Genomic DNA, 223,975 nt, shown 5'->3' with positions numbered 1-223,975 from the left:
GACCGGTCTCAGGGGCCCGGCTGGTCTCTGGATCCCTGCATTGACACCTGACACGGCTGCCGTTTCCTGGGGTCGCCAGGTCTCCAAAAGCCCTGCTGGCGTGGCCTTCTTATGTGGCTCCCCGACTGGTGGCCGTCATCCACTGGATGGGCCGTCACAGTGTCTGGGGCCTGCGTGTTTCCCTGGACGGGCTCGGGGCACCCCTGAGGCTTGGGAAAGGAGGCAGCAGGACATCCCGCACAGCCCCAACCTTGTCTCCGGGGGTGCGGTTTTCCGGGGGGAAGGGCCCCTCCTCAGAGCCCGGGGGGGGCAGCAGGGCAGGGATGGGCTCTCTGTGCCCTGACAGCCGGCCACGGCCGCCTCCTGGTCGTGCCGGCCCTGGGCCCCGAGCTCCTCCAGCTGGAGGGGTTTAGCGCTGGTCCCGAGGCTCACAGACCCCCCCCCCCGAAGGAGCTCGGGGAGGCCCCCACATGTTTGGGCACCAGGAACACGGTGTCCCAGCCGCCCTCAACACCCATGTTGTGACCCACGGCACCTAGAAGCCACGGGGAAGCGTCCTGTCTGCAGGTCTGCCTTGGTGCGCGTGCCTGCCATGTGCACCTCCCCCGAACCTCAGCCTGGGTCCTGAGTCCACCCGAGGGTCAGCCCCGGGGCACTGAGGAGGTGAGGGCGACTGATCGCCAGCCACGCCCCCGGGCGCACATCACGGGCGCCCACAGCCGGCCCGGGAGCCGCGTCACCTGCCTGCCGGCTCAGGAGCCCGACCACTAGGTGGCCAGGCCCTCACGACGGCCTGTCCTGCACACACAGACCTTCGTCTCACCAGGCTGGTTTCTAGGGGTGAGGCTCTCCACAGGCGAGGCTCTCGATACAGCCTGGAGGGCGGCCTGGGGATGGCAGGGGCCTGCGCCTCTGCGCGGTGGCACTTTCCACCCGGAAAGCCCAGGGCAACAGGAGCCCCAGAGCGGGGCGGTGGGGGGGGATCCAGGCGAGGGTCAGAAGTCTCGGGAGCCACAGCCACCGACTGGCTCAGCGATGCCTTCCGCGGCCGTGGGCCGGCCAGTGAGAAGGTCCCCCCGCCAAGATCGTGGGCACCTGGAACCTCGGAAGGCGACCTTGTTGGGAATAAGGTCTTTGCGGGTGCAATTGGTAAAGATGAGAGCCCGCAAGTCAGGTGGGTCCTGACCAGTGACAGGTCCTTGTAGGAGGAGGGGTTGGGACACAGACACGCAGAGGAAGAAGCCCGGGGAAGACGGAGGCAGAGGCGGGAGGGACGCATCACAAGCCCCGGAGTCAGCGGCACCAGAAGCTAGAAGGACTGGGGCGGAACGTCTCCCCAGCCCCGGAACCGCCCCGCTTGACAGCCCGCTCTCAGACACGTGGGCTCCAGAGAAGAAGCACCTGCTGGGGTCAGCCACCTGTGTGTGGTCCTGCGCTAGGGCGGCCCCGGGCGCGGCCACGCTCCCATCTCAGAGACGTGAGGTGGGTTGTTGGCCGCACAGAGCATCGCGGGGACACAGCAGGACCGAAGCCCGGCCGTTTGCCGTTCGCCGGGCACCGGCCGGCGCTGGCCGGACACGTCTGAGTGGGGCCGCGGCTTTCGTGTGTATAGGCTGACACCCCCCCCCCCACGTGGACCCCCGTGGCCTCCCGCTCTCTGCCCGACATTCCGGAGCAGCCACGCCCGCGCACATCCGACGCCCCCGGAAGGGCGGCAGAGCGAGAAGTCAGGTTTGCAAATCCCGGTCCGGAAGATGTCCGAGCCGGAGACTGCACAAGAATGGGGAAGAGGGGCTCCAGCTCCGAGACCCGGATGACGCCTCCCACTGGGAGGAGGAAAGTGGGGGGGGGGGGGGATTGGCAGGCATTTGCACCACAGTCAGGTATTTTAGTGCGTGGAATAGAGCCCGCAGTATTACAGAGGACACCGATCCCACGGAAACCGCCAGCTGCAAACTGTGAGAAGGAAACCCGCACCGGCATTCGTGCATCCGGTACCCAGACCGATCGGCAGGTGTCGATCGGCTTTTGTCGATGGCGCACTGGCGCTACGAGGGTCAGGAGGGCCGGTGTCCGTCCGTCACGCCTGCGAGGCCGGAGACCCAGGCCGGGAGGGTGATGAGGAGGCCCCCGAGCCGCTGAGGCGATCGGGGCCTCAACGCTGGAGGAGCGTTCTCGCACGCACGTGGCTCCGGCGGTCGGATACGGATGCCCCGGTGTGCGCCGGGCCCGGAAGCAGGGGAGGGAGCTGCCGGGAGCCCGGGGGTCTGAGAGCAGGGGCGGTGGCGGAGGGGGTGGTGGGCGGCCGGCTGCCAGGCCGCCAGGCGGGGGCCCCGGAAACCTGCCCCGGCCGAACTGCGGCTGCACGGCCGGCGGGCACTTCCTCTCGCGGTAAGAGCGGCCTCCCCCGATGGCCGGAGTTAATTAAACCGACAGCCTTGAGGAATCAGACGAGAAGCCTGGTTTGTTATTTCTTCTGCTGTTTTAAGCAGCTGATAGTCATTTTAAGATTAAATTAAGTGGCTTATCTGTGCTAATTCGAATCGACAGGGCGATCTGTCTTCTGCGACTAATTGATCGCGGATCACTTACAAGCTCGCTGTGGAGCGGGGAGGCCGGCCGTGCCGCGGGCTCGGGACTGATACCCTGGGTTCGTTTCTCAAAGGTAACAGCCGCGCGGGCTCCAATTTTTGTCCTTTGGAACCTCAGGACCCGCCTCTGAGGTGTCGTCCGGTGGGGGGAGCAGCGACCGCACGGACACCCCGTCCCCCCGGCAGGCTGGCTCCTGCGTTTCAGGTCAGGGGGGCCTGTGATAACAGGTCAGGCGGGCAGGACCGGCCAGGCCGGAGGCCAAGGCGCCCGGAGCACCTGCGGGCTGGGCTCACTTCTTCCGTGCGGGGGCGGGGTGTGTGTGTGTAGGGGGAGGTGCACCGGCGTCCTTGTGAAATTATTCGAAATGAATAAGAGTCAGAAAACGCTTTCTTGAATGCGCATTTTATCCGATGTAAATCGTACCTCAACAAAGAAAAACTTATTTCCAAACTGCATAAAGCGTAATTCTGCTTAGTGAAATGTGTTCGTACGTGCACGCCGAAAGTTTTGGAAGCAAACGTACCCCAACGCCACAGCGCATCAGATTTTTCACGTCTTATTTTTGCTTTTCTGTTTTAACTATAGTAAGAAAATAATATTCTATCGTCTTCCCAGAATTATAATTGTTATGGTATCTATAGCAATTATATTAATTTGATTTAACTGTTGCTGTAAATGAGATAAACTATTTAAATTAGCAGCGTATTAATTATATAGTTATTGCCAATAACTAATAATTAGAGTGCTTAAATTATATAGCTATAGGGGCACCTGGGTGGCTCAGTCGGTTAAGCGTCTGACCTCAGCTCAGGTCATGATCTCACAGTTTGTGAGTTCGAGCCCCACGTCGGGCTCTGTGCTGACAGCTCGGAGCCTGGAGTCTGCTTTGGATTCTGTGTCTCCCTCTCTCTGCCCCTCCGCTGCTCACGCTCTGCCTCTCTCTGTCTCTTAATAATAAACATTTAAAAAAATTAAAAAAATTATATAGCTATAATTAATAATTGCACAATAAGATGATGGCTATGTTATTCACTTAACGTTTTTTTTTTTTATTTATTTTTTATTTTTGAGACAGAGAGAGACAGAGCATGAACAGGGGAGGGGCAGAGAGAGAGGGAGACACAGAATCTGAAACAGGCTCCAGGCTCTGAGCTGTCAGCACAGAGCCCGACGCGGGGCTCGAACTCACGGACCATGAGATCGTGACCTGAGCCGAAGTCGGCCGCTTAACCGACTGAGCCACCCAGGCGCCCCTATGTTATTCACTTAAAATAGCCAGCCCCGGAGGTTTTGAGCCGGCTGGGGCCAGAATTCGCACCCCTTTTCTTAGAGCAAAAAGGTATCATCCTACCCACCGTAAAGAACCATATCGAAACATATAGAGAACCTCCGGGTCTGCGTGGAAAAGTCACGTGGAAAAACGGGCAGGCTTGATCAGACCTCGGAGGAGGAGGCTCCGTGCCCGGGTGTGCCGCGTACGGGACGTCCCGGCGCACAGACCGCGGCTATTCTCCCCGCAGTTGCGTCACTGGCATCTCGAACAGGCTCGGGGGCCCCGGCCTCCCGAGAAGCTCCGGGACCCGACGCACGCGGCCCTCAGAGGTCGCCGCTGCTCCTACGGGAGCCCAGGGGTAGGCTCACCGGTCGCTCCGGCCGCCTTGGTACTTTCGTCCTCCCGCACCCGCCCGCACCGCCCCCCCCCCCCCCCCCGCGCTGCCTGCCGTCCCCTTCCAGCAGCCACGCACGCTAGCAAAGCCCAGAAGGGCCCCCCGGGCGTCTCCCGTTTCCACCAGCGCGTGTGGTGCGTGCGCGCCTGTCCGCCGCCTCATCGGACCCTCCGGTGGCCCCCCCTCCGGGCCCTCGGCGCCCGGCCTGCCGCGGCGACGCAGCCCCCGGTGCCTCCGACCACAGCCCACGGCCGCACCGCTTCTGGGCCTCTGTGGGGATTCAGCCGGCGCCGTGAGCCCGGCGTCTGGGACCGTGTGTCCATGAGGCCGGCAAGGCCAACGGCCCCCGATCTCCACAAGAACCGGGGTCCGCAAAGCCCCAGACGACGCGGGGCGTGGAAACGGACGCTGGGCCAGGCAGCCGCTGGGGGCAGCGGGCAGGAGCCCCGTCCTCGAAGCCTCGCGTCCGTCCTGGCACCGGCCGGGGAGAAAAGAGCATCTGCCTACAGGCCAAGGACACGGGGGCCCGGTGATGCCGGGGGATCGGGGCGGCAGGACGGACCCTCCCCCACAGCCTCAGGGGCAGCTCGGCCCCGCCACACCCTGGCTCTGGGCTCGTGGCCTCCGGAGCCGTGACAGGACAAGCGTCTGTTGTCTGAAGACATCAAGTTGCGGTCGCTTGTTTCGGGGACCCCGGGACCTGGGTGCGCGCCGTCCGGCCACCTGCGGGCGTCCTGGGGGACCGCCTCGCGGCGCTTGGCGTCCAGCCGGGACCCCCGTCCCAGCTTCAGAGAGCCATTCCGCCACCATCTTTAATCTGTAAGCGTCTGGGGAGGCCCAGCCCCAAGAACCAGCCGGGCCATTTGCCACAAAAACACACAACTTCTGCTGGAGACGAGCTCTGGATGTGTTGTCTCCTTTCCCAGCATTTACATCAATCGACAGCACAGCGTCAACGGACACCTTGTGTTTCCTGCTCGTTGTTTGCTTAATGGGCTCGTTTCACTTGGCATTTGGACCCACCTCCCGGTTTGAAGAAACTACAAAGGGCGTGTGTCCACCAACGGAGCTGACGTTCTGGTAGAACTCGGCGGAAAGAAAACATAGAGCAGAGAGCCAGGCCCTCTGGCTTCTGCGTTCCTGCAGCTGACTTTCTTTCTCCGACAAATCCTTTCCACGCAAAACCCCATCTTTTGGTCATTCGTGACTCGGAAATCTGGTCTTACTTGTGGAAGAATGGGAGTGTCTTTCCAAGGAGAGCAGAGACCCACTGTGGGAGAGACGGTCAGTCTCTCTCGGCCGGGAGAAACGGGGAACGTGACGAGACAGCATTTGGCTATTTATCCGTTTTTCTCACACACTTAGCCCCTGGGGAAGCATTTCAGAGCCTCCAGGAGATCAGGACCAAGTGTCTCAGACTCCCTTACCCTTTCCTGGTGACCTCAAGATGGCTGCTGCAGCTCCCACCATCACACGTACTTTCTAGGCAATGCAAATGAGGAAGAGGAAGGAGGAGAAAGCAATGGTGTATATCAGAAGGACAAGGGCTTTCCCAAACGTCCTCAGGAGACTTCTGGTTTTGTCTCAGGGGTACGTGTCTCACGTGGCCACCTCCCGCTGCAAGAGAGTCTGACAAGCTTGTTGGCTCAATAGTAGAGAACAGAAAACAGGGCTGGACAGATGCTGGTTAAGCCAGTCCACGGCGTGGTCACCCCGTGGTTCCGAGCAGGGCGTGGGAGGCGACCCTCACGGCTGCCCCATTGTCCCACCTGCTGTCTCTCTGGAAGGCCGTGGAGGTTTCTGGATTGTGGAGAGAGGGCCCCCGGTGGACATGCTGTCACATCCAGGAACAGAGGGGATGGGGGAGGCCCCGTGGACTTCCCTACGTGAGACACCCCGGGTGGCAGAGGTCTCCTGTCCTGGCCCCCTTCCTGGCTGGCCCAGGCTCCCCGCCCTCGGCCGGGCGGCCGGATCTGCTGTTAACGCCCAGGAGTCGTCCAAACGGGGCGACCATCAGGCATAGCTAGTGTTTCACGTGCCCCCGGCTCTCCCAGTATTTCCTGGTCAGTCTCTGGCGGGGAGGGGGGCTGACTGCCCCTTGTGGCCTGTCCTTGGCCTGCCCGCGGGCCTCGCGCGTGCACCAGGCACCCAGGAAGTGCTCCGTGAATGTGTCTGTGGGGCAGCGATGCACCTCCCGCTGCCCGCGTCCCTGTGGCTTCTCCACGACCCCGGCCGCGACGCAGCCTCTCTCCTCTTTGTCCGGGTCGTTCTTCCAGAAGCCGTGGTCACAGGGCTCGGGACGGCCCTGGGCTCGCCCGGAACCAGCTCTGCCCGGAGACTTTCCCGCTCTTGGTGTTGAAAGGACCTGGGTGGGTGGTGTCGGGAGAGTGGCTGTGATCGGGCCCGGGGAGCCAGTGGCTTCGCCACACGTGCGGATCCACAGGGACCCGGGAGCCGGCCCAGGACGACCGGGCAGCCCCCACGCTCCCCTCTGAGCCGGAGGCAGCATCGAGGAGACAGGAGGGCCGATCGATCGCCTGTCCCACCCGCTGACGGCAATTTACTCGTGAGGTCATTAGGTCTGGAAAGGAAATCACGTTTCTCGTCCCGTCGCCGCCGACCGTGGGTGCAGCTCGAGGTCTGCCTGGGAGGCGCCCGGCCCAGAAATCCAAGAACGTAAGTGTGTGATTAAGAATTCCTTCATGATCTTGAGGTCCGTGAGTTCGAGCCCCGCGTCGGGCTCTGGGCTGATGGCTCGGAGCCTGGAGCCTGTTTCCGATTCTGTGTCTTCCTCTCTCTCTGCCCCTCCCCCGTTCATGCTCTGTCTCTCTCTGTCCCAAAAATAAAAAAAATAAAAAAAATAAAAAGAATTCCTGTAACCATCAGAAAGGCTAATTAATGGCACTTTCCGTCGTGCAGGGAGAGCGTTTGCACCTTTAAACACGGGAAATTGGACTCCAAGCAAAGACAGGCCGCGGAGCCAGCGGCCCCCAATCGCTCCCAGGTATCGACCGGGACAAAGGAAAGAAAATTTAGCACGGAATCAGTTCCAGAGTAAGGCTGACTGATGAGACGCGTTTGGGCTCTGTGCTCATCAAACACCAAGCTGGTCTATAAATTCCCCATGTGGGCTGGGGGTGGACGCCAGACTATCCCAGTCCCTCCCCCAGCCCCCACCCAGCCGGGTCTGCCAGCCTCCCCACCCCACCCAGCCGGTGGAAGGCTCCGAGCCTCAGAGACTGAGAGGCCCCCTGCCTTTGCTGTCCTTTTGGAAAGAGACATGAGGGGCGGGCTGGCAGGGGCGTCCTCTCGGGAAGCCTACTGTCCTTCCGTCCACGGCACCCCCCTTCAAGCCCAGCCACGCCCCCTCGATGGCCCAGAAGCCCGGGGGGGGGGGTGGTGCTCAGCAGACCCCTGCATCAGACACACAGGAGGTCTTGCCACAGACGTGCTGGGCAGTGTCCCGGGTTGAGGGCCACACCCCAAAGGAGGCTTTCCCACCGCTGCCTGTGCCTGATGGCGCCTGGGACCGGCACCCGCTGCCCCCCAGCTCCGTGAAGGACCGGACAGGACTGGGGGAGGGCCGCGCACCAGGGGGCCCTGAGACAGGCCTCGTGTGCAACTGCAGAATCAGCAGGCAGAGGAGACTGCCGGGGGCCGCACGTCCGCGTCTCTAACCAGCCGAGGGCGACCGCGAGGCTCCAAGGACCCTGCTCAGCCACGAGGACCTAAGCCGCAGATGGAAAACCGCTGCCCTGTGGCCACCCTCCTGGAGCCGCCCCCTCAACGGGAAGGCAGGCGTCCCAACCCCCCCAGACCACTGCTTCGTTCACTGTCGTCACCCCTGCTCGTGGGGGCATAGGGTGCCCTTCACAGGCCTAGAACGGCCTGTGGTGTCCCGCGTCAGAGCATAAGGTCCGCAGGTGGGCTCCCGCTTACTTCTCGAAGCAAATTATAGGGAGACCACGCGCCCTTCCAGTCCCGCGTGTCCGTGGTGAGAGAGCCAGAACCTTCCACGAAGCCTCCACGCTGGCTCACGCGGAGTCCTCCCCGAGCCCGCCAGCTCCCTTCCAAGGCCCCTGTGCCCTCCAGGCTGCGCCACACCGCGAGACAGAGGTCCCGCCACGCGCTGCGTGTGGAAAGCCAAACCTGTCCCTCCGCGCCAAGGCCACGGAGGTGGAGGCCACGGAGCGTCCTCCGGGGAAGCCACGCGGTGCAGGTGGGTGTCCCGCTCGCCGCGCGGAGGCCGTCGAGGAGGATCCGGGGGACGACCGTCCGCCCTTCGCTACGGCCCTTCTGCTCACGCCGTCGCCGTGGCTCTGCCGTCTACAACCCCGATCCCTCCCCGACCGGCACCCTGGGCGTTTCGACGTCTCCATGGCGTTTCCGGCCAGGTTAAAATGAGCTGGGACCGGAGTGGGTGGGCCGAATCCCTGTGACTGTGACCCTGTAGGGAGGGGAGCCGTGCGGTGGCCGGGACGGGCAGGGCCCCGGGGGGAGCACAGCCCTCCGACACCCCACTTTCTGGCCTCCGGGCCGGGACAGGAGACATTTCTGTTCAGCCCCGTAAGCCGTCGGTCTGTGGGTGCCGTGGATGGCTAGCCTCGAGGGGCGTGTCCGCTGCTTCGCTGAGGGGGCCCCTCTGCCCTCCTGGCCCCCAAGTCCCAGCCCCGGCGGAGGCCTGCTGACCCCGAGCGGAGGGCCCCCCGCATCCGGCGTGGTGCTGAGGTTCTCCCAGCAGCCGGGGACCAGCAGGCCAGGGAAGGGCCACGAGCGGAAGCTCAGGGGTCAGTCACCGGTGTGCCCGGGCCCCTCGTGGGGACAGGAGCAGACACTCGAGGCTTGGGAGGGGGTGGCTGAGGCCCCCGCCGGCCCGGATCCGGGCTCCAAGCCCAGACCCAGGCCCCGGCCACTGGCTGCCCCTGCCGTCCGTCCCGAGTCCGTCACCCCAGCCGTCACAACACCGTGTTTGCTCTCTCACGGCCCCTGTAGCCAACGTCACGGCCTCAAATCGCCCGCATCCGCCCGGCAGGGCCTGCAGCCGGTGACGGTGGCCCCGGAGGACACCTCCCCACCCCGCAGAGGCGGACCTGAGCGCAGAGCGGATGGAGGCGCCCGGAGGCAGCCCCGGCTGGGGCGGGGACGCGTCCCGCCTGAGGCCTCCCCTCGCTCTCCTCTCGGCCCCCTCCTCCGGGGCCACCCTGCGGTGGGCTTCTGGGCACAGAGCGGGTGCAGGAAGGAGGGTGGGAGCCAGGGGCGGAGGCGGGGAGGGGAAGCCGGGGCCGGGCCTCCCCTCCCCAGGGAGTGCTGACCGTGCGACGCAGAGAGCCAGGCGCCTGGCCGTGCAGCCCTCAGGGCGGGGCCCCCAGGCACGGGCGCCGAGGGTCAGGAGCCCCTGCAGGAGGGCGCCAGAGCCACCTGCAGGGACAGGGGCCGGGGCAGGGCGCACACCGGAAGCGGCACCCGTGGTCGATGTGGGCGAGCTCCCCAAACCCGGGTAGCAGCTTGGAGCCCCAGGAGGCCGACCAGCCGACCACCTCACCTCGTGCAGGAGGAGGGCCCCCAGCGGTGGGGTCTGAGCCGCCCTGCCCACCCTGCACCCCTTTCCTGTCTCAGCACCTGCCTCCCCGAGAGCCGACGGCAGCCTGAGGGCCGCGGGTTCCCTGACGGCAGAGATCTTGTGACAAGAACTCTTTCCGCCCCGCAGAACGGGGGGGGGGGGGGGGGGGGGCGAGCCTCGGTGGCCAGCAGGGGCAGGAAGCCAGGGTTCCAAGCCCACACGCTCTGCCCCGTCCACGCCGACCACAAGCCCACCCCAGCGACGCCGGGACAGCACAGCAAAGCTCCCAAGGGGCTGGGACGCGCGGGGAGGCCGGTGCCCCATCATGGCCTGAGAGGCGCTGACGATGGGGTCTTTCTGGGGCCCAGCCTCACCCCACCCTCCGAACACCGGCTCTGGGCCGTGGCGTGGCCAGGCCTCTGCCACCGTGGGACCCACGCCGGGGCCTGAGCTGGCCCTCCAAAGACTCGACTTTGCCCCAGACGGTGCGCAGGAGGGCTGTTCGCACAGGTCTGCTGGGAGCCTCGCTGTTGTTGGACGAGCCCTTTGGGAATTGTGTGTGTGTGTGTGTGTGTTTAAAGTTTATTTTTGAGAGACAGACAGAGCATGAGCAGGGCAGGGGCAGAGAGAGGAGGAGACACAGAATCCGAAGCAGGCTCCCGGCTTCGAGCTGTCAGCACAGAGCCCGACGGGGGGCTTGAACTCACGAACCCCGAGATCATGACCTGAGCCGAAGTCGGACGCTTAACCGACTGAGCCCCCCAGGCGCCCCAGGAATTGTTTTCACTGAACATACGGGTCCTTGGATCCATTCTAGCTCGTGTGGCCACCCCATGGCGTGTAAATAATGTTAGCTCTCAGCCCAATGCCACCCCCTCCTCCCAAAATGCACCCCCAAGACCCCAGGGACAGTGAGGGGGTTGGGGTCACCCCCGGGGAGAAGACAGTGCTGCCAGGGGCCAGCATCTTCCTGCCTTCGTGCTGGGTCCTTGCCCTTTGGCGGGAGGTTGAGCGCTTCAAGCCCACGGGTATGGTCATCTGAGCCGCGTAACAAGCCATCCCGGAGTTTAAAGCAACGACAATCTCCCTGGTCTCTGGGGGTTGGAACACGGGGCGGCCTGGGCGGGTCTGGTGTGCGCCACAGCTGGGGCTGGGCCGGCAGGGCCGGGAGCCGCCGCGTTCTGGTGACCATCTCTGTATCCTCACGCAGACCCAGCTCCTCCACGCCGTCAGGAGCACGTGGCAGGGTGGCCTGGGGACCCCCTGCTCCCACAGCGGCTCAGGACCCGGAGGTGAGTGTCCCAAGAGACTCTGCAGAAGCTGGGTGGCCTCGTCCAACCCACACTCATCGAAGAGCAAAGAGCAAGCCCGATGTCACTGGTCACCAGGGAAATGCTCACCGGAACCTACTGTCACAAAACAGCACACAACAGAAGTTGGTGAGGATGTGGAGAAACCGGGACCCAATACCCTCCTGCTGTGAAACCAGTGTAGGGTTTCCTCGGAACCTTGGGGTCGGGTGACCACGTGCCCCCGCAGTTCCCCAGAGAGGAAGCGGGCCTTCAAACCAATGCTTGTACGCGAGCGTGCCCGCGGCACCGGCCGGACGCCAGCGGTGGACGCGACCCGGGTGCCCGCCAACGGATGAAGCAGTGAACGGCTGTGGTCCGTGCACGCAGTGGGACACTGCGCTTCCCCAGCAGGGAGTGAGCCCTGACACCTGCTGCACACGGATGAGCTTTGGCAAGAAGCCAGACGCAAACGGACAAACACCGTGTGATTCCGCGTGGATGGGCAATCCGGCATCGGTAAGTCCGGGCGGACAAAGCGGATCGGCGGAGGCCGGGGCGGGGCGTGAGGGCGAGCGGCTGTGGGGTTTGCTTTCAGGGCTGACGGGACCTCTGGGAGACCAATAGGGGTGATGGTGGCACAACGTCGAATGAACTCACTGCCGCTGAATTGCACACTTCAAGCATTTTTTTTAAGTTTATTTATTTTGAGAGAGAGAGAGAGAGTGCTTGCGAGCAGGGGCGAGCAGGGGAGGGGCAGAGAGAGGGGAGTGGGACAGAATCCCAAGCGGGCTCCTCGCCAGCAGCGCACAGCCCCAGGCGGGGCTCCAGCTCCCAAACCGTGAGACCGCGATCTGAGCCAAAATCAAGAGTCAGATGCTTAGCTTGTCCGAGCCCCCCGGGGGCCCCTGAATTTTCAGCACGCGTTAAAATGGTTGATTTCGTGCCGTGTGAATTTCACCTCAATGAGAAGACGAAAGGCATGAGCAGATAAACTTTAAAATAAAATTTCAGGGGCTCCTGGGTGGCTCAGTCGGTCGACCGTCCAACCCTGGGTTCCGGCTCAGGTCACGATCCCAGGGTCGTGGAACTGAGCCCCACGTCAGGCTCTGCGCCGAGTGTGGGGTCCGCTTGAGATTCTCTGTCTCCCCGCCCGCACCCGCCCCTCTCCTGCTCACTCGCTCTCTCAAAAAAATAAAACAAAAATAAGTAATAAAAATTTCATAAACACCGCAGAGCGTCGCTTCTGCCTGCGGGGTCCCAGACACTGCCACGTTCTGGAAGCAAACGCCTTGCTGCATATCTGGTATTTAATCTACTTCCCAAGAGTCGGTCGTGTCCAGTAATACTAGAAATTAATCACAGCTTCTCAGAAACCCCAGCAAGGGTTCTCCGTGGTCAAAACCAAAGGGATCCGTCCCGAATGACAGGTCAACACCGTGACTCTGGGGACACACGGGGCAGTGGACCCTCTGCAGCCGGCGGAGGAGGAGACGTGCCCGCGCTGGGTCGTCGCGCTCCCCCGGGCAGAGGGCGGGTGGGGCCGCAGCGTGGGTTCCGGGGTCTGTGAGGAAGGGGAGCGGCCCCATCGTGGTCAGCGTGGCCGGGGCGGAGGTCGCGGGGACCTCACACAGACACAACACAGTGAATGAGCGTCATCGGGGCGTCTGTGCGGCTCTCAGCAATGAGGCGACCTGCGAGATGAGCCAGCCCCAAGGAGAAGCCCAAGCGCAGGCCCAGCAGGCAGCCCGAGGGGAACCCCCGGACCCGCGCAAAGCCGGCCCCTCCCCCTGCAGGCCAAGTTCACCCGCACGTGCGGGGACGGGAGCCGTCTGTGAGGCGCTCAGCCAGGCGCGCGGCCGAGGGTCGCAAAGGGCCGGGGAGAGAGGTGGCCAGGACGGGCGCTGGCCGGCCACCAGCCACAGGCCAGACCCACCGCCTGACTCGGTGGATGGCCTTTTGGGCACGGGTGAGCTCATCTTCCCGTGACCACTGCAACGGGGCCGCGGGCCACAGCAGTCACTCTGGCCCTCCGTGCAGCCGGGGCACCTGGCACGGTCCGCCGTGCGGATGGGGCGGCTGAGGCTGGCGGGCGCCCAGGCCGCAGCCCCCGCCACCCCGCTGCCGGCCACCTCCTCGCCTAGAGGCCGGGGGTTTGCGGTGGGGACGTGTGCCACGCTCGTCACCCTCACCGAGCTCTCAGGAAGCAAGCCGGCTGACACCTGGTCGCCGAGAAGTTGCTCCGTGCCCGTCCAGTGCTTGAGCGTGGCGCTTATCGGCAGGACGTGCGGCCCGCATCTCGTCGCACGGGGGCCACGACTTCAGCGTCTCCCCGCCCAACCCCACTCGCCTCCTGGAGGGGACAGGGCACGAGAGACTAAGACAGAGACACAGGGAGACTCCACTGAGAGCGCTGCCCAGGTGTGGGCCGCGAGGACCTGACGGAAGGACACTGCGGGGCACACAGTAGGTGCCCTGTCAACACCGGCCTCCGTGACGGTCCAACGGGGCCTTCAGCCACGAGATGCTCACGGGCGGGAGGGCCCCGCATCCGCGGCCCACTGACCAGGAGGGCGGCCCCGCGGGCGGTACGGCGACAACTCCCCGAGCAGCTCCCCACGGGCCTCGCCCCTGCGTTTCTGCAAAGAGATGTGCATTCATTTTAAGCTCCCGTCCTGAACCGGGCAGAGTGGGGTCTCCGTGGGCCAGGGGTGGGTGGCGTCAGGGAGGGACGTATGGGCCGGGGAGAGGGACGTAGCATCTGACCCCAGGGGGTGGCTGACCGGCCAGGTTGGGGTGCGGCAGGCCCCTGCTCCCCCAAGGGGAGGGATGCAGTGGGGGGCAGGCCGTCCGAGGGGGCCGACCCTGGAGGCAGGGTCACACACCCTGCGGCACTCAGGACCCCCCCGAGTGGCCCCTGCACTGCCTGTCCTGCCCGACCCCCAGCAGCCCCACCATACTGCCCTGAGGACGTCCAGGAGACCGCTGGTCCTCCCCTGCCCCGCTGCCCCCAGGGCCTGGACGTTGGTTTGGACGCTCCACCCACGGCCCCTCCTCTGACATCTCCTACCCTGGAGGCGTCCCTTGCCCTGCTCTGCCTGATCACCTCATGAGCCCCCATCGTGGGGGTCTGGCCCCCTTAATGCTCTGCGAGGAAGCCAGTGCAGGACCCCTCTCGGGGGCCTCCCAAAGGCATACACACCCATTTCCCCAGGACACCCACTTCTGACACCCACGGCCAGCCCGGGGTCCCCGAGACACCCTCAGGTCGGACAACCCCCTAGGAGGACGCCCGAACTCCCCGAGAGCAGCTCTTCTCGCCATCAGGGTTCACTGCAGGGAAGGGACACAGGGTAACACCACCCAGGGGAAGGCCCAGGGGGCCCCCAAACACGCACCTGTGGGGTCCTCCACTGGGGCCTTGGACGGACTCGGCTCCCCGGCCCTGGTGCGTGACAGTGCACACGGGTCACTGCCAACCGGGGGGCTCCCGCCTTGGTGTCCCGTCTTTACGGGGGGCTGCGGAGCCAGGTGGCTACTGGCCCCTCCGGGGGTAGAGGGGATGCCGAGCGGCCCAAAGCCCGCCATGACCTGCACGTGGACCCCCGATGGACAGGGCGCTCGGGGCCCGAGTCCCTCCCGGAAGCCGGGCAAAGGCCAGCCCTCACTCCGGCCCGGGTTACACGCTCCATCAGACCCCGCGCCACCAGGAGGCACGGCAGACAGGGCAGCGGCGCGGACCTCCTCCCTACACAGAGCCACAGCCCAGGGGCCCCGGCCCGATGCCTCGTGTCACCCAAGGCTTTGGTTTCCTGCCCGAGGACCAGGGCTGACCCGGCTTGGAGTGGCCGCCCACCCTCAAGGGGGGTGGGGGGCATGGCGGAGACCCCACCACTCAGGACTCCTGGGGGCGCTGTCGGGGGCTGGTCTCGCAGATGCCGTCTTTCCACAGATGTAATTACGAAGCAGGTGATGGAAAGAAAGTTCTGGAACTGGATCCAGATGGTGGTCACACCAAGTGCCACCGAATCATGCACTTCACAACGATTCATTTATATCAGGTGGGTGTCTTCTCAATCTTCAGGATAAGTACATCCCAAATACTGCACGGAACACACTTCTACTAAAAAGGTACTTAGTGTGTACTTCAAATTCCCCCCAAAATTGGTTTTTAAAAACTTTTGACTCAAGCTAGGGTGTGATGTCCCCAGCTGCAAACAAACTTGTGCGGACCCAGCCGGGTGGCCTCCTGGGGCGAGGGTGGCTGCCGTGGACTTGTGGCAAGTGAATGCGTGGGCGCCAGAGGGAGCACAGCAAGGGGGGAGCACAGCAAGGGAGGACCGCTGAGTGGCAGGGGAGCTCACAGCAGAGAGAGGAGGGTCAACATCGGGCGGGCACCTGAGGGCATGAACGGTGGACAGAGAGAGAGAGAGAGAGAGGGAGAGAGAGAGGGAGGGAGGGAGGGAGAGAGGCACCAAGGCCGAGAGGTTTGCAGGGAAGAGCCCGAGTGTCACTGGAACTCGTAATTAGCTTTGCCTTGCGTTTGTAATTTAAAAATGATAAACAAAACCAGAACTGCATCTTAATTGGGAAAAAGGCAGTCGGTTCACAGGAGGAAATAACCGCTCTGCTGTCCCGGTGCAGCCTGGAGCCGCTCGCTCCTCCCTGCCGCCCACGGGGCTCCGGGGACCCGCCCCCCGTCCCCGTCACGGTCAGTTTCCCCCAAGGCACCACACAGAGTTCTCTGCGCTGCAGGGAACCCACAGCGCCTCGGGCCTGGCTCCCCAGGAAGGCCGGTTCTGAGAGATGAGCTGGAGGAAACACACAGGCACCAGCCGCCGTCCCGGGTGCTGGGACACTCGCGGACAAGGGGACGAGGCACACGGCTCTGCCATCGCGGAGCCGACGGCACTCGGACCGCTGAAGTGCACGACGCCGGCCGTCAGCGCCTCAGGGAGTCAGGGCGGGACACGGCTCCACGGGAGGACACGGAGGCCCCAGGGCCACGGACTGGGAGCTGCCGGGGAGAAGAGCCCTCAGCGCAGGGGGCGCTGCCTGCAGACCTCTGGTCACCGTGACCCCCCCCCCCCCCCCGGCTTGGGCGCCCCTGCAAACGCAGACCCCAGGCCCCAGGGGTCTTGTACTCAGATCCCAGACGGTTCTCGAGCCCCTGAAAGCCCAGCCCTGACGGCCATCAGGTGCTCAGGTCCCAGGGGCGCCTCCCTGCCGGTCTTCTCCATCTGTCCCCGCCCTGCGTCCCCTCAGCCACCTGCCCCCAGGGCCATGGGGCCCAGAGGTCGAGAAACACCACAAAGCGCAGCTGCCCCGGCGCGCGCGGGGGTGAGGGGGTGTCACGGGCGGGACGTGCAGGGGTGAGCCCCGGACCCGCTGGAAGGAGGAAGGCGACCGACAGCACACGATGCTGCAACAATCGACAAAACCTGCTTGATAAGAGTCCTGTAGTTTTACTTTAAAAAGCAGGATGACATCTCTCTCGATCAGCGTGAGGCCTCAGCCCTTCCAGGGCTGCCCCCCGGTGTCCCCGTGCCGCGGCTCAGCTGGGGCCGGGACGGCCTCGGACGCGCCGAACTCTGCCGGAAGCAGGCGGCTCAGGACCCCCGGGCCCTTCTACCACAGACGTGTATGCGCCCCTCCTCTGTGCCGGGTTAGTCCCGGACCCCGGGGACCAGACGAGGACCAGGTCGTGACGAGCTTCCCTCGGTCTCTGGGAAGGGTGGCAGGGACCGTCCACGGGGCACCGACGGCAGCGGGGCCGTGAACAGGCGGCACCCGCCCCACGTGCGTGCCCGGAGCTGTTACCGACAGGCAGAGGCTTCCCTGAGGCCTCCCTCGGCTTGGGGTCCGCAGGCAGGAGCAAAGCTGCAGAGAAGGCAGCGCAAAGGCCCGGGGGCAGAAGCAGACTTGAGATGGGGCCAGGACGGTACCACCAGGGGGCGGGGCGCTAGCATCCCTAAAACCACACAGGTGTACGTAGAAGCAGCACCCCTTCACCCCTCACCCCGCGTCCCCACCACGCACACAAGGGTCCTGGGCCACCGGGGCAGCTCCCTAAGACCCGAGCGGCCAAACCACTGCCCGCTGTGACTCCAGGTGCTCCCGTGGGGGCGGGGAGGGGGGGCTCAGGCAAGAGGCTGCAGAACCAGGGACGCCCCCTCCCTGGCTCTGCACCACACCTGCATCTCCGCCAGGCCCCCAAGCCCACGGGAGCGGCTATCACTCACGTGACCCTCTCCCTAAACAAGACGCTTTTAAATTTTTTCAACGTTTTTTATTCATTTTTGGGACAGAGAGAGACAGAGCATGAACGGGGGAGGGGCAGAGAGAGAGGGAGACACAGAATCGGAAACAGGCTCCAGGCTCCGAGCCATCAGCCCAGAGCCTGACGCGGGGCTCGAACTCACGGACCGCGAGATCGTGACCTGGCTGAAGTCGGACACTTAACCGACTGTGCCACCCAGGCGCCCCAACAAGACGCTTTTAAAGAGGAAGCCGGACTCACGCCGGAGGGGAACCAAGCTCGCCCGGCAGAAACGGGGCCTTGAAGAGAGAGCCCGGAAACACAGCAAACGACCGGCCTGCAGCTGCCAGCACCCACGCCACTCGGGGGCCGCGACGGTCCGGTGGCTCCACCCGTAACCGCCCCTCGTGGGGCAGACACGCCCGCCGCGCACCTGGGACCACGGGGAGGTGGGTCCTCCTCAGCTCGACTGGAAACAGGTGGCCTGTGCTCCGTGCTGCCCACGACTAACCGGGACAGCGAACCCTCACTGTGGCTCCCAGGTCACAGTCCAGCTGCAGCAGGGAAGGGGTGTGGCCCAGACGCTCGGACGTAAGGGGCCCGGGGGGTCACACACGGCTGGCAGAAGCCACCGCCCAGCGCACCCAGAGCCCCGTGTGGCCGCAGCCCCCGACCCCCACCCTGGCCCCGCGCCCACCCGGGCTCCGGCTAAGGGAGAGACTTCCGGAGGAGGGGAGAGGCGGGGGGCAGCCGTGGGGGGCCGCGGGTGGACACGAGGCGCCCTCCGTGCACGGCCGGCACCGTGACCACCAGCCCGCAGACCCGGCCGCCGGAGCAGTCAGAAGACAGGCCGGCGCTCCCCGGACTCCGCCCCGCCACCCGCAGCCCACCCCCATCTCTCCCCTACAAAACCACGGGTGGGGGCGGGGAGCGGGCGCTCAGGGTCAGCTGAGCGTGAAGTGCTGGGCGCAGAGATCATCCTGCCGGCCCAGCAGCCCCTGCGCCGGGAGGAACTCCAGGGGCACCGACTCCTGGCCCCTCTTCTTCTTCAGGTCCCGCTCGAACACCTGCAAGGGACGGACAGGTGTTCCCACGCCGCCCGTGCCCTGCACCCCAGCCGCCCAGGCCTCAGCCCCGCGCCCTCACCTCGAACGCCGTGAGCTCCAGCAGGGGTGCGACGCTGGTCTCGGGCACCGACAGCGCCTGGTTGATGACGCTGGCGGCCTGCGACACCTCAGGGTGGTAATGCCGCTGGAGGGTCTGGAGAGGCACACGGGCCGTCACCACCCTCTCCCCAGGGCAGCCCGGGGACCCGGACGGCACCACACGGTGGGAACACGTCCGGTCACGGCAGCCCCCGGGGGAGCTGGGGACGGGGACGCACAGCTCACCTGCAGCTCCCACAGCGAGCTCTCCAGGGCGCGGCTCTTGGCCGGGTCCTCCTCTGCAGGATCGTAGGGGTCGGCATCCAGCTCTAGAGCGAGACCCGGGCCCTGCTTCACGGCCTGCTCCTGAGCTCTGACCGCTGGGGGCAGGCCCCCCACCCTCCTGGTTCCCCATCACTCCCCTGCCAGGTCTCTGAGCCCTCTCAGGTCCCCCCAACTCCCCTCCCAGGTCCCCAAGCCCCCCCCACTCCCCTCCCAGGTTCCCACTCCCCTCCCAGGTCCCCACGCCCCCAGGCTCCCCCCCACTCCCCTCCCAGGTCCCCACGCCCCCAGGCTCCCCCCCACTCCCCTCCCAGGTCCCCACGCCCCCCAGGCTCCCCCCCACTCCCCTCCCAGGTCCCCACGCCCCCCAGGCTCCCCCCCACTCCCCTCCCAGGTCCCTACGCCCCCCAGGCTCCCCCCCACTCCCCTCCCAGGTTCCCACTCCCCTCTCAGGTCCCCAAGCCCCGACTCCCCCCCCCCCCACTTCCCTCCCAGGTCCCTATGCCCCCCAGTCTCCCCCCCACTCCTCTCCCAGGTCCCCACTCCCCTCCCAGGTCCCCACGCCCCCCAGGCTCCCCCCCACTCCCCTCCCAGGTCCCCACGCCCCCAGGCTCCCCCCCCACTCCCCTCCCAGGTCCCTACGCCCCCCAGGCTCCCCCCACTCCTCTCCCAGGTCCCCACTCCCCTCCCAGGTCCCCACGCCCCCAGGCTCCCCCCCACTCCCCTCCCAGGTCCCCAAGCACCCCCCCCACCACGCGCTCACCGGGGCCCAGCGGGCGGTGCACCAGCACGCGGCAGGCAGGGTGTCGGCGTAGCAGGTTGCAGATGAAGGGCAGCACCATGAGCAAGGCCTCGGGGGGCGCCGTCAGCGCCAGGCGGGACAAGCGCTTGGCGAAGGCAGCCACCAGGTAGGCGGGCAGATGGCTGGGCAGGATGGTGAACGTGAGTGACCCCCAGTCGCCCAGACTCCCGGCCCCTGCTCTGAGTCTAAGCCCCTCCGAGTCCCCTCTCCGAGTCCCCTCTCCGGCACTCACGAGGACGACAGGAAGAGGTCGGCCAGGTGGAAAAACCGGGCCCGATACTTGACGTGGAAGACAGACGGGTCCAGGAGACCGTAGAGTTTCCGGTAGAAATCAGGGTACTCGCTGGGGGTGCAGGGGTGAGGAGTGGCACGCAAGCCAGGGGGGTGGGGGGGGGGGACACGGAGTGAAAACATGGATCATGGCTCCCAGGGACCCTGTCATGCCCCAACTTCCCCTAGGGCAGCCCAGCAGACCCCCAGCCCAGGACAGGGAGAGGACACAAGAGGGGCAGACGCGCACGGCTGGACCCAGGCAGGCGTCCTAGATCGACACTCACAGGTTGTGCTTGTGAATCAGGATGAAAAGTCCGTTCAAGGCCAACAGGCTGATGGCGCCCCCTGCAGACCAACGTGCGGCTGAGAAGCCTCAACGAGGCCTGCTCCCCGCCACCCGCGCCGGTGAGTTCAACAGAGCAGGAGGCCCCCGGCTCCGTCCCGCCAGGGAGGGGACTCGGGCTCCAGCATGCACCAGGCCCTGAGGACGGCTCCTCCAGCCCCAGTTCCGGGAGCCCAGCCGGCTGGGAGGGGAGCCCGGCACTCACCCACGTCGTAGGCGCGGGTAAGGAAGTCGATCATGAGGGTGGGCTGGGCCAGGTGGGGCAGGATGGCGTCGTGCATGATCACCAGCACCTTCTTGTACAGGCTGAGGGGCAGCTGGCGGGGAGGCAGCAGCGGTGGGTGCGCCCGCCTCACCCCAAGACCCACGTGGGCCAGAGCGGCCCAGACCCGGGGACCTGCCCCCCACCCCGCCAGTACCTTGTGCTTGAGAAAGCCAAGCCACATCAGCTGGAAGGCCTTCTTGTGCTCCTGCGGGGGAGGGGGTGGGGGTGCCGTCAAGGCCGCACACAAGGCCCCCACCCCAGCCCCCGGACCCCGGAAGGGGAAACGGCACTCACGGCCTCCCTCCCGCCCTGCGTAAGAACTAAAAACCCAGAACTGGAGAAGTTCCAGCAAAGCGAGAAGAAACGCGCACCTAGAACACGGCCGCAGAGCAGCCGGGGAACAGCGCACCCAGGGCCGCACGTGGCAACGACACCGGCACCCAGGAGCCCGCTAAGAGCCTGGGAGCCAGGTACCGGCGGCCTCCACCCCACCCCCGTCCCCGTGAGGGAGCCTCGAGGCTGTCTGAGCCGGAAAATTCTGGGTCCCACACGTGCTGCCTACGCGTGGAGAGGGCCCTGTCCCCAGCGCGCCCCCCGGAGCGTCTCACCTTCAGATGAGCGACCTTCCACTTGTGCGACAGCTCTGTAGGGAAGGCAGGGGTCAGAGAGCGTGCGGGAAAGAGGCGGCGGCTCGCTGGGTGCCCCCGCCCGCCCTACACCCCCCCCACCCCCCCCCCCCCCTACACCCCCCCCACCCCCCCCCCCGCCCCCCGGGACGCTCACCAGCGTGTTTCACGTAGAAGCTGGAGGAGCTGCTCTCCTGGCAGGGGAGGCTCACGGCAGACAGCAGCGCGAAGGCGTTGTTCCAGAAAGCAGGCGGCACCTGCCGAAAGCCTGGCATCAGCTCGGGCGCAGCCCCTGCGCACCCCTCCCCCAGACACGGGACCCGGCTCACCTCGGGGTACCTGTCAGCCACCTGGCCCACGACACCCGTGGCCGCCTGCATCGTGTGGTAGCGGATGTCGTCGTGCTCTAGGTACTCCTGGAACCGCGACACCAGCAGCGAGTGGTCCTCCTCCGGAGACAGCAGGCCTTCCACCACCGACTGGCGGGCCGGGCAGGGAGGTGAGCCCGGCGGGCCCAGCCGGGGTGCCCGCCACGCCCCACAGCCTCCCCCGTCCCCCCGGGGGTAAAGGGTGTGGCAGAAGCAGCTCGTCCCGGAGCCACCTGCAGCGAAGGCCCGTCCCGGCTGCGCCCAGAGGTTTTTTGGCGGCCCCCCCCCCCCCCGACACCGTTGTGCCCCCACCTTGAAAAGCTGGCGAGGGAACAGGTAGTTGCCCTCCCACTTGGGTTTCTCCAGGGGATGTGCTCCCTCCAGCTGTACGAACTTCATGAGCGTGCTGAGAGCCAGCTCCTGGGGAAAGCGGGCGAGGGAGTGGCTGAGGTGGCCCGACCACACGTCACCTCCCCGGCACCTAAGTCTCAGTGCACCCAAGACACCGCTCCCCTACGCGCTGGGACACAGAACAACACCGGCCGCTAGGAAACCCAGCAGACAGAAAACCAGACGTCCTCAGGTAAGCGCGGACGCGCAGAAGCCTGCGGCCTCACCCCCGCCCGAGTGTGCGCAGCCTGGCGGCTGGGGGTGCAGGGAACGCGCAGGGCAGAGGCAAGGCCGACGACCTGACTCACCTTGACCTCAAAGGAGGGGTGGGCCAGAAGCTCCCGCAGGCGGTTACAGCAGCTGTGGTACCTGTGTCTCATCCACACCTTGTACTTCCGCGTCGCCCCCTGGGACCCTGAGGCAGAGCAGGGTGGTCAGACCACACACACCAGGCTGGACGCAGGTCTCCCCCCTCCGCTCTTTGCGCAGCCCCACCCGGACGTGAACGGCAACGGGTCACCGTGGCCCCAGACCCGGTGCGGGGTGGGAAACCCTCCTCGCCTCACTTCACCCCAAGACCTACACAACCAGCGGTGGGAACGCGTAACCCCGGCTGCCCACGTTAAACAGGGTCAGATCCTACAAGTGATCCCAAAAAAACAAACAGGCGCCTGGGTGGCTCAGTCAACTGAGTGCCCAACTCCTGATTTCAGCTCAGGCCGTGATCTCAATATTCATCAGTTCAAACCCCGTGTCTGGCTCTGCACTGATATCGTGGAGCCGGCTTAAAATTCCCTCTCGCCTCCTCTGTCTCTCTCTCTCTCAGTCCCTCCCCCGCTCATGCTCTTTCAAAATAAATAAGACAAAACAAAAACCCTGAAAAAGCGCAGCACGCTCAACCTCTGCTCTAAAACAGACCACATACGGACTCTCTCACCCCAACCCTGAGCACAATGGTCCCTCCCCACGGGGAGCCCCTGCTGTGCCCTTCCCCTGACCCAAGGTAAGGCCGTGTGAGGTCATCCCGTGTTGACAAAGTCTCCCTCCAGCCCTTCCAGACACGAGGCCCTGGACCCGGCGCGTGCTGCGAGAGGCTCACCTGCCATGACCGTGTCCTCAGAGGGCAGCTGGCCCACAAACAGCTCTCCCCGCTCCAGCAGGGCCCCGAATAGGCGGCTGCACGCGCGCACCGCTTCCTGGGTCTCCTCCGGGTCCTCCGACTGCAGGGACACGGAGGTCGCAGGGGGCCGGCCCTCCCTCCTCACCCAGGGCCGCGACGCTACCCTCCCACCGGACACCCCCTCCCCGACCTGGGAGCCCCGCGAGACGGGAGCAGACGCCCGGGAATCCCGCCGTCGGCCCGCGTGCGCGCCCCCTGCCAGGCCTCCGACCCGGGACCGGCCGAGCGCCCCGCGCGCCCCCACCTGCAGCACGGCCAGGATGTCGAACACGGCGTTGGCCTCGCGGCGACTCGCCAGCACCGCCTCCAGCAGGCGGCCCAGCGCCCGGCGCGCGCCCCCGGGGCTGGGGTCCCGCTCCATGCCGCCGCCGCCGCCCCACGCGGAACTCACGGACTCTCGAGCCGCCGTCCGGCGCGCCCCTGACGTCACCGCCCCGCGCCGAGGCCTCCCGCACGACGTCCCCGCCCCGCGCCTCTGGCGTCATCGCCGCGCGTCTGGCCGAGAGGCGTGCGGCCGGCCGGCATGGCGCTCTTCCACGTCGCGCGGTACGCGGGCCCCGAGGCGGCCGGGCCGGAGCCCGGGGCGGACGGCCGGGCTCGCGCGCTGCTGGAGCGGCTGCAGTGCCGGGCCCGAGAGCGGCAGCGGCGGAAGCAGCAGCAGGAGCCCGCGGGGGCCGCGCAGAACTCGGAGGCGGCGGGACGGCGGCGGCGGCGGCGGCCGCGCAGAGCGCGGAGGCGCGAGTGCGGCGGGCCGCCGGGGAGCCCGCAGGCGCCGCGGGGGAAGCGGCGGAAAGTGGACGGCGAGGACGCGGACGCAGGTGGGGCCGGGCCGGGCGAGGACGGGGGTCCCGGGTCCGCGGGGGTGGGGGGCTGACGCGCCGCCCCTGTCCGCTCCTGCCGCGCAGGGAGCGGCGAGGAGGAGCCCGGGGAGAGCAGCGCGAGCGCCCAGGCCGCGGGGCCGCCGGGGGACTCGGGAGAACGGCCCCCCGAAGAGGCCTCGGGGCCTCCCGCCCACGCCCTTCTGCTCGGGGGCTTTGAGAGAAGCAGGGCGCCGAAGGTGAGCGGCCCGGGGTGGGAAGGAAAGTCTTCCGCGGCTTTGCTTCGGCCGGGAGTCGGGGGCGGGCGGCTGTCGCGGATCCAGCCCGTGTTGGTGGGGTAGCTCCGAGGGTCGCACCTGTTCAGCAAGCGAACGGCTTGGACTTCAGTCGTCTGTCTTGCACTTTTCTTCTTGGTGCCTGGAATTCTACGTCAGCTTAGAATTTTGCTTGTGATTATAATAAAGCTAAGAGTGAAGCTTGCGGGTAAACGTTTTCTGGGTTGCATCACAGCAGTGTTTTAAAACATATTCTCTTAGTTGGTGGGCGTGTCTAAGGAGTAGCTGTCTTAGTGCAAGCTTTCAAGAAGCAGCTAGTAAGTTACAGAGCTCTTGGGTGATGGTGATCACCAAGAAGGAAACGGTAGGTTTGCCAGGGTGCGCGGGGGAGCATTTGTGTCCGTGCCAGTGTGGAGGTGCACCTTGACTTGTGACCAGAAGACAGGGGGCAGCCTGGGTAAGGTGGACTGGAGAAAGCAGGGCAAAGGCCCCGAGGCAGCAGTGAGCTGTGGCACAAAGGCCCTGAGGCAGCAGTGAGCTGTGGCACGCAAAACGAGGTTTGTATGGCTAAGGCTCAGGCAGCAATAGGAGGTTGGGGGCAGGTGAGTGTGGGTCACGGAGGGCTTTGCAGGCCAGGCTCAGGGTGTGGACGTTAACCGCGGGTGTGAGAGGAAGCTCCCCCGGTGACCTTGCTCAGGGGAGAGGTACTTTCTAGTGCGCGTTGCTTAATTCTTTTAGAGGTGGCGTGGGGGTGGGGAGACGCCGGGAGATGCGTTAGAAGGCTCGTGGGGCCTGCCTTGCTGTGGCCTCTTCGGTTTGAGTGTCACGAGTCCTTAGTTTCCGCTGGTCTTGTTCCCCTAACCCTGCGGGCCCTGGAGTCTTCGTTTGGCCCCTTTGTCTTTACGGTAGGTCCAGCCTTTCCTGCCCTCGTGGTTGGCTGAGCCGAGCTGTGTCGGAAAGAGCGTCACTGAAGATTCGGTGCCTATCGAGGACATCCCTGCCGTCCATCCTGACATGCAGAAGAAGCTGCGGGCACATGGCATCTCCTCCTACTTTCCAGGTGCTCGGGGTGGCGGGGAGGGGGAGGTGCCTTCAAGAGCCTCCTCGCCCAGAGTCACCAGAGCCGTAGCGGCAAGGCCGTGGCACAGCAGCTGACAACACGGGCCCTGGGCAGGGCCAGCATCAAGCGTGGCCTGGGATTGGGGCATCTTTGGCCGCCCGGGCCTGGCGGTCCCTAGAGGCTCCGGTGTCGTCCTCAAGTGAGAACAGCCCAGCCTGGAAGTCATAGATGGGGGACAAGTCTCCTTTGGGCTTCGGTGCCTTGCCGATTCTGGTGGTTCCGGCACAAACGTGCCTGTCGTCCCTCCTTGTCCAGTCCAGGCCGCGGTGATTCCCGCTCTCCTGGAGAGCACAGCTAACGGGTTTCTGGTGGCCAGAGGCGGCTACCGGCCCAGCGACCTTTGCGTGTCTGCCCCAACGGGCAGCGGGAAGACCCTGGCCTTCGTCATCCCCGTGGTACAGGTGAGCGTGAGGACCGCCGTCCTCGGAGGGGGGGCTCGGCCGACAGGGAACCGGCTCTGCTGAGGCCGGTGGCTGTCCCCACCCCACCCCACAGGCCCTGCTGTGTCGTGCCGTGTGCCAGGTCCGAGCCTTGGTCGTGCTGCCCACCAAGGAGCTGGCCCAGCAGGTATGTGCACCCCACGCTCTGAAGTCAGACCCGGGGTCCTTGTCACTGTGGCACTCCGTACCGGGTCGGTGACGGCCGCTCCTTCCGCAGGTGAGCAAAGTGTTCAACGTCTACACGGACGCCACTCCTCTGCGTGTCGCCCTGATCACCGGGCAGAAATCGCTGGTCAAGGAGCAGGAGACTCTCGTTCAGAGGACGTAGGTCTCGATGGGTCGTGGGCCCCTCGGGGAGCGGGGAGCAGCCGCATCGTAGCCGTCCGGCCCCCGCGAGAACAGAAAGCCTGGCTGTCTGCGGGTCTCCCCTGGGTTGGGGGTCTGCATGGGGGCTTCTGCTGAGCCGCTCTCCGCTCCACAGAGCAGACGGCTTCCGCTGCTTGGCTGACGTGGTGGTGGCCACCCCTGGCCGCCTGGTGGACCACGTCGACCAGACCCCGGGGTTCAGCCTCCGGCATCTCCGCTTCCTGGTACGTCGGGCGCCTGGAGGGAGGCCCGGGCTCGGAGCCGACACCGACCTCGGCCACCAGACTCCAGGCGTCCTGCTTCTCCTAGGTCATCGACGAGGCCGACCGCATGATCGACAGCATGCACCAGTCCTGGCTGCCCCGGGTGGTGGAGGCGGCCTTCCCGAGCGATAGCGCCGAGGAGCCCTGTGCTCTGCTCCAGAGGCGGCGGCTCCGGGCCGCCACTGCCGCCAGGTACACGCAGCGAACTCCGCCCTGAGCTTGGTGGGGCCACCCTGAGCGTGGGTCCCGTCGCGGTTCCCCTCGGTCTCCCCGACCCGCTCCGCCTTGGCGTGTGCCGGCCGGTCCGAGGTCGCCGGCCCACCGCCCGCTCCCCTTCCAGCACCTGCTGCCCTCAGATGCCGCTGCAGAAGCTGCTCTTTTCGGCCACCCTGACACAGAACCCTGAGAGGCTGCAGCAGCTGGGCCTCCACCAGCCCCGGCTCTTCTCCACGGGGCCGGCACGCGGGGGCCCCAAAGACGCGGGCGGGGACTCGGGCGGCAAGTACACCTTCCCCGCAGGGCTCTCGGTGAGCAGGGCGCACGGGGCGGGGCGGGGGCGCACGACGGTGCTTGGGGCGGGGCCGACCCCGTGCTGTCCCCGCAGCACTGCTACGTCCCCTGCAGCCTCCGCACGAAGCCGCTGGTCATCCTGCACCTGATCCTGGAGGGGAACTTTTCCAGGGTCCTCTGCTTTACCAACTCCCGCGAGAACTCACACAGGTGAGGCCCGAGGGGGCGGAGGGGAGCAGAGGGGAGGCGGGTTCCGGGCCCTGCCCACCTGTCTCCCTCGCGCCTCTCCCGCCCAGGCTCTTCGTGCTAGTCCAGGCTTTCGGAGGCGTGGCGGCGGCCGAGTTCTCCTCCCGCTGCGGGCCTGGCCAGAGAAAGGTGGTCCTGAAGCAGTTTGAGCAGGGCAGGATCCGGCTGTGAGTACCCGGAAGGAGGGGAGCGGACGCTCACGGCAGGTCCCGGCCTGGGCCGTCCGGGGCGCACTTCCCCCGAGGAAGCTCCCCCCTGGAGTCGGTGGTGTTCCCCGCAGGGCCGGAGGGAGAGGGGCTCCCGGCCTCGGGCGGGGTCTGAGCCCCTCGCGCTTCCCAGCCTCATCAGCACAGACGCCACGGCTCGAGGCATCGACGTGCAGGGTGTGCAGCTGGTCGTCAACTACGACGCCCCCCAGTACCCGCGGACCTACGTGCACCGGTGAGGCGTGTCCCTTGGTCCTGGAGGGAAGGGCCCCGGAGAGAAGCCACCGTCCGGGGCACCCCTGGGGGCCAGCACTCGAGGTGGTTGCGCTCGGTTTCAGGGTCGGGAGAACCGCCCGCGCGGGAAGAACCGGACAGGCCTTCACGCTGCTGCTCAAGGTGCAGGTGAGTCTGCGGGGCGCTTGCCGGGGGGACGGCGGGGGGGGGCTCGGCCGGTGGCCGAGGGGAGGCTGAGACCCCTCCCCGTCGTTGGCCTGCAGGAGAGGAGGTTCCTCCGGATGCTGGCCGAGGCGGGGGCACCGGAGCTGGCACGGCACGACATCCCCGGCGAGCTCCTGAGGCCGCTGGTCCCTCGCTACGAGGAGGCCTTGTCCCGGCTGGAGCAGGCCGTCAAGGTGAGGGGCCGTGGCGTTCTCGTGACACGCATCTGACAACGTGTGCGAGGGCGGGGGAGAGGGTGGGAGGGCGGGAAGGGGGGCCGGGGCCAGAACCGCACTTCCTGAGCAAGCACCCGGAGGTGCTGCGTCTCAGGGTTGGGGCGCCAGGGCGGGGCCGCGGACGGGGGCAGGGGGCCGGCACCGTGCGAGTCTCTACCTCTCCCCTCCACAGGAAGAGCGAAGACAGAAGGCGGCCTAGACGCGCTCAGGGGACGCTGCAGAGCAGCCCCTTCCCACCCCGTGCCACCTGCTGGGCTTAGCCACCTCCTTTCCGGAAAATCCTGAGCGCCGCCTGCCGCGCATGTGAACAGAAGACGGGTTTCTCGGATTTCCAAAGAAGCGACCGGCCCGGCCGAGAGGGTGCTTGTCCCCCCCGTCCGCTGCCGCCTCGTGCCCGGCCCCAGGACGGTCCCTGCAGCAGGCCTGGCTCCGGGCCCAGGGTGAGGGTCTGGGGAGGCTTGGTGGCCTCTGGGCACGGTGCTCTCTGCAAGCAGGGCTTAGTAGGACCGTTCCCGCGGTCCAGAGCTGGCAGGGCAGCCTCAGGGGTTTAGCCTCGAGCCACTTGGGTCCCCACGGTGCCCGCCGTCCCGCGTCACACAGGTGGCCCTGCGTCCCGCACTGGCACCTGGCTCAGGGGCTGGCTGGCGTGTGACGTCTCCTGGCGCCGTCCCGGCGTGGCGTGCCTGCATCCCCGTGGCGTCGGCGTGGACCAGACCACACGCGCTTTCCCGTCAGTCACCACGCGGGAGCGGGGTAAGCCCGGCAGCGCGCCACGACGTTCCGTTGCTTCAGAAGCGCTGACCCGCTGCTGTGCCAAGGGTTTGTTTCCACGGTTCGTTTGCCGAAATTAAAACAACCTTACAAACCAGGGTCGGGCCGTGGTCCTTTGTCCTGAAGGAATCAGCAGGGTAAGCGGAGCACAGGCTGGGCTGCGTGGCTGCCCGCGGGGGGGCGTGTGGCAGGGGTAGGAAGCACTCAAGCTGGGAATCTCCAGCTAAACGCGTCCGTACCCCTTAGAGACAAAAACCAGCGTTCTCCGCGCAGAACCAGCTTACGCCTCTGTACGCGCTACACACGGCACCCCCGGCACGAGCCAGAGACACCAGAGATGCCAGGCTGCAGGTGCTCAGGGCCAGGAGGGGCCTGTGAGCCCCATGTGTTCTCGCTCTGCGCCAGGGACCCGCTGAGCCGGCTGAGGCCTCGCCCACGGCCGGAGCCGGATGGCGCTCGACGTCCACCCTGGGGCACCGCCACCACGGGCACCGGAACCGCCTGTGTGGCGGCGAGACCGATGGTCCGAATCACCTGACGGCTCTCGCTTCCCCGAGGACGGACGGGTGAGCTGCCCGTGGGCCGGAACCAGCCTCGCCAATAGGGGCTTCTTCCTGGGCCTCCTTGTGGACAGGCCCCTGACTCCAGGGAAACGAGGCCAGGCTGGCTCAGGAGACCTCTCCCTGGGGGCTCGTCTCCCACCCGCAGGGTGTCCCTCCCTTCACGCAGTGAGGCTCGCGCCCACTGCCCGATTTCACGTTCGTCTGGACGTAACAGTGGGTGGACCGGGCACTAGGGAAGGGACGTAAGTCACGCTCTTGGCTCGGGAGACGCGGACGTGGCCAACAGATGACGCTTGGGCACGGACGGGGCTCCGCACGAACCGCCACCTCCCATCAGAACTCGGGAAGGAGGCTGTCAGCGGATCCTCAACCGTTTCGTGTGGTTGCGTCGTTGATTTCGGAGACAGCACGAGTGGGGGAGGAGCAGAGAGGGAGGGGGGAAAGAGAGAATCCCAAGCAGGCTCCACGCTGTCAGCACAGAGCCCAAGACAGGGCCCAAACCCACGAACCACGAGATCGTGCCCTGAGCCGAAACCAAGAGTCAGACGCTTAACCGACTGAGCCCCCCAGGTGCCCGTTTCGCTGTTTTAAATGACCCACTGACTGAAAGATAAAAATCACTTCATCCTCGAGTGCAATCCTAACGTACGGTATTTAAGGGTAAGGAGTGTGAGTGGATACATTCCCACTCTGCAAACGGAGGACCAAAGGGGCCACGTCGCGCTGGTCCAGCGGGTGTTTTCGAGCCTCACTGGGTCCTCAGTGTGGCGTCCTCGCCCAAGGCCTCTGATGGGGGCGGGGGGAGATGCCGTTCTGACCCACGGCCACGTTTCTGGGTCAGCAGCTTTTCGACACTGCGTTTGGATCTCTGAAATAAGTGGTTGTGTGATCTCAAGACGCGATGAGTTTCACTGCGATTAACCTGGGACCTGTTACTTTCCCGGCAATAGGACGAAAGATTTGTGCATTTCTCTCTGTCTTTAGCCACGCGTGCTCTAAGAAGAGGTATGCTTCCGTCGGTCACGGCACACAAGGGGCCACGGACACCGAGTGACCGGCAGGAAGTGTGGACGTGGCTCTCAGCTGTCGCTTCCCCGTGGACTTGCACACGGTGCCCCGTGTAACCGCCGCTTCTCTCTATGTCCGCGGCCCCTGACACAGACAGACCCGCGTCCCTGTCCCAGGCCAGAAAGCTCCACCCGTGTCTGCACGGGACGTCCCCGGGCCTTTAGAAGGTCACATGTCTGGCCATCAGACTTCCCCGGGAAACGCTGTACGTGCACCTGTGACAGCCGCAGTCGGGCGCGCGCTGTCGGGCGTGCGTAGATGCCGCGTGCGGGTGTCAGGTGACCGCACCCTGACTGGGCGGGCCACACAGCCAGTGGGCGAGGTGCAAACGGAGAGAGACGTGTCCTCCGCTGTTTCAGCTACAGCGAGGTATTTAGGGACGGGGACAAGGCAGATAGATGCCAGCCCAGCGTGAGCGACCTGGTGGCCATAGGTGACCTGAAGTACTCCTCAAGACCTGCAGCTGAGTAGTGACGAGTTTGTGGCAAGTTCTCCCCGTGGGCTGCCTCCACCGGGAAGCCTGAAGGGCCCGGAGGCCCCAGCGTAAGCCAGTGCACCGTGGTCCGCGGTCCGGGAGGGTGTCGGCAGGTGCCTGGGTCCGGCAGACACTGCTGGCCGGGCAGGACACGAGGCACCTTGCTCAGGCCTCCCCCTCCCACGGGACGTCCCCGAGGGCCCACGCTTCTCTGTCCCGGGGGCCTTGCTGTTGTGAAAGGCTAAGGATCCGCACCGGGTTTGCGGCTTCGGGGGCTGCTGGTGATGCCGGGGGCCCAGCGCCTGGGAGACCAGCTCCGTCCACCGGCCCCGGGCGTCTCTGGGGCTCCGATGGGTCTGGACGCCGGGGTGAAGGCCCCCAGACGCTGCACGCTGGGGACCGGGCGCCCAGAGAAGCTCCGCCTTGACCACGGGCAGACGTCAGGCTCCAGAGCCCGGCCTCAGCCTCTGCCCCGAACACGCCCTGCACGTCTGCTTCGGGAGCAAATAACCTACGGGAGACACTTGACACCGAAGAGGAGAGACCTCCCTACCTTCCGGCACCTCTGAAGCCTGCAGCCTCGCACGAGCCAACGCACAAGACAAACGTGATTTTCGGGGAACGTCCTCGGCCACGACTCGGCACTCCTGATGCAGCAGGAAGTACACGCGGCCCCGCGTCACATCCTGGTCCCGGGGCGCTCTCCTCTCTGCAGGTCGTGAGGCCCGGGCGGCGTGCCTCTGAGAGGTTTGTACCCTCTGCGTGGACACTGACACGGGAGCCGTGTTCCAGCCCCGTGCGACTGTCCCAGGGACCTGCTCTGAGCAGCGGCAGCTGTGATGCTGCAGAACGGAGGAGGCCGAGTGCTCGCGGACTCCTCCAGAAGCCTGTCTGCTCACACCCCCAGCACACGCACCTCCGTTCGCCCCAGGGTCTCTGCACCGGTCGTTTGCGTCACAAATGCTGCCGGACCTTCTTAAACGTCGTGTCTTTAAATAATTTTCTTTGGGTCTACCCAGATCTGTTACCCAAAGCTCACGTGTAGTTCATTCACTGTCTTGTACCTTCCTAAACCCCAAACGTATGAAAAATCTGTTAAGTGTTTTCTCAAATTTGTTCCTTCAGTTGAACTTTAAAGCCCTTTAATAAAGCACGTCTGTCTGGCTGCTGCAAATTCCGCTCTTCATTAAAAGTCCACGAGGCACGCGTGCGTCCAGCCTCCCAGCCCCGGGCCACGTTCCCATCCAGTCTCGAACAATTCTAGCGGAACCGCACAACCCGGACGCAGCCTTGGCTCCACAGCAGGACTGGCCCGAGGTCCACCCTGTGTGACTGAGTCCACGTTCAAGACGCTTTCTCCGGCAGGTTCTCTCAGGAGGCGCCGCAACGGGTCTCATCATTGTTTCATGCCTCCTTCAGGTGAGTTTGCCTTAGCTTCACTACCAAAATGTCATTTCGTGAATAGTCTCCTGGAACACCCCCGAAGGATTCACTAAGAATTGAATACAAACTACACGCCCGACTTTCACAAGGGGGATTTGTTTGCACTGGAATAGTCTTCTTTTTTTTAAAAAAATTTTTTTTTCAACGTTTATTTATTTTTGGGACAGAGAGAGACAGAGCATGAACGGGGGAGGGGCAGAGAGAGAGGGAGACACAGAATCGGAAACAGGCTCCAGGCTCCGAGCCGTCAGCCCAGAGCCCGACGCGGGGCTCGAACTCATGCACCGCGAGATCGTGACCTGGCTGAAGTCGGACGCTTAACCGACTGCGCCACCCAGGCGCCCCTGGAATAGTCTTCTAATGCGTTTTCAATTTCTGCTTAAGATTACAAATTCTCAGGACAGATGTAAGCCAATTTCTGGATAACTAGTTGCTGTAAGAGGCTCCCGAGAAACCCCAAAACCTCAACGAAAAGCAGGACGCTCCCAGACCGCAGACTTCACACCCCGTGTGGCGTCACCTGCACGTCATGATGACCGTCAGCCCTAACCTTCCTATGCTCTGTGCTTGCTGTCGCTGAACCAAACACAGGCGAGCCTCAAGATCGGGGAGCCCGCCCCCCACCGTGTGCCGTGGACCTTGGGGGAGAGGGGTGCCTCCCAGGGCCGGCCTGTGCTGTTGTCGGTCCCCGCCCCGCATGCACTGCCAGCCACTTCCCTCGCGCTTGCTGAAGGGGTGCCACACCCCTGTCCCCGCGGGCAGAGGAGGGAGAGCGACCGTCGGTCAGCAAGAACACTCGGGACCCCGTGACACCACCAGCCAGGAGCGCCACACCCAGCCACAGCGCACGTGGAGCCCTCGCTGAGGCAGACTGCAGTCCCAGCCGTCAAAGAAACTTTAAAAATTGAAATCATACGAAGTATGTTTTGATCATGAGTAGGTTTTAGTATTTGAATATTTGAAAGTATTAAACCGTTTAAAGCACAGAAAACCTTTGACAAAAATTAACGTATTGGAAATATGTGTCTCTACACAAAGAGACTGTGTGTACAAGATCACCATAGATGTAGGGACAAGGTCGTACTTCAGCGCCGTCGAGAAACAAGTCTTCTCAGAAGGTAAAATCCCAGATTACTCTACTCAAGGCACGTGTTCTCATAGTGAAATCTTAGCAAAAGAGATCTACTCAGCAGTATCCCAAAGCTGATAAAAACAGTTGTAGCACACCTATGTAACAGCAGCGCCACAGCAGCCCTCCAGAGTGCAACGTCTTTTCTTCTCGCTTTGTTTACAATGTTACAAACGTGGTGTGCGGATACTTAAAACAGTGTCAACGTATGAGAGGGCACATAAATGCACGCAGAGCGCGCGCGCAGTGTTCAGTGTAGAGTCCCGCAAGCACACACTCACAGAGCTCCCTCGCCCCCAACAGCAAATAAGGTCGCGGTTGGGCGTCCGACTTCAGCTCAGGTCATGGTCTCATGGTTCGTGAGTTCGAGCCCCGCCTTGGGCTCTGCGCTGACCTGTGCAGAGCCTGCTTGGGATTCTCTATCTGCCCCTCCCCCTACTAGTGTCCTCTCTCGATCTCAAAATAAATAAAGTTAAAAAAATAAAAATTAAATTTTTTTTTAAAGTTTATATTAAAAAAAGAAAAAAGAAGGTCGTTATACACCCTGAGAGGCACTGGGTCAGATTAGCCTAAGTGAGTGCACTTGGTGATCCCCTCTGTCTGGACTTGCACAGCCGCGGCCGGGCTCTCTCTGTGTCCCCGGGACAGGCGCCCCGCGCTCCTCGTACGGGATGCGATGTGTGTATTTGTGCTGGCTCCCCGGCCAGCGGGCGCGCCCCCGCCTGCCCCACACCAAGTGCTCCGGCCCGAGCGACTGTCCTCACCAGACTCACCTCTGCAGTTGGGACTTATTCTGAACATGGGGCACATTAAGGAACTAACTCCTCGAAGGTAAAGCTAAGCACATCTTTTCTGTCCAAGTAGCAAAGAATCATCACGAGCCCCTGAAGCCGCTGCGCCCCTCCCTACCTCACCCCTGCTCCCAGGCTTAAATGCGACCACAAGTGCCATAGGGCAGAGGACCGAGCAGAAATACGGAGCAGAGAGGAGGCAGCAGGGAGAAGGGAACAGAGGCCGGGGAGCCAAGCCCGGAGGGGCTGGAGAGACAGGAGAGAGGGGCGTCTAGAGTCACCTCCTTGCCTTTGGACCTGAGCTGGCTAGTGACCACCAGCTAGGTGCACAGGTCGACTTTTCAGAAGATCTCTTCTGCCCCAGTCGGCCAGAGTGAAGAAACGCAAACATTTCCAGACCTCTCCAAACAGCTTCATCAAACTGCCCAGCCCACTGCCAGCCTTCTCCTACAGCTTTATCTGCTCTGCAGTTTTGTCCTGGGAGCGTCTGGGGGCCGGGCCACCGCGGTGGTGTCCTGAGCTCTGGGGACCGAGGCCGCCCGTCCGCACGGGGAGCTGAGCGTGGACGAGACAAAGTGGCCGGCGGGGGCCGCGTCCAGGAAGTAGCCGGTTTGCTCACGACATCAGCCAACTCTGCTGCTCGGACAGCTCGCTGTGCTTCCTGTTCTGCTAGAAGCTTCCACCAAAGGCTGCCCCGTGGCCCTAAACATTTGAGCGCTTGATAACGAAAAACTTTCACCAATGAGATCTACCCTGGAAGGCACACGGATCTTCAGCACAAGCAGGGGGCAGTGTGGCCCGATGGCGGGGGCGGGGCGGTGACGACCGGCTCTGTATGCGCCACTGGGGCCCGGGGCCAGTCTGTCCTCCACGTCGGGGCCACAGCGGCGTTCTGCACCGGAGGCCCCGTGGACGGGTCGTGCTGCTGCTGGCTGTCCTGTCCGGCGCATCCGTCCTGGAGCCGCAGCCACAGGGCCGGGCCGTGAGCACCGGGTGACATGAGCCATCACAGGAAACACGCCGTGTGACCCCGCCTTTACGAGGGGTCCGGGGTCACCCGCTTCACAGAGACAGGAAGTGGGAACGTGGGCGCCAGGGACTGGAGGGGGCGGGCTCCAGTGTGGGAGACGGAACGTTCCGGAGACGGAACGTTCCGGAGACGGGTGGCGGGGACGGCTGCACAACAGTGTGGGTGTGCTTCCTGCCCCTGAGCTGTGCACTTGAAACCGGTAAAGAAAAAAATTTCAATTCTTCTTTGACACGATCACAAATTTTTAAAAAAGTCATTTCTGCAGCGCTTGTTCCAATTCCAAAAGCTCTCAAAGTAGCCAATTTAAAAGATTTTATTTTACCTTTACAACAACAACAGGTAATTTCTAGAAGCGGGGTGCCTAACCTCTGCCCGTGGCCGACCGTGGCGTCTGCCCCACAGCTCTGCCGTCCCCCCAGCCCGCTCCCTGCCTCCCACATCAGTGTGTCACCGTCCCCAGGGCAGCCTCCTCGCGCTCAGTGACCCCCCCCCCCCCACGCATCTCTGTTCTCTGCCACCACGCGGCCCTCCCGTCCAGGTGGCCAAACCATCCACAGCTCCCGTGTGTCTTCCCCGCTGCGCCTCTGTGGACGGGCGCTGGTCCCGGAAGGCGCCCCCAGCCTCCCGGGGACCTGGCTCACACACCGGCCAGCGGCTTGCTGGTCAACGCCAGGGCTGAGCTGAGCTCCCGACCGACCTCACGGCACCCAACCCGCAAAGCAAACTCCGGAAGCGGTGTGCCCGCAGGCAGAGCGGAGGGCTCTGGAGCCGCACCCCTACCTCACAGCGTCCTGACACCACGTGAACTGCGGAAACAGCATTAGAAACATCGTTCTAGAGAAAATAAGAACGCTTCCACGGAGAGAGGTAGGAAAGTACACGAGGGTTCTCGTCAGTCTGGCTTTTTTTTTTTTTTATAAATTTTTTTTTCAACGTTTATTTATTTTTTGGGGGACAGAGAGAGACAGAGCACGAACGGGGGAAGGGCAGAGAGAGAGGGAGACACAGAACTGGAAGCAGGCTCCAGGCTCTGAGCCATCAGCCTGACGCGGGGCTCGAACTCCCGGACCGCGAGATCGTGACCTGGTTGAAGTCGGACGCTTAACCGACTGCGCCACCCAGGCGCCCCTACATTTCTTGATTTAAGTATATTTATTTATCTTTGAGAGAGACACAGTGTGAGAGGGGGAGGGGCAGAGAGAGAGAGAGACACAGAATCGGAAACAGGCTCCAGGCTCCGAGCCGTCAGCCCAGAGCCCGACGCGGGGCTCGAACTCACGGACCGCGAGATCGTGACCTGGCTGAAGTCGGACGCCCAACCGACTGCGCCACCCAGGCGCCCCTCGTCAGTCTGGCTTTTAACCGACCGCAGGATACACTCGAAGCACGAGCGTCACGAGCCGGCACACGTGGCCCAGGAAACAAACGAGGCACAAAGGCACCACTGCCAAAACCCAGTTCGCGTCTGGCAGGGTCTGGGGCAGCCCCAGTCCCACCGCCTGCCGGGGGCCGTCGGCACCAGCCTCGGGGAGCAGCTCCGGAAGTCCCCCCAGCGCTGGAGGCCCGTCCCCAGGTGGCTGGCCGCCTGCCGTGGTCTCAGGAGGCTCTGTGTCACCCGAGCCAATCACAGCACAAGACGGCCGGCCAGGCTCCGGCTTCGATGCTCACGCTGCCATCAGAAGCGCGGGCTGCTGTGATGACAGAGCGGTGGCCGGGCGGGGAGCCCATGCCTGTCTAGACGACAGCCCCTGGGAGGAGCCTCCGTTAGAACAGAGCTGCCGTGGCCTGGGTGCCTGTCGCGGAAGGGTCCAACTCCCCAGCCCGCGGGTATGACAGGGGAGCGGTCGTCGGCCGCAGGTTTGCTCGGTGGGTGCGCTGACCGACGCAGAGCTGGGCGCCAGTGCCTGGCGCGCCCCCCCCGCCCCCCCGCCGGCCCAGGTAGTGCCACTCTGTGTGCTCGTGCGGCCTTCCAGACAACGTGTTCATCGCGTCTGTCGCTGCAGCGAACCCACGGGCCGAAGCGATCAGGATGGTGTTAAACTGACGCCCTCTCAGTAAGAACGAGCAGGTTCCGATTATCACTGAAACAGGGCGCCCTGGCCCCAGCCCGCAGAAGTCACCTGTCCACACCTGATGAACTGACTGCTTCCTGCGGGTGAGCCGGGGCACCCCTGTTAGCACCGGGGCGGGGGGAGTCGCACGCCCAGGTCCTGGGGCCCCTGGGCGTGCGGCTACAAGACAGACCGTTCAAGGGGAACGCGTGCTGACGCATTTCATACGGACTCCCAGGGACCTCTGCCTACGGCCACGGCCACGTCTGTAACAAAGAACAAGACTTCACAGCTTGGATCTACCAGCCGATGGAGTACAAATTCCAGAAAAACTCCACATTAGCTTCTGAACTTGCCAAAAAGGACAAAAAACTCTCATCGTTGGTTTTGTGACGGTCGATCGTTTGCTGAAGACGGACGCACCGGGCGAGGCTTTAGAAGCAGCGTCTGCGCAAGAACCGTCGCTCTCCGCCAACAAGTGTGAGGGTAAAACGTCAAAAACACTGATGTTGGGGCGCCTGGGGCTTCGGTCAGTTGAGCGCTGACTTCGGCTCAGGTCGTGGTCTCGTGGTTCACGAGTTTGAGCCCCACGTCGGGCTCTGTGCTGACGGCTCGGAGCCTGAAACCTGCTTCAGACTCTGTGTCTCCCTCTCTCTCTGCCCCTCCCCCACTCACGCTTGCGCTCTCAAAAATAAACAAACATTACAAAAAAAAACCACACAAAACCTGATGTCAACACCGAGTCTGGTGCTTAGAAAAGCAGTCAGAGTAAAACACGAGAGCATCACAAACATTTTGGAAACAAATAAAGCTCCAGGTTTTCGCACACGGTCATCCAAGATCTGAAAAGACAGGGCGGAGGGTCTGACGGCAGAGACGAGACCTTTCTCAAGCACAGACAACTTGGCGATTCGTGAATAGCAGAAGAAAAGTCCACAGACAGTGAGGGATCTGGGTTTTATAACCCCCCCACCCGTGGCCCCTGCGGCCCCCGGCCGAGTCCTGGGTTGAACACAAACCCGCTGCAGAGGGTCTCCCGACAGCGGGGAAGCTGCACAAAGCTGCCAGGCGCTGAGAGCCCTGTTGTTGTGCAAGGAAAACACCCTGTTGGGAGCCGTGCGTATGTTGCTCAGGACTGAGCCTCTGTGACAGGACTCTGGAAAGAGGTGAGACACAGAGATACAAGGAGAGGCGGGTCGACAGGCAGGATGTGGATGCCTGATAGATGATGGACAGATGGATTACTTGTATCTAAGGGGGGGGGGGAGAGAAAGAGAGAGAAAGAGAGAGAGAGAGAGAGAATGAACCCTGACACGGGGCTCGATCCCATGACCCTGGGATCGTGACCTGAGCCGAAATCAAGAGTCAGGTGCTCAACCGACTGTGCCAACCAGGCACCCCCAAAATTTACTTCTTTTTTAAAAAGCAGACAAAGGGGGAAGAGAGAGAAGGAAAATCTATCACAAAGAGGGAACGGTCACAGAAAAAGCAGAACAAAGCAAAAGCATCAGATGAGCAAATAAGGATGAAAACCATTCAGGCTGCAAGGTCGACAGACGGGGGCTGACACATGGGTGACCCCCTCCCCCGCCCCACTGCAGCAGGAAAAGAGAACGTGACTCACCCCACGGAGTGCCCTCCAGACGCCCCGTTTCACCTCAGAGCACGGACTCCTGGAAAGCACCGGGCTTCAGCGGATCCCCAATCTGAGTGGGGCAGGCTGGGGGGAGGGGAGGGGGGCACCGAGAAGCACCTGTTGCTGCTGGGATGAAAAGCAGCAGAAAGACTTGGCAGAAGCTGGGTTGCTATAGCAACGGGAGTACCTGGGGGGGCGGAATGTGGGAAGGGAAGGGAAGGGGAAAAGGGGAAAAGAGAGTTTCTCAAAGTTGAGCAAAACCTGCATTTCACACCCAGACGGCGGGACCTCACTGAAGAGGAGACAGAAGTGAGTTGCCACCTGGTGGTTTCGGGCGACACGCTGTTCTGGAACAACAGGGGGCTGCAGAGACGGAAAGCCCGCCCTGGAGCTGTGCTGCGGCCCTGCTGGGAGCCAGGCGGGCTCACCCGCGGGCACCCTCACCGCAGTCACCCGAGTGCGCCCACGGGGCAGCGGGGGGGGGGGGGGGGGACCACGCGTGCACACACACTGCGAGTGTCCACGCCTCGGAAACACATCGTGACCTGAGCGAACCTGCGCGTCTGACACGGCGTACTTCTCAGAGTTAGGCAAACGGAAGAGTCTTTCCAGAGCAGTTAACTGCTTCTTGTCCGGGGTCTTCGCACGGAACGCACCCTGGAAAGCAAACTGGCCCCGAGTCCAACAGCACTCCACTCGGGGAAATACAAGAACAGAAACCGGTTCGTGCGGCTGAGGACGCCTGGAAGGCGAAGAATTACCAACAAGCGAACATCATCCTAAATAAAAAAAGCCCCGGGCCGTGGTATTTATCAGCACCCTGGCACGGCGCTGAAGGCTGTCACCCCTGCCCCAGCGACCGACCGAGCAGCAGGCCTCGAGGCCGAGCGCACGCAGCGGGGATGGAGGCCTCGACGGCACCTGCCCACCCCAGGGGGCCGCGTGCTGCTGCCGTGAGCTGAGCACCGGGATGGGCCCGCACAACTCGTCGCCCCAAATCTAGAACGGACACTTCACCAGAGAAAGATGTGGGGGGGGGGACCTGGGAAGGCGAGGAGACACTGACCCGGCGGGTCCCGAGGACGTGCCCGAACCGACCTCACAGCGCGGCAGGGCAGCGGGACTGAGTGTGGGCAGGGACGCGGGGGAGCCGGGCCCTCGGACGCCGCTGCTCAGAATGTGCGACAGGGACGCCCACGCTGGGAAACGGTCCGGCACTTTGTTTCCAAGTTAAACACAAACCCACACCGACCACAGGACCCAACTGCCCCCCTCCCAGGGGCTCGCCTGGAAGACAGCAGGTGGCGTACAAAGACTCTCATGGCGAGAAACCCACAAAACGTGCATCTGTATGGCTATAAAAACTGTTTTAAGAAATGAGTAAATGGAGCCCAGCAGACACGAATAGAACAGTATGCTGTCCTCAGAAGGGAGGGAGGCCCCAAATTTAAGAGACTGGCATGTCAGGAAACTCACTAACTTTATCGCCCACTTTAAAGCTAAAAACCACTAGATGACAAAATGATAGTTTATAAAATCAGCAGCCAGTCCTACTAAAAATCCACAATAACACGTATGCCAACGAAACACTGTTTAAGCCAGCTGCCCAAGCGCAACAGCGAGTACGTCGCTCTTGACACACAGACACTAGTTCTGCTAAACTGGGAGCGCAGCGACCGTGCGGGTCCCACCCTCTCATCCAACACTCGGCAGAGGCTTCCGCAGTGAGGAAAAGGAAAAAACTAAACAGCGGGGGACTGAAACTATCATTATTTGCACATGCTATGATTGTATGGTTACAAGACCTAAGAGATCAAAAATTATAAAAATAACAGAATTTGGAGGCGCCTGGCTGGCTCCGCGGGAGGAGTGTGTAGCTCCTGACCTTGGGGTCGTGCGTTCGGGCCCCACATTTGGCGTAAAGATTACTTAAATAAACTTAAAAAAACCGGGGCGCCTGGGTGGCTCAGTCGGTTAAGCGTCCAACTTCAGCTCAGGTCATGATCTCGCGGTTCGTGGGTTCGAGCCCCGCGTCGGGCTCTGTGCTGACAGCTCAGAGCCTGGAGCCTGCTTCAGATTCTGTCTCCCTCTCTCTGTCTCTCTCCCTCTTTCTCTCAAAAATAAATAAACATTAAAAAAAGGAGGAGGAACGCCTAAGTGGCTCAGTTGGTTGAAGGTCTGACGCTTCATTTTGGCTCAGGTCATGATCCCAGATTCATGGGGTTGGGCTCTGCACTGAGTGCGGAGCCTGCTTGGGATTCTCTCTCTCTTTCTCTCTCCCTCTCCCTCTCTCTGTCTCTCCCTCTGCCCCTCCCTTGTTCTCTATCTCAAAATAAACAAATAAATAAAAATAACAGAATTTGGTAAAGTGCTTGGGATCAAGAGAAACACAGAAACATCAATAGCTTTTTTTCTATGTCAGCAACAGACCATAGAAAGGGAACTGATAAAACATCCTGTTGAAAAGGAAAGGAAAGGAAAGGAAAGGAAAGGAAAGGACAGGAAAGGAAATGGAAAGGGAAGGAAAGAAAAGGAAGAGGAAAGGAAAAGAAAAAAGAAAAGGAAGGGAAGGGAAGAAAGGAAGGAAGGAAGGAGGAGGGAGGAAGGAAGGAAGAAGGAGGGGGGAAGGAAGGAAGGAAGGAGGAAGTGAGGGAGGAAGGGAGGGGGGAAGGAAGGGAGGGAGGAAGGAAGGGAGGGAGGGAGGGAGGGAGGGGTGGAGAGGGAGAAGGGAAGGGAGGGGGGAGGGAGAGAGGAGGGAGAACCTTTATTAAAATAACATTTAGGAAACTATTTCTATAATCCTGAGATGGTGAAAACTTTCTTAGTAAACATGGGTTTCTTGGGAGACTCCGATGCCATAAAGGAAAAAATTACATAAAGGTGCTCTAAACAAAGTAACAAGGCAAAAAAAAAAAATTAGGGGGAAAATACATGCATCATTTTATTAGTGGCTGCAAAGGGCAATATTTCTAATACACAAGGAGCTCCTACAAATTAGTAAAGAAACAAAACCTCACCAGCAGGCAGGGGAGAATACCGGGACGTTAACCAGCGACCAGGGAAAAGCAGGAACGGCAGGAAAAGCAGGGAAAAGCAGGAACGGGATGCCCTTCACCCTCTGGATGGCAAAGAGCGCAGCAGATAGGAGGTAAAGGGTTCCCTCCCGCACCGCGCACGGGAATGTCAACCGCTGTGACTTTCCGGGAGATACTGTGTCAATACCAACTAACGGTAAGATCTAAGCATGCTTACCCTGTGACCCATGGTCCCAGCGCAGCTGCCGCTGACGGGATCCCATCCACGAGAGACTGGCGTGGCCCCGGCCAGGCCCCAGATGAAACCCCGCCAGCGGGGACTGAGTGAGAAGGACGGTGCCCCCTTGCCGTGGACTGCTGTTTATCCACGTCCTGACTTGGACAGACGTTACACACGTACTGCTAAGTAAGAAGGAAAAGCAGGGGAGGAGGTGGGAGGATGGGGCAGGACAGAGCACAGGGAGGAACCCTGATTTTTCCGTGTTGCTTGGAATCTTGTCATGAGGGCGTGTTTCACAACATTTAAAATCTCACTTAAAAATATGCTCCATCAGGGGTGCCTGGGTGGCTCAGTCGGCTCAACGTCTGACTTCGGCTCAGGTCATGATCTCACGGCTCGTGGGTTCGAGCCCCGCGTCGGGCTCTGGGCTGACAGCTCGGAGCCTGGACCCTGCTTCGGATTCTGTGCCTCCCTCTCTTGCTCGGCCCCTCCCCTGCTCATGCTTGCTCTGAGAATAAATACGTAAAATAAAATAAAATATGCTTCATTCTGAGACACACACACAAAATGACCTTGGCAAATCAAAGTTGAGATTAAAAGTAGTTAAATAAAAAAGAGTCCAGAAATGAATGTGTCACTTGTGGGGCAGCTGCAGTGAGACACGCGGGGCGACGCGGCCGGACTGCTCTTCTCCTGCAAGGAAGCTGACCACAGGCCTTCCGCACTCGCCGCCCACGGTGGGAGGCGCCACAGCCTTCGGGGACCCACAACCACCTGAAAGCACTTTGATCTCCTGGTTGAATGTGGGGTACCTCACAGTGCTTAAGGGGTTGTTCCTGAAAATCACGATCAAACTGTTACAACGGCCATTTCTATTTCAGTGTTGGTATTCCGATTGGGTCACTTCGGTTTGTATCCACAGGCCCAGGTGTGCGGACAGTCTCGCCCAGAAGTACCCGGCATCCCATTATCTTTCCTGTATTGGTTTGTTTTTTACGTAGGCCTCAAACCTACGCGAGGAGCCCAACGAGGTGCTTGAACTCGTGACCCTGAGACGGGGACCTGAGCTGAGATCAAGAGTCCAGTTGCTTAACTGAGCCACCCAGGCGCCCCTGTTACGTATCTTTACGGGGAAAATACTATTCGGTCTGTGCCTGTGATGTGAACGCTGGATGGAGACTCATAATATAAAGGAACAAAGCGCACGGCTCTCAGCCTCGCAGGGCACAGAAAGGCGTGTGCGACAGCGCGCAAGCAGTGCTGGGACCCCAGGGCCCCCGGGAAAGCAGGTCAGGTGTGAGGCCCTAGGGTCCTGCCCGGCGGGAGGGTGACCCCCGGGAGCGCTCTGACCCGCGGGAGCGTGGGAGCGTGGTCTGGAGCCCCCGCAGTGCGCCCCCTTGCGCACCGGACACCTGGCGCCTGGAGCACCGAGAGGGGCACGCGAGCCTCCCGCCGCGCCCGCTCTCTGAGGAAGGACGGTTCACGCGGCCCTTGGGCCAGAGCGTTTTTCCTTCTTCAGGGAGGGCGCGAACCGGTCCCCACGACCGCAGATTATGCGGTCGAGTTTCCCACCTTCGGGAAAACCGCAGTGGACAAGGCTCGCCGCGGAAAACCGCCTTCGTGACCACGGCATCCCCCGGGTGGGCCCAGTGGGCAGGACAGGCCCCAAGACAGCCGGTGGCCCCGGGAGGGAGGGGCGCAGTCACGGGGAGGGGATCGTCACCGGGGCGGGGGTCACCGCCACGGGAGGGGGCGTCACCCGAGGGCGTCGCCACCACGGGAGGGGTCGTCACCAGGACGGAGTCGCCACCAAGGGAGGGGGCGTCACCGGGGCGGGGGTCAACACCACGGGTAGGAGGCGTCACCGCGGCGCCGACTACCGGCGGGGGACGAGAGCGGAGACAGCGGCAGCGGCCCGACCAGGGTACGAAACCCAACGTGCCGGCCGGCCCAGTGCGCAGGCGCAGCACGGGCCAATCGGAGTGGGCGGGGCGAAAGGGAGGACCCCCCCCCCCCGGGAAGGGGCGGGGCCTGCGCGGCTCACATCCGGCTCCTGCGCACTCCTCTTCCTCTGGTCTCCCTCGGTCCCCGTGCCCGTGCCGGTCAGTTCGCGAGCCGGAGCTTGCAGCCGTCGTCAAGTGCTCCCGCCATCCAGCCAGTCCATCCTCAGGTCACTGTCTGCCACAGACCACGCACGTCTCGCCCCTGCCCTAGAGGACGTGGCCGGAGCCCAGTTAGAAGAGGAGGCCGGGCAGCGGAGGAGAGGAGGGGCGCTCCAGTGCCTACTTTCTCGACTGGGGCGAGGCAGCTCAGCCTGGGGTCCGGAGGTCCGCGAGCACAGCTTTTGCGCTGGGGCAACGTCTGGCGTGTCCCGGCTTCGCTTCTGAAGCCTTTCCTGACGTCTCCGCTGCAGACTGGGTGAGCTCCAGCATTGCAAACCCAGAGGTCTGCCGTTCAGCATGGTCACGTCTGGCCTGCTAGAAGGCCACCTCCTTTTCTGTTTTGCGCACGGCTATAGCTCTGGGCAGAGACAACAAACTGCGTGTAGTATGCACTCAATAAACATCATCTGATTAAACCGGTAATTCACCCATCCCACTCATTGATTTTGATTTTCTCGAAGGAAAGAGCCAAGTTGCTGATCATTAAAAAAACAAAACTTCCACCATTGTAGCAGGATTCTCGCTCAGAGAGTCGTGATTCTGAGGCTTTTCTTTCCAGGAAGCAACTTTATTGGTGTCGGCACCCCAGCTGGGTTCATACCCGAAGAACTGAGCCCTGAACGCCACATGTGGTCTTTTATGCATTTTCGATTTGTCTCCCATCTATGGGTAACATACGGACATACAGTCTGATGGGGTGGTCTCATGGTATAGGGTTGTGAGGGATGTCACGTAGCCTGGTTGCCTTCCCTTGTCATGAGGTCTTTTCTCACTACATTCCTTAGGGACGGCCTCTACTCACCACTAGTGACTAAGTTTCAGCAAACGCTCTGAGCAGAGGTAGAACACAACAGCAGTGCCGCTGGGGAAACCACAAATACTAGTATCCAGTACAAGGTGTGGCTGGAGAACATTCTGGGGAGGAGCGAAGGCGTGCGTGCTCTGTGTGGGCTGGTCCTCGAAGACGAAACACACTGGACAACAGAGGACCGAACGATAAGGTGAACTTCGGGGGAATGAAGGCTGTCCCCAGAGCAGGAGGGTACGTGTGCTGTGTACCAGCACAGGGGGCTTCACGGGGCGGGCAAGGACGCTGGGACCCGCCCCGTGAAGGCTCCTGAACAGCGGGGGCACTTGGGGAACACGCGATTTCTAGAGCCTTATTTAAAAATGACTAACTCGTGTACTTGGCAAACTGCTTGAACCCCCTTAATGGCTATGCCAAATGGCATACACCCCTTTATCCCTGAGCGACCTCACCCCCCTCCCTCCCGAGGCGGCTAACGCCAACTCAGGGTATCCTGGGCACATCCAGGCGTACAAGCAGCTCCGTTCTGACAGACGGTTCTGCACCTTCTCACTGGCTGACCCGTGGAGGGACCTCTCCTTTCCAGATTATACAGCCCTACCTCGCTCCTAGTGGCTGCACTCCATTTCGCAGAATGCACGTACCATAATTCACCCAGTAAGACGGGACCTTTGCAAGATTAGTTTACTTCAGGGTGTGAACGCTACAGGCCCAGGACAGAGGAGGAGAGAACTCCTGCCCAGAACCTGTGACAGAAGGTCTCCTGTCTCCCACGGGCCCCTGAGCACAGCCCCTAACGTGGAGCGTGGGAAGCTCGCCGCCAGGGGTTGACATCGGATCTGAATGGCAGACAGGAGGTTAAGGTTAGTTAAGAGAGAGACCCGAGTGAGCCTTCTAAAGCTGGTCGGAGTCAGGTGGCCCGCGGGCAAGCCTACGGGGCGTGTTTCACGCTAAACCGAATCGGGACGCCCCGCGCACTGGAGGTGGTGGCAAATGGACCCGTGGGAGGTGCTCCCTGCTGCGGCCAGACAGCAGAATCCCTGTACTTGGTGGCCCCAGCCCCACCTTGAATGCACACGGAAATACGGCCTGGGGCCAGCTGTGGCCCGAGACCTGCAGGCTTTTGTACCGTTGGCAAAGACGTGATCACAGGGCCATGGTGAGGAACGGTTCGGAAAACACACGGTCCTCTCCACCGAGAGTAATCACAACGAAATCATCTACTGGGTGCGGGTGCCAGAGGCTAAGTGCTTTCCAGATGTCACAACCACTTCGGGAGAGGGGGACACAGGAGGAAACCGAGACCCTGAGGAGTGAAGTCACTGGCCCCGTCACATGGCTAGGCAGGTGCCTGAGCGCAGACCATCACAGCCACGGAGCACAGAGGTCCCAAGCACCACCACCCCCCCTCCACCTGCAGGCACTTGGCAAAGGGTCGTAGGTCCCCGTGACCTCCCCCAGCCAGGTCTGCGGATGCAGGTGACACCGCAGGAGCCTGCCCTCGCTTCTGCAGTGGAAGATACCAAAAATAACCATCTGAGCTTTGTATGAAGTTGTGCGTTTTTTTTTATAAAAAAATAGGTATGCTTTGTAATCAGCAACTTTTTTTTTTTTTAACTACGACAAAAAAAGGTAATCTAAAAGCAAAAGAGATGATAAAGAAAAGTAACGCGTGCGGGCCGTCTGCGCACAGGGCCGGTGGGCGTGGTCTCTGCAGAGAGAGCGTGACCTTCACTGAGAACCGCCGAGCGAGCTCGGCTCCTTCTGCGGCGCGGGCATGCCTCTGCCTCCGACCCCGCGTTTCCCTTTGTTTCTTCTTCACACAGACGTAACAAACACGGCTAGCGTCTTATTTTAACGAGAATACTAGTTTTCTATGAAAGAGAAAACGAGCAAACATATAAAAAGGTCATTTTATTACACCTTTTGTTTGGCGGGATACCGGTGCCCTTTTTAAAATCCTACTATTCAAGTACAAATGGTGGTGTTTACAAAATATTTACAATCTCAGTCTTCCTACTTTATAGTTTACAACACAACGGCTGTCTGGTCACACAGGAAACGGAAGATGGTGGAGACCTCAAACGGGAAAGCCCCGCCTCAACGGGCACCGGATCCGGCCAAGCGTGGGGTCCGGCTTCCCGCTCCCGACGGGGTCTTAGACACAGCCTCCCGCCCTTAACTGCAGCGAACGTCTCTTCGTAAAGAATATGGGGAACCGCTCCCGGTGGCGGCCGGGTGGAGCGTGACAGCGCTCTGGCTGCCGTCGTCCTCGGTCACTACGGGCCGGGCAAGAACCCGGCTCCCGGGCAGTGCGGGATTCCGCTCCCAGAACCACCTGAGGTCTGCGCACCCCCCCCTCCCCAACCCGTGCTCAGTTCTGAAACACGGACAGTGAACCTTCACGACAGAAGACCGAGAAACTACACACCGGGAGGAGGAGGTTTACTGGAATGACCACTGGGGGCTGCGGGGCTGCTGGTGACGTCTAAGGAAAAGAGAAGTAACACGTCTCCTGCTCTGTATTCTGCGTGAGGGGACCCGCGAAGGAGACCCCCTCAGAGATGAGAGACTCCTGTCACGCACTGAGAAAAGGGCGGGGGCTCCACGCCACGAACGCTCTGAACCCCAGGTCAGTTCTGAGCGACGCTCCGAATTCTCTCCCGGTGTCCAGACTAACAGAGGACCGCCATCCGGGCAGCCCCGCCTCGGGGACGCTCCAAGGTGCAGCCAGCACCTGCTCCAGATGCAGACTGCCAGCACCACGAAGGGCGAGGGGAACGCGGACCGGGTGTGCGAAGGAGGAGCTGCGACAAGACAAGGGGGCTCTGGGGCACGGCTGGGGACGAAGAGGGGCAGGAATCCCCTCAGCACGCACAGAAGGAGCATGCACAGAGCACCCCCAGCACCCTGTGGTCCCTCCTGACGGCACCTGCCACGCCTGAACCAACGAGCGTGGTTGTAAGAAAACAAGAGCAGAGGGCTCTTTGGATACATTCGAGTCAACCGAAATGCTAAGTCCCTTTCCAAATTCCCACCCAGAGCTCAACAACGAGCTGCCTCCTCGCTTCGGTAAACGCCCCCGTATTACCGTCCACGTACACTGAATGGAAACAAAAACATACGGGCCGCTTTCCTTTGTGTCACTTCAAGTGGTACAACGAGGGGAGAACACGCGAAATTAGCAGGTAAAAGCCCTCAGGATGCCCACACAGACCTAAGACAACCGGATTTCCTGGACCGAGTGACATAAAAGAGGCACGGAGACAGAGCAGAGAGGCGGTCCCCGAGCGGGCGCTTCTGCCGGGGTGAAAACGGCCAGGTGAGCACAGGTCATCAGCCGACCGAGCCCACTGCAAAAACTCCTGCTTTCTCGCTGTAGTACAAAAATGAAACAGAGGCACACACGGGGCCTCCCCTTTGCCCCTCAGCTGTACCACCCCCTCGCCCCCAAATCCTGCACAGAAGGTTCTCTGCTTTCCACAGAACCGCGAGGAGCGCAGGCGCTCACGGACGAGACCCCGGCACGGCGGGCAACGGAACCTGCCGCGAGCCCAGGGTGAAGAGTGGACCGCGCCTGCTTCGGCAGGCAACGCCTACAGGCTCGCGAAGAAGTCACCGTGCTCGAGGAGGTCTCCCGCGGCGGCAGACCACGCCCGGGACGGGCAGGAAAGCCAGGGGGGCGATGCCAGGCACCCCCGCTCTCACCGGGCCCCCGCCCGCACTGAGCGCTCCGGGCCCCAAACCAGTTCGAGACCGGAGCCTCACAAAGCCTGCCGGAGCCGCCGCGGCGCGTGGAGTCCAAGCACGGGCTTCCTCCACGAGCGGGAAGTGTCCTGGAAGTGCCGGGACGGAAACCGGTCACGCTGTGGGCAGGGCCTGGGGGAGGCCACACGGGCCGCTCTTTGGAATGAAAGTTCCACCGGAGACGGTATCCGGCCGACACCGTGGGAACACTTCACGAATGTGCCCGATGGGGGTCAGTGGTGAGAACGTCCCGTAAACGTCCGAACAGGCCCCCTCTCAGGAGGGAGAGAAGAGAGCACCCTGGGCCTCTCGGGTCTGAGCTGCGCTGCGTCAGGCGGTCTGTCTCCTCTCCAAGGACCGGAGCGGGTCCTCAGTTAGGTGTGCAGCCCCGCGCGGAGGCAGACGCGGTCAGAGACCACAGTTCAGCTTCAGAAAGTGTTTTACGACCCACCGCGCACTCCACGCGGCTACCGTGATGCGTGAGACACGGCGCGCTAACGGAGGTTCTAAATGGCCTCAAGACCCAGTGCTACTGCTCTCGAGGAGAAACCGGAAGGTGGAATCGCCACCGTCACTTTTTTGACCGGCGACATACTACAGGGGCGGGGGCGGCGCAGCAGGAGGAAATGATCACGCTGCTCCGCTTCAAGGAGAACTCCGCAGGTGCGGCACATCTCAAATGACATCGTCCCCAGGTGCAACGACAGACAGTCTACCCGCCTCTGGCTGGGGGCGCGGTGCACGGCGACCCGCCCTGCGGCCGCCCCGCTCTCGGGACTAGGGGCACGGAGGCTTGGTGGGCGTCTTTAGCCTCACGGCGGGGACCCTCATCTGTAGCTTGGGCTGCTGGCTTGGGCTGTCGGAGCTGGCTGGCACCTGGGCCGGGTTGGGGACGCCGGGGCTCTGCAGCTGGGCCGCCGCGGTCGTCACAACTTGCTGCTGCATGAGCTTCTGCTGCACCACCTGCGCCGTCGCCGTCACCGTGGGGATCATCTGCACCTGCTGCCCGGCCGCGGGCGCCTGGGTGAGGGTCACGGTCTGCGGGGAAGCCTGAGCCAGAACAGTTAGAAAACACGCGCGGCCTAGAAAACACAGGTCTAGCGACGTGACCGACAAAAAGGTTCTCGGGGGTGGGGAGGGGGTGCGAGGCCTAATTAGCACCAGTGCTTTTGTGAAACGTGAAACCACGTGACGGATCCAAGGGTGCACTCTGGTTTCCGACTGCACAAAAGCAGGGAAAAAAGCCACCGAATGAAACCACTGCTGCTCTCAGGCGAAGGCTGACGACGGGGCGCTCTGCTTTGTACGGCCGCATTTGGTAGCAACAGATACAAAGGCAGGAGCCTGATGGTTAGGTGACAAGGGTCACCACTGTCCCCAGCAGTCCTTACCCTTCTAGGACCCAAAGTCACTGCGAGCAAACAGTTTTCTTTCAGTGTTTCCCTAAAACTAAGGTATGGGGGCTTCGGCCTGTAGGTGCATCGGAAGTCACCGGTGAAGCAGTGACCCTAGAATAAGCCCCTGATTTCTGAACCGAACACGTACGTTCAGCTTTGTCCTGCTGGCCTAAGGGTTTCAAGAATCCTCCCCGAAGTGAATTTTTTCTGAATTATGAAAATCGGAAGTGATTCTGTTAACATTCTACCTTCTCACAACGAAAACCACGAACCCCCCTAAACGGAGACATGAAGTTTACTGAGAAGTTGGCGTGAGACCCCCCCCAGAGGGCTGTGCGTCTGTGGGTCCTACCTGCTGGGAAGCAGAGGCGACCTGCTGGATGCTGGCCACGGGCGTCTGCTGCTGGACGACTTGAGGGAGTTTGGCAACCTTCGACAAAACAAAGAAAAGCCAAATGCAGAATTCAAAAGAACATATGCACAGAAAGAGAGTTTTCTCCCCCTTTCTTTCCTTCAGCTCTCAATAAAAGCAAAAACAGGGGCGCCCTGGGCGGGCTGAGTCGGTTAAGCGTCCGACTTCGGCTCAGGTCCTGACCTCACAGTTCACGGGTTTGAGCCCCACGTCGGGGCTGTCAGTGCAGAGCCGGCTTCAGATCCTGTCTTCCTCTCTCTGCCCGTCCCTCTCTCGTGCTCATACGCGCGCTCTCTCTCTCTCAAAAGGAAGTAAGTGTCAACGACAAAAAAAAGCAAAAACAGAACAGCATCCAAGTGACCCAGAAGAGCCCCTCTCAGATTGCTCACCCGGAGCCTGAGAGACCCCGCTAACCACGCTGCAGGGGGACCGTGCCCGCCTCCGCAAGCTGCAAGCGGGTCTAACCAGCAGCTCCTCCTGGTCTCGTGTCTCAGCCACGTTTTTTCTTTTACTAAGAACTGTTTGTATGGGAGAGTTTGTGTAAGAGAAGTAAATCGAGGACAGAATGAAATAGTTTAGCGTCTCCAGAGTTCTCACAAGAGTCCCTTCTTCGAGCCCGGGCAACGTCCCGGGAGGGCACCCCCACTGCAGCTAAGGCTCAGCCTGTTCCCACGATGCACCGACATTTCATCGCGCTGCCATATTCTTCTCAATCACGACTGAGATCTCCCTTCCCGACAAAGTGCCGCTTCCCACCCCGCCACTGCCTTTCGCAAATGTTTCGCCACATGCGTACGTGGCTGTCCCGAGGCAGAAAGAGGATTCTGGCCACTTGGGTCTACCCGGGGCTGTCGGTTCAGAGGCAGATCAGGCTCCTGAGTGGGCAGCTGCTGGGGGCCGGGCCGGGACACTGCTGCCTGGGTCTCTAACTCATAGAACAGGGATGAAATTAAGTCTTTTCTGAGACAATTCTGGAGCAAATGTGAAATTTCGCGACACACTTGTAAATGACAGAGCTCCAAGTAAACGCTGGTTCTCATTATAAAACGTGAAATTACGCGGAGAGCACACACTAGTTCACTGTATTAAAAATCGTCACAGGATTTGCTGGGACAACGAACGCGCCCAAGTCCTCCGCAGCGCTGACCGGAAACAAAGACTTGGGCAGTTGGATGAGGGCCCCACTTGCACACAGCGGGCCGGGACTCCGTGGGCACACCACGAAACACGGAGACCCCGTGGGTGACACGGACACATCTTAAACGCGTCCATGAACTCACAAGAGGCGAGGAAGTCCCGGTCCCAAACCGCGGCCGCGGTGGCACCCAGAGTGATGGGCGGAGGCGCTCACACCCTGAGAGCACATGCTCCGTGAGGAGGCCCCGCGGGGGATTCTCACGGTCGCCAGGGGCGCGGCAGACAAGGGGCCGAGTTCAGATCCATGGTCAGTGAGGCCCCACTGTGGTTCCGTCACCGGGAGGGGATCTGCGAGGAAGTGCACCGCCCGAGGCCCTGGTGCTGGCGGGGGAGGGGACCCAGGCGCAGAACCCAACTGACATTACCCGAGGGACACCGACCCTCAAGCCACAGCGGATCTGGCCCTGGCGGAGCCCCCGGGAGCCCAGCAGGAGCAGGAATCGGCCTACAACCCAGAGCTCAAAGCAATCCCAAAGACGGGCTTCAAGGAGCTGGCTCACAAGAAGGTAACTACTATGAACACAGTTACCGAAACAACAGCAGCAGAGACATAAAATTAAAATCCTTAATTTAGACGTAGCTAATAAGGGATCTAATATGAAGAGCAAAAGCGGAGGGGCACCTGGGTGGCTCAGTCGGTTTAAGCGTGCAACTTCAGCTCAGGTCATGACCTCACGGTCTGTGGGTTCAAGCCCTGTGTCGGGCTCCGGGCTGACAGCTCAGAGCCCAGAGCCTGCTTCGGATTCTGTGTCTCCCTCTCTCCCTCTGTCCCTCCCCCACTCACGCTCTGTCTCCCTCAAAAATAAACATTGAATTAAAAAAGAAAAAAAGCAAAAATAGAAAAAAAACATAAGGAGAAGTGCACAACCAGAGTGAGAGACTTTTAACACATCTGTGCAGTAACTGACAGGCCAGGCATCGGTAAGGACGCAGAAGTCTGGAGCGACCCAAGTAGTAAACCTGACCCAGTGGCAGGATGGCCTGACAACCGTGCCCGACACTGCCAGAGAGCCAGAATCACTGGCGGACTGGGTCTGGAGTGTGAGATCAAGAAAGGACAGCTGCTGTGGGTTTGGCCCAGGCGAGGCCGAAGGTCAGGTGAGGCCAAGGCCCCGCAGAGGCCACACGTCTTCGGGGACTTCGTCCAAAGGCAGTCAGGACCAGAGTCTGGAACAGGAGTAGCAATCGGCTGCAGGTGTGAATCTGGAGTCATGGGCACGGAGACAGAACCGGGGCGTCGAGACTGGGAGGGATCACCAAGGGAAGAAGAGCCTCTAAAAACACTTTCAAAACGCCACAAAAAAAAGGGAACAAAATTTGTAGCAAACTAGGTGAAGAAGAAAATTGTCTTGCTCTTATGAAGGATGATTTAACAAATCAGACCTTGCAAAGATGATCATGTGAACAGATACGGCTGAGCCTCCCGTCCACTCTGTCGGGGCCTCTGCGGGCCTCACCGGCACAACAAAGCAGGAAGGAAGGGGCGGGGGAAGAGCAAGGCTCCAGCCACCACTCTGTGCGGGCCATGTGCCGGGGGACGAAGGAGGCGCAGGAGACCACGGATGGACTGTCGAAGGAACAGGGCTTGATGGAGGCATCCGGATTCAAAGGTCAAGGTACAGAGATTGTGCAAGGCACAGACGGAAAACAGAGACTCAGAAACACATGACTACAAAAGCATCAGAAACATTCATTAAGTAGGAACAAATCCGATACGAGAGATACGACCTTCCTGAAAAAAGTCAGAAAACCTAGTTAAAGGGCATTAAAGAAGCTAAACAACGAAAGACACGTCACGTTGGTGAATCTCCAGTCGAGGCTGCAGAGACATCAGCTTTCCCCCAGATTCATCTCCAGAGTCCAGGAATGCTGCACCCCGCTAATTTTAGCGTGCGTGAGCCAAAGCGAGCGGTTCCAGCAAGAATTCCAACAGCTGTGGCTGTGGCGTGTCACCTTCACCAGCTGACTCGAACTGGGAAGCGCAGAGAGCCAAGAGCAGCAGGATGTTCCCAGCGGGACGAGGCGGGGGGTCTGCCTCCCAGACGCCGAGCCTCTCTACGCAGCCCGAGGGACGGACGCAGAGCGCGGTGCCGGAGAAGGCACCGTTCACGCCAGTGCCACGCGACGGACCAGGGGGAAAGTAGTGCCGAAAGTAACAGGGCGTTCTAACGGGAAAATGAAAATGAATCCGTTTGTCTATCACCTGGAAAAACCAATTTCAACAAGGTTTAAAACCTAAGTGTGAATGAAAAGCTACGAGGTTTGTAGAAGATAGGGGAAAGGAACGTCGGGACGTCTGGGAAGGGTTTCTTAAGCAAGACACAGAAAGTGCTATTCAGAAACAGGAAGACTGACGAGTCCCGATACGTTAGAGTTAAGAACTTTCGCTCATCCGGAGACACCACACCGTGAGTGCAAAGATCGGGCGCCGACGGCAACAGTACAGAGCCCCGAGGGCTAACAGCCAGGGTGGGAGCAGCGCTGGGAGAGCACGGGAACGGGCAGTGGCTCACAGAAGACGAGAGCCACCGGTCCACGGGGTCCTGACAGGCAGAGCCGCGGCAGCCGCCAGAGGGACACGGCGGCACGCCGAGGCCAGGAGGAGGCCCGGGGGGCTGGGACCGCTGCAGAAGCCCGATGGACGCGCACCCCCCACAGCGCTGCTCCCCCACCCCGGGTGGCCGCGTGCGCGGCTCACATGGGCGAAGCAGCCCCCCTGCTGAGGCCCGGCACGCGTCTCTGCGGCTCCTGCCACCCTCCGTAAGCAGCCACGGGCCGGCGGCGAAGCCAGGAGCAGCCCGCACGGCCGGCGGCAGCCGAGTGATGGCGCGTGTGGATGCGTGAAGCAGGAAGCTGACCGCTAACTCCCGGAGGAGCCTCACAGGCATGAAGGACGTCCCCGGAGCGTGACCTCAGCACGGTCCCCAAGCCACACTGCTGAGACCCCACAGGCGGCAAAGCCAGCGAGGCACGTCAGGGCACGGCCACCTCCGAGGAGCAGAGGCCCACCGCGCGGCCTTCGGGGTATCCGCCGGCGGTCACTCCGCGCCCCACACATCCGACCAGCCCGTGCGCGCCCGGTGGTGTTGCGCAGTCTCCGCACACGCGCTCCCGCTCACCTGGATCTGGGTCTGCACCTGCTGAGCCCCGGCCAGCTTCTGGGCCTGGGACATGGGTGTGGTAAGAAACTGGGTCTTGAGGGCTGGCTGGGTGGCATAGGTGACCTTTTGTGGCTGGCCCTGAGCAGCGATCTGCTGTGCGGCGATCTGGAGAGAGACGGCCCTAGGTCAGAGCCAGGTGAGGCCGGGCGTTGCCTCCTCGGGGCCAGCGAAGAGGGCCCCCGGCACCCCCAGCCCATGCTCCCGGCATGGCCCCGCCTGTGTGTCACCGGCCGTGCCCAAGTCCCCTGGGAGACCAGGCTGGGGCTCACCTTTACACCGTCTGTAGGCCTGGCGTCGTGTCCGTCCTCACGTCAGTGAGTGAACTTGACCACGATACAAAAAACACCCGCCTACAACTTCCTGCATCTAATTTTACGATTTGGGCACGTACCCAAAACCACTTGGCATAAAGGGCGAGACACCTCCACGCACGACCTCTGCAGGTTTATAAAACATCTCATTTCTAGTTTTCTCTGCCAGAAGAGCGAGGACTGTTCCCCAGGCCGTGCACACAGTCTACACGGTTGGTTTAGGGGGCGTGGCCACCCACGGTACTCTTTAGTCTTTCGAGCCACACGAACGTCAGACCGACGCTACAGCTAAGACCCCCCGCCCCTCTTCCCCGCCCCAAGGTACGCCAACCCTACAATGACACAGGCCCGACCACGGTGTCCTCGGCATCCTGGCACCAGGGCCTCCCAGCGTGGCCGGCTCTGCGAGCAGCCCCACCCTGCACGCCTATGGAGCCGAGTCCCAGGATGGCCCGAAAGGACCAGGGCGGGGACTCGGAGTGTCTCCTCCTCAAAGCGTCCGCCACAGGGGAGACACTGCCCCGGCGGTGGGTGTGGCTCTGCAATCAACGAGACATACCTTTCTCGAAGGCCAACGGCTCCACCCACCCGGGAGGAAGGGGCAAGAGGTCCCGAGGGCACACATCTGGTGCGTGGAGCGGCTGCTGCCAGGATGGCTCTTGCCTGAGCCACCCCCCCCCCCCCCCCCCCCCTCTGCCCTCCCGAACGTGTCTGCCCTGGTACGCCCTAACCACGCCCCTGGCCGGGCGCGGCCCCTTCCCTCTGCCGTCCCCACAGACACTACGGGGTCAGGGGCGGGCGGGATCTCCGCCCCCAGCAGGCCCCTGCAAGCGGGACGGCCGCACGCGGGACCCTGCGGTCCGACGGTCAGCTCTGCGACTCTGAGCAAGTCATTTCCTTTCTCTGAGCCTCAGTTTCCTCTGGGTAACACGCGCAGCCCTGCCCTGAAATCCGACACCGGAGCGACAGCTGCTCCCGTGCAGGAAAACAGCGGGTCTGACACGCACTCGGAGAACCAGTGTCATCGCCTACACGTCGGGCTGCGAGCTACCAGTGAGTACGCAGAGCAGCCCAGCACCTCACTCTCGCTTCCTCTCAGTGGGGCGCCTGCAGAGTGCACGGCCTGGGGACCCGAATCAGCTCAGAGCTACGCGCTCGCACACTTGTGAGTCGGCGAAGACGCTGACAGCGCTCCTTCCGGCAGGCCCCTCTCCCCTCAGCTCGTCACTCCCCTCACGGCACGCACGCACGCGTGTACGAACACACAAGGACACGGCCCCCGCCTGGCTCATCTGAGCATAATGTCTGTCCCGTACACAGGGGGGCCAGGCACTCACACACGGAGAGCTACACCTCCACCCCTGAATCCTTCGGGCCCTTTCCCAGCCGTGCAATTCCACAGCCCGCTTCCCAGCTCCCCGCAGGCTCCTGGCACCCGGGGCTCCCCGTCCCGTAACCACATTCTCCCCGGGAGGCCTCACGGCAGCTCCTACCCCGAGACCCCCGTGCAGCCTGAGTGCATGGGCACGGGGTCGTCAGGCGGCGAGGCGAGGCGCGGCGCACAGGACCCTCCCGTCCCACGCGCACACCGTGCCCGGCGGCAGGGCCCGGCTCGGCGTGAAGGCAGGGTGGCGGGAGGATCCCCGCAGGAAGCCAGTACCTTCTGCTGGACAGCCGCTGGGCCCGGGGCAGCCTGTGGCTGGATGGCTTTCTGCTGCTGCACGGCTTGCTGCTTCAGCTTCAGCAGCTGCTGGACGTGCACGGGCTGGGCCACGACGGTCTGTCCTGTGAACACGACCAAGTCCTTAGTCACAGAGCTCAGGAGGGACGCGGGTCTCGGGGCTTCCCTGAAGCTCCCTGCATCTCCCTGAGCCGCTGGGTGGTTCAGACTGACGGCCGTCCCTATAGAAAACCTCACGCGGGATCTGTGCGGGACAAACACGGCCACCGCACGGGCACGTTTACGTGGTTTCTGGGCTCATGAGGACGTTCACGTAAAGGTACGGGGAGCTCAGAACGTTAACGGTTAAACGAAAGGCCAAACCTTGTACTTGGGAAGCCGAGGGACACTCCGGCTGAAGGTGCATTGCCCTGACATGCTCGACGTGGGCGTCCAGCATGGAAGCCGCCAGGGCGGGTGGCCACCGTGCCAGAGGACGCGCTGGCCCTGCTCGAGGCTCTAAGCGCAGCGGGGGGGGGGGGGGGGGGGGGAGGGGGGCGGGGTCGCACAAGACAGGCACCTGCGGCTTTCTGCGGCTGCCCGATGGCCACACTGATCCCGGCAACATTCATGGGCAGGGTCGTCACACCCGGCGAGGAGACCACGGCCGCAGGCACGGACACCACCGGAGGCTTCGCCAGCGCCACCTGGGCCGGCTGGGGCGCCTGAGCCTGCATCTGCCCTTGCGCCTGCAGCTGCGAAGGGGGAACCCGGGTCTAAACAATGAAAATAATGGGAGAGTCCAGAGATGTTCGGGACGGCACGCGTCTGTGCAAACATTTCCCCACAAGAGGCCAAGCGGTGGGAAACGATTCACAAAGTGAAAAGTGGTTGTCGGCTGAAGGAACATACGGGGGCGTGGGCTCATCTACGCTTGACCTGCCACCGGCGGGCGCGGGGACGGGGGCTCCATGAGCCCCACGTGCTGCACACCCACACTCGCGATCAGACCCTGCCACGCAGCTCGCACCTGTGCCTCTCCGCCCCCGATCCCCGGAGGAGCCCCGGCCTGCAGCGTCTGCTACACAAGCCGTCTCCCGCTCCTTCCGCTACGACTGAAGGCCGGCCTGCCGCCCCCTCCTGTGGCCCCTGCCGCACTCTTCCAGAAAGCTCTCCCACGGATCCCACCTGTTGCTACTCAGTCATCACGCTGCTACCGAGTGCTCGTCGATTATGTTGCATCTTCGGAAAGGAAAACAGATCCACTTTACCCGTGCAAGCACTCGGCTAACCCTAAACCTACACACACGTGAGTGTGAAAACCAGCGTTGAGCCCATGAGACGTTCTCACCTTCGTGACTTGCTGCGAAAGTGTGCAAGCGGGACGACTTGCACGTAGCTTGTGGTCGGTTTCTCTGCCTTTTGCCACATCATCGTCCAAAGCTGCGTGCTGTCCCAACGAGTGGGACGCCACTGCACTATTTGGTAAAGTCCCCAGTTAAGGGGGACCTACGTCCCTCCTCTAACACGCCCGAAACGACAGGATTGTGCGCCCGGCACGTGGCACTCCTCCTACTAGTTCTTTAGAGGGAACAGACAGAGGTCCCCGAGGTAAACTGGTGAGCAGTTTTTGGCCGAATCACTGGAACTCCCCCCAGAGTCGGAGCCGATCTCCCTCCGGCGACCCTGCAGGGGGCATGTGCCGGCAGCCTTCCCTACACCCTGGCCACCACACGTGATCCCCACTCGTTTGAACTTAACGTTTCTTGTGAATACAGGCAGAACCACACTTGCCTTCCCGGTTCCCGTCCACTCCCACCCGTCTTGCGGCCTTAGAGCAGGCGTGAGGCACACGCACAGCAGAGCCTGAGCACCCAGCCCGAGCCGCCCAGTGGCAGGCGACTAGCAGTACGATTTGGGCAAGTTACCTGAGCTGTGGGCCTCAGTCTGCACACCTGCACCGTTGAGTGCACACTCAAACCCCCCTACTCCTGCCTCGGCAGCAGCCTGCGAGCACTGATCACGTGAGAGGCCCAGGGCCTGGGGCGGCGCCTGGCCCGGAGCAGGGTCCCTGCCGTTAGCGGTCACTAGGGCCAGAATGGGGGGCTCCCCAAGCAGGACACAGGCTCGCCTGATGGGACAGTGTCTGGCCCACAGCACATGAGACCCGCTCTTGCCGAATCTCACTCCTCTTCCCAGACGCTGATTTCACTGCGACTTTCTGCTCCCCTTCAGAAACCTCCAGAGCCTCTGGGCCGACAAAGCACAGGGACACCAGAGCCTGGTTTTCAGGCCTCGCCCACCTCCCGACATGGGCCTCGTCCCCAACGGAGCCTGGCCCTCCCTGCATCCTCTGGCTCACTCCCCGCCTCCTCCAGCTGCCCCGCCCGCCAAAGCTCTGGGCGGCGTGGGGAGGGAAGCGCACCTATCGCTTTCCTAGGAGGCCCGCCAGAACGCCTAGCGTCGGCCTGAGCAAGCAGTAACAGTCCACGTAAACGTTCAAAGACATTGCCTCGGAAAAACAAATGCATCAACTGGAACTTACGAGCCGGGCCACCTGGAGGTTGGCCACGGTGGTGCCCGTGAGCAGGGCTCCGGGCCGCGGGGCCGTGACCGTGGCCAGCTGGGGGCTCTGCTGCGGCGTGGGTGGCGGGGCCTGCACTTGCACTTGTGTGGCGGGCTGTGGGGGCCCTGGCGGGGCCTGCGGTGGGGGGGCCTGCTGGGGCAGCTGCAGTTTCTGCTTCTGCATTTTGATCAGATGTTCCTAAAACCCAGATAAAGTAGCTTTTCATCAATATTAGCCGCATTCCAAATCCATAAATCTTGGTTTCAAGTTACCGTTGAACTATCCATTAAACACCGAGGTAGACAGTTGCTAATACGCGATATGCAAACCATAATCTAGGGGCTTTCTGACATTTTTTAAAAATGTTCTTTTATTAAAAACTAGCATTATTGACGCAAACTAGAAACAGTAATTCTGACAGATGAGTGAATTCACAGCAAAATTTCTTGGTTTCTCTCACTCGCGAACAACTGACCTTAAATCCGTAACTTATAAAATTTTTAAAGTCTATAAATCGTAATCCTTTTTGAACTTCTAAAGTTTATTAGGAGACGTGCATCAGCTCTCAACTTTTTGTTCTAAGTGTCTCCAAATGAATACAATCGATAAAGAAGTCTCATGCCTTTAAGTTAAAACATTAAGATACCAAAACAGCCCAAAAACTATTTTAAGGAGTCAATTTTCTTTTCAGAGAACTTAGGCTGTGGAATTCCTATCAGATCTGTGTCTACATGGGGGACAATGACAACAACTCTGAAATCGACTTCAGAGAGAGCAGGCTGTGCCCAGGCACAGGCAAACGAGTGAGTGATCGGGAGGCCCTGGCAGCCGTGGGCAGGCCCTCGTGTCCTGGGGAGAAGCAGGACATGGGGAGGAGGGAAGGCAGTGTGTGTGTGGGGGGGGGGGGGAGAGGGAGCTGGGCCCAGTAACTTTCTAATTTAAGGGCCGTCCCCCAGACTTCTGCAGTAACGGCCATGTTCTAGACCCGGGCTGTCCCATCCAGTAGTCACAGAGCCCCTGACACGTGGCTGGCGCGACAGGAGCTGAGTGCTTTCTCTGGGATCACTTCTGGGCCTTCTGGCTATGATGGAGTGTGAATGCTGCATCAGGTGGCTCGTCCTTTCTCTGGTGCGCCTGGGGCCTCACTAGTGGAGCCTCGGCTGAGGGCTTGCACACCGCCCCCCCCCCCCCCCCCGCAGCCCCTCCGGCATGCCCTCTTGCCCCTCTGCAAGCGAAAAGGGCAGGCCCAAGGTCAGGTACTTACTGTGGCAGGCCTGGGAACTAGCTGGAACTCTAAAACACTGTCTTGTTTCTAGCAGTTCTCTCTACTCACTACCCGTGCCAAGCAATGGCGCTTTTCCAATGTGGCAGATACAGTATCTCCCTTCAAAGTGAACGTATTTTTGTACACGATTGCACAGATGGTGCAGAGCGGCAAAAATCAGGAACGTCAGGACTCAAATCACTTTGAGGAACAACACCGCACATGCGCTACGCGTCACCATTTTCTCTGGCTGGGGACGGAACCTCTACTTCGGAGCCTGAACTGCGGCGCACAGCGCCAGAAAGCGAGCGGGAAGACACGTCTCCAGAGCGCTGTGACCAGACCGCTCACACGACCGTGGGGGGACACCGTACGGAGAGTGGTTGTTAAAGACGAGACAAGCACGCTTCCCCCAAAGACCACAGCGGATCCGTGCAAAACACACTGGGAATTCAATGACAACGCGAGGCATCGGACGGCGTGCGTGTGGTTTCCTGCCAGATACTCACCGGGGTCAGCTTGCCGACAGCTTTGATCTGCGCCGGCGACTGGGCCTGGCCCTGGATCTGCGGGACCTGAACCTGGGAGGGCGGCGGCGGTGGCGGCGGCTGCGGCTGCTGCTGCTGCTGCTGCTGCTGCTGCTGCCTGAGCAGCTGGAAGTGTGCGGGCGTGATGGCCTTCCCGGGCAGCTGCACCCCTGCGGCTGGAGAGGGGCTCCGTCAGACCTCGCACGCACACGGCCCTCCCCTCCTCCCGTGACAAACGGCCGCTCGAGGTCCCGGCTCGGTTTAACGGTGAGAAGGGTCACGCGGGAAACCGAACCCGCCTTTACCTTGGGACACCTGAGTCACCAAAGACCGGGTCGGGGTCTGCACCGGGGTCAGGCTGGTAGTGACCACGGCCGAGGCTGTCACAGAGGTAACCGCGCGAACGCTCTGGGTGGGTGCCAGGGACACCAGGTCGGACGAGGCCGTGGCCGGGGAGCCGACCGCTCGCGGCTGGGTGTGGACCACCTGGGCGGGAGCAGGGCCTCCGGAGGTCTGCAAGAGGCGACGGGGGAGGCCGTCAGGTCACTCGGCGCTTTTCTCTTTTCTCGGTCGTGGGAGGCAGAGGACCCCAATCTCTGAACCCAAGAAAACGGAGCGCTTTCCGGATCTCGGCGGCTTGACAGGCTGAACGTGCCGACGGAGCGAGTTCCACTAAAGCGGGTCGGTTAACCACAGAAAACCAGTCTGAGACGCCGGTGCTCCCGTCCCCGCTGTCCTCAAAGACTCTTGTCCCCGGGACACTGTGGTTTGGGCCATCCTCCAGACGACGGTGCTCACTCCCCAGACACCGAGCTTCTCCCGCCCCCGCACAGGCGCTGCCGCTCCCTGCGCCCCACACGTGGACCCTCCGAGCCACGGCCGCCCGCGTCCCGCCACGAGCAGTGGGCATGCCCCACTGACTCCCCTGGTCCCTGCCGGCCCCTCGGTGCGGACGGCCGCCCCGTCCCCATCCCCGCGCGCGGACCCGGCACCACGCTCTGTGCTTCCCGGGCAGCCGTCCGGCTCCACGCGCCTCGACCCTGCTCTCCCGCCTTCCCTCACAGCACGTCTCTCTCCTGCTCTTCCCTCCCGAGCACGGGAGTCACGCTCGTATGCCTCTGGTGGCTCCGCTAAAATTACCCCGTGAACACTAGCTAGCGTTTCCTCGACGGCGTCACACCCGTGCTCCTCCTGAGAGACCGCAGAGCCTTTCGGCGCCTCGGTCCCCCGCTGACTCACACGCCGCCGTCCCCGCGCGTGGTCCCTGCTGTCGGCCCCGCGCGGAGTCGCTGTCGGGTCGGCGTCCGCCTCGCTCCTCACACCTTCCGTCTGTCAACAGCCGCCTTCTGCCTCAAGCGTGTTTCATTCGGCAAGGGCCCACAGGCCGGGACCCGTCTTCGTCTGGGAATGCTACGTTACCCTCGTTCTTCAAGGTATTTCCGGAAGAGATGGAATACCAGAGGCGGCGGTCACCGTCACTAGCTCATCGTGTCGTCCCAGCAGCTCCCGGCCTCATGGCCGGCGAGAAGGAAACCACCCCCGGAGGCGGCGTGCCGGGCTCGGGCTCCTTCCACGTCTCTCTGCGGCCAGCCCCGTGCGGGCGCGGGCTCCGTCCCGTGGTCCCACATCGGGCTGCATGGGGACCGGTCGGGATTTCTGTAAGTACGGGTCAGTGCTGTCGCTCAGTTCTGGAAAACTCGCATCCTCAAATGCTACCTTTGCCCGCCCTCCTCCCTGTCTGGATTCCGATGCACCACAAGGCTCCCGGTCTACAGCCTCACGCGCTCTCCTCCGCGCACTCCCTGCTGTCGCCCACACGGCACTGGGCGGGACTCCTCTTCCAGCCAATTCTCCCAACTGTGTGTAAACACGCTGTAGCCCGTTACCAGAGTTTTTCTTTTTTTCAATCCTGGTAACCATGTTTCTCACTCCCAGACGTTCTCTACGGTGAACCTTGGACGGGTGTGGGGGCCACAGGCGCCAAAGCCCCTGCACAGTTGGAAATCCACAACTTTGCCCTAAAACTTGACTACTACCCTCCGGCTGACAGAGAACAGACTTGTGGCTCCAACTCTGGAGGGAGAGAGGCCTCACCCTGCGCCGCCCCTGCGGGCAGCACGAGGGTGGAGGGAATCTGGGGTTCACTTCTGGCTCGGCCGCGCGTCCCGGGAAGAGCCGCCGGGCTCCCGGCTCACGGGGTCGGCACCTCTGTCCAGACACCCCAGGGGTGAGCGAGCCTCAGGCTCACACGGGGTCCCCTGTCCGGCGACACGGGTAAGAGGCACCGCAAGGCAGACACCACGTCGGTGCAGTTTCTCTGCATTTCTTCCTCCTTAGACTTTGCCCTGATACGTTTTTCGTCAGCTCCTTAAAACTTTTAAAGAGAGGATGAGTCTTCTGTATCCAATGGTTCTGATGCATTTCATTGGAGAGCAGTGTAAGTAACAGGCCTGACCTCGTTACCAGAAACAGAAGCCCGTTCCTGGACTTCTGAGACGGTCTTCCCTCTGCCCTTTTCTTCTCGGGTCCCATTCTGTGACACACGCAGCGTCACGGGAACTGTCCCAGAGCACACCTCTGCTCAGGCACTTCCCAGGGCTCCCGGCTGCTGGCGAACAAACCCATATCCTTCAGCCGGACACACAAACCCTAAGACCAGTGAGCTCAACGTCCCACGGTGCGAGCGCGCAGGGCCCCTCTGGGAGGGGGATTCCTGCCTCCGTTCAGACGTCTGTTTGTGCCCCCTGAACAGAACCACCCGCCGGGCCCCGGACACGCCTTCCCAGTGCTGAAGAGTCGCGTGCCTGGACGACGTCGTCCCGTCCTCTGGAAGCTCAGAGAGGCCTCCCTGGTACCTGTCCCTCTTGGGCGGTCCCGCCGCAGGACTCTCAGAGCCCTGGGAAGTACGCCGTGTGGGACTCCATGTTCTACTCCCACGTCGCCACAAAGAGTATCTCGTCTCTGAGAGCTACTCAAAAAACACGTCACGGATGGATTACTTTACCTCCTATAAACGTCAAATGTAGAAACGGGTCTTTTTCAAAACAGAACGAGTGCAACGACTTGGGTGTCCACCCTCACACCAGGAGTGCTACTGGCCACGCAGGACATTCGTAACGCCACACGCCCAGCCACTGGCTGCTGTTATTAAGACGCCAAATCAAAAGTGCTTTACCGCAAAGCATAAAGAAAAATAAGTAAAGTAATCCTAAATGATACGCTAGAAAAACTTCTCATTTACGCCGTAGCACAGACAGTATAACTCTCCCGTTTCCGGTACACGGACCTACGAGTGTTCACAGGTGCATGTGGCCAAGCAACCACCGCAATCTAGATACAGATCGTATTGTCTCCTGTCTCTACCGTTTTGCCTTTCCCACATTATTTAAACGTGAGGCCTTCTGAAATGCTGCTCACTGGCAAACCTTGTCACGCGGGCCAGCAGCCCACTGTGCACGGCGGGGTGTTCCTAGAGGGAGCGGACGTGCCAGCGGGCCCTCCCATCCATTCACGGCTGAAAGTCCTGGGGTCGCTTCCACTCCGAGTGACTATGAACGAAGCCCCCTGCACACACACTCAGGCTTTCCGTGCAGAAGCGTGCTTTCGCTTCCCTGGGGGAAATCCTAGGCGTGGAGGTGCGAGGCTGTGCGGCAGGCCGCCTTCCCGCATTTCCCACACGACGCTAAGACTCCGCCATCAGCAGCGCGAGCTCCAGGCGGGCGGCCAGGTCTGGTTTCTAAAGCCGCGCTCAGAGACACGCGCCGGCACACCTCACTGGGCCCTTCGCCTGCTTTTCCCTGAGGACTAACAACGTCCAACCCCTGTCCACGCCTGTTGTCCCTGCTTCTTCTTCGGGGAGGTGACTGCTCAGATCTGTGGTCCGCTGTCTGAAACTGTTTTCTTACTGCAGACACCTCATTCAATCTACAAACCGGTCCTTCATCACACGTGGCCAACAAGCATTTTCCAAGCTTTCCATTTTCTTAATATGTTTCAAGCACCAGATGTTGACTTTCACGAAGGCTAACTTTCGGTCTCCGTCCAAAGCAAGGGAGCAAAGCTGTTCTCCCAGGGTTTCCGTGTACGGGTCCTTCTGTTTCGGGTTTTACGTTTGGGTGTACGATCACCTCGGGTGACTCCTCGTACCCGGCAGGGGCCCGGCTCGTGGTCTCGCAGGCCTCCCAGCGCCACTCGTTGAGAAGACCAGGCTCTCCCCTTGTGGTCCTCTGGCGCTCTCCATGGAGACCAACGCCCAAGCGCACGTGGGTCTCTCTCTGGACTCGGTACCCCATTCTGCGGAGCTGTACCTGCCCTGCCACCGGCACCTTGTCTCAATCACTACAGCAGCACCTTTCGTAGGAGACACTTTCAAAACCAAGAGGGACAATACTCTACTTGTCAGAGCACTGCTCGCGCAGGGCACGTGCCGTCTTTGGGTACGTGACTAAACTGGAAACGGGGATGTAAGTTGAGCCTCCTCAGTCTCGTTTATTTTTGTCATTTACAGCGAAGCACCAGGGGCAAGGAGGTGGCCAGACACGGCGTGTGTCTTGGTGAGTGCAAGGTCTCCCGGTTCTGCGCTCAGAGGGTCTCACGGCCCCACGGCTTTCCCTCTGCCCGCTTCCCATGCACAGGTCTGGCCGCCCCACGAGCGGACCACGCCTCCTGCGCTTCGCACCCCACCTGGCCCTCGCATGCCCACCCGTACGGTTCCCCCGAGAGTGGCCCTCTCTGCGGCCCCACGTCCCCCCAAGCAAATCTGTCACGGTACGTGAGGCGCCCCCGTCAGTGGAGTCTGCGACCCAGCCTCACGACCCGCCTTTCTCCTCCCACAACCGCTACAGGGATTTCAACACACGCCCTCAGCAAGCACACCGCGGACGCCGTTCCCTGAACGCTCACATCATCTTAGGAAATTCAAGCTGGGTCGGTACTTTCTGCCCCATTGGGATATTTCTTTAAAAAGCAAACAACTTTTGGGGCAACCCCTGGCTTAGTCAGTACAGCCCCTGATCTTGGGACTGTGAGTTTGATCCCCACATTCGGTGTAGAGACCACTTTAAAACGATAAGTAAATACAAACAAGTTCCGCGGGGTCCTAAGTCTCACGTGCTACCGAAGGTCCCCGTGCGCAGGGACAACTCACGGTCAAGGCTCCCGGTGCCACGGGTGAAGCAAGACGCTTATTAATTGACTGGAAGGTGGCGGCAGGGACACCCGCGATGGTGTTCACAATGACGTTTCCACTCACTGTGCCTGTGGGGAGAGACCTGTGAGGCAGGAGCACGGGGATGCAGGAAATTCTCATGGGGGCGTCTGTGACCCCTTACCTGTGGGCATGCTTGTCCCCGTGACGGATGTTTTAATGGCTCCCGCCTGCTGAAAACAGAAAAGCATCTGGATTTCAGGACAAATTCTTCCCTGCGTAAAACCTCCGAGTGTTTCCACTTCATCGGAATCATCCAAACGCATGCCTAGATCCACAGCCCCACGGCCGACTCCTGCCCCGTTCCTCTGGGGCCCCGGCCACACCAGCCGTCCCGACCCCCACAATCGCCAAGCCCGAGGCTCCATGCTAGCTGCTGCCCACTCTCTCCCCACAGACTGCCATCACAAGGGCCGCACACAGAGTCCCTCCCCAACCATCCACCACTGTGCCCTTGGGGCCACGGGAGCAGGGGCTCCGTGAGCGAGTGAGCTTTCTGACGGAGGAACCGTCCAGGTCACGTGACAAGCCCACCGCAGCGGACGCAGCTACAGATGAGGACCCACGACCCCCACGCCCGGCAGTGGCGCTTCCCAAAAAGGTCCAGGCGTTCTCCCCACGTGTGACTCCAGTGTCCACACCGCATGGGGACAGGCCACGCGGGCGCACACGGTGAGGAGCACACCGGAGCACAATGACAGCAGCACAGGACGTGTGGGATCACGAGTCGGCCTTTCTTTCTCTGTTCCGTGCATCACATCGCTTCTCGGCCTTTTGGCTAAGATCAAGTGTTCCGTGCATCACTGTACCCCTCTCCCTGACGGGCACCGAAGACCCATGCGCACGTGTGTGCGGGAACACGCCCACACGGGCACCGAGGCGAGGCGCGAGGGTCGGGACAAGGGAGTCTGCACGGTGACACCAATGGTCCCCGTGCCTCCGTGGCCCGACCTCACAGCGACACCTCACTCGGCCCAGCCCCAAACTTCCCGGCTGCCTCCACCTCCTACCCTGCCCAACAGCCCAGCCACGGAGCCCAGCGCGGGCGGAGCACGGCTGAGGGCGCCCCCTGTGGCCGCACGCTCCTGCCGGGGCAAAGCTGGGCCTTCCGCCTCCTGAGTAAGCCGTGCTTGTGTCTAAACAGACCCTCTGCACCGACCCCGTCTCCAGGGAGAGGTGTCCCCTCACCAGCACGGCAGCGCTGCCCACTGTCGTGATGGCCGGGGGCACCTTCGGCGGGGGCTGCGCGGGCTGTGCCTGGGGCTGCGCCTGGGCCTGCGGCTGGACGGCCGGTGGCCCCGGGGGCTGCTGGCCACCCGCTGCCTGGGGCTGGGGCAGAGGCGGGGGCGGTTGCTGGGGCGGCGGGGGCTGCGGCTGCGGTGGGGGCGGTGGGGGCTGTGCCACGGGCGGCTGCTGCGCCTTCTGCTGATCGGCCAACGCCTGCAGAGGCGAAGAGGAGAGGAGAGGAGAGGAGAGGAGAGGAGAGGCGCCGTGGGGAGGAGCCCGCCCCCCACGCCCCCCACCCTGGCCCCACCCGGGGGCCCCGGCAGCCACACCTTCTTTTCTTTGGCGATACGCTCTGCTCGAAGAGATGCAACCTGAATGGGAGGCAGCGGTTTGTCATAGTTGATGCCGCTGAAACACAAGAGCAGATGAGGAAGATAAACGGACGCGCTCGGGGGGAGCGGAGTACTCCAGAAAGGCAGGGGGCTCTCACCACCCGAGCAGCCAGGTGCCAGGAGGCCGCTGTGGTCAAGCCCCCTCGCAAGAAAAAAAGCTGCAGGAGTCGTCTGAGACCACGTCTCCCATTCCCTTTCCACAGAGAACCTTCCAGGAGGCAGGTCCGGTCTACCACAGCGGCAGCCGGTACGGTGCCGGGTACGTCGGGGGACTGAAACGTGTGCGTGCACCCCACGGCTAACCACCTGCTCCAGGTCGGGCCTCCCCTCCCCCAACCAGAGAGCCATCAGTAGCCCTGTGTCCCCAGGCCCCGCCCCGGCCCTCCACATGCCCCTGTGTCCACGACAACATCAGGGCCTAGCGCCGCCAACACCCCCGGCTGGCCTCCCAACGGCTCCAGGCTGACCGGCAAAGCCCAGGGGGAGCCCAGGGGGAGTCCAGAGGGAGCCCAGGGGGAGGGTGGGCCCCCTCAGAGCCCTCCCCATCCTGAGCCCTTGCTCCTGGGGGGGCGCCCCCCAGTTCCTATTCCCTCCCCATCTCCTCGACGCCTGCTGTCACAGAGAGTCCAGCTTTGTCTCAAGCCTCACGGACGCCCTCCCCGTTTCTGGGCCTTCCCTAGCAGGGCCCGGGCCGTGCCGCACCTGTCGGGCGCCCCTGCACGTCAGCCCCTCACCGCCCCCATGCTCGTGCCAGCCCGCTCGGGACGTCTCACCAGGTCCCAGCGCCCTGCCCCTGCTCTCATGTGATCACCTGGGCCTTCCTCTGGCGGTGGTCCCTCCTGCACACAGGGCTCCCTGGGCCAGCCGGCTCCAGGCGGGGCCCCCACAGCTCGTCCCTTGCGCTCGTCCCGCAGACCTGCCTCGTAACCCGTCTCCCTCAGCCCCACGATGGGTGACCCGACACGCCCTCGCACCGGAGCGCCATCCAGCACGAACACCCCCGGTCCCCTCCGCCGGGCTGTTTCGTGCCGTCTGTCTGTGGGACAGACCTTCCACCTCCATGAGACCGGTCTGAGTTTGTGTCTTGCAGGCACAACAAACAAGATAAGAACGTGCCCTTCTGCTCGCTGACGAACCGCCGGGCCCAGCACAGCGCCAGGCACACAGCGTGTCAGTGAACGGCCCACCGCGGGGATCAATCCGCTAATTTCATCTACACACACATACCGCGTGCCAGCTCTGTAACCCAGACCCCAGAACCCCTACGTCCACAGACACACGGGTGCTACACAATTCGAGTACAGAAGGCAGAGGCGGTCTGCACCGTGAAGAAACACAAAGGACCACGGTCTGACTGTCGGCAAAGGGGGAAAGGCGGTGTGCGAGGGGGGGCCCGGGCACCAGCCACGTGGACGTTCAGGGAAACCGTCCCGGGACCAGGAGGCGGGGAGCATCCCGCGGAGGCCAGGCCCGCAGAGCGGCCAGGACGGGCCGCCGGGGTCTCAGGGGAGACGGGCCAGCTCGGGACCGCGCTGACAGCCGGGAAGGAGGAAGCAGGGCCCGTGGTACGCTGCAGACCGTCGCTGGGACAGCCAGGGAGGCTGGGCCCAGGTGGGCACCCAGGCTTCATCTAGACACGTGCTCCCTCGTCGTAAACCGTCCAACGCTCGGAAAGCAAGGGGAGCCTACGCCGAACACCCGGACGGCCGGCACTCAGACCCCGACGTGGCCTCACCGCCCCCGCTCGCTCGTAACCGCGCGTCTCCCTGCCCACCCTTCGGTCCGTCCTTTGTTCTCTTTCGCTCACTCACAGAGCAGGTACACTCACCCCGACGCCTGGGGTACTTTCCAGGCAGAACGCGACGTGTGCCAGGATAGAGGCGGGTACGGCTGAGAAAGGACAAAGCCTCTCCCGCTGCCCTGCCCGTCCGCCAGCGTACCCCGCAGGCTGCAGGCAGGGACAGACCCTTGTCACGGGAACGCCACGCGGGCAGTCGCTGGAGATAACCAGCCGCCGCCCGGACGCGTCGTCTGCACGATTCACTGACCGCACTGAGTCGAAGGGAACGTGAAAACAAAGACATTTCACGAGACGAAAACGTGTCACAGACACAAAAATACCTTTCTGCCAACACGGAGGCGTGCTTGGGGTTCTTCTGAAAGGGATTCATGCCGAGCCTGCAGCACAGAAAGGAGACGACGGTTACCAGCGAGGACCGCCTGCGGGAGGACGCTCGCGGCAGGCCGCGCACGCTGGCTCCGTCACGGGCGGAAAGGGGAGCTCGGGGAGCATACAGAGGCTTGATGGGGGGGCTCCTCTTCCCGGCCGTCATCTTCATCAGGTCGAAGTGGCTCGTGTACAGCTGGGTGTGCGTGGCGTTCTCGTCCTGGGCGTACATCTGGCCCGTGCGCAGGGGACGGTTGTTCTTACTCTGAGACAAAATCGAGGGCAGCGCGTCAGGCGGGCGGCGGCTGATTCGGAGGCCTGGCGCTAGGCCTCCCAGATCGCGCGCAGGTCCTCCTTCCCGAGGTGGCACTGCCACCCGCCGGCTGCGGGTCCTCAGGCCTCTCCAGGCCTCTCCAGGCGCCTGCTCGTGTGAGCCCCGCGGAGGGAGGACTCCCCTTCCGCTGGGACGGCCGCTGGGCAAGGCGCCCGCGGTCGCATGCGTCGCGTGAGGCGGGGCCGGTGTGGCTGCCCCCACGGCAGACCTCCACCCGCACGCACAGAGGGGAGAGGCACGCGCGGGTGTCTGAGCCTGTTCTCGGGGGCTTCCGGCACTGTGTGTGGCTGGCGACCTTCCCCTTCACGTGTCCTACAGTTAAACCAAGCAGGGCTCTCTGGGACCGTCCTCTGCGGCTCCAGGCTCCGACCGCCCTGCCACCGGGAGTCAAACGCTGCGTGTGGGATGGGAACTGAGACCTCTACACAGTAAGCGCCGTGCTGGGAGACGCGGTGCACGGGCACCTCCCTGCGTCGTCTGAGTGACGCCATTAAATCGAGCAGGGCGGCATCAGAGGAAAGCCAGAACGACAAGACGGGCGCGGGAGGGCCCCGAACGCGGGACCTCATCTCCCACGTCACCGTACGGGGAAGGAAGAAAGGCGGAGCAGGCTGGGGACCAGGTACGTCACGAGAACACCAGCGGCCGTGGCAGGTGGTGAAGGGGCTCCGCTCCCACCCGGCTCCACCCAACACGCCGCCGCCGCCCCGCGTCTGTGAGCGCCACCCTCCAGGCGGAGTCTGCGCCCCACACGTGGCCCTCCGCACGCTGCCTACGGTTCGTTCGGAACGTCACCATCGTGCCCGACACGTGTTTTGTCTTCTCCTAGGGGTTAACTTCACGTGTGACAAAGGAAAATAAAGCGTCAGCATCGTGTTTCCCGCGTTAACGCTACGGCTATAGCGCTTTCAACACATCAGACCGGACACGAGATTGTGCGAGGTCTCGTCGGTGAAGGCACCACAGGTGCTGTGAAAAACACTTGCTTTTTTTGTTCTTAAACAAAAAGCAAACGAATGCCCTGAGACGAACGTTTCTGGGAAAACGAACACAGAGACGATAGAGTGATTTTCACCCTTCATCCGAGGACCGCGCGGGCCTCTGCCGCACGTGCCCTGTGGGGTCAGCGTGGGCGCAGGCCTTGGGACGTTCTCCGGAAGGGAGGCAGACGGGAGGCAGACGGGCGAGCGGCAAGACGGGAGGTGGCGAAGACAGCAGGCGATGGAAAGAAGCCCGCTCGGCTCAAGGAACGAGAAAAAGCGTGCAGGCGGACGCTCGTCCGCACACCCGGCTCTTGGGGGTAGGGTGGGGAGAGGTCAGGCTGCCCCCACGGCCGGCTTCTCAGGAAAGACGCCAAGCACCTGGCCGCTGTGCGTTCGGCACGTGCCACGCGCGGTCGGCGGGACGGGGGTCCAGAGCCGGTCCTGCCACCGTGGCAGCCAACGGGCCCGGTGGGAGCACGGCAACGACACAGCGGGAAGACACCGACAGACTCTTGAGGTAGAGCCAACGGAGCCAAAGAAAGGCTCTCGAGTTCACCCGACACCTTCTCAGGAAAGGAAAGGAAAAGAGACGAAGGTGGGCCAAGCTTGCGGACGGCACACAGAACTTTCCAGGTATGGGACCGTGGCCTGCACCGCCGGCGGCCGTGAAGGCAGAGCCGTGGGTGCACGCCAGGGACGGCACAGGCGACCCGCCTCGCCAGGCTCCGCGGAGCCGGGGGCCAGAGTCCCGTGGGTGCAAGTGGGGTGGGGAGCGGGGGGGGGGGGGGCTCACCTTGCCCTCCTCCCTCGGAATGAGCACGTTCTCGTAGCGGCTCCGGCACTGCTTGGAAGAGCGGTAGATGCGGCTGCAGGAGTTGACCACGTCGCTGACGAGGTCCCAGTTGGGCGTGTGGGCCGGGGACACGATGGCGAGGTTCAGAGGTAGCTCCAGGAGCTGTTTCACGGCCTAGAGGACGTTCCAGGCGACACGGGTCAGCGAGACCCACCGGCCGGTTGGCACGCTCTCCCAAGGGAGCACGGCGACGGGACGTGGGCCCGAGGGGCCCCGCGCTCACCTGCAGTAGCGCCCAGTCCTCGCTGATGAGCCACTCGGGGTTGTCCGGGCCCGACTCGGCCGTGGGTTTGGCAAACGTTGGCAGAGGCTTGGCAAACTGCGTCTGCTGCTTCAACAGAATGTTCTTCTTCTGCTCCTTCCCTTCCCGCCGCATTTTCAACATGCCGGGCGTCGCGCGGTCGAACAGCGAGCGGGGAGGGACGACGGGCTCCCCGTGGCGCTGCTTCTTCTTCCTGCCTGCGACTGCACGGAGGGCTTTCGTCAGCCAGGCGGCCGACGGGAGACCGCGCCTCCGGGCGAGGGGCAGGAACGGGGCGGGGCGGGGGGGGGCGGTCACCACTGAGCCGCTGGCGGACACGGACCCACCCTCCCGCTTCCACGCCAAGCGGGGCCACGGGGGCTCCTCCCCAGCCGCGAGCACAAACCAAGACACGCCAGCGTGGCCGCGGAGCGCACCTGACGGGTCCGTGCGGTGGCGCCTGCGCTCCTTCCTCACGTACACGGGAGGCAGCTTGGACTCCGGGATGGGTGTGCTTTCGTACGTGAGACACAGGACCGGGTCCACGTAGATGTCGTTGTCATCCTGGGGGGGCGTGGGCGGCGTCCAGAGCTGTGCACAGGAGGGAGAGCCTGAGCCGTGCGGCTCCGGGAGGGCGGCCGCCCCGACGCACAGGGGCACCGGCACTCACCGGCATGACCTCCATCTGCCCGTCGGCACCTTCACAGACGTACTCCTGCGGGTGAGGGGCAGGCTCAGGGCGACCCGGTCCGAGACGCAGCCACAGGCCACCAACCGCCTACCCTGCGCCGGTGACGTTGCCCTGACCGCACTCGGGGAGAAGCCCGCAGGAAGCAGACACCTGCAGCCGAGGGTCAGGCCTCCCGCAGCGGCCACGGGAACAGAGAAGGGCCCGGCCCGGCAGCAGCGCCCCGCAGCCCGCACCCCGCGTACCGCACTGTAGGCGTCCTCCCTCGTGTAGGTGAGGAGCTGCTCGTGCTCCTGCTCCTGTAGCGCCCGCGCCTCCCTCTCCCGCTGGGCCCTGGCGTTCCGCGCCTCCCACTCCGTCACGGCGGTCAGCACGGCGTCCTGGCGGGGAGACCGCACACGGGGGCTCTGGGACTCCCGACGCCGCGGCCCGGCTCGCCGCGTCACCGGCTGAGCCCCTCTCCGGCCACGGGCTCTCTGGACCCCTCCCCGCCCCCAACACCTAGCCCTCCGACCCAGCCGGCATCAAGCGACTTCCGGTCGAATGAGAAGCGTTCCCTGGGGTTTCCCAAGACTTCCTTTTTGTCTCTTTCCACACCGGTGGGTTGGATTTTCATTCCCTGACTTCCTGGCAAGTCACTTTACTTCAGGCTGAACTTGCCTCTGAAGCCGAGGCCCTCGTGGGTGGTGGGACCAGAAGCCCGCCCACCTGCCCTTACCTCGCCGTTGCCCTCCTTCTCCGGGCCAGCGGGCGTGTGGAATAACTCCAGGTAATTCAGGGCATACTTTTCAATAGGTGTAAGCTGTTTCAAAAATCACATTTTGAACGGAGTTAACAGCAAATCAAAAAGGTGAAGGTCCTTATATAACCCCCCGCCAACACCTGGATCGAGAAAAGGATCATTCTTTGTCACAGTGACAGCGGAAAACGTCATGAAAGGGTCAAGCGCTGAAACGTCTAGGTGTCCGGAAACTAAGTGAGTGGGAGCACAGAAGAGAAAGCGTCCAGACCTGTTCCATAAAGTCTGCTAACTCCTCCAGCTGCGATGGCTCTTCCTTCCACCCCGGGCCGTCGCCGTCGGGCGACCCTGGCACCGCTTCCTCCTTGGGTTTCTGGGCATCGTCCTCCAGGTACTCAATACTCTTGAGGGCCTAAAGAAATGATCGTTTAAATTACTTTCAGGTGTTTTTAAATAAAAGCATTTTGAAAAAGAAGCGGCCCTGCATAAATGCCGACACGCCTGTGCCGCACACGGAGCCTCCCTGCGGTGACGGAAAACTAAGCGTGACGGAGGAGGGCAATGGACACGAGCGGCTCACGGCCACGGCAGACAGCAAGCCCCAGCGAAGGGCCGAGCGCTGCCGCGCCACAAAGCTCCCCGGCCCTGAGGACACAGAAGCGCGGGGCACCCCGTTCAACCTCGCAACCGGCACCCGGCACGGCCACGACTCAGATGAACGACAACCCTTCCACAGCACGACCGGGGGACAAACAACCCTACGCCGCAGCTGCCAAAACCGAGCCCACGGAAAAGGTAACGCAGACGACAGGCGTGTGAGACGGTCAGCATCACCACAGATCAAGAAACCAAGCAAGAGGAAGGAGGTGCCTTCCCACAGCCGGGAGCTCACGCCTGACAGGGGTGGGTGTGGATGGGCATGCTGGTGCATCGGACATGAGCCCACAGTCTCTGGTTTCGGGGTATCGATTACCGACTGTATAACCTCTTTTCTTGGCAATCTGGCAAAATCTGCAGTTTAAAATGTTACCTGACCTCACACAATACAGAAATCATTCCAGATCGCACATCTAAATATGAAGACCACTGAAGCATCTACAAGAAAACGAAAGAGGACGTCCAGACGACCCAGGGTAAAACGACCCAGGGTAAAGAGAACGTTTTTTAAGCCCCAACCATGATAAAGACGGGCTACTGGTTGGCTTCAGGACCCAGGGTTTCTGCTCATTGAAAGACAAGCAAACCACAGAATGCACAAAGGTATTTTACAGATTCACCCAGAGCACATAAAAAGTGCCAACAAACCACTAAGAAAAAGAAATAACCCAGTTAACACAAAAAAGGGAGAAGGACACGAACAGGCACTTCACAAAAAAAGTGCCTGCCCTGCCAGGGAGCACACGGAGGTCCACAAATTCATGGGCCGACAGCAGCGACACAACAACAGAGACACGGCCCACATCCGCCAGCACGTGGCCGGAACGACACCCCCACGCCTCAGGTCCCATGCAGCCAACAGAGCATAGGTCGGCTCGGCCAGTCTGGAAAACTGCCAGTGGCACCTGCTAGTCACGTGCTCACTGATGACCCAGGGGCCCCACCCCAAGATGCAGTTAGGGTGTCTGCCAAGAGACACGGAGAAAATACAGGTGCGGGGCTCAAAACACAGTCACACGGTCCCACAGTGGACCTGATGAAGTCACAATCGCTGGGAGACACGGGAACCACCGTGACCCAGAACCAGAGGCCAGGCCCACACAGGCACCAGGGTGGTCAGGGGTCAGAAGGGCGAGCCGCCCTCAGGGACAGGAGTGGTGAGGAGGCAGGCGGTCCCCGGGGTGCCTTCCCTGTAGCACCCTCTCAAGCTCTTTATGACGTGCATACTTGCCATACGTTCTTGTACTTTATCACAACTTCCACGGAGAGCCATGTTCCCGCGCCAGTCCCCGGAAGAGCACCACGCCCACTGGAGAGGTGCCGGGAAGCCCAAGGTGCCGGCTGCTCGCCCCAGCACACCGACGGCAGGGGCCTCCCCCAGACCCCCACACTCATTTCACCTTCAAAAGCCCCCCCAGTACCTCCTGCTCTCACGGGGCCACGCCGCTCCCATCAGCCTGCGCCCTGGCCCCCACGATCCAGACTCAGCACAGAGCCGGGAGGCCTCACTGCCCTCACCCCTCACCCCCTTCCTGACCCCCGGCCACCCCTCTGCCCGTGGCACTCCTCACCGGGCATCGGCCGCCCTGCACAGGGCCCTCTGCCTCGGCAGGGAGAGCCTGCGTGCTTCAGTCTCTCCTCTCCCGGTATGCAAGCTTCGTGGGGAGGGGAGACTGTGTCTTTTACTCGACACTAGATCCCTGCCACCTAGAACACAGCCAACACACAGCAAGACGTTCAACAAGGACATTTCAACAGCAAGCGTGCGTCAGCCTGTGCACCACACGGAGCGGCACACACATGTCCCCAAGCCAACGGCACCCGAAACACCATGTTTCCCGCACACACGCTTTCCCACCTCATTTTTCTTCCTGGACACAATCAAGAGTTTTAATGCCGAGACGGTTACCTCACGGACAGGATCTATTTTCTTTCGTGCTGTTTCTCTTTTTTAACCTTGTGCAAACAACCCCTATCTTTGAAAGAAGGGGGTCAATCTATCTGTCCCCCAGATGAAGAGTTATAAGGTGTCCCCGCAGGGGACACCATATGTAGGAAACTCCCGGAACCGCACACAGTGCTTGTCTCTGAGCAGGGGCGGGGGGGTGGGGGGTTCCTGGGGCGGGGCGCTTGCTTCCATTACAAGCTCTTGAGGATTTAACACATACATTTATTACTTCTCAATAACCAAGTGGAAATTTCTCAGGGCACCAAGGGCACAAGGATGGGAACACAGGCGGAGAGCCCCCACAGGGGAACCGGTGTACTTTACATCGCAGGCAAGGGCGGGAAGAGGCCCAGGACACGGGGGTCCCTCCGAGGCCGAGGGCCTGGAAACCAACACCCAGGAAGGAGGGGAGCAGGCGACGGCCTCCCAAGACGGGCCAAGGGGAGGGGGCGCCCAGGGGCGCTGTAGCTAGACCACTGCACGAGGCAGGGCGGGGGGGGGGGGGGGACGTGGCCCCAACAGCGGGTCTGTAAGGGGTCTACACAGCAGCACCACCTGAAAGCAGCAGCACATGAGCCGTGTGTGCCATCGGAAACCTCTAGGTGAGTTAAAAATGTATTCAGCCCGGTAGACACAGATACTACCATTTCAACGGTAAGCAACATAAAAAGGTATTAACGAGACCGTTTATGCTCTCCTTTGCACTGTCCCCAGAACCAGATGTGCGTTTTATGCTCGCACACACGGGGCACCTGTCAGAGGGGCTGCGACTGCAGACCGTGGGGACGGGCAGACCGAACGGCCGGCTGCGGCCTGGGGGAGGCAGTGTGGCTTGGGAAGAGCAGAGGAGCAGAGGGGCACAGGGATGGCTGCCGAGCTGGGCAGCAGGGGCCTGAGGCCCCACCCTCTCCGCTGCTCCCTTTCCCTGCTTTTCCAGCCCAAGCGCCTGCAATGGAAAGAAAGCAGGCAGGAGGGGTGCGCCGGGGCCGAGCGAGGGGGCCCACAGAGCGGGCAGGGCACGTCCCAGGTCACCTCCAGGAGGATCTGTCCTCACCTCAATGAAAGGTCTTGCAATTTTGGGCGCGATGATTTCCGTGGCAGAGGGTTCCTGAGAAAGGACGACAAACTCCTCCGCCTTCACCGGGAAGCCAGCGTCGTCCGTGGGAGAGCACACCTCAAACAGCTCCTGGATGGTACGCTGTGCACGAGACACACGTTAGCGTCCAACACGGGACCCGCATCAGTGCCTGACCGGAGCGCCAGACCGCGTCACCAGGGAAACCGCCCGACGACCCCTCACCCGTCCGTGGTGAACCCACGTGCCCCGTCACCAGGTGGCAGGCGCGAGGACCACACACCAGTGATGGGTACCTGCGTCAGGAACGCCATGGAATAATCGTTGCCCTGAGCGGCTACTTCTCGGATCAAGTCTTTGGTTCCATTTTTCAACAGCTTCTCTTCGATGGAATTGCCGCTCACAAGCCTACGAGACAGACACACACTTACGATGAGCACGGGGCCACCGGGAAGCACGACGCCACGAGCGGCTGGGGTGTGGGTGCTCGGCAGGGGCTGGAAGGCTCTGCACGTGCTCGGGGCGTGCCTTAACACGGTGGCCAAGGCCACCTCTCCCGTGTCCGCTCCCCTGCCGCACAGGGTCCCGCGCCTCCGTGACTGCGGTCTCTTCTGTCCTCTTCCCCTCCAGCCTCCACCTAGAAAAGTCCTCCTGGGTCCCCAGAGGGACCTCACACGGAGCACCCGACCCCCCAGCGCCGACAGCCTGGCGAGCACGCTCACATGGTCACGTGCACACGCAACGGCGGGCTGCATCTGCTGCCCCGCACACTTCTCTACACTATGCTTCCCTCCTGAGTGACGTGCTGTAGGGACGACCCCCCCCCCCCCTCCGCAATGGTTCCGGTGGCTGTTCGACGGCCAGGGTACGGCTGTACTCTGGGCACGGGCATTTGCTGGTTCCCGCTTGGTGCCGTGTAAACAAGCTACAGTAACGGCCTGCACCACAGGGGTCCCCTGGAAGGTAAGGCTGGGAACAGAGGGCACGCACAACCTTCCGCTCAGCAGACCTCGATAAATCGCTGTCCAAACAAAGCAACGACCCCACTCCCCACTCCGGCTGGGAGCTGCCTTCACCAGCACCGCCAGCAGCTTCGCCCACCGCTGCCTCCCATCTGGGTGCGTGAGGACGGCCATCACACAGGCGGCCACCGGACCTCCGCCTGCCAAGCCCGTCCCGCCACACTGTGGGCAGCTGGAATGGCTGGTTTGGATTCTCAGGTCCCCACCCCACCCCCCAGCCTTTCTTGAATAAAGGCTCCTTTACTTCTCACCTTGTCAGAGCTATCTGACCCTCTGTCTGCTATGAGATTGCAAACGATCCCCCCAGTCTGTTATCTGGGCATCAGCTTTGCTATGGTATCTTTTGACAAACCCAAAACTGAAGTTTTCATTTGACTGCAGTCAAATATGTCTATCTTTCCTTCCTTCTGAGCTCCCTGTCCGGCAAAAATTATCCCTTCAAGCCACAGATACTGTCCCTTCAACTATCCCGACCACCATCTCACTTCCCCGCCTCCGTGCTTAGCCCTGGGGTGGTGTTCAGGCCATAAAGCAGGCACCTTTCTCACGGTCAGCACAGTGTCAGCAGCTGTACTAAATGAACAGGCTCCCATGAGGCTGGACGCCCCCCCCCCCCACCCTCCGCAGGCTCACACCTGCACCGTTCACTGCTCCCCTCCTCCCGCACCTCTCTGCTGCAACCCTCGTTAGCATTTCTTTGGGCTGTTATCAGCTTTCCCTCCAGATGAACTTTATTTTTTTTAGACATTTTTATTTATTTTTGAGAGAGACAGAAAGAGCATGAACGAGGGAGGGTCAGAAAGAGGGAGACACAGAATCTGAAGCAGGCTCCAGGCTCTGAGCAGTTAGCACAGAGCCCGACGTGGGGCTCGATCTCACAGACCGTGAAATCATGACCCGAGCCGAAGCCGGACACTCAACCGACTGAGCCACCCAGGTGCCCTCCAAATGTACTTTAAAACCAACTGACCTCATCCAACTGCGTGTGCACATGCGTGCAACAAATACAGGCAAACACGACCACGGCTTTGGTTAAAACTGTGTTACTTTTCAACACTGCTCTGGGAAAGCACGTTTTTATGCACCAGGTGTTTCTGTCCCAGGACACAGCACAGCCTGCTACTCGTGTCTTACCGCGTCTTGGTTTTATTCTCAGTCCTTACACACTCTGCACCTTTGCTGCCAAGACTGCTCCAGACTGTTCACGGATGACGGTTACCGAGAGTAAAACGGTTCTCCCGTTTCTGGCTAATGACCGCCGCAGGGCCAATGACAAGGAAAGGATCACCCAGGAAAACGTCACTCACGCAACACGCACACGGTGCACCGAGCTGACGTTTACCAGCAGGGAGACAGGCTCCCGATGCCGATGAGAGAAACGGGATTCACACACGAGACTGCTGGCAAGAGCCACGGAAAACGTTAAAAAGACGTCGGACAGACGTCCGCCAAAACGTGGTCAGCTTCTATCTCCATGGGATGAGATCTGTAAAAGCAGCACTCGCTCACTGACTTTCAGAAGCATAACACGGCTCCTTAACGTCCACCTCGGGAGGACCGCTTCGGCGAAGGCTACAGGCACAGGCTCGGGCTCGAGTCCCGGGCCGGCCGCCCCCACGGGGCTGCACACCGGCGCCACGCACACGCCACCACCGTGCACAGGCCGCCACTGCAGGCACGCCGGCACACACGCGGCAGGGCACCCGAGAAAGGCCGTCGCGTGCCGGCACACCCGGCCTAGGACGCGCGACGGGACGCAGACGCTTGTCATTACGCAAGTATAATAAATGCTGCCGGGAGTTTAGAGATACAGAGTAGAACCTTCTCCACTTCCCTCCATTCCAGCTTTGGCCGGTTACAACTCATGTTTGAGGGTAACGAATACCGCAGCCGTCCTAGGACAGACACACCTGACGGTAACTGAGAAACTCGCAGGCCCTCTAGAAGAGGTGCGGCGTGTATACTTAGAACGGACGGCGTGGACAGCGCGTTACGTCGAAGCAACTAACTCCGTTACGATCTTGAGCAAGCAGATTACAAACTGAGCAAACGGGCATGGAGAAAACGAAGCAGCACGAACAGAAAAGTGCCTTAGAGAAAACAAGGAGTGCCAGGTGGCTCGGCCAGTTGAGGACCCGACTCTGATTTCAGCTCAGGTCACGATCCGGGGGTCACTGGGATGGAGCCCCGCGTTGGGCTCTGCACGGAGCGTGGGGCCGGCTTAGGATTCTCTCCGCCCCTTCCCCTCTCGCGCGTGCTCGCGTGCTCGCTCTCAAAACAAACTCACCAGAAGAAACAAACGCCACAGCAGAACCACGGGGTGCGAGCCGTAGCGTGCGCTCGAGCTCCATGTGGTGCTTCTGCCCCCGCACCTCCCGCGCTCCAGGCTCGGCGGCTTGCCGACGGCAACCGCCGCCCTCACCTGTAGATGTGGACGTCTTTGCGCCTCCCGATCCTCTCGCACCACTCCTGCGCCTTGGCGTCCATCACGGGGTTCAGGTCGTTGTCGTAGAACACCACCGCGTCGGCCTCCACCAGGCTCACGCCTGTGGCGCGGCTGTGAGTCGACAGAATGGCACAGAAAATCCGCCTGTCTCTGTTGAAACTCCTCATCAGTTCCTGAGATGAAGTGAGATGTTGGGGTCAGCCCCCCCGGCAAACGCCGGAGGCCGTGGGCGCGCCCTGACATCGGCCGGCTAGAAGCCAGCGTCCGGTCGTCCCGGCTCCTGCCACGTGCATGCGGCCACCGCTCACCACAAACCTCTCCGCACACTCCTCACGGGACACCGAGCCTCGCTTTTTTACGAAAAGGAAGATGTCTGACTCTACCTGACGGGCACTGTCAGCTCAACCCGTGGGCCCCACGAGAACACAGAGTCTTCCTGGGGAGGGACGTGTGCTCGGTCCTGTACCCTCAGGCAATGCCGGAGCACTTCACGGCAAAAGGCTCCGGAGTAAGGCTGAGGGAGCGGGGAGACAGGCCCAGAGAGACCACCACGGGGACCCCTCTTCTTCCCAGAGATTCCACGTGTGACCTGTGACATCGCTGCCAGAAAACCTTGTCGGTTAACACCGCGCCGCGTCTCCTCCTAGGCCCTCCTCAGCGAGCGTGCGCACGGGCAGAAAGTCCCGTGGGTGCGGGAGCACGCGAAGAGGCCGACACGTTCCACGATCCGGCGGCAGGCCTTCCGGCGCTCGGGAACGTTCTCCCGTGCTCCCGACTCCCGTTCCGAACGCTCCGACGACGACCTGGTCGTCCAACCCACGGGGGACAGCGCGTGCTCACGACACCACCAAGCACCACGGCACACACGCGACCTGCCGACCCATCGCACGGCTGGACGCGCGTGTCGCTCTGGAGGGGAGTGAGGCGCCGAAGGGCTGAGCCCTCCACCCGGAATTACCCGGGCAGGCGCACGCCCACACTGTCGACCCGTCTCCTACAGAGCCGCGCGGCCTCACGCCCGCCGGGAGCGCGCGAGCACGTCTGTCTCACTGCGCCCGCTGTAGCAACACACGCTTAGCCGACCTGGCGAGTAACGGAGGGGCATGCCGCGCGAGACGGCGCTCGCTGGGTGCGCCGCGTCGGGACCGCGCCCGCACCTCCACGCCCCCCTGCTTCCTGGAGCCCACCAACCCGCTCCTCGTGACCGCAGGCCGCCTGTCCTGACACTGAGACAGCCAGCGGGCCGCACACGCCCAGTAACGGCGTGTACGTGCCAAAGACCTACTAAAGGGCCGCCACGGCTCTGAGAAACCAGGGCGGAGACTGGCGAAACTGGTTAACGACGCTGAAGCATCAGCTACAACAGAGAAGATCTTTTCTTCCTTACCTGCCGCTGCTCACTGTTGGCGTTTTCATCGATTCTGATATAGGTGAGATAATGGAAGTTCAAGAACATTTCCAAAATGTCCAACATGAGAACCATCTGCGACAAGATCAGCACTCGACGTCCTTCGGATTTCAACTTCTGAAGTAAGATGGCTAAAGCTTCCAGCTTGCCTGTGAAATTAACGCCATCAAGAGTCTCTCACGACCCAGGGCAAGGGAACCCCACCTCACGAACAGAGCTGGGGCGCCTCGGCAGCTCGGTCGGAGGAGCGTCCGACTCTCGATCTCCACTCAGGTTACGATCTCAAGCTGGTGAGATCAAGCCCTGCGCTGGGCTCTGCACTGCCTGTGGAGCCTGCTGGAGACTCTCTCTCCTCCCCCCACCCACCCTCACCGCCCTCCCCCACTCGCTCACACACGCTCTTAAAATAAACACAACCGAAACCGAAACCAAGGAGCAGAGCAAAAGGGAGCCTTCTCGTACCTGAGTCAAACTGCACCAATCTCAGCTCGGGAAACCGCAGGGAGCGCAGGGCCGTCATGCGCTGCAGCTGCTGTGCGTAGGGAGCCGTGTGCTCTCGCAGGCAGTGCCTCAGGACCCTCATCCTGTGGCTGTAGAGGGACGGCGGCCTCGCCACCCACAAGGAGGGGGGCGCGGCCACCACCGGAGGGATCACACACACCACCCTGAGAAGCAGAAAGTACACGCATCACACGTGGTGCCCACAGCGTCCCTACCGGGCAGCACCTGTCTCAGGAAGCAAAGGCTCAAGAAGGAAGTGGGCAGAACCTTCTAAGAGTGAGTTGCCAGAGAAGCCAGTGTGCCTAATTGTAGTCCCCATGGGGGTGACATGGCTGCTGGCCCACACCACCCGTCACAGCAACCATGGGAGCGGGTCCCTCCAGTGCCGGCCAATGAGGGCCCCCGGGACGGAAACAAGCGGTGCAGGGCACCCCGAGGTCGCAGGAGCAGGAACAGGGACGGCCTATTCTCTACGAAGTGCACGTGTCCATCTGGGGATGCAGGTGCCATGTCTCCTGGATGGCTGGGGGAGGGGATGGGACCCCCAGAGCCCGTAGAGCCACCGTGCCACCAGGAGGGAAGCCAGACGCAGCAGGAAGAGGGCCCTGCAGAGAGCAGCCACGTGCCACCCCTCCGGCTTCTGGAGGCCACCCGCGCCGGGAGGGCAGCTCCAGATGAATGTCCCGGACTTGCCACCAAGTGTGTGTAAACAAAAATGCCACCCATCGACAAAACCCTGATGGACAAAATCAAAGAGCTAAAACAACGGAAAGCAATTCCATGTTCATCGGTCGGAAGAGCCCACAGGACTAGCACGTCTGCTCCTGACCTAAAGGCTCAGCGCGATCCCAAAGCAAACCTCAGCCAGCCAGTCTGCAGACAGCCCGCACCGTGGGCCCCAGGTCAGCGTGGGCACGCAGCGACCAGAAGAGCCCACACGACACCAAACAAGAACAAAGCTGGAGGAGGGACGCCTCCCAACACCAAGTCTCACTGCAAAGCCACAGGGATGGAGAGGATGCCACCACGGTGCTGAGGACAGGACGGAACCTCCAGAGAGGCCAGCACAGTCCCCTGAGCACTCCCAATAGAGCAAAGACCTTCTCGCGACAAAGCTGCTGGAACAAGCAACAGCCGTGTGCAAACACACGCATCGCACACCCCGTGTTTCCTAACGGGACTCACGGTCACTCCCGTTCTCACAAACAAAAACCCCAAAGCAACAACCCACGTACACTTGATCAAGCCTCTGGATCGAGCAATTTACAGACGAGACAGAGAACAAAGTAACACGTCCAGTTACACCTCGAGGAACCATCGCCAAATACAGACTGTGCGAAGTCCTACAGGGCAAACCCCCAGGTCTCCTCAACCAACAGTCCACGGCGGGGGGAAAAAGAAGAGGAAGCGGCAGAACCCGATCAGAAGACACACGACAGGGGCACCTGGGTGGCTCATTCGGTTGAGTGTCCGACTTTGGCCCAGGTCACGATCTCGCAGTTTGTGAGTCTGAGCCCGCGTCGGGCTCTGTGCTGACAGCTCGGAGCCTGGAGCCTTCTTAGGATTCTGTGTCTCCCTCTCCCTCTGCCCCTCCCCGACTCATGCTCTGTCTCTGTCTCTCAAAAATGAATAAACGTTAAACAAAAAATTAAAAAAAAAAAAAAAAAAGGAAGACACACGAGAAAGAGAGAGTTGTTGACCGCTGAGCACCTCCCTGCCAAGATTCGGACTTGAACTACACAGACAGGACTTAGGAGACAACCAAAAATGAGAAGGCTCAATACGCACTTAATAACATCAGGAACGGCTCCTTTTTTAGCTGTGATCAGGCGACCGTGTTGCTTTCAGAGCGCGACAAAACCATGTTTGTCTGGAACCTGTCTCAGGACGGCCTTGCTCCGGGGCAGCAGACGGGTGACTTGAGACTGGGCAGATGCTGACAGCTGCCGAGGACGGGCTCTGGGAGCACGGGGCTCGCTGCGTTCTTTAGCTCGTGTGCATCTTAAGACTTTCCACAACACAGGACTGCAGGTGTGCGGGTTGGGGAAGACTGAATCTAGACACAGACCCAGACCCTTCACTGGCACTCGCTCAGCTCCGACCGTAGATGTAAATAGGAGACGCAGACAGGGACGCCCCTGCAGAACGACGCAGGGGGAGCCCGGGTGACCGGGGCTGGCCAGGACTTTGCAGGTCCAACCCCAAAGGCATGACCACGAGAGGAGACACAGCTGGGCTCCGCTAAAACCAAACAGTCTGCTCTGCGAAAGCCAGCGTCACGAGTAGACGAGCCGTAGACAAGATGTCCGTGAGAGACACGGCTGATGAAGGACTGCGGTCCTAACACACACACAACTCTTAAAACACAACGAGAAGATGAGCAACCCGTTTACCAGATGGGCCAAAGACCTCAACGGACACCTCTCCGCAGAACGCGGCAGAAAGCCACGAAGAGAGGCTCCGTGTCGCACGTCCTCAGGGAAGCGCAGATTACGGCCCCTGTGAGACGCCACCGCACGCCCGTCAGAGCGACCCGAGCCCACTACGCCGGCCACGGAAGTGTGACGAGGACGGGGGGCAGCGGGGCGGTCGCTCACCGCTGCTGGACGCAGGGCGGGGCCGCCAAGGGGCCGGCGGGCTCTGAGGGGAGGGGCGGACAGGCAGAGCACAGGGGGTTTCAGGGCGGTGAGACCGCACGGCCCACCCGAGCCAGGCTGCTGGAGGTCACCGCGTCCCCGCCGGAAACACGCGGTGACCATGAGGCCTGCGCCCGGCCCCACAGACAGAACGGGAGGGAGAGAAGACTCGCGCCCGGGTGGGACCGGACACGCACTCAAAGCAGGGGATGGAGCGCAAATGGGCCGAGCCCCCCTGCTGGCTGCGGAGGAAGCGGAGTTGCGGGCTGGGGCCAGGGGGCCGTGCACACAGCAGCAGGTGATGGTTTTCTCTTCTATGGCTCTTTTCTGAGTTTCAATCTCAAACACACACTTCCTGTCAAGCAACGTTACATTTTCCGCGTGGCTTTTGAGTGAAATGTTACGTAAGGGAGCACAACAGAGAAAACTCCTCACTGCCACAGTGGACGGTCCCCCCACGGCCGGGCTGTGGTCGGTGCTGTGGCTCTGCACCCAGGCCAGCCCACGTCGACCCGGACGCTGCCCTGGGGACAGGCCTGGAACCCAAGGGAGAAGAGAGCACCCCGAGGACACACACCTTCCCCTAAGGTGAAGAGACAGACTGATGCCGGAGCCAGAGACCCCGGAAATGATTTCTCAACAGACTTTCCGAGGGACAGTTCGTGGAGAAACCAACGGCCACGAAGTGGGGAGACGGGGGGGGGGCGGGGGGGGCAGACACGCTCCGCTGGGGGCACTTGGGAAGCCCGTCTCGGGGAGCAGACTGCAAGCATACACAGAGGTCGCCCCACCTGTCGATGACGTCCTGCAGGCAGGCTTGCCGTTGGGTCAGTGTCAAAACCAGGTCCCTCTGACCGCTTGAGGGTGAGGAGTGACCGCCGGCCGGCCCGACCCCTTTCTGGTGACCGCTGTCAGAAGCCCTGAGCCAAGGTGCCTGTTCTCCGCCGACCACAGAACAAATCCGCAACAGATCTCTGCCGTAGACGGGAGCTCGAGAGCAGCGTCGCTCGTTGACCAAGTAGATCTGGTCCAGTCGCTCCTTCAGAAGTCTGGTCTTCTCCTCCTTTATGGGAAACAGGGCGAAAACAGCCACTGAAGAGCAGCAAGCCCGGTGCCTGGTCTCACCAAGCCCTGCGGCGTCCCTCCCGCACGCCAGTCCTCGGAGACGCCCACGGCCCATCCTGCGGCAAAAAGCAACAGCAAGGAGGCAGAACCGATGGGTGCACTTCTCCTCCAACGTGGTGAGCATTTCTGACGCCCAGAAGACGGACAGGGGAGCATGAAAAACGTGAAATGTGATTTCTGGAATCACAAGACCCAGTTTCATCTGTTATGAAACGTATTTATAAAATCAAGTTCTGAAATTGAGAGACGATGTGCTTTCGAAGGCACGTATACCGATGACGCTGTTAAAAACCATGCCTCCCCCCCACCCCCCAAGTAGCTTCTGAGAAACGACTTCCGCGCGAAGAGGGGCCCGCGGGCAGCCACGTAGCACGGGCGCCAGCCGCCCCGCCGTACCTGGGCCGGCCCTCCAACGGGGGAGGCCGCTTTTGAGGCCATGCCAGGTTCTCCTGTGGCCAGGGGGTTGACTGCCACTCGCCCAGGTGCACCAACTGCAAAGCAAGAGGGACGGGTTGGAAAACAGAGCTCCCGGTGGCTCTGCGGACCCCCTCCCCCAGCAGCTCGCTCTATGCAGTGTGTCACATCCTCTGGGGCCGTCAGCAAAGCCCCCACTCTCTGGTCCCCGTCTGAGCTGAACGGCATGGTGTGGAGAGCCCCCAGGGTGTCCAGAGGCGGCACCCACACTGGAGACCCGTGGTCATCCTCACTGTGACGATGCACGCGTCCCCTGGGACTCTGCTCACCTGCATGCCCCCCGGCAGGGAGCCAGCACCACCCTGTCTCTCCAAACTGAGGCTGGATGGATCTGCGCCCCACCAGCCCGCCCCCGTCAGCCAGGCCACGCGGCACATCCCGACAGGGACTTTGCACGGGGGGCACTGAAGACTGACAGAGATCTGGGATAAGACAGCCACCTTGGGGCGCCTGGGTGGCTCAGTCGGTTAAGTGTCTGACTTTGGCTCGGGTCATGACCTCACGGTTCTCGGGTTCGAGCCCCACATCGGGCTCTGTGCTGACAGCTCGGAGCCTGGAACCTGCTTTGGATTCTGTGCCTCCCTCTCTCTCTGCCCCTCCCCCCCTACTTACGCTCTGTTTCCCTCTCTCTCAAATAAAACCTTAAAAAAAAAAAAAAAAAAACTAAAAAAAAAAAAAGAAAAAAGCCACTTCAGGGGACGGGGCAGGGGCAGGCACTGGGCACAAGAGTGTGGTGGGGGCGACTGACCTGTGGGGACAGGGGACAGGAGCGAGTTCTGGAAGGCGAGGGAGGCCTGGGAAACAGCACCAGCCACAGGTGGGGACACCTGCCGCGGCAGGGATGTGCAAATGCCACCAGCCCCGCGGTCTCCTCCAGACCCCACTACGGGGCCTGACAGGGAGCAGGGACAGAGGCCCCACCCAGTCTCGGCACAGACAACACAGAGACCGGGGCTGAGCAGGGGACAAGGGCCATGGGTTGGGAGGGGTCCCTGTCGGACTGCCTGCTTGGCCGCCTCAGACCACAGGAAGATGAGTATGTCCAGGACAGCAGGACCCTGGGGGGAAGCAGGCCAAGGACAGGCCAGGCAGAGAAGGGCCTGAATCCTGGTCCATCACCGGTCCCAGGGGAAATTCAAGCATGTTCACTAAACGTACTTGTGACGTTGACAGGCAAAATTTCTCATGATTCCAAGCCTCTCGTTGGAACAGAAAGAAAAAATCTGAGGTTGAGTGGAGACTGGTCATACTCCACAGACAGCTGTGCGGGGAAAGAGCAGGAAAACAACCCAGGCTGCTGGCGGCCTGTCTGTGGAAACCGGAGACGCTCACCAGCGGACTCGGGCTCGGAGGCGCCACAGGCGGAAACCACAGACACCTTCCGGTTACCTTGCAAGCACAGTCGCACAGAAAGAAGCTCCGGAAGCCAAGTCTTCCCGCTCCGAGCACCCTACCTGGCGGTGTCATGGGTGCAGGGCCCGGGCCGCCCGCGGGGGGCTTGCTTCCCAGGGCGTTGAGGGCGCCCGCCTGAGACATGGTCTGCATCACCACGGGGCCTGGAGGCCGCAGGTAGGACTGGCCGGGGGCGGATACGATCTGGAGGACGCTGCCTGCAATCAATCACACGGACGGCGGGAGGCGTCAGCCGCAGGCCGTGCACGCCTCTCCCTCCCAGCCTCGCTCACTTCCAAACACGGGGGAACAAATGAAGCAAAACACTGAATCCAAAATCAGATTTACTCCCAACAAGGCAACGCAGAGTTTAGTTACTAGAGAAACAACGAGAACATCTCATTTACGACGAACGAACACCAGATGGAGCAAAGTCGCTTTTGCTCAAAGTCAAGAAAACGCTCCTCTCATCTATGCGGCTCCTGACTTGCAGCGGTGCAACAGGTGTCCACGAAGGTGTGTCCCACCAGCCTGAGGACCCACACGACTCACGGGGCGAGCCCCAGCCCCCGGATCCCACGCTGGTGCTTGCCAGTCCAGAAAGGGCGATGAAGAAACCGCTAGAAACGGTTTCTGGCCCAAATGCCGCGGCTCTCCTCACTGGTTAAGGGGCTTGCCGCACCCGGCCTTTTGTGTGACTCTTTCTGACGTCTTTTACTCTGGAGGCGCGGCCCCACGTTGGGCTCCAACACGCTGGAGGCATTGCCAGATAGCCTTGCCCTTCTGGCCGGAAAACCGAAGGAAGAGCAAATGAAGCCCAATCAAGCGGCGTCTTTGCTGCAGGCTTCCTGGGGCTCCGCTCTGCCAACCCACGCCTGACCATCCAGCGCCCATACGGAGCGCCCCAACCCTGGCTGACAAGGGTCACCTCGTCCCAGGAGGCCGCTGCAGGCGCCACCTGTGGCCAAGACCCACAGGCAAGGGGGACTCAGACTCTGAGCTGCTGCCACGTGGTCATTTCGGGCTAATCCTCGCGTGCCCCTCAGACTACACCCCCCGTCCTCTGCACGGAGAAGTTACCATAGGAACACGTCCGTTCAGACAAGGGCCTGGGGGGCTTTGGTCTGGGAGTCAATGCCATAAAACCTGTATGTGAAAGAAGGTAACTTCTACGTAAATTGCTAGTTCTTTGGTGGCATCAGGACGATTTATCTCACGCCAAAATTAGAAAGTAACAGATATTTTCATTTTGATTTTTAAAATAGGGACTATTTGGGGCACCTGGCTGGCTCAGTCAGTAGCGCATGCGACTCTTGATCTCAGGGTCGTGAGTTCAAGGCCCACGTTGGGCGTAGAACTTACTTAAAAAATGGTAATATAAGTGTAAAAAAAAAACCAAAAACAAAGCAAGAGGGAACGTTTCCAAAGAGCGTACGTTATCAAAAAAACAATGACAAAAACAAATCCCCCCTCCAAAAAAAAACCCAGATCAGCGACAGAGCGTGCCTCAACTCCAGGCAAGCACGTGCTTTGGTGTTACCCGGCCAGTGCCCTGAACACCCCACAACGGAGGACTCACGAAGGCCGTCTACAGTGTCGGACGTGAGCTCCTCCGAGTCCCAGCAGCAGTCGGGGACGGGAGGGGGGGCCCGGGCTGACAGGAGAGCTGTCTGCGGTCACCACGGGCAGCTGGCCCTTACCTTGCAGCTGCAGGGGCTGGCCGGCCGTGAGCTGCCGCAGCTGGCTATGCGACAAGGTGAACTTGTTCCCTTGGAACTGCAGCGTCACGGGGGTCTCTGGCTGGGCAACTCGGCTCTGCGGTCCCGCCAGGGACGCCAGCTGCGCTATTTTGACCACCTCCCCACCTGCGGAAATGCAGAGGAAAAGGGGATTAAAGCCTCTGGGAAACTTGCAACTCTTCCACTGACGACCGCTTGTGGTCTAGAACCACCGTCTGTGGTTCACTGAAGTGTCACAGAAATGTCTCTTATGTATTGCTTTCTAACGCTTTCAGAAAATATTTTTATAGAAAACGGAAGTTAAGATTAACGTTGGATCTCGATGGTTAACTTATTTAATTATAACTGGTAGAGATTTTAAATTATCAGATATTAATATAATAACGAAACTACTGAGAAATATTTTACTTTTCTCTGTAACCAACCAAAGAGCAGCAAACGTCAAATATGGCAGAAATCTACTCGTAATACGCTTTGAAACTCTAACATCAACCTCTTCAGAGAACTTTCAAAATGTGAAGAAGGATGTGTCTGATTCAGTCCACAGCGGCACACAACTGCGCCCCTGCAAGCGTAAGAGAGCTGGTAACTAGCTTCCGGGACACCCACAACGTTTGCACGACTGGGGAATGCATCTGAGGACATACATACGTCGCACAAATGTAGCGTTAAGTATAAAGCTTCACGCTCACTGGAACTAGACTGTAGGATTCGATCCAGAACGTTGACTGAAAAATGCCAGACTCGACACTGCTTAGAACACGGGCTCTGAAAACGTAACTCGGACAGAGTCCTGTGCACCCAACTGAGGGAGGTGCTGCCCTCGGGCTGTGAACGGGCACGGGGCGCACGGGGCTCCGACCCCCAGTGGTCGATGATGGACACTAACCGCTGCCCCCAAGGAAGCCCACGGCAGAACGATTAGCGACACCGTACAGAGAACAGTTAGCGGAAGAGGAGGAGAACGTCCCGCCCCCGGAAAGCAGCGAAGAGGAGGGACAGGAGGAGGCGCGGAGAAGTGTGTGTGGACAGGATGCCCGGCCCTGCTCCGTGCAAAGAGGAGGGCGGTGGGGGACTCTGCCCGAGCTCAGCTCCTGTGGCACGGCCCCCCGCACGCCTGGCCCCGACAAACAGAAATGTCCCTCCCTCAGGCAGCTCGCCAAGACAGCCGCTCTATGTGCTGGCAGCGGAACGAGGCCTCGTCACGAGGGACTAGCTGAACTGGGGGGTCTCCTCACTACGTGCCCTCGCCCAGCTTCCCAGAGAGGTCTCGACACTGGCTGCACCCACACACCAAGTGCTCACGGGGCGTGTGAGAAACAATGATGCCTACGACTGTCTCAGTTAGGACGCGTCCCACAGCACAATGAGCAGGGACACGTGCAAGATTTGGAAATGGGTTAACGACACCGATCACGATAAACCGTTCTAAGGAAGTTAAGTAACATCGTGACATTTCCATCACCAAATCATTACAAGATGCCTCAGCTGAGCAGTAACTCACGCCAGGCTTCAAGGTGACACTAAGCGAGAGTAAAAACCAGGCTGGTTTTCGGCAACCGCCACCAGTGCCCTCCGTGCTGTCGCTCTGGTGCCACCCGCTTCACGGGCTGAGCCCTGCGGCCGAGGGAGCGAGCCCCCGGCCGGTGCGGAGCAGGAGCGGGGCCACTGGCACAGCAGCAGAGCACGCGCAGGACGGAAGCAGAGCCGACACCCGGTGGGGGGGTGGGGGTGGGGGGGCGGGGGGGAAGGGGGGGCAGGGGGGTCGGGCAAAAGGATGGGGGAGGCCCGGGCCCTGGACGCGGGCCCCGCACACTCAGGGCCAGAAACGACAGCGTGGCGAGAAAGGCAGCACCCGGGCACGGGGTCAGGGAGACAGAGGGGACGGCAAGGCTCCTGACACACGCTGACCGGACGCGGCGGGACGGGAAGGGCGAGGCCACTTACTGGGCAGGCGCGCCTGGGCCTGTGAGGTGAGCACCAGCCCCGGAGGCAGCGCGCTCTGCCCGGCCGGGTGCGGGGGGGCCTGGGGCGGGGGCGGGGGCGGGGCCCGCGGTTTCGCAGGATGGGCCGCGCTAGGTGCTGCGCTGGAGGTCGAGGCGGGCGGTCTCGGCGCGCCGGCGGAGGCCTGGGAGGTCTGAAACGGGGCTGCCGCCACTGCAATCGATAAGGTTGGTTTGTGCAAAGCCGTTAGAGGTTCTTCACGAAACGCAGTGTTTTCAAACCCGAGTCTCGAAGGAGCAAAGCAAACATCTACCGTCTCTGGAGGGAGAAACCCTCCCTGCAGAGAGGGCGGGGTGCGGCCTACGGGGTGAGAAAACCCTAACTTTGTGTCCGCTGTGCGCTGGTTGCCGAGGTCTGCTGCCACAGGACACGGGGTGCCGGGGGTCGGCTGGTCCCGCAGGAGCCCACCCCTCCCCACCCCAGCACGAGTGCAGCCGGGAGCCCTGGCCGGACGCTGAGGACCCAGTGACTACAGCTGCAACACCGACAGTCGCCTCCTGCCAGCCGACCCGCCCCTTCTTTACGGCGACAGTCGGGCCACGGAAGCGACCCCGAACACGAGCGGCCTTCTTGAGGTGTCACACACAACCCTGGACCCACGCTTCCCCGCATGGCTGAGAGCCTTCTCCAGGGCACATCCGCGTCAGCACGCCCACAGTGACTTGACTGACACCGCGATGTCTTGTTTGGGGTTGGGGGGGGGGGGTTGCGGGGGAGAAACTCCAGTTTCAACAAACCAAAAAGCCTGAAAGTCACGAGCGAGCTACGCGAGGTCCTCCGCAGAGCGGAAGCAGGCGGCCCGTTCCCGTCCAGAGCCACGGCCGCCCATGCAGAGGGGCAGGGGAAGCCGAGGAAGCACATCCACAGAGAGCCGCGGTCTCACCGAGGGCGCACCAGCACACGAGGCCTACCTTTCGCATCCGGATTTGCAGAGAACGTAGCAATCGGTGGCCGTCCTCGCACGTGGCCCTGCGGAGCGGCGGTGGCCGCGGCGGAAGCCGCCGTCCTGGGCGGGTGCACGCTGGGGAAAGCCACGGTGCGACCCTCGGGCTTCTGGCCGTACTGCACTGGCTGAAACAACCTGGCGAGAAGGCGTGTGTGCCGCTGAGACATGGAGGGCCCGCGCCCCACCCCCCTGCCCCGCCCCGAGATGGCGAGGGTCCACTCCCGGTGCGGCTGGAACGGGCAGTTCAGCACAGGGGCGGGGAGGCGTCGACCACCCTCAGGACACAAAGTGGCACCGTCTACCCTGAGGCTAGGGGACACGGTGAATGTGTGTATCTAACGTTCAAAAGCCTCAACGCTACTGCTTGCAGTGTGAGCGGAGCAGGGGCTCGGGGGAGCCACCTCCAACAGTCAAGTGACAAGGCAGCACAGGTCACAGTGGAAGCAGCAAGGGCACCTTGGAGGCGATGGGGATGAAACCACAACAGGGGACCTCTCCCACAGCCACCACACGCGATGTGTTCTTTACGTCCCTTTTACCTGGAAGACCGTAACAACGCAAATCCTAGACGCTTATGCCCCTGTGCAATATAAGAGCTGGAGGCAGCCAACAGAAAGCCACAAAACGAAGCCGGGCTGGCCCCCGAGGACGGCACCTCTGCTGGCCCGTCGTGTATTTAAGGGAGGGGGGCGGAGGGGGATGGAGAGGGGCAGAGAGGGGCGGAGGGGGGCGGAGGGGGGCGGAGGGGGGCGGAGGGGGGCGGGCTCCGGGTGCCCAGGGAGGCACGTGCACCACGGGCAACGAGAACAGGTGCCGTTTTGCAGAACTGGTCCCTTTCTCACTAAGCTCCCTATTTTCTCGCTTCTTTCTCATCTGCCGCCCGAGTAGGAGATTTCGCGGATTTCCAACTTGCTAGATTTAGCGTATCTTAAACCACTTGCTTCCACTTCATCATCTAACGTGTCCTGCCCCTCCCAGCCACGCGGCACCTGCAAAATCGACTCAGATGTTCTTCAGGGATCCTTGTGCCGCGGCCAGGGGCGGAGCCCTCTGCCCACCCCCACGTCCCCCCCGACCGCACACTGCGCACGGTGCACCCTCTGTCCCAGACAGCGGCCACCACAGCACACGCTGGGCAGATCCAGCCTGACCTCCCGCCCCGACCTCCTCTCCATACAGTCCCCTCCCACGTCCCAATGCTGCTGAACCGCCACCAGGTTGTTCTTAGGAGAGCAAAGGGCCACACCGCCCTGCCCTGCCCAGGGGTACGGACTGCCCACGCATGCCACGTGCACAAGCTGCCCCCACAGACACTAAGGATGCCAGGCCAGCTTCCAGAAGCAGGCGACCCAGTGAGAGGATCCTCATCCCGTGGCTGTTTCATCCCCAGCCACCTTCGGGTCCTCATGTGGACCCACAGCAGGCATCCTGAGGGGCGATGGGGCTGGGCCCTTCAGCGGGGGGCGGGGACATCACCGACCCGACGGCCGATCGGGGGCCGGCCCGGAGCCAAGCGAGGGCTTCGGTGAGGAGGCAGCGCTTCACGCCACACACCTGCTGGGCTTCAGTCTGAGAGCCGCCGGCCTGCCCGACGGGAGCGGCGCGGCGAACAGCTCCTCCATGAGTTTCCGCGTCACCTTCTTCTTACACAGCAGTTCCGCTTCGTGGCGGGTCATTTTATTCTCCAGACCGATAAGATCAAATACAGAGAGATCCGCTTCCTAGAAAAAAAACAGTTTTGCTCCACGAGGCAGGAGAAAGATGGGAATCCAAGCACATCCCAAACAGGATTGCCAGGCCCAGGTGGCCACGCTCCCCGGGAGGCTCCCTGAAGCCACTCCGAGGCTCAGGCGGGCCACCGGACCCCAGCATGCCTCGGTTTCCTCGCCGTTAAGACCATCTCAAGTGCCAGTGGGAATGGAGAAGACAGTGCTGAGGAACAGAACGGACTCAGCAGAGGAGAGAGAGAGACCAGACAGGGTGAGTGCCAGCCCTCATCGAGAAGGGGAGCCTTCGGGCAGAGAACCATGCGCACCGGGGAAGTGGAGGTGGGTGCGTGCCACACCGCTCGGTCTGGAGCCCTGGAGACACGCGTTGCACAGGCGGGAGCACGGCCTCAGTCTCCAGCTGGGGGCAGACCCCCTCACCTGTGCTCTAACGAGGAAACACGGCCTCGTGCCCATCGCGACGTCGACAAGGGGAATGGACAGCAGGTGCCGGAGAGCCCCCCCGCACCCTCAAACACACGGGGGGATGTGCAAACAGCCTGGCCGCTCCTCGAAAGGTTAACGCGGAGGAGCCACATGGCCCCACAACCGCACACCTAGACGCGTGCCCGAGAAACACAAAATCTGCGTCCGCACAAAGCTGCTCCTTGAGCATCCACAGTAACACGACTCACAGCGGGCAAACCGTGGAGGTAAGCTAGGTGTCCCTTAACGGACGACCGGGTGAGCAGCCCGCGCTCCACCTGCAGAGGGAATACGATTCAGCCTCGAGCAGGAAGGAAATCCTGACGTGCGCCACAAGACAGATGAACTCTGAAATCGGTACGCGCGGCGAAGTGAGCCAGACACAAAAGACGGAAGCAGACCGGGTACTGGCGTCTTGCTCACTGCTCTTCAGTAATTAGAAAACTGCTTGGCCCCTAGCAGGCCTCAGTGCTCGCTGAACAAGAGAGAGAAAACGGTAAAATGTGACCTACACCAAGCTCACGTCTTGGGACGCCAGGCACAGCGTCAGGTTCTTCCCGTGGATCCCACACACACACAACGCACACAGGAAGGGCATGGTTACGCCCCTCCCCGCCCCCCACCAAGGGGGACTCGGCCCAAAGCCCCCCAGCCAGCGCGTGGGGTGGGGGGCACGCGGAGAACGCCAGGTTCCCGCAAACACACACATGCGGGCACAGGACCCACCCGAGGCGTGAGACGGCGCGTGACGGGCGCGCGCCTAGGAGACGCCAGCGTGCATCCCCAACGGGCACCCGTAGTGGTGCCCTGAGCTCCCCGCAAACGGCCCCTCCTGGCCGCTAGGAGCCCCTCCTCTGCAGCCGTCGGGCCGACCCAGGGCGCAGACCGTGCGTCAGGGGAAGGCGAGTCCCCAGCGCGGGCCGAGCGCGCCGAAAGCAACCTCCCGGCCCCGGTGCCGCGCAACAGGGCGTCTGCTGCGGGTGTCAAGCGGACACAGACCTTCCGCGAGTCTCCGTCGAGTGCCTGGAGGACGAGGGAGGCGGAGCGGTACCGCAGGGGCCCCGCCGTGTAGGACGACTCCGGGAGCCGCGGCTCCACCAGCCCCGGGTGGTTGCAGATACGCTGCAGCCTCAGCAGGATGCTCAGCACGTCCACGAAGTGCCCGCTCTTCAGCGCCTCCTGTGTCCTGCTCTCGGGGAGAAACACCAGCACGGGCATCAGCGTGGGCGCCGTGGACACTGCTGACCGCAGGAGCACAGCCGGCGCGTCCTCGCCAGGTCTGGGTGAGCAGTCCCCCCGGAACGCTCACGTCCCACTGTCCTGCAGGCGGTCGGGACTCTCAGAGCCACTTACCGTTCCCTCGAAACCAGCCGGGAGGCAGAGCGCCAGGAGGGAGGGTCGGATGGGCACACAGCTGTCCCAGCCACCCCTCCCAGGGGAGAATGACACTCTAAACGGGCAGCGGTTGACGTGTTCCCGCCCCACCGTCACGAGTGCCGTAAAGCAAGGGCAGGCACCAGGGCGAGAGCACCCGACCCGGGGGAGGAAGGGCCCCCCAGGTGGGACAGCAGCCCTGGCTCTGCAGCCATGAAGGCAGACACACAGGCCGACCGCAGGCCAGGCCAGGCCCATGCGGGAAACACAGTGGCTGGAGACCCCCAGGGCGAGGAAGAGGGCGCGGTGTCCCCAGGAGGTGCGGGAAGGAGCCGTGGGGACCGAATGGAGGGCGGGCTGGTCCTCAGAGACCCAGGAGCAGAGGCGACAAGACAGAGGGACAAGGAGCGGCAGGGAGGATGCCAGACTTCCAGATGGGCATCGGGGTGATGGGCTACTGCGTCCGAGGACAGGGAAGTCTAGACAAAAGGTGCTCTGGGGATGCCCTCACGAGACCGGGCGCTCAAGGATATATCCCTCAAGGGATAGCCGAAGCGGCCGCGGGAGAACGTGGCCAGCTGGCGGGCTGTGCTGGAAGTCAGCAGAACCCCACACGAGCCGCTCTCGGCCACAAAGAAACGGGCCCCGGCAAAGCGGCCGGGCAGGGACAGGGACAGGTACACGGTCTGCAAGCCGGGCTCCGGAGAGCAGAGTCTGGAGAGGGGGAGGAGAACGTGTAAGGCGCCCGCTGTCTACACGAGGGCCGGTACGAGGGACGTATCTCAGAAGAAAATGCCGAAGCACAAGCGAGGCCCAGGACCCCGGAAATAAAGCCCTGGAGCAGAAGAGGCTCACACGGGCAGGTGTGCAGGGCCCCCAGGAAAGAGGGGGAGACGAGGTCTGCCGAGGAGAGGGCGCACCGGAAGACGGCAAGAACCGAGACCCGGCCTGCCGCCGAGTGACCAGAGCAAAGCTCAGAGCCCGCTCGAGGACCCCAGACCGTCGCGTCAACGTGCAACGAGGCACGTCCGTCATCGGGAGCTAAAGTGGGGTTGGCCACAGGCGTGCTCGACGCCTCCCATGTGACTGGACAGATTCAGGGAAAAAGAGGTCCACGGACACGAAGAGGAAGAGTCACTTCCCGCTGCTCTACGAGGAGCAGGAGCCACGCCACAGCCCAGGTCTGCAGTCGCCATCCTCCCACGTCCGCGGGCAGGACCGGCGCCGCCCCCGCCAAGGCGAGCCCAGCACGCCCACGGCCCAGACGTCCTGAGGGCACCGTCTGCTGCCGGTGAAGGAACGCCAGGGGAGCCCCCCAGAGGAGGACGGGTCTCCCCCCGCGGGCGTGACAGCGCCCTCCACGGACCCCGCTCTCTGTAACCCGAAGTCACACCCGAGAGAGGAGCTGCCGGACGCGAAAGAAGGTGGCCGGTCCCCGGGGCACGGCCGGGGCAAGAGGACTCTGCGGCTCCTCCTCTCCCCTGCAGCATCACCGATGCCACCCGTCAGGGACTAAGACCTTGTCCCAGGGCGCAAGAACGCATGCTTACGTTCCGGCCTCGGGTTTTCCAGAACCAGCCTGGGAGAACAAGCTGCACGCAGACGCCATCCTGACGACTCTGCCGACGAGGACGTGGCGCGCACAATGGTCTCACGGGGACACCGTGCCCCGCTGGGCCCCCTGAGCCCCACCGAGACCCGCACGTGCAGCCTCAGGGCGGCACCCCGGTCACCACCTGTCCCCTTGGGCCGTCACAGACCGAGCCGCCCAGTCGGAGCGCGCGTGCCCCGCCGGCCTCTGCCGTGAGCCCGGGGAGCAGGGAGGGCACGGGGTGCAGGCCGCGCGCCCGCTCACCCGGGCTGTAGGATCACGTCCTCGTACAGGGCCTTCTGCCGGCTCGACAGCCGGCACTTGAGCACGTGCTCGTACTTCCTCGTCAGCTGCTTCTCCACGTCCCTCTTCGTCCTCCTCAGGATGAAGGGCTGGGTCACCTGGACGAGACACGAGAGCACGTTGCGTCGTCTCCCTCCCATCGTCTCCCTCGCCGCCCCCGCCCCGGCCCGCGGCGCCCACCCGGTGCAGGCGGATGACCACTTTGTGGTAGTAGTCCTGGTTCTCCTCGCTCGGGGCCTTGAGCGGCGGGTGCAGGTAGGGCCTGGAGACGCCGGGGATGAGGAAGTGCACCATGGTCCACAGCTCCAGGAAGGTGTTGTGCGGCGGCGCGTCCATCAGGAGCAGGCGCTGCTGGCTGCGAGCACAGGCCACGGCTGAGCCCTCGCCCGGCAGGCCGGCTGCGGGCTCGCCGCCCCCGAGGACGCGAGAGGAAAGGCACGGCGGGGTCACGGAGTCCGGGTAAGTGCGCGCCCCGGGGACGGACCGGACGACACGAGCGCCTCGGGACCCGCGGCCCCACACGCCCATCAGGGCGAAGGGAACCCCCGTGCGGCCGACCGCACCCGCCGGCCTGCTTCGCGTCACCGGCACGGCGACCAGAACCCTGGGGCGGGAGCGGGGGCGGGTCCCACCTCTTCAGGGTGAACACGGCCTCCCAGTGCCTCTCGGTCATGCCCTTGACGCGCTGCATCTCGTCGATGACCAGACACCTCCACCGCACCCGCGTGAAGGACGCGTAGCCCCTGAAGAAGTGCTTGTAGGGCGCGACGCACACGTTGAAGCTGTTGGGCTCCGTCCACTCCTGCGGCACAAGAACCCGGCCGCGAGCACGCCTCCCCTGCGGGAAGACGGCCCGCACGGCGCCTCCCGTGCCGCCGCCCCATCCCGCCACCCCGCTCCTCCGGACCGCCGGCCGCTACGGCACACGGCACAAGGCACAGGTCCTCCCGGGCTCTTCCTCTGGGAGCGAACGTACTGCAGACACAACCCGAGAAGCTGCTCTGAGGCGTTAACAACCGGTCCCGGAAGACGGGTCACCACGGAGAACCATGGAGGGAAACCAGCTGTTCCATCATCCGTGGGGACACCGCACGGAAAACGTCACGGGACGTCCGCACGTCCGCGCCGCAACTGACTGCGTCACAGGCTTTTCAAGAACGAGCTAACGACCAGCGACGGTACGCGAATACATCCCAGAATACTCACTCTTCCAGTAACTACTACCCAACGTCACGGTCTGACAACGAGGCAGTGTGTCAGCTTCAGTGAAAGACAGTGCCGTCTAGTACACTTTCACTCAGGATCCGGTGCCAGACGGCACAGGGCAGGTATCCCGGCAGCTGGCCCGCGTGTCGGCAGAGCCCGGCGAGCGTTTACCACACGCGCGTCAGGGCGTGCGCGGCACGAGCTCTCGCTGGGCTTACGCTGCTCAGGGGCGTGCAGACAGCAGGGAAGGGACGGCCCCCGATTCCGGGCACGAGGGTGCCCGTTCGCCCGGGGGCTTTCCTCACGGGGCATCTGTGCGTTTAGGGGGCTCCAAATCAGGAACCGCCAGAAGGCTCGCCTGACACCCCAAAATCTGCCTTCCGCACAGACGGAGACCCTCCTGTGCGACGTACTCCACGCGTCCACCCACCTACCTGTCTCTTTGCCCTCAGCTCTCGGTGGCTGCCCACGTACAAGAGGGTTTTGAGCCCGGGACACCAGCGCTTCAGCTCGAGCTCCCACTTGAGGATGCTACAGCCCCTCACGACCACGAGATGAGGGCCCCAATTGCCTACGCGAGAGAGGAGAGACAGAACCTTCGTCTGTAACAGAAAGCCTCACCCTTTTTTTGTAACAGAAAGCAGGCACCCGGCGCCGTGCCGAGCACGGAAGCACGGCAGGCACGCGCACAAAGTGCCCGGGCATGACGCACAGGCGTCCCCCCCCCCACCCCGCCCCCCTGCTCAGCCAGTGCCCCTGGACTGGAGAGACTCGACAGGGAGCTGCCGAAGGAGGACCGGGCAGAGTGAGCGCGCTGCGGGCGTGGGGCAGAGCTCTCCTGTACGGGGACCCTGCTCAGGACACGAGAGGCGCGTGCAGACCCGGCCCGGCTGCCGGACCGCCCCAAACCCTCCGCTTCCACTCGGTCCTCCGAATAACGTTTTCAAGCATTAGAATAACACGTACGTGACAAATGCCAACTTCCGTGCTACAAACGAAACATAAACCAGGTCAGAAAGCGGAAACAGAAGACTCGAGAAAACAGCACGCGGCGCGCATGTCTGCAACCTGTGCTCGCCCCGTGCACAGCGTCCCCTCCGGTTCCGAGAAGATCCGCCCAAGAGGAAGGTGAACGAGAATGGAAACGACCGCTTCGTGAAGAAATCACGTAAGTGGATAAAAGCTTTGCGTGCCCTTCCCCCACCGCGAGAACCAAGAGTTTTTAAGAGACCCGCATTCAGAATACAGTTGCGCTTCTGGTTTTCTGCAGGCGCCCAGGGCGGGCCTCCCGCTCTGCTCACTGCTGCCCTTCCCGCACAGCCCAGCGCCCGCAGCAGCACAGGCGCCACGCGAACGCCGAGCGTGCAAAGGACTGACCGATCCGTTCATTCGTTCAGCCGATGGAACAAAAGCCCATTTTTGGAAGCGCTGTCTGCTTCCAATTTCTTACTATTACAAACACAGTAACCAACACCCCTTTCACCTCAACGCCCAGAGAGCGAGGCCAGGTGGCGTGCTGAGGGGGAAGCGGGCTATCAGAACCTGAGAGCTGGAGACTCTGGAGCTGGGGCAAAATCCAGAACCGATTAATGCGAGAAAGGAAGGAGCCCTGACGTCGATCCGTTTGTATTTAAAACCTGACTGAGCTGGATCAATCTTTCCAAACACAGGGCAAAGAAGAGGCGCGTACTAGCGGTGGTGAGGGGAGTGCACCACAAGCAGGCAGACGGGGGGGAGGGGGGGGGGAGGGGACCGCCCCGAGTGGAGGGAACAAGCCCTGTCCACACCCGCATCCCCCCAGGTCTCCATGCGCCCCACGGCAGGACGCCACCTCCCTAATTTAATGAGCCTCCTCCTGGCTTCCGAAGGTCCGTGAAGAGGAAGAGAACGTGTCTGCTCCGCTATCCAGGAGCCCCGTTTAGTCTGGAATCAGAACATTTCCTTTCCAAGAGAAACACTACAGCCGACCCGGGAACAACACGAGTGTGAACTGAGCGTGAACCACACAGGTTCACGTACTCACACACGGATCTTTCTCAACACACATGATACTTTGTTTCCTCTTCCTGATGACGTCCTTGACATTTTCTTTTCTCTAGCTCGCTTTATCGTTAATAACACGCTGCGTAACACATGCACAAAATAAGTGTTGGTCGTCTGTTCGTGCTCTAGGTTCAGCCCCCGATCCACGGTTAACTATATCCTCAGTGAAGTTTTAGGGAAGTCAAAGTTACACACGGGTTTTTGTCTGCATGGGGGGTGGTTAGTGCCCGTGACCACCACGCTGTCTATCCCAGACTCACTTGTATGTAAGCCCCCGTCCTGTGTTAAAGACACCAGGCACGTGCCCTTCTACAGCCCCCTCAAAGGCACAGAGCTGGGGACAAGAAAGCTCCTGACCCACAGGCCGGGTGGAGAGCAGTGAGTGGGGGCCGGCCCCTGAACGTGCCGCTACAGAGGCTACGGGGCCTGACTGGTGACGTGTGAGTCCAAAGAGTCAGGCGCGAGGAAGCGGCCGGGGTCTCCGCTGTGGTCCGGCCCCCGAACACTCACCGGGCCCGTGAGCCGCTCCCTGAGGAACTCAGGCAGGGGAGCAGAGGCACTGCCAGGCAGCAGGCCCAGTCGGGAGGCAGGGGTGCAGGCACCGCAGCCCAGGGAAGGCACGGGTCCCGACTGGCGGGGGACACCGGGGTCACACGGTCCAGTGGGTGGTCACCGTGTCAGATTGAGTTACAGTGAGTTGCTCAATCTAGCGCGGACCGCAAATGAGTTTTCTGCTTGTTCAGACGACGCATATTTCTGAGCCCTGGTCTCTTGGGTCCTGGACCGGAGCGCAGGGCAGTGGAGCAGGGGAAGACAGGCCACACTCCCCACCCTCCAGCCCGACGCACCACCCACCGTCGGTCTTAGCGAATACGCGGTCCTCAAAACAACAAAATCTTACCTTCGTTGCAAGCCAGGTGGGCAAAAAAAGCAATGATCTGTACAGTTTTACCAAGCCCGGCTTCGTCTGCCAATATACCATTGAGGCTCTTCCGGTAGAGCTTGGCCAGCCAGTCCAGGCCGATCTTCTGGTAATCTCTGAGCGCGCCATACAACAGAGATGGGGCGTTCAACTTCACCTGCAGCAACACACGGGCCAAATACTCCTCAAACTACCCGTTAGACACTTTTCTCCGCAGTGAAGTCAAATCAGTCGTTCGGTGGGCCTACAGGAGGACCACAGAGGAGACCTAGGGAAGCAAGAGCAGCGTTCGCTCTGCCTGACAGCCAACCTCTGCATCTGGAACAGTTACAGGGAAGTCGCGAGCCTTTTCTCGGCCTCACCAAGACACCGCCCCCCAGGGGGCAGCTCGGTGCCTCACCGTGGGGCTGACCCGGGCACTGCCCTTGGGCAGGACAGCTTCGGCCACAGCGGTCACCTCCGCGATGTCCTTTGTGTGAGGGTTCCCGATAGTCATTCTCTCTGCAGCCTTAAACTGGTCCATGATGAACAGCGAGTCGATGAGAACCACGTCCTTCCGGCTCTCAGCCGGGCAGTCTTCCACATCTGTGAACAGAAAAACGGGTCTGTAGCCGCTGCGAGAGTTTTATGATGGAAAGAATAAAAAGGGAACGAGCTGACAGAATCCAAATACTTCAAATGCAGTAGGTGTTTTGTCTTTGATCCGTTCTACTACCTAACAACACCGACCAAATACGTGGGTAGAAATTCCTAGGATGCTACCAGCTGTAGAACCACTCTGGAAAGCTGTTGCGTGAAAACGGAGAATGAAGGTCTCTGTAGCGACTAGGAGCTGGCGTCACCAGATTTACGGGTATCTGAGGGCTTAGTGATTACCCCCACCACCAAGAAAGGGAAAATCAGCAAGCAAGGAGGCCACCAGCCCTCCCTCTGGTCCTGCCCGCCCCTAGCCTCTCTGCTCACAGGAATCCGTATCTGTGGATCAGAACAAGTAGAATGAAAATGAGACGAAGTAGGCTTTTTTTTGGTGCAGGCTGTGTGTTTGTTCCGAATGTCTAATAAAACTGAAAAAAAGTCAAAACTAGCGTAGCCTAAATACACATGATGAATCCTAAGCCTATAAAATAATGACTTTTACAAAGCTGAGAAAAATATTTCTACGCTGTTCACAACTCGATCGGGTATTCTGAAATTTTACCAAGTTAATAAATAAAAACAGTGGGGCTTGGGTGGCTCAGTCAGTTAAGCGGCTGACTCTTGATTTCTGCGTAAGTCACGATCTCACAGTTGGTGGGATCGAGCCCCGTGTAGGGCTCTATGCTGACAGTGCAGAGCCTGCTAGGGATTCTCTCTCCCTCTCTCTCTGCTCCTCCCCAGCCTGCACGCGCTCGCTCGCTCTCTCTCTCTCTCTCTCTCTCTCTCTCTCTCAAGATAAATAAGCTAAACACAGCATAAAGTTTAACAAAACCACATCAACAGAAAATTATACGTCAAACACACTTGCAACTTTTTCTTCCATCAGAGTAAAAGAAAACGAAGGCAACTCAAACCCCTACGTGTTTTGGCTTTTGCTTTAAGGCTCAGTTTTTCAGTTTTTTAAAGGTTGAACACAGACCTTCTTCTTCACTCGCCTCCTCACTGTCAGGCTTCGGCTGCGGCCACTGGAAACTGGGCAGAAAAGCTCCTTCGTACAACTTCATCAAATCGATTAAGGGCAATTCGGCTGGAAAGGATTGCGGGGAGAAGAGGGGTTAGTTTACATCAGGGGTGACAGGCAGTTGGGAAGAAGATGCAGAGGGACGGCCGCGGCAAAGGGGAAAGGGCCTTCTTCACAGGTTCTCCGCTTCTTGGCTTTAACTCCTTGGAAAAAATACATACTTTCTAAAGACACATTGATGTTTTCCAAAGAGTAACTGTTGCCCATTACTGACACGAGCTCTAAGACACTTTTCTTTATAAAAATGAGAATCTTTGAAATGAGACTAAGAAACTCAACTTTTATTCATAAAAAAAATTTTAAACTTCTAAAATAATACATACTAGAACCTATAAACTAGTAAGTGTAACTATAAAAACACAATTGATAGAAAATAACTGGCGATACATAAAAATACGAAACATCAAATAAAAGTCAAACAAAAATAGAGCAAAAACCGTTTTTGAATAGCGGGTACAACAGCGGTGATACCTTCTGCACAAAGAGCTCGCCCTAACGGACCCCACCCCCCACCCCTGCCTGGTCTCGTGACCCACCCACGCTGGCAGAGGCGCCACGGTGCAGCACCAACACGGACTCCGAGCTATAGGTGACACCGAGCTCAGAAAGCCACGGCAGCAAGGATGCGGGAAGGGCACCGGGGAGACGCGAGAAGAGCCAGAGCGCCTGCCTGCGCGGTGGGGCGAGCCGCTGCCACTTAGGACCGCGAGCGAGCCGGGGCGCCCGGCACCAGCCCCCCCGACTCCGTGTGCCACTGCAGGAGGAGAAAAGACGGGGCCGAGACTCCCCGGGAAGAGTGGTCGCACCGCGGCGGGGAAGGGAACGCGCCACGGAGCGATCGTGAGCCGGGCGGAGCCGCTGCACGTCACATCCCCGTCACGCGGCCGCGGCTCTCCCAACGCCAACAAACGCATTCCTCGCTGCAACTTCAAAAAAGGTTAAGACGCCTAGAAATAAATCTAACAAAAAACACACGATCGTAAAACGTGCCCGGCAGCTCCTGACCAAGACCTGTGTGATTGGGGACGTGCCACAATCAGAGGTTAGAAACGCTCAACTTGGTAAGGATGCAGTTCTCCGCCATCACCCGCCAGCTCAACTACGTTCATATCAAAATTCCCAACCGATTTTCCTCTGAAGCCTGATGAGCCAATCAGAGGTGTACCCTAAATCAGCCGGAGACAGCCGAGGCTGCCCTGAGAAGGATGCGGGGAGGGAGCCAGGTGGCTCTCAGGGTGGGCACGGAGCCGGGGGGCGACGGGGGCCGGTTTTCATGGGGGGTACGGGGTGGGGGGGGGGGGGGAAGGGGAGCGGGTTCTCAGGGGGAGCACAGGGCCGGGGCAGGGGAGTGGGCTGAGCAGACTGGGACAACCAGCTAGCAAGGACCCGCTTGGCAAAGGGCGCCAGGACAGCTGTGATCTGTTTTGGGATTAAAAAAAAAAAAAAAAAAAAAAAATCGCAGTCTTCACACAACAGACAGATGCTATTCTTGACGGTTCAAAGACATCAACACGTAACTAAAATTAGAACCTTGTAGACAAACAGGGAGACGACCTCGTGATCCTGAGGCTAAAACAGGGTTTTTGAAAGCAGATAAATTCAAATGCGCCAAGATTTAGAATGCCTGTTCTTCAGAAGGTCCCGTGAGGAGAATGAAGACACACGAGCCAGGAGGTGCCCACGGCACAGTAACCACGAAGGACGCACGTGTGCCGTAAACAAACACCACCCACAAGATGACAGAGAAACGAAGCCCAAAACCAAAACGGAAAAGAGGAGCCCGCCAGCTCGGCAGAAGTACCCCGGCGGGACAGCGTCCGGCGCCCTGACATGAGGGGCTTGGAAGGAACCCGCAGCCCAAGCCCGGCCGGCCTTGCACGGCGGACCGTGGTGCGCACCGGCCAACCCGCCTCCTGTGCGTGGGCACGGGCCACGGGGGCGCTCCCGCAGCGCGCGGAGGCAGAACGGGGGACAAGCGGAACGCCCGACAGCACGCAGCAGGGAGTCAGTGACATGTTCGCGCCCGGGGCCGTGGCTCGGCAGGGAGAGCCCGTGAGGCGTAAGCGGCACACGAGCACCGGACAGGCCCGGGAACAGAGGAGCCGGGCGAAGAAGCGACAGGCCCGGCGCGCGCTGCCATTTACACACGGTCCCGCAAGCGAGCCGGGCGGCGTGTGCAGACGGCAGGGGCGAGCGGGGCCGAGGCTGCCCGGCGGGACCCCCACGCCGGCACACAGCGTGCTTCCCGGCGGGTCGCTAGTCTCACACGATTTTACACGCACTTCCGTGCATTTTCCGGCGCCCTGAGCGCCCCCAGCACCACGCCCACGGCCTACCTTCTTTGGCCAAATTGGACAGCTCTGCCTGGTGGTCCACGGCCCCCTCGTTGGCTTCTTCCTCTTCTATGGTCTCCTCCTCGTCCTCCACTGAAACGGCCCCCACCAGGTGTCAGGGAAACAGACCTCCCCGCGTCTTCCCACCTGCTCACGAGACGCTACCAGCTCCGCCACCGTCTCGCCCAGCCAGCAGAGAGCTGGGCCTTTCCACCCCTCGAGGTGGGCGAGCGAGCGCAGGCTTCCTCAGTGAGCAGGAACCCAGTGACCACACTTCACCTCCCTCCTCGGGCTGCGCAACACAGCCCGGTTCATTACACGACAGACCTCCCCAGCGGCACACGGAGCGACGTCACACTTTTCGTCCGTCGGCTGACCCCGCCGCAGAACCCACCAGCCTGCTGCTCGGGTTCGCTCTGAGTTTGTCATCGCCCGTTTCAGACGACAGTCAGCCACCGCCCAGCCTGCTGTTCCGTGAACCCCGCAACTCACCCCCAACAGAGGCAGGCTCTGGGTGGCTGCGGGCCCACCCGCCATCCGCACACGAGCCCCCCTGCGGCCTTGTCACTAGCCGACGCTTTCTCTCCACCAGCTTCCGCCCTTCCCAGCTGGCTCCTCCGCGCAAACGAACTATCCACAAAAGGTCCTGTGCTCTGCTTCCTCTACCGTCCCCTCCCCCACCCTCCAGGGTGCCTGGTCCCATGACACAAGTCACTGGGCCACCGGCACCCTGACTACACTGAGGATGCCCCTGGCCTGCAGTTTGAGGGCTCGTCACACAGACGGCGAAGAGAGTACCGGGGAACAGACCTTCGTCATCGGTCAGGGATGTGCTAGCTTTTCTTTTCCTTCCAGACAGTGCTGACTCCTGAAACACAGAATAAAATTCACAAAGAATAGGATACCGAAGCAGAAACGTCCGTTTCACGTGCTCCCGGGAACACCCTGGTGAGCCCAGGACAAGCAGTCTGGGCAAAGGAAAGGCGCTGGGCAGCAGGTAGGTGACACTAACCCCACAGTCCCACCCACGTCTTCCCATGTCCCCAGATCAACACCCCGTGGGAGCCTAACAAGGAGAAGAACCATTTATCTTCCCCAAAGTGAACCGACTCTGAACAGAAGGGCACACTACGGAGGCATCCACGTTTCTCCAGACAAGAGGAGGAACCCCAAGCACCACGTCTCACGCACACGGCTTCCACACTCTTACCCCGTACGGCAGCCCTCCTCAACTTACCAGAAAAGCTTCTGGCAAAACATCAAGCCCCTTAGGTCTCGACTCTTTTCCTAGAGACAGGGAACACGATTCACTTTCACTGACGCTGCCTGTGCAGGCTGCACCCTGTTGCCACCTCCCCACGGGAGGAAGACAGCAGGAGTGAGTTCCGCTCCTTTCTTCCGGGAACCAGCCCGCACCCCTGTACCTACAAAGTGCGCCGGCTGCTCTCCGGACGTCTCTGATCTGGAGAGGGACAGGGAGGCTAGGTGGCAAAGCCTGTCTTCTGTGATTTCTACAATCTTAACGGCCGTAGGACTGAGCAGAGGCCACCACTCTGCCTCGACTTCCTCATCAACAGGAGGAGGGCCGTCACACCGCCCGTGCCACCCCGCCCCCCAGGGCAGCCGCTTCTGCCAGTGCCCGATGACGGGGCAGCCGCTTCTGAGCGCCGCGGAGACCCCCCAGCGGCCACAGCGGGGCCCCACCGGGGGCGAGTGCCTTGGAGAACTCAGCCCAGTGTCCGGGCCTAGCCCCAGGTGACTGGCTCAGACCCTCAATCCTGAGAGCACCCCAAAAGCGGACCAGCCCGGGGGTGCCTCAGAGCGCTGAGCTAAGCTGCAGAGCGGCCGCGCAGGCAGACGTGTAGTATCGGGCCGAGCAGATGCTCAAACCAACGCGCAAGCGCCCCGGGTGCCGCCACGTCGGCCAGCAGCGGGCCGGCGGGGTCCCAGCGCGGCACCGGGAACGGTGAAGACTTTTAAAGAGAGTCCTACCTCTCCTGGGAACCTTCTGCAAATTTAAGGCCTTCTTCCTTCTCTCCTCCAATTCCACTCGCAGTTTCACCTCCACGACCTAGGCACAAAGAGTGGGACACAGACGGCACTGAGGGGGCTTCTGGAGGTCCTGCCTCGGCGTCTGACAGCACGGCCGTCCCAACCTCCCCCCGAGGCACTTGACGACGGAGCTCTCGGCGCAGCGCTGCGGGCGCTCTGCAGCCGCCCGCTGCCCGCGTCCCACCGGGTGGCGAGAGCCCCACTGCCCGCGACGGGAAGCGAGGCGGAGCCGTCTCCCGGGACAGCGCCCACGCTAACGGACGCACCGGCAGCGCCGCAGAGCCCCTCGGAGCCCCGCGAAGCACACGGCACCCAAGGCGGCAGACGAGGGCCCGTGCGCTCACGCTCACGGCCAACCACGCTGCGGGCTCTCCCCGCCTGGGTCTCTGGGCCACTCGGTCAGACGTGCTCGGAAGGCACAGTCGGTGCTGTTAGGTTTAACTTAAATTTCGTTTAAATTTCAGGATTCACCTGTTCAATATTTGACCAAAAGCACTCTATTTCCCTGGCAGTCGAGGCAGCAATTCGTCTCAATCGGTTCTGCTCCTCCTTCCTTCCCCTTTCCTCACGAAGCTGCTTCTCCTCATGATGGCGCAGCACAGTCCTGACGAGCTAGCAAATGAAAGGTCAAGAGCCTGGAGTCACGCCCCAGGAGGCGCGTCCGCACAGCACAGGTACTTCTCAGCTGGGAGCTCACACATTCTGTGTGATCTGAGGGCACGGGGGACACGCGGCGCCAGCAAAAACCCCGCCGACACCCCACTTGACTGTCCACAAAGTGCCGTTTGCTAACCACGCTTATTTTTCTCCAGAAAGAACGCCAAATTGTGTTACAGCCTTCTTTCGTCATCTGACACGCGATTCACACCTTCCCACCAGACGTGGAGTAACGTTTGTAACAAAAGCATCCCTTCCGCTGCACGAGTGCAGCAACGTAGACTTATTTATTTTAAACGTTTAGTCATTTAAGAGAGGGGAGAAAGTTGTCAGCACAGAGTCCAACGTGGGGCTCGATCCCACAAACCTTGAGATCATGACCTGAGCCCCAATTAAGAGTCGGATGCTTAACCGACTGAGCCACCCAGGCGCCCCAGCAAGATGTATTTAATTGCAAGGCACGAAACATGCTGGGGGGAGGTGATTCATATTTTTCGAGGCTTTTGCTTTAAATCCCAAACTGCTTTCTAGAACAAATGCTCTTACATCATCCCAGCAGTCCTCAAAAAAGGTGCTGAGAGGGGCACCTGGGTGGCTCAGTGGGTTGGGCACCCAACTCTTGATTCCAGCCCAGGTCACGATCTCACAGTTTGTGGGATCGAGCCCCATGTCAGGCTCTGTGCTGACAGCGTGAAGCCTGCTTGGGATTCTCCCTCTCCCCCTCCTGCTTGCCATGTGGGCTCACTCACACGCGGGCGCACTCTCGCCTGCACCCTCTCTCTCTCTCTCTCTCAAAATGAACAAACGTTAAAAAAAGTAAAGGTGCCGATAAGGAACCTGAAACAGACACACTACAAGCCGGAGCACGCCCGGCTGTGGGACCCCCAGCTGGGGGCCAGCTGGACACTGCAGATGGCCACCCACACACAGACTCCTCGGGGCGACATCCTGGTCTGATCACACCCTCGGCACGGGGCCGTGTGAGAGGGGCAGCACGTAGCCACAGCGCAGGGTTCGGTGGCTTGCCACCTGCCCCATCCACCTGGTGCCCACACGCTCAGGCCCACCCTCCTCCGTGAGATGTGCCCAAGGAGCAGTCAGGTTTCTCTGAAATTCCATTAACGGGACTCAAGACCTTTTATGCTCACATCCCACTGTTTCCAAAGCTCTCGGGTTCTCTCTACCAAACCTACGTGGGGACAGCAGAGGGGACGGAGGTGAACAGCAGGGCACATAGGACCGCCCCCCAGGCCTGAGGGCGCGGGAAGAAGGGAACAGCTTGGCCCTGAGGGACAGATGGTGATGCGGCACAGTGAGAGCAGGGCCCGGTGCCACTTACGCGTGAGCAAGGACACAGCTGCCTCGTATGCGGAGACCTAACATTTCTGGTCCCTGTCCACACTCCCAGTACCGGCACTGCCTTCTACTGGCAGCGCCCCAGGACGGGGTGCCTGCTCTGGAACTAGTGAGGAGGAGACCCGCCCTCCACCAGAACTGGGGGGGACACCAGACCACAAGACCAGGCAGGGCCGGGACCCAAGCTGCCCACCAACTCACCAGCCTCTGCCCACTCCCGACCCTGAGCCTGCTTGGCGCCCACCCCGCCTCACCCCGGGCATCCTCGCTCCAAGTGCCAGGACAGACCGGCCACAAAGGGAACCTACATCCCGTTCCGCGAATCCCAGAGCCACGGGAGACCGCGTTGGCCCCTGGCCATCCAACCGGGACTCCCAAGACGGCCCCAAGGGAAGAAGCCACAGGGCAGTCGCTTTCCAGACAACAGCAAAACGCTCCTCACGCGAAGGAGCCGGCCCCCTCCGAGACCCAGTCCAGACGCCACCACGCACGGCGGCGTACTCGAGCCGGGCCACGCGGTCGCCGGGCCTCGCCCACCTTCCTGGCTGCGGCCATCTTCCACCTCCTCTCCTGGGCGAAGTCCGTGGCCATCCACTGCATCTCCTCCAGCAGGTAGTCCCAGTGCGACTTGGGGCGCGGGGCCTCCTGCAGTTTGGGCAGTCGCCGGAGGGACCACAGGCCTTCTTTCCTCAAATCTGCGATGCGCTGATGGATCTGGTTCTCCTGCCGGGAGCGCAGGGGAGGGGGCGTCCAGCACATGATCAGAAGCGAACTCCGCTAATTCTGACCCCGCGTCCACGAAGCCTCAGCAAGAAAGACAAGACTGGACACGAGGGTCGAAGGCTCCCGCCCCGTCCCAGAATCAAGGACACAAGGCACAGGCCAATGCTCGCGTCAGAGCGCTTACAAGGGACACGACACACGTCTGGTCCTTGCTCCAAAACCACCGGGGAGGGGAGGAACCGATCGCCTAAGACTGGCCACATAGGGCCACAGGGTTGACAGAGGACAGCCGGCAGCACCGGGGCGGCAGCATCCTGCCAACTCTGACGGGTTAGATTCCCCTGACGAAGTCTAACAACACCACCGCTTAGTCACCCCACAAATGGCAAGTGCTAACTAGGTGCTGGGCCACGGCCACGCCGGCCTGGGCAGCCCTCCTGACCCTCACCCGCAGCCCACAGCGAGCACAGGCTGTGATGTCGGCACAGAAAGGACCTTCTCTCCCAAGCCGACCTCCACGAGGGGCGCCTGGGCGGCTCAGTCGATTGGGCGTCTGACTTCGGCTCAGGTCATGATCTCACGGTTCGTGGGTTCGAGCCCCGCGTCAGGCTCTGTGCTGACAGCTTGGAGCCCGGAGCCTGCTTCGGATTCTGTGTCTTCCTCTCTTTCTGCCCTCCCCCCACCCCCCAACCCCCTTGCTCACACTCTGTCTCTCCCAGAAATAAACATTAAAAAAAGTTTTTTAAAAATGCAAAAAAAGACAACCTGCTTGTAACCTTGGTTTCTAAGCGACCACAAACTATGTTCGACCGTCCTCACTACCAAGTGCTCAGTTTCAAACTACCGCATCCTTAGAAATTAAAATCAAATGCGCTTCACAAATTGGAACACATTTCACAACCTTCTTGAGATGGTTTTAAGCGCACTTACCAGTGCTATCTGTTCTGCCAGCTTATCCTGAGAGCTGTCCTGGGGCGGGGCGGCGTTCTGAGCTGGGCTCTGCGGTTTCGGGGGTGCTGACACGGCTGCCCCTGGGGACCGGGAGGTGACTGGAGACAGTGACTTGCTGGCTGCTGAGGAGGGTCTGTTCCCTGTGGAGGCCCGTGCTGGCGATGGGCCAGAGCCGCTGGCGGGAGCGAGGGACGAGGTAGAAGAGGCAGCTGCTGGGGGCCGCTGACAAGGCTGGGCGGGGTCCACGGGTGGTCTTGTGGACGCCACCGCCTGGCGGGCAGAAAACAGGCCGGAAGTGAAGAGGAGACTTGAGCCCTGCTCGTGCGCCCACATCGGCGAGCGCGCCGGAGCCCCTCCTGCGGCAGTGCGAACGAGCCCCACGCGTGTGCGCACACACACACACATGCACACACACACACACACACACACACACACACACACAGCACGTCACAGATGGGCTTTCACGCGCTGGCTATCCCACGGGAGCTTCTTTTGGTTTTTACCTTTTCTAGCACTTTCTCCCGTTTTATGGGTTTTTTTAGGATTAATCGTATAAGATTCTTCTAAACTAAAACCCACCCAGTGGTCACCTTGCACCCTTTTTCTGGAAAGCAAATACAGATCCCCTGTGCCCCTGTCATGGCAGGTAGGCCGTCGGGTGAGACACCCTCTCCGTACGTCAAAGCGTGTGCAACCAGAGGGCCCTCCTCCCGGACCGAAGACAAAGCCCAGTTCATGCGGGAATTCCGTGGGGGCGCCGGGAGCAGGGCGGGCAAGGCGCCGGCACAGCCTAAGAGGGCCGAGCGCCGACGGCTGCCAACGTGCCACATTTACAAGCTGGAACCCGGGAAGACACAGACCGCAAAACACCGCACCCAAGCAGGCGCGGGCCTGCAACGTCCTCCCGCCGCCGGCCGCACCGTGTGGAGAGAAGGCGCTGGAGGTCCGGCCACGGCCCTCACGTGCGTGCTCGGGGGCCACTCAGCGTCCACGGCGGGGGAAAGAGGCTGCAGCACAAACCGTGCAGCCCACAGGCCTGACGTGTTCTCCCGCCTGCCGTTTGGGGCCCTCACAGGGAAGGTCCGTCAGCTCCTAGCCAGGGCACAAGGGACAGGTTTCCGTGGGGTCTGTAAGGAGCTGATCCTTTCATCGACAAGGGCGGGTCGCGGAATCCAGGCGAAACCTCAGCATGCGGCTCAGAGACACCAAGTGTTCCAAACCCGGAGGCTGGCCTGCACAAAGCTCCGAGGGAAGCGGTGGCCCGGGGAGGCTCGGCTGCCCAGGCGGCAGCGCCCTCCTCCACCAGGCGCGTGCAGCCGTGACGCGGGCCCACACGAGAGGCCCCGCACGCAGTCGGGGTGCAGACCACAGCTCCTCCGGCCGCAGGCTGCGGGATCTCGCCCAGGTACGCGGCCCCTCGGGCCTTCTTATGGCAAAACGGGGACAAGAAAGATCCTACGGCAAAGGGCTGCCCGGCAGACGAAAGTAGAGCTGACGGAGTGCTCCGCACGGCACGCGGTGGCAGGCACGCGGCGAGCACAAAGCAGCCGTGACTGCTGTCGCTCCATTTCCACACAAGGTCAAACCTCACCATCAATCTCGAACAGCCGCGAAGCATTTGAGTCGAAAGCCACCAAGGAAACCCCCTTGTTCGTAAGGGAAATGGGGAGAGGCAGGGGAAGCCTTCCCAGGGGGCTCCATCATACACGCTAAGACAGCTCCCTGAGAACACCACCGGCCACCCCCCCAGTGCTCCCCGCAGTGCTCCCAGTGGTTCACGCTCACTTTCAGGGACCCGCCGCCCCTCGGGCACGGTGAGCGGTTCACCACACGCTTTTCAGAAACAGCAACCCGCAGGGGAGGAGCACGATGGATACAAACACAGGTTCACGGAGCGCAGAGCACCGCAGAGGGCCCGGCAGCAGGCCCGGCCGGCGCTCCCACGGCACCCTTCCCACACCACTGGCCACGTCAGCCGGGACAACGGCCACGCGGCTCTCCGAGCTCCCACTAAACCGCAACCAGCAACCAAAGCTGTTCTGTTCTCTGGTGTTTCAACAACCTGACTGTGGTTCCAGAGCCGGGTAAGACGACGCTGAGCGGGGGACTGGCTCCGAGTGGGACAGCGAGCCACGGGCAGACCCCGCGACGGCGGTGTGGCGCACGCCCCACCCACAGCACGCTTAGCTTCTGCTCCTGTTCTAACCGACAGGACAGGTGCCCACCAAGTACCTGCGGCTGGGAGAGCGGGGCGGCCTGCATCTGAGCCTTCCCGGGCATCGGGGTGTGCAGGGCCTGCGGCACGGGCTGCGGCGGTGGGGCGGGCAGCTGGCCGGGCGGGGGCGCGGGCACAGGGGCGCTCGGCGGCTGGGCCTTGGCCGGGACTTGGAGCTGCGCATGGGGCTCCACCGCCTGCGGCTGCTGAGCAAACTGCAGCGCCGGCGGGAGGGGCGCGGCGGGGAGGCCGGCCGGGGGCAGCCTGCCGGGGAGCTGCGGCGGCGGGGTGTGCAGGCTGGCGGCGTTCTGCACCGGAGGCCCCGTGGTCGGGTCGTACTGCTGCTGGCTCTGCTTCTGTCCGGCGAGCTGAGCGGCCTGAGGGGCAGGAGGCATCCCTCCTGCAAGACAGGAGAAGTCCCGGCAGCGCTGACTTTGGAGTCCCGAGCAACCCGCTGCTCGTCACGGACCCGCGCCTCAGCCATCACACACTCCCGACGGGGAATCCGACCGGGGCAACTTGGCCCCGTAAACCCAATGGCAGGAGTGAGCCCGCGAGAGAGGAAAGATGGGCGCTCGACCTTCGCAAGCTAGCATCAGGCGGAACAGAACGGTCACCGGGGTCCCTACTGCAGCAGCGATCAAGGAGCGCGCAGGTGTCTGGGGCCCGAGGACGAGGAGACGGCAGCTCCACCAGGGCCGGGAGCACGCCCGCGGGGCCTCCTCTCCCAGCGCGGACCAGCGCTCAGAGCAGTGGCCGGGCCCCAGGAACCACTTGCCCCGTGTGCCATGACTGCGCGCATCCCGGCCCGAAGCTGGGCCACAAGACCCCTCTCTGCACACGCTTTTTCTGAGCCAGGAGGTCTCCTGGCGCCGGGCCTTACCTTGAGCTGTCGGCATTAGCTGCTGAAGAGGAACGCCTGCATTCGCCCCCGGGTGCTGGAAAACTGCCCCCTGGTGGCCCACTTCAAGCCGAGGCCTCTTAGACTGCTCTAGAATAATTTTCAGAAAAGGTGCAATTTGATATAAAAATAAAACCGTGCAAGTAGTAGAAAAACCACATGTAAGTGTTTTTATAATCTTTGAACAGGGAGGCCCTCCTCTATGTGACTCAAACTCCAGAAGCCAGAAAAGGTACAGTTGATAAACAGAATTTCTTTTCATTAAAACTCTTCAAGTATTAGAAGCAGTCTCATACAAGAGTGAACGAAGGGGGAGTGACATCCTTGGAGACGGAGGGTTCTGCACACGTGCGGGCAAAAGACTGATGTGGCCGCCACATGGAAAGCTCTTCCAAGTTCGTGGGAAAACTGCCAGCCACCGGACACACAAAACGGCAAAGAGCATGAACAGCTGAGCAGAGGGGGACTCACGAACGATTAATAAACATGAAAAGCTACATTGAAGAGATCCACAGAAAAACAAAAGATGTTTGCACCCATCAGGTTAACAAACACCAAAGGAGTAATCGTACTTCATAAAAAAGCCAAAATGTGGGGCGCCTGGGGGGATCAGTCGGTTGAGCGTCCGACTTTGGCTCAGGTCATGATCTCACGGTTCGTGGATTCGAGCCCCGCATCCGGCTCTGTGCTGACAGCTCAGCGTGTGGAGCTGCTTCGGATTCTGTGTCTCCCTCTTTCTGTCCCTCCCCCGCTCATGCTCTATCTCTCTCAAAAATAAACATTAAAAAAATTTTTTTAAGTGGTCAAAACGTGAGCATGCCAGAAACTGCAGACGGACCTGAAAAAGGCCGAGCCTGCCGTGGGGCCGTGTGTACCCCCAACACACTCTCAGGGAGCAATTCCCTTTCTGGGAGTTTCCTCCTCAGACACAGTGACGGACACGTTGAAAACAATCTGGGACTAGATGTCCGACTGTGCTCACCGTAAAAGAACAAAAAGGTGGTAACGAAAGGGAGCGCCAGCAAAGGTCTGAGGAGGAAAGGACCCGCCGTGCACCCGAGGGCGAGAGCCGGCAGGGAGAGCGCGGTCCCTGGCAGGACAGGACGGCCCAGGAAGCGACGGCCCTGTCGTCAGCTGTCACAGAGAGCGCGCCTCCACGTCCTCAGGTGCGTGCACGCGGGACGCCGCCGGCAGGTGGCCGGGGTGCGGGACGTACCGCCACAGCAGAGGCAGACTTGAGTCACGCCTTCCGCGACTGCCCGACTTTTTCACGTAAAATGTGGGCTTTTGTAACTGGAAGAAAAACTTCCGTATGAGAAAATGAGTAACGACTCGAAAAATAAGACGGCTTTACCCGCAGTCCTTTTAAGGACTCAGAGCCTGCCAGGGCACAGAGAACCAAAACGGACACGCCCAATCCAACGGGCACACCTCCGCCCCCAGCACACACACACACAGCCACGTGAGTGTTCTCTTCAGCTGATCGTCGTCAAAACAACAAAATTACCTTCAAAGTACAAAGAAATGAACCCAAGCCACGTGCGTCGGCGTTCACGCGGCCGTCACGCTGCACCTCCCACGGCAGGAAGCTAACGGGTCCCTGAGGCCGCGCAGGCCCGGGCTCCGGGACGTACCTGCTGGGGGCCCCGCCTGCTGCCTCTTAAAGGGGTCCGCTTCGCCCACACTTCCGGCCCCTGCCACAAGGGCCCCCGCGAGAGCTTGCTGCTGAAAAAGAAAATGAAAACGTGAGATTCTGATCACGTAGGTGCCTCAGAGAACAGGCATAAACCGAACTATCGTGATTATTCCACACTGGCCTCACTAGTCTCTGCCGACATGTTGTCTGCCCGCTGCGTGTGACGCAGATTTATGTGTAACAAGTAGCTTCAAGCTCTAACTTACCTCTGGAGGGACAAAAAGCACTTGTGACAGATCTTATTCTGGTTTTAACAGAGTTTCCTATCAATGCAGGGCCACACTCCCGCAGAGACGAGCGGGCTTTGCACCAACAGCGACAGCAGAGGACCGGCCAGTGTCGGGAAACACCAGTCCTAAATCCGACAGCTTGTCCATCACACTGCCTGCCATCACTCACCCCCCCAAAAAACAAAAGCTGAATAACAAAAAGGAAGGCTGCGATTTTCTTCCTCCTGGAAAATGACCCTAAAACCCTCCTCGACAGACAACAATCTGATAAGCCTGGGTCTTCACACGGCATTTTTGCAAGTTAGCGCCCCGCTTGATACTCATCTGTTCTACACCGTAGGGCTGGCTGATTTAAGATGTTCCAATGAAAAGCTACTGGCCAAGCGAGACAGGCAGCAGGCAAGTCTGGGCGCCCACGCATTCACATCTCTGCACCAACCTTGCAGTGACGCTAAATGCTAAGGACGATGTGCGCCAATCACCAGTTGCTAATTTTTTTTTTAACGATTCAACTCTGCCCACTCTACTTAGCCAACCATTTTAAAGGCCAAGTTACACATGCCCTGAACAAGGCATGGGCCCCATGATGGCCTGTGGGGGCTGTGGGGCCTGCTGTCCCAGGGTGGGCCCCACACTGCCCGCACCAGCCACGCTGCAGGGCATGGCCTCCCGTGGGGAAAGGTGCAGTGGCTGACTCAAAGGGACAGTAGCACCCCCATCTGCATTCAGTGAAGATGTGGGGAGGAAGGAAGGAAAGGAGAAGAAAGAAAGGAATGATTTGAAAAACACACGATATGTGAACAGTGGCTACGTCTGGGGACAGGATTACAGGTAATTTGTACTTTGTGTGTGTGCGTGTGTGTGTACTTTTCTAAATGTTCCAAACGTTCTACAATGAACATATACTACCTTTGTAATAAAAAAATGCTGTTGCTGTTGTTGTTAAATAAAAAAAACTGATAGAGGGTTGTGTCTCCAGTAACGGCCAAGTGCTTCCTATTGGACTACACATACTCCCGACAGACATAAACCTGGAGGATAGGACCAGACGCCTGCAAGAGGGGAAGGGAACCAGGAGGTCTGCGGCAGGAGGGCAGGCCCCAGTGTGTGCCGTACGGAGCAGCTCAGAACCAGACACACAGAGACTCACTGGCTTGAAGGCCACCAGGACAGAGAGCAGGAGGCCACAGAAGAACGAAGGAAGGGGGAATCACCCCAGGAGACGGCTGGAGACAGGGAGGCCCCGAGTTCTCTTGCTGATCTCTGGCTTTCCCCTAAGACAACGCCAAAACAAAGACGCCAAGCACAGGCCGACAAAACCACACTGAGATTTCAGGGGCCCTCACTCGGGACACAGGCTTTCACGGTTAAGATTCAAACACAGTAACTATGAAAGCAAAACAGTCAGTGCTCCTCAGAAGACACTAACAGCATCCCGAGTGTCTGCAACCTGTCGCTCGTGACACTCAAAATCACCCAAAACCACAAAGTAACAGGAAAACACGAGCCACACTCAGAATACAGTCCATGGACACAGACCCCGCGTAACGCAAATACTGGAATCAGCAGCAAGGATTCTACAGTGGCTTTAACAAGTATGCACAGAGACATAAAGAAAACATACCGTAACGAAGGACGAGAAAAAATCTCGACCAGAAAAAAGAAAACTATTAAGAGAACCAAATGGAGATTCCAGAACTGAAAAATAAAATATCTGGAGTAAGAATTCACTGGATAGCAGAGTGGGCTGTTCAGCGAACTGAAAGCAGTCCCGAGAGGAGACCAGGGGACCAGACTCTGCGGCCCTGGAAAGGGCCGGGGACCAGCGTGGCGCACAACAAGAACCGGACAGAGCCCAGGAGACGCGCACTTATGCTACCCGGTCACGTCCTCAAGGCTACACAGCACCCAGAGGGAATGGAAAGTCCTCCAGAAAATGGTGCCGGGAGGCTGCGTGTCTACACGAAGAAGCTGGAAAACTGGACGTCATGAAACAAAACCACCCGTGCTCCTCTCATGGACCCGGGCAGGAAGGGCCGGCCCCTCTCGTCCCGACTTCCTCACTGCCACCAACTCTTGCTTTCGGAATGACTTCGCTTCCTTTTACGCTGTCTTCGTGGGCGTTTTACTGGGAAAGGAGCTGAGGTGTTTAAAATACAAACCTGATTTCAGTTAGCAATCATTTATTGGAACTCTTGAAAACAAAATCAGAAAACAGAGAAAAGAGACGGTCTCTGATGGAACTGAATTCTGAGTCCCCGTTTTAAGAGAAAACATCAGAACGGACTGTATCCATAGAACACAACATAATTTGCAGGGAATCTAGAAGCTATGGCAAGAAACAGAACAATGGAGGGAACCAGGAATGCAGCTTGCAGAAAAGATGGTCTGCCACCGAGCAAGGAACAGACAAGTTATTCTGAGGAAGAAACGAAGCGGTCATTGCAGCTGGTGGTCCCCGGGGAGGAAACTTCTACGCAATTTCAACCAACCAACCAACCAACCAACCAACCATAAACTAAGTCAGAATGGGGTAAGGACTCGGGAGTGGGGAGGGCCGTGGACGAGACGGCTCCCGCTCTCTCAGCCCAAGGCTCCACGGGCGGCCTCCCTGGGCTCACCTGTGGCCCAGGGAAACCGAGGACGTCACAGACAGGACAAGCACTCGTGCTTTCTAACGGCATGTCTGTGGCAGCACGCTAAGCTGCCAACCTCTGCACAGTCTATACCTACACGCTTGTGACGATACACATAAAGATATGGACACACACGGAAGAATCAAGAGCATCTGTAGGGTAAGGTTACGGGACTGTAATTATTCGTTTTCTCTAACACCGTCATCACTGAAAAATAATCTCCAATTAGGAGGCTTTAAAAAAATCTAAATAATAAGACAGTATTCTCTTGAAAACAACTGCGCTCTAATAGAATTACGCCTCAAGTTCTTCTAGAAGCGAACGAATACACAAACTGAGAACTCTGTATTTGTTTGGAGAGTTTAACTGGCAACCGATCAGGTTATTATAAAAATCCTCAAACTGGGCGCAAATAACGAAAGTCATCCTGAGACTCCGTCTTAAACCCTTCTCAGAATGCTTAACTGTCCCGGCCGGGCCAAGTCACGCCGGGCCGCTGCATGTCCTCTGTCGGCGGAAAACCAAGTGACGGCACACGGCAAGCAGCACAGACTTTCCTGATTCACTGATGCTGCGCCTGAAGAGTTTTTTCCAAACGGCAAAGGTAGAACCTACACTTAGAAAACCGGTTTAGTGAATTACAGTTCCTCCAAATGATGGCATGTTCGGAGCTGTCAAAACGAGAACAATTGAAAGTAAATAAAACACGAGGAGAGTTGGTTGAAAGAAGAGTAAATACACCGTGTCAACTGACGTATATCATACAACACCTTTGTGTCAGAAGAACGGAATTATGGGCAATTATTCACTTCCTAACAGAAAAATCACTGAGAGCTACTACTTACAAGGGTTCTTCTCGTGAACACGTGTGTGCGCATACACACGCGTGTACGTATTATTGTGCACAGGACACCTCTTACCCATAGCGCTACCTCGGCATTTTCTGGAAGCAAATTAATACATATGCAACACAGAAAATTCTGAATTTATTTCTAGCGTTTCATTGGTCGATACAGATTAGACAATATAAAACCTCTATGACTTACTGGCTTTTCACTGAACACTGTTCAACTTTTCTGTTTGAAGTTCTTCATAATAAAACGTGGAGAAGGGAAAGGAGAAAAATGAACACACGCAGTTGAAAAGAGTAGTAACAGCAACCGCCCGTGGGCTGTTCACGAGGCTCAGACTGCCGCCCCTGCCCCCTGCCCCGCCCGGGGACTCGCCACCTGAGCCGAGTGTGCACGAGTGTGCACCTCCCGGGACGCCGTCAGCTCAGACTCCTCCCCACAAGGTACTCCTTGGGCTCTGCTTCCTAGAGAAACTCCCGTAAGCCCTTCCGCTCCATAAGGTGTGGCTGAGCCCCACACACACCCACGGGCGTCGGGACCACGGCCGCCCCCCTCCCCACCGGTGGCTCTTGTCAGCACTCCTCTGTATGAACGTGAACGATCCACGGATCTGGGCTCCTGCCGGGGGACATCCGGTTCTTTCCAGGCGGGGGCGATTAGGACCAGCGCTGCGGGGAACACTACCGTAGCCGGTCTCTGGTGTAGACGCTCGAGAACTCCTCACGGCACGCTGACGGGACAAAGGGTCTGCCCGTGTCCACCTTTTCAGGTCACGCAAAATGTTCCCACACACCTCCATGCTACATTCCCGCCAAAAGTAGATGAGAATCCCACTGACCTACGTCAACAGATTCTGTCCAGTTTCACTTCTGGAAACCTAGTGAGTGTGGTAGCGGGTGAGAGTGGTTTAATCATCTGTGTCACTGTGGAGACCACACCTGTTTCTCGTAAGCTGACGGGCACTCCTTGCCTTCCCATCCCCCCATCCTCAGGCAAACATTTATCAACGTGTCGTAAACACGATAATGCGTTCCATTCTGCTAAGCATGAACGGGAAAGACGCACTGCTGATAGAAGTTCCCACGATCTCAAACGTAAAGAATTTAACTTCGATCGTGTCAGACTCGTTACAAGAAGCACCTACGCGTCTGAGGGCCAAATTACTATTCCCCACCAGAGGGAACCGGAACCGTGCAGAAACGAAGTCTGGGCTGGGTCGAGGAATACACAGGATGAACCAACCTTAAACGCTCTGTGCTGGCAAGGAAGGAGGGGCTCAGAGAGTGACGCAAATACATCAATGGCGCCCAAGGGCCAGCTTGAAGGTCTCCAAATCACCTGCCATTTGACCATCAAAACACACAGTAATAGAAGAGGGGGAGGGGAACGGGCAGCAGACGATGGCGGAGGCACGAGGAGGCCCAGAGGAGGTGGGCAACGCGGGCACTTGACAAAGCCCACACACCCTAACGCTCAGGATCTGCGCACGTCCTTCCAACAGATTACACCTCGATGTGACGGAACTCACCACCCTCGCGGGCCAAAGAAGAAAGATCACATGATCACACGAACAGATGCACAAAGAGCATCTGACAAAATTCAACAGGCATTCGCGATCAATACTAGACATAAAGAACCCTCCACCCGGTGAAGGACGTCTATAAACTCCGCAGGCAAATATCAGGCCCACCGGTGAGAAACGAAATGCTTTCTCCCAAAGATCGGGAGGAAGGTAAGAATGTCCACTCTTACTACTCCATTTAAGAGCATATTTGGAAGCCCTTGCCGGTGCAATAAGGCAAAACAAACAAAAATAAATAAAGGGCATACAGACAGGGAAAAAAGAAATCTTGCCTCCTTTGCAGACACAATTCTCTATGTAGAAAATCCCACGGAATCTACAGAAAAGCTCCTAAAACTAATAAAAGAGTTCAGCAAGGTTGTGGAACATAGGTTCAAATAAATCACCTGTATTCTTATACACTTGTGCAAGGAACATCTCAAATTCTTTTTTGGTTGCCATTTACAGTACCGCAGAAAAACCGGACTACTCGGTTACAAATCTAACAAAATAGGTACGGAATCAGCATGCTGAAAAGTACAAAACACGGACAAAAACAAAAGATGACCAAAACAGAGAGACACAGCATATTCCAGACTGGAAGGCTCAGTACGGTCGAGACACTCCTCCTCCCCAAACTGGTCAACAGACTCAGTACAATCCCAATCTAACTTCCGTAGACAGCGACAAAGCGGATTCTAAAATTTCTATGAGAATGACCAGACCAATTTTGAAAAAAGCAAGTTGAACCCACACTGGTTTCAAGCCTTCCTACAAAGCTACGGTGGCCGAAAACGCGTGCCACTGGCAGAAAGACACACACACGAAGAGAAGACCGAAGAGTCTAGAAGGAGACCCACACAGACAAGAGTCGGCTCGTGTTCAGCCAAGATGCAAAGTCAGCGCAAGGGAAGCAGAACAGTGGGTGTACGACACGGTCCGGGCACAACAGGAAATCAACACGCAGAGAAATGAACCTCTGCGTACGTCCACCACGTCATCCACAACTTTACTCAGAGGGGACCGTGGACCATACAACTTCCAGGAGAAATCACAGGCGATATCTGTGACCTCAGGCTGAACCAACAGTTGAGATATGACACCAAAAGCACAATCCATAAGATAAAAAAAAAGCGGTAAAACAGCGCATCGAAATGTAGAACTTCTGCTCTGTGATAGTGTAAAAGAAGAAAAGCATAAGCCTTAGAATAGGAGAAAAACATGTGCAAATTTGTACCTGACAAGAAACTCACATTCACGATACAAAGAATTCTCAAACGCGACAGCGACACACACGATTCGACTACAACACTCGGCAAAGAAACGCAAGACTTTCCCAAAGAAGATACCCAGCCGGCCAGTTGAGCCCACAAACTGGAACCACTGCACACATGTCAGCATGACCGGAGAGGACATACGGGGCCCAGCCGCCATGGGGGGGGGGGTGGCAGGAACGTGGCACGGAACAGCCCCCCTCCCCCCGGGCAACTTTGGCAGCTTCTCTTGAGATCGAACCCACACTCAGCAACACCCCGCAGTCCTCCTTTGAGGTTGCGTCGTACCCACAGGACACAAAGGCCTAGGTTCACACACACACAAGGCTGGATACGAACAGTGACAGCAGCTGTGCTAAGTAAACAAGCCAAGTGTCCTTCAAAGGGTGAACGAATAAACAAACCGAGAAAAGACTACTGGTAAATGGCATAGCGTGGACGCTCAGCGACAGAAGCCACATGCGGTAGGGCTCCCTCTAGATTTCATTCTGGAAACAGCAAAACCACAGAGGCAGAGAGCAAAGGTTCAGAGAGGGTGACAGAGCGGTTTCTGGACAGAACCGGAAACAAAACAGAACAGAACTAGAAACTCAACAGAACTAGAGACAAAACAGAGCGAGTTTCACTGAATTAAATAAGGCTAAAAAAAAATACCATCAGTGACATAATCCACCGATCAAAATAAAAACCTACATAACAAATATAGAAAGCGCACCATTAACAGCAGATGGCCAACTGCTAAGTGCAGAAGGAACAATGGAGCTAGACGATCCATTGTGCAAGCTTTAAGGTGAAATCGGATTTTGGAAAGATAGTTTAATGAGATACAGGATATTTCCACGGTCTCAAAGTATCTTCCCCAAACTACTCACCATTTACCAAAGGAAAGAGAAGAACTTCCACTGCAAAAGCCTGGTGGACGCCGTCCTCCCCCAGCGGTCAGAGTGCGCGTCACCGGCTGCAGGACCGTGGACCGCACGGCCCCGACACGGCCGTGACCTAGGCATGGGCCACCTCTGCGGCACTCCTCTCAACACTACACGGCCCACGTCAGACAACCTGCTCTCCAAGGACATTCCACAAAACAGCCAGCCTCAACTAAAAATGGTGAAGGTGAGGAAAGACCAAGGAGCCGGCAGGGCACCTCGGTGGCTCGGTTGGTTAAGCGTCTGACTTCAGCTCAGGTCATGATCTTGTGATTCGTGAGTTCGAGCCCCACGTCAGGCTCTGTGCTGACAGCTCAGAGCCTGGAGCCTGCTTGGGATTCTGTGTCTCCCTCTCTCTCTGCCCCTCCCCTGCTGGCACTCTCTCTCTGCTTCAAAAATAAACAAACAGTAAAAAAAAAAAAAAAAAAAAAAAAAAAAAAAAAAAAAAAAAAACAAGGAGTCAGCCCAGATTAAAGACGTGCCACGATACTAATGGAGACATGACAACCAAGCACTGTCAATGACCCAACACTAGGGTAAAACCACTACGGCTGACCCTTGAACAACATGGGTTTGAACTGCACAGGCCCGTGTCTGTGCAGATTGCTGGCAACAGCAGAGTGCTGCAACTGTATTTTCTCTTCTTCCTTAGGGTTTCCTCCTCTACAGCTTACCGTAAGAATACGATATATGAAACCCATAACATGCAGAACATATTAATCGACTACTTATATCGTCTGTAACGCTTCCGGTCAACAATAGGCTCTCGGTAGTTAAGTTTTGGGGGAGTCAAAAGCCGCATGTGGATTTTCCACTGTGCGAGGGGGACGGTGCCCCTGCACTGTTTAAGAGTCCGCCGTATAAAAGACACCATCGAGGCAAGAGACAAAAACTGCACGCGGGCTGTGGCTTAGTCGTAGCACTGATGCGACTTGTACCGTGTTAAGCAAGGGAACGACGTCCCTACTAGATGCTGAGTATTAGGGATAAAAGCGCATGACCTGGCGTGGACACCTGCCTGTCACCCACTTCCGGGGGAAACGTGTGCGGACACACGGAGGAGAGAGCGAAGACACCACAGAGGGGCAAAAGGTGCACGTCCGGGGAATCCAGGTAAAGGACACGGAGGGAGTTCTTTCAAAAACTGTTTTTGCAACTCACACGTACGTCTGAAACTGTAGCAAAATTAAAACTAAAAAAACTGTTTACAAAACAGTGTCACTACAAACACGAAAGCACTTTCAGACCCAAGAACCACCCACTCCGTCCTAGTAGAATCTGATCTCTGCTTTCGGGTTCTTGGCATCGCCGATGGCACACTGAGAGGTCTGGTTCTCAACCAACTAACGCTACTCAGTTCGCCCTCCGTGGACACCGTGTGGAGCCTACGGTCCTGATGACTCCAGACTGTCTCCCTTCAGCGTTTCTTCCGGCTGCAGAAAACATCAAGTTACCACCTGCTTACACCTTTTTTTCTCTTGTTCTGTTTTGCACTGTTCTTAAAAATACAGATAGGAGACACAAGAAAGAACCAAACATTTAAAACACAGCGCACAAGGAATCCTGAGTACACATTCAACGGGACGGTGTTAAATGACATGCATGCTGGCGCTACCACTGCGTTACAGTCGACACACAAAAAATGATGATGCGTTAAGGTCTGTGTTGTCATTTACTCATGCAACTTAATTTTATCATCTTATATGCAGGAAGGCTTTTTAACTTTTTAAAAATAAGGAATGGGCTCTGGACAAAAATGCTGAAGAGCAAATAGTAAATCGAAGGTTAAATTATCTGGATGGAGGGAAGTCTGGGATGAGGCTACATTTGAGAACCATCGAAAAGTACCTGAAACGGTTGCTGCTGGGATGAAAAAGCAGCAGAAACATTTGGCGGAAGCTGGGTTGCTATAGCAACGGGAGTACCAGTCTGCCCATCCTTTCCTGTCACAACCTTTACCTGAGAGGAGATATTTTGAGAAAAAAAGGCAACATAATTTTTAAGACTGCTCAAAATCTTGTCAGAATTTTATCGCTGATAAGCTCGGTGACCTCTGGTGTTTAAAAATGGAACACTTTTGCATTAACTCCCGTAAAAGGACACCGAACTGACTCACGGTGGACTCGCAACATAACAACCTGACTCGGCCGCGCATCTCCGGTCTGAGCGCAGGGCGGCACCCGTACCCTCTGCGGCTTCGAACCGTCAACGGGGAAGCGGCAGGCGGTGTCCGGGCGCCAGAGCCCCGAGACCCTCACGGGCGACCCGCGCTGCGTGCCAGCCGCCCCGGGGCCTACTGCGTCTGTCTCAGCAGGAAGGTGCAAAAAGGGAACTGTTTCCTCGCTAGCACAGATAAGGGGGGGCTGATCCTTTCGGACAACGCTGGAGTCCAGAGAAAGAACTGAAATTCACTATTTATTTCATGGCAACAGAGGTGTCGTCCTCAAAACATCATATAAACTTTTGGAACATAAAAATGGTCCTTTCTGGAAAGGGTGTTAAAAGAAAACACACAATGGCAAAGCCACACAGATACGTCCATAAATCTCAACGAGGACGGCAGAGCAAAGAGACCAGCTTTTGGTCAGCAAAGGCTGTTTTCTTTGCAGGAGAAGAGCTGACAATGAGTTCGATTACTTGAGCTGCATCATAAAACAAAGTCAGTCCCACCAACGTACTGTAGACTACACAACACAAAGGCACAAAGTACAGCACATTACAGCAGCCCTCACTACCGCCCTGTTTGCATCACCTTCTTTTTCAGAAAGTACAAGTAAAAGGGTCTCAGCGATCACTATGGAAATGAAAAACCTCAACTGGGGGATTCACTAAGCACCCGTTCCAGGCACCCGAAAACTTCACTATCTGAAAGAGATCCTACTCGATAGGTACTTGCACACATGGGAGTTTAATTTCTCAAATTGAAGGGGCGCCTGGGTGGCTCCGTCGGCTCAGCGTCCGACTTCGGCTCGGGTCGTGCTCTCACGGCTCGTGAGTTCGAGCCCCGCGTCAGGCTCTGTGCTGACAGCTCAGAGCCTGGAGCCTGCTTCACATTCTGTGTCTCCCTCTCTCTCTCTCTGCCCCTTTCCCACTCACACTCTGTCTCTTCCTCTCAAAAATACATAAACGTTGAAAAAAAATTGTTTAATTTCTCAAAATGAAGACTACATCTAAAAATTGAAAAAAACTCATTTTTTGCTGGAACAACTGTGTTTTAATCATGAAGGCACCACACAAATATACCTAGTGACTTAAAATCACGACTGGTATTCTATAAAAACCTAGTGATTCAAATCCCTTCTTTAAAAACCACATGTGGGGCGCCTGGGTGGCTCAGTCGGTTAAGCGGCCGACTTCGGCTCAGGTCATGATCTCGTGGTCCGTGAGTTCGAGTCCCGCGTCAGGCTCTGTGCTGACAGCTCAGAACCTGGAGCCTGTTTCAGATTCTGTGTCTCCCTCTCTCTGACCCTCCCCCGTTCATGCTCTGTCTCTCTCTGTCTCAAAAATAAATAAACGTTAAAAAAAAAAAAGAATAAAAACCACATGTGGGGCGCCTGGGTGGCTCAGTCGGTTGGGCGTCCGACTTCGGCTCAGGTCATGATCTCGCGGTCCATGAGTTTGAACCCCGCATCGGGCTCTGGGCTGACAGCTCAGAGCCTGAAGCCTGTTTCGGATTCTGTGTCTCCCTCTCTCTCTGACCCTCCCCTGCTCATGCTCTGTCTCTCTCTGTCTCAAAAATAAATAAATGTTAAAAAAAAAAAAATTAAAAAAAAAAAATAAAAACCACACGTGTGGGGTTTTTAACAGGTGAGCCCATAGGAGGAAAATGTGAAACCCTGACAAGCAGCCAGAAAGTCTCCACACCTCTAGCCTCAGTGCCGGCCAAGACCCATGCCACCAGCCGAGCACAGGGAAGGCTGGGTCGTGCCAGGGTAGCCCTTGGGAAACGGGACCACCTTTCTCTGGATGAAAGTGCTCAGTTCTGGACCGGCAGTGCTCCCGGGGCCACCCTGCATCTTCCTGCCAGCATCCAGAACTGCCCCCCACCCCCCCTCAGGAAACAACAAAATATGTCTTCGGGTCTATTCCTGGATCACATCCTGATGAGACCACATCCTAGAAACACCCCGGGCTCGTAGGTTACGCGTCCACAACAGTCACCTAGACTCAAATCTGCGTAGCATGGTCCTCTAATTGTTACGCTGCCGTTTCTCACCTCGTCGTTGATAACCTCAGACTTTTCTTCCTCCTCCTCCTCCTCCTCCTCATCCTCCTCCTCCTCCTCCTCCAGGTCCAAATCATTCTGCCTAAGATAAGCTTGCAACGGAGCATAATGCTTCTTCTTAAAAGCCAAGAAGTCCATCATGTTCCCTTGGAGGTGTTGCAAGAAGAACAACTCAATCAGGTACTCCTTGAAGGCCTCCTTCAACACCTCCATCTCTCTGTAGTGATAGTCCAGGCACTGCTTCCGCATCTGGGCCAGCTCCTGAGAGGCCGGGGGAATCTCCTCCAACTTCTTGGGAGCCTTCCTCACCCCCGCGCTCCCCGCAGACGTGAGAGGAAGGCTGGAGAGGCCCGGGGCCACCGTGGTCCTGGAAGGGCTCGTGGGGGGCGGTGGGGACGTCATCCCAAAGGCCGAAGCCCCCCCGACCCCGACCCCAACCCCGGGCAGCAGGGGTCTGGTCAGTGGCGGCCCCTGCAGCACCTGCTGCGGGACCAGCTGCCCCTGGATGATACTGCTGATCTGGGGGGGCAAGCTCGCGGTGGTGATGTGGCCGGGGCTGGCCAGGGGCTGCAGGCTGGCCGCGCCCGCGGCCGCAGGGCTCTGAGGTCCCAGGTGGTGGACGGTGCCCCCGGACTGCGCGTGGGGCTGTGACAGTCTCCGTTCTCGGACCGCGATGGGAGCCCCCGCGTGCTGCAGCTGCACCTGGGTGCCCGGAGCCATCTGCGCGAGGCCCGAGCTCTCCTGAAACACAAAGTGCCCGCCCCCGGACGGGCTCAAGCTCATCTGCCTCACCAGTACGCTGGCGTCCACGAAGCCCCCGGTGGGACTGCTGCTACAAAGGCCCAGGCCGGGGCCGGGGGTGCCTGCCCGAACGCTCTGCAGGCCCGGCCCCGGCCCGGGACTGGGCTGGGTGGGGCTCTGAGTCTGCACCTGTTGTGACAGTGGCGAAGTGACCTGGATATACGACGGAGAGCCATGCTCAAACCGCCTCTGCTGGGCGCTGAACTGGAAACCTGGAGAAGTGGGGCTGGGGAGCGGCAGAGGGGCGAGCGTGATCTGGGGGTTTCCCCCCACCACTGGTCCGACGCTCTGAAGGGCGAGGTTCACGTTCTGCCCGGTCACGGGACTCCTACTCATCAGCTGCTGCACTTGGTAGCCGGGCGACTGAGGCGCGGACGGGCTGGCCGACGGCGCGAAGGGTGTGGCCGGGGACTGGGGTGGATTTGGGTGGGCCTGCTGCTCTTCTTCACTGCTGGCGAAGGCCCGGGGCCTCTGCAGCTGGTGCTGGACGCTCTGAGGGCCGCTGCCATGGTGCATTATCGCCCCCCTTTTTAATCCAACTTAAGGTTCTCCTGAAAAAAATCAAAGTTAAAATCGAGTTACTTGAGACAAGTGTAACCGTCTGATCGGCACTTACTACGAGCACCATCAAGCAGCACCAGAGAGAGATTCTGAAGGCATGCTCCCACTGGCATCTGACGCAAGTGAGTCTGAGATTCTTGTCGAGCCACGCAAGAGACGGCACTGGAGCCGAGGTCCCTCAGCACAGACGAGGAACAGGTCCTTTGGGGTCACAGTTGTGCCCAGGGCCAGGGCACAGCCTGGCTGTAGGTGGGTGATCCCAACCGGCTACCACGGACGGTAACCGGCATCACCAGCTCGAGGCCAAGCAGGATCTGAACTCGGCACTGGCACTAGTGACGGGTACGTTTCTTCCCAGAGGCCTTCCCCTGGCCTCGCGGCCCTTCTCTGTTCCCACACACGGTGGAGGGACGGCGCCCCGCTCACCGGCAGGCATGACCGCTGCCGAGTAGAGGTGCGGGCTGTATGCTGCCATCACCCCATAACCAGAACAGAACACCCCACCAGCCCCCACCAACTTCTGGGCTACATCAACTGCCAGCACACAGAGCACCCACTACGTATCAGACAGACACTCTCTTCTAAGCTCCTAAAAGAGAGGGCCCAGGCCTGGGGCCAAAGCCTCGCCTCAGACCTGTTGCAGGAGCCAGGACAAAACAGGAAGATGCCTCAAACCTCAGGGAGAGAAGGGGAACGGTGGGCACTAGGGCCCTTGCTTGGGGAGAGTCTCCCTCAGAAGTTTGCAAACTGTCTGAGCCCGGTATGATGGCTTCAAAGGGCTCCCACCCAAAAACTGCTTCGTGCACAGAACTAGGGAGGTGCCGGGGGAGAGGAAGACACGCGCTGGGGGTCGCCTCTCAGGACAGGGCTGAGCAGGTGGTGAGGTGGGACCCCAAAGTGCTCCCAAGTCAGAGCCGGCTAGAGAGTCTATGTCCGCAAGGGACAGGATGCCACCCACCGCCCCCACCCCCACCCCCACAGCCCCCTGCGGCTGTCTCTCCCTGCTGTGGCAGGGTCACAGGCACAGAAATACCCTTCCATGGTTTGAAATTCCCACCTGGCTCCCCGCTTCTTGGGTGTTCCTTCCATCCCTGCCCCCGAAAACGAGCAAGAGGGCCGGCCCTCTCGTCCTCATAGCTCATCTCACAGAAAGTAGGGATGCAAACATCATAAACCAGAAGTTATCAAGCTGACAAAGATACATATATGCGTGGAGCGCCCCACAGCCCCAGGCCCCGGCTGGAGTAGACAGATACATGCGATCAGAAGCCACAGAACGTACGGCTACACGAGGAAAGGCTGAGGAAGCTGAAAATCAGGGCCTATGTAAACAGCAGAAGCGGCCCTCTGTGCTCAGCGGGCACCTCTGAAGACAGAGCCCAACGATCACAGGCCAGCAGCAGCACGCGTCTACACGGGAAATCAGGGTCACAGGGAGGAAGGCTTCGAGCAGCCCCCCCGACGGGCGCCCCGCAGAGGGGCCTCAGGCATGCCTGATGCTCTCAGAACAAGCTTCTGCGCCTGGTCCTCGTAAGCACGCACCGAAGACCAGTGCGGAAATGGCACAAAGACAGAACTACAGGGTCAACACGCACACAGGAGCACAGCTGCGGTTACTTCCCTACAATACGTCCCCAGAGCGAGCAGTAAGAAAACAGAGGCTGGGAACAGACTCTCTTATGTCTCACAACTCACAAAACCAGGGGAAGGTAAGAGTCAGGGGGAACGGATCACTGACACGTGGTGAAAACCCCATTTAAAGTGTCACCACAAATCGTTCACCAAAATAAATGAAGCACTTTACAAGCTAACGTTCCAAGTTTTTTCACCAAACGTAGGAAAGTCAAAACGGAAATATGTAAAGAACACAAAAGTGAATACTTACTAAAGCTCTGAAGAGAATTCAAGTCCCTAAACTTAACGCGGTAAAGTTGTATCTGAAAAGACACATGGATTTGAAAACACGCAATTTAAAAATGTTTAAAACTCAAAAGTAAATCATCAAAATCATGACTATTTGGGGTAATTACAACAAAGGACTACGACCAGTATCACAGAAAGCACTCCTGCAAACTGAAAAACACTCAAACCCCACAGAAAAATGAATCAAGGACAAAGGTTCACGAAAGAAAAGCATGTACTTAAGCAGCTGGAAGGACAACATCCAACCTCACTACTAATGAATGCGACACGCATGGAAATAACTATCTCCCAGGCCCACTTGGCCGAGATGTTAAATCCCACAGCAGGCGCCCTGCCAACCTGCTAGGGGGTGTGGGAGGCAGATGGGGACACGGAGTGGAGATCTCAAAGGGCTCAGAGCCCAGAGCATGCCTAACGGGGTGGGCGATGGTGCTGGGAAAGCAGAAGCAACCCATCTGACCCCATTACCTTTGACCCAGTAATACCATCTCTGGGAATCTCTCCTGAGAAAACTGACCTATTTTTTTAAATTGTGCGTAAAAGTATTCGTTGCAGTAAAATTCAGTAAAAAAAAAAAAAAAAAAAAAAAAAACAGAAATATCCAGTGTCCCAGTTCTAGATGGAGACTGTAATAAAAATGAAAAACGTTCAAACATGTTAAGTGAAAACAGCGAGACACCGATATGTAATATAACCACCACTCTGCTGAAGATATAAATTACACAGCGATCCAGTGAAACATGTCAAATACAAACACTGACCTTCACCTGGCAAAGGCACACGGCACTGGAGCAGCCACACGCGGAGCCTCAGCAACGCAGGGACCAAGCTAGTGACATGCCCACACCAGGACCAGTCGAGAGACGCCAAGGAGCGGCCAGACTCGAGGATCATGTACCGCAGGTCACTGACATGACGTGATTTCCTGGAACGGGCAAAACCAAGGGACAGAGATTAGACAGACCCTGGGGGCTGCAGGTGAGGCAGGAGCTGACCTGAGAGGAGGAGGAGGAGGGAATTTGGGGGTGTGGATCCATTTCTCCACTTGATTTGTGAGGATGGTCACAAACATGTTTGTCCCAAGTCACAGAGCCCACACACTAAAGCGTGAACTTTGCTACGTGTAAATTACATCTCAGCTTTTTGAAAAAGTGAATCCTGACTTCAGTGAGCTTATGGTCAAGATACAGAAATAAAGCCAATCGACTACAATGTAAAGAAACTGCTTACATAAAGCAGCTTTACCCCAAAATGTGCCACGGGTACCCCAAGGGAGAGCAAAGCTACCACCAATGGCAAAACAACATTTTTTTTTTTTTTTTTTTACGGCGGCTGCGTCTACTTTCAAGGTCCATCAGAAAGAGCTGGAGTCAACCCTGAAGCATGGGCCACGTGGGCACTGCTCAGGAGGAGGCCAAGGTCAGCGGCACCAGGCTAGACCACGAGTGCAAGCCCTCAAGACCACTGCACGCAACACTCACCGGTGCCACCGGCAGGACGGTGCCAGCCAGAGGCCCATCTGTGCCTGCTGCTGCTCTGTCAGGGCGGCAATGACATCATAAAGGGGCACATCTGGACACCAGGAAGATGCCACTCTAAGGAATACTGCCTGGGCCCAGTTATCAGTGGAGGGCAGGGGTGCCCGGGCCAGATCCCTTCAGAGGGTGGGTGGAGGGCCCGGGAGACCGGACACTTACAGCAGCTGCTCCGAGCCCACTTGCTTAGGCCTGGAACGGCTCCCGCCGCCCGCCCTCCACTCCCAGCTTCCCATCCGGAATCAGCCAGAGTCCGGGCGGCTCGGGATCAGAACCCCTCTTCCTCCCCTTCAACAGCTCGGGAGCTCAAGCCAGGAGCCTTGCTGCCTTCCCAAACCCACATCCCTCTCTGCCCCCACACTTCCCCAGATCCAGCCGGGGCCATCTCCCGCTTCGGGTAGCTCCGCAGTGTTACTGCCATGGTCACGGTGCCCCACCCCGGCCAAAGCGGGCCGGGCACCATTCATCACGCAGGGAGCACTGCTGTTCCTGCAGGGAAGTGTTTCTCAACGTCCACAACACCACCCGTGTCCACGCACAGAGCATGCTCACCGCCCCCTATGGGCTGTGAGGACCCAGAGCGGCAGACACGGGGTGTCAGAAGACAGTCCAGCTGCTAAAAATAAGGACCAGTCCAAGACTCCAAATGCAAAAACCAGAGCCTAGACTTGGCCCTTGAGATCCATCAAAACACGGAGTACCTCTCCGAGGCTGCTCACAAGTAGTGGACTACAGGTTTGACTCCGTTCACTCGCTCCCAGCCCTTACTTATGAGACGAGATTTCCTATTATGAAAAACCAGTAAAACCAGGTACGACTCCAGGATACGGAGCTGCATTTTTCAAGCACGTTTCACCTGTATATCATCGCTCCTAGTCAAAAAATGGCAATTAAAATTGAGGCGAAGCGTCACTTCTCATCTACCAGACCGAAGAGTTCAGAAGCCAGGCGGCGAGTTTGCTGGGGAGGCCACGGGGAGCTGTGGGACCCCAAACGGGCCTGGAGCCGCTGCGCACACCTGCACGTGCCCGTGCACGCACTGAGGCCGGCGCTCCGCTTCACCCTGAATATCCACCTCCCGTACAAAAACACATCCACACGCCCGCACAAAGTTTTATTTGTAAACGCAAAACACCAGGACCAAACTCCACGTCCATCCATGTTTCAGGGACGGGCTGAATCCATGCGGTCCCTCCATTTAGTGCAGCACCACGCGGCCACACAAATGCAGGAGAAAGCTCTCGTGCGTTCACGCAGGGCTAACACAGAGTCAGATAAGCAAAGTGCAAAAGACCATGTGTGAAACACTACCCTTTCCCACGAGGAAAAGACACAGACATATAGATACATCTTGCCTGCACGTTCTTCTACCAAAAAAAGCCCCCAGATACACACATATCTGTACATACCTAATTTTTTCTTGAAAAACATCTTTCCTAGTCCTGTTCATTACAACAGTCTACAAGCACTGACGTCCCATAAACATCTGCTCGTGTAAAACAGGTACTCGTGAAGAATGAGCCAGAAATGAAGGAGGCTGATGACCTGCCGAGGGTGGTGTAGACAGAGTGACAGGCAGTAGAGACAACAACACTCCTATGCACACCATCTTGTGTCACTTTGATTTTCAGAATCATGCGAAAGAGTCACATCTTCAAAAAGCAAAATCAAATCAACAAAGACGAAGAACTCCCTAAAAGCCAATACAAACAGAAACAACAATGGAACTCTAGAAAGGACAACGCAGTCACCAATGGAAAAGGGAAGGCAGGGAACAATGGAACAACTCCGTGCTGCTGGACAAGAACCAGGAGTCAGTATAAACACGGCTTTTCCCCTTAAAACACATCTAGTTCTGCTACCGAAATGGCCCACAAGCAAGGACACCCTTGAAGAATGGAGGACCCTAGGGGCAGGGGGGCAGGACACGATGACAGCAACACCAGCAAGCAGGCAGCAGCCTCCACATAAGACAAAGGGTAAAAGGGCGAGGAGATTTGAGGACAGGGGCTCCTGACTGTTTTAACCTTATCCATCTTTGAAAGAGTAGTCAGACCTTCACCTAATACTATTTGAATTTCAAACTAAGGTTAATGTTGAGAATAAAAACAAATCGAGGCAATAAAGATTAACTAAAGCTGCTCCTTTCACCGCAGCCTCTCTACAAACAGAGAAGCTGATGTGCACCCAACCCCCACTCCTAAAAACCAGGGGGGGGGGCGAGCAGGCAGCCACAAGTGGGTTAAGAAAGAGCAGGGTGAGGGGCGCCTGGGTGGCTCGGTCGGTTAAGCTTCCGACTTCGGCTCAGGTCACGATCTCGCAGTCCGTGAGTTCGAGCCCCGCGTCGGGCCCTGTGCTGACAGCTCGGAGCCTGGAGCCTGTTCCGGATTCTGTGTCTCCCTCTCTCTGACTCTCCCCTGTTCATGCTCTGTCTCTGTCTCAAAAATAAATAAACATTAAAAAAAAAAAAAAAAGAGCAGGGTGAGGGGCGCCTAGGTGGCTCAGTCGGTTGAGCGCCTGACTTTCAGGCTGTGATCTCATAGTTTGTGAGCCCGAGCCCCGTGTCGGGCTCTGTGCTGACAGCACGGTGCCTGGAGCCTGCTTTGGATTCTGTGTCTCCCTCTCTCTCTGCCCCATCCCCACTCATGCTCTGTCTCTCTCTGTCTTAAAAATAAAATAAAAACATTAAAAAAAATTTTTTTTTTAAAGAGAGCAGGGTGGGGGTGCCTGGGGGGCTCAGTCAGTCAAGTGTCTGAGTCTTGGTTTCGGCTCAGCTCATGACCTCATGGTTCGTCAGTTCAAGCCCCACGTCAGGCTCTGTGCTGACAGCACAGAGCCTGCCTGGGATTCTCTCTCTCTCCCTGTCTCCCTGCCCCTCTTCTGCTCTGTCTCTCAAAATACATAAACTTAAAAAGGAAAAAAAAAGAAAGACTGGGGTGGGGGTGCCTGGGGGGGCTCAGTCGGTTAAGTGTCTGACTCTTGATCTTGGCTCAGGTCATGATCTCACCATTCGTGAGTTCAAGCCCTGCGTCAGGCTCTGCACTGACAATGCTAGCCTGCTTGGGATTCACTCTCTCTCTCTCTCTCTCTCTCTCTCTCTCCCTCTCTCCCTCTCTCCCTCTCCCCCCCCCCCAAGTAAATATGAGAAAAAAAAAAAAGAATTAAAGAGAAAAAAAAGACCGGGGTGAAGAAGGATGCTGGGGCTCCGGGTGAGCTGTGCCCCCACAGGCCAGGACAGGAACTCCTTCAGTGCGGGCCAGATCGGATCTGAGGCCTGGGAGATCCAAGCACCACCACATTGCGGTTCTGTGAGGAAGCAGCTTAAGGAGAGCCAGGGCCAGGATGGAGACCGAACCCCAACCCATGGTAGCAGCAGCTATGCCACAAGGACCTTCCACAAACACCCATTTGCAGCCACGTGAAACCTCCCTCTTCTCCCAAGAAAGCACTGCCATGCTCCCTAACGTCCTTCTGCAGAGAGTGCCCCCTGCTCCCTGCTCCCCCAGGAAAAGTGCTTTCTAGCAGGCGGCTAGTACTCCCCTAAGTAACCTGGTAAACACCAAAAACAAGGAGGGGGGCACCTGGGGGGCTCAGTTCAGCATCCAACTTCGGCTCAGGTCATGATCTCATGGTTCATGGGTTCGAGCCCCATGTCAGACTGCGCCAAACAGCTCAGAGCCTGGATCCTGCTTCAGATTCTCTCTCTCTGCCCCTCCCCTGCTTGCGCTCTCTCTTAAAAATAAATATAAAAAAAACAAAAACAAAGAATATAACAGACAACACTGGGGAAGCTAAAAAAAAAAAAAAAAAAAAGGGAGGGGGTGAGGCTTAAACATAGTAGACACTGCTTTTATTTCCCTTGAAATGCTTCCCAAAACTTTAAAAGGCAGATGGATGGACGGACGAGTGACAAAGCACACACAGAAAAATGTTAACAGAAACTAGGTCACGGGTATGTTGGTAGTTTACTGTATAATCCTCTCAGCCTCCGTGTTTCCTTGAAATTTTCACAGTAAAATATTACAGGAAAAAATCAAGGGCTGTAACCGGAGTCCCAGACACTAACAAAGCATTCACTCTTTCTGGCCCTGATCAGAGCCGATGATGAAGGCTCCATACTCATTCCTAAGGTATGTGAATTCCAAATGTCATAAAGCAGGCTAAACAGCGTTTTATTTTTTTTTTTTAATTTTTTTTTCAACGTTTATTTATTTTTGGGACAGAGAGAGACAGAGCATGAACGGGGGAGGGGCAGAGAGAGAGGGAGACACAGAATCGGAAACAGTCTCCAGGCTCCGAGCCATCAGCCCAGAGCCTGACGCGGGGCTCGAACTCACGGACCGCGAGATCGTGACCTGGCTGAAGTCGGACGCTCAACCGACTGCGCCACCCAGGCGCCCCTAAACAGCGTTTTAAAACAACGTGGCATTCCCTGCGTCGTGTCACAGTGCCACAGCGCGGAAACGGGGACCGAGACCTCCATGTCCCTTCTAACTTAACAGGCCAGGACGCCAAGGGTCTCCAGTTGTGGCAGTGGCGGAGGTCCTTCACCTGACGGAGCACAGAGCTCCGTGCTCCCCAGGCAGACAGGATCCAGCTCAGCTTGAGAGGAAAAGTCCGGACAAACTGAAGAAGTCCTTCCCCTCACAAGTCACAAAGGTGCGAGCCCCCGCCTCACCGTACTGCCGTCGTTTCTCAATCTTTTACCCACAGCCCCTGAAGGCCCTGCTTAGACATTTCTCTCCGAATCCCCCCACACCCCCTGTGAAATTTTAATCCCGCAGCCACAGCACATATCCACTGAAGCGCCTGACCCTATGTGAGGCCTAAACCACTGTCCTAATGTTGTTTTCACTCTCCTCCCAAGCACCCATTTTCAGTCCCTTGTGAGAAACGCTGCCCTCAGGTATACCGTGATCCCGCTTCTAATGCACAGAAGGAAACCGGGAGGAACGGACACCCGATCAGTTCGTTCTGGGGAGGACGTCGAGAACGGGGAGAAAGAGCGAAGGGGAACTCTGTCAACCCGTGAGAGCTTCCGTGCCGCGTAAACGTCACACAACACGAATTACTCACGCACTGCCTGTGCTGGAGGACTAGCCGCAACCCGAACACCCTTCAGCAGGGGAGTGGCTCAAGTGCGGCCACACCACTCAGCAATGGAGGAAAGCAGCTCTGGGACAGGCAGAACCCGGATGAAGCACAGACGCACAACACGCCAAGAGAGAAGCCAGCCTCGAGAGCGTCCACGCTGCCAGCCCAGGAAGGACAGACATCAGTGGCTGCTGAGGGCTGGCGGGAGGAGCTGGGTAGGCTGGCAGCGCTGGGGACCTGTCTGGGGTGAAGACGTTGTTGTGGCTCCTGACTATTATGGAAACGACACACATCTGTCAAAATTCCCAGAAAGCCAAGTGAAATGGCCGTGAGGTTATGCGAAGACCTTCTCTCCCACTCAGTACATAAATGATTTTAAAAATTTATTTCTACCCTAATGCACCAAAACAAGACAAAAGTTTCCACTGACCAGAAGTAAAGCAGCAATCACAGTGGGCGGGGCTGAGAATACAGGCCGGAAGGACACTCAGCCCAGAAGAAAACACTTGAAGCCCAGACCCCGGCCCCTGAAGGCAGCGGGCACCCAGTCCCTCTCCAGGAGGCTGAGGAGCAGAGCCAGGCTCCCTGAGGAACATGCTGCTCTCCCAGCTGTAAAAAGGCTCGGCTGCCTCTTGCAGCTGCAGCCAAAACCCGAGGAAGGAAACAGGCCAGGCGAGACCCCGGCTCTGGGACTGCAGAGCCTCGGGCACCGGAAGAGCCGGATGAGTGGCGGACCCCAGGGGCCCCGCTGGGCAGCCACAAACACCCTGACAGAGAAGGAAAGCTTCCCTCCCGTGCAAGAGCAGGGACATAAAAATGGGGGCAGGGGGACGGACAGAGAGAATTCACTTCCCGCACACAGAACAGGCCCCACGGACGACGCCACGGGCGGCCGGACATTCAACCTCAGTTGAATGCAGGGTCAGGTGACAGACTCTCTCCTTGAACGCCCCGAGCCCCCCCACCTCCCACCTGACTCTCTCCCCCTCCTCTCTCCCTGCATCAAGCGTCACCTCCTGCGTGTGTCTGTCCCTCTTGGAAGAGCCAGTTTCCCTCTTCTAAGCATGTGAATTCTATTCCTCGGCATCCCCTGGAATCCTTCGTTACCCCCGTATGCCTAGTTCCTGCCAAATCCTCCTGCTTTAGAGAAAAATTTGTTCATTAATATGTTTACTCAATAAATATTTATTACACACTTACTCCAAACACTATTTGAATCACTGGGGGTACAAGAGTGAACACAGCGTCGTTCCTGCCCCCAGAAGGGGGACAGGCGACACGCAAAGCTGTAGCGGGCAGACAAGCGCAACAGCAAAGCTGTGGCAAGGTAAGGGACAGAGACAGCGAGTGACGTGGGCAAGGTGCGGAGTCCCACAGAAACCTGTCTGAAGAGGGGCTTCTGAAAAGAAAGAGTCAGACCCCGTAAGGACCCGACGTTCCACACAGGGCCAGGGCATGCCCGGGTCCGGAGCCAGGTGTGGCTGGGCCAGGGGACAAGGAGTAAGGTGCGGGGGACACGAAGTAGCAGTAAGGACCTGGTCACCAGGTACTTCATAAACTGCCCGAAGAACTTCTGGCTTTTTTTCCTGAGGGAGACGGGAAACCACGGAGAGCTTCAAGAAAAGAGATGCACAGTCTGACTCCTGTTTTGTCTTGTCTTGATGTTTATTTTTGAGAGAGAGAGACACAGAGACGGCACACGTGAGCAGGGGAGGGGCAGAGAGAGGACGATGGTGGATCCCAAGCAGGCTCCACGCTGCCAACAGAGAGCCCGATGTGGGCGGGGCTCGAACTCACCAACCAAGAGATCATGACCCGAGCCGGAGTCTAACGCTTCACCGACCGGGCCACGCAGACGCCCCTGATTTGTTTTTAAAACGTCACTCGGGGAGCCTGGGTGGCCCGGTCGGTGAAGCGCCGGACTCTGGCTCAGGTCATGATCTCTCGGTTCATGGGTCTGAGCCCTGTGTCCGGCTCTTCACTGAAAGCGTGGAGCCTGCTTGGGATTCTCTCTCTCCCTCTCTCACAGCACGTGCGCGTTCTCTCTCTCTCTAAAATAAATAAACAGGGGCACCTGGGTGGCTTAGTCGGTTAAATGCCCGACTTCGGCTCAGGTCACGATCTTCTGGTTCACGAGCGAGAGCCCCGCGTCGGGCTCTGTGCTGACAGCTCGGAGCCTGGAGCCTGTTTCAGAATCTGTGTCTCCCTGTCTAACTGCCCCTCCCCCTCTGTCTGTCCCTTTCTCAAAAATAAACATTAAAAAAATTTAAAATTAAGTTAAACAAACATAAAAAAAAAAACAAAACAAAATAAAAACGTCACCCAGCTGCTTTGCTGAAACTGCAGTGCAGAACAGCTCAGGTGAGCAGGTAAAGCAGGGAGGAGAATAACCCAGGTAAGAGAGGGGGGACTGTGGCCAAGAAGGCAGTGAGGGGCAGCCAGGTTTGAATTCTACTTTGAAAGTGCTGACAGATCACATTTAGGATGTGCAAGAGAAACAAATCACGCAGAGGCCAGAGCTGAGGAACCACAAATGTGGAGCTGCCTCCAAATGAAACGCCACAGCGTGTCAGCGGCAGGTTCCACCCAAGTGCCAAGTGTGGCGTGGAACTCGGCTCGGGAAGATCCAGGCAGGACCTCCACGTTCAGGAGATGCTGGCGTGGGACCTACAGCCGTGACACAGGGATCGCCTGGCCGTACAGACCAGCGAGGAGGCCTGGGGACTGCCCTGAGGCGTTACAACATTTAAAATGAGGCAGATGGGAAGGAGCCAGCAGAGCGACTGGAGGCGGCACCCCGCCAGGTAGGAGAACCAGCAGGGTGGCGTCTCAGCGCCACCAGGAGACAGAGTTTGGAGGAAGCCAAGGGCAGCCGGGTCAAAGGCTGTCCACAGGGGCCTTGGCAACGTAACAGCTCGGGTGACCCCAACAGGAGCGCTTTCAGAGGAGAGGTGGGACCAAAAGCTTCAGTGAACTTGGTTCAAGACAAATGAGGAGAGAAAATGGTGACAGGAAGGAAAGGATATTTTCTAAATCTGGCGTAAGAGGAAACTAAGACCTAGAAACGGTGGCTGGAAGATTTGTATATCGTGACAAAATACGCCGGAGCGAAGATAAAGTCAAGACAAGACAACATTAGAGCCGTGGCCTAGAGCACACAAGCCAGGGTGCATCCGACACGAGAGAGCAAATAACGGCCCGTGAACACTACAGCGCCACCAGCAGCGAGCACGGGAGGGAACACTGTGTCATCACCCTGTGTTTATAAAAGCACATAAAATTGCATTACACGATCTTACTAAAAAAAATTACACGGACAGAACAAAGTGCCATTAAAAAAACATCAATTGTGCTTATCTTTAGGTGGCAGAATAATTCAGTTTCAAAATATATTTTTACGTTTGCTGCAACCGTTCAGAGAGCATATTTGTTTTATTGGCTCCACTCAAAAAAGTTACCAAAACCATTCTATTGCCATGTATCACTTCAAAAACCAATCAGAAAATACAGAAAGACTCAAACACCTACAACAGCAGGGATGGGCACCCACTAGCATTGGCTGTACCCTTCTTCTCTACTGATCAGGTGACATCTGAGTCGAGACGGAGGGCTCCAGATCTCTGTGGAAAAGTGCTCAGGCACAGGGGACAACCAGCGCAAAGGCCTGGCGGTGAGAAGGCTGAGCCATCTGAGGAGCCCAAGTGGGCTGGCTACACAGTGGAGCCTCGAACATTCCGACTACGCTAGTGCGCAGCGCGCAGCCGCGTCGAAATGAGCTGGGTTTGCATCGGCCCAGGTGTCCCCCACAGAAGGACTCGAACAAGTCACTTTCCCTCTGCACCTGTTCCCACATCCGTGAAGGAGGGACGCCTCGCGCAGGAGGACCTGCGCACCGGGGAATGCCTATCCTTGTTGAGTACGTCGGACGTGGAGACTCCAGAACCAAACAAAAATCGAGCCAAGCCGACAGCTAACTGAGACCACGCGAGACCCCGCGGCCTGCCTGCAGTGAGGGTTGGAGAGCCGCCCCGCCTGGCACCCGGGTCTCTGAGCCGCGCCAGTGCCTCCTCCACCCTCACGGCGTCCCCCACCCACCCGGGCGCCCCGTCAGCGCGGGCGCCGTCTCTGCGCCAGCGCCCCCTAATTCGCCCTGGCGCCCCATCACGGCGGGCCACATCTCTGCGCCGGCGCCCCCCAACTCGCGCGGGCGCCCAGTCACCTCAGGCCGCATCTTTGCACCAGCGCCCCATCACGGCGGGCCACCTCCCTGCGCCAGCGCCGCCACCCGCCTCTGCGCCCCCTCCCCACCCCCTCCCCGGCGCCCCGTCACCGCGGGCCCCATCTCTGCGCCGCGCCAGCGCCCCCCACCCACCCCGGCGCCCCGTCACCGCGGGCCGCGTCTCCGCGCCGCACCAACGCTCCCTCACGCAGCCCCGGCCACCCTCACACACCCCCGCCAGGCCCGACTCCCGGCGCCCCTCCCCCGGCGATCCCGTCTCCGCGTATCGCGTCTCTGCGCCAAACCAGTGCCACCTCCACCCCCGGCGCCCCCGCGCCAGCGCCCCCCAACTCCCGGCAGCTCCCCCCAACCCCGGCGCGCCCCCGACTACACGCCCCTGGCGGGGGAGGGCTCTAAGAAGGCCGGGCGCGAACCGCAAAACTCCCGACCCCGACCCCCACCGTCCCCGGTCACGCCGCGGCCTCACCTACCCGAGGCTGGACCGCACTCCGGCCGCGTCCGGCTGAGGCCTGGGGGCGGCGGTCGAGGCGGCGCCGCTCCGCTAGGCGCATCCGGGACCGCGGGAGGAGGAAGCGGCGGCGCGCCCGCTACGGCGAGCCGGAAGTGACGTCGCACGGAGGGAGGCGACGAGACGGCCAGAGGGCTAGAGCGGTCGGGAGAGGGGCGGGCCGACGGGCCGTTGGCGGACCGGCGTGGCGGAGGGCACAGCCGTCGCTTCGGCCCCCGAGGGTGGGCGGGGCTAGAGCGGCGTCCCCAGACCCCGCGTCGTGAGAACCAAGACGCTGGCGCTTCCACAGGCTGTTGAGAAGGGACGCCACATCGCAGGGGTCAGAATGTTTGCAAAGCATACACCTGATAAGCGAGTTGGATCCAAAACAGACAGGGAGCTCACAACTCAAGCAATCAACAAACAAACGATTTTTAAAGAGCTTGTTTGTGGGGCATCTGGATGGCTCGGTGGGTTGACACCCCGACTCTTGATTTCCGTTCAGGTTGTGATCTCATGGTCGTGAGATTGAGCCCTCCGTCTGGCTCCGCACTGACAGCTGCTTGGGATTCTCTCTCTCTGTCTCTCTCTCTCTCTCTCTCTCTCTCTCTCTCTCAAAAAATTGAACTTAAAAAAAATTTAAAGTTTCTTCTTTCTTTGCATTTTAATTAGTTTATTGACTACATCTGTGTCTCATACCATTTTTTTTAATGTAATGTATTGTCAAGTTAGCTAACATAGTTTATTTTTAACTAAGTTCTGCACCCAGTGAGGGGCTCCAACCCACAACCCCGAGACCAGGACGGGAGCCAGCCAGGCATCCTGGGACAAAGGAGTTTTAAGCAAGCGAAAGACTTGAGTGGATGTGTCCCAAAAGAACAGACTCCTCGCTCAACATCATCCAGACCAAAACCCCTTCTTTTGCTAAGACGACCTGGAAAAAGTAAGTGCTGGCGAGGATGCGCAGAAATTGGGACCCTCGGACGCTGCTGGCGGGGATCTCAGACGATACGGCTTCTGTGGAAGACAGTTTGGCACCCCTCCAAGTTAAAGACAGAGCTGACATATGACCCAGCTGTTCCACTCCCTTAGTGTATAGCCAAGAAAGTTAACAACACATGTCCACACAAAAACATGCACACAAATACTCTTAGTGTTATGCACTACAGCCAAGAAATGGAAACAACCCAAATGAATGGATAAAATGTGGCCGTGTCCATACAATGGATTGTTACTCAGCCAATTAAAGGGAGCAGATGTCTAGCACACCTGCTACAACATAGATGAGCCTTGAAAGCAGTACCCAGCGCAAGAATCTAGACGTGGAAGGCCACATATCGTGTAATTCCATTGATATAAAATGTGCAGAGGTGCCTGGGTGGCTCAGTCAGTTAAGCATCCGACTTCGGCTCAGGTCATGATCTGACGGTTTGTGGGTTCAAGCCCCACCTTGGGCTCTGTTGTCGGCTGGAGCCTGGAGCCTGCATCAGATTCTGTGTCTCTCTCTCTGTCCCACCCCTGCTCGTGCTCTGTCTCTTTCTCTCTCAAGAATAAACATTAAAGGGGCGCCTGGGTGGCGCAGTCGGTTAAGCGTCCGACTTCAGCCAGGTCACGATCTCGCGTTCCGTGAGTTCGAGCCCCGCGTCGGGCTCTGGGCTGATGGCTCAGAGCCTGGAGCATGTTTCCGATTCTGTGTCTCCCTCTCTCTCTGCCCCTCGCCCGTTCATGCTCTGTCTCTCTCTGTCCCAAAAATAAATAAACGTTGAAAAAAAAAAAAAAGAATAAACATTAAAAAAAATTTGTTTTCATGTGCATAACGGGAAAATCCACAGAGGTGGAAAGTAGGTTAGTGGTGGCGGCAGGCTGAGGAGAGGCGGTGGGGGGTGACTGCAACCGGCCGTGCGATTTCCTTTTGGGGTTGATGAAAACGTTGTGAAATTAAGTAGCGCCGATGGTTGCACAATTTTGTGAATTACTAAAAACTAATGAACTGTGTACTTTGAAAGGATGCATGTATGGTATGTGAATTATATCTCAATAAAAAATTCATTTACAAAAATGAAGGCCAAAGCAGTAAAGTGCCTGGGCAAAGTGCAGGTGCAAAGGCCCTCTGGTGTTAAACTAAAAATCCTTAGAAGAAACAAAACTAAAATCTGGCTATAAAAAGGAGACAAGAGGGGCATCTGAGCGGCTCAGTCCGTTGAGTGTCCGACTCTTCAGCTTGGGTCATGATCTCATGGTTCATGAGTTCGAGCCCCGTGTCGGGCTCTGTGCTGACAGTACAAAGCCTGCTTGGGATTCTCTGTTTCTCTCTCGCAGACCCTCCCCTGCTCTCTCTCAAAATAAATATTTAAAAAATAACAAAAAGGAGACAAGAGTGGGCAGCTGCACTTACCAGTTGTTCCAGAATCACATGGAAAAGAACAGCTTCCCTCAGATTGAATTGCCTGGGTGGGGAGTGGCTCTTTTTTTTTTTTTTTTAATTTTTATTTATTTTTACATTTATTTATTTTTGACAGAGAGAGAGCAATAGTCGGGGAGGAATAGAGAGAGGGAGACACAGAATCCGAAGCGGGCTCCAGGCTTTGAGCTGTCAGCACAGAGCCCCACACGGGGCTCCAACTCACAAACTGTGAGATCATGACCTGAGCCGAAGTCCGACGCTTAACTGACTGAGCCACCCAGGCGCCCCGGGGACTGGCTCTTTTAACCTTCAGAAGGCTCTCCTGCTTGGTGAGGCTGGAAACTTACAACGTACCTGCCACAATCCCCCACCGCCAGAGTCCCGGCGGAGTTAGCCCCCTTCTGTTGCCGCATCTGTGTGACACTGGAGGTAGAAGGGAGGTGACCACGTCCCTCCCGCTGCTCCTGGCCGTACTTGCTACCTGACAGCAGGGCTGTAGAACTTGGGTCTCCCCTGCAAGGGAGGCCCAGTGGTGGGTTGCCTTCAACTTGGAGCCGTGGACAGTGGTGACTTCTTGACACGAACCCCCTCATCCTGGGCCAAAGCTCTGGGCAGCTTGTCAGCAGCTCCACGTGTGTGGCCGTGGGCCGGGAGCTCTGGGAACTCCTTTGCCCCCACCTCCAGAGGGAGCTTGAGGAAAAGGTGCCTCAGCGGGTCAGTTCCGTATTGTTCTGGAAACCGTTCCAGACCTGGTCCAGTACAAATCCAGGTCCTTGAGCCTCCCACCTTACCCCCCGGTCTGTAAGCTCCAAATTTCCTGTACAGAAAGTCTACAGAACCAGAGCATAACACCCTCCCCTCCAGAAACCCGTGTGCAGTCTCGATACGGCTGAAATGGCTTCCCAACGTGTCCCAGGTGGCTGACTCGTGTGCACACCCCACACGCTGGCCAACGGGGGATCTAGCAGGCGGCTGGGATCCTCCCTCATCCAGGGGCCAGGCCAGGGAAAGGAGGTGCGGGTTCTTGCCTTCCTGCGTCCTTGGGATAACACCACTTTCCTGCTTGAATCTGAATGCTGGCATCTGATACCCCGACCATGCAGATTCTGACCTTAGCTTCCTGGGGCCTCCCACGCTCAGGGATCATGCAACCCAGTCAGAGGCTCGCCCCAAGGTCAGGCTTGCTCCCCCGAGGTTCTGGAGGAGGAGCAGAGGGCAGCTCCTGTCATGTGATATCGGCAGGTATCCAACGTCAAACACCTTCCATGGAGGGCAAGAGCTATCAAAACCAAGTGGCCATCAGAGACCCATCAGCCCACTGATTCTGCATCTGGGGATACTCGCATGTGGACAAGGAGGTACAGCGATGCCCGGACAAACGCCCGGCAGCAGGCTGGAGACCGGGGCCGTCTACAAGATGAGCCACCAGCAAGGACCACGCAGACGCTCATGTCTCTGAAACCACGCCATGTCGAGGTGAGAGTTCAGTGTGCCTTGTAAGCCTTCATCGGTGTGAAGAGAGGGGTCAGAGGGGCTCACACATGCAGAGCTCTCTGGGAGGAGCCACGGCAACCACTAGGAGCAGGGGTCCTGCAGAGGCCCTGGGAACGAGGGACCGAAGGCAGCCGCTCTCCTCTGCACTGCTGCCCCAAGTGTATGGATTACTTTAAAATACCACGTACCCATGAGTCCTCCAAGGTGGTTTAAATGGGTCACCCACTAATTACCTGCAGTCACAACTGGGAGTTATCTTCTCTAGTGGTTTGATCTTCCAACCAAGACCTTGTGTCCTTTCACAGGAGAACCCAAGGTCCCAGTAGCTACTCGGCTAATTTCTGCCCCCAGAAATGACTTAGTAGAGAACCCTGGCTATCACAGGGGACGTTAATGTGCCTAAAACCAACCTCCAGACATCCTCCAAACCCACCTTCCCTGGGGGCTCCATCTGTCAATCGCCCCAGCTCATCAGTGCTCAAACTAAGCTCAAGTCAGCCCCAAATCCTCCCTTCTGTGCTCACCTCCATCCACCTGGCAGCAGGAGGCCCAACTACTTTCCTGGCCCCCCACACACCTCACTCACCCTCTGCACATGGCCTCCCCAGGTCACCACCAGCATCCTCAAAGGTCTTCCCGATCCTACTCGAACTACCCCATCTATTAACCCTCAAGAAGACCTCAAGAATATCTGCCCAGCCCCCCTGTGCGCACAAGTATGCCCACGCACACACCCCACACATCACAGGCATGCACACATCTCATGGGCACACAGGCGCCACGCGCACACACTCAAGCACGCAATCACGCGTGCACGCACGGGAGTGCACACGCATCACATGCAGGCACACATCACGTGCACACAGGCACCACGCGCGCACACACAAGCACACAATCACACGTGCATGCACAGGGGCGCACACGCATCATATACATGCACACATTGAATGTACACACAGGCACCACGCACACAATCACTTGTGCATACATACACAGGGGTACACACGCATCGTATGCACACACATACACAAGCATGCACATACAAAACGCACCCCTCTGCCACGCGAACTGTTCCAGACTTGCCAATTGCCCACCCGTCACCTGATCCCCCTCTTCTTGCTAACAGGTCACTTGTGTTCCGTGCCATGTTGCACACCACTGGGTAAAATGCATCCCCCAGTGTCCCTCGCGGTTAGACCAGCCTGCGTGACGCGCTCTTGACCAACGAGAGAAAAGGCTACTGGTGGGCCTTTTGCCAGGAACCCTCCTGGAGGGGCCGCCCTGTCCCTTTTCTGTCCCAGTCCCCCCAGCAGGAGCGTGGGCAGCACTGGGGTGGACGTGACCGGGTGGAGGCCGTGTGCAGAGGCCGGGTGGGCGGCTCCGGGGTCAGGGCCACCTGCCCGGCTTCTCTGGCGCCGCCGCACTGCCCAGCTCCGTCCCAAGGGCCCGGCGCGGGTCCGGGCTCCGCTTGCCAGCGTCATTCTCTGTCCCTTTACAGCACGCGGCACTGCCTCCCTCTCCGGACGCAAAACACATAGAAACGTAAAACAAGGGGTGCCTTAGGCAAAGTCTGTACTTATTTAATAAGAAAACTGCTTCTTTAAAAAAATAGTGTCTTTCCGTGCTGAGGTGTGAGCGGTTACTGCACGAGCTGGAAACAGAGTCGCGACAGGTCCTGCCGGCGACGGAACCCAACCCGACGCAGGTCTCGGGACCCTGAGGCTGCGGGGCCGCGGCGCGGCTCCCTGCGTCGGCGAGGACGGCCCTGCACCCGTGGGCCGGCGCCGCCTCAGTCGCTGTCTCCCAGGGGGCTGGGTGCCTGCGGAACAAGAGCAAAAGTGGGGGTGGGGCGGGGCGGTCCGTGAGGACGCGCCACACCAGGGCCCCTCCCCCCGCCCGCCCTGTCGGGGAGGGAGGAGCGCCAACGCGTGTCCTCGCCTGCCTGCCCGGGGGGGGCGGGGGACCCAGGGGAACAAGGGACGGGAGGCGGAAGGTCTCTCTCAAGGTGTCCAGCCAGCCAGCAGCCAAAGGTGGTTCCAGCAATGGCGCGCAGAGGGCGGCCCAGCACCGCCCCCATCAGATCTGCGCATGCGCCGCCTCCTACCCCACCCCCACCCCCTGCCAAATTAGAGTGGCAATTTTCACTTAAAATTCCAGAATGCCACTTTCTCTTGGAAAAACTCGGGACTCTCCCGACGTGGCCCTCCCCGCCCCTCCTCACATGACCCTCCCGCACAACGTGGCCCTCTCCCGGAGATGGCCCATCGCCCCCCCACCCTAAGTGGCGCTCTCTGGTGGCGGGGAGACGGAACAGGGGGCGCTCCTGCTGGCCAGCGTCCACCGATCCCCATCGCCGCGCAGACACCGCTGCCACTTGTGACCCCACCTGCACACCTGCTTTTCCACACCTGGCCTACTCGCCTTGCCTACGTCACCCGCGTGCACCGGTTTACAACCCCAGGCGTGCAGGTAGCAGTGTTTCTGTGGACGCCTAGATGAGGGCCCGAGAACACCGGCTCAGGACCCCTCCCCCCGCAGGGGAGAGACCTAGGGCCGCAGACCCACTAGCTCCAGGGCCTGAACAGACGCCCCTCCTAAATGCAGCTGGCAGGGATGAGCCGCCCCGGAGCCATGGCTCCGGCAGGATCTTGCAGCTGGGACATTCGGGAGCGGGCGTGACAACAGACACGTGCTGAGGACCCAGCAGGGCTCACCCTGACACCTCCCTCTCACCAATGGGAAGGCCAGCCACCAAGCACAGCCTTCGTCCAAGGTCACTAAGCACAGAGCGGGGAGCGGACACCAAGCAACATTTTGGGGTCACCAGCCACCCATTCCAACGCCCCGGCTCTGCTGGTCTGCAGTGGTGTGACCCCGTGACCCCCCTCTGGGGCTCAGCTTGCTTGTCCGCATGATGGACACAGGGACACCGGTGCAGAGCAGGCTAGAAGCTCGGCCGAGCTCCCGAAAGGGAAGGCCTGTGGCGGCCCCGGGGCCCCCGCCTCCAGCCCCTGGTCCCCACCCCACCTTGGCGCCCAGGCCGGCTGCCGCGTGGGCGGTGGCGTCGAAGTCATGCACAGGCAGGGTGCCCAGCCACCGGGCCATGGACCGCTCCTGGCGCTCGGTGCTGATGATGGTGGGGTAGATGTGCTGCTCCTTGAACGCCGCGACCCCCGCCTCCTCCTGGGTCCAGTCCAGCGGCTCATGCAGCCCGTCGTTGCCAAAGCGCTGGTTGTACTTGTCGAAGTGCACGCGCTCCAGGACCAGGCCGAGCCCCGGCGCCTTGGGCACGTCCACCTTCGCCTCGCCCCAGCTGCGTTCCAGCAGGCTCTCGGGGGCGTAGCCCTTGATCACGGCCACCACCAGGCCGACCATCTTCCTGATCTGGTGCGTCATGAAGCTCTGGCCCTTCACCTTGATCACCGCGAACTCCATGCCCTCCCGCACGAAAGGCTCCTCGCAGAACATGTCCAGGATGTAGCGCCGAGCGCTGGCCTCCCGGGGCCCCTTCTGCGAGGTGAAGTTGTGGAAGTTGTGCGTGCCCTTGTAGCAGGCGAGGAGCGCGTTCACCCGCCGCAGCGTGTCCGCGCTCAGCCGGTAGCTCTCGTCCTGCACGTCGTGGTCCTTGTGGGCGAAGGCGAACGTGGGCAGCATGTACAGGTAGGTCCTGGCGTCACACTTGTTCTTGGAGTTGAAGCCGCCCGTGACCCTCTTCAGTCCTTGAGGGGAGAAGGGGCAAATGAGGACCACACTTCCCGCCGACAAGCGTCTGGACCGCACACGGCCCGACTTCCGCGCACAAGCCTGCACCCGCCCAGCGTGCAACTTCACAGCCACTCACGCACACGCACACTCATCAAAAGCACAGGCATGTGTTAAAACCCAGGGCTCGTCAAGATGCAGGGGGCTCATCTCCACAGGACGCACAACACTGCGGATGGGAAGCGTGGCGTGACCCGAAACCTCCCCTTACGAGCGGTTGGTTCTGTGCGAAGACACCGAGGCAGCAGCACGTTTAACAGCAAAAACAAACAAACAAACAGAGAAAACTTAGAAAGCCCAGCCACAGAAAAACGGATCCAGGATGCTCTGGAACGATCGTGGGGTGAAGCAGTGGGCAGCCCCTGAAGACGAGGAGGGCAGGTCTGTGGGAGACACCTGTCCCGTGGGGGAGCCAGCGCGTTCTTGGTCGTGTCCGCGTGGCTGTTGTATCTGCTCGGGGGGAGGTTTTCTTTTAACGTTTATTTATTATTTTTGAGAGACAAAGAGACAGAGCGTGAGCGGGGGAGGGGCAGAGAGAGAGGGAGGCCCAGAATCCGAAGCAGGCTCCAGGCTCCGAGCTGCCCGCAGAGCCTGATGCTCTGGGGCTTGAACCCATGAACCGTGAGGTCATGACCCGAGTGGAAGTCGGACACTCAACCAACTGAGCCACCCAGATGCCCCACTCCGGGGGGAATTTGAGTTACAAATTCACGGTCGTCCACACCGAGCATCGCCAAGCTGCACTGTGCACAGGGCTGCCCCGTGTGTGATGCCACGCAGGGAGCGCTGACCGCTGAGCTGACCGACGGGACGCGGTGTTTGTTTTAGCGAAACCGGCCCATCTGTGGAAGGCGCCGCAGAGCCTCCCACGGAAGCGTGCTGTTCGAGGCCTCGGGAGGCCTGGCGAGGATGGGCTCCACGAGGCGCCACCCGCAGGAGCGTCTCCTGGGGGGCGGAGCGCCCGCCCCCCATGACAAACAAGGGCCCCGCTTCGCTAGCACACGCGGGCTCGGCAATCGACGGGTGCTGGCCGCCTCATTCGCCCGGAGTCTGGTTTGTGCCACAGCTCGTGGAGGCTTTGCCCAAGAGACTCGAGCTCGCCCACGCCCACGCCCCAGGCGTGCTGCCTGATTCCACAGACAGAACCCCACAGCGACAGGGAGCAGAGCGGCAGTGGGGGGCGGGTCTCACCCGAGAGGGTTCCGCAGACGTGAGGTACGTCAAAACCTCCCAACTGTATACTTAAACCTGCCGCTGGTCATTCGGCAACTGTACCTCGACTCGCCGGTCATTTAGCCGGCTGCGCGCAGGGCGGCCGGCACGTCCAGGCGGAGCCATACACGCCCATCGGCGCCAAGCCCAGGGAAGGGACAGGGCCACGCCGCTGTGGTTTTCGGGCTCCACGACAAGTGGGCTGAGGGGAAGCGGCAAGGCAGGCTCGAACACAGACGACACCACGGCCGCTTGGCCTGGGAGCCGGCAGGGGAGGTAGGGCGGGTACAGTCAGGGAGTGCGTGCGGCCGAGACCGAGGTCCCGGGGCCACGCGGCCCCGGCCGTCCACAGAGTCTGACAACCGCCGCTCTCAGCCCCAAAGCAACCACTGAAGAACCACGTCAAGTTACAGCTAACGGGGCAGCCAAGATGATCGTTAATTAAATGGAATTACGAAAAAAGGCAGTCCAGAAGAAGAAACAGAAAAAAAGGGGAACCCAGAACAGACACGACAAAGAGAAACAGACGGCGAGTTCTACACCAACCATCGCAGCACCAGGGCGAACGTGAACTGCGCGTGCAGGCCACCGAAGAGCAGAGAATCAGACTAAAAATCCCCACCGGGCTTGTCATAAAAGGGAATAATCGCCCGTTGTAACTTTCCCGAACCTGGACTTGCACGTCCAGCGTTTGGTTAAAGCGAGGCATGTGCAGCAGCACGTGAAGGGTCGTTCCAGGTCTGTCTGCGCAGCTGGCCTTCAGGAGGACAGGGAAGCCTGGTGAAACGTCAGGGCCCCGCACGCGCAGCGCTCACCCAGTATCCGAATGTGAGGTGGAAGGTGGCCGTTGATCTTCTCCAAAATGTCATCGATCAGCCACACCTTCAGGGACACGACCTGGCCCGCCGCGGACACGCCCTGCAAAGGAAGCAGAGGGGTCAGGCGCCGGCCGGAAGCTGCGGTTTTGGAAAGGATGCTGCACCCACCAAGGGGCCGGCAGCACAGCTGCCCAAACGGTGCGAACGAGTTCCAATCCCCACAAAACCCGCACCGCGTCAGGCAAGTAGGAAACACAGTCCCCCTCGGATGGGACCCTAAACTAGGGGAAGAAGAAGATACGATTTAGTCGGGAGACCTCGAGGCAAAGCTAGGAAGATCCGCCAACCTGCTCCAGGCACCCGCGGGCACCCTCGCTCGGGCACGTGGCGGGGGCGGGGGGCTCACGCTCCGGCACACGCACACGCCATCTGCCCCCTCGCCTCACCACGGGGCACTTCCCGTGTCCCCTCCCCACGGGGAGGGCGGCGTGGCACACCAAGGCGCAGGGGGTACCGACTGGACAGGGAAGGGGTGCCGGCTGCAGAGATGACTGGATCCAGATGAGCAACCCCCCCCCCCCCCCCGATGCTGCACTTTCACCGAAAAGCTGTACTGAGAGTCAACGCGGCAGAACTTGCAGGGACAGGGAAGTGGACGGGAGTGCTCCTGGGGGGCGGGCGGGCTCTGGGGTGCTCACCCGAGTGCAGACACCCAGGCGTCCACTCCAGCATCACCCGCTTGGCCGCACGCTGCTGCGTGCACCCGTGGACCCATCACGTTTTCCAAAAAGGCTTAACACACGCGAAGAAACCAACTCTAACAAGTGTAACGTTCCTGTCCAGAACCTTTATCCGAATCGAGCCACGAGAACAATCGGACAAACCCGGATTGAGGACATTCATCAAAACGCCATCACCTCAGGAAGGTGCAGGAGGCATTTTAGGTGAAAGGGAGCTCAAAGGCCAGGCCGGGCACGAACCCGGGTTTAGGTGCTGGATCAGGAACAAAACCAATGCAGGCGGGTAGTGGTATCCTGTAAGTGTTGGGTTCTCAGGAGCGACAGGTACACTGAGGCGGTGCCCGGGGCGCTGGATTTCAGGGTGAACAATGTCCGCAACTCACTCTCCAAAGGTTCTGTTTAAAGCGAGAAACTGGGGGCGCCTGGGTGGCTCGGTTGGTTAAGCGTCCGACTTCAGCTCAGGTCATGATCTCGAGGTTCAGGAGTTCGAGCCCCGTGTCGGGCTCTGTGCTGACGGCTCAGAACCCAGAGCCTGCTTCTGATTCTGTCTCCCTCTCTCTCACTGCCCCTCCCCCGCTCATGCGCTCTCTCGCTTTCTCTCTCGAAAGAAAACATTAAAAAAATTTTAAATAAATAAAGCAAGCAAGCAAGCAAGCAAACGGGGGGGAAAAAAGGAGGGGCACCCGGTTGGCTCAGCTGGAATCGCGTGGGACTCATGATCTTGGGTTCGGGAGTTCGAGCCCCAGATTAGAGGTAGAGATTGCTTCAAAATAAAATCTTACAATAAAATAAAGTCTTAAGGAAAAAAAAAGGACGGGAACGAGGGGTGCCTGGGTGGCTCAGGTGATTAAGCGTCTGACTTTGGCTCAGGTCATGACCTCACGGTTTGTGAGTTCGGGCCCCACACTGGACTCTCGCCATTAGCGGGGAGCCTGCTTGGGATCCTGTGTCTCCTCTTTCTGCCCCTCCCCACGTGCTCTCTTGCAGGGACAGGGAAGTGGACAGGAGTCCAGAGTAAACAAACAAACAAAAAAAAGGGAATGAAAACAGATCGCACTGTTACATTTCTGTATCAGTCACATGCTGACATGAGAACCTTCTGGACGCACTGCTGGGGCAGGAGAGACTGCCAAGGGGTGTGGGCTCCTTTCCAGGGAGATGAGTATCCTGACAGCAGCTGCAGGGGTGTCTGCACCACTCTGCAAACGCACGAGTCCACTGAATCGCACACTTTGAGTAGCCAAACTGTGAGCAGTGAATTGTGTCTCAACGAAGGTACTTATTTAAATATCTGAAATCAGGGGCGCCTGGATGGCTCGGTTGGTTAAACGTCCGACTCTTGATTTCAGGTCAGTTCAGGATCTCAGGGTTTCTGGGATGGAGCCCCGCATCGGCCTCTGTGCTGACAGTGCGGACCCTGCTTGGGATTCTCTCTCTCTCTCTGCCCCTCCTCTGCTTGCGCGCTCTCAAGACAAATAAGTATTTTTAAAACTATAAAAAAATAAAAATCTGAAATAGAAACCAACAAGACATCGTCATTTATTCATCCCAGGGGCCGGAGGCACGAGCGTTGGGATGTTAGTATCAGAAGTTTGGTTTCTTCAGGCTCTCCAAATTGTAAGAGGAAACACACCCGGACAAAGCAGTCTCTAGTAACAGTGGAAATTGAGCACCACGCTCTGAGATGCTCTTTGTCAGCTCAAGCAAATATCTGCTGTTTTCTGCCTTGAAAACAACCAGAGAACCCTAAGTGCAAAAGTTAAAAAGAAGAGGAAAACCATAAGGGAGTCCAGGACCCTGAAATGTTTCCGCATCACCTACAAGAAACGAACGTGCGGCCCCATTTCCGTTTTCCCGTCTGTACAACGGCACCAGTTCCAGGGTCCCGCCAGCCTGACGCACAAGCCCGGGGGATCCGGGTACCTCGGGACCCTGGGGGGCGTTATTCAGCAGCTCAGGACCCCGAGCTACCCGTGTCTGTGTCAGACCTGCGGTGACCTCAGGCAGCCACAGAGGCATCTCAGGGCCAGGGTCTCGGAGCAGGGGCAAAAGGCTTGGTGCACACTATGCGTCTCACGTCTACCAGCAAAGAGCTTGGGGTCTGTGCCCTCTGCCCTACCCACCCGCCCTGCACCCCTCCAGTCTCCTTAGGGAGCTCCTGCCCAGGCCAGTCCCACGACAGGACAAGACCACCCAGCATAGCTGCCATGCCAGCCGTGACCGAGCCCACGACAGACACGTGAGCCAATGAGACAACAGAGTGGGACTCAATCTCGGGACTGAGTGGACAGCACCGGGCCACGGCCACCGAGGCTCCCCAGTCCACCAGATGTGGCCAGTGTGGTGGTGATGAGCCATGAACACGGAGCACCCAGCACACTGCCAAAACGCGCACACGTGCGCACACACGCGCACACACACAATGGGAACTGTGTTAACTGTACTTATGTTGACCACGTGTTGAAAGAAGGCTATCTTGGAAATACGGACTCAAATAAAACCGACCATTAAAACCAGTTTCACCTGTTTCCTCTCCCCTTTCAGAAAATCTGATGTTACAATCCCACAGGTATTGGCAAGCCTGAGACGCCTGTATCTAAAGCAGACGTTGTGGCCACCATGCCACCCGCAGGGACAAGGGAGGAGGATTCACAAACAGAAAGGACGCAAACCAAGTGTGGGCAGCAGGGAGCACTGAGGTCCAGCCACACCTGGACTGGAAACACTCCAGAACTTCTCAGTTCCTTCCAATTCGGCGCGTCTGGTTTGTGCACCGCTCATTCACAGCCGTGAGTCTTGACAAGGGAGCCGCGAAGCTGTGAAGTCAAGGACAAGCGCGGTCCAGGAGCTTCAGGCGCTGCTCGAACCTGTGGGGGAGGCGCAGAGACGGTGCCTACCTTGTCGGTGCGGGCACACCGCTGGAAGGACATCTTCCTCATATCTTCACCGTGATTTTCAGGAATACAGCCCGACCGAACCAGGGCAGACACCAAATCATCTTCGATGGTCTTGAATTGTGAGGACCCAACGTTCCTCTGAAGAAAAGAATAGAAAAGCAGTTTTTTTCACTCAGTCACTGCCCACAGGTGGGAGCCCTGGGCCCGCGATGCTCCACACAGGGAGCCTGTGTGCTGTGTCCACACTTGTGGCCCTGGAGGGACACCGCAGTTACTCCCCACCCATGGCAGGTAGGACAGTTACCGGAGGGTACCCACAGTCTCTAGAAACGCCCCACCACGGGCAGCCAGGTGAAAACAGCCAACAGCAGGCATCACCCGAGACGCTGCTTCCTCCCACCTGGTCAGATCCGAAACCAGCACCTCTCCTGCTGGAGACCCATCTGTTTGCAGCGGCTGGGTGCAGAGGGACACCCTGTCTTAGCCCCACAGGGAGGCAGGCCTCTGGACACACAGGGAGAAGCGCACCCCAGGACACTGCCAGCCAGGGCTGGACTTGGAATCCTTGGCTTTTCCTCAACCCTTCAGTTCACACGACCAGCCTGCACAACAACCTCCTGGTATTAATGCGTGCTGAGAAAGGACACCCATGACTTCGAGAAGCTCCGTAATACTGCCCCTCAGATCTTGCCCTAACCAGACTCCAGGGCCCGCAGGACTCTGTGACATCAAGGAGGTGGCCCTCCTATTCTCACAGAAAAGAGAATTCTGCTTGCCCACAGGCTCTGACCCTCAATGTATCCGACAAACAAGACAACCGAGTCTTCCAGCCGCCCCCCCCCCCTCGCCTATGGATGAGAAAAGGGCACGAAGAGCTTGAATCAATCGCTTGCCCGTGGCCACACGATGGTCAGCGGCAGAGGGGGCCCCTTGGACGCCCGGGAGGTCCGTGAAAGCCCCCCAGCGTGGCATCTCCCAGGGACGGAGCAGGGCTCAGAGCCGCCTGGATTCCAACCGAAATCCTGCCCAAGGGGACTCACCCGACCTGCCTGCCTGTCCCCGGCACACGGCGGCCCCGCACACCTGCATGCCGTGGTAGCCCTTCCCGGAATAGCCCATGAGCAGCACGATCTTCCGCTTAGGCAGCTTCCTGTGCTGCTCCGCGTCCGAGGCGCTCCGGAGCTTCTTCGCCTGCTGCTCCGTTTCCTCCCAGATCCTGGCCCCGCCCCGCCAGCCACCCCGGGCCTTCGGGTCGCGCTCCGGCCGGGCGCCCACGGGTGCGGGGGCCTCCACGTTCCCGGCCATGGGGGGCAAGCTGCAGAGACACGGACGGCGTGAGCGACGCGGCCGCGCGCGGCGGGGCGCAGGCTGGAGACCGGGCCCGGGCGAGCGCGCCGTCATTACCGGAGCAGACGCGGTCCCAGGCTCGGGCTGCACGGTCCGCAGGCTCTCCTCACGGCCCCGGCCGCCGCCCGCACGACTCGGATCGCCATGCGCGACCGGGGGGCGGCGGGGGGCGCGCGCCCGGCCCCGGCCCTCCCCCGGGTCCTCCCCGGCCCTTCCCGCCCGACCCTCCCGCCCCGCCCGGCCGGCTCTCCCTCCGGAGTGCGGGAGGCCGCGGCCACTCTCGCTGGAACCAGAAGGACGCGCACCCGCTCGGCCCCACTCACGGCGCGGCGGAATGAGCCCGAGCCGGACCACGTGGGCGAAGGCGGAAGTGCAAGGCGCTGCGGACGGCGACCGGGCGCGGACAAAAGTCCCCCGGGCGGAGCTTAGGCCCGGGGCGGGGCGATGCAGGGCCCGGGGGCGGGGCGAGGCGGGGCGAAGCGCGGCGCGCGGCTCCTCGGAGCCTGCAGGTGCCGACAGGTGCTCAGAAGGGCGGGCGCGGACGCTCGGATCCCGGTTGCACCCCTGCCCTAGGGAGCCAGCGCCGCGGGCCCTGCGTTCCCCAGGGGGACCCCAGGGGACCCCAGAGGGCCCCCGCTGAGCCCCTGGCCTAGAGGCTCGCAGCAGCAGTCCTGGTGCGCAGACCAGCGCCTCCTCAGACTTTGCAAGTCTCCCGGATCCGTGGTAGCAGGCGTTTGCTCTGCGCCAGGGCTGGTTCTGGCACAGTTGGGAGCACTTGGGGCATACGTGGGGGTCGGGGAGGGAGCGCGGTCCTCGGGGAAACCTTGAGTAGGGCCCTGTGGGGACGGGGCGGGGGGGGGGGGGCTGGAGGCGGTGGCGGAGGTGCCTCATCTCTGGTCCGGGGGGCTCGGGAGGCGGCAGGAAGCGCCTGCGCTGGGTCAGCGAAGAGAAGGACCAGGCGCTCAGTAGGTGTGAAGCTCCCGTTCTAGTGGGGGCACGCACAGTGGAACAACCAATCGGCAAAATAAATAGGGCATCACAAAGTAAAAAGTGTCGTGTGCAAAGCGAACCGTAAGAACCGGCCGCACGCTCGCAACGTGAGTGAACCTTGAAAACACTGCCCGCAATGAAAGAAACCGGATGCACACGTCCCCGTAGTTTTGCGGGGCTTAGTGGTTGCTGACAGGGGTCTCTCCTGGACCACACTCCACGCTTAAAGGTGAAGATGAGAAGGAACTCATGCAGGTGACAGAGGATGGCTCACCTGTGCTGAACAACCCCCAGGACAGCCCCCACGCCCTCGGCAGGAGGGAAGAGAGGGGCCCCCAGGTTCCAGGGCTGACAGAAGGGCCCGGTCATGTGTGACGTAGGGAACTCAGTGGCTCAGCAGCTTTAGGAAGCATTGGGCTGTCTTTGCGGAGGGCACCCCCACCCTCCTCCCACAGATGCCCTCTGCAGGGAATGCGCCCTCCCTGCTCTGGCAGCTCTGAGGGCACAGGCCCCACCCTGGCCCTCACCACCGAGGAGATGGCCGTGCAGCCCCAGGTGGAGGGCACCCACAGGAGTCCAGGACTAAGCCAACCGAGACCTGGCAGGGGTGGATGCAGAGGCCGCAGGCTGGGCCTCCCTGCCACACGTGAGCCAAGGGCTCTCAGTGCTGGAACAGAGACCCAGACCAGGTGGAGGTCTGTCTCAGGGGCAGGCCCAAGCCCCCAGGCTGTGCCCCGTGCAGCCCCTGAGGAGCCCCCCCCCCCCCCCCCCCAGCCAGGCCATCGGCTGGGAAGGATGGAGGCACCTGTTCCTTCCTTGAGCCTGCCCAAGGTCCCGGTAGGGGCGAAGCAGGCAGAAGGTACGCACCGTGACAGGTCAGGTGAGAGGCTCCCTGCAGTGCACTGTGTGGGGAGCAGACCCCCATACCGGCTCCCTCCTCGGACCCCACCAGCTCCGGTGGCTAGCCTGAGCCTGGTCCTCCTGGCCAAGGGCCCCTGTGCATGTGCCCGGAACGTGCAGGGACGCGTGAGGTCCTGGGACAGAAAGGAGCCAGTCCTTCCCGCAGAGTTGCTGCATCCCAGGACGAGCCCTCCTGGGCCCGCCCTTTACCACCAGGTTCTTGCACAGGGGATGTTTATAGCAGTTTTAGCTATAACTGCTAAAACTTGGAGCTGGATAAAGTGATCCATCCAGACAACGGAGTAACATTCAGAGCTAGAAGGAAGTGAGCCATGAAGACGTGAAGAAACTTTCAACGTGCATTACTAAATGGAAGAAACCAGTCCGAAAAGGCTGCAGGCTATATGATTTCAACTCTAGGACATTCTAGAAAACTCAAAACTATGGCAGCAGTGAAATGACCCGGTTTGCCGGGGCTGGGGGGAGGGAATGGGCAGAACAGAGGGTCAGGGGGCAGTGAGGCTGCTCTGTGTGATGCCGTGATGGTGGATACACATCATCGTTCATCTGTCCGACCCACAGACGGACGGCAGCAAGTGGGCCCTAACGTGTACTATGGCCCCAGGGAGATGGCGTGTGTCCTCGTAGGTCCACATGTCCCCCACCCACCCAAGGTGTGGACAATCAGAGAAACGGAGGGAGGGCTGGTGGGGAGTGTGGGCACTCTGAAGTCTAATTTAGCAACAAAACGCCATGACTGTCCTAATCCCCTGGGCGTTCCTTCCTGTTACTAACATACCAGGAGCCCCACAGAGCGGATGGCTCCCGCCAGCCCGCCCCCTTCCCCACCAGCACCGCAGGGTCTGCAGGGAGCCTCCGGGGCCCGGGCCTCCAGGCCCCACCTTCTGCTGCCTCTGACACCACCTCCCCACAAGCTTTCATGTCTTATTGCGGTTAGCCTTTTCGGTAATGAGGTATTTTTAAGTCACAAGAACAGCTGTAGCTTTAAAAATGCAATCCTAAGAGCGGCCCATCGAGCACATGAAATGATGCCGAAGGTCACCAGCCGTAAAGGAAAAGCAACCAACCACAGCACGGCCGGAATCAGAGCGCTGGAGAGGGAGCAGTCCAGCGCTGGTTCCCCTCACAACCCGCACCGCCTCCCGGACCCCCTCAGGGACGAGGACAGGCGGCCCTGGTGCCCCGGGGGATGGACACGGCCTCAAACTCACATCTGCACACCTGAGCCCTGGGGGTCTGTGCCCCAGGCTAAGCCCAGCAGCCAGCACATGCAGGGCCAGACTCCTGTGCTACTGAAGGCCACCCGGAACGCGGTGTGTGACAACACTAGAGATGGTGACAAATCAACCGTCAGCCACACCCACTCAATTCCAAAGGTTTATTTCCTTAAATCGGTATTACACAATTTAATGCAAATGGGGGGGGGGGTCACACAAAACTCCTTTTAAAGTAGACCAAGAGTCAGGTGCTGTCTCGTAAAGAACAGGATCCGCTGGCAGCCCGCGTGGGCACCCACGAGTCCCCTCCCGTGGCACCAGCGTCCCGGTGGCCTGGGTCTCGGCCGACCATAAAGCAATAAATACGAACACGTTCCGTGCAGCGAGGAACAAGTCGCGGGGCTGGTTCTAAGTCCAAGCACAGTGGCAATATTTCAAGTATTGCAAAGAAAGAAACACAAAGATGTCTGTGTCTTGATGTAAGACATTAAACCCCTCACCCAGGGTGCCTGGACTCCGGCAGGCTTCCTCTGCCCTCTCCAGGATATAGACGAGGGGGGCGAGGCAGGGCGGGGCAGGCCAGGAAGACCCCCGGGCTCCCCAGGGGCAGCCAGGACCCAGCCTGGGGTGGGGGTGGGGGAGCTCCACACACGACTTTGGCATCAAAACCCACCGTGAAAGCTGGATGGGAGACTTTGCACAAAACAGCCCCTGGTCAGGCGGGGCGGGGACGGCGGGGGCGGGGCAGGGCGGGGGAGGGGCCCACCGTGACAGACACCTCCTACCTCCACCCACGTGTGTGCGCCCAATACCAGGGCCCACCCGTCCTGCCCCACCCTTCCAAAACAAACTACAAATTGTCTTCTTCTGTTAAAAAAAAAGAGCTGCAGAAAAATAAGACACATTTCAGGAGTAAAGTGGAATAGACTTCAACGTCTGTCCTGGGTTCAGAAAGCTTGGTGCTTCGTACTGTCTGTCCCTACAAGAACATTTAAATAAGAGGTCTGTGTCTCCCCGAGAGGGTCCCGGCAGCAGGCACAGCGCACACGCTCGCACACGCTCGCACGACTATGTATATATGTATATATGTATATAGGTATATACACACGCCCCGCAGCAACACGCGGGACTTGGCGGGCAGTCCTGCTCCAGGGCCGCCTGCATAAAGTGCTCCGTGATTCACAAAGCTGGGTGGGTGGTCTTGGGGAAGGAGGGGGACCAGGGGGCCGCACCTTTTCCTGGGTAGAGCGGTCTCGGGGCCTCTGCTCATCCTCCGCGCGGCGGCGGGCATCGGGGCCGCCCGGCGGTCCGGCCACACGCGCCCCCCGCTGCCAGCGAGGCGGCCGAGGGAAGTCGTGACTGCTGGCCGGGAGAGCTCTGCCAACCTGCGAGGCGGGGGCCCCGGCCTGGACCGGGGTTGCCCGGGGCCTTCCCAGCACGCCGAAGCCCACCGCGGCAGAGCTCAGGATGCGGACGCGCAACTCGAGGCCTGGCTCTGCGGGAGCCCCCGACCTTCTCCCGACGCCAGCGAGCAGCACCGAGGCCGCAGGCTTGTCCCTTCAAGCCCGGCCAGCTGGCCGCCCCCAAGCCTGTGGGATCGGCAGATCCGGCCCCTCGGCACCCCGCAGTCAGGCACAGATGCCGGTCAGCAGTGCGGACAGCCTCCGCTCGATGCACAGCTTGCCTGTGGCGAGGGAGACACCGTCAGGGGACCCGAGCTGCCCACCTCTCCCCGCCCCTCCGGGGCTGGCCTGCGGCACTCACACTTGGCAACGCTCTCCACGTCTGCCTGGTCGGCGAGGAGGTGCTGCAGCCCCTCCATGAGCAGCAGAGCCTTGTGGTAGCGCTGGACGCAGTCCTCCCGACGGTGGAACATCTCGTCCAGGGCGGCCGACTGCACCTGCTCCGGGGAAGCGGGGGGCTCAGCCCAGCTGCCCTGGCAGCCCCGCACCGGGCCCGGCGGTCCCCAGGACCATCTGGCACACACATCGGGGGCATGCCGTGAGGGCTGCTGGTGCCACTCGGAGGCCCAGACGGGCCCGCGTAGCCCTGCGCCACCAGCCGGCCAACACCGCCCCAAGTAGGCCGGCGCTGGCGGGCAGGGCGCCCCCTTGGCAGGCGTGCTCACTACTGCCTGCGATGGCCTAACTCACCAGCGGTCACCGCTAGGGAGGGGGAGGCCGACTTCCCCAGACCTTTGTTCAGGCTGCGCGCTTAGGCTACACAAACGCGTTCTCGCGGGAACCGCCGCCTCCTCGGAGCCCGTTCTTTGGAGGCAGAAAGACCCCAAAGCCGCGGAAGCACAGAAGGCCCAGGCTCCCGCGGCTGCCCGCAGCGGCTTCTCCCGGAGAACACTCACCCACCAAGAAGCTTGAGAACCAGGCCTCTGGCTTCACAGTTGGGGAAACGGAGTCGCTCTCGCAGAGGGGTGTGGCCAGGGATGCCCCCTGGGCTGCGGAGCCCCGGCACTGGGGCCAAAAGCCAGGCGGGCTCCCGGTGCCAGACCGGGCCCGGAGGGCACCAGCCCAGCACCGACTCATGCCCCACCCCGGCCCCCACGCTGCCGTCGCCCGCCCCACCCGCCCTACCGTCTGCACCGCGTGGCTGAAGATGAGCTTCTCGGCAGTGACGCTCTGGATGCGGTCCAGGAGCCGCTGCTTGTCCAGGAAAAAGCGTTGCAGGCGCAGGCTCAGGCCTTGGCAGGACACCACGCTGGCCTTGTACAGCTCATTGAGCTTCCGCACCACTGTGGGCAGGCGGGGGGACGGGCACCGCCCCCGTCAGCTCAGGCCACCCCCGGGACTGCCGTCGTCCCACCTCCCCGCCCCTCCCTGGGACCACCCGCCCCCCGCCCCCGCTGCTCCCAGGTGACCCCCTCCCACCCACCTCCACCTGGCCTCTCCGTCCAGGCATTTCCCCGGCCCCCCCGCACCCTCACATGCCCAGTCTCTGGCCTCCAGCACTGACCCTGCTTCACGGTGGACGACAGGCACAGCTTGCCGGCCCGGATCTGGTCGATGGCGGTCTGCAGGCCCGAGGACAGCAGCTCGGCCACCTTCAGGTAGAGCACCAGCTGTTCCGCGAAGCTGGAGGGCGGCACCCGCGTCAGGCGGCTCGGGCTCGGAGACCCCGGCCCCCAGGCCGCCTCCCCCGCTCCCCCAACCCCAGGCCCCGCCAGGCACACCCACCCCCACTCCCGGCTCAGCAGGCTGATCTGGTCGGCCACCACGCTCTCCTGCAGCTGGAAGTCGGGGCCCCCGGCCGCCTCGCCGGCGCTGCCCCGCAGGGCCGCGATCTCCAGGACGTGCTGGACGAAGACGAGAGTGAAGCGCAGGCCGTGCAGGATCTCGGTGTGCTCTTGCTGGGGGGAAGCGGGCAGCTAAGTGGGGGCTGCGACCCACCCCGGCCCCGCCGTCCGTGGGCCTGCCGCACGCGGGGCTCACCTCCATCAGCGTCTCCTCGGGGAGGTCGGGGGCCTCGAAGGTCACGGCCCCCTCCAGGTTGGCGGTGACGGGATCGGCAAAGCTGCGGCAGTGGCCGGGGGCCGGGACCTCCGGGGCCACCTCGCTGCAGGCTCCAGGAGCCAGGTGACGGGCAGAGGAGGAGCCGGCTGAACCCAGGGAGCCGGAGGAGCCCACTGTGGGGACAGGGCCCCAGCTGTGACACTCGCACATGCAGGACGCGCTCCCCACACAACTCGCCTCCAGACCCCTCCCCAACCCCGACTGGGCGCCCCTCCCTCCGGCTGCTGGCCTCAGTTCACATTCGGGAACTCCGTCCACCCTGGCTCCTGCCCCTGCTGCAGGCGGGTCCCCCCCAGTCCAGGAGCCAGAGCTGGGGGCGTCTGCGTGGCCCGGGGCTCGTGCGCCCAGAGCGCCGCAGAGGCGGGTGCTGTGGGCATTATCCCTGCCCCTCGTGTGAGGATGTCAGAGCCTCAGGCTTCCCGACCCATCCCGACCCATCCGCGTGGACCACTCACCCCCTGCAGCCTGGAGGCTCACCACGCGGTCCTCACCTGAGAACATCCTGGCACGGGGGCCCTGGGGCGGTGTGGTCCCACTGGGGGGCGAGCCCACGGTAAACACCACGGGAGATGGGCTGCTGGCGCCCCCAGCACGGGCTCCGGGGTGCAGGGTCCCTCCGAAGCCGGCAGAGGGCGCTGCAGGAGAGAAGCCGCGCTCGGGGCCCTGCTGCCGGCGCCCTGCCTCCACCCCCACCCCCACCCCCACGGCGGGGCAGCCCCCGCCCACCCACCGATCTCCATAGGCTTCTCCTGCAGGCTGTCCGTGCTCCCCGAGTCAGGGACCTGGGTCCCGAACGCAGCCTTAAGGAGCAGATCGGTGAGGCGCCCGGTACTGAGGGACCTGCGGGGTGAGCAGCGGGGATGAGCCGGCCTGTGGGTCCTTGCCCAGGCAGGGCCTGAGCGCAGCCTGCCGCATCCAGACCGCAGGCAGCACTGGTGGCACGTATGCTGGCCCTGCGGTCTTCTACCCACCCTGGAGCAGGCAGCGTCCCCCACCGGACGGACGCGCACGGTGAGACTCAGAAAGGGTCACGGGGGAAGCGGTGCAGAGCAGGCCGCTCCCCACACACAGGCCTACTCGGGCCTCTCCTCCCTCCCCGGAGAGAACGCGACGGCGGGAGTCCCTGCCGCACACCTGCCGAAGGGGCTCTTGGTGTCCTCGGGGGGCCGCAAGCCAGGGCCCAGCTGCTGCCCCTGGAACGGTCCGGCCTCTGACAGATCGGGCAGCGTCCGGTTCCGAGGCGGTGTCACGACTACGCCCTGCCGGGCCAGGAGCGTCAGCAGGTTCTGGGAGCTGGGGGTCTTGGGGAAGTCGAAGGCAGGCACAGCCTAGGAGGCGCAGACAGGGTGCAGAGAAGGGCCGCCGTGAAGGCATCAGCGGCCCAGAACCCACGCGGCCTCCACCCCCAGGTCTGCGCCGCAGACACAAGACCGGCACGTGCGGGAGGAAGCGCAATACCCTCTACGCACGTGCACGCGCACGTCCCTAGGACCCCCCCCCCCCCCCGTGGCCGCGCCTCCACGCACGCGCACGCCCCTAGGACCGCCGCCGTGCCTCCAGGGCCTGGCCGCACCTCACAGAGGAGGGAACTACGGCAAGGGCTGAGGAGACTAGTTTGCCCAGGGCAGTCCTGGAGCACGTGTGGCACCTTTCACATTTCTGGGCCCAAAGCTCCCCGTTCCCAGGCCCCGTCCCCTGGGAACCCTGCCAGGCAGGGCGCTGGCGGCCTGTGCAGGTGCACGGGAAGAGGTCCTCAGTACAGAGCCACCCTCTGAGGTCTTCCCGGGACCGGCCCCTCCCCGCCTCCCTGTCCCCACCGAGCTCCCGGCCCCATTACCTTGGTGGGGGAGCCCAGGATGGGGGGCAAGGGGTTCCGCTGCAGGAAGTCAGGCAGCTTGGGCGAGCCTCGCAGGGGCCGGCAGGACTGCAGCACATGGGACGGCTGCGGGGGGCTGGACTGGGGGTGGCCAAACGCGGCCCCCAGCGGGTCCGTGGGGGGCTTGGGCAACTTAGGGCGGACAACGTGCAGGTCAGACAGGTTGGGAGCGCTGTGCAGGCGGCAGCCCAGCCCGGCAGCGTGGGGAGAGTGCTCGGGCACAGAGGAGCCTGGGACAGGACAGGACAGGACCCGGTCACTGCCACGTGGGGGCCACCCAGCCGGGCACACGCCACCACCAGGCAGAAGCGTGTACGTGAGGCCCTCAATCTTAACTATCCCCTCCACCCTCCCCGCTCCGACGGTGCACAAGGCAGACTGTGTGGTGGACGCAGAGGCTGAATCCCCGAGTGCACCCGTACGGTCTCCAGGCTTGAGCTTGAGATGGCGAAAACCGTCTGGCGGGGCTCCCGCCTTCCCCTAACTGTAAGAAGGGAGGCAGCCCTCGCCGGCTCTGCCCTCCTGCCCCGGGGCCAGGGCCGCACCTACCTGGACGAGGGGATCTCCCGCCCCGCATCTCGGGTGCCTGTGGGGAGGGCGCCCCGCTCCAGCCCGGCCGCTCGGGGATGATTCCAGCTTGAGGAGAGAGGGATCACCAGGGTCACGCCGGCCAGTCTCCCCACCGCCCCCCCAGCCCGGGGAGATGCCCAGGCCCGCTTCAGGATCCTCCGCCAGGGCGCCCAGGTTCACCTTGTGGAGATGGTGTGTAGGGCCGGCCCCCGCCCAGGGAAAGCTTTCTGGCCAGGGCAGCTCCGTGCTCGGCGTGGGACGGGGGCGACGGACTGGCCCGGGCAAAGCCCAGGGGGCTGGTGCTGCCCGACCTGCGGATGGCAGAGGACCTGGGGGCACGAGCAGGCATGAGGTGAGGCCCCCAGCCACGTGCAGCGAGGGTCACGGCCAGGCCAGATGGCTCGTCCTCCTCCACTCAAAAAACGGGCCTCACCAGGAGCCTTCGGGAGGACTGGGCCCCTCACCCTCCTGCCTACAGCGATAACTAGGGAGTAGAGACCCCGTGTTTCCTGGGGGCATCCTCACGCCTGAGGTCACAGTCCCTGCCAGGACGACACTGGCCCACAGGGCCTTCTGGGAATTACAAAAGAAAGGCCTCCTCCTGTTGTGCTGACTGGAGTTAGTGAGAAATCAATATCGGGTCTTGTAGGGGCACCTGGGTGGCTCGGTCGGTTGAGTATCCAACTCTCGATTTCGGCTCAGGCCACGATCCCAGGGCCGTGAGACCGAGCCCCAAGTCGGGCTCTGCACTGAGCAGATACTGGGATTCTCACTCTCTCTCCCTCTGGTCCTCTCTCCTCCTCACCTACGGGCTCCATCTCGGTCTTTCTAAGACAAAACACGATAGTGATATCTGCCAGAAAGCTGTCCCAATAAATGTAGGATCTCTGCATGTCCACAATGTAAATTGTGACGGTGAGAGTCACACAGTGCACAGCCTGCACACCTGTGCATGTGAGACAACCCTGTAGTGGGATCCTTACTATAGCGCCGTAGGGCATGCCTTGCCGCTAGGGGGAGCCCCTGTAATCACAGAGGTGGGTGGTGAGGGGTGACTAGACTCACCGTGCGGTCTGGTACTGGGTGGGTGACTGCAGGTTCTGCTCGATGCGCTGGTAATTATGCACCTGCGTGGGCACTGGGATGGGGACAGACACACCGCACCTGCTGCTGAACGCGCCGGCCCGGCTGTGGTAGGGAGAAGCAGGGGGGCGGTCGAGGGAGACAGTGCACCGGGTTGAACCCCAGGCTCAAACATCCTGGGGCAGAGGCCACCCGGGCCACCTGCTTCCCCACCTCTGCATGTGCCCAGCACTGCCACCATTCAGGCAGCAGGAACTGTTCACACCCCACCCCATGCACACTGTGCCCAAGGGGCTTCTGGATGGGACCAGCCACTGGGACATGTGGAAAAAGGCCAGGCAAAGGACAGTGAGGCTGGGCCTGCTCCCGACCTGGGCTCTAGGAACCCGAGCCCACCCAGCCCTGCAGGATGGGGACGGGGTGGTGGCCACACTGGTCCCTAGCAGTCCCCACAGCTCCCCGCTCCCGGGTCTACATCCCTCCGACCACAGCCCCGTCCCGTGGGCCACCACCCATGAGAAGCCCAGTGTCCTCGAGGCCCGAACTGAGACAAGACCTCCAGACTCAAGTGCTATCTACAAAGCCAGACCTGGGCTGGAGGCCCTAACCCTGCCTCTGGGCCACTCCCAACACTGTACCACCCCAGCCTCTGCTCACCCGGAGGGGCTTGGAGAGCTGCTGCAGGGTGGGGAAGGAGAAGGGGTCCGGCCACGGCTCTCCGGGCCAGCCGAGGCCACCAGTGAGCTCCTAGTGGGGACAGAGCACATAGGCGGGACACACCTCAGGCCGACTGGACCCAGGCAGGGCAGAAGAACGACCGGCCGGAGCCAGCACGTCCGTGTCCCAAAACGGTTAGGGGGCAGCAAAGGGCAGGGGGCTTACCCACTACACATCAGGCTGTCTGGTGGGGGCTTGACTCCAGCCACCTCGGCCACCAGGTCACCTGCGGGTGGGAGACGGGGCAGGCTGGGCATCAGGACAAGTGTGCGTTCCACCCCCCCTGGGCCACCTCACCCACCCCGGCTCCCGGGTGACCCCACACTCAATTCCAGGGAGTGGCTGGAGGCTCCAGGAAGGGCGGCTTCGTGAGACAAAGTGGGGGAGGAAGCCGTGCTCCCAGGTCCCCCTGTGATGTGCACCGGGGACTCCCTCTCCCTGACTGGACCTCGGGGCTCTCGAGGGAGACCCTGGGTGCTCTGTGCATACCCCAGCCTTCAGCCAAGCCCAGGCCGGTCACCCCCGGCTCCCAGTCCGGGCCTAAGCCCTCCTCTGGCACCCTGGGTCCCGCACCTGCCCCATCAACCTCTCCAATGGTCCTCCTCGCCTTGCCCAACGTGGGCCCGTTGTCTGACTGACCCAAGTCATGAGATGGCCAAGGGCAGCAAAAGGAAGTGTCAACGTCCAGGGGCATGAGAGGACACCGGGACCCCCGGAGCGGGCTTAGGGAGGGGCCGGGCCTGTCCCAGAGGCCTGAGCCCTGCCCTGGCAGCTCCCTCCTGCGAGCAGGTGCTCTGCACGGCGGGTGGGGGGGAGGGCCGGGCCTGAGCACAGGCACTCGGTCCGCACCACCCACGGGTGACCGGCAGGACTTGGCGTGGACTCTCGCCTGGCTGACGCAGTACGGCTCCCAGAACCCACCCTGAGGGCCCACAGGCAGAGAAAGCGTCACGAGCACACGCACGCAAGCTCACAACGAAGCAAACCCTGGCCCCCGACCTGGAAACTGGGCCGGGACCATGACAAAGTCATCTGTGTCGCAGGACGAGTCCTTGCTGCTGCCGCCGGAGCCCCGGGAGCCGTGCAGGAAGCCAGCAGCGTCGGCCGGGGACGTCAGTGTCCTCTGTAGCGGCTGCTGCATGTCCCCGAGGGACTGGGGGTCAGAGGGGAGGCCACTGAGACCCGGCCCCAGGGCCCGGGTGGAAAAGGGGCTGCTGGGCGCCGAGGAAGGGGACGATCCGCTCTCCTCCCCAGGGGGCACCCCTTCTCCCATCGGTTTCTGAAACGCTGTGCCCCCAGCTGGCACGGAGCTCCTGGGGAGACCCCTGTTTCAGTGACACACAGCCCTGCCCCCGCTCCTCCACGGGCCCGCAAAGGCCTGAAAGGGAGGCCGTGCGCGCTCACTATCATGAAGCGTCGAACATCTGCCTCCGGCACGGCCCTGGCCCCCCAGCTCTGCGCACCCTCGCAGACCTCGCCCCGCCCCCGTGCCGAGGCACCGGGGAGTCCCCGGCGGTCCCCAGGACTCGAGGCCTCCCTGCCCCCGTTCCCGTGAGCGCACACCAGCGCTCACGGAGGCCCTGAGGAACACGGACCCACACCTAGCGGGTCAGCCTCTGGGACGTGAAGGCTGGGGGGGGGGAGCGGCTAAAAGGGGTTTTTGCCAGCTTCTCACGCTTCGACGTTTCATCATCAGAACGTGTCTGGCGCACCTTGTGTGAGCGGATCAGACAAAACCACAGAAATAAAGGCAAGCGTCCCGGCGCCGTTCTGACCCCGGTGGGACATCCACACGCCCCAAACCCCAGGGTCGGGCCCCCCGCGGCTGACTCACCGGGGGGGAGGCCAGGTGCGAGGTGGAGCTGCTGCTGGAGCTGCTGCCGGACCCGGAGCTCGGGTACGAGGGCACGGGCACGGGGGGGGCTGGCGAGGGCACAGGTCAGCGCGCGGGCACCGTCCCCACCTCTCCCTCCCCAGTCCGCCAAGGCCCGCCCAGCGGCAGCAGGTGCACAGCTACCAGCGCACTGAGCGGAACCCGCCGTCGCCCACCCAGAGGACCCGGGCACCGGCAAGGGCAGCCCCAGCTCCTATCCCTCTAAACCTGCCGCACGGAGTCGGCTGTGCGCGAGCCCCCCCCCCCCCACGGCCTTGGGGGCCCCCAGGCCCTCGGGGGACTCACACTTCTTCACAGTGGCACTGGCGTCAAGGAAAGGATGATGGAAGAACTCGTCTGCAGGAAGGAGGGTGGGTGAGTGAGGCGTGTGAGAGCCCTGGCCCCAGGGGCCCCCGGAGGAAAGACGGAACTCCGCGCCACCCGAGACTCCCTCTGGGACCCCGGTCCCGGCCGGCCCCCCACCCGCCCGGGGCTTTCCCGCAGCAAAACCGCGCTTTTCACGGCCCCGTGTTGCCGGGACAGGGACCGTGGGCATCCAGGAGCCCAGGGTGGGGGGCACACGGCCAGGAGGGCCCTCGCTCACCGAAGTCCATGCGGTCCTTATGATTGCGCTGCAACAGGGCCAGCAGTAGCTGCCTCAACGGGGCGGACGTCTCTCGGGGGATGCTACGGTGGGGCCGGGAGACAGCATGATGCGGCTGCCCACCTGGGGCGGGGGGGGGGGGGGGTGGAGGCGAGGGCACTTACGTGGGCACCAGGGTCTTGCTCCTCTCGTAGAAGAGGCGAAGGTCCTGGGGGCTGCTGGCCTGGGGGGGAGGGCAGCATGAGCATCTAGGCCCCCTGGGAGGTCCCCCGGCCAGAGTCGGGGCCCTGGTCCGAACACCACACGCCCTCCAGGCTTCCTGGGACGGGCTCCCCTCCTCCCCCATCCAGGCCGTGGACCACCGGGACCGCACGGGGAGTGTCAGGCGGGCCAGAAGCGAGGCGGCCAGGCCCCTGGTATGACTGGAGGTTTGCTTCTTGAAATTAACTACTCCGTGAGCCCCACCCTGGAAAGGACCCCAGAATAAGCCTTCCCCTCCCCACGGGCACTGTGTCCCATGGGGAGCGGCTGGCTGGCACGTATGTGGTCGTCTGTTTGCCCACTGCACACCACCGTGGTGCCAGGCACTGAGCCCAGGGCGAGCGTGCAGCCGAGAGCAAGAGAGCACCCCAGCTTCCCGGGGCTGATGGCGAGGGACCGGGAGGGGTGCGGGGAGCCAGCGGGCCAGCCTGGGTCACCGGGCACTCAAAGAAGGCTGAGGGGCAAGCTGGCAACAGCGAGAGCTGCCTGGTGGGCTCAGAGCCCCGAGCGCGCCCTCTGGAATCCCACCGCCGAGCAGGCTGCCGCTCACCAAACGCGGCGCCCAGCGCCCCGCGGCCTGACGCCAACGCGGTGCGTCGCGCCAGCACTGGCCCGGGCAGGGGGGCAGGGCACAAGACTCGGCCCAGACACACACGCGGGCACACGGACCACTCCGGAGCCCGCACGCTCCAGCCGCGGCCCTGACGTGACCGTGGCTGCGCTGCACTCTCGTGGGGGAAGGCTGCAGGGCAGTAGCCCTCGGCGGCCCAGCCGGGACCCAGAGGGGAACGCCGGGGTGCAAATCAGCAGCCGGCCCCGCCTGACCTGAGGCTCGCTCACCTGGAAGGGCGCCTTCCCCGTCAGGCACTGGTACACGATGGTGCCGATGCTCCACAGGTCGGCCTTCCCGTCGTAGTGCTGCGACATGATGACTTCGGGGGCCTGTGGGGTCAACGGTCCGGGTCGGCGCCGGGGGCAAGAAGAGGCGCGGCCACGCCTGGTGACCGGACCTGTGTGCCCCGACTGCCACGGGGGTGGTGGGAAACAGCGGCACAGCCGCTCAGGCCGCCACCCGAGGGGAGGCCACGGCCAGGGGAGGGAGCCCGGCCCCGCAGGGGCAGCAGGGGCAGCAGGGGCTGGCGGCGGCCCACCTACCATGTACATGGGGGAGCCGCAGAGCGTGGCCGCCATCATGTTGCTCTGCAGGTAGCGGGCGAAACCGAAGTCGGCTGCGGGGGAGGAGGGGCGCGTGAGCAGGGCGGCCGAAGCTCCCGGGCTCCCCGCGCGGCGCCCCGGGCCCCGCCGGCCCCGGCCTCACCGATCTTGACGCGGATGTTGTTGGGGTTGGCGCGGCGCCCGCCGGGGTTAGACAGCAGGATGTTCTGGGGTTTCAGGTCGCGGTGGATGATGCCCTTGCTGTGGAGCAGGCGCATGGCGCCCGCGATCTGCTGCAGGAAGAGCCTGATGGTGTCCTCGCTCAGCGTCCGCATGGCTGCAGGGAGAAGGGGGCGCGGCTCACCCAGGCGCCCAGGGGGCGGGGCTGCCCCCCCAACCCCAGCACAACGCACCCCTCCGGGCCCTCCAGGGCGGTCCGCAGTGACTCACCCGGGTGGGTCGGGCTCCCCGCCTCCAGGGGGCTGGCCTCTTCTCCCCACTGGCCGCCCAGCCCCTCGGGGTCTCAGTGCCACCGCCCCACCCACCGCCAGGTGCTGCTGTCCTAATGCCCTTTCTCAGTTACCACTTGAGCCCCAGGGCCTGCCCTCCGGGGTGAGGGCGTGGGTGACGGCCTACCGCCCTGGGTGGGAAGCCAGGCCTTGCTGGGGGCCCTGCAGCCCAGCCGGCCGAGCGCTTCGGGGACCCTGTAGGGCCGGGGCGGGGGGGGGGGGGGGGGTCGTCGGAAGGCAACGCCTCCCCACAAACCACTTAGGGCCCCGTTCAAGAGGGGCTCTTCCAGACCGAATCTGTCCCGCGAGGCTGTTCCCGACGGCTCCGGCCCCGTCTGTGCCCCCAGCGGGGGCCCACCGCCCCTTCTGTCTTCCCCGGCAGGTGCCGCGGGGACCAGGGGACCCGCCACCTCCATCGAGCCCGGGGACCTCGCTCACATCAGGCCACCTCGCAGGCGAGGCCGGGGTGAGACGGGGCACGCGGCCCTCCCGGCCACGGGGCGTCCGCTCACCGTGTAGATAGTCCGCCAGGTCCCCGCCGTTACAGTACTGCAACACACCAGTGGCACAGCCCGGTCAGCGGCCCAGCCGGACCCTCCCCCCGCCCCGCCCGTCCTCCCCACCACCCTACACCCGCTCCCGTGCTGCCGGCCTCCTTCCTGGGCCAGGCGGCCCTCGCGATCCATACCGAAGAGGTCAGTGGAGGCGTTTTACCGCCCCTCAGGCACCTGCCAGGGCCGCCAGGGCTCCTGACGTAGTGGCCCTAAGCCTAAGCCCACAGACGTGCAAGCAGCTTCTAACCCCCAGGTGACAAGGTACAGGAGCCAGCAGGGTCCAGCCTCCCCGTCCTCACAGCAGGGCCTGCGGGAGGAACTCACCTCCATGACCAGGTAAACGGAATTGGCCATTTCCTGCAGGACACAGAAGAGGCGATGACAAGTGGAGGGGAGCACTCTCCACCCGGCCCCCCCCACCAGTCCCCCAGGAAGCTCGCCTCGGCCTCAGTGAGCCCCAGACGCCCGGCACCCAGGCCCTCAACACCAGCTGGGCTACACGCGAGAGGCCAGCGAGCACGGGCACAGCTGGCCTGCCGGGCCCCAGGGCCGCGGGGTTTCGATTCTGAGGTCATTGCACGTGGGCTTGAATGACAGCAGTGGCAGCCAACCAGAGCACTCCATGTGCCAAGTCTGGGCAGGAGGCTGGGGTCCGGGGAGAGGTGGGGGTGGGTGGGGGGACAACCTTCAACTGCCCAGGTCACTGTCAACATCAGGGTCAGGCCCAGCCCTGAGGTTTCAACAGGGCTCAGCTTGACGCCCTACCCAGCCAGTGAAGCACCCAGGTCCCGAGGAAGGACACAGCCAGGGTGCGAGGGCCTCGACTCACAAACCTCAGAAGCCACTCCCGATTCCAGCGTCAGAGACGCCAACACACGAGGTCGGCGCCAGCCCACTGAGCCCAGCACAGGCCGGCCTCCGGCTCAGCTCTCAGCCACCCGTGGCCTCGGGCGCCGCTGCCATCCTCAGCGGGGTCCACCCCCACGAGACCGAGGAGCCCAAGGCCCAGGCCAGCGCAGACGGCCCCCACCACCGACCCCAACAGCCGGCACCCACGGGGCCCCGTGCCACCAGCAGAGGCTTCGTCCGCAGGCAGGACGCCTCCACCTGGATGCAGCCACTGACATCCCCAAGTCACGGCCAAGTAACGAGGCCCCAGGAGCCAGGTCAGCCAAGCAGGCAGGCTCTTAACCTCTCTGCTGTCCCCAGACAGCCGTCCCCAGCTCTCCCCCAGGCCAGGGCTCTGCCAGCCAGCAGCAAGGCCCCCAGACCTCGGTGCCGGCACACCACTGGGCCCGGGGAGCCACAGCATAAACCCCTTCTCTGCTCCACACACAACCCCAACTTCCCACCCCCGCACCGTGCAGGGAGGCAAGTCTGTGACCCGGCAGAAGCCCTCCAAGCATTGTGGGGAGAGGCCCGAAGGGGTGCCGGGGAAGGGGCAGGGAAATGGCTCCAAGGACATTTCTAGTGGCCTCTGGGGGGGGGGGGGCACCTGACAACGATCCAGAGGCCTGACCTCCAGCAGTGGGCCACCACCCCCCACCCCTGCTCAGGTCCCAGGGATGCCCCCCACCCACGCTTGGTGGGGCAGTGGTCTCCTGGCTCGGCCCCCCTGTGGCCGGGTCGGGGCCTGAGCACAGACTCAAGGTGGGTACGGAGCAGAGACACAAGCTGCCGTCCTGGGTGACACCCCACGCTGAGGTCAGTACCCCCCAAACGAGAAGCCCCCCCAGAGCTGCAACGGAGGGCTGGGTGTCCAGGGCAAGGACAACCCGGGGGGACGGCTGGGTAGCAGGGCTGTACCCGCAGAGTGAGACCAACACTGAAGCCCCTCGGGACCTGTTCCAAGCACGCCCCACCCCTCGCTCCCAGGCCTGTCACTGGGGGGGCGGGGCTCTCCCCACAGGCAGGTCCTTCCAAGCCAGCTGCAGGGGAGAGATAACCCCGGGCAACTACAGGGAGTCTCAGGCACACACACGGGGCGGGACGGGACACGGAGACCAGGACGGAGGCAGCCAGGTGGGCAGGGACTGGCGGCCAGGAGGGGTGGGAAGCTTCCAGGCACAGGACCCTGCAGAGGGCAGAGGGAGGGGCTAGATGGCATCACTCAGGCCACCTGCTCCCTGCCTGCCATCACCCTGACCGCGGCCACCTCCGCTGCCTGCCGGGCGTGCTCCAGTTACTACTGACCAGTGAGCTCCGGGGACACCGTGAACACTCTGGTCTTGAGTAGCCCAGAGAAGCCAAGTGCCCTGCCCCGGGCCACACAGCAGAGCGGTAGAGCTGAGACTCAGGCCCAGGCCCCTTCAGCTCTCAGAACAGCCCGAAACTCACCCACCGACCGAGGACAGGCAGGGCCAAAGTGACGGGCAATACAGACACACAGCATCGGTTCCCCCCGGGTGTCCCCAGGGAGTGACCCACCAGGACTGGCAGGAATGCCAGGGCTATGCGGGAGCAGTAGGTGCAGACCCCTGGCCAGCCCACCTCCCCTCTCCAAATCTGGGAGTGCCCCAGAGCCTGCAACTACCTCCCCTGGAAAGAAGGTCCCCTCAGCAGAAGTCACAACGAGTCCACCCGGTGCCTGACACCCTAGGACACTGGCACAGGGCCTTGGCCCCACTCCCACCCTTCCCCACACCCCGGCCAGGGCAAGCGTCCAACTGTGATGGCAGGGGCCCTCCCTCCAAAGACCCTAACCCCCGGGCCCTGGGTCCCCTGGCCGCTGCTCACCCCAGGCATGCCCCATCCCCACGGGTCACAGCTTGCTTGTCGCCTCCCTGGAGGCCTCTTTTCCCAAGACCACTCTGAAGCCTTCCTGGGGCTCACGGAGCCTCAGGGAACAAGTCAGGGAGCGGCAGGCCAGAGTGAGGCCTAGGTTCCTCCTCCCCCTCTGATCTTTGTCCCTCTGCCCTTGGCCGGGAGTCGGCCTCATCCCCAGCGGGCCCTCCCAGGCAGGGGGCACAGAGGGCCGGTGGAGAGAGAGCACAGTAGGGCTGGGGCCCAGGGCGGGGCACCAAGCCAACCTCACCGTGGGGCATTCAGGCTCGGGTGACCCAGCCTGAATGTCGGGAGACATCAGAGTCTCCCACCACCCTGGGACAGACGACAGCTTCAGACCAGCCCCTTCCTGCTTCAATCTGTCCCCTCACCTGGGAGGTGGGCCCTCAGAGGCCTGTGACACCCTAACCGCACTGGATGGTACAGGCCGGGCCACTTCCCCAGCGAGGCCCAGAAGCACGCACAGGCCTGGAAGCTCGTTCTCGGCCTGCCTCTGGGCCAACACCAAGCCAGGTCCCAGGAGAGCCCGGCGGCACGGTCGCTGGCCCTGACAGGGACCAGGAGATGGTGCAGCCAGCAGGCTTCCCGGCCCCCGGGTGGGGCCCTTCTGCAGACAGGCTCCGTGCCCAGACCCCTGTCCAAGCCAGTCACTGCTGGGGGCCCGTCGGCGGGCCGGGAGGGGTCAGCGCCGCCTCAGTGGCCACAGCCGGCCTGCCCCTGTCCACCCAGCACAACCCAAACGGGCCTGGAGTCCCACTGCTGCTGGCCTCCACACAGGCTAAGTTTGGCTTTCCCCAGCTCCCTGGGGGTGAACAGAGACCACCTAGGCTCCAGGCACCAAGCCACCTCCTTGGGGTCAGTCTAGACTCGGGCCCCACACTTGAAAAGACTGGGAGCGCTGCCCGCGGCTCCAGATGACTGCCACATCCCAGAGACAGCTCACCTCCTGGGGAGGCAGGTGCGAATTACTGGCGTGTTCTCATCTTCAGGTTGGTTCTGGGAGACCCGTTATCCCGTTGATACAGAAATATAAACGTGGGGCCCCGGGGCCCGGGGGGAAGGGCTCCATCGGTTAAGGGTCCAACTTCAGCTCAGGTCATGAGCCGGTTCGAGAGTTCAAGCCCCACACCAGGCTCTCTGTCAGCACGGAGCGTACTTTAGATCCTCTCTCCCCCTTTCTCACTGCCCCTCCCCTGCAAATCTCTCTCTCTCTCCCCGGCCCCCCCCAAAAAAACCAAACTTGAAAAAAGAGAAAAGAAAGAAACATAAACGTGGCCAAGGCACGGGCCCGCCAGACCCCATGTCCACACCGGGTGCCCTCACTGCTCCGCGGCCACCTCCCGCCCTAGGCCAAGGCAGGTCCTGCCCACATCACAGCTCACCTGAGGGAAGGAAACAGGACACACAGGGGTCCCGCAACCCTGCCCCATGTGGCTGGGGTGGGCAGGGCTGAGCAGGACACTGAGTCCTGACTACCTCCCTGTGCAGTCCCAAAAAAGGGGGTGAGGGTCCCCAGCCTGAGGTGCAAGGGAGACGAAACAGAGCCCTCTCCCGCCCCTGCCAGGGTCCCACAGGCCCTGGAGCCAAGCCAGGCGTCCTGAGCAGCCTGGCACGGGCATCCAGGCACGTAGGAGGCCACCCCGCCATGGGGCGCTAAGGTGCTTTGCTTAATAGGATCCCAACTCCCTGCCTGGGCTGGGCCGGGTGGGTGGGCCGGCGCTGACCTAGTTACCTCCTCAGGGGCCAGCCGTCCCCGCTCAGGAAGGTGGTCAAAGCCCGGGGGAGCCAGAACAGAGCCGCCCCCGGGGTTCTGCCAGACAGCAACCAGAAGGGAAGGAGGCCCAGCCCCCCCTCCTTCCTCGGGGGAGCCTCCCCGGCTGCCCATTGTGTGCGGGCAGCTCCCTGGAGGCACCTGCCCCCCCTCCCTTCCTCCTGGCGCTGGGACCGCCCCCCACTCGGAAATGCCGGGGGACACTCAGGGCAGGGGGGCGTGAGCCGGCCCGATCCCCGGAGAACACCGAGTGAACACACACCGCTGGGGGCCACCAAGCCCTGGCCGCGGCACACCCAGTGAGCCCACGGACACGCCAAGCGTGTGCCAGCAGCAGCTGTGCTCCAGGGCACCGATCGGGCGGCTGGCCGTGGGATCCAGCGCAGCGCTGAGAGCACACAGGCAGAGAGGGGTCCCTGCGAACGGCAGGGCCACGGGGCCCACAGCAGGGAGAAGCTCGGGGGCCGGGTCCCTGGGGCCAGCACACTCTATCTCTTACCTCACCTAGGAGTCCCGCCCAATGCTGCATAAAGCATAATATCTGAGTTTCCTACAGCCCAGGATGTATTATGCTTCACAATTTTACGTTAAAAAAAAAAAATCGGTAAAACAGCAATAACACAAGTTTGCAAGCATTTCCAGAACTGCCCAGACCCTCAGGCCTACTCACAGGCCCTAACCTCGGGGGCTGATGCCAAGGGGCACCCACAAGGCCCGCACCCTGCCCCCGGGACCCTGGCGCCTCTCAGAGAGCAGAGGGCAAGGCTGAGGACTGGCAGTGTCCTGAAAGGCACTAAAGTAAAGCAGGACAGAGGTGCCTACCGGCCACACGTCAGCAGGAGGTGGGACGGCTGTCCGCAGCTGGGTGGCCTGGGTGAGTGAGTCACGTCCAGCTGTGGGAACCAGCCGCCTTGGGAGGGCAAGGCCTGTAGCCATCAGCCCTCCTCCTGGGGCATGCTTGGCAGGGCTGGTCCCGGCGGGCGGCACAGTCCTATATCCTGCCTCCTGCAACGGCCACCCTCCCCGGGCAAGAGCACGTCCAGATACCACAGATCACTCAGGTGCGGCCTCAATGGAAGGCCCCAGGCGCCGGGCTGCAGCTGCCTCTGCATGGTCAGCGGCGTCTCAGAACAGAGTACAGTCCAAAGCTCCCTCCCCCCCCACCCCACCCACATCAGCCTGACAAATGTCCCTATTCCATAAGGACCACAAACAAAACTACAACCTGAGAGAATGTAATCAATCACAAAAGGGCTCTCCTTAATATATAAAGAGCTCCTACAAATCAATATTCATATAGCACCTGTTATACAGCAGCCACAGATCTAGGCACCTGACGTAAATTGACCCAGGTTCTCATCACAACCATTCTACGACGCAGGTGTACTGGTATGTCCCATTTTACAGGTAACACTGAGACACCAAGAGGCTGACGAGCCTGCCCAAGCTAAGTCACACAAAGTACATCGAGGAGCTGGGCTCAGGGAAGGCAATATGGCTGGGGGCCGGCCGGTCGTTAAGCACAGTGCCATCCAACCTCAGTGATTAAAGGCCAACAGGGATCATGCGTGGGACAGGTGGTTTTCCTAATACACACGTCGGGCTGCTGAGCCTCACTCACGACAAGTGAAAAAACAAGGACATGTCATTTTCCACCAGGATGCAAGTCTGATAACCACCCCCCTGGCAAGGATGTGAGGAGACCGGCCCTTCTGAATGCAGCACCGTGTCCAGGCCCACCTCTGGGGACCGCAATCTGACAACTGTCCCAAACCAGAAGCACGTGTCCCCCATTACCCAGGGACTCCTGTCCAGGAACCCATGCTACAGATACACACGTGGCCGGGAGTGAGGGCAAGGCCAGTCTCTCCCACACTGCTGACATGTCAGAATCCCGGAAAAACACCCGTGCCCTCAGCTGGGGTTGGGCAAAGTCAGCCCTGCAATGTGGGGCGATCGTACCAATGTGACCGCAAGGAACACCCACGGACACAACTGGAACAGCAAGTGTGCACACAGATGCGAGCACAACGCCATCGTCTCTAACACAGCAAGAGATGGATGCCCAGAGGGGTTAAGATACTTGCCCAAGGACCCACAGCTAGTTTAAGGGGCAGAGCCAGGACTGAAGTAGGTCATCCAGCTTCAGCGTGTGAGCTTAGTTTAGGGTCAGTAACCTCGCAGGAGTTCAGGGGGAATTTTCTTGGGAGAAGGGTGTAATTCTCACACACATTGGGACACTGTGGAGTGACAAAGATCCTTCCCTGAGATACCCACAGACCGTGGACGCTGTGGTGGCACAGGGGCTTGTAAGAACGTGTTTCTGTCCCTGGAGAGATCCAGAAACAACCAGTATGGGCGGGGGGGGGGGGGGGGGGGGGCCTCCGGGGTAAGATGGGTGTCAACAGGGAAAGGGGTTACCTTTTTCCAAGTCCGCTTTATAATCTTTTTTTTAGCTAAGTTATCTATTACCTAGTTTTAAAAGCCCATTTTTTCTCGGGTCCCGTGTGTCTCAGCGGAGTCCACGGACTCAGACGGCCAGCCCACACCCTGGGGGTGAGGGCAGAGGCCAGGCCCCGGGGGGTGGGGGGGCCACACGGGCCTCCGAGCGAGCGCCTCCTCCAAGCAGGGGAGCTGACTCACTGCCAGCAAGAGAGGAAGAAGTGCTGCCCACAAGCAGGTGTGCGGTGCGGCGGGATGGGGAAGGAAGGAGGGCGGGGGCTCCAGGAGGGGGAGGACAGGGAAAGGTGTGAGGCGGAGAAGGCAGGGGGGCCGCTCTCCCGGCCCCAGGACACAGTGTCTCTGTGCCCAGTGCCCGGCTTCCAGGTACTTGCTGTCACACTGGACCCGTGCCCTGCCCGTCAACTCACGTCACGCCACAGCCCCCAAGGCCACGGCCCAGCTCTGAAGGGGGAGGGGGAGAGCAGGGGAGGAGGGAGGAGGCCACCAAAACACAGACAGCCGGGCTGGGAACTTCCCCTCAGCCAGGGGCTGGTCCCGTGGCCTCCGTAAACAGGTTTCAAAATCATTAGTCAGCACTTTGGCCCGCAGATCTGCGGCCTCAGGTTCCCCGTCCCCAAACTGGGTGTCCAGGGTCCTGGACGCTCGCCGAAGCGGGGCCCCACCTCGGGCCCTGGGGACCTGGGGGCGGTGAGGAAACCCGGCTGAGGCCTCCCGAGCCCGCTGGGCCTGACCGCCTCCCAGCCGCTGCTGCTCGGGCCTGGGCTGTCTGGCCCCAACTGCCAGCAAGAAGGAATCTCCCTCGGCCCCTCCCCTCCCCCAGCCTGACGCAGGAAGGGACTGGCCAATGCCCTGCCGCTGGAGCAATGTCAACAAACAACCAGCCGGCCCAGACAGGTGGGCCAGGCCGGCAGGACTGCCCTGCCCCGGGCCTGCCTACGCCGGGGACAGGACCCATGGTCAGGGCCACAGGGCCAGACAGCCCCTGAGGGCTGTGCAGTAGCTAGCCAGACCTCGGACAGTCAGAGTAACTCCAACGGGGGTGCTCCCTGGTGCCTGTGGCAGTCAGGCAGCCGGGGGCGGTGGGGCCCTCCCAACGTGCCCTGAGAAGCCCGGGCCCAGAACTGGGCCGAGAATGGAGAATCAAGTCTCCAGAGTCCTGGGCAGGCCAGACAGAGATGTATACACACAGGTGCTCAGCTCCTTCTCCCAACATGAGACACCGGACTAGAACCTTCCACCACTGACCAGGGTCTCCAGCACTTGGCTGGTCTAGGACCAGGCTGTGCCCAGGCCAGCCTGGGAGGGTAGCGTACCCCCTCCCCACCGAGAATGCAGCCTGGAGCCTTACCTGGAAGTCATACAAAGCCACGATGTTTTCATGTTTCAATTCCTAGGACAGAAACCCAAGTTTCTTATGACCAAGGCAGGCTCACCCAGCACCCTCTTCCCCTACCACTTCCAACACCCGCTCACCTTGAGGATCTTGATTTCCTTCCCCAGCAGTGTCTGGGACTTGGCCAGATTCTTCTTGTTGATGCACTTGACTGCGACCTCCAGGTCGTGCTTCTGAAAACCAAGCGTAAAGGTTCCTCAGGGGCCAGGAATCCCAGAACCCTAGAAGGCCACCCCCAGGCCAGGTAAGCACCTGGGGGGATTCCGGTGCCGCTGGCGAGGCCCCCGGTGTGGGATCGGAATGAGGTGTCCGGGAGATGTAAGGGCGAGGGAGCCCCGGATGTGGAGATGGGGATGAAGGGCCCGTGGAGTGGGGTGGGCATAAGAATCCGCGGGTCTGGGGCGGGGCCCGCGGGGCCCGGGGCGTGGGGCGGGGACAAGAGCGTCGCGGGGTGTGGGGCGGGGACGGGGGTCCCAGGTGTGCGGCAGGGAGGAGGGGTCTCCCCCTCGCCGGGCCTCGGACCGGGCCCGCCGGCGCCCCTCACCTCCCGGTGGCGCCCCTTGAAGACCACAGCGAAGGCGCCGTGCCCTATCAGGTCCTTGCGCGAGAACTCGAACTTGCCCACGGCCTCCAGGCCGCCGCGGCCGGGCTCCATGGCGCGGGCGGGCGGCTCAGGCGGCGGCGCGGGCCGGGGGCGGCGGGCGGGGGGCGCGCCCCATCGGGCAGGCCGGGCCCGCCTCCAGCCCCGCAGGCCGCTCGGGGGGGCGCTCGCAGCCCGGGCCGCTGATGAGGATCCCTCCCCGGCTCCGACTCGGGCTCGGATTCGGGGTCCGGCTCGGACTCCGGCGGGGAAACAAAAGAGCCGCGGCCGCCGGGCCTCTGAGCCTGAGACGCCGGCGCAGGCGCAGTGCGCTCCGAGAGGCGGAACACGGGGCGGGGCCTGGCGGGGCGGCCGCGCTCAGTGGGCTGCGGGACTGGGGGCGGGGCGGCGCCTTGTGGGGGCGGGGCCTGGCGGGGAGGCCGCGCTCAGTGGACGGTGGGGCGGGGCGGGACCTGGCGGGGGCGGGGCTTGAGCGGGCCCGGGGCGGAGCCAGCACTGGACTCGCCGCTTGGGGGGCTGCAGGGGGAACTTGGAAGGGGAAGGGAGACGGTGCCCTACGTCCCTCGCCAGCTGCCTCCTGTCTGCACAGGCACATTAATAGCTGGACGTGCCATGTGTAGCCCCAGGGCTAGGGGCTGCATTGAATAAATTCTTAGAGGGTCACCTGGCCGTTTCAGTCTGTAGAGCACGTGACTCTTGCTCTCAGGGTCATGAGTTCAAGCACCATGTTGGGCATAGAGCTTGAAAAATAATAAAAATGAAATAAAATTAGTAAAAAAAAAAAAGAAAAGACAAATTCTTAGATAAGGGCTGCTTTGCAGGTGATGCATTTTAAATCATATTGTTTCATAACAAATTGTCTGCCAAATGGAACCAAAACACAGGAAATCGGAGGGAAAGGTTAGATAAATCATTTCATGGGGATAATACACAGCAGATTCTCAGACACAGCGCTAAATATACGTGTACTTAGGTGTAAAGTGCTCCAAAGTTTGTAATTAACATGCAAAACAGTGAACTGGGCTATTAGTTGTCATTTTAGAAAATTGCTGGAAGGGGGTGTGTATACCAGACCACCACGTATGGACAACCACATATACGTACGTACCTGTACGTACCACATAGTGCTAGGTTACATATGCATGTATAATATATAGCATAGTGGCTAAGCCCTGGCTGACCATGAGCCAGTCTTTCCGTATGTATTCATTCATGTATTCCTTACAACGATTCCATGAGGTACTTGCTATTATAGCACCATTTTACAGATAAGAACATTGAGGCCCAGAGAAATTAGGTGATGTGCCCAAGCAGGGCAAAGAGCCAGATTCTCACACAGGAAACTGTTAACAGTGGCTGCTTCGGGAAGGGTCAAAGTGATGAGGGAGCATACGGCAAGCCGAGAGCAAGCAGGACCTAGCAACACCCGCCCCGCCCCCCTCAGGTGGGACCTGTGTGACAATCCTCTGGCACTCCTGGCTGTCCAAGGACAAAGGAAAGGACAGAAAACAAATGGTTAAACTGATAGCTTCTCCATCAGTTTACAAACATCTTAGTAATATCTGGAGAAAAGGGCCATCTTATCAATAGCCTAACATCCAGGAACTTAGTACTGTCTTAATGCTAATGCTTTGCTAGAAGGAAAACAGCCTTAGCTTGACAACAGCCAGGCCTCCAGTGATCTGTGGGTCTCCTTCAGCCTACGAAATCCCTTTTAAGAAACTTCCCCTTGACTTTTCCTCCCTCAGCTTCATAGGATGTAACCAGTCACCCCTCACAACCCCAGTGCAGCTCTTCCTGCCCACGGGTCCTGTCCCTGAGCTTTAATAAAATCACCTTTTTACACCAAAGACGTCTTCAGCACAGAGCCTGATACAGGACTCGAACTCACGAACCCTGAGATCAAGACCTGAGCCGAAGTCGGACACTCGACCCACTGGGCCACCCAGGCGACCGACACTAGGGTGAAATATTCTTATGCTCAGCGACTGCTTTTGTGAATGCAGAGTACCCACAACCCCCTCACTGCCCTCAGCCTGCAGTAATGGCCCTGGGTGGTTGCACCAGCCTGTGGATGCTTCCAACAGGCAGCCCCCCACCCCCACCCCCCGCTGCCTTCACAGAGCCACCCAGCAGCTATACTTCCTGCTCCCCTGGAAGGAATCCCGCTTAACATCTGGAAACCCTGGGCCTGCACCCAGGCCCTTCTCCAGGCCCCAGGACACACAGGTTCCTGACACTGGACTGCGGCCAGAGGCCACCAGAGCTGGGAGGGACAAGGGGTCTCCTGGCCAAGCCCCTTGTTTTTCAGTATGAGGTCAGCCACGGCACCCCTGGGGTCACTTTCCATTCCCTCCGTTGTCCAGGACCAACTGCGTTCGCCCAGGACCCCCAGAGCTGCCGGAGCAGAGTAAGAGGGCTTCAGGAGTGGGTGGAGATGGGGAGATAAGAGGGGTGATAATTGCACAAAAGGTCATGAAATTGCATCAGAGGAGAGTGTGAAGAATAGGCAGGACAGAGGGTGGGGACACAGGGTTGCCGGAGGGGGCTAGTCCCCGGGGCACGAGCCCAGCCCGCCCTGGGAAAGAGATTTTCCCGGAAGGACAGTGAAGTTAGGGGCCGGCTGGGGTGGGGGGAGGCTTTGCATTTGGAACAGGTTACTGAGCCCCCGAGGGGAGGCCCCCCAAGGCACCCAATTCCAGCTCCTCGGGCCCTGTTGGTCACCTCCAGGTTCCTCCCTTCTCTCATCGTCGGTGCGCATACCCTCATTATTCAGATTCCTTATCTGCAAATCTGTGCACTCACTACCTTTTGCTGCGACCTCCAGATCAGAACTCACAAGGTTTCCTGGGCGTACATTCCCAGCTGAGGGTGAGTGAGCAGGCACCCTGACCCTCCGTCCGGGGCGGCCCTCTCCTAGCAAAGGGTCCGAACGAGATCTATGTGGGCTGCCTGTAGGCAACACTATAGGAACTGGCTCTCACAGCCACAGTGACCCTCGGGGGTAGGTTTGATCCCTATTCCCACTCACCTCAGGGAGGAGAAACTGAGGGCCAGAGAAGTGAAGTGACTCACCCCATGTCACACAGCTACGCGGCCGCTCGAGGATTTAAACCCGCACCCCCGGGGCGCCTGGGTGGCGCAGTCGGTTAAGCGTCCGACTTCAGCCAGGTCACGATCTCGCGGTCCGTGAGTTCGAGCCCCGCGTCAGGCTCTGGGCTGATGGCTCGGGGCCTGGAGCCTGTTTCCGATTCTGTGTCTCCCTCTCTCTCTGCCCCTCCCCCGTTCATGCTCTGTCTCTCTCTGTCCCAAAAATAAATAAACGTTGAAAAAAAAAAAATTAAAAAAAAAAAAAACCCGCACCCCCTCTGGCTCCTGCAGCGCATCCGTCTCCAAAGCAAGGACTCGGTCCTGTCCACCTCTGCCCTCCAGTGTTCTGCCCGAGACCCAGCAAACAGTAAGGAAACTTTATGTCTTTATTTTATTTTTTTCAGTTGATTTATTTATTTTGAGAGAGAGAGAGAGGGAGAGGCAGAAAGGGGGAGAGAGAGAATCCCAAGCGGGCTCAGCACTGTCAGCACAGAGCCCAACGTGGGGCTCGAACTCGTGAACCATAAGATCAGGACCTGAGCCGAAGTCGGAAGCCTAGCAGACTGAGCCACCCAGGTGCCCCGGTCTGTGAATATTTTATTTTATTTTTTAAAAATGCTTATGTATTTAATTTGAGAGAGAGAGAGAGAGAGAGAGAGTGAGACAGAGAGCGTGAGTGGGGGAGGGGCAGAGAGAGAGAGAGAGAGGGAGAGAGAGAATCCCAAGCAGGCTCCGTGCTGTCAGTGCAGAGCCCGACGTGGGGCTCGAACTGATGAACTGGGAGATCAGGACCTGAGCTGAGATCAAGAGCTGTATACTTAACGGACCGAGCCACCAGGAGCCCCAGCAGTGAGGAAACTTTAAAAGGAAGTTGAACGAAGTTTAAGACTGATCCCAAGAAAGACCCCCTCGCTCAACGTACAGAAACACTCCACCTTCCGCGGAGATGACACCCACCCAGACAGGGCTCTAGTGCCGCCGTCACCTCCCACAAGAGGAAGGGCGAGTGGCTGTCATTTCAAAGGACCTGGAGGTGGGTCCCCAGGGCCTTACGGCGCGAGCGAGAGTGAGGAGGGGTCTGCGATCAGTCTGTGATGTCTGGCGCGGACGCTGGGGTGTGGGGTGGTCCGTGTGCCCTAAAACACATGGAAGTCCGCATTCTCGTGTCACTGTGACTCCCAGGGTGTCGCATGTAATTTTCAAAAAGTTAAAAACTCTCCTAGAAATATGGACAAATCAGGGACTGGAGGTGTATTTAATTCAGTAAGGAAGGGCCCAGCAGGCCGGTAAAGATGGTTGCTGGATGGGGGCGCCTGGGTGGCTCAGTCGGTTAAGTGTCCCTCAGCTCAGGTCATGATCTCACGGTTTGTGGGTTCGAGCCCCACGTCGGGCTCTGTGCTGACAGCTCAGAGCCTGGAGCCTGCTTGGGAGTCTCTCTCTCCCTCTCTCTCTGCCCCTCCTCTGCTCATGCTCTCTCTCTCTCTCTCTCTCTCTCTCTCTCTCAAAAATAAATAAATAAACATTAAAAACAGGAAACAAACATAACTTGCAAATTTGCCATCTTAGCCATTTTCAAGCGTCTAGTTCAGGGGCACCAACTACACCCGCACCGCCCTGTGGCCACCGTCATCCCCCAGCACTTTCTCGTCCTCCCGGCCTGACGCTCTGTCCCACCCCACACTGACCCCAGCCCCCGGCGCCCACTTCTACCCTCTGTCTGCTCTAGGCCCTCCCGGAAGGGGAGTCACGCGGTGTTTGTCTTTTATGACGGCTCCTTTCCCTTCGCGTCGTGTCCTCCAGGTTCGTCCGTGTAGTCGCGGGTGTCAGAATTTCCTTTTTTTAAAAAAAGGTTTTTTTTGAAAGGTTTTATGTATTTTTGAGAGAGACAGAGTGCGAGCGGGGGAAGATCAGAGAGAGAGGGAGACGCAGAATCCGAATCAGGCTCCGGGCTCCGAGCTGTCAGCACAGGACCCGACACGGGGCTGGAACCCACAAACTGTGAGATCATGACCTGAGCCGAAGTCAGATGCTTAACCGACTGAGCCACCCAGGTGCCCCTCCTTTTTTTTTTTTCTTTTAAATAATTTCTGTGCCTCATGTGGGGATTGAACTAGCCAGGTGTCCCAGAATTTCTTTCTCTTTCCAAGGCTGAATAGTATCGCGTTATGGGGATAGACCACATTCTGACTGCCCGTTGTCCATTCATACGTCGATGGACCCTGGGGTTTCTTCCACATTTTAGCTGTTGTGAATAAGGGATGTACAAATATCTCAACATCCTGCTTTGAACTCTGTGGGGCACGTCCACACAAGTGGCAGGGTTGGATCACAGGGTACTTCTATTTTCACTCCTTTGAGGAGCCTCCATACTGTTTCCCACAGCGGTGGCCCCAGTTTGCACTCCCGCCGCGCGTGCACGGGGGCTCCCCTCGCCCCCCATCCTCACCAATACTTGTTATTTTTTGAGTTCTTAAAAATAGACACCCAAGTGGGCGTGAAGTGGTTTCTCGCCCCGGTGTTGATTTGCATTTCCCTAAAGATGAGCATCTTCTTGTGTGAGCGCTGGGCGTTCGTTTGTCTTCTCTGGAAAGACGTCCGTCCAGGTCCTCTGACCCGTTCGGGTGGTTTGAGGTCCTCACCTTATCGAGACACAGCCCAGCCTGTTTACTGTGCGCGGCTGCTTCGGGCCGCACCTGCAGGGCTACTGCAGTGGTCTGTGCAGTGGCAAAGCCGTGTTTGCCACCCGGCCCTCTGGGGAAGCTGCGTGCCGACCCTCGCCTAGAATTGCTAAGCGGTCCTCGGATGGGCCTAGTGAATGACGTTGCGGTAGGACAGTGAGAGGGCACACTACTGTCGTTACCAGGAGTTCCACTCAACTCCTGTCCCTGCCGCCCTGCCCACAAGGCTCCCTGCTCCTCAGACCTGGCTGACACTTTGCCGGCGGGGAGGTGGGCCTGGGGGGCAGCGTCCTCCCCCACCCTGCCCACCCCCTCACCACCTGGCTCTGGGTAGCAGAGAGGGATGAGGTGGGTCCCCTCCAGGCGCTGGGCGTTTCAGTTACCTCCTTGGAAAGTGGGAGAGGCCCCAGAGAGAATTAGGTAGAGCAATGGAGAGGAGCCAGCTTCTTCTAGAAGAGTCCTCCAGAACGACAGGGCACCTCCCTGCCCCCGGGGCCCAAGCCGACTCTTGCCCTCGGGAAGTGCTACTGAAGTCAGAGCTCATTCTGGATAGGACTTTGACTTCCTCTGGGGGAACGTAGGCAAAGCTTCTCAGGGCACAGGTTAGATCTCAGGCCTTCAGACTTTGCTTAAGCAAAGGAAGGATGTCCCCCAACCCCACCCCTGCCTTTGCTCTGGAGGTGGTGTTGGTTCTGAAACGCTGGGAGGGGGTGGGGTGGGACTACACCTCTTGGACCCCTACAGGTGGGAAGGTGACAGCCTGAGGGCTTCCAAGGAGGCTCCCGGCTCTCCCGCCCTGGCCTGGCCGGCCAGCCCCCTCCAGCCCCGGGCCCAGAGGGAAGGGCTACACCTGTGTCCCTCCAGGCAGAGAATTCTGGTAGCTTTATAACTCAAAACATGAACTTCCCCAACAACCCAGAAATCCTATCCCCAAGTCCTGCATGGGAAAGGTTTCACTGCAGCTAACAGCCCAGAGCTGGAAACCAACGTCCATCAGCAAGAGAAGGAAAAACAAATTGCGGGAAAATTCTCAACAACCCGAGGGTCTAGACCGAGTCCAGCACCCGTGTGGACGAGCCTTAAAACTCTCCATGCACAGTACAGGCAGCTGGACACAGAGACCCCGACGGACGTCAGCGTCCGCTGGCGGGGCTCGGTCACCGCGATCACGAGACCGGATCCCTGCTCTGGGGCAGAGGGATCCCTGGGTCTCGGGGGGACGGACGTGTCCTGTGGTGACTGAGGTCGTGCTGGACACATGGCTTAAAACGCACTGCGATGTTAGCATTTCACCGCGAAGGAGGCGCCCCTGGGTAGCTCAGTCGGCTAAGCAGCCCACTGTGGCTCAGGTCATGATCTCACAGTCGGTGGGAGCCCACGTGGGGCTCTGGGCTGACAGTGTGGAGCCTGGTTAGGGTTCTCTCTCTCCCTCTCTCTTGGCCCCTCCCCTGCTGACTCTCTCTTCTCTCAAAAATAAACGTTAATTTTTTTTAAATCATGGATATGAGTTACACCCCATGAAGTTCATTTTAAAGGGAGGCACTGACACGTGGCGCCGTGTGGATGAGCCTGGAAAGCATCCTGGGAAGTGAGAACCCAGGTCCCAAAGGCCGCGCCTTGTAGGGTTCCTTTTGCGTGAAATGTCGGGACTGGGCAAGTCCAGAGACAGAAAGCAGGCTGGTGGCTGGCAGGGGCTGGGGGGGACAGGGAGGGTCTCCCGGGCTGGGGGCAGGTGGGCGGGGCCCTCAGGCAGGTCTGGTGCCAGCGTCCTCCAGGGCCCGGAGGGAAAAGGACTGAGCCACCGGCGGGCGTGGGGACCGCACGCTTCCCCCGGCATCTCCTCCCACACGGAGGGTTCCAGTACTTACCCTTCAGCAGCTCCCCGCTGAAGCCCGGACTGGTCCCGCAGAAGGCCTTAGCGGAGGGCCTGGAGGGGTGACTCAGCCTGACTCGGACTTGAGCCGCCCTGCTGAGGGAGGACAGACAGTCACGCGCCTGGCAGGACATCTTACAGGTATGCAGAAACCCGGCCGGCCTGAGTCACCACAGGGCTTGGACGGGGACAGGCCAGGGGCTGGGGCTGCATCAGAGTCCCCCCCCCCCCCCAGCCCTGGGCCCCAGCCCCAGGATTCTCCCAACCTGGCCTCGCTGCCTCACCTGCCGTCCAGGTGTTTCTCCGGGCCCAGGCTGATGCCCCCTCCCGCCTCCCCTCCCCACCTGCTTCCTGCCCCCCCGCCCCGCCAGACTCCAGGAGCACCCCAGGGCCCTCCACACCCTCGCTGCCTTGGCACCCCGCTCTGTGCTGGCGGGCACCGAGGCAGGTGGGGGCTCCTGTGAGTTGTTTAGCCTCAAGTGGGTCGCTGAATTCATGGATTTTCATAGTATAAACAGAGTAACTCCAGGCTGAGGAGTACCACAAACCAAGATCCCTCCAGGCAGTACATCTGAGGTCGGGTTAGACTTTTTTGAGAAGGACAGCTTACATAACCGTGTGGAGACGGGTCTATTTGTCAGACGCTGGCAGGCTCAGATGCCAGAAGGTCAAAGGTCACATGCTGCACAGCCCATTCCGTGGCCTGTGTGGGATGGGTAAGGGCAGAGACAGGCAGGTTGGTGGCTGCCGGGGCCCGGAGCAGGAGGCCAGTGACCAGTGACTGCTCACGGGCCCAGGGCTTTATTTTGGGGTGGGGAGAATGTTCTGGAACCAGATAGACGTGGCGGGTGCACAACGCTGGACGTGCTGAATGCCACCGAGCTGCTCCCGGGTTCAGTGAACCGGTGGCCTTGTACCATGGAACCACCCCCCCAAAAAACCCAGACGTGTCCTGAGCGAGGGTCTGGCCTGGGGGAGGTGCCCTGAGGGGCAGGCTCTGCTCTGAGCGGTGGTCCTGCCACCCTCCCCATTTCACAGGTGAGAAAGCCGAGGTCCAACTGGCCCAGGGTCTCCCACTAGCACGTGTGAGCCTGGATGTGAGCCCGGCGTCCGTGCACCACGGGGCTGGTGTGACCCAGCACCGATGTCAGAGGCCCCAGATTCTTTTTTTAAAGCTTATTTATTTATTGAGAGAGAGACAGGGACAGAGCGCTAGTGGGGGAGGTCAGCGAGAGAGAGGGAGACACAGAATCGGAAGCAGATGCCAGGCTCCGAGCCGTCAGCCCAGAGCCCGATGATGCGGGGCTCGAACCCACGAACCGCGAGATCATGACCTGAGCCGAAGTCGGACGCCCAACCGACTGAGCCCCCCAGGCGCCCTGCCAGACTCTTTTTAAAAGGTTTACTTATTGGGGCGCCTGGGGGGCTCAGTCGGTTAAGCGTCCGACTTCGGCTCAGGTCACGATCTCGCGGTCCGTGAGTTCGAGCCCCGCGTCGGGCTCTGGGCTGGCGGCTCGGAGCCTGGAGCCTGTTTCCGATTCTGTGTCTCCCTCTCTCTCTGCCTCTCCCCCGTTCATGCTCTGTCTCTCTCTGTCTCAAAAATAAATAAAAAAACGTTAAAAAAAATTAAAAAAAAATAAATAAAGGTTTATTTATTTATTGAGAGAGAGAAGGGAGGGGGGCGGAGAGAGAGAGACAGCAGGGAAGGAGCAGAGAGAGGAGAGACAGAATCCCAAGCAGCTGTCAGCCAGGAGCCGGATGCAGGTCTCAATGTCACGACCGTGAGATCATGAGCTGAGCCGAAATCAAGAGTCAGACGCCCAACCGACTGAGCCCCCCAGGCGCCCTGCCAGACTCTTTTTTAAAGGTTTACTTATTGGGGCGCCACCATTTTCTTTTAACTACAGGGGCAGCCGGGGGGCTCAGTCGGTTAAGCGTCTGACTCGTGATTTCGGCTCATGTCGTGGCCTCACGGGTGGAGAGTTCGAGTCTAGCGTCAGGCTTTCTGCTGTCAGCGAGGAGCCTACTTGGGATCCTGTCTCCCTCCCTCTCTGCCCCTCCCCCACTCTCAAAATAAACAAAAGTAAACTGAAAAAATGTCCGTTCTAATTCGTATACCATAGAATTCACAATCTTTTTTTTTTTTTTAATTTTTTTTTTTCAGCGTTTATTTATTTTTGAGACAGAGAGAGACAGAGCATGAACGGGGGAGGGGCAGAGAGAGAGAGGGAGACGCAGAGTCGGAAACAGGCTCCAGGCTCTGAGCCATCAGCCCAGAGCCCGACGCGGGGCTCGAACTCCCGGACCGCGAGATCGTGACCTGGCTGAAGTCGGACGCTTAGCCGACTGCGCCACCCAGGCGCCCCAGAATTCACAATCTTTTTTTTTTTTTTTTTTTCAACGTTTATTTATCCTTGGGACAGAGAGAGACAGAGCATGAACGGGGGAGGGGCAGAGAGAGAGGGAGACACAGAATCGGAAACAGGCTCCAGGCTCTGAGCCATCAGCCCAGAGCCCGACGCGGGGCTTGAACTCCCGGACCGCGAGATCGTGACCTGGCTGAAGTCGGACGCCCAACCGACTGCGCCACCCAGGCGCCCCTAGAATTCACAATCTTAAAGCGAACATTTCCGCGGCGTTTAGTATGTTCAGAGCTGTGCGATCACCACCACGAACTCCAGAACATTTCCATCCCCAACAGAAGAAACCCCATCCCCATGAACAGCCGCGCACCTGACAACCCCCAACCCCCCTGTGTCCGTGGCCCTGCTCTGAGCGCCCTGTGGGAGGGATCACACGCTACGCAGCCTTTTGCGTCTGGCGTCTTTCGTGCCGCGTGAGCTGTGGCGCTTTGTCTGCACCGGAGCTGGGTCGGGCCTCATCCCTGTTTCCTGCTGAATAATATTCCCCCTTGTGGGTAGACCCTTTGTTTTTAACCGTCAGTTGACGGATATTTGTTTTCTCTACGCTTGGCCGTTATGGGAATGGCCGCAAAGCGAGCACGGGAGAGACCCACCCGGGCGAGGCCCGGGGGCCCGCATCTGGGGCGGAAGAGAAGCCCGGGAGGCATCGTCTGGCCCCCGCGCCCTGCGCTTCCCGCCAGCCGCCCTGTCGTTAGGTGGGGACTCAGCCTAGGTAGGGATGGTGGTTGGTGCCCACTGAGGGGCCTCTGCTTGGGCGGCCTCTGCCCGGGGCATCTCGGCTGCTCGCTGCTGGTCCCGGGCACGGCTGACAGTCCGGCAACCACGCCCCGCCGCGGCCACTGATGCTTCCCTGGGGTGCCAGCTCCACCCTTCCTGCTGCTGCCGGTGTCCTTGACCCGCCCTCTCGAGCACATCTGGAAATCCCGTCGGCTCTAGATCCAAACCAGATCCAGGATCTGGCCATTTCTCCCCCGCTGCGTGAGTGTCCCTAACAAGTCACCACAAACTGGAGGCTGAAGTACAATGACTCCTCTCACAGCTCGGGAGGCCAGGTCCCTAAACCGAGGTGTGGCAGGGCTGTGCGCCCTCCTGAACTTCTGGGGGCCACGGGTGTCCCTTTCTTGTGACTGCATCCCTCCCATCGCTGCCTCTGTCTCCACGTGGCTTCTCTGCGTCTGTGTTTCTCCTCTTGTCGTAAGAACACCCATCACTGGATTTAGAAACATCTCAATTGAACATGACCTCATCTTAACCAGCACATCTGCAAAACCTTCTTTCTAAATAAGGCCACATTCTGAGTTTGCAGGTTGACATGAATCTTGGAGGACATCATTCAGCCCAGCACGAGACCTCACCCAGGTGGGAGACAGGCATACGGTTCTTTAAAACCCCCAACAAGCCCACGTCACTCCGCGCAGGACCCAGCTCTTTGGCACTGGACACCACGTGCGTCCCTCCTCTGGCCGTGGCGCTCTTGCCAGTTCTCCTGCCCCAGGGCCTTTGCGCTAACTTTCACTCTGCCAGGAGGGACCTGTCCTCCCCCAGCTCTCCCCTAGGTCCTGGTCTCCCCACTTAGGACCGTGAGGCCCCCTTTCTCCCAGGGCCCCTTTTGCCATCTAACAGACCCTATGCTTTACTTACCACGGTGTTTATTGTGTGTCTCCCTCACTGGAACGAGCACTCCGAGACATGAGGATTTTCCAGAAGCTACATCGGTACCTGGCCCTCAGGAAGCCGTTGGAGGATATTTGTCGTGTGAATGGTCACGTGCGCTGTCCCCGTCTGATGTCCCAGACCTGACGAAGTAAGCATTACCGTCACCCTACACCAGTCAGCATCCCGGTGGGGAACGGAGCCCTACTCCAGAGGCATCACTGGACCTTAGGGGCCTCGCAAGGCCTGCAAGGCAGGGCTGGGGCTGGGGCCCAGACAGGAGGCCTGCTTGCAGAATTCAGTGCTGGGAGGGCAGCAGAGGTGGGGACTAGGGGCCCCTGTGGCCCAGGCCTCTGCTTGGCCAAACCCAGGAGGGACCCGGCTCCAGGAACCGGAGACCCATCCGCCATTCCCAGGTGTGGACAGAGATGCCACAGGACACCTGCCTCGGGGGAGGAAATGGGGGCTCTGGGCAGAGCCGGGGCTCAGGCAGAGGCCTCGGGGCCCTGGTCCAAGCCCTGCATCACCAGCGCCTCCAGGCTTGGGAGAAGTGCCCGGAGGCGGGAGTGCAGCCTTCAGACAGGGCAGGGCGAGGCTCTCCTGCGGGTGTCCAGGATGGGAGCTGAGCTCTGAAGCCACACGCCTACCACACCCATCCTCCTCCTCGGCAGGCACCGACCCTCCCTCCCTTTCCGTAACCAGGTGTGGGGCCTTGGGCGACTTACTTTCATCCTTTTTAATTGGTTTCTTCTCTGTAAAATGGGGCCATAATCTACTGGAATGCTTCCAGCTTCCTGGGTGCTGGGCACCCCGTGGGCACGCGCCTCCTGGCTTTTTGGGGTCAGAGCCCCGAATCGGGTCCGGCTGACCGGCTGTCAGTAGAAGCAATGCTTTAGCCTCCGTGTTGGAGCTCCGGACGGCTCCTCCCGAGCTGCTTCCCCTGGCATCTGAGGCGGCCCCGGGGAGCCCCCCGCCAGCCCTGCAACGACCTCATAGCAGGAGCAAGCAATAAAGCGGTAAGGTTTTGAGTCGCTGCGCTCCGGGGAGTTGTTTGTTACTACGTGTGACCTGGCCTGTCCTGACTGAGGATCAAGGAGCTGACTGTTCGACACGCTGAGATCGGCGCCCAGCACACGCACATACCCGGCAGGTGATTCAGGGAGTCAGGCGGCCGTGCAGCCCCGACGTGTGTGCCTGACGTGTCCACTCTGCTCCGTGGTGAGCTGGCCCGTGCGGCCCTCCGGGACTCCCCGGCAGCCTGTCCCCTCTCCGGCCCCGCCCACGCCGGGCTCGCCCACCACTGGACACGCCCCCGAAGCACTGGCCCCGCCCCAGGGCCCGCCCACACGGGCCCGGCTCCTCCCCCGAGCGCAGGCGCTCCAGCGGGCATCTCCCCAGGGGCCCCCTGGGCGCCTCTTGGGCCTCAGCCCAGACGTCCCGCCTCCCACCAGAGCCGGTCGGTCTACGCCGGCCGTGTGACCCCGGCCTCCTTTACCTGCAGGACCTGTCGCAGGGTGGTGGGTCCCAGCCTGTCACCGAGTTAAAGGTGTGGGAAAAAGGGGGCTGTCGCAGATTAAAAGATTTATTGGGTTGGGGGGTGGACCAAATGGGCGAGGGGCACTAAGGAGGACACTTGTTGGGATGAGCGCTGGGTGTTCTCTGTAAGTGATCAGTCACTAAATTCTATTCCTGAAACCATTATTACACTATATGTTAACTAACTCGGATGTAAATTAAAAATTAAAAAAAAAAAAAGATTTACACACATAAACACGTGGCCCTGGACCAGGTCTTTGGTTGTAAAACGTTTGGAGGAGGGCGCCTGGACGGCTCAGGTCATGATCTCATGGTCTGTGAGTTCGAGCCCCGCGTCGGGCTCTGTGCTGACAGCTCGGAGCCTGGAGCCTGCTTGGGATTCTGTGTCTCCCTCTCTCTCTCCGCCCCTCCCCAGCTCACACTCTGTCTCTGTTTCTCTCTCAAAACTAAATAAACATTAAAATTTTCTTTTTAAATCTAGGTGCTGTGCATGTGGCTGTGCGTTAGACTTTTTCTAAAGGCTGTAAATTTTCACCACGGAGGGAAGAGAAACACTTCTTGTACATTCCTATATGTTTGCTTTAAACACCTTCTCATTAGGATTCGATACATATAAAATAATGTCGGTAGCACATAGAAAAAGGCATTGTGAGATCATGGACGACCTCAAAGCCGCCGCTGACCCCTCCAGTTCTCTCAGCCCCTCGGAGGTGGTCAGTGCCTCAATTTTGTGTTTATCGTTCCTTTGCTTTAACTCTTAATTCGGGTGTCACTGATCCGCAGTTAGTGCGCTAATCTTTTTTACTTTTTTAATGTTTATTTACTTTTGAGAGAGAGAGACACACACACAGCATGAGTGCAGGAGGGGCAAAGAGAGGGGGAGACACAGAATCCGATGCGGGCTCCAGGCTCCGAGCCGTCAGCACAGAGCCCGACGCGGGGCTCGAACTCACAAACCATGAGATCACGACCTGGGCTGAAGTCGGATGCTTTAACCAACGGAGCCCCCTAGGCACCCCAGTGCAATGATCCTGAGGGCAAGTTTCACAGACGTGTTCAGTGTAACCAGTGCTCTCTGCAAGACGCAGGGTTTTCCCAGACCCCAGAAGCTCTTGGGTGCCCTCATCACTCCCCGCCGGAGAACTATCGTGGCCTCTTTCTCTGTAGGTGAGGGTTACCTGGTCTTGGGCTTTGGAAAAGTGGGTCGTACGGAGCCCACTGTGCCTGACGCCTTCCAGAGAGCGTCACGTCTGTCAGATGCACCCACGAAGTCACGTCACTCGCTGGCTGCCGCAAAGCAACGCTCGCGTACGTGTAATGTGCACCTGTATGTGTGTGTCTACGCGTGCGTGTGTATGTAGCTGTATTGCTTGTTTTTGAACTTTGGAAAACTGGCATCCGAGCTTCAGGGCGCACGGCCAGAGGCCCCGACGGAAGTGCTCCGTGCGGGGCTCCCGCGCCACCTACGAGCCTGTAAATTGTACGTGATGGACAGTCACGCAAATCCTTTCTTATCCACCGTGTCCCGCTGACCTCCCCCCTCCACCCCCACGGAAAAACCCAGATTTTCCTCCATGTACTTATCCATTTCAGTGTTTTTTCTAAGTTTATTTATTTTGAGAGAGGGAGAGAGAAAGGGAACGCCAGCAGGGGAGGGGCAGAGAGAGAGGGAGAGAGAATCCCAAGCAGCCTCCGCGACCCCAGCAAAGAGCCCGACTCGGGGCTCGAACCCACAACCCTGGGATCGTAAGCTCAGCCCAAATCAAGGGTCAGACGCTCAACCGACTGAGCCCCCCGGGCGCCCCCAAGAGTGCCTTTTAATCTTCTTCTCAACTTTCTAACATCTGCCGGGTTTCCTCCTTGAGCAAAATCTTTAACACCTCTTCGTTTTTATAGCTCTGTGAGTCATGGTTTTCCCTGTTTTGACCGTCTTGTAACGAGAGCACATGTGGCCTTCCGCCCGCTCTCCTCATGGCACGTGGTGTGGACGAGCCCCGTGTCTGCCGCCTCCCGTGGCGGCTCGTCCGCCGGGCACCTCCTGTCCCCTCTTCTGTGACGCGTCTACTGTGTCCCGGCCCGCCAGGCCGCGATGGAGGAGATCGCCTGGAACACGCCTGGAATGGAGTGGGTGCTAGGCAAACAGCTGGGCGGTGAATGGACGTGCGGAGGTGTGTCTGCCGGACGCACGCGGCCAGCGCTTCTTGAGGCCTCAGGACCTTTGCTCGGCACCAGGCGGGTAGGAGAGGAAAGCTGAAGGGGCCCTGGGCTGCCAGACGTCTCCAACTCGGGGAGGGGAGGGCAAGGATGGAAGTCCTGTCCTTCTCTCATGTCTGTCCTCCCCTCTCCTTGTCCTTCTGTCCTGCCCAGAGTGGAAGCCCACGGGCCGCTCACAATGGCCCCTTGATGTGCATGTGGAAGAGGACGCTGGAAATCGAAGCTCCCGTTTGGGGTGTTGGAGGTGACCGGCCCCTGTGCTGTGCGGGAGGTCCTCCTTGCCGGGCTGCTCGCTGTGTCCGTGGGTCCGTGTGCTCGGGTGTGCTCGGGTTGTTCTGACCGTGGCACCTGGGGAGGACGGTCCTGGGTCTTCCCTGCGCCCGGTTTCGCCCTGCGGACCGAGTGTAGGGCTGCGCGAGACAACACCGGCGTCTGGGCCGGAGAACTGCTTAGCGGATGCCCTGCTTTCCAAACCGCTAAGCGCGTTCTCCAACCTCCCCCCGCCGAAAGCCCCTTTTCATCTCCTCTCTGGTTCCCCCGCTGACAAGTGATAACTTTGGCACGTGGTCCAGATCAACCTGCGGGAGACGTGGCTTTCACGGGGGTGGCGGCCGAGCCCCCGTCCAGCCCCGGCTCAGCCTCGCTGCCGAGTCCACACCCGGACAGCCCTGGACTGACCCGGGACAGGGCCCATCTCCTCCTCCCTGCTCCTCCCTGGGCCAAGGCAGGACTGCAGGCCCGGGGTCTCAGACCCACTGGCTCAGGAGCTCGGCAGGGGCCTGTGTAGGACCAGGGGGAGCACGGGGACTGCAGAAGCCACTTTAGGCCCATTTGCGCTTTTGAGCACCTGGTGCCGATGCGTCCAGGGTGGGGGTGGGGGGTGCGACTCCTCTGCTCCAGCCTGGAGGCCACACCGGGGACCCCACCCCCCCACCCCAGGCACAGCCACCGGGGCAGCAGGTGGGGGGGGGACGGGGAGGGGGCTCACGGAGTGCGTGAGGAAACACCCCCGCGCACGAACCCCCAGGGGAGGGAAACTGGGGTCTCAGCGAGAATGTGTGCAGAATGTTCACGTCCACGGCCGCTCGCTCTCCGTGGCCAAAAGGAGGGACCCCCTCCCCCCAACATCGCTGTCCGTCCACGGATGAACAGAGAAACAAAACGTGGCACAGCCCCACGGGGAACAAGGAGCGGGGCTCTGACTCTCTCTGCAGCACCTGGAAAGACACATCACGTGGCAGCGGCAGACACGAAACACCTGCTGTCGTGCCGTCTCCTCTGAGCCCAGACACCTGGAGGGAGCAAGTGCACGGGGGACCCTCGGGAACGGGAACGGCTGGCCCAGGACCGGGTCAGGTGAGCGGCCCAGGGCTAAGACTTAGAGGGAGCAGAAGGGCCACCGGCTCCCAGCCCCTGACTGTCTGAGAGTGGGTCATGCGGAGGGGAAGGTGGGAGGGGAAGGCCCAGAGGCGGAGTGGCAGGTGGGGGAGGGGCAGCTGGAGGCTGGCCTTTGGGGCCGGATCCGCGGGAAAAGCAGAGTCCAGCCTGAGCCGGGCAGCTGGGATTGCACCAGGGTCCAAGCTGCCGCGGCCTGGAGCTCCCCGGGCCGCCCTGGGTGACGGAACCCCGGCCACCTCCCGGGCGGCGATGAGGGGCGGCAGATCCCAGGACACACGGACATCCGTGTGTCGGCTCTCAGCCTTGGCTGCCCGTGCAGACCCCTGGGGGCTCTGCTCCTCCTGGGACGCGCCCGGTGCCCGGTTCTGGCCCCCCGGTCAGCACCCTGTCCCCTTTGCGGGGCACCCAGCGTCCCCACACCACACCAGCCCGGGACGTGCAGATGTGCACAGAGGTGCCGGTGCCCGAGAAGCAAGCCTCACGATAAATCCGTGCACTGCGTGGACCGTCGCAGGGACCTGCCAGTGTCCTTGCCCGTGCCCCCCCCCCCCCCCCGTTCTGTGGCCGCCCGGTCTCTGAGGCAGGGAGAGCAGTCATATCGCCTCCTTATCACCCCTTCACTTCTCGGTGCATCGACGCCCCAAGGAAAGCAGGGCACCTTCTGGGGGGCCGTTCGCTCCTCGAGCTCCGCCCTCTCCCCGCTCCCCCTTGTGCTGCTCCCAAAAGCCCCTGTGTTACCCTCCCCTTGTCGGCCGGCCCCTCCTGCTGCACCCCCTGACCACAGGGTGCTGGCCTCTCCCGGCCGCAATCCACCCACAGAGGCTTAACACCATGACGCCAGGGCCCCCCAGCGTCCCTGACGCCTGCTTCCCCTCCCCGGACGACAGATCAAACGATCAATTCATTAAATCGAAGCCACGGCCTGGCCGGGCGGGAGGAGGGACCCCTGCATGCGGCTGAGTCGGCATCTGTCACTTGTACATTCACTCGACAAACATCGGGTGAGCCAGGTACTGTTGTAGGTGCGGGGCCACAGCACGGAAGAGACAGGCCGAATCGTTGTGGTCTAGTAGGAGGACAGACAGCCGGCCAGACACAGGGGGAATTTATAAATATATAAACGGGCCAGGGAGGGGGGGCTCAGAGTGGTGTTGCCGCACGGGTGACGTCGGACACGGAGTTTTGCACGCAGGAGGTGCGAGGCGGGAGCAGGCCTGGTGGTCTGGGGTGAGGCTGGACGGAGCGGCCCGGGGAGGGAAGGGGACAGTGAGGGCAGGGCCACTGTGAGGATTCGGGGGTCAGGGCAGGGGCCTGGTCTGGTGGGCGTTCCACAGGCCCCCGTGGCTGCCACGTGGGGAACACAGGCCGGGGCCAGTGCGGTGCAGGGGACCAGTCAGGGCTGCTGGAACATTCCGGGCAGGGCGGAGGGGCACATCCGGGTGTGTCTGGAAGGTGGAGCCGGGACCGCGCGCGCACGCACGCACGGACTGGGTGGGAGGTTTGTGAGAAAAGGTGATGAGGCGTCGCCTGAGTACGTGGAAAGTGGCCTGTCCTCTGCCGGGAGGGACAGCCTTGGGGAAGCTCGGGGCCCTGGTTCTTCCCCCGTGATGCTGGAGCCGAATGGCCGGTCAGATCTTCCAAGGTGGTCACGGTGGTTTCCTCGGAATGCAGACGGCACTCGACTGCCCAGGAGAGGTGGGTCTGTCCCCTCCCTTGGCTCAGTGGCCCGAGACCGTGGCAGGAGCCAGCCCACCGACCCCCTGACGAGGTCTCATCACTGGTGCACTGTGCCCCGGCTCTCGAGGTCTCGCCCTTGGCCCCAGCTGCCACCTGGCCGCAAGTCCCGACAGCCGCCAGGGGAGACCCGCTCGGCCGCGCCCCGGTGACCAGACACAGGACAGAGGTACATTGGCATCGCTGCTCTAAGCCACAAGCTTTGGGCGGCCTGTGACGGTGTCCTGCCCGGAGAGAGGGCAGCTGGCACCAGGTTCGGTCTGCTTTGCTTTTCTCTCATTTCTCCGGAAGCACCAGGGTCCTGCCACCCTTTGGAGGCTCAGGGAGGGCCACCTGGGCCAGCAAGGGCCCGATTCCCGGCGGGGGCCGGTGGCTGCGACCCACAGGGGCCTGCGGACGCCCTGGGAGCTGGGAGGAGCCGGCCGGCCCTGGCTCCGGCTCTGTCACTCGTGCGGGTGCTGGCTCGGTCCCCAGAGCCGTGGAGGAATGTCTGCTCACCATCTTTGGGCCCAGCGTCAGGTGCCTCCCCCCCCCCCCCATCCACACCCACTGGGACACAGGGAGAGCACAGGAGTCGAGCTCACTCTCAGAGCGTGGCTGCCTGGGTTTCGCTCCCAGGCCCCTCGCCCGCGGAACTCACTGCCCTGCCCTGAGCCTCGGCCTCCTCTTCCGGAAAGCAGGCGCGACCACACCCCTCCCTTCACGACATCTAGAGGATCCAAATGAGTTTGTGTCTGTATTTGTAAAGTGCGAAACGGGGCCACAACGATACGTTGTGATTACTCCTTGGGGTGACGAGCCCCCCAGAGCTCCCTAAGCCCCCAACCTGCTCCCAGGAAAGTGGGCGGAGAGGGCAAGGTGCAGCTGAGGTCTGAGTCTGGCCTGTGGCCCACGCTCCTGTGTGTTTGCACCGAACGCCGGGGTCCTCGTGGGAAGCCCCGCCCCCAGCGGGATGGCATCTGGGCGGTTAGGGTGGACGAGGTCACAGAGGTGGGGCCCCCGTGGGACCAGGACTCGCTCTTTCCCGCGTGGGCACACCGCAGGGACCTGCCGTCTCGCCGGCACCTGGCCGCAGACCTCCAGCCTTTGCAGCGCGGTCGGGCCCGTCTGCGGTGCTGGCCACAGAGCCCGAGCTAAGCCCGTGCCTCAGTTTCCCCCACCGCGAGGTGGGAGCCGGAGCGGCTGTGTCCCGGCCCCTGAAGTCACCCCTGTGGGTGTGTCTTGTAAACTTGTCGCCCATGCTCACGTGGTCGTCACACGGACGCCAGCCGGCACCTCGGCCTGGAATGTGCCGTGAGCGCGGCCGTCCTCACGTGGGCCACCGGCGCCCTGACCTTTCCTGAGGGGTCTCTGGGTCTGTCACACGGCCGCTGGTCGCCTGGGGGGGGGGGGCAGCCCGCGGTAAAGACGGAGACTGGCTGAGAATCCAGAATTCAACGCCAGCCTCCGGATGTCTGAACGGCGATTCCCCTAAAACGCAGAGACCGTGCGGGCGGGGTCTCCTGGGACCCCTGCTGCTGCTGCTGCTGCTGCGTTCGCGGGACGCAGACCCGGCGGGAAAGTTTTTGGAAAGAGCGTTTGGCTTCGACACAGCAGTGAGACCACCGCCCGCACGGAGAGCCTCGTGGACCCGGTCCAGGCCGCTGTGCACCCGGGGGGCCCGGGGCAGGTGCCCCCAGAGCTGCCGGCCCACGAAGGGGGGCCGCTGGAGGGGCATCCTCGGTGAGCAGGAGGCAGCTTGTTCCCACCGGAAGGACCGGCAGAGCCCCTCCCGGCTCTGAGGACCAGCTGGCACGCACACGGATGGGGACGCAGCCCCATGCGGCCCGGTGGGGGGGGCGGGCAGTGCACCCGCACACCCCCGCATCCCCGCGTCCGCGTCCTGGTGGGCTCCCCACCTGCCTCTTCTGCTGGGTGTTGGGCAGGGGTGCAGGTGCGGGGCCGGAGGAGCCTGCGCTCTCCTGAGACGTGCAGACATCTGTGCCCCTCCCTAGAGCCAGTGTGTGGGGTTTTGCTCAGAGGGAATTCCCCGTGGGCGGCCCTGTCCTCCTGGGCTCCCCCACCCCCGCCACCCGACATTCACACCCGCTGCTCCCGCCCTGGCCTGCCTCTTCCCTCTGACTGTACAACCGGCTCCCCCCTTGTTTCTGCCCCTCCTACTCCGGGCAGCCTTTCTGGGCCCCCAGGAAAGCCATGTCTCACTTACAGGGGTGGGGGGTTAACACTCCCCCTCCCCCCCCCCCCCCCCCGCCCCACAGTGATCTGATCATAGGAGCGGGGCCGGGAATCTGCATTTCCACTAGGCCCAGGTGACGCTGTGTAGGAAGCACTTGCTGTAACCAGGCCCGGCAGGCCCTCCGGGCACCGGCTTCAGGGCCAGTGAGAACCCTGAGACCGGAGGGACCTCCGCTCCCTGCACAGGGCCTAACACCTGGGGCGACAGTGGCTTCCATTAGGAAGGAAAGGGCCGCAGGGGGCTAGGCCGCGGGGCGGGGGTGGGGCAGCTAGGCTGCGGGGCAGGGGGGGCTAGGCCATGCAGGGGAGGGAGGGCTAGGCCGCTGGGGTGGGGGTGTAGGCCACAGGGAGGGGTGGCTAGGCCGTGGCGGGGGGCTAGGTTGCGGGGTGGGGGTAGGCCACACGGAGGGGTGGCTAGGCCGCGGCGGGGAGGCTAGGTCACAGGGTGGGGGCTAGGCTGCCGGGGGAGGGGGCTAGGCCACAGGCGTCGGGAGCAGGCTAGGCCGTGGGAAAGGCGGTCTCTCCTGGCTGGGCCGCACAGCTCCCAGTCGCTGGCTCTCTGGGCGGGAGGGCGGTCCCTGGACCGGCGCCCAACCGCCTCCTTGCACTTCCTGTTGGGAGGCTCCCTGGTTTTGGCAGCTGGCATCCCGGATGCCTCACTGAGAATGGGTGCTGGCGCGTTCTGCACGTCCGCTCTGAGCAGTGCGCGCACGCAGGGAGGGGCTCCGTCGGTGAGCCCCAGGCAAACGTGCCAGAGCCTTGGTCCTAAGACCTGCCCCGGCCCCGCCTGCTGGCAGCAGGCTCATTTCCCCCCCCTCTGGGCCTCAGCTCCCCCATCTGTGAAATGGGTATAAGGACCGAGGGACAGGAGGGTCGGGGGGGGGCGCTGGACGGGAAGGTGTCGGGGATCTCCAGGGGAGGGAGCGAGTGCCACACGGGCCTTCCTGGAAGCCCCCGCCCCTCCAAAGTGCAGTTGCGCCTGGGCCCCTCCAGGCCCCAGAGGACCCCCACCCCGCGGCTCCTGCCTGCAGTGCACCAGGGAGCTGAAGCTGAGCTTACGGAGCAGGGAAAGGTCGTGTTTGTTTGAAACGCATCAAGAGACCCCAGCTTGGGGGACTCCTCTGCTTCCCCGTGCAGGCGGCTGCAGGCCCGCAGGGACTGGGGACAAAAGCCCCCGTGGGCGGGAGCACCAGGGGCAGCAGTATGGACGACAGACGGGGCCGGTGGTGCTGGCCGGTGGGGCTGGGGGCAGCGTGGCCACCGAATGCCCTCCCGTCCCCAGCCCTGCGTCCCCTGGCTCATCAGCTGAGTTCTGTGCGATCCAGCTGCCTGCTCGCCGCAGGGACGCTTCCTGTCCCCAGCCCGGCCTTGACAGAGTGTCCCCGACTCACAGATGGCAGTCAGGCCACTTCGTGGCAGAAAAGGAAGGACAGGTGGTAGGTTGCTGTTCTGCTCTTCTGCGGCTGAGCCGCCCGGGGGCGGCGCCCTCTGCCGGCCTCCTGCCAGTCCGCAGGGGCACGGCCAGGCGGCTGCTCAGGGCGGGCAGTGCGTTCGGATCTGCAAGGCCGGGGCCACTGGGGAACTCTCGGTCCGGGCACTGCAGGGGTGGGAGCGCTGGTCCTCGCCCTGAGGCCCACTGCGACCCATCGGCCCTGTCACCACAGGCCGGCGGCTGTCAGAGTGCCGGGGGCCGTCGACCACAGCGCAATCAGGGGCAGCAGGAGCGTGGCCGCCAGCAGTGGGCCCGAAGCCCCCGGGGGAGGGGAGGCGGGGGAGGTGCAGGAGCAGACCTCGAAGCCGTCCTCTGAGCGGCTCTGGCCGCGCTGTCCCGGCCGGGCGTGGGCCCCGGCCTCTCCGTCCTCGCCCTCCGGGTCCGCCTGTGGGTCTGTGCAGACCAGCCAGTCCTGCGCTGTGGACCGCGGGTACCCGGGTGCCGCCTCCAGCTCGCCTTCCACCACCTTCCAGTACTCCTTACCACGGAAGAAGTAGGCAGCACCTGGGGGGGGGGGGAGGGGGCGTGAGCTCCGGGCAGGCCACAGGGCAGACTCAGGCTAGACAGCGGGACGACAACGGAGCGGCGCTCGAGGCCGCAGGGAAGCAGGAGAACGGCTTACGCCACGGATGGTCTGTCTCGGCCCCAGTGGCCGTCTGCGGGCCCCTGGGGCCTCCCACGCCTGGGAAAGCTCGGGGCAGCCGCAGAAAGGCAGGGAGATAGACAAGATGACCTCTCGGTTTCTCTCCCTACGGGATGTTAAGTGAGGCCCTACTATGTGCCTGGCCGTTCTAGGTGTTGGGGATGTAGCTTTGGAAACAGAACAGCAGGGGGCATCTGGCCCCCCCCGAGAGCGAGCCCTGCAAGGAGGGAGATGCATGCTACCCTTTGCCGGGCAGGGTCGTGCTGTTTGGGCTGGAAGCACGTGAGGGAGGGGGCGTGCAGAAGTCTGGACGGTGTCTGCAGGATGCAGGGCAGGTGCAAAGGCCCAGGGGCGCGTGAGACGCAGCAGGAGGCCTATGGCGGTGGGGGGCCCGCGTGCGCGCAGCGGCTCCCGGGGGATCCTCCCGGTGAGCCCGCTGTGACCCCCCTTCCCCAGGTGGGGAGCCTGAGGCTGCACGGGGCTCACCGTCGGACCAGCGCATGGCGTCGTCGAGCGTGCTGGGGATGCCCCTCCACGGGGGGCTCCGGGCGGGGTGGCCGGGGTCCATGCGCCGTGTGTGCTCATCAAAGCGCCAGTACAGCTGGTCCTTAAAGAAATAAGTCTTGTCATTGTGGGCCCAGGAGAAGGCAGCGTCGACGCCGCCCGGCGGGAGGCCGAAGTCTGAGACGGGCCGCGGGTATCCTTCCTCTACGTTATTGTCCTTAAATACCCAGTATCTGTCTCCTGGGGGTGAGAGAGAGGGCCGTGGGCCAGAGCTCGGCCCGCCCCGCGGGGCGGACGCTCCAGCCCTTCCTCTCCCCGCCCGCCCCCCCCCCCCCGGTGCAACCGCCCCCCACCCCGGGGTCCTCATGAGCATTTACTGAGCACCTATTGTGTGCCTGGCACGGGCTCGGCCCACCTGCCAGCAGCCTGAGAAGCCAGGTTCTCACCAGGCACCCGCCATAAGGACAGGGAACGGGGTCACCAGCCAGCCCGCGGGAGGCCGCTCTGCTCAGTCGCGCCTCACCCACTCCTGCGACAGGCGGGCCGGGGTGTCCTCACGGGCAGGGCAGGAAGGGCACTCGTCAGGGCCGTAAGCGGACGCATGCGTGCGCACCTTTGTCAGACTTCACACAGAAGCAAAATGTTTAGAAATCACCAAGAACTTCAAATCCATATGTAAAAATTAAAAAAAAAAACAGATTAAGATATAAGGAGGAGGAGGAGGGAGAGGAAGAGGAGGAGGGGGAGGAGAATGAGGAGGGAGGAGGGAGGAGAAAGAGGAGGAGGATGGAGAGGAGGAGGGGAGGAGGGGGAAGAGGAGGGGGAGGATGAGGAGGAGTAGGGACGAGGGAGGAGAAAGAGGAGGAGGAGGAAGGAGACAGAGGAGGAGGAGGAAAAGGAGGAGGAAGGGGCGGAGGAGGAGGAGGGAGAAGGGGGAGGAGGAGGGAGAAGGGGGAGGGGAGGGGGAGGAGGGGGAGGAAGAGAAGGGGGAGGGGCAGGAAGAGGAGGAGGAGGAGGGGAAGGAGACAGGGGGAGGAGGGGGGAGGAGGAGGGAAGAGGGGGAGGAAGAGAAGGAAGGAGGAAAAGGAGGAGGAGGGGAGGAGGGGAGGAGGGGGAGGATGAGGAGTAGGGACGAGGGAGGAGAAAGAGGAGGAGGAGGGAGGAGACAGAGGAGGAGGAGGAAGAGGAGGAGGAGGGGGAGGAGGAGGAGGGAGAAGGGGGAGGGGAGGGGGAGGAGGAGGGGGAGGGGGAGGAAAGGAGGAGGAGGGGGAGGAAGAGGAGGAGGGGGGGAGGAAGAGGAGGGAGGAAAAGGAGGAGGAAGGGGGAGGAGGAGGAGGGAGAAGGGGGAGGAGGAAAAGGAGGAGGGGGCGGATGAGGAGGAGGGATGAGGGAGGAGAAAGAGGAGGAGGAGGAAGGAGACAGAGGAGGAGGAGGAAGAGGAGGAGGAGGGGGGAGGAGGAGGAGGGAGAAGAGGGGGAGGAGAGGAGGGGGAGGAGGAGAACGTTTAAAAGCGTTTTGCCAGAAGGGCGCCTGGGGGGCTCAGTCAGTTAACCATCCAAATCTTCAGCCCGGGTCACGATCTCACGGTTTGTGAGTCCGAGCCCCAGGTCGGGCTCTGCGCTGACAGCGTGGAGCCTGCGGGGGATTCTCCCTGCCCCTCTCTCTGCCCCTCCCCTGCATGCTCTCTCTCTAAATAAACTTTTGATAAAAAGTCTTTTGCCTGACAAAGAGTTGGAACAGACATTTCTCGGAGGAAGACATTCGAACGGCCGACGGACAAATGAACAGATGCTCAAGCTCACTAATTAGGGAAACACGAATCCAAACCCCATGAGACACCATCGGATGCCCATCAGGACGGCCACCGTCGAAAGGCCCGAAAACACCCAGTGCCGGCGAGGATGTGGAGAAGGGGAGGCCTGTTCCACCGCTGCTGGGAACGCAAGCCGGTGGGAGACAGCGTGGAGGGTCCTCAGAGTCGAACACGGAGGGCCCACTCGCCCCCTTCTGGGTCGGTACGCGGAGCCGAAGGCAGGGTCTCAAAGGTACTCGCGCACCCGTGTTCACAGCAGTGCTGTTCACGGCAGCCGAGACGTGGGAGCCACCCAAGTGACCACGGTGGACGACGGCTAAGCGAGACGCGGTCCATCCAGACGATGGAATGGCATTCGGCCTTGGAAAGGAAGGACGTGCGGCCACCTGCCACGGCACGCACGTGGACCTTGAGGGCACGACGCTGCGGGAAACGAGCCGTCCCAGAGGACAAACGCTGTAGGACCGCACGCGTCTGAGGCACCCGGCCAGATCCACAGAAAGTGGACGGTGGGCGCCAGGGGCTGGGGGGCTGGGGGGCAGCTTCCGTTCGGAAAGATGGACAAGTCCTGACGGCGGACGGTGGTGGCGGCTCCGCGCGGCGTGAAGGTGCCTAACGCCTCCGAACTGTGCGCTTAGAAGCGCTCACGGCGGTAGCTCCTCATGTTGTGTTTTTGTCGTGATTAAAAGTAAACATAATTTTTTAAGAATCCTTTCCCACAGACGGGGAACGGCAGACGTGCCCGAGAAGGGGTGGGGTGAAGCAAAGGTGAGCCCGCACGACGGGCCCCGGACGGCCGAGACAGGGGGCAGGCGTGCCCACAAAGCAAGGGGCAGGAGAGGTCAACCTCTCCCCGCGACGCGAGCAGCCGGTGACCTGAGAGGGGAGAAAATCTCGCAGATGCGCGGCCCGGGGGCGGGGGGGGGGGGGGGGGGGCACAGCGCCAGACAGATGACGCCTCGGGCAGGGCAGCTCGGAGCGCGTCCCTCTGGGACGGTCCTGCTGAACGTGCAGAACCAGAACCTGCTGGGGAGAAGCTGCCAGGTGACGTGCCCGAGGGGCGCCGGCCCAGACGCTCCAGACGCGCCCGGGTGTGTTGGGGGGGCGCGGACGCGGTGGGAAGGCTCCGGCGTGTGCCACCCCCTCTTCGACCAGCAGGGGCGTAAACCGTCCGCGGGAAGCGAGCAGAGTGGAAGGCTGACAGGGGGCGAGCCCGCGGCCTTCAGGTCCTGCTTTAGCAGCTTTCCTAGAAGCCGGACGCTATTTTTCAAAACCCAGGTTTGAGGACCGAGGGGACTCTGTGTAGAGACAGGAAGGAATCTCCAAGATCTGTCACGTGAGGAGAGGGGAGGCCGGCGCGCACAGTAGGCCGGGGAGAGAGAGGAGGGAGTTGGGAGGAGGGAGGAGGGAGTTGGGAGGAGGGAGGAGGGAGGGCGCGCGCGCGCGCACACACACACCGCCTACTTGGCGGACGGTCCCTCTGAAAGGCGGTGCCCCGCGGGGCCAAGTCAGGTGCGGGTGGCTCCCGATTGTAACAGATCGGCTAGGACGTGCGCCGTTCTTCCTGTTTTGCCTTTTGGTGAACGTTGAAATCACGGCTGCCGCCTCCAGGGAGCCCTCCTGTGTGCCAGGCTCCCGATGGCCACTCAACCCGAGGACGGGGACTCTGGGGGGACCACACCCACCGGAGGCAGCGGTGACTGACAGGTGCCCCACCTGGACGGGGGGCTGGCAGGTGACGTGAACGAGCTCAAAAAACACGCGGAACATTCTTGCCTCCTCAAAGAGGTACGGTCGCCCCAATTTTGTTCAAAGAGCTGCTGCAGGTTGAGCAATGCTCCCCCAAATTCACATCCGCCTGAACCTCAGAATCTGACTTGTTTAGAAACAGGGTCTTTGCCGCGAGATTAGTTAAGAGGAAGTCATGTGGGAGTGGGGGGCGGGGGAGGGCGCATCCGCTGACTGGTGTCCTTCCACGAAGAGGACGCACAGACCCGAGGCCCACGGAGGGGAGCAGCCCGATGAGACACAGGCAGGGGTGGGAGGGGCTGGGGCTGAGTCTCCCCCGCAGACTCAGCAGGAACCGGCCCGGCACCTTGATCTGGGGCGTGTGGCCCCCGGCCGAGAGAACGAACCCGTTGCTTCACACCCCCCAATTTGTACTTTGCGACCGGAGCCCGAAAACACAAGTGCCAGCTTGTGCCTCAGCGTCCCTGCCCTCCGCACGGGATGCGCGTAGGGGGCGGGCTGTGCGGGCTTCCCTGGAAGGGGCTCCGGGCCGCATCTGTTCCAGCACAGGCGGGGCGGGGCGGGGGGGGGGCACGCCGAGACTCCAATGCAGGAGCCGTGGGCGGATGTTGCAAAATAACCCAAACCCAGAAGATGACACCGAGCGGGTCCCAACCCCGGGACTGCGGCCTCGGGCAGCGGCCCTGGAGCCAGCGGGGGCCCCGGGACCCCACACCAGGCTGGACTGGGAAGCCCGGTCAGGGCAGCAGGCGTGACCGGGAAGGCTCACAGCCCCCAGGCACCCACAGGTGCAGGCACGCCGCCCCCACACAGACAGCAACACCCGCCAGCCCAGGTCCCCGCGTCCCGTCCCGCCCCCACAAGACCGCACCCCCCACCCCCAGCCCAGGGAGCGGGTGTGGAAGGTGCAGTGACGCCCTCTCCCAACAGACCCCCCATCCCGCATCCTGGACAGACACGTGGGAGCTGCGCGTGGCTCCATGCATCGAGGATAAGTCCAGCTCCTTCCCTCAGGTGTTGACCTGCCCTTCTGTCCTCGCTCACCCTCCCTCCGCCCCCCTTGGCCACTCTGTTCTTGCCCCGGGGCCTTTGCACTCGCAGCTCCCTCTGGCTGGAGCACTGAAACTAACTTCCTCATTCACGCAGGTGCCCGTCGTGTGCCCCTGTGGGAACAGGGCGGGGACCTTTGTCTGTTTTGCCCGCCGTGTACCTGCAGTGCCTACCGCGGTGCGGAGGACACAGTAGGTGCTCAGTAAGCGCGCAGCGCATCGGTGGCGTGCACAAAGGAGTGGGCCGGCCCCTGCTCTGTGCTTGGAGCAAACCACGGGCTGGGCCTCCGGGGCAGAGGCGGGCTGGGGGGGGGCCGCCCACCAGCAGAGACTCAGGCGGAGCACCCGGGCGGGGCCCGCCCACCTTTGAAGAAGACGATCTTGTGGTCGCTGGTGCGCTCGAACACGGCGTCCACGCCGTCCAGGTGCAGCGGGAGGCCCCGCCAGAAGCGGTGCATCTGCGCGGGCTGCAGCGACACCAGGTGCCCGTCCCGGGTCAGCCGCCAGAAGTACCTGCCTGGGGGCGCGGAGAGGGAGTGGGGCTGCAGGGGGCAGGTCTGGGGCCCGGAGCTGCCCTTCCATCCAGTAGCCACCCACTGGACCGGGTGGGGGTTACCTTTGAAGAAAAAGGCCTCGCCGCGGATCTGGGCCACCGCGTCAAAGTCAGTGCTGCAGCGGAGAGGCACGTCCCTCCTGGGTCTGGGGGCAGAGAGCAGGGGGTGGGGGGGCTGGGGGGAGCCTCCGTTCCCGAGCCACTCTGGGGGAGCGGGGCTTCACAAGCCCCAGAAGGACCCCCCTTAAGGAGACCCCGCGCCACCCCCGTCATTTGCTGCAGGCTCAGAGACAGTCGCATTCCGGTTTGTCAACTATACGCCAAGTAATAAAAATCAAAGCCCGAGCCCCGTTTGCGCCGTCCAGAGTGGCCGACACAGAGCGCGGAGCGAGCGGACATCAGGAGCATCTGGACAGACAGACGTTCTTGCGCACGGGGCGCAGGTCGGGGACAAAGGGCGGGCGGGTGTCCTTCCGCCGTCCGGAGGAGTGTAAGGAAGGCAGGGTGGCTCAGGGCTTAGCCCCGGGAGCGCCGGGAGTCCAGGCCCCCGAGCCATGACTGGGGAGGTGCTGGCCACGGCGTGCAGGGCAGGGGCCCACGGCTTACGGGGTGCCGGACCGGTTGTTGGGGGGCTCTGGCGGGAGGGGAGGCTCCTCGGGCTCTGGGGTGTCCGGCTGTGCCGTGGGGGACACGGACTCCCGCACGCCTGTGGGGACAGGAGGCTGCGCTGAACCCGGCAGGGCCCCCCCCTCCCTTCCCGGGACCCCCGACGCGGCGCTGTGGGCCCTGCACGTGCACCAGAGCCACAGCATCACAGCCCGAGGTCCCCGCGACCCCTCCTTAACCTCCAGGGGCTCAATGAGTGTTGCCCCCCCCCCAGACCTCCTCCCGGGTGCAGACCCCAGAGAACCAAGGACAGGCGTGCAAACCAAAACTCGTCTGAATGTGCACAGCAGCCAGAGGTGGAAACAATGCACATGTCCACCCACGAGGGGACAAACAGAATCTTTGGTCATAAAGAGAAAGGAAGCGTGGACCTGGGGCGTGGACAGGGCGCTCGGTGAGAGCAGCTGGGCACGAGAGGGCCCACGGCGTGTGGTCCCAGTTGCACGAACCGTCCAGAAAGGGCACAGCCGTGGACGTGGACAGAAGGGAGGTCAGTGGCTGCCAGGCAGTGTGGGGGGGTGACCGCTGATGGCCGTGGGGTCTCCTTTGGTGGGGGGTGGTGACAAGTGTTGTGGAACCATGCAGCAGGGGCAGATACACAACCCTGCGAACGTGGCCAATGCCACCGGCCTGTACTCGTCAAAGGGGTTAACATGGTAGGTTTTCCTCTAGTAGGAAAGTGCCCACGTCAGAGCCTGGTGGACGCCGGGGTGCTCACAACAGCAGGGGAGGGGGGTTAGGAGAGGTGGAAAGTATGCTGGTGCCATGGGGGGGCACCCGGGGTTGTGGCGGGCACCTGGGGGTCATGGGGGGCACCTGGGAGTCATGGGGGGCACCCGGGGGTCATGGGGGGGAAGACTGAGGTCATGAGGGGCAGACTGGGGTATAGGGGGCACCCGGGGGTCATGAGGGGCACCCGGGGGTCATGGGGGGCACCCGGGGGTCGGGGCAGGGACATGGGAACCACGGGGATGTCACCACTACCTGCACCCCAGGCCCACGCCTGCTCCCTGATGGGGCCTCCTTCTATGCAAGTGCCTGATGCGTCCCCAGCACGGCAGGTCCCCGAGCTCTGGGTTCAGTCCTGGCTCTGTCGGCCGCCAGGGTGCCCCCCGGCCTCAGCCTTCCCATCTCTAAGTGGGGACAGCAGGTCCGACCTCCCGGGCCATAAAGACCGGACGCCTCAGTGCACGTATGTACTTTGCACGGGCCGGGGCACGTCTGTGCCAGCTGCCACAAACTGAAGCTACCTGGGGGCCGGACGGGGATCCTGCCCTGTTCTGAGGCCCTGTTCAAAGGCCCGCAGGGCGCCTGCAGCCCGGGGCCCCCCGCGAAAGACCACCCGTTTGTTCGTCCCACACACGTCAGGGAGCCGCTCGGGCCACGCGAGGCCTGGACGCTGAGCGCAGGGAGAGACGAGCAGGACAGAAAGAGCCATCCCGTGGGGTCCTGGGGCCGGGGACCCCCGCGTTTCTGGCTCCGTCCCCGGGGCTCCCCGGGCCCGGCTCTGGGGGGCGGACTCACCGTACAGCTGCCAGACGCGCACCCTGTCCTCGTAGGGGAGCCTGTAGTGCAGAGGGTCGCCCACGGGGCCCTGGTAGTACGGCTGCATGATGGAGCTCGTGGCCGCCACGTGGCTCAGCCCAATGGCGTGGCCAAACTCATGGACGGCCACCGCGAACAGGTCCATGTCGTGGGTGTCTGGGAACACGGGGAGCCGGGGGGTCAGGGGAGGGACGGCCAGGCTGCCCGGAGGGGGCTGGCTCGCGTGCGCAGGCCGGGCACCCGCGGGGAGGGGGCGTGAGGCGACGGGCGTTCCCGTCACGCTGGAGGCCCGGGTCCTCGACGGGCCAGTTCCGTGCAGTTAGTGTCGAGGCCCCGGCGGGGGGTGGGGGGGTCACGGCTGGTCCCTGAGGCCCGAGTGGGAGGGGGGCCCCCGGGACCTGGCCTCAGCCCCACGCACCTGGGGAGCGGAAGGCCCAGGACTCATCGTCATCGAAGTGGGCGTCCCCCGCGGAGAGCTGGTCGCCGGGGAGGAAGGCGTGGGCCACCGCGCCGCCCGGGCCGTCGAAGGGGTAGGCGTCGTTGTGGTCGGCCTTGGAGAAGTCGATCTGGATGTCCGCGGCACTGCCCGCCACCTCGTGGAAGTTGAGGGGTGTGATGTCGCTCCAGACTTTGAGGGCGTAGTGCATGAGCGCACGCACGGTGTCCCGGCCCAGGGGCGAGTCCCGCGGGAACGTGCGGACCCTAGGGCGGGCGGGGTCAGAGCCTGGGGTCTGGCCGGGCCGGCGCCTCCTCCCCAGGGTTACCCCGCCCGCCGGGGACCGTATCTGGAAACAGGGTTTTGCAGACGATGTTAAGGTAAAGGTTGAGACAAGGCCACACAGGCGGGCGGGGCGGTGGCCGCGTGGGGGGAGGAGAGGCTGGGGGCGCGTTCTCCCCTCCGCCGAGCCTCAGAAGCAGCGGCCCCGTGACCCTCGGACCTCCGACTCCCGGCCTCCAGCGCTGAAGGACCGACCCCCCCCCCCCCCTGTCTTGCTGGGCCCGGCCGTGGGCGCTGGTTTGGGCGGGCCCCCAGGAAAGGGGACCAGGACGGTCCGGTCCGGGCAGGGCCGCCCCCCTCCCCACCCCCCGCCCCCCGCCCACCTCCACGACAGGCTCCTCCTGTTCCACGTGGCGGGAGCCGGAGCCTGGCGCCTCCTTCGGGCCGGGGCCGCAGCTGGGAGGTCGGGGAGGGAACACCGAGGGGTTTTCATCAGCGCCAGGGTGGCCTCGTCTGCGGGGAAGGGTGGGGTCAGGTCCCCTAGGGGTGGCACCGGGCTCAGGCCCCACGCCCTGCTCCCCGGGGACCCGGGTCGGGTGGGGGCGGGGCCTCACTGCCAGGCGTGTATGCAGGACCAGGACAGGGGTCGCTCGGAGCACGTGTGAACTACGACAGGGCCTGGACCGGTCAGGTCGGCCACTGGCGGGGCCCTGGCCAGGCGGGCACGGCTCGGCCCCGATCTGCGTCCGGTATCGCGGGACCCACACCTGACCGGCTCTGTGGTGACACGGGCGTGTCCACCTCTGCAGAGGCCCGGGGACAGCTGTGATCCGTCAGCCCCCAGGAGGGCCTCCACAAAACCGGAATGTGCCCCCAACGCGTGAAAAGCGGGGCGCTCACATAAACACCCCAGGTTTCTGGTTTCCCGTGGAAAGCTGGCGGTTTCGGCAGCACAGATCCGCCGCTTCCAGGGGACAAGATTCAGTGGGGACCGAGGGTGGGCTTAAGTGCAGACCGCGTAGTGGGGGAGGTGGGTCTGGGTGCAACGGACACACACGCGCCCATCACTGTGCCCACATCCAAGGGCGGGGCGTGCTGACAGGGTCCCACGTGGCAAGAATCCTTGGCCCTGCCCCCAGAGACAGCGGGGACCCATCCCTAACCACACCCCCACAGAGGGCCCCCGGAGCGCCCATCCCCCGCGCCCCTAGAGGACTGACCTAGGATGCCGGTGGCCTCCAGGCCCCCGAACCGCTGCATGGCGGCGATGGCCTTGGACAGCTCCTCCTGTGTCTGCAGCTGGCCTGTTGTGGGGTCGGCTGGGGGCAGGTAGCCAAATCTGCTCAGCCACTCCTGAGAGGAGAGAGCAGGGTGAGCGGCGGAGTGGGTGGGGGGGAGGGCTCAGCCCCACAAGAAGAGCTATGGGCCCCTGAGGTGAGGGGCAAGCCTCTCCCGGCCCTGATCAAGACCACCCTGGCCCCAGCCCCCCATTAGCCCACAAGGCACCTCGTGTTCCTTCTTTACGTTACTTTACGGGCCGATGCCGGAGAAGCGCCTGAATAAACCTGATGCCTCTTAGAAGGGGTGAGCTTGAGCAGTGCACAACCTGTACGACTGCTCACAGCAGCCTGCCCCACCTCACTTCTCTTGAGCCAGGAGATGCCCAGGGGACACTTAAGAAAGTGAAATTCTACAAAGGTTACTACATGTGGCATGGGCCAAATTCAGGCCCTTGGGAGGCAAGAGTCGAAGACCTAAGGTCTGAAACCCACACTGAGAAGAGCATAGCCTCAGGCTCCGGTGTTAGGACTCTGGTCACGAGCTGCACATTCACAGCATGTAAGAGCCCAGACTCTGAGGCCACTTGCTGTGCATTTGCACTCAAGCCCTCTGGGCTGATTCCCCGCCTGGGAATGTGAGCACAGAATGAGTCAGAGTGTGGAAAATGCCCCGTCAGCACCTGACACAGGTGTTGGATGAAGCACGCCGTGGCACCGTCAGGGGACGGCTCTGCCCGAAAGCGCCCTGGTCGGGGTTCCCTGAGCCAAGCAGGAGGCAGGAAGCAAGGCGACCCTTCAGCACAGACACAAGTACAGCCCCGTCTCAAGCCCCAGTCACCTCTACCATCCGTGCGGGGCCCTAGGAGACAGGGAGGCGCTGCTGCCCTTGTTCGGGGGGAGTCCCCCCTTGGGGTTCAGTGTCTTGAACAGCCAACTGGTGCTCATGCCCACTTCCTAGGCTGTGTGACAATCCCACGATAGCGCCTGGGCCATGTGGACACTGGGGGGACTCACCAGGCAGGGGGACGGGGGAACCCAGCGGCGGGTGGAAGGCAAGGTCCGGGATTCCTGAGCCCTGCCCTTCCCAGGCCTGTGACTCCAAGGTACCCGCTTACAGGCTTGTTTGCGTTTTGGTAGATGTTTAAAAAACCCTCTCGATTCGTTTACGCTACTGCAGGCCCCTCGGAAGCGTCTGAGTTTGTAGCCCTGGCCAGGAGGCTCCCTGCTCAGAGGGGGCGCCTAGCTCAGTGGAAGGGGGTCCACCCTCCTGGAGTTCCCAGGGGCTTCAATTGGCCAGAAGCTGCCACCTTGATGACTTGCATACAATTTGCATACACCTGCAGAGAACCAGCTAGATTCCTCCCTTTCCAGGAAACACAGGGTCTTTCCCAAGGTTTCTCTGTTCCTTCCCCCCCGCCCCACCAAGCCCTTATTGGCCCAGACCCCCTGGTCCTAACTGGAGGCCCCCAAGAGTGTGTGCAAAACTGGGGCCCCTCTGAGGTGGTCGGACAGGGCCGAGTAGCACCAGGAGCGACTCGCTCCTCGATGAACAGCAATCAAGACACCTTCCCAAGTGGACGCGCCTCGTTAGACGGCCCCTCCTCCCCGGGGGCCTGGGAGTGACACCCTGTGCTCAAAGGAGGTGGCACTGGCTGGGACAGGGCCACCTCCCCATCCTGGGCTGTGCCGTCCTCAGGGTTAAGACCTTTGCCGTCACCGAGCACCCCCTTCCTCTGGGAGGACCCCCCTTCACATCACTGCAAACACACTGAAGCTCATCAGCTGGGCCACCAGCGGGACGAGCATGTCCCGTGCCTGGTCCCTGTCCCGGCACTGGAGCGACCCCGAGACAGCCTCGGGCACTAAACACCTGTATTCGTGGCTACACACGTTTTCGGGAAAAGATTCAAAGACTATCGAAAGTTTTGACTCTGCCGTTCTCTTTCCGAACGTCCGAAAACACACACGCGCATTTCAGAGCCCTCTGTTAAGACTCTAGGCCTGAGCTACGGAACCCAGGGTCTCAGGGCTGCAGCAGCCCCCTTGCTCAGCACCACGAGGCTGCCTCCTCTAGGAAGCCCTCTGGAGTTTCCTCAGATGTCCGGGATGCCAGATGAGGGTGCCGGCAACCCCCCTCCTCACCAGGGAAGGGCCCACCCAAGCGGGTGGGGGATGGGGCACTGTGGGGGAAGAACCCCCTTCCCCAGCTGTCTGGCCGGGGGGGCTGGGATAACAGCCGGGTGTGTGCACTGAGCTGTGCCCCACCCCCGACAGGCACGGAGCTTCCCCGAGGGGCACTGCCCTGCCCCAGGGAGCCCGGCCAGGAGACCACATGCGTTTCCAGGCTTCCGAGGCCTCAAGAGCCCTTCAGGTGGTTTTGGAACGTTTGCCAACGCTGGAAAGCAGCTTTTAGCCTCAGGTCTGAGGGGCCGCCTGTGCTAACTTGCAGAACCACGAGGGCAGCTGAGTGCAGGCGCTGGCCGCCCCTACCAGCCTGGGCCCTGGGAACACTGCAGCCCGAGACCCCGTCAGCGGCCAGACCAGAGGAACAGGGCCAAGGCCCCCTCCCTCGCAGGTGTGGGCTGGGGGTGGGGGTCTGTACCCTCAATCTGACTTCCCACCCCCCCCCAGTGTGGACCCCTCCCCCTGACCTTCACATCAGGAGGCAGTCCCCTCTCAAGGCCCCAGCTGTCCCCTCCCCATGGCCTCTGCCATCCGTTGTGGGGGGGGGGGTGGATGTGGGCAGCGGGGAGCTCTCGGAGGCCACGGGGAGCCAGGGGGGCCGGCGGGTGGAAGTGCCTGGAACCGGAAGGCCCCATCCCCCTGGGGAGGTGCCAGGACGACAGCGCCCCCCCCCCCCCCCACCGGCCAGCTCATCTCCACCTCCGGGAAAACAGGCAAAGTCCCAAACAGCCAAACGGCCACCCCCAGCCCCGCCCCCGGCAGCACTACCTTCTGAAGTGGGAGCTGAGAACCGGCCCGAGGGCGGGGGGGGGGGGGGGCCTGGCAGGGGACGCGCTGCCCCCGCACCCCCCCATCACTATGGAGCCCGGGGCGCGAGCGGGGCCGCCCCTCCCTGCGCGCCGTCGTCACGGCGACCGCGTCTCCAGGGCAACCAGGCTGCAGCAGCGGAGGTGAACCTTCCAGAAGGCCGTGGGGAGGAGAGGGGAAGGGAGGGGAGGGGAGGAGAGGGGAAGAGCAGGGACGTCCCAACCTCGCAGCCGCCGTCCCGCCGCGGAGAGTCCCCAACAGCCAAGGAGATGCGCCTTTCCTCCCCCCGGGGATCCCTGAACTGGGCCATTAACGCCCGCGGGGAAACTGAGGCCGGAGCCGCGGTGCCCCGTGCAAGGCACTAGCGGGACATGGTGCTTCCGGGCTCTAGAGCGGCCCCAGGCCTCTCCGCTTTTTATCTTTCCCCGTGCGCTTGTCAGGGCGATACCACATGCCTCCGTTTACTGGGATAACAGGTCCCACTCCCCTCCCAACTCTTGGATTCCCGGGGAGGCACAGCCCTGGCCCCAGAGTGGCCCCAGCAGGTGAGGGCCCCCGGCAGGTGAGGCCCCCGGCAGGTGGGCAGGTGGGAACCTGCAGCCACAGCCCCACGGGGGGACTGACGGGCGGACTGACGGGCGGAGGGACGGACGCAGGGACGGTGCTGGGCTGCACCAGGCTGGCAGACAAGCAGCACGCACTGCGTGCAGGGTCTCAGGTAGTCCTCTCCATGGTCCCACGGCGTGGCCGCTGTTGTCCTCACTTATAGGGGGCAGTTGGGGGCCTAAAGACTGCGATGACCAGGGCTCACACTACCCCCTGGAGCCTGGCGGGGCCACCATGTGCCGGGGACCACGGTGGTGGGTGGCTGACCCGTGGGCCCTTCCCCCCGCACGGTCCGTCTGTGACTGGATCCCCCCCCCAGCCTTGTCGGGGGGGGGGCACGGAGAGCATGAACCCCTCTGTACAGATGAGTAAACCGAGGCTCAAAGGCTGCAGAGGGGCCGCGGCAGAGCGCAGCCAGTGAGACCTCGGCCACGGTGCCGTGGCTCAGGGGACGTGGAGGCTGGCAGGCAGTGGCTTTAGAGTCCCCCCAGGACCCAGATAACCAACGGTAAGTCCAGCAGAGCCCGGCTGTGCCCGGGAGGTGCTGGCTCCCCGCCCACCCTCTGCACCTTCGCTCGGCACCCGGGTCGGGGCAGCGTGCGGCCACCACCTCCGCTCACAGTGAGGAAACTGGGCCCTCGGTCGCACGTGAAGCCAGTGGCAGAGCCGCGGTCTGGCATCAGTCTCCGCCTGCCTCGCTGTGCCCCTTGGAGGGAAATGAGCTGGTGCCCGGCTTGCTCCGGGAGGGGCGGTGGGCGGCCGCGGAGATCCCCCCCCCCTCGCCCCCGTGTCTTCCCCAGGGGGACGCTCCCGGGCCGCCCCCCCCCCCCCCGGGACAGCCTGTCCATCCCCCTGACACACCCAGAATGAGCACTCACTGTGCCAGGCGCTCTGGGGACAGGGGAGACCCGGGAGAGCCCTCCCCGCAGACGGGGCTCCAGAAGCGGACGGGGTTCTGGGGAACAGTAACGATGCACAAACGGACGTGGGAACAAGTGACTTCACGCATGACAGCAGTTACCAGATGCGGTCCTAACAGCGGACAACTGCTGAGTGCTTTTCCAGTCACTAGCCCGCTTCATGCTTACGACGCCCCTCAGGGCAGCGCTGCCCGAGGGCGGGGGTGGGGGGCATCGTCTGTGGTGTTCGTGCTGGGCACACAGTAGCCACGAAGTAAGTACCTGCTGCATTAATCGTACGGGTGAGCACCGTCATGCCCACTTCACAGACGGGGACACAGAGCCAGAGAGAGGTTAGGACAGGCACCCACAGTCACGCAGCCAGCCAGCATGGGGCAGGGCGGGGACGGGAGCCCAGAGCCTATGCCCGTAACCTCTCCGCTATGAGGGGACGTGAGTGACGGGGTACAGGGGCCAACTAAATGGTTGTCAGGGAAGATGTCCCTGGTGGGTGACAGTAGGCTGAGACCTGAGAAATGAGGAGCTGGTCAGGGGACGAGCCCTAGAAGAGTTCACAGAGGTGGGCGTGGCACACACCAAGGCCCTGGGGCAGGAGGCAGCCGGGAAGTTCCATGGAGAAGCACAGAGAAAGGTGTACCGGAGGCAGGCACGCAGAGGCTGGCGGCCGGTCAGCAGCGCAGGCTGATTCTGGGCAGGGGGTGGGGAGAGCCAGGCTGCGCACCCTGCCAGACCGCTCTGTCACTCTGTCCCGTCCCTGCGGGGAGCCGACGGTGCTCGGGAGACCCCACAGGCTCTCAGCTCATGAGGGACAGACCCCTCGCCCTCCACGAGCGACGCACAGACCCTGCGCGCTGGAAACTCATCGCCGTCAATAGGCAAAAACCACAGATGCTCGAAGCACCCTCGGAAGGCACTGCACCAGCCGCCTGCCAAACCCCAGATCCTCTCCACTGCTCCCTCCCCCTCAGGACGGGAAGGCAGCTGACTTCCCACCGCTGGGAGCAATCCAGAGGCCTCACCCAGTGAAGGTCCCAGTGGCCCGGTGCGTGAGGGGGACACACATCCTAAGCCCCCAGGCCAGATCAGATGCCGGCGGTGTGGTCGGGGTCCACACTCCCAGGGCTCAGTCCACAGGCGTCCGGCACAGCCCTGCCCAGGCTCCCGCCACAGAAGCACACAAAGACTTCTTTCAGACTGGCCGTCAGCCCCGGGGGCCGGGAGTGCTCCAGGGCCAGAACTCCCAGGGGACAGCACGCCTCAGGGCTGGGGGCCTGGGGGGTGCTGGGTGGACCTTAGGACCTTCACATTCACATCTAACTCCCCACAGGTATGCTGGGAGGGGGCCCCTGGAGTCTTCCCTCTGGAAGGCTCAGCGCAAAATCACGCAGGGGTTAACCATTTCCTGCTGTCTGTCCTGGCGGAGGGCGGGCAGTCCCAGGCTGCAGCTGCGGGGTGCCATGTCTGTGACCTCAGTCCTGAGCGCACGCAGGGCCCGTGGGCTCCCTTGGGCGCTGGCACTGAGGAGCAGGGACCCAGAGGCCAAGGGTGACTGTCACCCCTGCCACAATCTTTCCCCGGCTCAGGAGGGGGACACGGGGCTTGAGCACGCTCTGCGGTCCCGGCTCACATCCACCACTGCCATCGTCCGGCCACGTCCTGCCCGTCCCTTCATCCTCTGGGGCCTCTCGGGCCACGGGCCTTGCTTGCTCCCGGCCATCCTCACGTACAACCTCAGCCGCAAACCAGTCACCTGTCTGTCAAAGATCACGCGATGCCCCGAGATGCTGTGTGGTTGGGGGCAACGAGGACTTTGTTGCTGGAGGTAGAAACCCGAGCACCTGGGCACAAACTTCAGAAGACCGGTTGGCAAATCTGCCGACGCTCAATGTGTGATGTTCACGCCTGTCACCGGCCCCCCTGCTCCAGGGCCTGGGTCCCCCCCCCCCCCACAGTCACGCTGCAGTAACCGGGAGGTCTGGCACTGCCTCTGGCTTAGCAAGAACGTCGGCAACAGCCGCACGTCTGTGCCCAGGGCCGGCTGAAGGATGTGACGTCCGCGCCGGAGCGAGCTGGGGTGAGCACAGAGAACCGGGCAGATCCCGACGTGCCAATACGGAACGTTCCCCAGGACAGGCTTCCAAGTGAAAGCAGCCGGGCACGCAACGGTGGGCAGGAGGCTGTCATCCATACCAATGAGGGGCCCAGGTCCCCAAGTCCTTGCGAGTGCCCAGACGACCTCCAGAAGGATCCTTAGGAGATGAGGGGAGGACGGGGGAGAGGGAATTTCTCCCTCGGACCCTCTGTATGGCCTGAATGTCTTGCTACGGGTGTTCCCTACTTGGAAACACAGTAATGAAAAGCTCGGCGGACCCCAGGAGAGCACAGCGCACTCTTTTGTCCCACTGTGCACGGCCTGAAAGCCCACCCTTAGCGGGGCGCAGGGGACTCAATGCAGGGCTTTGTCCTCACTCTGAAGCTGGGGGTGGGCCGGGCCAGCCTCTCCCAGCGACCAGCCAGTGCTCCAGACCCGCCGGGCTCGACTCTGTCTGGCAGAAGCTGGGTCACGCTTACAAAGAGGCCCTTCTCCTCACTGGCAGCCCCAGATCCGAATATCCAGAGTCAGCGGACCCGGGCGTCTACAGAGGGGGCGGGATGGAGTCCCCCTCCTCCCCATAAATCCTGCCCGTTTCCAAGACTTCCCGCACCTCTGGGTCTGCGGCTCCGAGGTGTCATTCCCCAGAAGGCCACCAGAGACCGCCCTCCACCCACAAACGGGGCAGAAAGCTGGAAGGCTGCTCCACCAGGCGGGCGGGTCCCGGCCTTCCCCGGGTGGGAGCCTCAAAAAAGTGTCAGGCGCAGAACCCTCGCCTATTTACCCACTGGGCCAGATGCCAGGGCCCTGCTGTCTTT

At 61.1% G+C, this 223,975-nt stretch overlaps 7 protein-coding genes, 1 long non-coding RNA gene, 1 other non-coding gene and 1 pseudogene across 20 annotated transcripts in view; 3 read left to right on the top strand and 7 right to left on the bottom strand.

Annotated features, from left to right (window-relative positions):
- Positions 1–17,609: 17,609 nt before the first annotated feature.
- On the bottom strand, positions 17,610–23,440 carry NOC4L (nucleolar complex associated 4 homolog). Its single transcript, XM_030336757.1, has 15 exons — positions 23,286–23,440; positions 22,961–23,081; positions 22,170–22,276; positions 21,784–21,891; positions 21,433–21,582; positions 21,261–21,360; positions 21,086–21,120; positions 20,632–20,682; positions 20,418–20,529; positions 20,154–20,214; positions 19,829–19,939; positions 19,558–19,718; positions 18,759–18,841; positions 18,514–18,627; positions 17,610–18,434 (listed from the first exon to the last, which is right to left on the bottom strand). The coding sequence occupies exons 1-15, from the start codon at positions 23,400–23,402 to the stop codon at positions 18,312–18,314; spliced, it is 1,554 nt and encodes a 517-aa protein (XP_030192617.1). The 5' UTR covers positions 23,403–23,440; the 3' UTR covers positions 17,610–18,311.
- LOC115528552 lies at positions 20,025–21,594 on the top strand. Its single transcript, XR_003973293.1, has 3 exons — positions 20,025–20,274; positions 20,796–20,947; positions 21,514–21,594. It is a non-coding gene; the product is annotated as an uncharacterized LOC115528552 (long non-coding RNA).
- A 121-nt stretch (positions 23,441–23,561) lies between the features above and the next one.
- On the top strand, positions 23,562–28,827 carry DDX51 (DEAD-box helicase 51). Its single transcript, XM_030336928.1, has 15 exons — positions 23,562–23,859; positions 23,947–24,098; positions 25,044–25,194; positions 25,510–25,655; positions 25,750–25,821; positions 25,912–26,018; positions 26,176–26,284; positions 26,370–26,515; positions 26,664–26,850; positions 26,928–27,043; positions 27,130–27,246; positions 27,419–27,520; positions 27,624–27,687; positions 27,783–27,917; positions 28,132–28,827. The coding sequence occupies exons 1-15, from the start codon at positions 23,565–23,567 to the stop codon at positions 28,156–28,158; spliced, it is 1,926 nt and encodes a 641-aa protein (XP_030192788.1). The 5' UTR covers positions 23,562–23,564; the 3' UTR covers positions 28,159–28,827.
- A 14,860-nt stretch (positions 28,828–43,687) lies between these two features.
- Positions 43,688–43,819, bottom strand: LOC115498882 (annotated as a pseudogene).
- A 3,216-nt stretch (positions 43,820–47,035) lies between these two features.
- Positions 47,036–144,242, bottom strand: EP400 (E1A binding protein p400). 8 transcript variants are annotated; one of them, XM_030336892.1, is made up of 55 exons: positions 144,146–144,242; positions 133,568–133,731; positions 129,513–130,873; positions 127,145–127,255; positions 117,757–117,847; positions 116,105–116,212; positions 115,239–115,621; positions 112,986–113,276; positions 111,870–112,055; positions 109,791–109,931; positions 109,260–109,338; positions 108,505–108,554; positions 108,078–108,135; positions 107,271–107,360; positions 104,833–104,940; positions 103,618–103,802; positions 103,197–103,374; positions 100,687–100,823; positions 99,679–99,848; positions 99,227–99,401; positions 99,008–99,144; positions 96,778–96,964; positions 95,141–95,307; positions 93,552–93,721; positions 92,584–92,793; positions 90,598–90,762; positions 88,960–89,115; positions 87,428–87,522; positions 86,698–86,969; positions 83,232–83,434; positions 82,749–82,918; positions 81,338–81,534; positions 78,190–78,301; positions 77,873–78,016; positions 74,485–74,625; positions 74,193–74,276; positions 73,720–73,854; positions 73,457–73,501; positions 73,224–73,377; positions 72,769–73,010; positions 72,486–72,659; positions 70,504–70,640; positions 70,330–70,386; positions 68,146–68,224; positions 67,778–68,029; positions 66,714–66,762; positions 66,493–66,639; positions 61,689–61,896; positions 61,366–61,559; positions 59,572–59,790; positions 57,607–57,802; positions 57,027–57,151; positions 55,014–55,160; positions 50,638–50,715; positions 47,036–49,938 (listed from the first exon to the last, which is right to left on the bottom strand). In XM_030336892.1, the coding sequence occupies exons 3-55, from the start codon at positions 130,836–130,838 to the stop codon at positions 49,601–49,603; spliced, it is 9,453 nt and encodes a 3,150-aa protein (XP_030192752.1). In that variant the 5' UTR covers positions 130,839–130,873; positions 133,568–133,731; positions 144,146–144,242; the 3' UTR covers positions 47,036–49,600. The 8 variants fall into 8 exon arrangements, with proteins under 8 accessions (XP_030192752.1, XP_030192757.1, XP_030192755.1 ...); XM_030336897.1 differs by having other exon boundaries at positions 66,530–66,639; XM_030336895.1 differs by having other exon boundaries at positions 66,714–66,759.
- LOC115498873 lies at positions 81,754–81,884 on the bottom strand. The gene has a single exon (XR_003963992.1). It is a non-coding gene; the product is annotated as a small nucleolar RNA SNORA49 (small nucleolar RNA).
- On the top strand, positions 137,536–144,282 carry LOC115528075 (basic proline-rich protein-like). The gene is made up of 2 exons (XM_030335850.1): positions 137,536–137,707; positions 143,570–144,282. The coding sequence occupies exons 1-2, from the start codon at positions 137,536–137,538 to the stop codon at positions 144,280–144,282; spliced, it is 885 nt and encodes a 294-aa protein (XP_030191710.1).
- A 5,333-nt stretch (positions 144,283–149,615) lies between these two features.
- Positions 149,616–159,193, bottom strand: PUS1 (pseudouridine synthase 1). 3 transcript variants are annotated; one of them, XM_030336832.1, is made up of 6 exons: positions 159,142–159,193; positions 158,573–158,804; positions 157,490–157,627; positions 153,850–153,952; positions 151,088–151,779; positions 149,616–149,879 (listed from the first exon to the last, which is right to left on the bottom strand). In XM_030336832.1, exons 2-6 carry the CDS (start codon positions 158,792–158,794, stop codon positions 149,850–149,852), a joined length of 1,185 nt encoding a protein of 394 aa, XP_030192692.1. In that variant the 5' UTR covers positions 158,795–158,804; positions 159,142–159,193; the 3' UTR covers positions 149,616–149,849. The 3 variants fall into 3 exon arrangements, with proteins under 3 accessions (XP_030192692.1, XP_030192693.1, XP_030192690.1); XM_030336833.1 differs by having other exon boundaries at positions 159,160–159,190; XM_030336830.1 differs by lacking the exon at positions 159,142–159,193 and adding an exon at positions 158,894–158,982.
- Positions 159,194–162,111: 2,918 nt separating this feature from the next.
- On the bottom strand, positions 162,112–183,771 carry ULK1 (unc-51 like autophagy activating kinase 1). 3 transcript variants are annotated; one of them, XM_030335673.1, is made up of 28 exons: positions 183,646–183,771; positions 183,182–183,274; positions 183,057–183,098; positions 175,015–175,047; positions 174,649–174,685; positions 173,791–173,964; positions 173,628–173,701; positions 173,313–173,414; positions 172,376–172,434; positions 172,212–172,294; positions 171,914–171,964; positions 171,569–171,657; positions 170,734–170,887; positions 169,900–169,960; positions 169,675–169,764; positions 169,000–169,122; positions 168,115–168,263; positions 167,914–168,000; positions 167,326–167,594; positions 166,623–166,816; positions 166,219–166,328; positions 165,980–166,123; positions 165,408–165,601; positions 165,153–165,325; positions 164,932–165,050; positions 164,553–164,710; positions 163,729–163,864; positions 162,112–163,648 (listed from the first exon to the last, which is right to left on the bottom strand). In XM_030335673.1, exons 1-28 carry the CDS (start codon positions 183,754–183,756, stop codon positions 163,593–163,595), a joined length of 3,165 nt encoding a protein of 1,054 aa, XP_030191533.1. In that variant the 5' UTR covers positions 183,757–183,771; the 3' UTR covers positions 162,112–163,592. The 3 variants fall into 3 exon arrangements, with proteins under 3 accessions (XP_030191533.1, XP_030191534.1, XP_030191535.1); XM_030335674.1 differs by lacking the exon at positions 183,057–183,098; XM_030335675.1 differs by lacking the exons at positions 175,015–175,047; positions 183,057–183,098; positions 183,182–183,274; positions 183,646–183,771 and adding an exon at positions 174,825–174,996.
- A 22,202-nt stretch (positions 183,772–205,973) lies between these two features.
- Positions 205,974–223,975, bottom strand: part of MMP17 (matrix metallopeptidase 17) — a 19,798-nt gene continuing 1,796 nt past the window's right edge. The window contains exons 2-10 of the mRNA XM_030336587.1: positions 216,489–216,621; positions 215,652–215,781; positions 214,969–215,252; positions 214,530–214,706; positions 212,946–213,045; positions 212,403–212,485; positions 212,151–212,303; positions 207,158–207,415; positions 205,974–206,532 (exon numbers count right to left, since the gene is read on the bottom strand). Coding sequence (XP_030192447.1) covers positions 206,192–206,532; positions 207,158–207,415; positions 212,151–212,303; positions 212,403–212,485; positions 212,946–213,045; positions 214,530–214,706; positions 214,969–215,252; positions 215,652–215,781; positions 216,489–216,621 — 1,659 coding nt within the window. The 3' untranslated portion in view covers positions 205,974–206,191. The remainder of the gene's footprint in view (positions 206,533–207,157; positions 207,416–212,150; positions 212,304–212,402; positions 212,486–212,945; positions 213,046–214,529; positions 214,707–214,968; positions 215,253–215,651; positions 215,782–216,488; positions 216,622–223,975) is intronic.

Source organism: Lynx canadensis, chromosome D3, assembly GCF_007474595.2.
Source record: "Lynx canadensis isolate LIC74 chromosome D3, mLynCan4.pri.v2, whole genome shotgun sequence".
NCBI classification, from domain to species: domain Eukaryota; kingdom Metazoa; phylum Chordata; class Mammalia; order Carnivora; family Felidae; genus Lynx; species Lynx canadensis.
This window is presented reverse-complemented; position numbering and strand designations above follow the sequence as displayed.

Bases quoted from the DNA above. Each gene is read 5' to 3' on its own strand.
- LOC115528075 (XM_030335850.1), top strand. From the start codon at position 137,536: ATGCTGGGGCTCCGGGTGAGCTGTGCCCCCACAGGCCAGGACAGGAAC. The intron at 137,708-143,569 runs GTAGCAGCAGCT...TCTCTGCGCCAG, and splicing joins AGACCGAACCCCAACCCATG to CGCCCCCTAATTCGCCCTGG.
- ULK1 (XM_030335673.1), bottom strand. From the start codon at position 183,756: ATGGAGCCCGGCCGCGGCGGCCTGGAGGCCGTGGGCAAGTTCGAGTTC. The intron at 174,686-175,014 runs GTGAGTTCCTCC...GGTGTGTTGCAG, and splicing joins CCGTTTACCTGGTCATGGAG to TACTGTAACGGCGGGGACCT. The intron at 172,295-172,375 runs GTAAGTGCCCTC...GCCCCACCGTAG, and splicing joins AGCAAGACCCTGGTGCCCAC to CATCCCCCGAGAGACGTCCG.
- PUS1 (XM_030336830.1), bottom strand. From the start codon at position 158,982: ATGGCGATCCGAGTCGTGCGGGCGGCGGCCGGGGCCGTGAGGAGAGCC. The intron at 153,953-157,489 runs GTAGGCACCGTC...CTTCCTTTGCAG, and splicing joins GGTGTGCCCGCACCGACAAG to GGCGTGTCCGCGGCGGGCCA. The intron at 149,880-151,087 runs GTGGGGTGGGGA...CTTGTTCCGCAG, and splicing joins CAGCCGGCCTGGGCGCCAAG to GCACCCAGCCCCCTGGGAGA.
- NOC4L (XM_030336757.1), bottom strand. From the start codon at position 23,402: ATGGAGCGGGACCCCAGCCCCGGGGGCGCGCGCCGGGCGCTGGGCCGC. The intron at 21,892-22,169 runs GTGAGTCAGGTC...CGCTTTCCCCAG, and splicing joins ACCCCTCCTTTGAGGTCAAG to GAGCTGGCTCTCAGCACGCT. The intron at 20,530-20,631 runs GTACTGGCGGGG...CCTCCCCGCCAG, and splicing joins TTGGCTTTCTCAAGCACAAG to CTGCCCCTCAGCCTGTACAA.
- EP400 (XM_030336892.1), bottom strand. From the start codon at position 130,838: ATGCACCATGGCAGCGGCCCTCAGAGCGTCCAGCACCAGCTGCAGAGG. The intron at 99,849-100,686 runs GTAGGTGGGTGG...CTTGTGCCGCAG, and splicing joins AGCTGAGGGCAAAGAGACAG to GAGTGGACGGAGCCCAACAG. The intron at 86,970-87,427 runs GTACGGCGGGGC...TTTCCCATAAAG, and splicing joins CCGTTGGAGGGCCGGCCCAG to GAGGAGAAGACCAGACTTCT.
- DDX51 (XM_030336928.1), top strand. From the start codon at position 23,565: ATGGCGCTCTTCCACGTCGCGCGGTACGCGGGCCCCGAGGCGGCCGGG. The intron at 26,851-26,927 runs GTGAGCAGGGCG...CTGTCCCCGCAG, and splicing joins CCTTCCCCGCAGGGCTCTCG to CACTGCTACGTCCCCTGCAG. The intron at 27,918-28,131 runs GTGAGGGGCCGT...TCCCCTCCACAG, and splicing joins GGCTGGAGCAGGCCGTCAAG to GAAGAGCGAAGACAGAAGGC.